The sequence below is a fragment of the Lethenteron reissneri genome, chromosome 34 (assembly GCF_015708825.2).
Source record: "Lethenteron reissneri isolate LAM-NWPU_2019-01 chromosome 34, ASM1570882v1, whole genome shotgun sequence".
NCBI classification, from domain to species: Eukaryota; Metazoa; Chordata; class Hyperoartia; order Petromyzontiformes; family Petromyzontidae; genus Lethenteron; species Lethenteron reissneri.
The window spans coordinates 10,956,777-11,190,615 of record NC_083812.1 but is presented as its reverse complement, the minus strand read 5'-3'; the positions used below and the strand labels follow the sequence as shown (position 1 = coordinate 11,190,615).

Genomic DNA, 233,839 nt, shown 5'->3' with positions numbered 1-233,839 from the left:
AGTGTGTATGCGGGCGTATGAATGTGCATACATATATGATGCTGGATATTTACATGAAAAATTATTGTATATATTGTATATATATGTGTGTGTGTTGGTGTGTGCTTTGTGTTACATACGTGTGTGTGTGTGTACATATGTGTGAGCAGCGCTCACGGAGTGACAATTATCTGAACCGGTCCTGGGCCTCCCCTAGGTCGACTCAGCGTCAATTGAGTACCCGGTGCGATGTGTTAAAAGATTGCCACGAGGGAGACAAAGGCGGCCGGGCGTGGTGCTGGCCACCCACCCTCTCGTGTGCCGTGCCGGCCTTCATAGGGTGCTCGCTAACAACGCTTACCCCAACAGTCTGTTAAGGCTATAGGGGGGATCTTTGTCTTTCGATATATATCATACGTGCGTGCGGTGTGTAGACTAAAGCGTTGCATACAATTTCCGAATCGTAGCCACCACCACCATCATCATCACAATCGCGACCGTCAGTGATGACACAGACACACAAATACTACACGTGTGTGTGCGTGTGTGCGACACCGAGGACAAAGACAAAGATGCCGCGTGCAGGCAAGTGCTGTTTGCGAGTAGCACCGATGAAGGCCGTTACGGCACACGAGGGGGTGGTGAGGGTGGGTGAATCAGCGCCACGCCCGACCGCCTTTGTCTCCCCAGTGGCGTTGTTTACATCATCTGCGTCGACCTAGTTGGAGGCCCAGGACCGGTTCAGATAATCGTCACCGGTGTTGGCCGTGAGCGGGAGACGATCTCGGCGCTAACCACTGCGCCACCGTTCCCCACAATAGAGAACGAACGCACACACACACACACGCGCGCGTACCCCAGTGCAATACATACACACATACTCCTTGACATACACACAGACGCTTGCACACACACGCTGACACGCCACAAACACACAATCCTTGACATACACGCAGACATGTATGCATACGCACATGACGTTTACGCACACCACAAGCAGACACGTATACACAAATTATGTACGTGCAATATAGCCACACCATTTGCATACGTACATATATACATATATATATACACATACTCACAAATGACACACATCACAATGACCTCACAGAAGCAAACACGTATATATATACACGCGCACACAAACATACACTACATCTCATGCACCATGTACATACACACTAAATCTCATGAACCAAACAAAGACAAAGGCCCCCCGTATAGCCTTAACATTATTTCGGGGCAAGTGTTGTCGCTAGCGAGTACCCCATATGAAATCCGGAGCGGCACACAAAGAGGGGTGGGGGTGGGGGGGTGTGACCAGGACCACGCACGTACGGACACACACAAAGACAAAGATCCCCCGTATAACCTTAACAGACTGTTGGGGCAAGTGCTGTTTGCGAGCACCTATGAAGGCCAGAACGGCACACGAAGGGAGTGAGTGGCCAGCACCACGCCCGGCCGCCTTTGTCTCCCTCGCGGCGATGTTTTACGCACCGCGCCAGGTACTCGTTTGAGGCTGAGTCGACCTAGAAGAGGCCCAGAACCGGTTCAGATAATCATCACCGGTATTGGCCGTGAGCGGGAATCGAACCCGGGTCGACAGGTTTTCGTAGCGCAGCGTAGCGCTAACCACAACACCACCGCTCCCCGCACACACACACACACAGAGACACACGCACATTAACATCACTCTGACGCTCGTCCCTACCCGCGTGTCCCATCAGATGCTCCGGGTTCCCGGGTCGGAACATCGCGGCAGCAGCAGCAGCAGCAGGAGGAGGAGGAAGGAGTCGCGGTGGCTGCGTGGAGCGCGCGTGTCTCTGCGTCTCTCTGTGTGCGTCTCTCTGTGCGTGTCTCTGCGCGTCTCTCTGTGTGCGTCTCTCTGTGTGCGTCTCTCTGCGCGTGTCTCTGTGAGTGACTCTGTGCGTGTCTCTGCGTCTCTCTGTGCGTGTCTCTGCGTCTCTCTGTGTGCGTCTCTCTGCGCGTGTCTCTGTGAGTGACTCTGTGCGTGTCTCTGTGCGTGTCTCTGTGCGTGTCTCTGATGCTCTGTGCGTGTCTCTGCGCGTGTCTCTGTGCGTGTCTCTGCGTCTCTCTGCGCGTGTCTCTGACGCTCTGTGCCTGTCTCTGTGCGTGTCTCTGTGCGTCTCTCTGCGTCTCTCTCTGTGCGTATCTCTGTGCGTCTCTCTGCGTCTCTCTCTGTGCGTGTTTCTGTGCGTGTCTCTGTGCGTGTCTCTGACGCTCTGTGCGTGTCTCCGCGTCTCTCTGCGCGTGTCTCTGTGCGTGTCTTTGTGTCTCTCTGTGAGTGTCTCTGTGTCTCTCTGCGCGTCTCTCTGTGTCTCTCTGCGCGTGTCTCTGTGCGTGCCTCTGTGTCTCTCTGCGCGTCTCTCTGTGTCTCTCTGCGCGTGTCTCTGTGCGTGTCTCTGTGCCTGTCTCTGCGTGTCTCGCTGTGCGTGTCTCTGTGCGTGTCTCTGTGTCTCTCTGTGAGTGTCTCTGTGTCTCTCTGTGAGTGTCTCTCTCTGTGCGTGTCTCTGCGCGTGTCTCTGACGCTCTGCGCGTGTCTGTCTGCTGAGTCTCTGCGTGTGTCTCTGTATGTCTCGTGCGCGTGTCTCTCTCTCTCTGCGTGTGTGTCTCTGCGCGTCTGTGCGTCTCTAAGTGTGTCTCTGTCAATGTATGGATGTGTCTCTATGTGCGGATCTGTGTGCGTGTGTCTGTGTGTTTGTGCATGTGTCTTTGTGTCTGTGTGTTCGTGTGTAGTCTCTGTATGTAGGTGTGGGTGTGTATGTGTGTGTCTTTGTTTGCCTGTGTATGTGCCTCTGTCTGTGTGGAGTCTTTGTGTGGGTCTCAAAGTGTGTGTTAGTCACTCGATGTATGTATGCGTCTGTGTGTGTGTTAAAGTCGCTGTGTGTAGGTGCGTGTGTGCGTCTCGGTGTGTTTGAGTGTGTGTGTGTGTGTATCTCCGTGTGTGCCTTTGTACGTGTGTGTGTGTATCTACGTGTGTGCCTTTGTACGTGTGTGTGAGTGTGTACATGTATCTACGTGTGTGCCTTTGTAAGTGTGTGTGAGTGTGTGTATGTATCTATGTGTGTGTCTTTGTAAGTGTGTGCGTGTGTGTGTATTTACGTATGTGTCTTTGTAAGTGTGTGCGTGTGTGCGTGTATCTCCGTGTGTGCCTTTGTAAGTGTGTGTGAGTGTGTGCATGTATCTATGTGTGTGTATTTGTAAGTGTGTGTGCGTGTGTGTGTATCTCCGTGTGTGCCTTTGTAAGTGTGTGTGAGTGTGTGTGTATCTACGTGTGTGTCTTTGTAAGTGTGTGTGTGTGTGTATCTACGTGTGTGCCTTTGTAAGTGTGTGTGTGTATGTATCTGTGTGTGTGTGTCTTTGTAAGTGTGTGTGTGTGTATCTGTGTGTGTGTCTTTGTAAGTGTGTGTGAGTGTGTGTATGTATCTGTGTGTGTGTGTCTTTGTAAGTGTGTGTGAGTGTGCGTGTATCTACGTGTGTGCCTTTGTAAGTGTGTGCTTGTCGCTGTGTGTCTAACGTTCGTCCGTACGTACGCGTGCTCGTTCTTGTGTGGCTACGTGTGCACCTAGACTGGCACAGGCGCTGTGTGTTATGTCTCGGTGCGTGTTGTGTCTGTGTGTTATATCTGTGTGTTGTGTATGTGTGTTATGGCTACGTCTTATGTCTGTGTATTGTGTCTGTGTGTTGTGTCTGTGTGTTGTGTCTGTGTGTTATGTCTGTGTGCTGTGTTTATGTGTTATGTCTGTGTGTTGTGTATATGTGTTCTGTATGTGTGTTGTGTCTGTATGCTGTGTTTGTGTGTTGTGTCTGTGTGTTGTGTTTGTGTGTTATGTCTGTGTGTCAGTGTATGCGTATGTGTCAGTGTGTGTGTCAGTGTTTGTCAGTGTGTGTGTTAGAGTGTGTGTGTCAGTGTGTGTGTATCAGTGTGTGTGTCAGTGTGTGTGCGTGTGTGTCAGTGTGTGTCAGTGTGTGTGTCAGTGTGTGTGTGTCAGTGTGTGTGTATCAGTGTGTGTGTCAGTGTGTGCGTGTGTGTCAGTTTGTGTGTCTGTGTGTGTGTCAGTGTGTGCGCGCGTGTCAGTGTGCGCGCGTGTCAGTATATGCGCGCGTGTCAGTGTATGTGTCAGTGTGTGCGCGCGTGTCAGTGCGCGTGTCAGTGCGTGCCCCTGTCTGTCAAGGGCTCTCCGGGGTGAGGGGGACCTTTGTCTTTGTGTGTCCCCGTATTTGTCCTTCGATGTCGCGTCGTCGGTGCGTCCGCGCGCGTGCCCGCGACTCTGCTTCTCTGCGCGCGCGCGTGAACCATCAACGTGAACTCTCTCCGCGTGTGTCACTCCGCCCTCTCGCGCGCCTGTAAGTATGCCGATGTGTACGCAGTCTGCACCGTCCGTCCCTTTCGCTAATCCGCGTGCGTGCGGCGTGTGCGTGTGTGTACGTCTGTCAAGGGCTGGACGTGCACGTAGCCTGGCACAAGCGCGCGCGAGTCACGTCACGGCCACTTAGTGGCGGTTGTTGTTGTTGTTGTGTTTGTCTCTCTACCTGGCTCAATGCCGCGTGTCGCTCTCTCTCTCTCTCGTGCGCGTGTGCGCGTGTGTCAGTCCGCGTGCGTGTGCGCGTGTGTCAGTCCGCGTGCGTGCCGATGATGACGAGCGCCGCGGAGAGGAGCCGCACGACTTCAATGCCCGCCTCTGCACATCGCCCCCCCCACCCCCCGAGTGTAAACCGCGCGTGGACAGATCGTGTAGGGGTCGCTCTCCCGCCCGTGCGCACTTCTGTGTACACGCGCGTGTGTGCGTGTGTGTGTGCGTGTGTGTGAGAGAGAGAGAGGAGAGAGACTGCAGGGCTGGTGAGAGTGAGTAGGAGAGAGAGAGAGTTGCTGCCGCACATTGCACTCTAGAAAACTCTGCCGCTTTGCGCTCTCTCTCTCTCTGCGCGTCTCCCCATCTCCTCCTCCTCTCGCTCTAACGGGGGGGGGGGGGGGGCTGGCTCAATGAAGCGATGCTAAAGACATTAGCTCAGACAACGCCCTTATAGGCTATCGGGACTGCTAGATGATAAAAGCGAGATAAGTCACAATAAGATCAAACAAGGTTTATCCCAGCCCCCCCCCCCCCCCCCAGCCTCACCCCCCCCCACACTTCCACCGCGGACAGCGACACGGAAACCTCCACGGGCTGAGCAACGCGGGCGCTCCGGACCCGCCGGGTTTCCCATCCGCCCGGGTCCCCGTCAGCTGCGTCGTGGGGGGGGGGGGGGGGCTTGCGAAGAGTAAACATCGCCGGGGGGCGTTCGATTGCTCGCGGACGCCGTTGTCGAGATCGAGGGAGCCAAGCTACGAGTTCATCGTGGTGGTGATGGTGGTGATGACGACGGTGATTAATGGTGATGGTGACGATGATGACATTCGATGTTTCGCGTGATAGCTGCTGCGATGGCACGGCGGTGCACAAGCACACGGAGCACGCGACCTGAAGCTGCAACCACATCGGGACAAAGGCTCCTTCTGCATGAGGCCATTGCCCGGAACGTCGCCTGTTGTCTGCTACACCTGTCGGGCGGTGTTGTCGACGGATGTAATGCCACGTGGTGCGTTGTGTACAATTCTATACTGTATATGTATTTTGTTAGATCTTTGTGATAGGCTCACAAATATTGATATTGATACTGCTGCTGCTGCTGCTGTGTTTGAGTGGCGTAGCGACACAAACGCTGGGTCGAATGAGGGTTCTGCTTCCACACTTCCTTTGCTTTAAATCAAGCGTTGATTTGCACAGCAGCGTTTTAAATATATATATAGACACAGTACTACACACACACATATGTACGATATACGCACGGAATACATATGCGCAGCATATAAACACACAACCATGAAAGACGCGCACACATACACAAATATATACGATCGTATACAATATTCGCACCCACTTATATACACACACACACGTAATTAAATGCGTGCAGCATCTGTATAATGCGTGCATATGCAGACACATGAATATTGTACGCACGCAGGCAAACGCTCACGATTTACCGAAAAACACACACGCGTGACACACGGACTCACGCGCATAGAGTCCAGGTACACGCACAAAGACAAAGATCTCCCATATAGCCTTAACAGACTGCAGGGGCAAGTGCTGTTAGCGAGCACCTATTAAGGCCGGCACGGCACACGATGGGGTGGGTGGCCAGCACCACGCCCGACCGCCTTTGTCTCCCCAGTAGCGATGTTTACACACCGCACCAGGTGCTCATTTGAGGCTGAGTCTACCTAGGGGAGGCCCAGGACCGGTTCAGATAATCGTCACTGGAGTTGGCCGTGAGCAGGAATCGAACTCGGGTCGCCGGGTTCGTAGCGCAGCGCGCTGACCGCTACACCACCGCTCCCCACGCGCGCACACACACACAGACACACACACCCATTCACACTCACGCGACAACACAAAGACAAAGCTCCCCCGTAAAGTCTGTAACAGACTGTTGGGGCAAGTGCCCTTAGCGAGTAGCACCGATTAAGGCTGGCGCGACACACGAAAGGGGTGAGGTGACAGGCACCACGCCCGACCACCTTTGTCTCCCCAATGCCACAACATGCAACAACAACAACCGCCATTAGCCACTAAGTGGCGGTGAAGTCACCACGGTGCTTGTGCCAGGCTATGTGCACGTTGAGGCCACGTGAAGTGTCGAACGCCCGCTGACACATCTGCACACGCGCGCACGCATATTCATATATATATACACGCTCGCGTAGAACACTACCGCACGTACGGGTTTATAAAAAAAAGAAAATACATTACAGAGCAACATACACCGTCATAATAATCGTTAAAATGCCAGATGGCACTTATTTGCAGCCCATGGTAAAATCCACTGCTGGATGATGGCCTCCCCACACCCCGTGTCGGTTGATGGATGATCGTCTGACCATACTTGCATCACGCTGGTCAGCGCGAGTTGGTTGAGGTGTAGGAGGTTGGCGACCGGCTCGGCTGTCATCACTCGCCACTGATGAACGCCGTGGTGGCCAGGGCTCTAAACTCGCCCTCCCTGGGTGTCACTGCGCGATGCGCCGGGTTCTGCATGCGGGCGCACGCTTAGTTGAACGTCGCCTCGCTTGCAAACTGTCAGCGCCAGATACACTGGTCAACACACTTTTTTCTGGCATAAAGTAATTCCAACGATTTAAGGTTTTTTGGGGTGCTGATTCCAAATCTGGCATCAGTTTTTGTCTATCGCATCAGGTTTTTGAGATATCAAATATTGCATTTTCAATAAAAACTGCGGAAGAAAAATATTAAATAAATGTGGATATCTACATAAAATGATATTATAAACACACTATCCTAAAAATACAGCACCATATTTTAACACTAAAGCAGTCACTGACTCGCAACAACTTGCAATCATAAGTGACAGAGTTAATTTCGGGTAAATCAATGAAAATGGGGTATGCCGATAGCATAAAAATGATGTGATAGAGCAAATCTGAGATCAGATTTGGAATCAGCACCCTGAAATTAGTCTAAAACAGCTGCAAAAGTCCAGGCCAGAAAAAAATGTGTTATTTTTTGTTGACCAGTGTAATTTACTGAGAGAAGCCTCGCCTCCCTCTTCAAGGGGATCCTTCGATCGGATGATGTTTATCCAATCCCCCTAATGAGTGTTTGACAACGTAAATAACAACACCAGACAGAGTCGTTTTAAAAGAAAAAAATGTCACACTCCGCGTGGGCTCAAAGATTTACCCCGAGCCTGGCACAAGCGTCGTGCACGGTGACTATTTAGACTTTGTTTGGATGATTTTGCTGCTATAAATGTCCAAACGACGAACCACTTTGTTGTTGCACTATCATTTGTGGCCAGGTCGCTTTTGAAAAATAAGTAAATACCTCAATGGGCTCTGTCTGGTATAGAATGGGGATGATTTCGTTTTATTGACACGTGTGATTCGTTTACCTTTCTTGGACCTTGCACTCCACTCGTGTGTTTGTGTATTGTTTGTTGTTGTTGTGACGTTCTTACCCACCCCTACTGGACATCTGCGCAAAAGAGCTTTAGAGCTCATCGGATTCCTCCAGTGTACATAAATATTCTGTCACCGCCACTTAGTGGCAAACGGCGCTTGTTGTTGTTATTGTTGTTCTACGCAGTGTGTACTTAAGCACGCAGACCGTCATGGTTATAACCGGCCATGTTCAATTCGCTGTTGGATGAAGCCCTGTCCACGCAGCAGCCATTAAATAATCCACCCAGCACCGGCGCACGAGCTGATCCCCCCCGCCCGCCCGCTCCATCTCCTCCAGTGGATGTCCTCTCGGGCGAGTCCCATACATTGTGCTGCCACTCCGCGGTTAGTCTCGACCACGGGTCTCCATCATCGTCCCGTCTAGCCGTGGCGCGTCCTGCCCCAGGAACACCTGCTACGTGATGTCTCGAACGTGCGCATGTTCTCGACTCCACGTGCTCCTCTGTCTGTTTGTCAGTGTCGATCGAGGAATGGCCCCACCTCGTGTTTCTCTGCGCACTGTTCAGCTTCGCCGTACACATACAACAAACTCAACTTGTTCGTCATTTTATATACACACACGCACACACACAAAGATCCCCCGTGTTGCCTGAAATGACTGTTGGGGCAAGTGCTGTATGCGGGTAGCACAAATGAAGGCCGGCACGGCACACGAGGGGGCTGGGTGACCAACCACACGCCCGGCCACCCTTTTGTTTACACACCGATGCAGGTGCCCATTTGAGGCTGAGTCTCTCTAGGGGAGACCCAGAGCCGGGTTAAATATTCGCCACTGTTATTGGTCGTGAGCGCGAATCGAACTCGGATCGCTGGGTTCCTAGAGCAGCGCGCTAACCACTACACTACAGCTCCCCTATATAAAAGACAAAGATCCCCCGTGTAGCCTTGACGGACTGTTGGGGCAAGTGCTGTTAGCGAGCCCCTATGAAGGCCGTCACGGCACACGAGCGGGTGGGTGGCCAGCACCACGCCGGCAATGCCTTTGTCTCCCGAGTGGCGGGGGGGTGGTCAGACATTTGTGACGATGTGTGACCAGGGGGGGGGGGGTGAGAAATGTGACGTCACATCAAAATGCGCAACTTTAAATAAATACAGACAACACGTTCTACTTAATTAAATAGACTTTTTAACAAATGTTTTCTCCTACAACATCAGAGTGCAGCGCCACATTAAATACGCACTACAATATAGTTTAAAGCGATTTGAAGCATGTTTTATTTTTTTTTTGGGGGGGGGGGGGGCAGAGCTTTGTGACGTCATATTTGAGGGGGGGGTCTGATTTTTGTGACGCCCTGTGACGAGGGGGGGGGGGGTCAAAAATCGTCATTTATGGACGGCCCCTTACACATGGCAGCGAGTACTCATTTGAGGCTGAGTCGACCGCACGAGGAGACGCTTGTTACAATCAGCGTCTACCGCCAGCGCCTCGACGGTTTCAGGTCAACTCCGTCCACAACGAAGGAGGCGCTATTCTACCCCGAATTGGCTCGAAGCGGTAATGGAAATTCCACATTCCGATGGCGAATTGCAAATGCACGAATTGTTACTGATGTACCGAATGTTGAGCCTCTTTCGCACCGTACGTAGTCAACCGTGCTAATCGGAGGTGCAACGATGGTGATGATGATGATGAAAATGGATATGCGATGAATCCCTAAGACCCTCCCCCCCCGGGGGGTTCTGAGTTCGATTTCCGGCCACGCAGGGCAATAGCAGCGGTGACCATCTGCACCCGTCTCACGGCGCGTTGCGTAAACATCAGCGCTGGAGAGACAAAGGCGGCTGGGAGCTGTGTCCGCAACCCCGCCGTGCTCCCTGGCGACCAAAATGACGAGGCACCTTTCGTGCGGAGCGATTCCCACGGTCAACGCACGGGCGAAACGTGAGCGACCGTGTTCGATAAGGGCTAAAAAGACGATATCAGGGTCCCACTCATCGATCGTCGAATCTTCGTTAATATCCAGAGAAGGCGGATTTGTATTTAGATTTTATTTCAGTTTTGGAGCGCCAATAGCGAGGGGTGCGGACGTTGCTTTGGGGTCGCGCTCACGCGGGCAGGCGCGGCCTGAAGTTCGCCAAGTATAATGGCAACTTGCACGAGGTCCCCCCTCGTCGGTGAACCGAGTACTTCGCCTCTCGTGGAGTGTGACGCCAACGCCGACAGAAAGCGGGACGGGCCCGCGAAAGCGTGGCAGCAACAAAACTAACTACCGATTGAGTCCAGTAAAAAAAAATGTTTTTTTATATATATACATACACACGTTGTACACACTGCGCATGTAGGAAAGCGCACAATGAATTAGACGGAGTCTTTAAAATAAATTCTCAAACTATTCAGACACTTTGGCTTCGGTAATAATGTATTCACGGGCTGTGGCTTCTATAATAAATAAATAAATATCTGAACATCGTCGTAACAGTGACCTTGATAATCAGCATCATCACATTGGGGCAGCTGTGTAAGTGGCTCACGCAGTGCTGATGATCGTTAAGTGGATATAACGGGCCGAGCTTCGTCGAGTTCCGTACGTTCTCTGATTTCCACTCTCGATTTAAACCGTAAAAGCCTCATCGGATAATAAAACAAACACGTGATTCAGCGAACACATTATTATTATTATTGAGCGGTGGCATGTCATCACCATAACTCGCCATGGTCTATCAACTGCTGGATGAAGGCTCTTCGCAAGGCGTCACCATCCCTCACGGCCCTGCGATGCCCCAATCCATCTCACTACCGCACCTGGGATGAATTCATCGCTCCGTCTCCGCCGCAGTGTGGCAGCCGACCGTCGAATCGTTCGGCTGCCACACTGCGTCATCATCCAAGCTTGTCCTGCAGGCCCACTTAGCACCCACTCTTGATGTCACCGGTTTGCATTTGTCTCCTGACGCACGCGCCTCCCCCCCCCCACCCCCTCTCCCTCCGTCTCTACACGTCTGTGTGTAATTCAGAGCAACGCAATCTCTTCTCCAAAGCGTCTTCACGCACTGGTCAGATTTGTCAGACGTTGTCTCTGTTGGTGTTCATGTTTGTAGTTGGGGGGCGCCGCGGTGGCGAGGTGTTAACGACCTCTCCTGGTGTACGGGAGGTCGTGGATTCGATCGCGACCCTGACGCCTGCTGTGTATTTGGAGTTTCTCTACCCGTGGTCGCGTGGATATTTCTCCGGGTCCTCCGTTTTTTTACGCCCCACATTTATAAACGTGCGTTCAGAATGTTTGTCTGCTCTAAACGTCCGCATGATAAGCCACCTCGCTTCTGGAAAAGAGCGAGAAAGCTTAGTGGGGGTTAAATAAAAAAAATAGTTTAAATAATATAGCTGCACCGATAAAAAAAAATACTCTACAATCGATGTACATTGTATAATAAATCTAAATTTCAGTTTACAGAGCCCAAAACATCCAGGTCTTGTTCACCCCCTGAATATCCTGACTTTGATCCCCAGATCGCCGTCAATACATTTCACGTCACGTGACTCTGCTGAGCGACGTTGCCGAGCCTCGCCTATTGGTTGCTGTTCGGGCCCCGACCATGCTTCTCTCTTTGTGACGTCATTCAATCATTTCCCGTGCCTCGGTTTAATTGGTTGTGATACAATGGTGATGTCACCAGAACATCTGAGATTGGTAAATATGTGTTTCTCTATTTATTTCCCAAGCATTTAGAATAACATTACAATAATACAATATAAAACAACAACACTTGCGGAAAATACACGAGTCTACTGTAGATTCTAAAATGTACACATACTAAGTGTGTGCGTATTTATTTATTTAACCAAATATTAATTAATATTAACATATGTTGTTTCCGAAAACGGTCTGCATGCAGCTATTTTATATTTCAACATATGCACTTAGAATGATAATTTAAAGAAAACATTTATATTTTTTTATGATTACATGTCAGCTGTAAATGATAGTGTGATGCATGTCATATTGTACGCAGATATGCACCATACGCACATAGACGGCTGCATATTCCGCTCCGTACAGGTGCACACACTGGCATTGTGATTGTTGAAATGTGTACACGTATACACATACAGCATGCACACACACACGTGCATGTATACGTTCGTGCAATTAATAATATTGATAGGCGATTGTGAATGAGCGACTCTTAAACTAATGACAATATTCTGTAAGGGTTATCGAGCTGAAATTGTACACGATAATATCCCAAGCTACGCTCATAACCGCTCAATTCCAAAACCAAACACTGCGAAATGCAGCCCCAAAATTAGATCTAGTCCTAAACACTTACAAATACACGACTCCCGTAATCGGTGAACCGAGTAATTTGCCTCCCGTTGTGCGTGACGTTATAGCCGATGGAAAGCGGGCAATGCCAGTCACACCGGCGATGATTAGCGCCGATGTATTCGTGACGCAGGTACATTACACGCAGGGCTTGACATACACACGCACACGTGCACCAGTAAACATACACCGCTCAGCGTAGACATTCATATACTCCTAAACAAAGTCAAAGATGCCCCAGCCCCCGCCCCCCCACAGCCTTAACATATCTCTAGGGGCAAGTGCTGTAAGCGAGTAGCAGCACCTCTTAAGGCCGGCACGGCACACGACGGGGTGGGAATCCGGAACCACGCCCAACCACATTTGTCTCCCTCGTAGCGACGTTTACCACACATCACACCAGGTAGTCATTTGAGGCTGAGTCGACCTAGCGGGGTGGGGGGGGCAGGATCGGTTCAAATAATCTCATTGATTATTGATCGTGAGCGGGAATCGAAGTCGCGTCGCCGGGTTCGTAACCGCCACGCTGTTGCTCCCCCACTATACATAAAAACAAAGATCCCCCGTGTAGCCTGAACAGACTGTTGGGGCAAGTGCTGTTAGCGAGCATCTATCAAGGCCGGCACGGCACACGAGGGGGTGAGTGGCCAGCACCACGCCCGGCCGCCTTTATCTCCCTAGTAGCGATATTTACACACCGCAACGAGTACTCATTTTAGGCTGAGTCGACCTAAGGGAGGCCCAGGACCGGTTCAAATAATCGTCACTGGCGTTGGCCGTGAGCGGGAATCCACCCCGGGTCGCCAGGTTCGCAGCGCAGCGTAGCGCTAACCGCTACACCACCGCTCCCCACTATAAACACACACACGCACACACACGCGTTTAGTACAAAACAATGCCACGTGGGGTACTATCGAGCGCTGTCTAAATGCGAGGAACAGCGCCGCGTTTACTTTGGAGGGAGAGGTGTGTGGTGGTGGTGGGGGGGCAGGCGTAGGCAGAGGAGGCTGCGTGCAGAACGAGAGAGAGCGAGTGAGAGAGTGAGCTAGAGGGGGGGGTTACATAAAGGCAAGATTAAAAAATTTAATAAAAAATAACAAAAAAATACGAAATGATGAACGAAGCAAAGTGCCGAATACACCGAGCATCTTCTTGTTTCCACTGATCGTAAAAAAAAGGAGGAACCCTGAGTCTAACTGGAGGGGCACAAGGAATCGACAGCACAGATGGCTGGGGGGGGGGGCGAGTTATAGGACCCCGGGGGGGCGGGGGGGCAGAGTAAAAATGAGCCACCTCCCACTGAACGAGCGGGTGGATGTGTTGGTGGTGGTGTTCTCGTGGTATGGTGACGTGGCGGTGACGTCATACGAGGGTGTTGTGATGCTGCGAAACGGTGACGTGACGCCGTGGTGGTGTGAAGGTGGCGTAAATGTTGTGATGTGAGAATGTGGTGGAGTTGTGGATGACGACGATGGGGGTGATGCTATAAATGATGCTGTGATGTTGTGGTGTTGTGATGATGTTGTGATGATGATGATGATGTGATGATGTTGTGATGATGATTTGATGATGTTGTGATGTGATGATGTTGTGGTGTTGTTGTGGTGTTGTTGTGATGATGTTGTAATGATGATGTTGTTGTGGTGATGTTGTTGTGATGATGTTGTGATGATGTGATGTTGTAATGATGATGTTGTGGTGTTGTGATGATGATGTGATGATGTGATGTTGTGATGATGATGTTGTGATGTTGTGATGATGTTGTGATGATGTGATGTTGTGATGATGATGTGATGATGTTGTAATTATGATGTTGTAATGATGATGTTGTGGTGTTGTGATGATGATGTGATGTTGATGTGATGATGTTGTGATGATGATGTTGTGATGATGTTGTGATGTTGTGATGATGTTGTGATGATGTGATGTTGTGATGATGTTGTGATGATGATGTGATGATGTTGTAATGATGATGTTGTGGTGTTGTGATGATGATGTGATGTTGATGTGATGATGTTGTGATGATGATGTTGTGATGATGATGTTGTGATGTTGTTGTGATGATACTGTGAGGTTGCTCCGTGCTCGCGGGCGAGGCGAGCACGGAGCGCGACACGCGGTGACCCTGAACTATCAACAGCAGCAGCCTCCGCACACACAAAGACAAAGATCCCCCGTACAGCCTTAACAGACTGTTGGGGCAAGTGCTGTGAGCCAGCCCCCTATGAAGGCCGGCACGGCACACGAGGGGGTGGGTGGCCGGCACCACGCCCGGCTGCCTTTGTCTCCATAGTGGAGGTTTTCACACCGCACCTAGGTACTCATTTGAGGCTGAGTCGACCTAGGGGAGGCTCAGGACCGGTACAAGTAATCGTCACTGGGTGTTGGCCGTGAACGGGAATCGAATTCGGGCCGCTAACCGCTGCACCACCGCGTATGCGGACGTACAGTCATACAACCACCTCCCCTGCGCACACACTTGCTCCATGCAGAATACTCACAATATCCTCGGTACATATATGTATACGCACATAAACCTACACACTAACACACGCATACCCGTGCGCATGCGGACAACCGATCCGCACGGACGCATGTACATATACATACGCGTGTGCGTGCGTATATACTGTATGCAAATCCACAATGACGTTAATTCTATGGTGTTCTACAAGCACTCAGCCGGTTACATTTGGTACAAAGACAGGCCGAGTATAATGATAACGACGAGAACGCAATTAAAAAAAAACACACCCAGAACATTACCATTCGGTGTTACTCATCACCTCGGTTCACACTCAATTTGCTTGAATTTCCCGAGTGGAACCCAGTGATTGAGTGCGACCCTCAAGCCGATAAAAAGCAAGCGAGGATCGGTGGCTGCCAACACCCGCCACGGAGAGACATCCAGAGGCTGCTATCAGGCGGGCTACGTGTTTACACAGCGCACAGATTACGATTCTTTTTTTTACCCCGAGTCGACCTAGGGGAGACGACGCTATTCCAGGGCAGGAGCGGTTCAGAAATTAGTCACTGATGTTGGCCGTGAACGGGAGTCTAACTCGGGGAGTGCGCTAAACACTAAACTAACGATCCTTAAAGGCATATCACACAAAGACAACGATCCCCCCTATAGCCTTAACAGACTGTTGGGGCAAGTGGTGTTAGCCAGCGCCTATAAAGGCCGGCTCGGCACGCGAGGGGGTGGTTGGCTAGCACCACGCCCGACCGCCTTTGTCTCCCCATTGGCGATGTTTTTACACACCGCACCAGGTACTCATCTGAGGCTGAGTCGACCTAGGGGAGGCCCGGGACCGGATCAGATAATCGTCACTGGGTGTTGGCCGTGAGCGGGAATTGAACCCGGGTCGCCGGGTTCATAGCGCAGCGCGCTAACCGCTGCACTACTGCTCCCCACGAATACACAGACACACACACATACACACACAGACACACATACACACACAGACACACACACAGACACACATACACACATACAGACACATACACACACAGACACATACACACGTAAGGGGGTGGCGCTGGGGGAGTCTATTCGTGAGACAGCAAGTAGCCAGGGAGCCGTTTAGCAATCACTCAGCTGTTCGATCCCCTCTTCAGAGCTTCGGGACCCGACCGCGGCAATTGCCTCCGTTCACAGATGACGTTCAAGACACGCACCGCCTAATTCACAATGGGATACCATTGTGTCCCTGTGAGTCTGCTGATGAGGCATTGATTGTCAAAACCGGTCCCGAGTTTGCTGTTGTTAAACCAACGCTGTTACAATCATTAGGCACTTCCAGAAGGTGATGGGACGAGTAAAAAAAACTTGATTTTTTTTTACCTGGAGGGACAGATATGTGAACGAGGTGCATTGTCTGCTTATTTATTTGGGTCTCTCCTAGCTCTGCTCAGCCTTAAATCAGTACCTGGTGCGGTATGTAAACATTGGAACCTCCGATTATTAGCACGGTTGGCTACGTACGGTGCGAAAGAAGTTGAACGTGCACACAAAGGCGGAGCGATGTGTAAGAACATCTCCGTTCCGGCCTTAACAGGTGTCCGCTAAGGGCACTTGCCCCGACCGTCTGCGTGGTTTACCACACGGGGGACCTTTGTCTTTGTTTGCCCCTGGCACGAGTCGGTATATCCGCGTGCGACGAGAGCGGCGAGCGAAGGGCGCGATGGGACGCAGCCTTCAGGTCGCGCCTCTCATCGACAATAATAATGATTATTATTATTGGGGGCGGCAGTCGCGTGTACATAAACCCTGATGTCCCAGCCAGCTCCCTCTCTCGCCATCCCAGCTCTCGTTCTACCCGTGTGTGTGAGTCCCAACTCTCTCCCGCCATCCCAGTTATCTCTGTGTGCCAGCTCCTTATCTCTTTTTTTACGCTCAGTGGAAACAAGAAGATGCTCGGTGTAGTCGGCACTTTGCTTCGTTCATCATTTCGTAATCTTTTTTTAAAACTTTGCTTTATGTAAACCCCCACCTCTCGCTCACTCTCTCGCTCTCTCTAGTTCTGCACGCAGCCCTTCTCGCAGTCCAACGGCCTCCTACACCATCCAGCCATCTCTCTCTCTAGACTTATCATCTTTCTCCCTCTCTCTCTCTCTGTGTCTCAGCTCTCTCCATCTCTCTGTGTCTCAGACCTCCCTCTCTCCATCACAGACCTCTCTCCCACCATACCATCCCAGACCTCCCTCTCACCATCACAGACCTCTCTCCCACCATCACAGACCTCCCTCCCTCCATCCCGGACCTCCCTACCTCCATCCCAGACCTCCCTCCCTCCATCCCAGACCTCTCTCTCACCATCACAGACCTCCCTCTCACCATCCCAGACCTCTCTCTCACCATCACAGACCTCCCTCTCACCATCCCAGACCTCTCTCCCTCCATCCCAGACCTCCCTCCCTCCATCACGTACCTCTCTCCCTCCATCCCAGACCTCCCTCTCACCATCACAGACCTCCCCTCCCTCCATCCCAGACCTCCCTCCCTCCATCCCAGACCTCTCTCCCTCCATCCCAGACCTCTCTCCCTCCATCCCAGACCTCCATCCCAGACCTCCCTCTCACCATCCCAGACCTCTCTCCCTCCATCCCAGACCTCTCTCCCTCCATCCCAGACCTCCCTCTCACCATCCCAGACCTCCCGCCATCACAGACCTCTCTCCCTCCATCACAGACCTCCCTCTCACCATCACAGACCTCCCTCTCACCATCACAGACCTCTCTCCCACCATCGCATACCTCCCTCCCTCCATCCCAGACCTCTCTCTCACTATCCCAGATCTCTTTCACACGACCCCAGCTGTCTTTAACTATCCCAGCTCTCTCCCTCACTCTACCACCGGACACTCTCTATCGTTCTGTCTCACACACAGAGGACAAGGCCCAGTGCACTCATCAGAGGTCAAAGATGTAACGATAGGGCTGTGCCATCGACAGAGGTCAACGTTATTGTGATTATGCCGCCAATCGCCGGGTGCGGCGTGGTGGCCGCTGCTGATGTAACGGCTCAGCGCTCCACCACGAACACAGACACTGCGGACGTAGCGAGTCGTGCCCGCCTCACAGAACGTGTACAGCCTTTGTCAATCCGCTGCTGGATGAAGCCCCCCTCCTCTACACTTTGCCGGTCAAGGCGGGTCATTTGACTATACTTCACCAGGCTGGTTAGTGCAGGTGGCTGGGGAGGGGAAGGCGGCGTGGGCAGGGCGGGCACATATATCACTCGCCACTGATGGTGGCCGGGAATCGAACTCAGCTTGGATGTCGGGTTTGTAGCGCAGTGCGCTCAGCGCTGCCCTGTAGGTCCAGCAAAATGCTAATATATAAACATGTGATAATAATAACAATCGTGTGCATATAACATGAACATCTGTGAAAAAGAGCTTCATAGCTAATCGTATTTATCCAAGATAAATACATATTATAATTCTGTAGACTGTATATGTGTCTTCATAAGAAACGTTTTTGGGTGAGATCGCATTATTTATAAATGTGTCGTAACCCTCCACCACCCGACACGGCCAATCAGCAAAAAGTGTCACGTTGACAAGAGACAAATAGGTCACTACTTTAGCCCACCGGTGTGTTGAAGAGTGAAATTATTATGAATAATATTGGTCGCGAAAGCCTACGTGTTAAACTGTATATGTGTGTGTGGCGAATATTTGAACCGGTCCTAGGTCTCTCCTAGGTCGACGTAGCCTTAAACGAGTACTTGATGACATGTGCAATAAACATCAGCGCTGGGGAGACAAAGGCGTGGGGATTGACCACCCAATCCCCACGTGTGCCGTGCCAGCCTTCATAGGTGCTCACTAAACAGCACTTGGGGATCTTTATATAAATACGTTGAACTTCTTTCGCACCGTACGTAGCCAACCGTGCTAATCGGAGGTGCGGCGAAGAACAGAAAACTCAACACAACAACAATCAGTTTTGAAGGAATACGTTTTCAATCTAGATTTACAAGTGCATGGCTCCAGTGGCTTCCTATGTGTGTGTGTGCGTGCCACGTGGCGTATTGCTTCGCAGGCTCGTGAACGGCATTGCTCGATGTCGTGCGATCCGTGGACCTCCCTCGTTGATTTCTATCGTCCACCCGTGCTGAGGACCGGCCGTACATGTTATGTATATCGTTTATTGTTAAATTTGAATCACAGTTCCTATGATTACTGTTGTTACATTTGTTTAATAATTATAAAATTATATCCCTTCTACGTGACTTTACCGAAAGAACTAAATAATATGAATCCCTGCAGTCATGAAAGCTTTAAATCGAAATTGTTTTTGTAGCTTTATTTTGGTGATTTCGAAAACGTTTTGGTTGAGCCATATTTGTTTGTTGTAGTACAGAGTTAGACTGATAACTTTAATGTAAATTGTCTTGTGGTTGTTAGTGTTTGACTTGCATCCCATTGGGATGCAAGTCAAACACAGCGTTGATATAGGGTGCTTTTTCTGGAAGACTTTGCTGTTTTTTCCTAGATTTTTTGTTCATGTTTTTGTTTGTTGTTGTTGCACCCGATTCAAGAGCCGAATGGCTCACAGAGCTCTACCTTATCAATGAACTGAACTGAGGACCCCCGGCCTTTACCCGGCGTCTCATCCTGCCCAACTTGGATCAACCACCAACATTGCAGGTCGCGCCACCGCTCTCTCGGTCTCTCCCTCGCTCTCTTCAAACCTACTGGGGTTTGACAGCCAGTGTTGTGATTCATAATTGTTTTTGTTGTTGTTGTTTAGGCCACGTAATTATCCGGCCACAGCTGTGTCGTGAACACCCTCCGCCACCCGACACGAGCTGAACGCGCCGATTATTGTTTTGTTTGATCTCGCCGACAAAGTTGAATAACAATTCTCACAATCAAATTTAGCAAACATACACTAAATGTTGTGATGAGCATTGTACTCCTACTTACTGTGGAGCTAGGACACTAGTAATTGGTGCGTTAAATGCTTGCACAACACCACGTGGCATTCATTTGCTTGGCCCTGTCGGGTGGTGGAGGGTACCAACAAACACAGTTGGTACGATCAGCACGTGGCCTTGCTCCAGCATCTATTATGAATCACTTCTCTCTCTCTGCTTCGTCCCTCGCTCTGGTCCACTCTGGAATTCTCTCCCATCACCGTCTCTTTTCCCAAGCTCTTGCGATGGTCTCGCTCAGCACAAGCGACGTGTCAACTCTTACCGATTTACAGCCGTCAAACGAACGATTCGTTGATGCCGCTGCGTTGGCAGTGGTGCACAAGCACAATTTAACAAACAACCCAAAAACTCTACACGGTCGTTAAGAGCACGGTGGCCTTAAAAGAAAACAAATAGTACACAGCATATTGTGTCGACTCTATTTGTATCTAAACACTATTTATTTACACATCTTTTTTTTTTTACCAAGTGAGGCTTTCTAGCTCTCTTTCGGAAACGATCTGGCCACAAATGATAGCTCAATGCAGTGGCAAATGTGGACATTTATAGCAGCCAAACACCCCAAACGCGTGTTTCTAAATGTGGAGAGAAAAACCGGAGGACCCAGAGAAAAATCCCCTTGTCAGTGCCTATCTTATTCTAGACCAATTCAGACCTTATTGCTCACCCCGTGCCCTCATAAATCTCAACGTTCATCTTACAAAGTCCCATCACAAGGGGGAAACACAAACAAATCGACACTATTATTGCCTGCATTGACACGGCTGTACGCCGTATGGACCTAAAAACTCAATTTCCCTCTTCAAGAATACGGGCTCAACCGCATGGGATCGAACCCACGACCTCCTGCATAGCAGGCGAGGTAGTCCACCGTTGTATTTGCATGCGGAATACCCATAACGCAGTGCAACAAAGCGCGCATGAGTTCAGTAAATCCAGAGACACGTGTCTGAGACCCCCCCACAGCCCCCTCCCCCCAACCCCTCCCCCTAAACAGCCCCCACCTCACGGGCTAAGTCGGTTACGAGCGGGCAGGACGGGGGGGGGAGGACGACCACGTGATCACTCCGCCACGCGCTCACCCCTGACCCCCCCCTTCCTCTCCCACCACGCGCATGCGCAGTGCCGGCGAGGCCTAGGCGAGGTGGGCCCGCGCGTCGTTCCACGTTTGTCGAGTGGAGGCGGATTTCGCGAGCGGCGCGCCGCGTCTGTTGCTGTTGTTGTTGCTGCGCTGCAGCTCCTCTCTGAGTAGCGTCGCTTCTCGCTTGGTTACTCCCCGAGTGAGTGCGGCTGCTCGCGTCGTCGTTGTTGTTGTCGCTGCTGCTGCTCTGGGGTTTGTGTGTAAAGGAGAGCGCTGTGCTGAGACTGGGCGCCCGCGCGGGTCGCCCGGTGGAGCGAGTGCCAGAGAACACGTGGAGACACGGGGGGGGGGGGGGGGCAGAGAACACGTGGAGACACGGGGGGCAGAGACACGTGGAGACACGGGGGGGGGGGGCAGAGAACACGTGGAGACACGGGGGGCAGAGACACGTGGAGACACGGGGGGGGCAGAGACACGTGGAGACACGGGGCGGGGGGGGGGGCAGAGAACACGTGGAGATACGGGGGGGGGGCAGAGACACGTGGAGACACGGGGGGGGGGGGGCAGAGACAGAACACGTGGAGACAGACATGAGGGCAGAGACGGGGGGAAAAGACACGGGGGGGCAGAGACACGTGGACACGGGGGGGGGGGGGGGGGGGCAGAGAACACGTGGAGACACGGGACACCGGGAGACGATGGGAGACTCAAAGATAGACACGGGTTGACATACTTTGAGATACGGGGAAACGGGACAGAGACATCGAGACGGACAAGGCGGGAGGGTAGAGAGGGGGTGACAGACACGTGGAGACAGAGACACCGGGGGCAGAAACACGGTGGGGACAAATCCAAGTGGAGACATGGGGAGACAGACAGGGAGATAGAGATACGTGGACACACTCGAGACAGAGACACGGGCACAGCCACGTGGAGAGAGACACGAAACGCAAGAACACCGGGGACACACTGGGGACCGAGACACAGGGCCAGAGACTGGTTTTGATCATGCAGAAGACACCGGTACACTGAGACACGGCTATCGGGATACGGAGACAGCAATATTGCGTGGAGACTTGGACCATTAAAAGTAATATTAAAAAAAAAACTTTTTTAAAAAACACGCTTTAATGAGATGTACCACACTAGCAATGGAAGAACTCCACGACTCCAGGAAGTGGCCCTAAAACTTGCCATAACTTAAGGGGCGTTTAAAAATATATATTTTTTAATTTGTAATGATACAATATAGTATTGTCCTTAGTATGACATAAGTATACCAAGTTTTGCAGTCGATACCACATTGGGAAGTGGGTACAAATTGAGTTACAAGATTTGAGGATACAACAACAGACTTTGTGAGTTAATAAAAAAAGCGTGTAATAATAAAATAGATATCTAGTGTGTACTTTATTTAACCCTGGTGAGAACCTATTAAGGTTGCACATTTTTTTCGAAAAGTGATGTTTCCTAATAGAGCACAAAATGCCTTTGGAAAGAAATGAAAGTATTTCAAACAACGGCCAAGACGGTGATATAATTACTCAACTGTAACAGAGTGCTTATTAAAGAACGACGAATTAACAGGGGAGGTTTCGGTAACAAATGCATAGAACTCTCAAGGTGACGTCAAGTCTATACTCAAAACACACGCCAGGCTGTTAGTGACCACCACCACCACCACCCCCCACTGCTGAGAATTCCTTCCTGCTCTGATGGCGTGGAAGGAGGGAGGCAGTCGCTCCAAGATACTTACTCAAGGCGCCTTATAAATAGATGTAAATTATTACGATAATTGTAATCAGAGGGAAGTTTGTCACTGCGGATTGTTGCACTTTAGCTGGATTTAAGAGATGGGGCGTAACATTGGCCTGACTGTAGAAATAATATCCCCGCACGCCACAATAAATGCATACGAATGGATGCTGTGCATTAGGCTGTCAACCCATGCGTTTTTTTACCCCGTATTCTTGTACAGGGAAATGGAGTTTTCAGGTCTATACGGGCAAAACAAATAAATCAAAATTGTGTCTCTCTTGTTTGTTGTTCACCCTTGAGATGGGACTCTGTAGGATGAACGTGGAGATTTATAAGGGACACGGGGTGACCAATAAGGTCTGAATTTGTCTAATAATGTAGGCATTGATGAGGGGTTGACAGGTATGCATTAATTTCAAATAAAATACTCGAAATAAATCTAAAAAAGTTTTTGTTGTGCCTCCTGTTTATTCGTTGGGGTTAATGGCCGGTTTGTTGGCGCTGTGGTTAGAGAGCTTGACACAATCTGTTAAGGTTGTAGGTTCAAATTGAGGGGTCAGCTCTGGTCATTTATCACCCGGCCTGTTTTGACAAAACTGGTGGTGCTTGTCCAATGGAGAGATCGCTTGCCATAGGAAGCTGGAATTTGTCCCACTGCTTCGGGCCACCAATGGAGATGAGCAGCACCATGTAATTTACATTTGAGGAAGCCGACTCTTTTAGTTTGACTTTAATATTTGGTCAGGAATTATACGTTCATAGCTCTATTACTAAGTCTGTAAATGCAGCCTAATGTCACCGTGTGTCTGTGTATTTGTGTGATTTCTGGCAAACGTCAGTGGCGGGGGAAATGTTAACATTGACTTCACAGATGCACGTCCCTAGGGTACGGCCAATCGGGGCAGCTGCCCCGGGCCCCATGCTTTTGGGGGGCTCCTCGCTTCGACGTCACGGTGTCAGATGTTTACTGGCGTCGGCGAGCCCACGTGGTGTGATTTGCCCCGGGCCCCGCACCCCCTATGGCTCTGTACACATGTACCTATTAAGACGAGGAAATGAACCCTCTTGAAAATCAAGAGGCTTAGGTTTTTCCTGGTTAACAAAGTATTGTAATATAAATATAATAATTGATGCTACTTATTGCTGGCTCACTGAACCCTTCCCCCTCTGTTCTAACCATTCAGTGCTTGTGCATTTCTATTTTTTCCCCAGTGATGCTGTGAAGCTGTCTGAATCAAGACATTTTCTTTTTACTTGTCTTCCTTCAAGTCCTCACTAAGCAACACCAACAACCCCACATCTACCAGCACCAATCGACACCAGCACCACCACGTGGAGCCATGATGTTCGAGGGACTCTCGGACGTGGAGGCGTACGAGGATGAGCTGTACGGCGAGGTGGACTCGGAGTCCGACTCGTGCGTTGACAGCGAGGTGGAGTTCCAGCTTTACAGCCAGGTGCACTACAGCCAGCAGCTCCCATCAGGCGCGGATGTCACAGCCGCAGACACAGCCGCAGACAAAACTGCAGACAAAACTGCAGACAAAACTGCAGACAAAACTGCAGACACAGCCGCAGACAAAACTGCAGATGTCTCTGGCAATGCTGCCACTGCCACCACCATCGTCAGCTCGACTCCTCGCCCGCTGAAACCCGAAGTCATCGTCATCTCGTCTGACGACACGGCGGCTCCGGTGATGCCCGTGAGTAGCATCCGAGCGAGCGGCCGAGCGAAGGAGGCGACGGTGGCGAGGCGCGCCAAGCGCACTTCTCCGCACGTGGTGGTGGCGGGCGGCTGGAAGGCGACACGGGGCGGCGTTCGCGGCAGGGTGCGCGAGACCATCACGCTCGAGACCGAAGGCTCCGACACGTCACACGCGCAGACCCTCGACGACAGCAGCGACGACAAAGATGGCGGCGACGACGACGACGATGACGACGACGGCTCGTCGGTGCGGAGCTGGATGCTGCTTGGCGGCAAGGGCAGAGGGAGGAAGCGTGACGCACTGGAGAAGCCCGAGGAGATCATGATCAACCTGCAGGGCGATGGACGGGCGGGCAGAGAGTTCAGCTCGGAAGGTGAGCGACGCGAATGGGAGATCTCACAATGGCACTGGTGTTGAATGGAAAAACAACGTCATCTCCAATTGGAGTTTGGTTTTGTGGTGCAGGCGGGCGGACGGGGTAATGGTTGTTGATGGACGTCATCATGGACGTCATCATGGACGACATAACCACGCTTGCAATTGCAAGCGTGGTTATGTCGTCGCCCGATAACTGTTTAATGGATCTGCAACTTCATTTTAATTGCACTATGATCATTCTAAATATAATTTTCTAGGTAATTTAGGCTTCAGGGAATGTATTACTTTTAACGTTGATTCGTGTTTGTGCAATGCTTTCGATATCACGTGACACTTGTATTTGTGATGATTTATATTTGCCTCATTGCTTTGCCTTATTTTTGTTGTTGCTTTCGTCATTTTGGTGACCGAGGTCAATATTGCAAATTACACTCATCCTGGTTCCGTAAGTTCTCACCTGGTTAATGAAATAAAACTCGAGGGAACCTAGGATTGGGGGTAATAGGACTTAGGGCTCGCGATTGGATACAGCGCTTTTTTCAAAGTGGCAGACTCTTCCGTTACAGCGTCGTGAACGTGGACTCTTAACGGTTCATCCCTTGCATGATGAGGTGCATTTCCACCATGGTCACTGATTTGTGTGTTTTTACTTGCCCTGTGGTGCGTTTACAATTGAGTAATGCGAGTCTATAGAGTATATAATGCGAAAAAACTGTTGTTGCACGCACACATTGCGAGGCTTTTTTCATGAGCATAAGATTCGATATTATTCAATGATCCGTGATGTTCACACTGACCAGTGGGATGATTCGTCTGTGGAGCTCCTTGCCTGCTTAATGTTTTGCTCCCAAACACCTGGTTTGCTTGGCAAACTTAAAAATATAATTACTGGTTTTGCCATGTATGTTTCAATTGGCCTCCTGCTGTCACAAGACACAGCACCTTTCATTGATAATTTCACAGTGAATGGGGGAACTTCACATTGCATCCGAGAATATCACTGGAATGTAACTTGAAATAACTTTTTCCGAGTCTGATAAATTTTACCTTTTTATTCACAAAGCAAAACTTTAAATATCTCCGATGTGTTTTGGATCTTTCCCCGTGTGTTTTTATTTATTCTTTGGTTCTTTCGGTTAAGTCACGTCTAAAAATAAAATAATAAATTAAAATAATAGCGACGTTTCGATTGCAACACAAGCAATCATCATCAGGCATAAAAGAAATAGCAATAAAAATCGAAGAAGAAAACTATAGACAGACATAAGCAGTCTGTCTATAGACAGACATAAGCAGTCTGTCTATAGTTTTCTATTTCGATTTTTATTGCTATTTCTTTTATGCCTGATGGTGATTGCTTGTGTTGCAATCGAAACGTCGCTATTATTTTAATTTATTATTTTATTTTTAGACGTGACTTAACCGAAAGAACCAAAGAATAATTCCTGCAGTCACGAAAGCTCCAAATTAAGATTGTTTTTATTTATTTTCGGCATGGTATCCGATGTTGTATTCCCATGTCCTGCGAACTTCTTCAGGAGAATTCAAGCAACGTAGTTAAATAACTTGCGTCATTCCATACCGAAACAACATGCCGCACAGCCTCAAAACACATCGGAGAACTCTACGGCACCACCGTGGAAACCTACAAGGTGTAGCACACCTTGTTACAATTCCTGCAGTGGGTGTTGGTCACTTTGCAATTGAAACCACAATTTGTTATTCCTAATATCTGAAATCTAACCAATTAAGTGGCAAACCGAATGTAAATGTTTTTTTTTCTGCAGTCATTAGTAATTAGCCTGAGACCATGAACTTGATAAGTATAATTTCAGGTGGCTGAAACTTAGCCTCTTAGTGGTGCCGGCATGGCACTGTGAATCCTCTGCCACCTGGACACCTCTAAAAAGGGTGCTCTGGACTGTAGACAGACTGACCGGTCTATAATGGGGCCCCTAGACAATAGACTGACTGACCTGTCTGATGGGTCCCCTAGACAATAGATTGACTGACCAAGTGTCTGATGGGGGCCCCCTAGACAATAGACTGGCTGACCGGTCTCTGATGGGGCCCCCTCAACAATTGAATAACAAACTGGATTCTGATGAGGTTCCTAGACATTTTACGATAGGCATGACTCTGCTGTTACATTTGGACAAAAGACTGAGAAATCTGTTTCTGATGTGTGTCTCTAGAGGACCATGATAACAGACCGGTTTAAGATGAGGTCTTTAGGCAAGAGAATGATGAACTGGTCTCCGAAGGGGTGTGTATACAATAATAATAATAGACAGACTGATCTATGATGGACTCTTTTGACAATAATTATCTACAGGCAGCTATCTGATGAGGTCTCTATACAATACGCTGACAGGGGCCGTCTCTCTCTCTCTCAAGCAACATTACCCCGAAAGAAACCCAACACAAACGTGCATTTGCCACCGCAGCTCGGCTCCGCTTGTCAGCTTCCCAGCCCCGTGGCCTTTTGACCCGAAAATCAATTTGTGGCGACAGACACGGCGACCGTGCCACCGAGAGAGTCCATTGCGACGTTGTCACGATGCGCGCCATGGGTCAGAAGGCTCCTCTTTAGGACTCTCCAACGTTTAATGACCGAGGCCCACGGAGGCAGAATGTTAATGAGTGAAACGCCTCTCGGATTCACAGGGTTCGGCTGTTAAAAGCCGGAGGCTCGGAGAAACCGAACGCAAATGTGACCGCGTTCTTGCGTTCCACTGACTCTGGCCAGCCTGGTAGTCACGTTGGTGTTTTTAAAGTGACTTTTTTGCCCACTTTTATTTGTCTCATGCCGGTGATGATTATTTATGTTGACACTTCTTACATTTTCATAGGTTTTAGGTATGTTGTTAGGTTATTCACGTCTTCCGCCTATCATGCCTTTGGGGTCGATAACATAATGCGCAACTTTGCGGAAGGTTAAAAGTGATTTTTATCTGGGCTGTGGAATTTCCAGTTGGTTCTTGGCATGTAGAATAGTTAAGCGACACCCGACAGCTGTTTGAGCAGAGATGTTTTAACCCTGACTTGCTACGTGCATGCACACAAACGCACGCGCAGACTATTTCACCGAATTCTCAAACACTCGGTTCTGCCCCGCAGAAGGGATAATTAACCTCGGTGAGCTCTCACCTGGGCGAATAGAGGACGCAGATGTCTCGCTAATGAATTGACTCTGAAGGCAGTCACGGTCAGTTTGGGTGTGAATGCATTTGCCATCGATTTCAGATCATTGAAGTTGATTGTGAGCAATTCTGATCAATACCACGCCCCTGCCCTCAATGTTGACTGATGAATTCCACTTGGCTGTCAAATGCACGTCCATTTCCCCCACTTGCATTGAGCTGCCGATCGTTAAAGTCAATGGGACTCGATTTGATTCAATGTCCCTTCGAGTTACCTCTCTTTCACTGGGGGGAATTTTTTGCATAGAGAGTTGGAAGCCCTAATTGCGTTAGACTCTACTTGTGGGCAAGTAATCCAGAAGCGGGTTACGTGGAGTGCTCGAATCATGGATAGAAAGGTTTCGAGTCTCAGTCCCGGTCCAGGGATTCCTATGTTGAAAGTATGAGTGCCCCTTTTTGTCAGAATCGGTGGCTGTCCCATAGGGAGACCAAGCCCTTCCACATAAATGTGGAACATTCACCACAAGCTGACAGCTGTCAAGCGCGTTGCCGCACGCCCTCGTTTTTGAGTAGGACGGTCGGCGATCGAACTTGGGAAACGTTCTTCCCTCGACCACCTTCAACAAAAAACCGGCGTCTTCAAATCGCCGCTAATCACCGTGTTAATAACTGCGTGCGAATTGTTCCCTGTGTTTACTCGCGTCTGTCGGGGCGTGCGTTTTACCGCCCGCTGGCTGACCTTACCTCGGTGTCAAGTGGTGCGGGGGGAGGGGGTGTAGAGGGAGGTTGGTGGGTGATGTAGGGGTGGATAGTACGCATGAAACTATACTTGCACACTCACAACTCGTCACTATCGACCCTGCTGTGCACACCACACTGACTCCTCCACCTCAAGTCTCTAGTACCACCACCACCATCACCCCTCCCAGTCCACCCCCCCACTTCAGCACCGGAGCATGCAGACCTCATTTTCGGCCGACACGGCCACGTCGCATTATCACTGCACGCCTAATTAGCGACAGCGCGGGGAGAGTGAGAGGGAGAGATGTGGAGGCGGTCGGTGGGTGGGTGGGGGCTCTGTTGTCCTCTGCAGCAACAACGACAACGGCGGTGGCGAGCGATGGGAGAAGCAGACCGCACACACGGGGAGGGGGGGGGGGACGAAACAAATCAGCCAAGGACGTCAACAAACACGGCAGCCGCGGCGAGAATCGCGCGCGCGCCCCGCGCTGCTGGGCAGACAAGGGCCGCGGCGTCACGTTGCGCCGTGTCGCCCCGACGATCCCGCCTCGTTCCCACCGCCACCGCCACCACCGTTCCATTGGCACAAACCGGGCCCAAGCTGGGCCGTGGCTATGCCAGAGTCCTCGCTGCGTTTGCACGGCGGCGCACGTGTGCACACGCCGGTGCTTTGGTTGTGCCCTACTAAGCGTGCCCGAGGGCGGGGGGGGGGTCCTCACGGCGCGGATGACGCCCGCTCAGGTTCCGTTGCGTCGAGGGAGTGACAGGGTGTGTGTGGCGGATCGATGGTTTGGTTCGCATTATGACCAACATTCGGGTTTTGACTTGGGCTGAAACTGGTCCAGAGTAATCTGTGGAACAGTGCTGCTGAATGATATTAGCCTGGAAAGCCGAGTGGCAGATGGACCAAAATTGAGCTCTATATCAATTTCTTGAAGAGACGGACTTCTTTCTTGGCTATTATCTATTTACTAACAGCCTTATACTCCGACTCGTCCTCTGCGACTGAGATACGCCACCAGTGTTGCTCGGCGAATGAAACATCCTGCGATGTGCCGCGTGGCCTTCCGTCACGAGCGTCCTTTGGTCTCTGCCCGGTGTGGAGATGGCGGTGGCCCCCGCGGTAATTAAGACGGACGGCCGTGAGAGACGGAGTTGGGTGAGCCGCAAGGTCGGCGTTTGATTGGCTCGCCGCTCCCGCTTTGCGACGTGCGGGGCGAGTGGCACGCGGATGTCGGCCCCGTGATTTTGATTTGGCCGTCACCGGCTTCATGCTGATCTTGATGAATGCCGTGGACACGGAGAGCGAGGCAGAAGAGAGAAGTAAAAACGTGGCTCCTCTAGGTTACACTGTGGATTTATGTCGCGTCTGAATGTGACCGCATCTCCAGAAGCTGTCCCAAGGTGTGTTCACTTTATCAAGCGTGGAAGAGTCAGACATAGGCTGAACAAAAAATGGAACGGTTTTGAGCCTGGACTTGAACAGGGGACAGGAATCGACAGAACGGACGGCTGGGGGGGAAGGGAGTTACAGACAATGGGGTTAGCAAATGAAAATGAGCAACCTCCCACTGACCTGATGTTGACTGGGGGTGGGGGGGGCTTTGTCAGAAAGCCTTGCTTTCTGGGCACAGGACGTGTGGAAGGGAGTGGGGAGAGGGCCGAGTACGTGTGAGTCGAGCGAGGGGTGAGGGGTGCGGTAGGCAGGGCGGGTCCATGGACAATGTCCAGCCAGAGGGATGGAGTGTCCTGCACACACTGCACTGGGCTTGGCACCGGGTCGCACTCCGTCGGCTACGATTCAATGAGTGGCTACGATTTGGGGGCACGATTATACCCGAGCATCGGCAGCTTTATTTTCTCTCGTTCGTGTCGTGTTTATGGCATCGTCCGTCTCGCAGAGCTCTCTCTCGATTGGTCCGTGAGCTTAAATATAACGATTAAATATTTGCTGAAACCATAAACAATCCATTCTTACATGCACGATTGAACGCGTCTGCCGTGAGGGCAGGAATCACGTTGATGAATCGATGCACGCGCGCTGCCCACCGTGCTTACCGGTGTACCGACTGACTCGTGCCCCATCGTGGGAGCGCCGGTTTCTAACTCTGCCTCGTGGTGTCCATCTTGTCTATCTATCACTGGGGGACAGCCCGCAGTCGGTGGTGGAAATTCCACGTTTCTTCATTGGGGCGGACTTAAAGCAACCATTGTTGGCCGCCCACAAAGTGACTTCGATTTTACCGATGCTGGAGGGATGATGACGACGATTTTGGACCGATTCTTGTATTTTGTTGCTTAAATATCCAATATCCTCAAAGAATCGTCATAACGTGGTTGAGGTGGTTGCCCAATCACGTGGTTGAGGTGGTTGCCTGGTCACGTGGTTGAGGTTGTTGCCCGGTCCCGTGGTTGAGGTGGTTGCCTGCAAGTGAAGTGGCTTTAGGAACGAGAGAAACAAACAAAAGCAAACGGCTGCGACGCCGACGGTACGAGGAGGAGAGAACTCGCGAGCAGCAGCAGCAGCAGTAATAATAGTAAATGCACGGCGAAACAAACGCGCAAGAGAGAGGTGTTTAGCTTCGTCACCTCGTTTGATCTCCAAAACCTCCGCGCTCGCTCGGCTCGCCTCGGGATTAAAGCGATCGCCGGCGCTCGGCGCGCGTCGAGTGCCGCCGCCAGGCGAATTTAAATCCACACGCGCGTGTTGGCGCGCGTCAACACGCTCGCCGTGTATGAGGACGCGTGCGTGAGCGGCGCCCACTCGAGAGAGGAGAGGAGTGCGTTCGAGGGCGACGGCAGCGGCCGTGCGGGCCCGTAGGCCCCCGGCGCGTCCGCTTGTGCAAGCACAGGTGTCGGGCCCTGGAGAGGGCCGCCGTTATGTCTGGTGTGTGTGCCCAGTGGGGGCGGGGGCGGGTTGGGGGGGGTGTCCCCTTGGCTCCGGGGCCTCCATCGGCAGCACTCTGCCCCGTGGTTCAAGAGGCTCTCTCGCTGGCTCTCGCGTAATTGACGGCCTCTCGCGCTCGAGGGCGGTTGCTGGAACTGTGCGGAAAGTCGTCGTCGCGTGCACGTGCCGAGTGGGCTTGCGTGTGAGAATGGAGAATTTTTGCGCGGGTTTGTGTGAGCGTTTGAGAGTCCGTGGTGTGTGTGTGTGTGAGTTGAGAGAGTGTCCGTTTGAGTTTTATCAGTTGGTAGGTAGGTAGCGGTGGCACAGTGGTTTGCACGCTGCGCTATTATCTTGGAGGTCCGGGCGACCTGAAATCGATTCCTGCCCCCTGGCAGTCAACAGTGTAAAGTGCTGTCAGAACTTGTCCTGGGTTTGGGTACCTGGTATGATGTGTAAACATCAGTACTGAGAAGCCAAAGGTGGCTAAGCGTGCCCAACCTCAACCGGTGCCTCTCACAGCACCTGCCTCGGCAGCGTAGGGGGGCTGTCCGGTTGATCTTTGCGCTGCGCCCGTGTGTGTCTATACTTGTGTCTGGGTCACAGCGGTTGGGACACGCTGTGCTGAAATCCCAGCAGACCAGGTCGCACTCAGAAATACATCGACAGGCCAGTCACCTGCTTTCCATGCCTGCCTCCTGCGGCATGGCCGGTCTCTGCACGATCCGCTAACCACTCCGGCGCAAGGGCAGACGTTTCCCACCGTTGCAGTGTCCGCGTTCTTTTCCCCCAACCGCCTCTCAGTCGCTGGGCAGCAGAAGCTCTCAGGATCGGCGTTCACTCAGCGCTCGAGTGGCTTATAACTTCCTACCCCCCCCACCCCAACACTCGGGCGAGGCAGGAATGTGGAGTGGTGCCGCCGTGAGGGTGTGAACCTGCGGTGAGGCTCACCTGTTGGAAGAGGAGTTTTCCATCTTCAAAACGGGGGGGCCGGTGGGGGGGGGGGGCGATTGCTGCGCATTCCGTGTTGTGGTTTGAGCCGAGCGTTTATTTGCACCCCCCCCACCCCCGCCCCTGGCTGCTCTCGTGAGGTGTAGTGTGTGTGCCGCGGTGGCCTTGAAGGGGGCTCGGCAGGCTCTGGGAATAATCCCCTGTGAAAGGAGAAGGTGGACCATGGTTTGTTTCGGGGTGGTTGTGAGTGAGCGGCGCTAGGTGCGTGATCGTGTGTGTGCGCGCGCGTGCGCTAAAGTGTGAAAGGGGTCGCCCTGGTCCGTACGTTAACCCGTTTGCCTGCTGCTGTCCTCACGTTGACCCACGCCGGTGATCGTTTCCAACTTGCAGTGGTATTCTTGGTATCACTTGGGGAAATTTTAGTTATCCATCTGATTATACACTTAAAGTAGAATAAATGTGCGTATGTATGTTGAACTTATTTCGCACCATATGTAACCGACCGTGCTAATCGGAGGTGTGAAAAATATACTGGATGTTCTTTGCATTTGCCTATCCGATGGATGGACCTGCCCTTGTCTTAGGAATATGGAATGTATACCACTGGTCCAGGGGCACCGGTTGAAATGACCACCACCCATCAGGTTGCACGTTGGGTGGGGAAAAAATTCCACTTTGCTTTTGATTTTGACTGTCGCGCCGTTCTGTATATGTAAGAGCTACAGATATCAGCTCATCATCCCTCCAAGGTCAGTAAAATAGTTACCCGCTTTTTGGCAATGCTATGGTTGTTGGCTTAACAATTTTTTATATAGAAACAAAAAAAATGTCCCAGCATGCTTTGGATGTCGGGATGACCCCCACTGATCTCCGTGCGCATATTTTGCCACGCATCTCTGTGACTGCCACCGGTTCAAAAGGTCATTGGCTTTCGAACCTTCCTTTCTCTTCGGGTACCCCGGCTTGGCGATCGCGTTGCAGCCGCGCATTGCTTGTGATGCACGACTCCCCCCAAACGCGGACCGTTACCCCAACCGATTAAGAATCAACAAGACGACTGTCTTCATTCCGCGGGACCGGCCGACTGCGCCACTCCGTCGCCGGCTCCGCGTCCGCCGGCTAACGTTTTTTTGCTTTACGAGCACGAGCGTTCGGATACTAATCATCCGCTAGACCCCTCCGCCGTCGTGCGCGCCGCGAACTCCTTCGGTCGAGTAATCGTATTCGGCCGCCCGAACAGCACGCTGTGAAAAAGAAAAAAAAATTGCGGGGAGGGAGGGGGGGGCACATAAATCTGGCTTTAGTCGGCCCGTCTTTGGGCTGTCGCGCGGGCAGATGGGAAGCGCAGGCCCGCCTCCGCTCGCGTACCCTTCTTGTCGCGAGCGGCGGGGAAATCAAGATAAATGACGCGGCGTTAAATCTCACTTACTGACAATTTTTTAATTTTCGGGAACGCGCCCGCTTTCTGACCGCCGGCACGCGCGTAAAGAGCTAATTACGTGCGAGCGCGAGCAAAAATAACTCCTCATTTTCCGCGGGGCGGCGGTGGCGGCGGCAACGACGGCAACGGTGGCTTGCGGTGGGGGGGCGGGGGGGTGTGGAGAGGCGGTCGCGTGCCGGAGAGAGCGCGGGGGTGAGAGAGAACGAACGAGAGAGAGGGGGCTACCCCCCCCTCTCCGCCCCCTCGCGCCACCTCCGCCCCCCCCGCCCGCCCGCCCGCCGCCGCTCCCCTCTCCCCATTAATAGTGCTATTTATCTTGTTTTAAATTTCTGTCTCTGGCCAAGATAGCCGTGCGCTCCCCAGAGAAAACGGACGTAAAATGAAATTGAAGTCATAACTTAATAGGTTATTAAAATGGCTGAGTGCATATCACTTCTGCTTTGGATTGCTGTAAATTTGAGTTGAAGTTCAGGGAGTGGTTATGAGGGATACGTGACGTGTTTTGACGCGCCGACTGAAGGCCCTCGTACGTCTTAGTCACCGCCAGCGCCGGCCGCGCTCGCAGCGCCGATTTGTCTCGGCAAGCGTCGGCAAAGGGAGCCCGTTTTTACTCGGAATGTTTCATTTCATTTGGTTATTTACATTTTATTTTCGTTTGTGCGTTTTTTCTCACTCGCTCTCTCTCCCTCCGTCTCCCCTGCATGGTGACGGAGAAAAAGTGTTCACGTTTTATTTCGTCCGGCTTGCTTTTTCTAAAGCCTTTCATCTTCGAGGCTAAGCGTTCGAGGTTTCTTCATTTGCCCGAGCGAGCGGCATAAGATCGCCTCCTAGGCAACCACGAGCCAGCGGTGGAAATTCCACATTGCCATGGCGGCGGCCAGGCTTATTCATGGGGCCACAACTGATAATATTAGATGAGGATTTTGGTCGTATTGTTTCACGTGGTTTCAACTTTGCCGGAAGTGGTTGTGCTACGGATAGACTGCTCCCGTCATAGGAATGTGTAGGGGCCACCACTGCCTTAGGGCTACCAGCAAATGCGCACTGCACATTTGGTTTCTGGCATGGGGAAATCATCAGTTTTAGGGCACTGAGCAGAGGTTACTACGCTACTGTCACTCCGACCTAACGCACGAGTTAAAATCCAGGTGTAGTTTCCACTCAGCTCATCGTCATTTTCATCTCCCTTCAGGGGTCAGTGAATATGAGTGCCACTTTTGGTATCGTCATGGGGGTTGTCGTGGGGAAAAAACCTGTAACTGCCATGGGAATGTGGAATTTCTACCACTTACTCGGGCCGACAGTGCGGATGAGCACTGCCCCATACCCGCCGAGTGAGCGGGTGCTTGGACTCGACTTGACTTCATCAACTACTTGGTTTACGTTACAGCTGACTTTTTTCTGTCCTGAGACTGGCTTCCTGCTGGTAGTTAAGCTCACGATCAACACGCCCCCCTGCACTCTGTTTACTCGCAGTTTTGTCAAAATGGTGAATTTGTCGTAAAAAATAACATTTGTTGCGCTCTTCTTAAATTCTAGTTGGCGGTCGCCCCGCAAAAACGCACCCAGCGCGCTCCCGTGCGACGGAGGGAACGTTGCTTTCGTGCCAATTGTGGCACTAATTACGCCACCGTGGGTCTTGCCTTATCGATGCGCCCGTCGTTCATCATTGCGCTTTGCGGGGCGAATTGTGTAAAGAGGCGACGTCTGTACGACGGCCGATTTACGTCGGAGTGATTAAACGACGAGGACACGAACGAATGCGCAGGAGGAGGAGGAGGAGGGGAAAAAGTAACGGCGTCTCGATCGCCGAGCGCGTTTCCCGCGCACCGGGGCGACGGCGCGTCGCGTTTGCCGCCAGTCGCAGCCTCCGCCGCCGCCGCCGCCGTTTGTTGTTTGTTCGTCCCCGGCTTATTCGGCGCCGTTCGCTGCGCAAACAAGCGCGGAGTGAATTTGGGCGCCCGATCGCTCATCTCAACCGTTAGCCCCCGAGCGAGTGGGGTAATAATGATCATAATCCATCCGCGAGGATCATTAATATGTCCCCCGCATTAGCGTTGGGCCTGGGCTGGATTTTTCCCAAATGGGATTTTCTCGCGGTTCGTGGTCTCCCCCCCCCCCCCCCCCGCATGCGTGTGAGCTGGAGCAAGACGGAAGGGAAGCAATTGTTCTCAAAAAAACAGTGGCGTAGTAACTAAAATTGGAGCTCCCAATTTAAAACAAATAAAGAAAAACATAAAAAAGCCAACTCGTGCCATGTTTCACACCTATTAGGTGCCTGATTATGCAGCACATTATGCATTTGGTTTGGAGGTCTCCCACTGTCTGCAGCAAAACGACTAAACATCGCGCGCTGGAGCCCGCCCGCCGCTCCCTCGGCTCCTCCGACTGTTCAGAATCATTACGGAATGAGAGGAACTTTTGAAATGTATTGGGCATTTATTTGGCTGCCCGCTGCAGCCAAGCCGAAGGTTGGGAAAAAAAAGTGTGAAAATGCCCAGCTCGGCGTTCCATTTTGGCCAAATGTTAAATGCTCCAAACGAGGACCACGGAAAGGTGGCGGCTGACATCCCGGATGGGGCTTGCCTCTCAGTCCATCATCGCTTTGTAGGGAAAAGGCAACATTGGTTTCCCTGTGGGTGGACTCGCCCCCGCCATAGGAATGAAGAATTCACACCACTTGCTTTATGCTATAAACGGGTGATGAGCATGTAAATAAATGTTTTGTCGTCGAAATGGACAATTTTTCTGTCAAATATGTGGCGTCATTATTGCACGATTTCTTTCTTGCTCACGTTGTGAAGATGATCCAATTTTAATTGGGGGGAGCCCCTATTTTGCGATAAAAAGCAGGGCTAAAAGGGTTCGCTTTGCAGGCCACGACGGTGACCTCACGTGTCACATGCCATGTGACCTCTCCCCGTCGTGCGGCTTTGAACATCGTGCGATTATCGTTCATTTCATACTCCCGAGGACAAAATGAAACACGTTGGTGAGCATTACACAATCCGCGCCTGTGTATGGCTCTTCTCCCTTGTTTATTGCGTGTTGTGGGGTTTTCTTACTTGAATGTGTTTGCTGTGTGGATGCTTCTTGATGTTTGTACCACCAGTCTCCTTTGCAGAAGTGACCTTGCCTTAATGATTGTCCGCTAAGGACTTAAGTTCTTCTCGGTGATTATGATGACGACGGCACGTTCCTAAATAAACTGGCAACTTTTTTTAAAGCCGACTGTGAAAGATTAAAGAAGCGGCAGACAAAACGGACAAATTTCGTTCCCGACAGACGCTGCTACATCAATGAGAGGCCACTCAGCCGTCGTACATTGAGAGACGCTGAGTTGTGGTGTTTGGAAGTGTGGCCCGGGTCATTGTCTCGAAGGGAAGCAGTGTTAATGTTCTACAAATTGGTGCCTATTTTATGACCCTTGCGGAATGTTGACGATGAAGAGCTGAGTGGGGACCCCTGACTGGAATTCGAACTCGTGCCTGTGACTCGAGTACTCGGACCGCAGTGGCTCCCGACAGGACTCCGGACTAAACGCCGAAATCTCGTCTATGTCACGAGTCATCGTGGCTCTCGCTCACGAACGCACCCGTCGTCACGTACAGGGCGTCACCGCGGCCAGCGCTTAACGAGCGATAAGCGGGGCGTCTGCCACGTGCTGCGGCACCCCTGACGCGGCAAATCCCGACCCTCCCTCCCTTCCGCGCGCGTTTGCTCGCCCGCTCGCTCGCTCGTCCGTCCCGCCCACCTAACTACATCCATCCATCTATCCTCCCTCCATCATCCACCCACACCGACCAGCACCCTAACCCCAACCCTAACCCTCGCCGCCCCCCCCCCCCCCGCGCGCTACTCGCGCCAACTGCCGCGCCGCTCTCTTTGGCGAATTTGAATTTTACAGCCACTTCATTAGGGGCGCGCGACGCAAAAAAAGAGCATCTGCTCTTGCGCATTTCGCCTTTTGTCTTTAGCGGGCGCGCCGCAGCGAGCCGCACATGGACCCCCGTCCCCGTTGGGCTGTTTCAAGCTGGCCGGGGCCATTGTCCACTGAATGAGGGAGCGTGAAGTCAATTATTCCTGTATAATTAGCCGCAAATGTACTGGAAATATCTGGCTGATGGCAATATAATGGCTCATAGGCGGCCAGAACACATGGGCAGTGACTGGGGAGGGTGGGTCGCCTACCCCCGCCGTAATCGGGGCGGGGGGGGGGTGAAGTGTGCGGGGGGGGGGGGGATGAGTGGCAGGGATGTTTGGGGGGTGGGGGGGGGGGATAAATTTTGCGGCGACACGTTTCGGTATCGGCGGTCGCAAACGATGGACTAATTGGCGGTGGCGTTGGGTGATGTGGACGCGATTTTGCTTTGTGTCTTTGCTGGGTGGCGGTGTGGTTGGAGGGACTGACATGGGGCCATGAGGTTCAATTGGATTCGTGGTTGAGGTTCAGCTTGACCCATCTTCGTCATCGTCACCACCATAATTGTCCCTCTGGTCGATTCGATTATTGACACTTTGTAGGATGTCGGCAGCGGTCTTCCAGTGGAAAGACTCGTCACCACCATGGGAATGTGGAATCTATATTTGTGGGGTCGACTTGACACCACTATCATCATCATCATCATGGGAGATGATTGATGAGAGAGATGGGTAGAGAGAGAGAGAGGAGGCGGAGGAGGGAATGAGATGATGCAGGAGGTGGATGAATGGGAGGTGGTGGGTAGTGCAGTGACATATGGGAGGGAGGGGATGGATGGGAGGGAGAGAGCAGATGGGATGATACGGGAAAGAGTGAAGGAAAGGTGTGAACGAGTGAGATATGGGAGAGAGAGAGTGATCGAAAGCAGAGATAAGTAAGATCATCGTCGTGATCGTCATCATCATTGTCATCACACCCTTTTGGGTAGGTAAAATAATGACCTCTTTGAGGGAAGGTTATGAACATCTCAGATGGATATCTGCCATAGAAATGTGGAATTTCCACCATGAATAATGGAGATGAGCATCGGCCCATGCTCGTTGGAGTGCGGGAGACACTAATGATTTTTTTAAAAGTTATTTTTAAACATGTTTGTTCTATCTGGTCAAATCTTGGGATCGTATTTACAAATGAAAAGAGTTTTTGGCATGAATTATATTACATATTAAAGCAGGAAAGAAAGTGATATCAAATGGTGTTCTCAATTAAATTTAGCAGCATGATGAAATTTCGGCAGTGCTATTTGAGCGTTTTTAATCTCCTGTGCACACAAGTGACAAGCAAAGAAGTCATTAGCAACTTAATTTAGCGTACTCGGTGTGTTTTTGCATTAAAACGAGGAATTATTTTTCACGTAAATAGTGCCGATGATCTCTTTTATTTATCACCGGAGAAGCTCACGGAGTCTCAAGGCTCCTCTTTCCGGAGCATCCTGCGTTGGGATTCATACTCTTAGGTTTTTTCGGTAAAGTCACGTAGGTAAAATTTTTTTAAATTAATAAAAGTAAAAAAAAATTCACGACATTTCGGAAGCAACACAAGCCTCCGTCTTCAGGTGGAATACAGAGGCTTGTGTTGCTTCCGAAACGTCGTGAATTTTTTTTAATTTGTTTTATTTTACTTTTATTAATTAAAAATTTTTTTTACCTACGTGACTTTACCGAAAAAACCTAAGAGTATGAATCCTTGCAGTCACGAAAGCTTCAAATCTAGAACTGCGTTGGGATGTTCGTCGTCTGGCGATGCATCGACTTGGCGGTGCAGTGGGCAAATCGGAAGGTTCCGAGTTCAAATCCCTGATTTGGGGGTCGACTCAGCCCATTGTCCCTCCATGGGTCAATACATTTTATACCACTGTGTATTTAAGTCAACAATGGTATGTATGTATGCATGTTGAACCTCTTTCACACCGTACGTAGCCTACGGTTGTCCTATGGGTGGACTTGCGCCCGCCATAGGAATGTGGAATTTCCACCACTGGCTTGGGGATGTAAACGGGAGATGAGCGCTGCGTCATTGTTCTCTTGAGCAACAGGAGACCACTTTGAGTCTAGATTCTAAGGTGTGGTTTACTGGAAACTGTTATCAATATCATCATCATTGTAAACTCGATATATACATCACGTGAGACTACATTATAAATGAATAATAATAATTGTTCTTAATGATGGTGATAATAATTAATTATGCCACTGTTATTATTGTTATTGTGGGCTTGATTTACTACCTGGCCCTGTGCCCCAGTCCATTCGACTCGCAGTGTGCAAGTTGAACTCCTGTTCGAGGGTCGACTTGGCACGGTCATCATCGTCGTCGTCATCATCCCTCCAGAATCGATATATCGAGTACTAATTTGTCGGGGCCAGGGGTGGCCTTTTATATAGACTCGAGTCTGCCATAATAATGTGGAATTTTTTTCGTTGGCTCAAGGCAGCCATCGGAAATGGGTCCCCTTCCGCACGTTCGTTGGATCTCAGATCCACGCAGACTTTGAGCTCTCTGATTTTTCTTGCGGCAAATTTTTTTTTTGAAATCAACCACACTCACCACCCTCTTTTTCACTTTCGCCGCCCCAGCGCAGCAGTTTACTCGATCGGACGGACCAAATTAAAAGCCTTTTAATTTGCCGTAACGCTTCTCCCCCCCCCCACCGCCACCCCTCTTACCGAGCTACCCCATCCCCTGCCCCCCCCCCCCCCCCAACACTTCACGCGGACATTATTATGCGGTAATTGCACTGTTCCATCATGCCCTCCGCTGAGTAGCATCAGTTAATTTGCGCGCCCGTCGTCCTCCCGCCCGGCATCGCGGCCGGGCCTGGGCGACGCGCGTAATTAATGGAGCCATCAGCGGAGCTAAGCGTCGCTGCTGGCCGAGTCAGCACTACATCGCCGCCTCCTCCTCCTCCTCCCACCACCACCGCCACTCACCGCTTTACCCACAAAGCCTCGGGCGCTTGCGAGCGAGCAAACCGCTGGGACCCGGATTAATATCGACGGCGAGATAATTGCGAGCGATTTGGCGGAAGCGGCGTCTGGGGCCGAGTTTTTGCGGTCCGCGTGCGTTCGTCCGGTTTGCGCCGTGCCCGTCGCGTTGTGGTGGCACCCCCCCCTGGTCCTGGGGTTAGCCGATCGCAAGGAGATCGTCGCCCTCAAAAATCGTGAGGCCGAGAGAGGGGGTGGCTTCTTGGAATCGCTTGGGTTTTTTAACCACGGCGATGGGGGTGCACGTCCGTAACGTGGCACTGTGGAGGCAGGGTTTGTGGATCAGGCAGAGGTCATGGGGCCTTGCGAGACTCCCAGCCCAGTGGCAGTGCGGCAGTCGGGTTGCTGACCTGCCGTTCGTAAGGATTATTTTTTAAGTTGTCACATCGTGTGCTTGGGCTTTCTCCGGGCGTTTCCGGTTCCTCACCTGTGCCCAAGTTCTCGGCAAAGAATTATCCACACCTTCCAAGGCAGGACCCTCTTGAAAATGACTCCGGAGAGTTGCATCACGTCACAGTCCTGCGGTTGGAGCACTTGACTCACGTTTAGAAGATCATTTAAACGATTACTAATTTGTGGCAAGTCAGTGGTAGCCATTCTTGGGAGAGTTTTTACCGAGGCACAGGACCACCAATGGGGATGAGCGCCTTACGAAATAAAGGCAAACAAAGTCTCTATGGGCCCTTTTGAAAACTCAATTCACGGTCTCTTTGAAAATGAGCGCTCGGTGGCATTTGCCTCCGTTGGCAGCCCTGACCCAGCGGGGGAAATTCCACATTCCCATGGTAGGGGCAAGTCTGTTCCACCGAACAATGGACATTGACTTGGCGGAAAACTGTTACCCGCTTTAGCGACCCCAGCGGGATGCTGATGACGACGTCGATGGTGATTGGCCAAGTGGAGCCTGTGCCGGGGTTGGAACTCGCGGCGGCTGCGGGCGGAGTGGTGCGGGCGAGCAGATTTACCGGCGTCTCGCGAGGCTTGTCGCGCGGCAACTCGCCGCTCAAACGTGCCCCCGGGATAATTTAATATTTCCCTGGCCGCCGCGTAGTATTTCACAAAGTGAGCCCTATTAATTTGCAGATTAAGCGCTCCACCATGGCCAACCCCCGCCGCCGTCATCGCCGCTCCTCCTACGCGCCCCCCTCCCGTCGCGTGACGAGAGCTGGCGGTGATGAGTTGAGTTGGGGGAGGGCGTGGGGGGGGGGACGAGAGGAGGGACTCGTGATTTAACGCCCGATGCCAGGCCAAGCGAGCGGGTGAGCGGTGCCGCGGCTGCCTGCCTAACTGCGCGGTTTTTCCCGCATGTCGGGTGTTACCGTTCTTAGACGGTTTTTTTTGTGTGGCAATGAAACTTGTTCTTCGCATATTAAACTCGATGGACGGTCACAAATGAAGGGTTCAAGTGCTCGAGTTGACGTTGTTTTAACGAGGTGAGAACTCAAGAGACCCGGGGACGAGTGTCATTTTGCGAGAGTGGCCTGCGGCACCAAAATGACAAGAAGCTAAAAAAATAATCTAATGAAGTGGAGCAAAGAAGGCAGGAAGGGTGTTACCCATCTCAGGCAAGCTGAATTAAAGTTGACTCGGTTGGCTAGAAGGTGCTTATTCTTAGGTTTTTTCGGTTAAGTCACGTAAGTAAAACATCAAAAATCACGTCGTGATTTTTTATTTTTATTTTATTTTTATTTTGATGTTTTACTTACGTGACTTAACCGAAAAAACCTAAGAATATGAATCTTTGCAGTCACGAAAGCTTCAAATCTAGAATTAGAAGGTGCTTGTTGTGAGGACAGAGGAAAAGCACAATGGAAGGTGATGAAAATGGAAGCGCCAGGGGCAGAGACCGAGTGGCTGGCCTCGGAAGAGGTGGTACCCAGCGGTGAGCGAGGCTTTGAAGGACTGTGGAGAGGAGATGATGGCCCAGGGCAGGAATGAGTTGAGAGGAAGCACCACAGACCCCACGACCAACCCGCTCACCCACGCCAGAAGGTGATTAGATTGAAACTCTTATCTGTGACGAAGTCGGAGGTGCTGATAAGCAAACTGGTGTGGTGTAAGTGGAGTTTAATCCTGTTATTTTTGATGAAAGCTCATTTCCATGTTATCTGTGATGTTGCGGATAATGGGATTAACTGTTATTTCTTGAGCCATCTATTTAACTGCTAAGTTAAGCAAGGAAGCTGCACTGAGTTGGAGACTTTTTTTAGGAAGGTCCTGCTATGGATATGTTTGTTTAAAAATAACCCCCATAAAAACCACAGCCACTGGAAAGCATGAATTTCCAGGAACTGTAAACGTTTTGTTTCCTTTACTCGGCACCATGGACAATGGGGCCGTGCTGCAGCCACAGCTCGGAGCCTGCGTTGGAAATTCCACATTGGTTGGGCGAGTGGGTGTGTGGATTAATCGATGGGTGGTAGGCTGGTGGGGGAGTCAGGTGGGGGAGCAGATTGGGGAGTGACTGAGTGGGCGCGTGAGTATGTGGATGGGTAATACTCCCTGTGTTAGAGCTTCTGTGTGGGTGAGTAATTGGGTGGGTAAGTGGATTGGTGAATGAGTGAGTTGGTTAGTGGTGGGAAGGGTGAATGGGGGTGGTATGCGGGTTGGTGAGTGGATAGGTGAGTGAGTGAGTTCATGGGTGGATGGCTAGGTGAATGGATGTATCTTGAACTTCTTTCGCACCGTACGTTGCCAGCCGTGCTAACACGAGGGTGGGTGAGCGGCGACGTGAGCGAGTGCACGGCTAAGTGAGTTCATGGGTGGGAGGGTGGTGCAGTGGGTACGACTCCTCGGAGCCCCGGAGAGGCTGTGAGCCGTCGTCTGCCGCGATTTTTTTTCTCTCCTCTCGCCGGTGTCGAACAGAAGCGTCCGGGCTCCTCCCCCATTGTGCTCCGCTCCGACAATGTCGGGGCAGGCCCTTTTGTCGGAGCCATTGGCTTGCAAATGCGGGAGGTCGACCCCCTCGCAAGGCCACCGTGTGGCCGCCCCCCCTGTTCCCCTCTCTTCCTCACCAACCCAACTCCCTACCACCCCCCCCCCCCACCAGAATTCACCAACTTCTGTCGCTCTCTTTTCCTTCCGTCAGGCCGTCCCCGCCCCTTCTGCGACTCTTCCACCCCCCCTCCTCCTCCCCCCCTCCCGACACTCCCACCCAGCGTGGCCGTGGTCTCCCCGCCGGTGACTCCCCAGTGCCGCACAGTGACCCAACACTAATGCATGGAGTGAGCGCGTGTGCGCGCGTCTCTCTTTGGCGTGTGGCTTTTGCCCCGACAAGACGCGGCTGGCGGCCGGTGGCTGGCGGCGGCGGTGGTGTCTGCTCGGTTTTTTTGTGCGTGTCCGCCCCACGAAGTCGCGCGCTCGACCCCGCTCTCCCGCGCGCGTCGTCGTCACAATGATCCTTGTCACCGTCGTCATTGTGCCGTTTTTATTTATTGAGAAGGGAAGCGCGTGTTTGTGCTGTCCCTGCTAACAGTGTTCGTCGCGTGTCAAATCAAATAGAAAACTGTAGTTCTCAGAAAGTGATTAAGTGATGATATTTTTCGCGTGATCCTTGGTGGTGGGGTTGAGAACATGAACTCGCTTTAAAAAAAACACAACGACAATTATTGTTGTTGGTGTCAGCGTGGGGGGGGAGGGGGGGTATTGGCGGTCCTCGAGCCAGTGGTAGAAACTCCACTACGGCGAGCGCTCGAATTGTCCATGCGATTGCCACTCCCGGCATGGCTCCGAGTGGCGCTCGTTCCGTCGGCAATGATGCAGACGGACCGAGCCCACCGCCGATCTGGATGTGAACTCGCGAGTGTGCGATCGCGAGTCGAGCGCTCTAACCGCAGAGACACCTCAAACCCCTGCTCCTATCTCTCTCGTGCCCTACCCCTCACCCTACCGCCACTACCACCACCACCACCTCCTCCTCCATTGCAGCCGCAGACAGACACAGCAGCAAACAATGCGGCTCCGCTCTCTGCCTTGCCACCGTCTTTCAGCGGCGAGCGTCTATTCTACTCCAGCGGAACCTCCCCGGCAGTCGCTTTGTGTCGCCGCCGCCACCAGCAGCAGCAGCACTCTCTGTCCGTCTGTCCATCCCTCACTTTCCCCCCCCCCACTCCCTCTCGCTCTCCCTCCTCTTTCTTTCTCGCTCTCTCTCTGTCCCCGTCTCCTTGCCACGTTCCCCTCTGCGGGTGGCCAGGTTACAACGGACGTCAAAGACGGCGGTCGCCTTTTATCAATGGAATTCCTTTTTTTTTTTGTAGCGCGTTTGATTTTGGCACTCGCGACTCGGCTCTCTCGCACTTGGATCTCAAAAACTGAGCGATGCTGAGGAGCCTCGAGTGGCTGCGTTGGGGAAGACGCAACGCCGCGTACAAACCCCTCCCTGTTGTGCGTGCACCTGGGGCATGTGCTGCAAGCCAGCTCGTGGCGTCTGGCGCTGCACATTGCCTTTAATCCAGCACTTTGGAGGCAGCAGAGAGCGTTGGTGGATCACCAAAATGTTTTGAAAACTCCCTCCCTTCCCATGGATGTCGAGGAGATACCATAACCCCTAGCTCGCCGGGAGAAGGCGGGCACAGCAAGTGGACTAATCGCCATCTGTTTCCATCCGTACGGGGATAATAGGGTGTTGCCCCCTCGCGCAAGGCTTGGGTTTTCTCTTGGCGCTCCGGTTTTCTCCCACTTGTATGAACATTCATTAGTGGCCTGAAAACGGCTTAAAATAAGCCCCCCACGGAGCAGGGCGGCCCTGCTGAATACCTAAATGACTGCGATCATTATTTCAAGAATCTGCGGCTTCCTCGGTGAGAAGAACGGCGCGAGCGGGAGCGCGCTAGCGACGGCACGCAGCGCGGCGCGTCGCTTCCGTACCTTTGAAGGGCGCCGCCAAGGAAAAATGAGCAGCGAGACAATTTTGACTCTCTGAAAACTTAAATTTCGATTTAAAGCTTCTTTCGTGACTGCAGGGATTCATCTTCTTGGTTCTTTCGGTAAAGTAACCCAGCTTAAATATACGCTCCAAGCGTGGTGGTGTTTCATTCAGACGCTGTCTCCCCGACAGACCTGGTCTTCACCTGAGGACGGCTGCTTGCGTTGTGGCCGAAACGTCGTGAGAATTATTTTATTATGTTTTATTTATTATTATTTTATTATTTCCCTTCTACGTGACTTCTCTGAAAACTTGTCTCTGCCGTGGTGGCGGTACCCTCAAGGTTTCCCCTCGAAGGCCTTAATAGGCGCTCGCTGACAGCAGCTGCCCCCGCAGTGTCCGTGTGGACTGGAAGGCGAATGTTGAGTGGTGGGTGGCCCGGGGTTCATGGTTGTGGGGGTGGGGGTTTATCTGGAGTTGGCAGGGGAAGTTGAGGCGAGAGGTTTGTCTGTGTGTGTGCGTGTGCGTCTCGTGTGTGTGTGTATATTTACATACCCAAACGTGCTTGTTTACTTGTGTGTTCCCTTGTATGCATATTTGTTGATTCACAATATCGGCTTACGTGTGCCTGTGTATCTCTGTGTGTCTATATGTGTGTGTGTGTGTTTGTGAGGAGTTGGTAGTGCAGCGGCTCGCACGCTGTTCTACGAAAATGGCGAGCCGAGTTCGATTCCCGCTCACGGCCAACACCAGTGACAATTATCTGAACTGGTCCTGGGCTTCTCCTAGGTTGACTCAGCTTCACATGAGTACCTGGTACGCTGTGTAAACATCGCCTCTGGGAAGAGACAGAGACAAAGGCGGCCGAGCGTGGTGCTGGCCACCCACTCCCTCGTGTGCTGTGCCGGCCTTCATAGGTGCTCGCTAACAGCACTTGCCCCAATAGTCTGTTAAGGCTATTCGGGGGATCTTTGTTTTTTTTGTGTATGTGAGTATCTGCATCTGCCCTTCCGTGCTTGTAAGTTTGTATCCACATTCCTGCATGTGGATGAACATGTGCTTCTTTGCTTGTGTACATGTATGTATGTATGTCCTTGTGTAAGTATGCATGCACATATGCGCGTGCATGTGTGTGTGTGTGCATGATTCTGAGAATATGCATGCTTGGCATCTGCTTACGCGGATGTGTGTGAGCGCGTGTGTCTGCATGTGTGCGTGTCTGCACGTGTGTGTGTGCGCGAGCATATGCGTGCATTCGTGTGTCTGCTTGTTCGTAAATGTGTGAGCGTGTCTGTGTGCGATTGTGTGCGAGTGTATGTGTGCGTGTGTGTCGAGGAAGTGCGATTTCTTCGGCTGCATTCCCTTTCCGCGCGGAGCAAGTTGCCCCAGTGACGCCGAGGGTCAAAGGATCAAAGCTGCCCGCCCTATAAATAGTCCTTTAAGCAATTGCAAATTACTGAAGAGCAGTAGGGACAAAAAAACCAACATATGATTGTCGTCTAGGATACTCTTCGTAAATAATAAAACGTCGCATAAATTACTCCCTTGTTTTACGAATCCACAGGAAGTCAAAATGATGGACTTTGATTTGGTGAAGCCGGCGCCGGAGGATCATGGCGATGCATGTGTCTGTGCGTAGAGCCTGGGCCGCTGACAGACTGGGTTCGATTCTGGGGCTCTCACCCCATATTCGATATTTGCGGCAGGTGTTAAAGCGGATCGGAGTGCTTATTGGAAATTGAATTTGATCATGAAAAGCAGCATACAAAAATATATCGAAAAAGTTTTTAATCAGTTTGTGCTCAGAAACGTGGACACTGACAAAATAATATGAAACAAAAGGCTGAACATCCATGCAAAGAAGCGAAGGGAGAGATGCATGCTGGGAATTACCTTGAGATACAGACAGAGGGACACCGGGTCAGAGAGCAAACGCACATCAGAGACATCATGGTGAATGTTCAGAAAAGGGTGTGGGCTTGGGCAGGTTCATTGCAAACGGGATTGATGGTCGACGGACGGGAATGGTGAGCGAATGGCAGTCAGGGGAGTGATCGTGCCCGAGAGGATGACCATCGTGGAGATGGAGTGATGAGATTGGATCATGCGCTGGAGTCAGATGGATTGTGGCATTACAGGACTGCGAGGGATGACGATGGCTTTGGGGGGGGGGGGATGCCTTTGTCCAGCAGTAGCTGGAACATGACTGGATGCCATGGTGGCGAGATTTGAACTGAGGTCGATCCTGGAGCTGTCGTGTGGGTTTAGGGTACTTGAATGCTATAAATGTCCACGTGATAGGCCACTGCGTTGAGCTATCATTTGTGGCCAAGTACGCTTCTGAAAAATAGCTCAGTAAAATAAAACGTTTGTTTGATCCGACAACATTGAAGTATTTTGGGGTGGCGGTTGTCCTTGCTGATTTACCAGAGAAAGAAGAGGTGCCAGAGAAAAGGGGGGGGGAGAGGCATGAGGGGCCCCCTAGACCTTCGTTAAGACCAGATGGGTCAAAGGGGGCTGAACTTGCGTCAGACCAGCACATGCCCGACGTGGTGAGACACGAGTGGGGGAAGCCCACTAGGAGATCCAAGGTCCCCCGAAATTGCTTCAAATCTCGCCGTAGGTGGATGCGACGCTGGCTTGGCTGATCCTGCCCTCACAGACCGACGGGACAAGGCCTTCTTAGTCGCATCCTTATCGCTCAGGGCTGGGGCGCATGTAGGCTGATAGTTCTCGCCTCGGACTAAGCGTTGGAGGGCCTCGGAACAATTTTTCTGCGTGTGTACGGCCGGAATGATAGGTGGGATGCGGCGTCCAAGCAGAGGGGGGTAGCCGCATGGGTGCGGGAATGCGTCCTGCAGGCTCATAAAGCGAAAAGGACACGGTCATTTGGGCAGACGTAACCCCAACTCGACCCGAGCGACGGCGGCCTCACGGGCCGCCAGCAGGGGATATGGGCACCGCTGGCAGATGCACGCAAGGGAGCCGCGTGGAGCTCGCCACACACTTTCATGCGCCGCCACGGGCTCGACGCACGCATTGGTGTCTCGGGAGGGCCCGTTCGGGAGGGCCGTCCTCCGTGTGTGCGTGGTGGTGGCGGCGGCGGCGGCGGCCTATGAAAAAGTGCCACAGCCCAGTTTTTATTTTTTTTACGCTCAATTTGTCCAAACCCAGCTGTGGGAAATCACACGCACCCGACGCACAGCCCCGCCGAGTTGACCGCCGAGCCCCTGGTGTTTGCCGCGGGCCCACACAAAAGCGTGGCTGGAAACAGCCAGCGGGGGCCATAGGTTGCAGGGCCCCACCCCGCGCCATCGGCTCCTCTGAAGCCATGGAGACCACCAGCTCTGGGCTCAAAGCGACACAGACATGGTCCAGCTGTCACTCACTGTGTCGTGGACATGGGGCACGGGTTTGATATTCATCAGAGGGCCTCCACAAGAGCCTGCCAGCCCACCCAAGTTATAATAGTTGTATTACGTCCCTGTATTTCAATTAAGTCAAATTTTACTAAGCTTTTTATTATGTTTTATTTTTATTATTTTATTATTTCCATTCTACGTGACTTTACCGAAAGAACCAAGAAGATGAATCCTTGCAGTCACGAAAGCTTTAAATCGAAATTTTACTAAGCTTTTTAAGCGATCTGGGATGTTTTAAATGAAAGGCGGTGCATAAATAAACGTTTAAGAGTATTGTTATCATTACAAACTCTCAGAGCCAGTTTTAGCCGTTGTGCTGTACGTGTGTGCGATTTGATATCTCGGGCACATGAAGGCACTTCAATTTTGCAACTCTCGCAAGAAAGCAGTGCACCACATTGTGTCAGAAGATGATGCCCGAGAACCGGATTGGAATGCCGTAACGCAATGGCGTGCACTTTGTGTGTCGTGTCGTACGAGTAGGTGTAACAACGGTCGATGAATTGATTAATGCCGATTCTTAAGGATGGCAATACATACATTGAATTGCGTGTGCAAGAAGCCATGCGTTGTATTCATGTGAATGGTATGCAGATGAAATGCATTATCTGCAAACAATGTTGCCCACGCCTAGGCCAGCGAGTCAAGTGGATCTGTGCAAACGAGACAGAAAACGGAGAAACAATACACACACGCGACAGCAAAAACGAGATTTTATAAAACCCGATAGATCTGAATCGCCGTGGGGGGCGAGGTGGGGGGGGCATCGTTGCAACAGCCCCTTCTCCATTCCCCGTCTGCGTGCTGGTTGTTGCTCTTCTTCACTTTCCTCTCAAAGCCTCAACTCCGTCTCTCCCTCCATCATCCCGTCTGCGCACTCCTCCTCCCTCCTGCACATCATGCCGCTGGCCCATCGTCCGCCTTCCTCTCGTCGCTCCCACATCATCTCCATTCACCTCCTTCCCTCTCTCGTGTGTCTCTCCACATGGTGCGCCCCCCCTTCATTCTCTCGTGCTCACTTGTGAAATTACCTTGCTGTCGGTCCCTCTCCCAGCCCGGCCAATTCCTTGGGGGAGGTGGGCGAGGGGCAGCACGTGTTGGGTGGGCGGCGGGGGGCAGAGGCGAATGGCTGGGCGTCCGGCTAAAGATTCTCAACCGCTTAGATCTCACAGCCCTTTCCTCCTGCACGGACCGTCTCGAGCCCAGCCAATTTCTCGGGAGCCATCGCCACCCCTTCCCCAACACCCACCCTCGCCGCCCAGCCTCCCCCGGCAGCAGCACCCTCCCTCCGCCTCGTGCTTCCCCCCCCCCCCCCACCATCGCCATCGTTTGCATTTTCTAATGCCTGTGCCCCGGGCCTGGCTTGAGGCCGGATCCTCGCAAATAAATAGGAGCTGACACGGTAATTTACTCAACTCTTCCAAACCGTTTTTCACAATTTGACTCCAGAGGGTTGCGCGTTTCTCCCCTGCTTCCCCCTTTTCCTCCCCATCCACCCCCCCTCCCCACCACCACTACCACTGCCACTGCCATTTCCCTCCTCCTCCCCAGACCACCCCCTGTCCCCCCCCCCTCATTCCCCCCCTTTTTCCCCCCACCCTCCCCATGCAAGAGCACTTATTTTGGTAGTGTGCGATTGTCTGGCGAACGGCGTGCACCCCGCGGCAAGGAGCGACGCTAATCCAATAATGGGAGCGGCGGTTTGATTGTGCCGTTTATATGCGCGCGCCACAGAGGTGAATAACAATCTGCGTGTCGCGCTGATGTGTTGTTCTACCACCTCCGGTGGTCTGTCTGTCCGTCCGTCCGTACGCTCGTCCGTGCGTTCGTCCCCCAGTCACTGCCTAGCTCGCGCACCTCCACCGTTGGGCCCTGTTGCCTTCCTTGGGCCGCCTGACGCACTTGATGTGCCTTTTAGGTGCGCGCTCGCATATACTCACGGTGCCCGTGCACACGCACACACACACACAGAAACATTCAGGCACGCAGTCACTCATATGTCCACAGACACACACACACGGATTCACGTCTACACACACACACTGTCATACACGCACTTATCGACGTAGTCGCTCATATATCAGGGCATTTTATTATTTTTGTCCGTATTTTGGGGAGCAGTCTCCGCTGTGCTAGGGGCTATTTTCTGGCATTAATGCCACGACCCAGGCGAATGCAGGCGACCATCGATGGGGGTTTGTGTATGAAATGGGGAAGCGTCCTGGTGTTCCTCATTTTCATGTCGTCTAAGTCAACCATTCCACAGTTCCCCGAAGGGAGGAGGATCCTTCTTTTGAGGCCTCCTCCGAGAGGACCACAGTGCCACCCTTCTGGACGATGCCTTGGTGCCGGGTGCCCTTGGAAACCTGCGATTGGAGCGCTGGCCTCGTGCGTATTAAACGCAGGCCGTGGAAGGGTGGCGGTGATGGCGGCGATTACGCCTGGCAGCGGGATGGGTGGTCAGGGAACTTAAGGCCCTGTGCTGCTACTCCTCGTTTGGCCAATCGGTTGGAGAGGCCATTTTACACGCACGCGATCTCTGGGAGCCGGTTCTGACACTTGCTCACGCTGTCCGCTTGCTGGAGTTAATCCCGGGGGTGGAATCGAATTGTCCCAAAAATTGCGCCATATGTTTTTTGAACAAAGCCACCAAATATTCTCCGGGACTCCACAGTGGTTCTTCCCGTTGAAACAAGCGTGGAGCAGCGCTCCTCTCCATTGGCGGCCCTCTGAGCCGTTGGTGGAAATTCCACATTCCCACGGCATGAAATAATTCCTCTTAGGGGCAACCTGCTATCAAATTTTCCTAAAGTGGCACTCATTCATTTACTCTGAAGAGAGACGATGGCAAGGGTTATGGGCCAGGTCGACCACCGGCCCGGGCCTGAACTCGCACGTCTCTAGTCGAGAGTCTGGTTCGCTGCTCCTCCCGCCCGTGCGCTGCCTGGTGGAGTCCACGATGACAAGGACGACGACGACGATGACGACGACGATGACGATGACGACGGCGACGACGATGACGACGACGACGACGATGACGACGACGACGATGACGGCGGTGGCGGCGACTCGACAAACTCGTCGAGAACTTCGGCGCGATTTGATTAGCGGCCGTCAGCAGCCGGCGAGAGCGCTCGCTCGCACGCACGCTCGCTCGGCACGAACCCGGTCGGCGAATTCGGCGCAATATGTCGGGTGCTCATTACGGCGCGCGGAACGCAGACGGCGCGAGGTGCTGTGGGCGATCCCGCACGCGCGCCCGTCTGCCGAGCGCTCCGCGGCCGCGCCGCGTGCGCCGCGTGCGTTGCGTTGGGTGCCTTAGGCTTGCCCCGGGCTTGAAAGTGTTTCCTCGGTGTGGTGTGTAATCATTGGTTCTGGGGAGACGAGCGTGGTTCTGTCGATGCTGTGCTGACCTAAATGGGTGCTCGCAAACGTCACTCATCCCAACAGCCTCAGCTGTATATGTGGTGGTCAAAAACAAAGATCCCAATATCGTTTGTACAGAGTTTTGGGGCAAGTGCTGATATACACACAAAAACAAAGATCCCCTGTGTAGCCTTAACAGACTGTTGGGGCAAGTGCTGTTTGCGAGCACATATGAAGGCCAGAACGGTCTACGAGGTGGTGGGTGACCAGCACCACGCCTGACCGCCTTTGTCTCCCCGCTGGCGATGTTTACACACCGCAACCACCAGCTACTCATTTGAGGCTGAGTCGACCTAGGGGAGGCCCAGGACCGGTTCAGATAATTGTCACTGGTGTTGGCCGTGAGCGGTAGTCGAACCCGGGTAGCTGAGTTCGTAGCGCAGCGCACTAACCGCTACACCACCGCTCCCCGCAGCACCACACACGCACGCGCACATATACAAGCCAGCCAGTGATACACATACACACGCACGCACACTCAATTACTTGCCCCGCCTAAGGTGTTTCGAGGCAACGTGTGCCCCATCCTCTGCCCATATGCATCCCACAAATGGGCTTTTTCTCTCCTCTCTCTCCTCCCCAGCCCGGCTCAGCCCAGGGCCTCGTCTGCATAGGGAGCAGCGTCCGTTTTGCGGCAGTGCTGAGCCGACGTGGCTCGTGGTGGTGGCGGGGGGGTGGGGGGGACGGGGGGGTGGCAGGGGGCGGGGGAATGTCGAGAGGGGGGGGGGGGCGCGGGCTGAATGTTATTGCCTCGCGAGCCCGCGGCGTACACCGCGCGTAAGCTGTTGGCCGTGCGGCGTGCGGGCGGCGGTGGCGGCGGTGGAGGCGGCGGCGAGGGCCCCATGTGGTGCCGGCAATAACGCGGGGGACCAGCGCCCCCGGGCTAGCACGCGGAAATTGAATGATAACTGCTGCACTCGCCAAGTCTGCTGCTGCTGCTGCTACTGTTGCTACTGCTGCTACTACTGCTGCTGTTGCTGCTGTTGCTGCTGGTGCTGCTGCTGCTGCTACTACTGCTGCTGCTGCTACTACTACTGCTGCTGCTACTGCTGCTACTACTACTGCTGCTACTGCTGCTGCTACTGCTGCTGTTGCTGCTGGTGCTGCTGCTGCTACTGCTGCTGTTGCTGCTGGTGCTGCTGCTGCTACTGCTGCTGCTGCTACTACTACTGCTGCTGCTGCTGCTACTACTACTACTGCTGCTGCTACTGCTGCTGCTACTACTACTGCTGCTGCTACTGCTGCTGATGTTACTGCTGCTACTGCTGCTGCTGGACACATGGTGTGTGCTATGCGCTGGTTGTACGCGCGCGCCCGCGTGTACTCTGTGAGCGGAGGCGCGCGTCACTGCATGGTCGATGTCAAGTTGTTGTGAAGCGTGTTTTTATTTATTTCGGAAAATGCGTTTCAATCGATTGAAAAGAAAAAGTAAGGGGTTTTGCTTTCCATAATGAAGTTATTATGAATGATTCAAAATGGCAAATGTAAAAAAACTTTTTACATCTATCTTTTCTTTCAATGATTTAACGGGGAAATAAAAGATGTATATTGGAATGAAGAATTTTAGGTGTAAATGCTTCCTTCATTTTTTTTGGCTGATGGATGTTGTTTAAGGTCTTAAATTGGGAATTTTTTTAATGAATGTTGATTATTTAAATAAAATAAGAATATATAAAAATAAATCTATAATTAACAATACGTTAAATACTCTTTTCAATGAACAAGTTTCGATTTCTGTTATCAACTTGAATATATTAATAAATATGAATGTATATTAATATACATTAATATTAATAATATATTCATAATAAAACTTTCACTCCTTGTGTTTACTGTCCCAGGGCGACTTCGTGAGTTGAACTCTCCCTCCCTCCGCCTCCATCCCACGCCCACTCACAGACAAGAGACAATTATGCCTGGCAATTACAAAATGCTTGTCAAAGGCTAATTTATCCTGACCTCAGCATTAGGAGGGATTTGCCAGCGAGCGTGCGTGCGTGCGTGTGTGTGTGCGCGTAAGCGCGCTCGCGCACACACTCGCTGCTCGTTCACTCCGCCACCTTCGTGTTTCTCACTTGCCTGTAATTTGCGCCGTTGGGTTCTGGTCTTCATTGTCCCCGAGACACCTCGGGCTCCGAGCTGTCCTTTCTCGGCTGCGTCGAGGGAGATTGGACCCCCTCCCACGCAAAAAAACAAAGATGTATGAAATGGTGCCATTTTATTTTCGGTGCCAAAACACTCTCAATGCACGGTAACAATCCGTTGCAACCTCCATGTAAACGAACCCGGACGCGTCACCCCTGATGGACTGACTCGCTGACCGAACATGCCATCATCCGTGGGCTTAAAAGTTGACAAGCACGTGCTCTCAACACCATGGGTTTAGATTGCCGGCTCCCAGCAAGCACCGCGCGTTCTGACGTAGCTTTAGGGCCGGCTCCCACAATGCACTCCCCACGTCCAGCGGACGCTCGTAAGAACAGAGGCGAGACTTTATTCCCCATACTTTTTTGTGCAAGCTTCATCCACTCTGTTGAGTAGATGGAACCGATACTCGGCAGGGTAACTGATTACCCACATGATCCGCGAGCCCAGCAACAATGCGTAGGCACGTAATGTTTGGGCTGTCAATTTGGCTGTTTTGGCGGTATAAACACACGCGCACGCATTTACTTTCACGATACACATTCGCACGTGGGTGGCAGTGAGCCTCGATGGACAAGACTAACGGAGGAGCGGTGCTGTGTGGTTTGTCTGGAGGCAAGCGCGCACGCCGTGGCCGGGTTTAGCGTCGCGTGGTTTGTTCCAGCAAGGTGGCGATTCCGTGGCCGTGTTCACGGAGCGCTTGCCGCGTGGCTGTGCTCAGTTGGTGGAGTGTGCGTGGGGGCGCGGCCGAGTGCATCGATCCGGCTGACTTGGGTGGTGCCGCTCGTGTCCGCGATGCACCGCTGCGACACCGTCACCGCCGGTGGAGGTTGGAACCGGAACTCCGAGGGTGATTTGGCCAAAAATTATCACCCGGTGGCCACAGTCACCACGCAACCGTGTATCTCATTGACCTTAATTGGTGCTCTCCATTGTAACTTTCCCAACTGGATTTCTGGCTAAAGGAAGACCTTTTGACTGTGCGCGTGTGCATGCCTATGCACGTGTGTATGTTATGTATGTACGTGTATAAGTGTGCGTGTATTGTTGGCACAGTGGGGAGCGCAGGTGGCATATCGGGCAGTCATCTCAGTCGGTTAACTCGTAGCACCTGGGTCCATCTCGTGACCTCCTGCCAGCGAGCCTTCCACACTTAACGCAATCGTCTCAAAGCGCACTTAGCCTGGCACGAGCGCTGTGGTGACATCACCGCCACTTTGTGGCAGTTAGCGGTGGCTGCTGCTGCTGTTGTGTGTAATTGTGCGTGTGTGTTTCTGTGTCTTGGTACATGTGTGTGAACGCCAACAGTGATTGTGACCAATGGGGAATAACTTTTGATGCGCACTGTGGCAGCACTCCTCTGTGGGGGTTTGTCCACGTGTCCGCCGAGGATTGTGCCATTGTACAATAACCGACGGGCACACGGAAGTGAATTCCACGAAGACAGACTTCCCAGACGCCGCGGTGGCGAGATGTTGACTACCTCACCTGGTTTACAGGTCTTGGGTTTGATCCTGGAGTTTGCATGTTCTCCCCGTGGTCGCGTGGACTTTCTCCAAGTCCTCTGGTTTTTTTCCCCCTCCACAATTAGGAACGTGCTAAGAGTATTTAGCTGCTATAAATTTCCACATGATATCATTTGTGGCCAGGTCAGTTCTGAAAAAGGAGCTATATAGCTCGGTGGGCTTTATCTGGTAAAATCAAATAGTTTGTTTTTGTTAAATAGTTTAGTTTAAAGCCTAGCCGACTATGTGGGCAATCATACTATTGTGTCCGTGTTTGTAGCGCAGTGTGCTCACCACTTCATCACCGCTGCACACTCACACAAAGATCCCTTGTATAGCCTTCACAGACTGTAGGGGCAAGTGGTGTTAGCGAGGGGGTGGGTGGCCAGCACCACGCCCGGCCGGCTTTGTCTCCCCAGTGGCGATGTTTACACATCGCACCGGGTACTCATTTGAGGTTGAGTCGACCTAGGGGAGGCCCAGGACCGGTTCAGATAATCGTCGCTGGTGTTAGCCATGAGCGGGAATCGAACTCGGGACGCCGGGTTCGTAGCGCAGCGCGCTAACCGCTACACCACCGCTCCCCACTCGCACGCACTCACTTACACGCACGAACTCGCACAGCGGTGGGTGGCAAGGCCGTGGTATCGAATGGTGGCCGAGGGGAGCGGTAGCCGAGGGGGAAGCGGGGTGCTCTAGGAGGAGGGAAAAGGTGTGGGGGTGGATGGTTATTTTGCAGCGACGGCCGCGGCGATGGCGGCGGCGGCGGCCATCAGTCCCCGCAGGGCGTCGCCCGCTCGTCGGATGCCGATGTAAATGAGGGGCCGGGCGCGGTGCACATTAGCTGCCAGCTGCCAGCCCTGGCGACTCGCTGGGATGCCAGACTGTCGGCATTAATCGTGACGCGACTGGCTGCCTGACAAATGAGCCCCGCGTTTTACATGCTGTTTGTAATTATCCCCCGCGCAACAGCCAGCGCGTGCGGTGCGATCGCCGTGCCTGTCCCGAGACACCCACCCTCTTCTCCCCCCCCCATACCGGATTTATTCTTTCTTCCCTACATACGTGTATCCTGGCCGGCCATTCTCGGCCACCCACCCAGCTATACCCGGCCACCCAGCAGGGGACGTTCCACCGGTTACTCAGTCGGTCAGTCAATCAGCTGGTCAGTTGGTCGGTGAGTCCATCGGGCAATTGGTTGGTCGGTGGCCCAGTCAATTGCTTTGTTAGCTGGCCATTCAGTGGCCCATTCAATTGGCCATTTAGTAGGCTGGTCAGTGGGCCAGTCATTTGTTAAGTTAGTTGGTTGGTCATTGGCCTAGCCAATTGGCTAGTTAGCTGGCCAGTCAGTTGGTCAGTCAGTTGGTCAGTTAATTGGCTGATCAGTGTGCCTCCCAACAGGCAGTACCCTCAGCTTGTCATGGTTTGCCATGGTCACCTTCGGAGCACAATGCACCCGGTTGTGTTGTTGAGACGTCGAATGTCGAAACTGGTCCAGAGTTTTCTTGTATTAAACTGAAAGCCATATGGCTGGAGGGATGTATAAAAAACACACACACACAAGACTTCTATCGTTTATGCGGGGAGACAATTATAGGGAGGAGTCGTTTTGTCAACTTATTTGTATTGTAACCAGGGCCCTCCATAGGGGAGGTGCGGGGCCCGGGGCAAATCCCACCGTGTGCCCCCCCCCCCCCCCGCCGACGCTTTCAAACTAAACTGGAAGCATTACATCTGACACCGTGATGTCAAAGCGCGGGCACCCCCCCCCCCCCCCCCCCAAGCGCGGGGCCCGGGGCTATCCCCGTGTACCCTAGGGACGGCCCTTCATTGTAACGGTGGTCGAGGGAGTTGCGTGGCGCCGATTCCCTCGTGCTCACGATTCCTGAGTTCTCACGCTGCGCTCGGCTGTGAACACTTCCGTAAACCTCCAGAGGAGATTTTAGATCCCATCGATTTTTTTGCCCCTGGAGAAGTTAAATTTAGACAACACAAAATGCGTGGATTAAGCACTTCGTGTTGTTAAAAGTGACTAAACACGCACAAAATTCGCCTCCTTCGCATAGCTGTCCCCTCCACGTGGCCGTCAGGGAGTGCGTAATTTTGCTGTTTGCTGATGGGATACTTTTATTTTTTAAGTGGCGATACAGGAGTATCGTCTGCTTTTAGATGTTACGATTATGTTATTTTAATTATTACGCTTCACCCAGGACAGCTTCGAGTCTTTCTTTGTTGTACGGAGGGTCCTGCTGTGTTTTGCAGTCGAGGGCGATGTGTGTTGCGATCCAAATTGAGTGATGTCGCAGGTAATTTTTCATCATTGCGATATTTGGTCAATACCAATTCCAATGCGCGGCTTGAGCTAAATGATTGTTTTGTGTTTTTAAAGCCGGCTCGCGTCTTCGTCGCGGAGGCACCGCCCGCGTTTGACTCGCGACAGACAGGGCACTTGACTGCTCCAGGTTATTTGGCATCCGCAGGGCGCTGCTCTCGCTCGCCTCGTGTCCCACGGCGAGCTGCGCAAGTGAGCGCACGTGAACGCAGGTGAACGCAGGTGAACGCAGGGGCGGCGATCGCTCCACACGAAGCGACGCCACCTCATGGCGTGCTTGCCAAGAGACATTGGAGGGGAGATCCTGCGGAGTTCCTTCCGTAGCCTCTCAGGAGCTACAACACTGCGTGGTGGGGGTGGGGGGGTGGAGAGTGGAGTGGGGGGTGGGAAGGTAATTCTTTCAATTTGTGCCCAAAAATAACTCTCGTACTTGAGATGTCGTTGAAGCAAAACAAAGCTAAACGTAAGCACGTGTGAGCGGTTATAGAGTTGAAACGCATGAGCGAGCGCAGCACAAACGGTTCTTACCGCGACAGTTTCCCGAGGGGGGGAAGAAAAAAACACGGCGACGAAAGACACGGCACGGGAGCAAACGATGACTGCAACCTACCTGAAATCCGGTGACTCTATCCGGCACAATCATCGCGCACCGTCTAATTGGGGAAACGCCACGCTGCGACTTTCCCCGCGGAGCAAAATAAAACCGTGCCGCACGCGGACGGGAGTCTTCCTTCCCGCTCGCCCCGCCTCTCCCTCTCTCTCCGCGCTCGTGTACTGGTTTCAGTCTCCCACTCAGCGCGCGGGAGGCGCAATCAATCACGGGCGCAGGCTGCGAGGAGTTTAGTGGGATATTTTGTAGAATGAATAAAATATCACGCTGTGAAATTTGATGATGTGATTTATCAACCTTTATTGTGGCCTACAAGTGGTGTGTACGGTGAATTATTGGCGCGATGCGTGGTCCCGAGACCTGGCGTGTTAATGTCGCCTTGTGCTTTTCTTGATGTCGCCTGGAAAATATATATGTGTGTGTGTGCGTGCACGCGTGTAAGCGCGTGTGTGCAGATCTGTCTATTAGTCTTAACCCTGGCTCCATTGCAGTGTGGTGAAATGCTTTGCCGTGGAGGGAGGGAATATTGTAATTGTGTGCTCAGGACTACAATGATCAGGATCAGATTGTATTCAAAACCCGAGATCACGGACTGGCAAAAAGGAAGAAGTCGAAAGTGGTTTCCTGGCCAAACAAGCGTGGCGGAGGTACCCGTGTCCTGTTACAGATTTGACTGAACCAGTGGAGACAATTCCACATTGCTATGGTGGGGATACGTCTATCCATAGGATGACCACTGTCATTTAATGTGCAGGTATTCACAGCCGATATGATGATTCGTGATTGATTGTTACATTAGGCCACGCAATGCCATTGCGTGGCCTAACCCCGCCCCTATTGGACATCGGTGAAAAAGAGCTTGATAGCTCATCGGATTTTGCCAGGATGAATAAATATTCAGATTCTCACCCAAAAGTCAACTCTGGCGATCCAATCAGTGTCATATTTTCGAAAAATCGGTGCTCACTTTGTCAGCCCTCGAGGTATGATGGGCTGAGCAGATTGGCCCATCTGTGAAACTGGACATAAGCAAAGTATGACATTTCTGAAAAATAGCTTCATAGCTGATCGGATTTCTCCAGCATAAATTAAAGATTCGGATTCCGAGATCTCCATCCGGGAGGTAACCACACGTGGAATCGTTGACACGATCAGCAATGCTGGGTCAATGTGCGGACTCTTACGCATGCCCGTCGTCACGTGGTGTGAAAGTGGAGTTGGTGGATCATGTGGGGATGGAAGTAGGTTTGTAGTAGACCCCCTGTGTGGTGGACTTTGAGTGTATGCTTGATCACACGTGTGGGTATGCGTTCACGTTTCAGAGCAGATAACTCGCGCAGGTTACATCACCCGTAACATTTGTGTCTGTTCCACAGCATCTTGCCAATGTGTCTTCGCCACTCCACGTGTCCTGAAAGTGCACCTCGCCTGGCATGAGCGCTGTGTTGGCATCGGCACAATTTGATGCCGAGAGCTGTGTTGGTTGTCGTTGCTTTTGGGGCACGGTCGTGCGGGAGTCGTGCGCACTCCACTACGATACCTGGCACCTCCGAGTTCCATTCGCAGCCAGGGTGTACATTGACAGTGGAGTGTGGTGCCTGTCCTCCTAGGGCGACTCAGCCTTAAATCAGCATATTGTACGGAATGTGAAACTCGGCACCTGCAAGAGCGTACAGGGGATATTTGTGTTTTTGAGTGCGTGTGCAGCTGTGTTTGTGAGCTGTGCGTGGCGTGAACACAAACTCGGCGACTTCGGTTCGCTTCGTAAGATCGGGGCATTCCGCAACACCACGTGCTTCCGCAAAGCATGCGCAGCAATAAGTAATGCTCCCTTCGCCAAACGGAGCGGGGTGCACTTGTAAGAAAGACGTACGCGGAGCGACGCAGCCTGCGTGCGTGCGAGCGCACGCTCAATAACGCCGCTGCCGTCCCTGCGCGCGGGGCTCCGCGTGCAGACGAATGTTGTGGTCCCGCAGAAAGATGCTCAGAGGGACAGACGCCGTCCCCCTTGTAAACGAGCCGTCAGCCGCTCGTTCCCGAGCCCGTGAAGAGATTTCTTTTAGATTCCCCATGGCCGAGTGGCCCGGCGGAACGGGGGGGCTCATAGATTGTAAACTCACGTCTTCAGAACTGCTTTTTGTGTTTAGTTTGTTGTCCTTTCCCCGCACCTCCGATCAGCACGGTTGGCTATGTACGGCGCGAAAGACGTTCAACATACATACATACATGACGACCTCGTCAGAGTGGCCGGGCCTGTGCCGCTGAAAGTCTGGACCTGGGCGCGGGCAATGGCCGCCCGTGGTTAAAGCGGGTTTTGGAAGTTGGCGAGCTTTGATTCGCTCGGCCCGGTTGCCGTCGACTGATCGTTTTTTGAGTCGTGCGAAGAGATGAAGAAACACGATTGAGTTGTTCGTGCCCCTTTTGGCTGACTCTGCAAGGAGAAGGCGTTCGATTATTCTCGCGCTCGGCCGAGGAACGGGCAGTGTGCGCTGCATGCTCGTACACACTGGCACTTGTGGAAGGTTGACTCCTATCAATCACACTGTCATTGGTAAATTGAGTACCCGCAGTAGCTATCCATTCGGATATCCATTCGGATAGCTACCGCCTTAGTGCTGCGTGGAATCGAATCATCATATGATACATTATTTAAATGCATGCCTACCAAGGACAGCGTACTTCAATAGAAAGATATACGTAGCCAGTCCGCGTGAATTTGCGGTCAAATTAAATGACTTGAAGTGCCCAGGTGACTCGCATTGCACTAAGGGGCGGCGCTAAGCGCATTAAAGCATTTGCAAACGGACCGTCCCCTCCATCGCAGACGCCAGCCCCTCTGAAGGGCACGTTGTTCTTCAATTCATTGGAATGGCCTCCGTTTAATCAGGTGGGAGCCCATCGAGATTCATTATCTGCATTTGCAATGGAAACTTGGGTGAGCGTGTTAAGGTTGGGACGGTGATTATTGTGATTGCCTTGCCACGACTGCTCGGTCACCCAGCCTCGGGCCATGCTGCAAAAAAACAGCCGCCCATTAACCAATGAGAAGCCCTTGCTCGCCCGAGCCCGAGCCCTAACGCTGTGTTTTAACTCTTGAGGCTGAACAATAAGCCTGGCTTTAAGCTGTTAACACTAACCTTGACCTCTAAAGCCGATGCTAAATTGACCTCTTAACCACAGCAGTAACCCTGACCATTAATCCGTGAACACGCCATAATCCCCTAACCCTATTCCCAACACGAACCTTAACATTGACACTTACCTTTGACTGCTGACGCCAACAGCTCACACTAATCTCCAACGCTAAGCCTTTACGCTAACCCCTACCGCTGAGCGTCAACACTAACCCTAATCTCCCAGCACTAAACTGTCAATCTCTCCCTATCCATAGCTCGATTCCTAACATTGGTTTAACTTGAACCGTAAATATTAAGCAAAATACTGAGCTTCCTCCACACAATCCTCAACTAACTAACTAACCCTAACGCACGTCTTCCTGCAATTTTTTTTTAACCGTAGCCACCATCCGCGCTCTGGATGTAACCTGAACCCTAATCGCCCAGGTTACCCGTCTGATACTGAATGATTGGATGACCGACCGACTGGGATGGCTGTCATTTCCTACATCTCCCGCCCCAAGCCCTCTCCTGCCTTCCCACTTGACAACAGCTGTTACCGACATCTGCATTGATTAGCACAAATATGACCCTTACTCTTAGGCATGTAATGATATATCTATTAAAATAACTGCGAAGGCTCGTTGGTAAATGCATCGAGTGATTCGTGTGAAAAAATCAACATCAACGTGGTTATGATCCATGCTACATTTTTGCAAGCTCCTGTCGCGAGGCTTTATCGGCGAACGGGATGGAACCGTGCGGGAGACGCGCACCGCCAGCGACGGACAAATACAAACGAGGCAGGGGGGTTAAAGAGACGACGGAGCGCGCTGGCTGCACGGGTCGAATCGCACCTCGAGATTGTGACGTAGAACGGCGAGGGGTTGGGAAGGGTCGCCGCATTGTTTATAACGCCGTCAACTCTTACCGGCCGCCTTGACCCAAAGAGCAAACAAGCACCACGTTCGTCATCAACAGTGTCTTGTCATCGTCATCAGCCGCGGTCGATCCACCGCTGGGTGAATGCCTCCTCGTGCCACCACCACCTCTGACGATCCCCGCGGCGATGCACTGCCAATAGCAGCGCCCTGTAACGAATAAAATCTAGAGCAGCAGGCCGCGAGCGTTCGTTCTCTCCTCGCTCTGCGGAGCGGAGGTGGGGTGGGGGGGGGAGCCGAGTTGGGGTGTCCACAGAAGCCCCCTCCCCACCCTCCCCCACCGGTATTTCCCCGTCGCCCTCCGTGCGAGGAGGTGAGAGTCATGGGGGGGGGGGGGGGGGAGGAGGAGGAGGACGCGAACCCACGGAGGCGTGGGCGCGGGGCGAGCGAGCGCCGGAGCTCGGGAACGAGGCCGATGTTCGCGCCGCCGCTGCCGCCGCAAGCGTAATTCCGGGGAATGGATGGCGCGCATTACGGCGCTGATTTAAATGGAGGAGCCTGCTCTGGAGGGCACTTAGCGCAGGGATGAGCAGCGATGCAAGTAATGAACGGCTCGCGTGCAGTTGTTATCGTCCCCGGCTTGTTCTTAACCGAAAACCGGCATTAGCGGTGGCTGTGGCGGTGGAGGCTGCACTCCCGCACGCCCGCGTGTGAGAGTGCGTGCGTGCGTGCGTGTGTACGTGCGTGCGTGTACGAGTGCGGGAGCGGCGGTGCAGCGGTTAGCGCGCCGCGCTACGAACCTGGCCACCCGAGTTAGATTCCCGCTCACGTCCAACACCAGTGATGATTATCTGAACTGGTCCTGGGTCTCCCCTAGGTCGACTCATCCTTGTATCCTTGTGCGGAGACAAAGGTGGTCGGGCGTGGTGCTGGCCACCCACCCCCCCCCCCCCCCGTGTACCGTAGCAGCCTTCACAGGTGCTCTCTAACGGCACTTGCCCCAAAAGTCCGATAAGGCCATTCGGGGGATCTTTGTCTTTGTGTGTGCATGCGTGGCTGCACGATGAACTGCCCTGGCTGCCAGCGGAGCCCATCTTTTGCGGGAGGCTGATTATGATTTTATGAGGAGAAATAAACGCGCGGGGCAGGGGATGTGACGAGGGGCGAGGTTTGGCGCAGCGCCTCCCGCGTGTGCGCGCGTGTGCGTGGGGAGCCAGAGTGGGGAGTGGTGGTACAGTGGTTAGCGCCCTTCGCGACAAAACCCGCCAACTTTCGTTTGATTTTCAGCCAACGTCATCGGCCATCGATAACCTGATCAGGCCTGGTCTTCCGTTCTGTAGACTCGGCCTCAAATGAGTTACCTCCTGCGGTATGTGTATGTATCTTGAACTTCTTTCGCACCGTACGTAGCCAACCGTGCTAACCGGAGGTTCGGTAGGTACTGGGGAGACTAAAGTGACCTCTGGAAATATTTGTGCAATGCTGGCCTTGGTCAGCTGCTCACTAATAGCTGCCCTGACAGCCTGTGAAGCTATATGGGGGAATGTTTGTGAGTGTGAATGTTGTTGTGTAGGTGTGCGGGTGTGCGGGTGTGCGGGTGTATGTCAATCATCACATAGCACCTCGGTCTGTCCCATGAAATCCTGTCACGTGGCCTCAGCGCACCTAGCCTGGCACAAGTTGGCATGGTGACAACACCGGCGCTTAGTGGCGATTGGCGACTGTTGTTGCTGTTGGATGTATGTGGTTCGTGTGAGGCCTGTACGTGTGTGGCTGCGCTTGTGTGATTGTGTGCGTGCGTGTGTCTCCTGGGGGTTAATGATGATAGACTGAGTCGTCCCTCAACGGAGATGTTAACTCGTGCTGTCTCATTGCTAGACGACGGGCGTTTTGGGACCGTGCCCACCTGACAAGGTGTTTCCAGGGCTACATTTGACAGACAGCTACCCATCACTCCGCTCCCCCATCACACCGCTCCCCCACCACTCCGCTCCCCCACCACTCTGCTCCTCCATCACATCGCTCCCCCATCACTCCGCTCCCCCACCACACCGCTCCCCCATCACCCCGCTCCCCCATCACTCCGCTCCCCCATCACTCCGCTCCCCCATCACTCCGCTCCCCCATCACACCGCTCCCCCCACCACTCCGCTCCCCCACCACTCTGCTCCTCCATCACATCGCTCCCCCATCACTCCGCACCCCCACCACACCGCTCCCCCATCACCCCGCTCCCCCATCACTCCGCTCCCCCACCCCACCGCTCCCCCATCACACCGCTCCCCCATCACTCCGCTCCCCCATCACCCCGCTCCCCCATCACTCCGCTCCCCCATCACTCCGCTCCCCCATCACTCCGCTCCCCCATCACTCCGCTCCCCCATCACACCGCTCCCCCATCACCCCGCTCCCCCATCACTCCGCTCCCCCACCACATCGCTCCCCCATCACATTGCTCCCCCATCACTCCGCTCCCCCATCACACCGCTCCCCCATCACTCCGCTCCCCCATCACCCCGCTCCCCCATCACTCCGCTCCCCCATCACTCCGCTCCCCCATCACTCCGCCCCCCCATCACTCCGCCCCCCCCATCACTCCGCTCCCCCATCACTCCGCTCCCCCATCACACCGCTCCCCCATCACACCGCTCCCCCATCACTCCGCTCCCCCATCACTCCGCTCCCCCATCACTCCGCTCCCCCATCACACCGCTCCCCCATCACACCGCTCCCCCACCACACCGCTCCCCCATCACTCCGCTCCCCCACCACATCGCTCCCCCATCACACCGCTCCCCCACCACTTCGCTCCCCCACAACTCTGCTCCCCCATCACATCGCTCCCCCATCACTCCGCTCCCCCACCACACCGCTCCCCCATCACCCCGCTCCCCCATCACTCCGCTCCCCCACCACATCGCTCCCCCATCACATCGCTCCCCCATCACTCCGCTCCCCCATCACACCGCTCCCCCATCACTCCGCTCCCCCATCACCCCGCTCCCCCACCACTCTGCTCCCCCATCACATCGCTCCCCCATCACTCCGCTCCCCCACCACACCGCTCCCCCATCACCCCGCTCCCCCATCACTCCGCTCCCCCATCACACTGCTTCCCCATCACTCCGCTCCCCCATCACTCCGCACCCCCATCACTCCGCTCCCCCATCACTCCGCTCCCCCATCACACCGCTCCCCCATCACTCCGCTCCCCCATCACACTGCTCCCCCATCACTCCGCTCCCCCATCACACCGCTCCCCCATCACACCGCTCCCCCATCACTCCGCTCCCCCATCACTCCGCTCCCCCATCACTTCGCTCCCCCATCACACCGCTCCCCCATCACTCCGCTCCCCCATCACACCGCTCCCCCATCACTCCGCTCCCCCATCACTCCGCTCCCCCATCACTCCGCTCCCCCATCACACCGCTCCCCCATCACACCGCTCCCCCACCACATCGCTCCCCCACCACTCCGCTCCCCCATCACTCCGCTCCCCCATCACTCCGCTCCCCCATCACTCCGCTCCCCCCATCACTCCGCCCCCCCATCACTCCGCCCCCCCATCACTCCGCTCCCCCATCACTCCGCTCCCCCATCACTCCGCTCCCCCATCACACCGCTCCCCCACCACTTCGCTCCCCCACCACTCTGCTCCCCCATCACATCGCTCCCCCATCACTCCGCTCCCCCACCACACCGCTCCCCCATCACCCCGCTCCCCCATCACTCCGCTCCCCCACCACATCGCTCCCCCATCACATCGCTCCCCCATCACTCCGCTCCCCCATCACACCGCTCCCCCATCACTCCGCTCCCCCATCACCCCGCTCCCCCATCACTCCGCTCCCCCATCACTCCGCTCCCCCATCACTCCGCCCCCCCATCACTCCGCCCCCCCATCACTCCGCTCCCCCATCACTCCGCTCCCCCATCACACCGCTCCCTCATCACATCGCTCCCCATCACACCGCTCCCCATCACTCCGCTCCCCCATCACACCGCTCCCCCATCACTCCGCTCCCCCATCACTCGCTCCCCCACCACTCCGCTCCCCCATCACTCCGCTCCCCCACCACTCCGCTCCCCCATCACTCCGCTCCCCCACCACACCGCTCCCCCATCACTCCGCTCCCCCATCACTCCACTCCCCCATCACTCCGCTCTCCCATCACTCCACTCCCCCATCACACCGCTCCCCCATCACTCCGCTCCCCCATCACTCTGCTCCCCCATCACTCCGCTCCCCCATCACTCCGCTCCCCCACCACACGCTCCGCTCCCCCATCACACCGCTCCCCCATCACACCGCTCCCCCATCACTCTGCTCCCCCATCACTCCGCTCCCCCATCACTCCGCTCCCCCATCACACCGCTCCCCCATCACACCGCTCCCCCATCACACCACTCCCCTCGCCCATCACACCGCTCCCCCATCACACCGCTCCCCCATCACTCCGCTCCCCCATCACTCCGCTCCCCCATCACTCCGCTCCCCCATCACACCACTCCCCTCGCCCATCACACCGCTCCCCCATCGCACCGCTCCCCCATCACACCGCTCCCCCATCACTCCGCTCCCCCGTCACACCGCTCCCCCATCACTCCGCTCCCCCATCACTCCGCTCCCCCATCACACCGCTCCCCCATCACTCTGCTCCCCCATCACTCTGCTCCCCCATCACTCCGCTCCCCCATCACTCCGCTCCCCCATCACACCGCTCCCCCATCACACCACTCCCCTCGCCCATCACACCGCTCCCCCATCACACCGCTCTCCCATCACACCGCTCCCCCATCACTCCGCTCCCCCATCACTCCGCTCCCCCATCACACCGCTCCCCCATCACACCGCTCCCCCATCACTCCGCTCCCCCATCACACCGCTCCCCCATCACTCCGCTCCCCCATCACTCCGCTCCCCCATCACTCCGCTCCCCCATCACACCGCTCCCCCATCACTCCGCTCCCCCATCACTCCGCTCCCCCATCACACCACTCCCCCATCACACCGCTCCCCCATCACACCGCTCCCCCATCACACCGCTCCCCCATCACACCACTCCCCTCGCCCATCACACCGCTCCCCCATCACACCGCTCCCCCATCACTCCGCTCCCCCATCACACCGCTCCCCCATCACACCGCTCCCCCATCACTCCGATGTTTCACACGTTTCTGATTGTCTCATTTTCAGTGCAAGGTTGTTATGCAATAATTGATTTGGCCATTTATGTGATACGTTTTGCTCGTAGTGTATGCATCAAATTACCATCGAGTACGGCACGGCGGTGGCGCAGTGGCAACACTCGAGTACACCCCTTTGTTTCTCCATCGTGAAAAAATGTACAACGTCAATAAATGCGTGGGGTTTGATGGAACGAAGTGGTTGTACTTACCTGTGCCCGTTCTTCATTTGCGTTTCGATAACAAAGAATCTGGCCACGTCTCATGCCCCCAGGAAGGGCATCTCGCTACCCCAGGGGGCCGCGTGCACCCCAGGTTGAGAACCGCTGCTCTCGTGCCTCAGAGCAAGAAGGGCCTGGGTTTGATTCCTGACTCGGGCACCTGATGGCTTGAATTTGGTCTTTTCTCCCCATATTTCTGCATGGATTTCCTCTGGGTTCTCTGATTTCCTTCCATAGCTAAAAAGATACGAAAGCATGCAACTCGTATGGGCCAAACATCGCAATGCTGTGCATGCACTGACCTGCATTTGCTTAATCGGGATCACAAACATTGCAACATCGCCCCTTACTGCGAAAAAAAAAACGTGGCAGGACCCTCCTGAAAAAAATGTCTTGAGACTCGGTGACTCTTTCCTGGGTGAAACAAACGGAATAATAATAATAATAACAAAAATAAAATATTGCATACACAAATGTGGCTCATAATTTTGTATTAAAATGAATATGTTGAAAAATACCAAGAAGGCAGTGAACGTAATCGCATCTCCGACTACCTGAGAAGGAGTGCAATTCATCAAGAAACGATCATGACTCTGGCTTCCGCCATTCCTTGTCATCTCTTTTACCAGTTCCTGCAAATGTCAACGTTTGACCTCGAAGGTCGACACTCGCAGTCTCATCATCATCATCACCACCCACTGAGTGCCCACTCCATTGCTCGTCTCGGAGACCTGCCCCCTTCCTCCGTCACCACCTCCTCTTGTCCGTCGCAAACTTCCTGCCGTTCCCGATTACAAACGTGAAACTCGCCTGCCACGTCGCAGTCCGAACCTTCACGCTGCTTTCCCGATCTCATCGTGACGTCCTTCGCGAATCGCCCGTTTTGTCGCTAGTCCAGCTCTCTCCCAACCCGTGCGGATGTCGTGCCTGCCTCGGACCTTCCGTGCCTTTGCGCGTACGCACATCGAGTGAACAAAAATGAACAACGCAACACGGAAATAGCAGCGGCACCAACAACAACAACAAAAAATAAAACTCCCCACCGTGCAGCTGCCGGGGACGGTGGCTGCAGTTCAGTACAATTATTGCTCAGCCGACGCGGCAAGTGACACCGCTGCTGCCATGCACCATAGCTCATCTAATCTCGCCCTGATCCCATATGACTTCTGATTGATCTTCCAGACCAGCAGCTTAAGCTTTTCACACTTAATTGACTAAAGCCTAAAGCACTTCATTCAGCGTAATTAACACTGCGCAGGCAGTGATTAGCCCCGTTCAGCTCGTTTGGAGATCCTCGAGGTGTCCGTGTCGGCCGGGGGAGGAGGGTGACCGCGCGATGCGTGGATAATGATGGCTGCTTAATCCATTCGACAAACCTTTGCTGATCTGGCCGCAGTGAAAATTTATTCGGGTCGCGGATGCACGGGCGGTGGCTTCTAACCCCCCACCCCCACCCCTTCGCCCCTCCCCTACACAGCCCTACGGGCTACACAACCATATCCTCCTAGGAGGGCAAGCCATATGATTTTTAAACATTCTGTTGCTTTAAAAGAAAGTTCATTTTATAGATTGTTTAAAAACAAAACAAGTTTGGTGGTTCGGTTCAAGCTCTTCTCTCCGTAGCACATTGCGGCTGCATTGTAAAACAATAAAATAAGTCGAGAGAAAACAGAAAGAAAAATAAATGGCCTCGATTCACACATTGGGGAGTTTTCTTTTTCGCCAGATTTTTTTAACAATGAAAGCGCCGATGTCTCCATTACAAACAGCGGCGCAAATCACCAAGGCCGTGCACGTCTTGTGCCATTGAGGTCATGAAGCGAATCGGGTTCTGAGTGTCCTCCCAGGATCGAGCCAATGGGTGAAAATTCCACATTCCCATGACAGGGCTCAGTCTATCCATGCGGCCACCGCCGGTGTCTCCTCCCCGCAAGGTGGTCATCAAGTTTTATGGATGGGGATGGCGAGAGGGCTACGTCGAGTCCCGACTGGGATTTGAAATGAAAGGTGGCCAGGGTGGTGTCGGTCTGTGCCCACTGCGTTGTTCAAAAGGTCATGAGTTTGCCTTGCCCACAATAAAACACCGACGTGGCATTTCCGCGGGAAAAATTACGTAAGAATAAGTTTGCAAAAATTAGCGTGGGTTGGTGCTCATCCTTGTCGGCGGTTCATGGCCAGCTATGGGAAATGACCCATTCCCATGACAACATGGGCAGTCCACTTTCCACAAAGTATCCCTCGTCACTCTATTGGCCCCTGAGAGATGGTGATGATGATGATTGAGCTCATCATCATCATTTCAGTGACTCAAGTGCTCTGTACAGGAAAAGGTGAGCCGAGTCTCAAAACTCCCCAAGACTTTTTTCCTGCCATGGGAATGTGGACTTTCCACCACTGGCTCAGGGCTGCCATTGTAAATGAGCACCACAAAATGCAGATTTGATCAGGCTCATAATTTGGCTTATCCTTGGAGCCCTCTTGTGTATGTGTGTTGACGTGTGTGTACATGTGTGTGGATGTCATCCTCATAGTGCACCTGGCCTGGCACATGCGCCGTGGTGACATCACCGCCACTTAGTGACGATTGGCGGTTGTTGTTCTTGGATGTCATCCCACAACTCCCGATCTGCCTCATGATCTCCTGCTAGTGTACCTAGCCTGGTACAAGTGCCGCCGCATTGTCTGTCACTGCCACGTAGCGGCGAACGATGTCTCTTTTTGTTGCGTTGTACACACGTGTAATTGGTGTTGTGTGTGTGCATGCATCCACATGCGAGCATATGTGTGTGTACTTCCGTAGTGCAGGCGTGTGTGTGCGTGTGTGTGTGCGCGCGCGTGTGGCATTGGGGCTAGATCAGAATCGGAATCAGATAATCGTATCTGTCACTTCATAATGGCATTGAAGATCCAACAGCAGCAATAGAAGCCAGCAGTAAGTAACATCAATGATAGCAGCATCGACACTAGCATTATCAGTACCGGCAACAGCAGCAACAATACTAACAGCAGCAGCAGCAGCAATTGCGGCAATAGCTGTAGTAGCAGTGCAAATATTCGCAATAGCAGATGCGGTCGCACTAGCAGCGGTACTTAAATGCACGAGCAGTAGCATCAGTAGCACCTACAGCAGTGTCAGTCGCAGGAGCAGCAGCAGGAAGAAAGCCAACAACAGTCGTGGTGGCAACAGCTATCATTAGCTGTGGTCGTAATATCGACAGCATTAGTAACAGCATCAGCAGCAACGCTTGGCAGCAGCAGTAGCAGCAGAAGGTATCAACACGAGCGGTAAGAGGAGCGGCAGCAGCAGCATGCACATCGTAGGCACGAGCAGCGTGAACCGCATCAATAGTCCGAGCATCGACGGTCGTAGTATCGACACGAGCATTAACATCAACACAGCATTAGTAGTCCCATCAGTAGCAATCATAGCATCAGTAGTAACATCAGCAACATCACCTCTAGCAGCGGCAGTAGCATCAACAGCAGCAGCAGCAGTATCACCATCAGCACCGGCAGCGGTAGGAAGAGCAGCAGTATTACCATCAGGAGCAACATTAACAGGAGCATCTGCACCAGCAGCAGTATTAGCAGCAGTAGCAGCATGAGCATCGTAATTAACAAAAGCTTTAGCAACGGCATTAGTGGCAGCATCAGCAGTAGCATTATTGGCAGCATTAACAGCAGCATTCATAGCAGCAGCAGCAGCATTGCCACGGGCCCTCCTCGCCCATCACCACCGCTATCATCACCATCACCACCACCACCACCACCATCGCCGCTACCTCCACTGCCGCCTGCGCCGCCCCCGTTCTCCCCGCGGTTGGCGGTGGTGCGGGTCCCCGCGTCTCTCCCTCTCGACAGCCCCACGTGTGCGCCGTGACCTAAAACGGTGGCGACACGCGCGGCGACAAATCTGACACCGAAAAAATTGTGCAACAAACAAGTCGTGTGTGGCTAGCCAAGCGGGAAATCTGGCCGATGACACGCTTTATTAAGCAATCCATTTCGCCGTCGTAATGGGCCATCTGCGGTGGGGAACGCATGGGAGGCGGTGGGGGGGGGGTGGCTGGGCGAGGGAGCCGGGGAGGTGTTAGGGGGTTGTGTGTGTGTGTGCGCGCCCAAAAAAAACGCGTTGCCTCATTCGTGCTTAGCAATTTAGGCCGAAAGGGCAGCGCAGCCTTTGCCGAGTCGGGGATTTTTTTTGTCGTTTTGTGTGTGTGTGCGCGCACAGCGGAGGCCACTTATGTTATATGAATGCGCACGCGCGCGCACATACACACGAGCAAACACGCGCACGCGCACACATCCCCCCCTCCCACACCCCTCCACACACCCCTCCACACACTCCCACACGCGCACGCATGCACACACGCACAAACATGCACGCACGCTCATAGACTCACGCATGCACGCATAAACGCACATGCACGCACACCCATATGCAAACACAAACACGCGCGTACACCCCCACACGCGCACATATACACACACACGTGTGCGCACACACAAGAGAGTATATGTATCCGGCTGGGTAGCAGAGGGGTTAGAGCACTCTGCTCGCAATCACAAGGGTCGTGAGTTCAAATCCTGGTTGCCGATTATTGCCTCTGCCCACCACCACCACCATCATCATCATCGCCATCGTCATTTCTCCACAGTTATTAAAATCGATTCTTGTGCTTTATTAGGAAGTATCAGTGGGTGTTCTGTGGGGGAGACTTCCCCTATGAGAGTAATTTGGAATTTCCACCAATAGCTTTGGGGTTCCAATGGAGCTTTGTGGCCCTCGGTGGAGAAACACGATTCAAGAAGAACTTGAATTGTGTTTCTTTGTAACCTCAGATGTGACAGCGCTGTGCAAGGATCGTCAGCAGCGCTTCATGATATGCGTGTCCTTGCATTAACCCACGCTGCAGGCAGCACTTCCCCATTCTAATCGTTTTGAATAGATGTATCTCTTTCATTGTGAGTCACGAGAAATGTAATGAACCGTTAAATGGTAAGTAAATGTAATCTGATTACACACTGCAAACTTTAGCGTTGTGATCATATCGGATTACCTGGTTACCTGCCTTCAGTAATGCGATTTAAATAACACCTTTTACTTTCAACCTATTCTTTATCGTCGTCGTCGTCTTCTTCCGTACGGCGCGTTGAGCAGATATCGGCAACTGATTTTGGGAACGGCAACAAAAGTTCGAAATCGGCGTGCAGGTAGTAGTCAGTTTAACATGTAGGCTTTCGCGACCAATATTATTCATAATAAACGTTTTTGGGTCAGATCGCGTTATTTATAAATGTGTCGTAACCCTCCACCACCCTACACGGCCAATCAGCAAAAAAAGTGTCACGTTGACAAAAGACATAGTTCACTGCTTTAGCTCACCGGTGTGCTGAAGAGTGAAACCACAACATTTACAATTTTTGAGTACGACGTTTCACTGGTAATTGCATCCAGCGTCATCGGGCAATTCGCCATTCTGTGGTATTCAAAAACTGTAAATGTTGTGGTTTCACGCTTCAATACACCAGTGGGCTAAAGTAGTGAACTATTTGTCTTGTCAACGTGACACTTTTTTGCTGATTGGCCGTGTCGGGTGGTGGAGGGTTACGACACATTTATAAATAATGCGATCTAACCCAAAAACGTTTCTTACAGGTAATAGTCGTTAACGATGGCTTCCCTTGATGATGATCTGTGCCACGATCGCCACTCACAGTGATGGTGCTTCTAGTCCAGTTAGGCGACCCAGGGCTTGGTGACCCCAACACGCGGGCATGCCTCCTTACGAGTGTTTTGTGACACGCAGCGCTGAATGCCAAACCCAGGGAGAACGCTGCAGATTCCAGCACGGCGGGAAAAGTATCTCCAGCTGTCCTTGTATATTTTTTTTATTCCGCTGTAAAGTCTCATCGAGTCTCAAGACTCTATTTTCGGGAGGGTACGGTGCCAACTTTTTCGCTGTGGGGGGGCGATTGATGTCGCTGCTCTGTGTGATCCTAATTGAGTAATTTTGCACGACATTTTGACGCATTGGGAAGTGGTTTTGACCAATACCAGTTTGTTACATGGTGTGTTTTTTTAGCTTTTGGAGGAAATCGGAGAAATCAAAGGAAACCCATTCAGAAACAGGGAAAGAACATAAAACGCTCGCCTGGGTAGGGGAATAGAACAAAGGAAGTTTTTGCCGTGAGGTGCGCGTGTTACCACCACGCCGCCACCCTTGAGAAGCTGCCGTGATTTTTATTGGAACGTGATTGCTCTTCCATTGCTCCTGTTGCATTGTTGGGCAACCTGTGTGCATTTCAAGCCAGAGAGAGGGCTTTTGCCCCCCCCCCTCCCCGTGTAAGCGAGACCACGTCAGCTCGGTGGCCGTAGCTCAGCTGTGATGGGACCGAGCGATGCTGCGATCAAGAGCGCTTGACCCTGCAGGAGGAGGTCACGAGTTCAAATCCTTGCTCGTCGGTGGTCGACTGTGCTCATCGACGTCATCCTCCTCGTCACCACCCCCCCGCCCACCGCTTCGTGACTGGGCCCTGCCGTAGGAATGTAGAAATCCGGCGGCGGGCTCAGTGCTGCCAATTTAAAGGAGGGACGCTCCATCGCTCTTCTGAGCCGGGAGACTGACTTGACAGTGTCAGTATATTCACTGTGTGTTGCCACCGTTGCGCCGTCAACCACCACTTGCACGCACCACCTAGTGGCTCCGCAAGGCCGCTCGGCTCGCCTCTGCGGGCAAACACGTGTTTTATTGTCGAACTCGCGAGACCCAAATTGTCATTGTCGCACCTCCGATTAGCACGGTTGGCTATGTACGGTGCGAAAGAAGTTTAAATGAGGGGGGCGTTCAGATTCATGATTCTGCTTTGTATTGGGCAGGCATTGCAGCATTGATTTGTGTTGCTTTGTTTGCCATTCAAGAACCTATTTACCGATTAATGTTATTTTAAATGTAGACATATACCCAGCTCCCTCATTCAAATAAGACTATCCCTGTCACTTGGTCTTCTACGTGGTTCAACAAATCGAATTTGACTTGATATTTGTTTCACGCTTTGGTAACGAGATACCTTAGCCATCACTTAGTAATGATGTGTTATGTTCATTTCTATTATTCAGTGCAGTTCCATCTGCGTGCGATCCACCGACCCCACCTCCATGTGACCGTGCATTGTAGCCGGGATTTAAAAGCAACGGACCTGGTTACAATTTTCTAAGTCGGGAATAAAGCAACCGAACAAAAGTATTCTTAGGTTTTTTCGGTAAAGTCACGTAGGTAAAAAATTAAAATTAATAAAAGTAAAATAAAATAAAAATCACGACGTTTCGGAGGCAACACAAGCTTCCGTCTTCAGGTGGAACCGTCACAGCACGATAGCTGTAAGTGACTCACTTAAAAAAATTAAAATTAACAAAAGTAAAATAAAAATAAAATAAAAATCACGACGTTTCGGAGGCAACACAAGCTTCCGTCTTCAGGTGGAACCGTCACAGCACGATAGCTGTAAGTGACTTACCTCCGTGACTTTACCGAAAAAACCTAAGAATATGAATCCTTGCAGTCACGAAAGCTTCAAATCTAGAATCAACAGAACGAAGTTGACCGTTTTCATTTCGGCAGCCCCCGATGTTGAAGAGGCTTGGCCCCCAGCCATGGAAATGTGGAATGTCGACCGCCGGCTCGAGGCCTCCCAACGGTGACGAGCGCCGCCCAATGCCCGCTTGGGCATAACCTTGGCTGAACCTCTCGTTATGAAACGCTTGCTTAACGGATGTGTAAAATAAATTTTAAAAAAATCTCTTGCGCACACTTGCACTCCGCACTTCCACATCCATTCCACATCTGCCTGAGCCAGTTCCTGTTGGTTCCAGTCGCTTCCCACGCTCATTCCTCATTTCACACTTGTTGGGTTTCCTGTCTCGTTATGCCTTTTTATTTTATTTAATAGGCACCCTTCCTGGTTTTTTTTTTTTCTTCGCGAAACTGGGCGGTGGCGCTGTGGTCTCGGCGCTCGGCAGTGCACGATCGCAACGCGTTCCAAATTAAACTCTTGCTCGGGGTTAACGTAGACCGCCTGCTCGCCCCCCCCCCTCCCCTCCTTCTTCCCCGTCACCACCGTGCCCATGGCCCATGTGCAGTTGGTCAAATGAATACCGCCTTGTGGGAAGTTGACAGTTGCTTGTCTTTGTCGGGCGTAGCCATGTGGAATCTCCACTGCTGGCTACCAACGGAGGTGAACGCGATGCCGTTCACCCGTCGGAGCCGAGAGATGCTTTCACTTTCTCGCTGTCAATGCTCGCCGCGCTGTTTAAGTTGTGGGGTGGACGGTGCGGGGGTGGCATGGGTGGTGTTGGCGAGCGACCCGCCCCGGCTCACCGACCTTAAGCGAGCACAGGTCTCGCTTTAAAGAAAGGGTTTTTGATGTTCGTGCAAAGTTGTGAATTTGTGGCACTTAAACCATATTGATAATGACATGAGTAAACAAAGTGGAGCCCGTCTCTCTGCTCATGTCTGCTGATGGTTCTGAACCAGCGGTTAGAATTCCTCATTCGCATGGCAAGGCCCCGAGAATCCATAATACACCATTGTTGAGATCCCACAAATTAGTTACCCATATGTTATCTACCCCAAAATGGCGATGATGGGTTGAGTTAACAACCAAACCTGGATTTGAACTCTTGACCTTGATGCACATGTACGAATATATATATTAGAGCGAAGTTGCAACAGCATCATCAGAGCTCTGTGAAGTATCATCTGATTATATATTCTTGGTTCTTTCGGTAAAGTCACGTAGAAGGGGATAATAAATAAAATTATATAAATATAAATCAAAATATCATCTGATTGTAACTTTAAAGCCTTTTTTTCTCTCACGAAGGAAACTTCAAACTCGGGCGGGACAGCCCAGCGCACCCGTATACCAGATCTGTTTTTGTGTTATTTCTGGGTTTGCCAATGAGGAACGTATGTCAAAGCCGGGCATATTTCACGCTCCGTAATGGTCAGCACGCGGCCCAGTAGAGGGAGCTTCGAAAGCCCCCTCCGCCTTGCGAGCGCTCCTCGTGCAATGTTGCACGCGGTGTCACCGCTCGTACGCGGGCCCCAATCGGCCAGAAGGCCGGGGGGGGAGGGGGGGGGGGGGGAGTCCGTTTTGCAACAACGTTTTCTGACGTCCACAATGCCATTTTGCTTTCCAGTTCAGCACCCATTTGGCGTCCGGTCTGATCGTGTTACTGTAGTCGTGGTGTAGCACTACTTACCTGGCAGTCTGTGTTTACCTGCCAGGGTAAACAGCGGAGCGCGCTCAGTTCCCACTCGCGAGTTCATTTAAAGGTCATGTGTGTTTGTCCCTGTAGACGATTGACTTGGCTCACCACCACCACCACCATCATCATCATCGCCATCCCTTTGGGGGGGTCAATAAAATGAGCACCGCTTTCTGGGAAGTCCACAGTGGTCGTCTTGCAGGGAGACTGACGCCTGCCAGTGGGAATGTGGAATTTCCACAGCTTGCCGTGTGACCTATAATGGGGAATGGCCGCGTTAGTTTAAACGTTGGAAATCGTTAATATTCGTGATAATTGGTTCCCTCCATACAGTTTTTCATTCTATTGCTTACGTCGCTTTATTTGTTCTGTTGCTTGAGTCACTCTGCCTCTCAATGCTCTTAACCCCAGCATCACTCATACCCCCACCACCGCCACCACCACCTCTGACTTTCTGATGAACACAACGACACTAAGCGCCACTAAGTGATGATGGTGGTCACCACAGCTGTCGTGCCAGGCTAGGTGCACTGACATACGCAGCGACATACGCGCACACAAAGACTTCTTGCTGCTGTGGCGCAAGCATTCTTGCCATGCTTTGCTGCTGATGTCTGTCCATTGCTCCCAATGCTCAGGCATTCTACAATTCCCTCCCTCCCTTCCTATGCCCTCTATCTCTCAATACCCTCCATATATCTCTCTTTTCTCTCCCTTCCTCTCTTCCACTCTCTCCCCTTTCCCGCTCTCTCTCCCGCCGCTGCCTTCCCTCCCACCGCCCTCTCCCACCCATCCCCTCCCTCCCTCCTCCCTCCCTCCCCGTTGATCTCCCCCTAGTGAATAGCGCTCCCCCACACACTCGCTGTATAATTTATGGCTGCCGCCGGTGCTGCTGACAGATTATTAAAAGTAAAATGAGTTTTTGTGGTTGAATTTCCCCGCCGGGAGAGAAGGGAGGGCGCCGTTCGCTCTGCCGCTAATAGCCGATTGTTCCCGTTGTGTTTCGCTTTTGATGCACGCGCGCGTCCGTTTTTTGCCGCCGTCCCCGCGTGTCCCCCACGCGTCTCTCATCCGTGCGCCGCGTCTCACCCCGTGCTGCGTCTCTCTCCCCGCGCCGCGTCTCTCTCCCCGCGCGGCCCGCTCGGAGCCGGGGCGCCGGCGAGAGCGAGCGCCGCGTAAATACGCGCCGCCGCTGCCACCGCTGTCTCTGAACAAACAGCAACGCATCATTAACATTTCCTCGTGTGAAATGAGAGAGGCTTTAGGGGTTGTAAAGTCCGGGATGATGTCGGGCTTGAGGCAGAGAACTCACCGGTAGCGATTCTCTCCCTCCCTTCCCTCCCTTGCCCCGCAGCCCCCCCCCGACGCCCCCCATGCCCCCCCACAGAATGAATGAAGATTGACTCGGCCACTTTGCGGGGCACAGCGTGGAATACAGATACATTTTTTTGCGCGCTTTTATTCATTCGTGAATGATTAAACATGGTCGCCTGTGTCTGTGCGACACGGCCCAATCCGTCGCGAACGATTGTCTCGTTTGCGAACGGAAAAGGTTTTGATTTTGATTTCTGGAACAGTTTCGAGGGTCAATGTTAGGTTGTTACCCCATTAGCGGCCCGAGCCAGTTATAGTAATTCTGCATGCCGATGGCAGAGATGAGTGAGTTTGTAGGTGTGAGCTTCACGATTTTTTTACGGGGAGTTTGAATTTTTTACTTGGGACAAGAGCAGTGGACCACACGTGGAGTTGTGTTCAAAAATATATTTGATCTCAATATTAATTTCAGAAGTTTGTGGCTCATCATCCCTACTGGGTTCATGAAAGTAGTAGTGCTTCTCTGTGGGATGAGTCAACAGTGGTCATCCCATGGATAGAGTGGCTTGGCCATAGCAATGTGGAATTTCCGGGTCATCGACAGAGCTGAGCTCACGCTCGGCAGCGACTCGCCACCCGCGCAGCTTCCAGGTGCCGCTCCGCTCCGTCGGGGACGTTTCCACCGCTCCTCTGCGCACGTCCCCCACTTTATTCTGCGCGCAAACCGGCGGCGTCGGCGAGGACATGTCCAGCCGGCCCGTGGTGAGCACGATGCACTTCATATAGTCATGCGAATTGGGCGCCGCGGTGGTGAGTTGTTATTTTTTACCTCCACATTTAGAGTATTTGGCTGCTATCAATTTCCACGTGGTAAGCCACTTGGTTTAGCTATCATTTTTCGTCGGGTCTCTTCTGAAAAACAGCTGCAAAGCTCGCTGCGCCTTATCTGGTAAAATAAAAATAGTTCAGTTTAAGTGGAACGTTGTTGCAGCAGCAGCAGCAGCAGCAGCGAAAGAAGTTGTTGTCGCGGTAGTGAACGAAGTTCACAACCATGCGTCGCGATAATCACATTTGATTCATTTTTATTGCGGCACGAGAAACGCGCAAATAATTGACGGGTTCCGTGTACGCGGCGCACGGGCAAGGACGCGGCAAATAAATAAGCAAAGCGGCGACGTCGCGGCGCGTTGCTTTTGCCGCCGCCAAGGCTCGGCGAAAATTAGCTTTTTTTCAAGATACGTGCGAGTGGGCGGAATTGGCGGTTGTTTTGTGGAGGCTGCGGCGTCAGACGCGCAATTGGTTTGCCGCGCCCCTAACGCTCCTTAATCCACGCATAAAGCGGCGCTCGTGGCCGGGGCTTATCGCTCGCGATGTTCATTTCAGCTTGGAGCGCAAACACAAATGCCTAGAGAATGATTTCCGGTTGCCGGGAATTGCCCAATTAATGCCGCGTGGCATCTCAGGCAATTGTGTGGAGGGAGGAGGTCTTGAAGATCCAGGGGGAGAGAGGGGTGTGTCGGGCGGGGGGGAAGTTTTTTGTGTGCCGTTATCTTGAGCGGAGCCGCGTGTCCAGAACTGGGAAGAGAAAAAAAAAGCCGAAGGCTGCTGTAAAGAATTGAGCGATTCCCATTTTTAATGAGATTAGTTAATACAGAGTGAGCTGCAGTAAACACACACAATCGAGAACACAGACGAAAAAATAACAACAGTAATATAATGCTTGGAAACCTAACAATGTTTGCGTGTGATGGATTTGGAAACGATCAAAGTGGAAAATACAAATTTGCGTCGAGGGGGGAAAAAAAACGCTCGCAATAATAATGCGGAGAGAGAAACACAACTTTGAGCAGTTCTGTGTGGTTTAACACGTAGGATTTCGCGACCAATATCATCCATAATAGAGGTTTTTGGGTTAGATCGCGTCAATATATAAATGTGTCATTAAAACCCGCCACCATCCAACACAGCCAACTAGTAAGGGTTGTCACGTAAACAGAACATTCCAATTTGTCACTGGTACAGCACTAACCGGTGTGTTGGAGAGCCAAGCCACACACATCTGGCTGTCACCTGATGAAGCTGGTTGTAATTACTGGCGAAACGTCGTACTCAGATTGTAAATGTTGTGGCTTGGCTCTCCAACACACCGGTTAGTGCTGTACTAGCGACGAATTGGCCACGTTCTGTTTACGTGACAACCCTTACTAGTTGGCTGTGTCGGGTGGTGGCGGATTTTAACCACACATTTATATATTTACGCGATCTAACCAACAAAAACCCAAACCTCTATTGTGGAGTTCTGTGTGGGGCGGCATGGCCACGGAAAAGTGAAATCAGTGGAAGAAGAGGGGAAAAAAATCCATTGGCTCGTCCCATCTGAGGGTGAGGTTTAATCTTATGCATCATTAACCGCCCGGCCCAAGACCAGCTTCGTGCATATACATCATCCACGCTTAATAAACATGATGATGACTCGAAATGTAATTCTGGGTGAATTTTCATTTTACAGCGAAATGGAGGAGTCCTGCGCTGGGGAGGGATGGGGGGGGGGGTAGGTGGGTGTGTGGGAGAGTGGGAGGGAGTAGCAGCAGGGTTGTAGGGAGATAGAGTGAGGCAGAGGAGGAGATGGTGGGGGGAGAGAGAGAGAAAGGAGGGAGGAGAGCGGGAGAAGAGACGGGAGAGTGAGCGAGCAGCAGAGGGAGAGAGAGAGAGAGAGAGCGAGTGAAGCGAGAGGGTAGAGAGAACGTGGAGAGAGTGAAGGGGAGATAGAGGTGGATGGAGGAGAGAGAGGGGAGAGATGGATTGAGGAAGTGGAGTAAGAGATGTGAAGAACGAGAGAGTTTTACGGAGAGACGAGAGTGTGATGGAGAGAGTGTGAGAGAAAAGGGGAGAGACATGTGAAAGGGTGAGCACGGGGAGGCAGGGAACAGGGAGGGAGAGTTAGAGAAGGAGGAGGAGGGAGTCGAGGGTTATCGGGAGATGGAGTGGCGGCGGTGTGGGGGGGTGCGAGGGGATACGGTCACAGGGAGTGATAGCTGGGGTGGGGGAGAGAGAGGAGGGCAAGAGAGAGGGAGGATTATCAGGAGAGAGAGTAAGAGAGGGATAGGCGAAGAGAGAGCGAGTGTGGGGGAGCAATTCTTAATTTCCACGACCCGTTGGGAGCCGCGCCGGCCTGGCCCGGCCTTGCCTCTGGCTCCGTGTCCCCATGCCGCTCGGGCAATGTGGCTCTGCGTGCTCGGCCCCACCTCTTTACCATCTGTTTAACAAAGTAAAATACATTCAACGTAGGCACGAGTTAGTGAGTTAAGAATGCGTTGCTTCGTTTTTTTTGCGTTTTCTAACCGCTCGCGCGGCCGCGAAGGGAACCAAGCTAGCGACGTCCCCGGCGGTGCGGACGAGAGCTGGGCCGCCTCTCTGGCAAGCGGCTCAGGACTGTTACGGGTAGGGGCCCGGCCACCATGGTGGGTCCCCGGGCTCTATAGCCCGGCCCCGATCATCCTCAAACCGGCACGGTTCCCGTTGACCATGCGGTGGAGTCACAGGGGAGAGAGAGAGAGAGAGACAGAGCTACAGGGAGAGGTTAAGTGAATGACACCGTGTGACTGAAATCGAGCGAAATGCAGAGATGCACCGCCGGTGGGAGAGCGAGCGTGAGAGGTGCGGGGGGAGATGGGGCGACGGCAGTGAGTGCTTTCACGGGAGAGAGGCATCCGGGGGGGGGGAGGCTGGCGGGAAGAGGACATTCAGGGGGGTGAGGTGGAGGCAAAACAAAACGGGGGGACATGAGCAGGATCACGAGGGAAGAATAATTAACGGCGTGGAGAGGAACGTGAAGCGACCGGGGTGTTGTGAAGACCGGCGTGGTATTTGTGGGCCGAGCCGCCGCCCTGCGCACCACGAAGGTCCGGACGCTCGACCCGTAGATTGAAGGTCACGAGTTTAAGTTTCTAGTTTGCGTTCAAATCAAACCGATCACCAACATCCATCCGCCTTGGGTCGATAAAATCAGTCGCCTGTACTGCTATGTGTGAAATCAACAGCGGTAGTGGTATTTTAGCTCTCAGGAGGTAATGAGACGGGGCCCCTGCCATGGAAACGTGGAATTTCCATCGCCAATGGAGACGAGCGTGCACCCTCTCTGGGACTTTGCCCTGGGACGGAAGTGGGGAGCGAGCGAGTGGGGGGGGGGGGGGGGGGTTGCCAGGCGCCTCTGTGATGGAGACTTCATCATAACGGTGATGAAGGGACTCTACACGACTAAGCCAACAGCGCAGAGGTCCGCTGCTGGCAGACCCCCCCCCTCCCTCTTGCCCCCCCCCAGCCACCTCTCCAACTCCTCCGCCACTTTTATTGATTTTACCTAAGGCCATTGGGCCGGTTGGAGTGTGCACTGTGTTAACCAACGCCTAATGGCGCTTCACAATTAAAACCCAAGATTGCTCATTAACACACTCCATAAAGTGCTGATATTTGCATTTAAATTTAGCCATGTTCATTAATGTAGGAAAGTGCAATGTTTTATATACACGCACACACTTGTATATTGTGCGTGCGTGTGCGTACGTGCGGGGGGGAGCGGTTGTGTGGTGTTGGTGTGGGCGCCACGCTTACAACCCTGGCGAGCTGGGTTTGGTTTCTGGCCGTGGTGCAGGGCATCGGTAGCTCCTGGTGTCTTGAGCCTGACTGCTGCCGCCTTCAGGTCGACTCAGCCTTGAACGGGCAGCTGGTGCCGTGTATAGAGACATCAGCTCTGGGGAGACAAAGGCGGACGTGCGTGGTGCCGGCTACACTGTATGGCTAAACATCGATCATCGTCTTAATGTATTGGGTTGAAGCTACTTAAATAATTGTATTCAGCTTTAAATGATTAAGTTTTATTACGTTTATTTATGATTAACTTTACGTTTATTTAAGCCTTTACACGAACATAGGTTGTAATGACACAATCCATTGGGCTATATTAGTATTGTGTGTATAAGGGTATCTCATGCAATGTTTAGCTTTGGATGTTAAATAATACAAAGTGCAAATAAAGGAATATATATCTTGAAACATTTTGCTCGTAATAAAAATTTATTCCAGCCATTCTCAAGCCACTGCTGGTTGAGGAGCCTCCCCGTGCCTTTTCAGTCATCGTGGATTGTTGGCCATAGTTCTCGACGCTGGTGTCACGGTGGGTTAGTGAAGGGGTTGGAGGGCAGGAAGGGTTCTGATATCACCTGTCACGGATGATAGCCGTGGCCAGGAATTGAACTCGTTTGGCTGCGGTCAGAGTGCAGCGCGCTAACTACGGCGCCACCACTCCGCCATAACATTGCCTTACAACAGCACTCTGCATCTTTTGGAGTTGGAGCTTTGCACTGGCGCACAGAGCCAAACACCAGGGTCAGGTGACCCGGGAAATCGCCTACGTCGACATTTGTAGCGCATGGCAATGCCGCCTGGAGTCGGTGTGTGTTAGTCTACTGGACATCTGTGAAAAAGAGCTTCATTGCTCATCGGCTTTCTTCAGGATAAATAAAGATTCCGAGTTAATGCACGCGTCTATTTACAGCGCTCGGAAAATAAACAATCTGGCATGCGAGGCCGTTAAGGGAGGCTCCATTGTGTGATGGGATATTGACTGCACGATGAAATGTGCGCACAGAAGCGCACGCACGAAGGGCGTGTACGTGTTGGGGTGCGCAACCTGGAGAGTTGTGTGACTGATCTAGGAATGTTCTAGAAGTGTTAAGAGGGCACCGTGACCGATGTAAATTCTTAAAGCTGTTTAACTTACTCGCCATGTAGCCCATGGACGCCAATGGTACCGGTACGCGGCATGTCGTAAAACAAAACAATTCGGAATAAAAAAAAAATTGTGTTTACAGATATCGTTGGTCAACTACGTGTGGTTATCATGAAATGTAAGTGGCCTCGGACGGACAGCCCACGCAGGCACAGCAGTAATTAGGCTATTGGCTGCCTTCAAAAACTATGAGAATGCCTTCGCGGGATTGATTGGTGGGTTTGTGGCGGCGGTGCCGTGTGAACCGCGCTCTGGCTGGCCCAACGGGGGCGGGGGCGGCATTCCCACGGGTACCACCACTCGGCTCGCGCGTGATGGAGGGGACACTGCGGCGGAGGTGAGCGCCCGTAACCCGAGTCGGGAAAGTTTCACTCCCCGGCTTCTCTCATTTCTCATGGGGGCGGCTCGGGGAGGGGAGGGGAGGAGAGGGAGGGAAGGGGAGGGCGGTCGGTCGGTGGGTAGGTGGAAAGGGACGGCCGTGGACAGGAAATTAGAAGCTGATTGTGGGGGAAGATTGAAAAGTAATCGCCGTGCCGTGGTCACTTGGAGACCATCATCAAAGAGCGCTTTGCAGCCAGTGGGAGTGGCCAGTCTCCGTGAAGGAGATGAAAGCTTCCCTGCCGATGGAGTGGGGTTGGGGGGGGTGAGCGAGGAAGATGGGAACAGGGATCAAAAAAAAAATACCGGCGTGTGGGAAATTGGTTTGTTGGTTTATTTAATTTGTATTTATTTTTTTATTTTGCCCTCTTCCCCCCTCGGTGATGTTGGTTTAGCTTTAAACGCATAACTGTAAATCAGCGAGGCTTTGAAGCAGTCGGAACGTGGGTTAAGTGCTCTGCCCGTACCGTTAACCCCTCGCGGTCATTCATTACCCTTTATGCAAATAGGTCACGGGCTCTCGGGTTTTTTTTTTGTTGCTTGTCGTCGTAGTCGTCTGCGTCGTCGCCACCGCCCCCCCCACCCCCGGCACCGTGTCCCACGTTCCCGCTTGATTCAATTAGAACGGGCGAGCTCCCCGTCGTGCGGGCCACGCGGAGCGGGCGCGGTAGGCGGCGGCGGCCAGCGACGACGGCGCGAGGGTGAAGACGGCGGCGGCGGCGACGGCGGCGGCGGTGGCGGCGACGGAGGAAATAATGAGCGTGTGATTTAGCGGCGGCTCTCCGTGCCCGCGCGATGAGCGGGAGTCGTCGGCTCTCGATGAGACTGGGGGTTGGCGGGGGGGCAGCCGAGAGATGGCCGAGAGACGCGGGCGTATGTCGGCGCTGAATCAATCCCTGCCGAGTCCGTGCACGCGGTCGCCGGTGAGGCCTGTGATGCGGGAAAAAAACTGACGAGCAATCTTGGGTTTTAATTGTGAAGCGCCATTAGGCGTTGGTTAACACAGTGCACACTCCACCAGCCCAATGGCCTTAGGTAAAATCAATAAAAGTGGCGGAGTAGTTGGAGAGGTGGGTGGGGGGGGCAAGAGGGAGGGGGGGGGTCTGCCAGCAGCGGACCTCTGCGCTGTTGGCTTAGTCGTGTAGAGTCCCTTCATCACCGTTATGATGAAGTCTCCATCACGGAGGCGCCTGTCCCCCCCCCCAATCGCTCGCTCCCCACTTCCGTCCCAGGGCAGTCGGGGGAGGGTGCACGCTCGTCTCCACTGGCGATGGAAATTCCACGTTTCTATGGCAGGGGCCCCGTCTTATTACCTCCTGAGAGGTGTGGGGCATCACTCATCTTTCCACAATTCCACATTCCCATGGTTGGAGCCATTCTCCTGCCAGGAAGAACATCACTCTAGACTTTTCACAAAATGGAACTCATCCAATCGACCCTAGCCGTGGAATGGGAGGATTGTGAAATGCCTGCAGAATGTGCCGGCGTAACAACACATCAAAGCATTGCTCAGGAAAGGTTATCTTTTTTTTTAGGATGTCAGCGGTGTAGACAGTAAATAACTAAATCCTATCGTGCATTTAGAGTGTTAGATATACAATATATAAATATTGATACAATGTCGGTCCAATCCGTCACTGTCCTTCATTCAACCATGAGAAAAAGGCGATTGAAATTCTCTACGTATTAATTAATTTGCATCCGAAGGCATTTTACTCTGTTGATGCCCAAAAGCCAGTGGTGGAAATTACAAATTCCCATGGCAAGCACCGGTCGGCATAGGATGACTACTCTACTCTTAACGCTCCACAAGATGATACTAATTTTTATCAATTTCACAATGATGAGCTGAGTCAACCCCAAATCACGATTTAAACTTGTGATGATGTCCCGATTCTATTGCCGTTGTCACCTCCGATTAGCGTAGTTGGCTACGTATGGTGCGAAAGAAGTCCAACATTCATATATACCCTGGCAGGTCATTTGCCTAATGTTTGCGAATAATTTAGACAAATCGGAACATACAATTGATAGCAGCCCATTTCACAGGCTCTTTTAACGTCGGAAAACGTTCGCGGTGGGAATTGAACCTGGAGGTGGTGGCTGCGCGTGTGTGGCCTGTAATCATCCGGCACTGTGGACTGAAGCTCACTTCCCGTGGGTTGTCGAGGGAGGGGGGCCCTAGCCTGGCTCTGCCAGGAGAAGGCAGTGCAGAAAAAAATGTGTGCTCCACCTGCTCCGTCTGTACAGGATGGATTGTTTCCCCCCATCGGTAGGTTTTCTCCAGGCGCTCCGATTTTCTCATCACTTGTAAACACTCAGTTAATTGGCCGATAACCCTCCACGTACGGTGCAAAAGAAATTCAACGTGCACGTATAAAGAGAACCGCAGGGCTTGGGCAATTGTAGGCTCCGTCTCACCGCATGGCTGCTGCCTTTCCCGCACGTCGGTCGCGGTTCCTCCTCGCGCCTCGGAGTCTACGAGAGAGGGGGGCGAACGCTGTGCGGCGGACGCAGCGTTACATTTGGCGTTGTTATTTTTATATTGTTAAATTGTGAGTGTGTGCACGAGGTCCAGTGGCCATTCCTCTGACCGCTCGGCCACTCGAGCCACCCGGCGGGTGAACAGCGCAACCCTCGCTGCGGCTGAAGCACAGGAGAACGTTTCGTGATTAACGGTGTTGAAATCCGTTTGACGTCTCCGAGTCCCTGTGCGCTACGTCTCGGGTTTATTAAGGAGAGGGAGCTGATTTAATTAATAAGTTTGCGGATGTTTTTTCCCCCTCCCAGATTATCCCCTCTCCCCCCCCCCCCCGATTTAACATTTTTACTTAAAAGTTAAATCACCTAATTTTGCGCATCATTAATCGAAAAAAGTTCAGGTTTGTGTAAGGATGTAGCGCTCGCGCGCACGCAAACGCACGCTTATAAAAATACGCACGCACCCGTATGTGTGTGTGCGTGCGTGCCACGAAACACGCACTCAAACGTGAATTTGCACACACGCAGGTGTATGCACACGCATTCTTGTTGAGGCTGGCAGGAGGTCACGGTCAGTCCCGCACGAGCCCACACTCATACAGCATTCGCATCCCAGCATGCATTTGATCCGCGGTTGTTTTGTAGACACAGCCGCTTGGCACGCTGTGTGCCGGAGAGAGCGAGTGTCTGCCCTGCCGTATTCCGTAGGCAAGTATCGCGAGTGCGGGGGAAGTATGGGGATCGGCGGCGTAGTCTTTAGGGCGCTGCGCTACCAACTTGGCGACCTGAGTCTGAGTCCGAGGCCTACGCCTTGCCTGGCGTGCCGTGTAAACATCAGCGCCGAGGAGTCAAAGGCGGCCGGGTGTGTTGTTGGCCGTATCGCACACCTTGCACGCCATGCTAACAGCAGCCAGCAGCCTGCGTGGTTCTGCGCGGTGTTTGCGTGGCGGGCGCGAGAGGCGGTGAGGGCGGGCAGCACGATGGGCAGTGGTGCCCGCCCGCGCTGCCCGCTGACGAACGTATGCATCACACTTACGCTGGCGTGCGGGCGCGCCGCGCCGTGCCATGCATCAGCATTCCCTCCCGTCACAAACCCTTACGGCCGCACCGTGCCTCCCGCCGTCGCCGCCGCCGCGCGGCTCGGCTCAGCCGGCGTTCAGGCCGCCTCGCTCGGCTGCCCCCGGGAAGCTGGCCGCCCCGCATTTTACTCAGGAAAAAGGGACGGGTGTGCGGGTTTTTTTTATTCCTCTTCTCGTGTCGCCGGTTGGGCGGCTGCTGCCTCGGCTTCTCAAGCTCCACGCAGGGAGACACCGCCGTGTCGGTAGCGTTCGGAATCAACATTCAAGGGCCTCCCAGCGCGGAACGGGCATTGCGCGACGCTCGTCTCTGCTCGTGATTCGGAGTTTCGTGGTGTAAATATTCCACATTTTTGACTGCGAGGAGGGAATCGATCGTTAGCTCGGTCACTCGTGGTTGCTCACAAAGTCGTCGTTTTATCGACGACGATAAAATTAAATGTTGACGGTAGTCTGAGTTGTCTACCAGTTGGGGTTTGAACTCACACCCGTCGTATTGTGAATCACGTGCTCTTCCCGCAATGAACACGCACACGATGTGTTATACGTCCCCATGTGATTGTGTACGTATGCGGTTTAGAGAAGCTTGTTAATGCAGCATTGCTAAAGTTGTTTGAGATTTCCGTGTTTAGTGTCACTCGGTATCCCTGCTCACAGTGTAAAACGTGTGTCCAAGTGTACGTGATGTGGGAGGCCTGTGAGGCCTGCAGCTGAGTGTCGCTGTCTCCGTGGGGAGAAACGTTGCGTACGCACGCATGTACATACATACGTACGCACGCACGCATGTACGTGCGCACGCACGAGGTGAAGTGAGTAAGCGATAGAGGGGGTGAGAGGGGGAATGAGTGGGGCGCCGTGGGGGTGAGATGTTAACTACCTCGCCTGGTATAGAGGAGGTCGTGGGTCTGATCCCAACCCTGATGCCTGCTGTATATTTGGAGTTTGCGGGTTTTTCTTGAGTATCTGGCTGATATAAATTGCCACGTGATACGCCACTTCGTCGAGCTATCATTTGTTGCCAGGTCGCTTCTGGAAAAATATCTATGCAGCTCAGTGGGTCTTACCTGGTAAAATTAAAATAATTTAAGAATTTCTAAAGTGAGCACTGCCCAGGTGAGTGAGTGAATGGATGGGTATGTGGGTGGGAGAGTGCGGAAGCGAGCAGGTCAGTGAGTGGATGGATGAGTGAGTGAGGGAGCGAGTGAGTGGGTGAGTGAGAACAAATGCGGGAGTGTGAGTGGCTGACGGTGTGTTTAGGTGAGTTAGGAAAGTATGTGGGTGAGCAAGTGAGTGAGTGAAAATCTCGTGAGTGTGAATGATGAGCGAGTGAGCAGGCGAGCGGCAGAGTGAGTGAACGAGCAAATTGGTGAGTGTAGGTCACAGAGTAAGCAAGTGGGGGTGTGTGTTAGAGAGTGAGTGAGCGAGCGAGTGGTTGAGAGAGTGAAGGGAGCGAGTGAGTGAGAGCGGGAGAGCGAGCGAGCAAGCAATGCAATCGTGGCGCAGGCCTGGCTATAGGTGAGGCCTTGCTGGCTAGGCCTGACAGGCCGAAATGAGAATGAACGACGTGAAGGTGGGACGATTGAGCACTCAACAACCTCCGCGTGTCGCTCGTGTCAGCCCGATCGATCGGCCCGGGGGGGCGGGGGGCGTTGAAGGGAGGGGGCGGGGAAGGTGAGGGTGGGGTGCTGGGCGGCCGGGCCACGGTGGGCCAATGGGGGGGGGGGCCTGTGGGGGAATGTGGGCGCAAAAGAAGAGATTGCACGCACCAGTGCAATGTAGCGCTGTGAGAGGATTTATCTAGAATTCGGTAGTTTTTATTTTATTGTTCGTGTCTCGAGAGACTGGTCACCAATAGAGGAATGTGTACGTTTTGCCACTGGCTTAGGGCAGCCAAGGGAGACGAGCTTTGCCCCAAATGGAGAACTTTGACGCAAATTGGAATAGTTTTTACCATACAGGTGTGTGTGCTTGTATATACATTAACAACAACCGCCGTTCGCCTTGAAGTGACGGTGATGTTATCACGGTGCTTGTGCCAGGCTTGGTGCACCTTGAGGCCACGTGACGTGTCCAAGGCTCACCGTTGGGAGATCATGGAACAGACCCATGTGCCGCAGGTTGGCTGACCGAGACAACTAGCAGATGCGCACACCACCTGTGCTCCCCACTGTGCCAACTACACCTTCTATATACACACAAATACATCGGGCTGTGAGTGGTGCTGTAGCAGACCACTCAACTCACAAGTCTGAAGGTCACGAGTTGTAATCCGGGGTTCATGGTCAACTCCACCCATTCGTGGTCGAGAAAATGAGCACCACCTCGTAGTTAATCAACACCGGCTGTCACGGGGCCAGGCTACTCGGAGTCTGGCCCTGCGTTGAGAATGCAGAATATCCACTGCTGGCCTACGTCGACCAACGGAGAATACTCGTCACAAGAGTATAAAGCAAATTAACATATTTAGTTGTTGTCAAAATGCAGCGTGATGCTCCAGTGCGGCAGAACCTGCCTCCGTCCGTCGCGCTGGAAGGCAACCTCGTTAAACGAAGGCCGTCTAATGGAACGACAACATTTCCGCCAGCCCGGGCGTGGCGTCGAACCTACGCCCTCAACACGCCAACCCGCGATGCGTGGTGCGCCACTCCCTCCGAGTGGTGGGCCCGGCGGGAGGAGGGTGGGGGGGCACGCGGGGGGTGGCCACGCGGGGTGGGCGGGAGGGGGGGGCATGCGGGCAGCTGAACCAGGTGCTCCCAGGTGTGGGCCGTTCCACTCGCTTGCCTCGGCCGCTCGCCGGCCCGGCTGCAGGCAGCGGGCCAGCCCGGATGCACGGGGCTGTGAGCGGGCACAGGTTGAACAGCTGGTGGTGGCTTTTGGCGGTGGGCCACCACCTCTGCCGTGCGTGTGCGTGGGTTAGAGCGGCAGCCCGGCTGTCTTAACGGATCTGCCGATCGCACCCAATGGAGCTGAAAATAATCATAACTCGGTGGGAAACCCTAATCATCGCAGAATGAAATAGCTGTGAATAAAAACGACGTTTCCACATTACAAATATTCTGGAGGCAGAGTGGATTCATTGCCCAAATGAGGGTCAGGCGATTCGCGTCTGGAAATTCCACGTTTATATGGCAGAGGACAGTCTCTCCTTGGAACGCTCACTTGTATCAAAGTGGCTGCTTGCTCGTTTCATCGATCCCAGAGGGGTGAAGGGTGGTGGTGGTCGCCCGAGTTGACCCTCGACCCGCAATTGAAGTCGCAACCTTGCAAACGCGAGTCGAGGCACCGTTAATGAAATTGCTCGCGGAACATTTACTTAACGACCGTAAATATAGGCACACGCCAGGCAGGCAGGCACGCACGCACGCCGACACCTGTGCGTGCCCGCCCATTAGTTGGCGGTCGATGGGAATTAATAGGGATGTGGGGGGGGGGGCGATGCCCTCCCGCCTGCCATGGGAGGGCCCGGTCTCATCTCCTCGGCACAACACTGCCCATCCCACACACCTAGAGCCGCCCCGGCTACGCCGATCCCTGACGAGTCAAGTTTGCCCGGCGATGACAGGCGCCTCTTCGGTTTGGCGGCTGTCGCTGCCTCTCCCCTCCCAGGTTTGTTCAGCTCTCTCCCGCTCCTCCTTGGGCCGCCCGCCTCCTTGGGCCGCTTCCGCCGTTCTGCTGAGGAGCAACAGATCCATCAAGCTGTCCCAGCGTCGTGCGGGGTTGGGGGGCGGCTGGGGCGGTGTGTTTTTCCGTTTCGACCTGCGCCGAGGCACACTCCCCATTGTTAGATTTCTCAATCCCGGTGTGGCCCGGGCTCCTCTCTTATTTGATTTAATTTTTTTCAAATGTTTTTTTATACATGTGTGTACACACGTATATGTTTTTGTTTTGTTCATCGAAAGGGTGGAAAAGATGGAGTGGTTGGGTACAAAAGAAGGAAGGAACGGGGAGAGTAAGAGGAGGGGAGGTGAGTGGGGAGGGGCGCGCGCGACGGTGATGGAGAGTTTGGGGGCGAGAGCGGGGAAGGTGTAGTTGGGCAGGCGAGGGAAGAGTGAGGAGTGAGGCTGGGGAAGGGGGGGGGGGCTGTGTGGGAGTGGGGGGGGGGGGGCGGCGGTGTTGGTGGTCGGCGAGAGGAGGGGGGCGTAGGAGGAGGGGGGGGGCGGCACGGGGTGACGTCGTGGAGGCCGTCACACTCGGCGGAGTTGAGAAGCCGCTGACATTTCCCCTCGCCCCGCGATCTGCATGCGCTAGCAAGATGGATGGGAGGCGGCGAGAGAGCCGCTCTAGAAATGAGCTCGTTTTTCTCCCTGACGTTTTCCGTTAAGGGCCTGATTTATGCATCGTTCTGACCAGTGATCAGGTTGATTAAAAAATGGAAGAGGAGGGAGGGTGGTGGGGGGGGGGAGCGGTGGGGGGGAGTGGTGGAAGGGGATGGGATGGGAGGGAAGGGGGAGGCGATGGGTAGGTGTTGGGCGGGCGCCGTGGCGGCTGCGTGACGTGCGGCGAGCTCTCCTCTCTCCCGCCGCTCCGCGTGCCGCGAATGGAGAGGCGTGCGTTTTAATAGCTGTTTTCTACACGGTGTCAGCACGCCTCTCCGACACCCGGCGCCGACTAAGATCCACCAGCGGGAAAGTGTTACATTATCGCCGCCTCCTTCCATCGCGATCTACTCGTTCCGTAGATAAATAAAAAAAATACGATGTATACAATACACATGCACACAAACCAAACGCACGTTACGCGCGCGTTTCCTCCCCCCCTCTCCTCCCCCCGTATCGTTCGCTCTTCGGGCGTCCGCGTGTTTCCGTGTTTTCTCGCAGCTCGTCTGGGCCCGTGCCTCTTGCTTTGCTGCGCGCTGATTTTTCGCAAAGCGTCGGCGTAATGGGGGCTTTCGGGTGCCGACATGACGTTTCATCTCCCGCTCATTCTGTTGCGAGGAGGGCATTGTTAATGGTTTAAAAGCGCCGCTGCACTGCACGTGTGCGTGTGCGTGCGCGCGTGACAGTTGACACATTCCTAAACTGATTATCGGGCCCCATTCGGTGTCAACTGAACACAGCTGTTTACGTGACCCACGCTGCTGCTGATGAAATTTCGCCGAGTTGGAGTCAAAGTCAAGTTGTCTCCCTGTTGAGATGAGCTCACCCCTCCTCTGTACGTGACTCTTAAGACGGTGTTTTATTTTTATTTAATTCAGGGGCCTATCAATCATCATACGAAAACCACCACCATCACCAACTACATCGTCGTCATTTTCATTATCATCATCATTGGCATCTTCACCACTGTTGTCAGCAACTCCGTCTTCACCACCACCTCGTCCACCACCAGGTTCAGCAAAATTAACAATATTCTGTGGGAAGGAGAGAGCAGCATCTGGCACAGGAGGATGACATCACCACCGCGAGTAAATGAGACGACCGTAATTCACCGCTCGTGGCTGGCGCCTTGACTATAAACCGGGCCCTCCGCAGCGCGAGTCGAAACCCAGTTCACACCGTCCACCCCACCTGCTCCTAATGAAGCACCACGCCGCAAATTGAGCATCGGAAGCGGCGCTCGCGTGGCACGGCGGGCGCTGTCGGCTCGCACAGCGCCCTCGCAAGAGAAGAAGCCCCAGCGGATTACACACACGGTGCACGCCGCAAGTGAGCCGCACAATACCTTGCCGTCAAGGAGCGTAAACCGTCACGCGGACTCCGGTCATCCTCGCGGCGGCCTTCTGGCTGACCATCGAACGGTCACCGCATCGTCGTGCGCTTCCAGATGCGCTTCTGCGGCGGTCTGGAACGCCTCTTCCTTCCGATGTTAGGAAGCCACTGGAGCTATGCACTTTTTAATCTCGGTAGAAAACTCATTTCTTTAGAACTGCCTTTTGTGTTTAGTTTGTTGTCTTTCCCCCGCCCCTCCGATTAGGACGGTTGGCTGAGAACGAAGTTCAACATACACACATCACACAACCCGGGCCGTGCCCGACACGGAGGCCGCCGCATGGCCCCAGGCCCACGCACGCCGCAGGCTCCGGCATTGTGTTTGGTCGGTGCGACCTCTGCTCATTAGCTCTTCCTGCCCCCACGAAGCAAAGCGATAGGTTCGATTCTCGCTGCAGCCATCTTATGAAAGGCTTGTCCCACGTAGGTGAGCCGCGTGAGTAGGCCGTTACGTGTCCTTTCCCCAGCCTAAATCTTCTCTGAAACAATGTCTGTGAAATTTTACGCATGTAGGGATTTTTTTATTTCGGATTCAGGCTCAATAGTGGATAGAGACTGATTCAAGCAAAGGGAATATTCCTTCCTGCACCGGTTACACTTCAGGCACGGCCTCACCAGCGTTCAGGTTATTGCAGTAAATCCAAATAAATAACACAAAATACATACGAATATGACCGTACATTTTCCTACAAAATTAATCTGCCCAGGTAATGCTGCTGTCCAATTATCCATCTTACAATTATAAGTTCTTGAGTGTCAAATCCTCATTTGCGGCTCATCATCCCTCTGGGGTCAATAAATATAGTACTACTTTGTCGGGAGTCTTATAACGGGCATTCCCACGGCAATGTGGAAACGTCACCACCGCCAGCCCAGAGCTGTCCACACACCGGTGTGACGCGGTAACGTTCAGCCCGATTGCCGGTACTGAGCGAGACAGGATCGCTCTCTACGTGCTGTGGGGAGGAACGGGTCCCGTGGTGGTATGCAGGAGGTCGTGGGTTTGACCCTGACCCTGACGATGCCTGTATACTCGGAGTTTGCATGTTCTCTCTCACACCGTGGTTTGTATGGATATTTCTCCGGGTTCTCCGGTTTTTCCCTCCACAACTAGAATGAACATACGTTTAAGAGTATTTGGCTGCTATACATTTCCCACGTGATCAGCCACTTTGTTGAGTTTTCTTTTGTGGCCGGGCCGCTTCTGAAAAGCAGCTACATCGCTCAGGGGGCCTTGCCCGGTAAAATAAAAAATAGTTGAGTTTTGAGTTTTTCTTGAATGGTCACGGCTAGGCTGGGCGGCGTGCGGGCGCCGTGTGTGGCGGGTTCGGCTCCGCGCGCTGGCCGAGAGCGGAGGGACTTGAGTTGACCCCAATGTAGAGGAACACGGTCCCTTACCCCCCCCCGAGAGAGCCCCACTTTACTCTCGACTCGGGAGTTTCCTCATGAAATGTATAAAGGTGGGGAAGCACTGGAGTTTGGGCTGGCTCGCTGCAAGTGAAACAAAACACTGACCTTTGGTAATATCAACTCTTTGCAAGTGTGCTGGCAACTTGTGGTTTCTGTAGTGACATTTACACGCTTTGAAGCGTATTTGTGTGCGTGCGCGTCTTTGCGAGAGTGCGCTTAGGTCAATGTGTGTGCTTGCGTTCATGTGCCAGTGTGTGTGTGTGTGCGTACGTGCGTTTGAGCATCTTTGTACAAGAGTATGTGTGTGAATGTGTCTGTGCACGCCTGTAAGTGCGCGTGTGGGGAGTGGTAGTTCAGTCATTGGCGCGCTGCGCTACGAACCCAACCACCCGAGTTTGATCCTCGGTGATGAGTATCTTTGTTAAGGCCATTAGGGGGGTGCAGTGGAGAAGGGGGTGATTGTATTGCATCCCAGTATTCACGTAAATGTAAACATAAATATGAATGAATAAGTTGTCCTTTCAGAGTGTCCCAATATTCAAATAAGCCGTTAGCAGTGGAAATCAACATTTTCAGTTCTGAACCGGTGGGGGCATTCCACATTCCTGTGGTGGGAGCCAGGAATCCTGCGAGACAGCCACTGTGGACTTGCGACAAAAGTCTTCCCCGTTTTGTCATCGCCGGTGGGAATTTAAGCCATGCGTGTATGGTTTGAAATACTACACTTGCATTTATAATATGCAGCATCTGAATTATATATACACATATATAGATCTCATTTCGGTGTCACTGACAGCTGAGTTCCATGTAAGTCTGGTAAGGTTGTCCACAAACGTCTGGGACATTTTTTATATATTATATATATATTATATTATACGTTTTAGCGTTACGTTTGCGGAGCGAACGCTGCTGTCGATCCGCCCGTCCTACCAAGTGTTGGTTTGGGATTCCCGGGCTGCCCTCGTTGGGGGGGGGGGGTGCAGATGCCCTTAACGACGTGAGCACGATCATCGCAACCTCAAATCTGGCTGGGCGGCAAGCCCTTAGGGCAGCTGACTGCCCGTTTAATTTTTGTTCCTTATTTTGGCCCCGTAGCGTCTTGCACATTGTCACCGAAACCTACGGACCCCGAGTAGATGCATGAAACCCGCAGAATATGCCCATCTCGCTAATAATGATAATGCTGATGGTATGGATCGCTTGCTACTAATAAGTTGTTAACCGTTGCCTTTAATGCCCCAACCCCCGCCGCCGACTCGTGGCTCGTACGGGACGTGAATGGTGCAGCTCGATTCGGTTTTATCTGTCCGGCTTGGAATCGTCCTCTTCCAGCTCCCGCGACACGATGAGATTTAAAAAAAATATGTATCCTTACAGCAAAATGCCAAAGTTGTACGTTTGAAATGTTGGTCGTTCCGAGAAGACACACACACGTAGCTTTCATTCGAGACCAAAGTAACCTCTGTAGGCCGTTTGATTGTGGAGATACAGCTATGCACACACACATATATATACACACACCTGCGACCAAATATAAAGCTCATCTCCCTGTAGGGGAACCAAGAGGTAAGGGGCAGGCACTGCGCTTGGCTTGGCAGCCACCCAAACCCCTCTGCAGAGCCCGGGTCATTTCACCGAAGATCACCTCTTCCATCCGCACGTCGTCTCCCGGATAAAGTTTTCCCGTGGTCTCACGTAACGGTTCGCGATGCTCGGCTGCCCCGCCTCGACCTGCCCCCCCCTCGCCCCCCTGCCCTTTCCAACCCGCCCCCCCAACCCCCACCCCACCTCACCCCCCCCCCCTCTCTCCAAGTCCTCCCGCTTGCCCCCGCGAACAGCTGGGGCTGCCGAGCCCTGGCTCTGCGCTCCCAGCCGCCCCGTCCCCTTCCCCCGATGAGTAATGGAACGGACGGTGCCTATTGGCAAAAGGGCGTTCTCTTATTCCGTTTGGGTTGGGCGGTGAATTTGGATTATTTTTTGGGTACGTCCGGCCGCTTACGCACGCGCGGTGGCGCCTCGTGTGCTCCTTGCTTGCGCCGCGGTAAATCCGCTGCTGGATGAGGGCCTACACACTTTATTTGTTTGCAGGTCGTCAGTGAGGAGTTAATTGAGCATACTTTAACCGTGCTGGCCAGGGCGGGTTGGTGAAGGCGGGGAGCGTAGACGTTGCAGCATGGCACAGTACAACTATGGATATTGCCGCAATACCCTCCGTTGGTAATGTGGCCCCGCAGCGGCGAGCCTGTAGCGACTGTTACGCGAGGTTTTAATCTCCATACATGCATGGTCCAGGCTCGAAACCCTGCTTGGCTTGACGAGATTAGGGGCCTTCCGAGTGATTCGGTCATAGTCTGCACGCACTTCATGAACTGGAAAACACCTTCACACCCGCTGTCAATCCCAATGAAGGATGTGTGGTGTTGGGCTAATGCTTCTGACAGTGGCTCTCCGTCATTGCGAAGCTCGCACATTAGCCCGCCCGTGTATTGTTCTGGGTACGGCTGTTTACATCGGGACTTGTGTCAAAGAATAAATGCACAAGTATATGCTTTACACATATATATAAATAAAGCAAATTTTGACATTTAAGGTCTGGTGCCGTTGTCCGCCGGTGTTTGTTCAGAGACTTGTGGGATATTGTTGAGAGCCTCCCTGATCAATCTAAGATCTTCTCCATTGGTAATTCCCAGCCATTGGAGGGAATTTCATGTTTTCTGTTACGTTTCTATTGTCAGACTCTCAAGGTTAACGTTTCACAAAGTGGTACTCGATTTAGTGCCTCCAGAGGGAATGATTTGCTGAGTTGCCCCTGAATGGGATTCGAACTCGCAACCTTCCACGTGTGAGCCAAGTTCTCTAACCAGTGTCAGTAGGTTGGATCATAATGATACATCATATTCAAGTGGCTTATTACGTGTATTTAGTGTATACACATGTAACAAAGTGTATACATTATTACATATTGCCTTTAAATAATGATGTACAAATGAAAATCCAGCCAGCTGGTGCTACGGTTCGAGCACTGGACTCACAATCAGAAGGGGCGTGAGTTCAACTCCCAGTCGGGGAGTCAAATGAATCATACCTCCGTGGGGGAGGTCTATAAAATAAACACCGCTTTGTGAAGAGTGGACAGCGAGCAAACCGCAAGGAACGATTGCCCTTGTCGTAGAAACGTGGAGTTTCCAGCGCGGGCTCGAGCTGGAGGAGACTCTCTGACTGCCCCCCGACCGTGGGTGCGCCATTCGGCCTCGTGCGCGAAGCCTCGAATGATAATGACGAGCGCTCGCGGCTTCTCTGGCTTGGGCGCCGTGGCCGTGCGATTCGTGTGCGAGTGGCGCTGCGCGGGGCCGGCCGGCCGACACGCCGCCGCCGCCTGTTTGTTCTGTACGTTAAACCGGGCGCAGCCGTCATTTTTTGTGGCTTTGCAGCAAAGTGGCTACGTGCGTGAAACACGGCGAATATTGCTTTCTGTCAAATCAGAATTTATGGGAGGTAGGGAGGCAATAAGCTGGAGCGGAGGCTTACAAATTTGGAGGGAATTTGTGGCTGAAGTTTACATTTATTCTCGTTTAAACCCTAACGCCCGCCAATTGACATGAATAGGCCACCATTTATTTCCTGCTCAGGTGTGACGCTGCCGGGTGCTTTGTGAGGGACGGGGAGCGGAGCGCGGCTGCACCCCCGCCGGGCCACTCACCCCCCCCACCCCCACTTTTCGGCCTGCGCCGCCCAAGGGCAGCGCATTGAGGCCGGCCTCTCGACAGACAACAGGCGGCTTCCTGGAGGCGCCAGCCCTTCTCTGTCGGGCCCTTCTCTCTTGGGCTTGCCTGTGTCCAGTCAATTTCCGTCAGGCTAACATCTTTGTGGCCAGCTGGTATCAGGGTGGCCTCCGTCAGGCCAGTTGCTATTGGGCCTTTCTCTGTTGAGACGGCCTCTTGTATGACCGGGCTGGTTCAGGCCAGCTGCTGTCGGGGCCATCCGCTGTTAGGCTAGCGTCTGTCTGTCATGGCAGCCGCTGTTGCTGCAGCCTCTGACAACATTGCTTCTGTCATTCAAGAAGCCTGGCAGTGCAGCCTCTTATCAGAATCAGCCTTTGTCTGGTCAGACTCTGTCACGGTCAGCGTTCACATATTTTCTAACGCAATATATTGACTGCACTGCCTCTTGCTTGTGCATACGAGTGGGTGGTTTGTGGTTTTAACATAATCCCTTGGAGGCAAGGTTGACCGAGGCAAATACGTAGCGTTTTTCTGTGTGGTGTGTTGGGTGGTGTAGTCGCTGTGGCCAGGCTGAGACCATTTAATTCGCTCCACTTCAGAACCTACTTTAATGGCGAGTACCTGAATTCCACATTGGTAGCCAGGATCTCATCGGTGCTGACTCGGCACTCCGCGACACTTTTTGCCATCGCTTTTCTGGCTGGAGGGACGAGTAGCATCTCTGCTTCGGCCGGTCAACCAATTTGACTGACACTCGTGTTTTCGCTCGTAACAAGGGACAACCACGCAAAGGTTGTCATCTTCTTCAAGCAACTCCCAAAGTCATCAGTGGATTTGCCAAGCTGAGCATCCTACTTGTAATGTTTTGTCAGTTTTTCTTCAAGTACCATACGAAAAGGAAGAGAGAGAGAGAGACTCCAATCCTCTGACACACACCGGGATGACCACGAGGCCATCTTATGTTTTCGCCATTCCCAGTTGTATGTAAAATAATCCTTCGCATTTTAACGGCGCTTGCTTAAGTGCTTCGACAACTCAAAGTGCCTTAAATCACATCTCATCTCAAACATTCAAATAGCACTCCCCAGTCGCAGCTACCCGTCTGCGGCACACGGTGACCGGGCAACGGCCTGCAAGCGGACGTTAGTCTGCCAGTAGGGGGCGATGATTGCTGCTGTGTGGAGTACAAAATGAGTCGTATGTGGGTCATTTTTCTAAATTGTCCCATTTGTACCGTGGCGCTAGCACGCAATGGCCTGCTCGATTCGAATGGCACCGGGAGATCTTTAATGTGTGCTGTGATGCAGATGGCTCGTATTTATGGTGAATACACCTGCAGTATTAACCAGGGAGGCTTGCTGGATTCGAACCGCGGACTCTGCAACGAGCGGCGAATGTGCTACCGCCGGTCCGAGCAATTTTTAAATAAAGAAACCTCAACAAGGGGACCTCCATTCCAGAATTTATGCCACCACCGCTTAGCATGCCTGGCTCCCCATTGTTTGTCCACATCCACGCGCCAGTCAATAGCTATCGACCAAATTATTTGGATGCAAACAAATCAAGCCATTAAGTTGTCTCCACATGATTTACACCTCCAGCACTGGATGTAAAGGCAGTTATAGTTAATGGAGGTGGCGCGGGGCGGGTGGTGGCTTCTGGTTTGGGGATTAGCCAGCTGCTTGATGTACCAACTTTGGCCGTGCGTGTGTGCGTGCGTGGTTTCGCCGGGATGCCAATTAATCACCGGGATAAACTGTGCGAGGTTGCAGCTGATGGCCGAGCGGTGATTTACACGTGTGCTGTGTTTCTTGTTGTCGTTGCCGTTGCTGCAGGTGACTCGGAGGGGGAGTGGACGGTGAATGAGAAGGACATGGAGGTAATTGGACGCATTTTCACTGCCGTGTGCACCTCGTCACCCAAACCGGACCCCGCCCGCCAACGTAGTGGCGGTGCCTTGCAGACCCCCCCGCCCGCCACCGATCGGCAGTGTGTACCGCGGTGCCTTGCAGACCCCCCCCCCCTCCCCCACCGGGCGGTCGTGCCATGCGACCTCTCCTCCTCCCCACAGAATCGTTGCGACGATCTTGGGTCGCGATTCAGTTCAAGAATTCTGTTATTATTATTTTTGCCGTGATTTTTACTGCTTTGTATTGGTTTCCCCATCTGGTTGTTCGTATTTAGTTTTTGACTCGGTGGCATGAATGTAACATCGTCCGCGTGAGTTTCGTGAGCGCGGGGAAGTTGGGTGCCGCGCGCACGATTTGTCGTCGCGCGTATCCGTCGGCGTCACGGTCGACCGATCGCGACGAGGCCACCCCCCGCTGTGCCTGCCGCTTGGCAAGATGCAGCTGGGCTGGGCATGGCTGGCCGGCGACTGATGACACTGGTCAACACACTTTTTCTGGCATAAGGTCCAACGGTTTTAAGGTAATTTTGGGGTGCTGATTCCAAATCTGGCATCAGTTTTTGTCTATCACATCAGGTTTTTGAGATATCAAATATTGCATTTTCAATAAAAACTGCGGAAGAAAGATGTTAAATAAAGTGGATATCTACATAAAATTATATTATAAACACACTATCCTAAAAATACAGCACCGTATTTTAACACTAAAGCAGTCACTGACTCGCAACAACTTGCAATCATAAGTGACAGAGTTAATTTCGGGTAAAATCAATGAAAATGGGGTATGCCGATAGCATAAGAATGAGATGTGGTAGAGCAAATCTGAGGTCAGATTTGGAATCAGCACCCTGAAATTAGTCTTAAACAGCTGCAAAAGTCCAGGCCAGAAAAAAATGCTTTTTTTTGTTGACCAGTGTAATCGATGCAAAACACGGCCGTGTCTCGGCAGAGTCTCCCGGTGCCTTCCTTGGTTGGCTTTTGTTTGGCCAACCGATGGAGCCAGTGTTTCTGAGCAGGTGAACCGTCCTCCTTCATCGCCCCATACGCGTTCTACGTTGCGGAAGCAACATTCAAGTTTTTATCGGCATCTTTATGTTAAGCTGGGGGAATCCGATGAGCTATGAAGCTCTTTTTCACAGGTGTCCGGTAGCGGTGGGTCAGCGCGTCATAACGACAGACAGTACGAAAATAAAAATTATGGGAATGTAAATATGTATGTGTTGAATTTCTTATGCACTCTACGTAGCCAAACGTGCTAATCGGAGGTGCAGGGGAGAGACAACAAACTAAACACAAAAAGTCAGTTGTAAATAAATTATTTTGAATCTTAATTTAAAAGTGCACAGCTCCAGTGGCTTCCTAATATCGGAAGGAAGAGCGCTCCAGACCGCCGCAGAAGCGCGTCTGAAAGTGCTCGATGCAGGGGACCGTCTTTGTTCGATGGTTATCCAAAAGCAGCTGCTAGGATTTCCCGAGTTCTCATGGCGGCTTATTCTCCTTGACTAGATCAGCAAGGTGTGGTTCATTTGCGGCAAGCACCTTGTGTGTAAGGAGTGCAACCTTGTAATAGATTCGCCCTGCAATCGGAAGCCAATGCAGCTCGGAGAGCACCGGATGGACATGGTTGGCTCTTACAGTAAAAAAAAATAGAGAGAAGGCGAGCGGGTCACGAAGTATAATGAGGCATCACGGCAAGTGCCGTTAGTCCGCCACAACTTGCCATTATTGCCTTCTCCCTGGCAGATCCCACAACTTGCAGAGTCAGTAGTACTCAGCCTGTTAAGACTGCCCTTGCACTGTTCCACGTGCAAGGGCAGTCTTCCTTGATGTGGCCTTCTCAGTTATTGCTACGACAAGAGAGAGAGAGATGCCGTCGGCATTCCAGGACTTCTGGAAGTGCTCAACCGCAGTCCCACGTTGTGCTCGGACACGGTGGAGCGGGCGAGTGGGCGAGTGGGCGAGGTTGACGGAGCTCGGATGTGGCGAAACCAGCGACTGGGAAACCAGAGCCCGCACATCCTTCCCGTCCGCTAGAAGCGCATAACGCAGTCCAAAAAAACCCACCGGCCCTTATCTTTGTGGACGCATACAAAGAATTGGTGTTCCAGCAAGTGGAAAGTGTTCAGTCGGAAGGTGGTAGCGGATGTCACGTCAGTCGGTGACGTCTTCTTCTTTTTTGTTGCAGCTGTTTGCAAGCAGTTTGTTCGCGTGCTAACTGAAAAATTGTGAATTCTGAAAAATCCGGCAAAATAGGAAGAAAGTCAGGGGATCATTGCTCCCTTGACATGGCTCCCAGTGCCTGCCACGTGGCGGCACAGCGAAATAGTAATGTGCATCTAAAATAGTTGTTCTTTAAGTGGCAATGAAGCGAGTTGTGGATGGTGGGTGGCTTGATAGAGACAGAGTTCTTCCGTGCGGTGATTAAAAACTGTCGTGGTGATACAACCAGTGCATTGCGCATCAAGGGAAGCGTGTGGGACCATCAGAAGCGTTTCAAAATCAAGTTCAAGTTGAGCCAGGTGGTGGTAACTCAAGAAACCAGGATGAGTCTCATTTGCTAAGAGTGACCTGGGTGACTAAAACAACAATAGCAATCGCGTCAAAACCAAGTACAACAATGAAGCGAATAGAAATCGGGGCAAAAACAACCAGGTTACCGAAGAAACTGAGAACGGTGCGCAGATGTAATTGACGTCGGAGTCCCCCGATGGTGCCGTGACGGCGTCCACATGAACCGCGCCGGTGAGCTGTGAGTGGTGGTCAGCGACCGCCACCGTCACACTTGTAGGGCCGCAGCGCCGACAGGAAACACATCTGGGGCCCGGCCACGCGGGACGCCCACGCTGACGAGCACGCACGTCACTTTGCGGCGACTCACGTGCGCGCGTGTACGTGTGTGCGTGTGCGTGCGTGTGCTTGCGCGTGTGTGTGTGTGTGTGTGTGTGTGTGTGCGTGCGTGTGTGTGTGCGTGCGTGTGTGTGTGTGCGTGCGTGTGTGTGTGCGTGTGTGTACGTGTATGCGTGTGTGTACATGCGTGCGTGTGTGTACATGCGTGCATGCGTGTGTGTGTGCGTGTGTGTGTGTGCATGTGTGTACATGCGTTGCGTGTGTGCGTGTGTGTGTACATGCGTGCATGCGTGTGTGTGTGTGTGCGTGTGCATGAGTGTGCGTGCGGTGCGGCGAGTGGCGCCGTGCGTCGTGCCTCAGTTCACCTGCGTGGAGGAGCAGGAGGACTCTGTGTGACATCCGCCGCTGTCGGTGCAGCTGCAGCGCCCCCACGCTCGGCTGCATGAGTGTCCACACAGTCACGTGTTGCCCTTTCTGATGTTTTAAGTTGCCGTACTTAGAGAAGGATTATACACTTTGTAAGACGTTTAATTTGCATTTTGTTGAAAGGATGATTATTCACCTAAAGTGACAGTGTGAGCGTCATCCCACAAAGTGGTGCTCGCTCATTAGCACCACTTTGTGGAGTTACTCGACCCTGCCATAGGAATGAGGAATTTCCACCACTCGCTCGGGGCTGTCAACAAGAGATGAGCACCGCCGCAATGCTCGTACAAGCAGAAAATTACTTGGATTTATTTTAAAGTAGTTTTGTAAATGAGCATTGCGATATATTTTTGTTTATTATCTTTTGTCTGTACAGCGCTTTCACTTGATTTTATTGCCACGATGCTTTCCATATACATCAAGCTAATGAAGGTTGATGTATATGGATACCATGTGCACACATACGGGCAGGCTCAGAGAAAGGAAAAGACCTTCTATGTAGACTTGATAGACTGTTGGGGCAAGGCCGATTAGAGAGCACCTCTAAATGCCAGCACGACCCACGATGGTTTGTTGTGGCTTGCATCACACACATCCACCTTATTGGCTCCTGTGTTGATGTATGCAAAGTGCACCAGATACACATTTGAGGCTGAGTTGACCTAGGAGATGCCCAGGACCAGCGCACGTGTACACGAGCACACAAATACTTGCAACGACAAATTTCTTTTGAATTTTGAATGAAAACTTTCGTGACTGCAGGAATTCATATTCTTTTAATAAAGTGAATTAAAATAATACCAATTTTTTAAAAAATGTATAGTTTATAAATATGAATATTTGTATTTAATTTTTTAAATTATTTTTATTCACATTATTATTGTTCTATCTATGCGACTTTACCGAACGAACCAAAGAACATGAATCACTTTTGCAGAGGCTTAGCAGACCGTTGGGGCACATGAGGGGCCAGGCGGCCAGAACCACGCCACCTTTGTATCCCTAGTGGCTATGCTTACACATCGCACCATGTGCTTATTGGATGCTGGGTCGACCTAGGGGAGGCCCAAGACCGGTTCAGACGATTGTCGCTGTTGTTGGCCGTGAGTGGGAATTGAACTCGGGTGTGACACAAAGAGAGCAGCATTATTGTAAGTTACTTGCAACCGAAGGTCACAATATCCCAGTGCAAAATGAGTGTTGATTGGTGCGCACATCCAATTGGTGGCCCCAGTCAGCGATGGAAATTCCACCTTACCCTGGCATTTGCCAGTCTCTCCACAGGGACACCAGCTGTCGGAGTCTTTAAAGGCAGTACTTTGTCTTATTTACTCTGGAGGGGACAAATATATTGACATCAAATAGAATAACACATTTGGCCAATATTAAATGTAACCTGCAGCTTCTTACACAAATAAAAATCAGAAATGCGTGGAAATCATTTGCCGAAACACTTCCGTTGCAAATGTTGTACAAATCCCCCCCTTCTTAGGAACAAAGTATGTTTAACATCTCCGTGGGCTGTCACCTGTTTATAAACATGTTAATGGCACTATTTAGCGTAATTAGCGTAGCGTTAATTAAACGTTGTTTCTCGCGCTCTGCTGTTAATTACACGAGAGTGTTGCGCCTGGAGCCGAACGCCTGGCTCCATTGGAACCGCTATACGGAGCTCCAGTGGAACGCTCTGTGGAGCTCCACAGGATCCGCTCTGCGGAGCTCCACAGGAACCGCTCTGCGGAGCTCCACAGGAACCGCTCTGCGGAGCTCCACAGGAACCGCTCTGCGGAGCTCCACAGGAACCGCTCTGCGGAGCTCCACAGGAACCGCTCTGTGGAGCTCCACAGGAACCGCTCTGCGGAGCTCCACAGGAACCGCTCAGCGGAGCTCCACAGGAACCGCTCAGCGGAGCTCCACCGGAACCGCTCTGCGGAGCTCCAGTGGAACCGCTCTGTGGAGCTCCACAGGAACCGCTCTGCGGAGTTCCACAGGAACCGCTCTGCGCAGTTCCACAGGAACCGCTGTACGGAGCTCCACAGGAACCGCTCTGCGGAGCTCCACAGGAACCGCTCTGCGGAGTTCCACAGGAACCGCTGTACGGAGCTCCACAGGAACCGCTCTGCGGAGCTCCACAGGAACCGCTCTGTGGAGCTCCACAGAAACTGCTTTGCGGAGCTCCAGTGGAACCACTGTAGGGAGCTCCAGTGGAACGCTCCGTGGAGCTCCAGCTGAACGCTCCGTGCAGCTCCAGTGGTACGCTCCGTGGAGCTCCAGGGGTATGCTCCGTGGAGCTCCAGCTGAACGCTCCGTGGAGCTCCAGTGGTACGCTCCGTGGAGCTCCAGTGGTACGCTCCGTGGAGCTCCAGCTGAACGCTCCGTGGAGCTCCAGTGGTACGCTCCGTGGAGCTCCAGTGGTACGCTTCGTGGAGCTCCAGCTGAACGCTCCGTGGAGCTCCAGCGGTACGCTTTACGAAGCGTGAGCGATTGCCACCAAGCGGCCGGCGCACTGAGGGCTGGTGCAGTGGAGTCCCCGTCGCGATGTCCGCCTTGGTGGGTGGCCAAGGGGTTGGCCTTTGTCTTCATTGGTGGGCCGGAGGTGATGTTGACCAATTCCACATTCCCTTGTCTAGGCTCAGTATCTCTATAGAACAATCACCGTTGACTTTCCGCAAAGCGGTTCCCTTTTTGCTTACCCCGGAATGATGGTGACGATGATTGGCTGAGAGGGGGGTCCCCTGACGAGGATGTGAACTCGCCTGCCCTCGGATTAAGGGCCGAGAGCCCTCTGCCGTGGCGCCCTCTGGCCCGGGCAACGTGGACGGACCGCGTGGCGGTAATCCGTCCGTGAACGTCGGGAGGAATCGTTGAGCCCCGCGGGGTTCCTTTTCAGGAGCGTCGTGTATCGGGACGCATGCCCCCCCCACTCCGCTCTTGTCGTGGGATACCGAGCGAGCAAAATGTTTCGACCGAGATCGGGGACGGCACTCGGCATTCCGTGCGGACAGGTCACCAACCCGCTGCGCATCCTGCCATCTTGGTGTCCGCCTCGCGGCCGCAGCGGTCTCAGCGTCGTCGCAGAGCGCGCGAGACTCGCTGCGTGATCAGCCGACGTTCGCCACCAGGCGCGCGAGCGCGGCGAGGCCGTCGGGCGTGCACGGCTGTCGGGGAGGGATACTGGCGATGGGCGCCGAGCCCCGCTGAGGGGGATTGCGATGGTTGGGGGCCTCGTCGCCGGTGGAAAATGTCGCGCTCACGGGCCACGCGGACCACACACCGGGCAAAGGGGGGGCGGGGGGGGGGATGATCCCCGGAAAGGAGAGAGATAATAAAACACGCCGACAAACCCAGTCTGTTAAGTCAGTCGCCATATGCACGCACGCACGCACACGTGTGCGAATTATCTGCACGCGTCAAGCGTGCGAGCTTGCAGCCGCACGTGTGCATGCGCTCGCTAATCATGTTTGCGGGAAAAAAATGTAAAACAAACGAGAAAGAAGTTACGCGGAAAGACGCTGCCTCTGGGTGCAAGGGTGGGCGATTGACTCAAGACAGAGTCCTCGCCCCCGAGCCATGCTCAGCCGGGGCCGTGACGGGGGGAGCGTGGAGGAGGACGGTGGGGCGTGGGGGGGCTGCTGTGTGTGCGGTGCCACACACGCACGCACGCCCGCTTGTTAAACCGCCCTCCCGAAAATTGCCGCTCAGCCCTGCCACCTGATCTCTCGCAGAAGGCCGTAAAGAGAGCACTGTTAATTGTGAGCAACTCGTGAAAGGGCCATGTATGAGGACGCCTTGCTCAATGGCCTTATCTCGGCTTTGAGTGCCGAGGCAAGGGTTTATGGTTATGGGTTTTATTAGACACGGACACGACGACGTGATGTGGGTTTATTCCTGCTCTTTGCTTGGGCACGGCCGGAGCTAATGGTGTCGGCGTTTGTTTGAATCCGGCGTGCGCCGCGAGGAATTTCACGGGGCGTAAACGGACATTGCGTGTATCTGCCGATATGGGCTCCCTCTCGAAAGTTTGCCTTTTTGGTGACTTTGCTCCAGCCGTCGTTGGCGGTGCGCGAATTCGCCGAGCGTTTCCCGTGCGTGCGGTGCAGCAGTTGACACGTGGGGTTGGTGTTTCACGCAAAGAGAGAGCGGTGTGAGACGCTCGGACGTTTTGCCATTTAACTGGGGGCCTACGCGCAGGCTGGAGGAGTAAAGTTAACCGGGGCATCGGAATGGCACCACAGAGGTTAGGACCCAGGGGAAAACCAAAGTTCGCGGTGGTAATGTTCGCACACGGAGGCAGCTGACCCCGGAGGTGAGAGGTCACATATATAAACGGCAAAACCCCACGTTGTGTTGTGCGACACTCGTGGGCGACTCTCACATTGGACCTTGGAGGTCGGTCGGTTGTCTTCTGCGCAACAGTTTTGCGATCTGGCAGAAGGAAGGAAGAGACGGCGTGGCGCGGCAGCGTCGATGTCAACATCTCTTGCAGTTGATCTGGAATACCCAGACCCCCTGCTGTCTCCCCTTGGTCGATCTCCGTTTCTTGCCTGCCACTCAGCCTCGTGGAGCAAACTGCATTAGAGGGCCCACGGCACTCGGTGAGTCTCTCCATCAGAGCCGTGGTGGAGCACTCCTCTGGGATCCAGTACTTGGGGTGGTGAATCTGGCATGTTTGTAAGGCTGCCAGGATATGGCAGTACAGCAAGTGGGTTCACAGATCCATCTGTTATCTTCCCCCGACCAAGTGACTCAGCCGCAGAGCGAGCGGCTTGCGGATCAGAAGGTTGTGGGTTCAGTTCCTGATTTGGGGTCGACTCGGCCCATCATCCTTAGGGGGTCAATAAAATAGGTACCACTTTATGAGGAAGTCAACATTGGTTGTCCTAGGGAGATGAGCATTGCTTCATTGCTCATTGGAGCAGGAAATGACTCCGACTTATTGATGTTTTGTGTAGTGTTTTTTGCGTGTGTGTGGGACTCCAGTTTTCTCTCACCCACAAAACACTGCCGATAAGGTTTTAGCCAAACATGCCGATACCCTCCTGAATGAAAGAGACCCGGCGATGCCTGCCTGGGTGTAGATGGAGGTTGGCCAGGTCATCTGGAGCTCTTGGCAGCAGCAGCAGCAGTTTCATGCCCTCCTCCCCCTGAAGCCGAGGGGCAGAGTTTTCAGCTCCCACACTAATTGTGTCGGCCTGCTCGCTGGCAGACGTGTGCGGTAGGTTTTAAGGAGTTGCCCGCGGAGAGGAGATGTGCAACTTGATATCTGGCTCACATCCTCGCCATTATTTATTAGTATTTTTGTACTTCGTGCGGGTTTTGTAATTTATTTTTTGGGAAAACAATCTCTCCTTTGCACGTGTGGAGAATCGAGCGTGGCCATTGAGGACCCTTGTCAGCTGGAAGAGAGATGCGAGCCGCCAAGTAACTTGTACGTCAGGGTGAAGTATGTTCAGCCAGAGCGGCATTATGGAAAGAACACCAAATGCCTTGCAGTTGGGGTCAGGAACGTCGGTTGAGAAGTCTCTTTGGGAAGATTCTTTGAGAAGATCCTCGTACGCACGTGTCATTTGAGAGGCATTGTAATTCATTGAAAAGGGTTCCTAAGGTTCATTGACAGAGCTTAAGAGTGAAGAATCGTCGGGAATCGTCAAGGGAGAGATGCGTGTGTGTGTTGAGAAGCCTCAAAGTGGCAAGCCATGGGGAATTCGTGCAGAGGAGCTCCAGCGAGAAGCCACACAGTATGGGGCACCGTGGTGGCGAGATGTTTTCTCCCTTGCCGGGTACGCGGGAGGTCGTGAGTTCGATCCCAACCCTGGCGCCTTATAATTTTGGAATTGGCATTTTCTCCCCTGGGGTCGCGTGGATCTCTCTCCGGTTTTCCCCCTCTACGTTTAGGAACGTGCGTTTTAGAGTATTTCGCTGATAAATTTCCACGTTTAACGCCGCTTCATAGAGCGATCATTTGTGGACAGGTCTTGTCTGAAAAAGAGCTATATAGTTCAGTGGGCCTTATCTGGTAAAATAAAAAATCGTTTTAGTTTTTTTATAGATGTTTGAGACGCTGCGTGGATACGCTTCAATAAAAAGCCTCGCCGAGTATTAATGCACAGGTCTTGTACAGGAGGGTCATACGTACTTACACTTTGTAGAGAAGGCTCTTTGGGAAGATTGAGACGTGCTTTGATCGTGTTCATTATTGCGAAGCTTCCAGAAGGTAAATATAACAAAGCCCCTCAACACTCCCGAGCGTCGTGACGTTCAGTCAATCATCAGATTAACTTGTATCCTTGATTAACGACCTCGTCCCCATGAGAGCTGGCATCTCATCCTGGGATTAGCTTTCTGGAAGTATTTATTCATTCAAAGTCAAAGTGCCCATTGTGGCAACACTCATATCTTCATTGGTATCCACGAGCCGATGGCAAGTGGAAGTTACCACGTTTTCCATGGTGGACCCCAGTACCTCTACACAACGACCAGTGCCGAATTCCCACAAAGTTGTACTGCACTCTGTTGAGGCCCTAGGATGCACGACGATGACGTCAACCCTCAACCAGGATCCCAACTCGCGAAAGCTTCCCGTCTGCAGGCCGCCGCTGGGCTGTTCGGTCACGGCGACCCCCACCGCCCCCACCACCACGTCCCGTGAGCACGAACGGCGAAGTCGGCAACAGCGGCCAGTTTCGATTAGAAGGCGCCAACGCGCACTGTCCGTCGTCGGCGTTCGGCGTGGAGGCGGCCACGACGGAGGCACCGGCGGGGCGGCGGCTCTTGGGCGCGCACCGCAACTCCACGCGGCCGCGGGGGGCACGCACTCGCTGCGCGCGGGGGAGGGAACCCGCCTCGGCCTCCGCTCCCTCCCCTCCCACCCGGCGCTGAGATCATGTCAGGTGCGCACAGTTTATGGGCGCTTTTGAAGACCGCACCAATCCCCTACACGGTGAACCAAAAATAATAATAATGACGATGATGATCTAATGAAATGTGTATAAAGTGGCGTGCGAGTCTGGGTGGCGTGTTGGCGGGCTGCCGCGTGAGCGGTGCTGATTGGGTGGGGGGTGGTGCTCACAGGGGCCGTGTGGGAAATCGAGCCTCTTAATGTCGGGTCACTGTGGGAGGCGGAGGAATACGAAGAAGGCGGGGAGCGGCGGCGGTGGTGGTGGTGGCTTTTTATCTTTGTGGGAATGCGTGGAGGAGGGAATGGTGTAAGGATGTTATGATGGTCAGAGGGCCACTGATACTCTGTGCAGGCCATGTGTGTGCGTGCGTGGGTTATGTTACTTGAAGGCGAGGTGAAAGTGTGTCTTTATAAGTACTGATATTTAATACATGCGTGTATGTGGGGAGCGGAGGCACAGTGGTTAGCGCGCTTGCGCTGCGAACCCGGCAACACGAGTTCGATTCCCGCTCACGTTCAACACCGGTGATGATTATTTGAACTGGTTCTGGGCCTCCCCTAGGTTGACTCGGCCTGAAATGAGTACTTGGTGCGTTGTGTAAACATCGCCACTGGGGAAACGAAGGTGGTCTGGCATGGTGTAGGCTACCCACCTTTCATAGGTGCTCGCTAACAGCACTTGCCCTAATAGTCTGTTCAGGCTATACTGGGGGGGGGGGTCTTGGTCTTTTGTGTGAATTCAGATTCTGGACAAAAATCTGGCGTAGGGCCTTAATGGACTTTTTCGGGTGCAAGTGCTGTTAGTGGGCGCCTATGAAGGTGAGCACGGCACACGAGGGGGTGGGTGACCAGCACCCACGCTGGCAGATTATGGGAGGGAGAAGCATTTTGGTGACAGTGTTTGACTTGGGATCATAAGGTCACGAGTTTAAATACCGGTTCGGAATCGACTTAGTCCATCGCTATCATTATTATTATTTCTTTGAAGAAGCTAAAACAAAGAACCTTTGTTCTGAATCGGTCATCCCGTGGAGAGACTGGCACCCACCGCAGGAGTGTGGAATTACCGCCGCTGGCTCAGGACCGGCATCATAGATTGCGACGGGCCCCACGCTCAGTTTTTGGGTTAGATCGCGTAAATACAAACGTGTCATTAATCCCGCCACCATCCGATACACAACCAGTTAAGGTTTGTCACGTAAACAAAACATGGCCATTCGTGGCTACTTCAAAACACCGGTGTGTTGGAGAGTAAATCCACGACAGTTACAATTCGAGTACCGAGACATTTCGCCAGTAATTACGACTAGCATCATCAGGCGACAGCCAGAGTTTTATGCGATCTGGGAAAATAGATTATCAAGCGTCCGCTCTGAGTTGTAGCGATGACCGCATTAGAGGGAGAGCTGCGGGAGGACCACCAAGCACGCCCGGCGTGTCGGTGCCACGGCCCCCACGCGCGCCGTAATCGAGGAGCGCATCGTACTCTGCAGCCACGCTCCGCCCCCGCCCCCCCCCCTGGCGTGCGTGTTCTCAGCGGCGATCGGTCTCACCGCGATAAACGTCGCCCAGAAATGCGAGCGGTCAGACCTCTGGCCTGGTTCGTGTTTTTTTTTTGTCCTAATTTTAATTTCCAGGGGGCCCACTTTGCCCGTATTATTACTATTATAATCGGGTTTTTTTTTGTTTGCACGATTTTGAACAAAGCTGACTTTTTTTTGCCATTTTACCAGCCCCCCACCCCCCTTCTTTCCTCCTCCCCCTCTGCGCTGCGCCGGGGTAATAAGCGAGCGCCGGCTCGCGGGGACGCGGGAAGACCGCTCGCCGTCGTTCCCTTTGTAACCGGATCCGCGCGCGCTGCCCACAAGGGCGGCCGTGTGGTCGCGCGGCGCTCTGAGTGCGCCCCATTCAGAGCGCTTGGCCTGCCGGGGCACTTAATTTAATAGCGGCAACTTAATTAAAGGTTTGCCTTCGCAGGCCGCCCCATTAGCAGCGTCCGATCTAAGGAGAACATTCATGGAGGTGGCTGGGTGGCTTGGGTGGTGGGGGGGAGGGGTGAGGAGGAAGAGGTGGGGGGGGGGGTTGGGCCGGGTTGGGGCCGGGGTTACCTGGATGAGAGACTGGGGGGCAGCTGGCACAGCACCGAATTGGCGGATGTGGCGCCGCGCCCGCGGTTCAGCCCGGCGGCGCGTGTGGCCGCGCCTCGGGGCTCGTGCATCGAGAGGCGATGGTCTCAGTGCGGCCGGAGGTGATTGCTCGGTTTTGGTAGCGGTGGGTCGTCGCTCGGTCGCTCGGAATGGATTCTATACACTTGCGCAAATCACAGCGTGTAATAGGAATTATTTGTCACAATTTGTTCACATTTTCCGCAAATTGTTACCTTGAGTCGCACGGAGCGAACAAAACTGTACAAAGGAGAGACGGCGGCGACAAACGAGAAATGATGAAATCGCGATGGCACCAACGGGACGAACAATTATGCTTTCTTGAGTCAAATTACTTCTTCAGTAAAATTACTTCTTTGGATCGTGGCAGTAAATGGAATCGGTGAGCGGAGAAATCTCGCCATCACCAGGGACGACAGCTTGTTTTATTACAAGATAATTTGCATCTTTGTGGAGAATATAAGTCACAAAGTAAATGAGCAGATTTCGATTTAAAGCTTTCGTGACTGCAGGGATTCATCTTCTTGGTTCTTTCGGTAAAGTCACATAGAATGGAAATAATAAAATAATAAAAATAAAACATAATAAAATAATTTTATTATTTCCATTCTACGTGACTTTACCGAAAGAACCAAGAAGATAAATGAGCAGACTTTACGACTCTCCGTTTACCTGTCCCTCCACGTAAAAAAAAGCGTTTTTTTACACATCGCATCAGCCATACACCCTTCTGGGAGTGTATAGTTTCAGCAGCATTGTTTCAACCGGTTTTGACCAAAAGTGTCTCATCAGCAGTCAGCCTTCCTTGAACCAGTGCTGGTCAACTGCCAGATGTTTATAGGGAAGGAGCTATAATGTAGCTTTTGCCCCAGGGCGAAGATGACCAGCGAAGTACTTTTCTGTTTGTACACATTGACTGAGTTGGACGAGTCGTTTGTCTCCTGAGCCGTGCACGTGTTTGTGTGTTCGTGTGCGTGTAACTGTGAGCGCAGGTGTGTTAGTGTGTGTGTGTAACTGTGGGGAGCGGTAGTGTAGCGGTTAGCGCGCTGCGCTTTGCACCCGGTGACCCGGGTTCGATTCCTGCTCACGGCCAACACCGGTGACAATGATCTGAACCGGTCCTGGGCCTCCCCTAGGTCGACTCAGCCTCAAATGAGTACCTGGTGCGGTGTGTAGTAAACATCGCCACTGGGGAGACAAAGGCGGTCGGGCGTGGTGCTGGCCACCCACCCCCTCGTGTACCGTTGCGGCCTCCATAGGTGCTCGCTAACAGCACTTGCCCCTACAGTCTGTTAAGGCTATACGGGGGATCTTTGTGTAACTGTGAGCACAGGTGTGTTAGTGTGTGTATAATTGTGTGGAGAGCAATGGTGCAGTGGTTAGCGCACTGCACTACGAAACCAGCGGGCCTAAGGTTCCTGCTCACGACCAACATGGGTGACAAATATCTGAACCGGTCCTGGGCCTCCCCCTGGCCTCCCGAGTCTTAAATGAGCACCTGCAGTGTAAACGTCGCCACTGGGAAGACAAAGATGGCTCGGCGTGGTTCCCGCCACCCACCCTCTCACGTGCCGTAGCGGCTTTCAAAGGTGCTGCCCGCTAACATCACTAGCCCCAGCAGCAGCCTGCTAACGAGCTACGGTGGGTGATCTTTGTCCTCGTGTTCCACTGCGCCTGTTTTGGCTTCGCTTCATACGTCCCCCCTCGCAGCCTCCTAATCGGGGGGGCCGAGGCGGCAGGAATCATAGAGACGACGGACGTAGCGATGAGCGCAAACACGTGGCGCGGGTTGTTTTTTTTTTGTAACGAGATGGTAAAAAAAAGTAGTATAATATTTTTTTTTATCACGTGTTTCTGGCCATAAAAAAATCTCATTGAGTGTTGGAATATTGGCTCAGTTTTCTTGAAGAGCTTTGTGGGGCTTCAAGCGGACTGCTCGGAGGAATCCCACGCCTAGGTGAGGAGAACACTCGTACTGCTGTGCACGATTTGGCTGTCAGAAACAAAAAACATCTGCTTGCTGTACTCACCCATCTGATTTTTCACATCAGTTATAATATTTGGTCAGATTTATATTCTCCTGTTTCATTCGGTTAGCGCTGCGGTTTGAGCGATTAGCTCACTTGTATGCATGTGTTTGCTTGTGTTTATATATTTGTGTGTGTGTACGAATATGAGCGAGAACAGCACATGCCCCAACAGTCGCACTTTGTCTGCTCAGCAATCGCTGGTGTGCGTGAGTGTGGGGAGCTGTCGTGTAGCGGTTAACGAGCTGCACTCGAAACCCACTGACCCGAGTTCGATTCCCGCTCACGGCCGCCAACGCCAGTGGCGATTATCTGAACCGGTCCTGGGCCTCCCCTCGGTTAACTCGGCCTCAAATGAGTACCTGGTGCGATGTGTAAAAACATCGCCACTGGGGAGACAAAGGCGGCTGGGCGTGGTGCAGGCCACCCCACCCCCTCATTTACCGTGACTGCCTTCGTAAGTGCTCGCTAACAGCATTTGCCCCAACAGTCTGCTAATGTTATATGGGCGATCTTTGTGTCTGCGTGTTGCTCATGCCAGGCCTCGCTGGAGAACAAGAGAGGGCCTTCGTTCCACTCCACCAGGATCCGCTACTACGACAAGACGGTCACCTGCCGCAACTGTGACAAGCAAGGCCACCTCTCCAAGAACTGCCCGTCTGCCAGGGTGAGCAGCTCTCAGTCGGGATGCAGCCTGTCGGCGGGGGGGGGGGGGGGCTCTTGGTTGTCGATATTAAGCACCGAAGATCAGCACCGATGATCGGCACCCCAGTGCTCGCCACCAACGCTCTGCACTACCGCTGGGCACACCGATGCTCAGCACCGACGCTTTGCATCGACACTGGGCATTGACGCTAACCACACTGATGTTCGGCACACTGACGTTCGGCACACTGACGCTCAGTACCAACTCTGGGCCTACCGACGCTCGACACACTGACGCTCGGTATTGACGATCGGCCCTAGTGCTGAGCCAGTGGGTGTTGAATCCTCCAATGATGTTGAGGACTCTATTGACCAGGCTGACTGTTTCGTTTAATCCACTCTGTTCGACCACCACCACACTGCAGGTCACAACAACAACTCATCCTCTCACTCACTCACCCACCCACTCACTCACTCTTCCACTCACTCACTCACTCACCCATTTACCCACTCACTCACCCACTCACTCACTCACTCACCCACTCACCAACTCACTCACCCACTCACTCACTCACCCACCCACTCACTCACCCACCCATTCACCCACTCACACACCCACTCACCCACTCACTCACCCACTCACTCACCCACTCACTCACCCACTCACTCACCCACTCACTCACTCACCCACACACTCACCCACTCACCCACTCACTCACCCACTCACTCATCCACTGACCCACCACACTGGAGGTCACAACGCTTCTCTTTCTGCTTCTTTCCTCGCACTGCTCCACTTTGAAGTTCCCTTCCTTAATATATTTTCCAAAGTTATTAGTATCATTACCTTGATCATTTAAGTGTTTTAACAGTATATTTTTGTCTTAGAATATTGCTTCTGTTGATGGGGTTGGTGGGGGGGGGGGTTGCGGTGAGATCTTGTCGCGATGTTATTGTTTGTGCTGAATATTTAATTATCCTTTATTCACGTTGTGATTCACAACCAGTTGTTTGCGCAGTGTTCGTTTTTGCTCGGAGCGTTTTATCCCCAGGTCTCCGCTGCGAGTGAGCTCTCTGTCTCGGTGGACTTTCCCCAAGTTCTGGTTCATTCGTTGACCAGAACCAAGCCGTGTATCCAGTCGGAGTCGTGTTGCCTACAACGTCGTCGGCTTCTCTTTAATTATTGTGTTAACGTTCACAGGGTCGTTTGAGCTTCTCCCCACTCGAGGAGCACGAGTCATCGGCGGGCTTGAACCAGCGGTGGAAATTCCACATTCACGTGGTCGTGGTGACGGGTTTATCCTTACGAGGACCACTCGTGACTCATCAACCCTGGAGAAACTGATTGGGCCGTGTCCTCCCCCCGGGCGGAATTTGAACTCGCGAATTTCCCACTGTCAATTCATTGCTCAGCTAAAGTGCCGCCTGGCCAAACTGTCAATGGCGATATTGGTTGTGGCAGCATTGGCAATTCCACATTTCTGTGGACGGTGCTGGTCAGGTCTTGCTCGTGCTTGAATCATCCTTGAACAGCTTTAAAAAAAAAAAAACACGTAAAGGCCGCAGTCTCTGGCCTGCAGCGAACAGATCTTCTCAGGGAAATAAAACTGAGATGGGTAATAATAATACTGCTAGTGAGAGAAGAACACCCAACTATAGAACATGGTACTTAAACTAAATAACCCCTTACACAAGATCTGCGGGCCGGGTGATGGAAGGCAGCACTGTCGGCAGAAAGGTTAGAAGCGCGTACTAAAAATTAATGGTGTAGAAAGCGCTCCCGAACAACACAAACAACTTGGCCCATATGTCAGCCGTATTTTAACAACAACAAAAAAGCGCCCAAAAAAAATTCTAGGGAAATGGGCCCGATTTTAACTGGCTTAAGTGCGTCTGCTTAAAATGTTAAGCGCTTCCCCCCACAGCGTTTTGTCACGGGCGCCAAACGACAAAAGGCAAACGTCTCCGTCGCGGCACAGACGCCGCGATCCTCGCGACGCGAGTTTCATCCCCAGACATCCACGACACCAGTGGCAGGTGCTGTCTGAATCTCGGTCTCGGGCTCCCCCTCCCCCAGGTCGACTCGGGGTTAAATGAGTACCCGGCGAGGCGGTTTGGTCAGCGTCTCGTCGGGACTGGGAAGACAAAGGCGGCCGAGTGCCGGGCGTCTGTACCGGAACACTCCGTCCGCTTGGCGTGCAGTGCGGCACGTGATAGTTGCTCGCAAACAGCACCTTGCACGGTTTGGTTTAGGAAATGCGTAATCATCTCATTGTCCTAACCGCTATTCGAACGCATTGCTGTTAAATGTTGAAGCGATATGGGTAATACAGTTACGTCGTTCTGTACAGCAGTTAAACGTGAATGGAGACAATGCTTAAATGTGGAGTTCTGGCTAGGGCCATCCTTGCACATGCTTTTTATGAAGTATGCCCCAGGGTCATCAAAGTTCATAGAATGTTACGAGTTATGCTCTTAGCAGTCATCACCTCTGGGCACTGAGGTGGCGAAGCTCATGTCTCTACGTGTTGCATGTGGGAGCCTGTGAGTGCACCGCGGCTCAAAGTCAAAGCGTCCGCCTGGCTCACACGAGCCCCCAATTGCTCATTCCTCGAGTCGTGGTCACTCTTGTCTACGAGGCAACCGCCGGTGACTCCTCCCGGCAGAGGGATGCGCATGACTCATGGTGATGATGACGGACCTGGTCAACCAGCGACCGGGATTTGAACTTGCGACCTTCCGCTCGCGAGTCGAGTGACCGTGGCGCCCCCCCCCAACCTCCCCCCCCCCCCCCCCCCACTGCCACGTGCGGCGCGACGTCGGTTCGCACTTCAGTTCTCGCGCCCAAACAAACTTTTTCCGCGGCATTTTGCAATTTCAGCTCGACCACCCCCACCCCTCCCTCGTGGCCCCCTCCCCCCCCACACACGGCTCGCCGGCCGGCACCGCCACCCCGGGCGCGCACCTCCAGAAATGTGGCTGCCAGCCGCAGATGAGGACAAATCTTTCTCTCGGCGAACGAGACTGCGAGGGGTTACGGCAAAACTGCGAGCGAGCGGGCCGGCGTGTGCGCGCGTGCGTGCGTTTGGGGGGGGGGGGGGGGGGGGGAGGGCCTAGGTAGGGGCTCGCGAGGCGTGCGAACTTTAGCGGAACGGCAAGGCGAGCCATTGCACCCCATTCTTATTTTTTATTTTCTCCTCTCTCTCCCTTTCCTTCTTTCTTTTTTTCTTCCCCCCCCCTCCACTCTCACCCCCCGCTCCCCGCCCCCCTCGCCGTCGCTTATGTTTTAGGAGGCGCGGGGACCTGTCACGCCGGTGATGGATCGTTATGGAGCCTTGCAATTTGCGCGGAGATTTAGACGAGGCTGGCCCCTCTCCCCGCCAAGGCGCAAACTTTTTTTTCCCTCCCTCCCCCCCTGCTCTTGACGCGGGCAGCCCCGCGCGCGGTATGAAAATCGGCGCCGAGCAGGTTAAATGTGCCCGTTTATGAGGCAGAACCGGAGTACAACGGCAGAAATGAGGCTGTTAACATTTCAAGGCGGCCGGCAAGATAAATGAAACGCATAGGCAAATCGCCGAGTTTGGGATGATGCCTTCGGCTTTCGTTTTTTTCTTCTTCCCCCCCCCCCCCCCCCTTTCACGCTTACGCACGCGCTCGGTATTATAACACGTGAAATTAAAAATCAGCCAGCTCTGAAACAGCCGCCGTTTAAATGTGCTACGTTGCCGCGGGCCCGCGAACTTCGCCACCGTCAATGGCTGCCTTCGCTCGCCACTCTTTCTCCCTCTTTGTTTTACGGCCTATCGCAGCCTTCGCAAACACGCTTGGCGTGCCGTGCCCCCCCCCCCCCCCGAAGCCGGCCACCCCCCTCCTCCCTCGGCCCCCCACCCACCTCTTGCGTGCGTTTGGCTCCATACGGGCGCCCCCCCCTTTCTACCACCACGGAGTAGCGGTTCGGCGAGGGACGGAAATCGCCTGCATTTGACACGGCTTGGCGACCGGCGATCGCCGCCGTAGAGGGCTTTTAATTAAAGCGACCAGTGTCCGCGATTGAGAGCGGCACGTTAATTGATTTAGATGGAATTGGCGACGACGATTTTCCTCCGGTGGAGGTGTATTAATTTTAATGTATCTGTATTAATTGGGGGACATCGTTTAAAGCGAGCACCGTTCACTTTATTGATGTCTTTGAAAGTGACCAGCGTTCGACTTGAGAGGTCCAGTGTGTTTGCTCTACGTACGGACGTGGCCGCTCTTGGGATTCCCATAGGGGTGTTGTTATGAACTAGACTCCCATTCACTTTCAGAGAGCTCTGTAGATGCAGATGCAGCCTATTAAAGTGGCTATCATTGCCTTTAATAGAGCTCAAATAAATACACCTGTTTTTCAAAGAGGCCGATCAAAGTATCTGTAATTCACTTTCGTATGTTAATATATTGTTACAATTCACTTATGTAGAGCTCTTTTAGTTCAAGTGACTCTCACATTCAAACGGCCATAATCAAGTAAAGATATGGACCGGTTTCAACTTCACTGAGCCTCATCGGCAAAGGGGTTTCCACCTAAACCGATGCTCTACTCGATATCGGAAGGGCAAGAGCTCGAATCCCCATCGGGATTCAATTATCCCTGTCATCGTTGTCGCTCCGGGGTGCATGGGATGAGCAGCAACCACATTGTGGAAAGCCAACAGTGGGCACCCAACGAAGACCGCTGACCCCCTCCGAGCCTGCCAGTGGAGAAGATCACCGCCCAACACTTGCGTCGGGCTCTTGTTGTCGTTTGACTTGCATCCCACTGGGATTTTTGCACACAGCGTTGAATTGCGGTGTTTTTTCTGGAAGACTTTGCTGTTTTTGCGCTGGATTTTTCTGTTGCGCGTAGTCACTTTAAGATGTTTCTTGTTCATGTTTTTGTTTGTTGCCGTTGCACCCGAGTCAAGGGCCGCATGGCTCACAGGGCTATCCGAATAACTGAAAACTGAAATGAAAATGACGACGCGAAAGCTCTCTGATAACGTTTGCAGGAATCTTGTACAGGATTCGGATTCCCCCGTCTCTTGTTGGCCTACGGAGTCGCCCGGCGCTAGGTACACTCACCCTGAGCGTGTCAACCCTGCCCCTCGCAGAAGTTGCCGACCTGCGGGGTCTGTGGGACCAAGGGCCACGTGGCGAACGTCTGCCCGTTCCGGCTGTGCCCCAACTGCCACCGGCCTGGCCACGTCCTCTCCGACTGCATCGAGAAGCCGGGGCACTACAAGCAGTGCCACCGCTGCTGCATGACGGGACACTACGCCGACGTGAGTGGCAGCGTCACACGCTCGCACACGCTCGCTCTCTCATACAACAACAACAACCGCCATTCACTACAAGTGGCGGTGACGTCACCACGACGCTTGTGCCAGGCTATGTGCATTTTAACGTGAAGCGTCGAACGCCCGCTGGCAGGAGGTCACGGGACAGACCCGGGTGCCGTGGGTTGACTGACCGAGATGATTGGCAGTGGCAACACCTGTGCCATCTTGCTGTGTTTTAGCCACCTGGTCCTCCGCTCGTTGTTGTGAGCTAATATACACACACACATACACCCATATGAACCAATACGTACATACACCCATACACACACATAAACACACACTGACACAAATATGCTCTGACACCGCAGCTGTTAATAGCCAGGCTGAGTGAGTACCTGCTTACGAAGGTTAATGGGGATTGATTCCATAACACATTGGCCTACAAGGTGGCCTCGGACTACTGGTGTTGCCGGATTACGTCTTGATACCCCTACTTAGACGGAAGAAATGTAGCATGCTGGGGGGGGGGGGGGGTTATTGCCACCCGTGCCGACACGACGCCGTAAACCCTGGAACGGCGCACGAGCGACTGACGACGAGGTGAAGGCTTGGGGGGTTAGGTGCTTCGGGTGTGAACTCTTCGTCGCGAAGCACTGTGGAAGACAATCTTCGTGAGTGTCCACCGGGCGAGCGCTGCTGGTACAGAGCGCTTGACTCGCAATCGGAATGTATCGTGAATGTAAATCGCCGTCCAGGGTTTCGCCTCTGGGCCCACCGTCCCTTTGGAGTTTTATCAAATAAGCGCCGATGTTTGGAGAAGTAAAAAACGTCAGTTATCGGGTACTGCATAGGGAACAGGCCGCTGCCATAGCAATGCCACCACCGGATCGGGGTCGCTAATGTATTGTACCGCCCCGTGCTTGTTTGGCTCTGCATATCCGCACGCACGCTATCGTACCGTACGCAGGCAAGCGTGCTAATCGGAGGTTTCGGGGGAAGGACGACAAACTGAATACAAAAAGCAGTGCTGAAGAAAGTTGGTTTCAATCTCGATATGAAAGTGCGAAGCTCCGGTGGCTTCTCTGTTGTTGGAAGGAAGACCATTCCAGCAAGGCCGCCTAAGCACATCTATCGGTGTGCACTGTTGCCATTGATTGCAATGACCGATGTTAGCAATGGCTGTGATGTCTGTACTTGTTGTTAATTTCCCCCCACGTTTTCCTGATTGTGCACCGATTCGCGAGACGAATAATCCATCCGGGTTTCTCGCAGAGAGGGGTGAAACCCTTCGTGTTAGAGAACAGCCCACAGAAGCGGAGATCACAGAGCTACCGCTGAGATCTCTTCTGTTGACCTCTTTCTGTACACGGGCGGGGGGGAGGGGGCTGCGTTTTCCCCACCCGGTCTGCACACAGGAGTAATGTTTGTCGCGCGACAATCAAACCGATGTTTTTAATTCTCACAGCTGGAGTTGAACCAAATTAAGTGCAGAACCAGATTTAATGTGATTATTTTTTTTGCGCAGTCATTGTTGAGGGGGGGTGGGGGGGTGGCCGAGAGACCGTGAGGCATAGCTTAAGCGATCCACCACTGGAGCGCGACGTACGCGTTGTGATGCTCGACGCGACCTGCCGTTGCGATCTCCTCCGTCGGCCCAGCACTCCTGTGCCGATAGCACGGTTCCCCAACACACTTTTATTAGTTTCTTCCAACAAATGCCGGCTTTCTTCAACAACAAAAAACAAATGTGTGCCATTAAGGAGCACTTGCAAACACTCATTAAGGGTGTTAGCCAGAGCAGGCCATTCCTAAAAAGTCTTGATGCTGTCCTGGGTAAATAATTGTTGCTATTATTAATGGCTTTTAAAATCAAGAGACCGAGGTCAAGAGGTCATCATGGCCAATGCCGTTGATGCCACCACTCCTCTCCATCGTGCCGTGGTTTGTGGGAAATCTGACATCCCGGCCGTCAGGGTCCGCTGGTACAGTGTCTCACAAAGTGGCTTTTGGGCTTCCCTTCCAGCAAACGTACACGACCAAGATTAAAATGTCTACCTTCTGCATATTGAGAAAGATTAGGGGTGTGGTCGGTCTGGAGGCTTGGTTGACCATACTTCACCACACTGGTCATTGTATGTTGGAGATGATGACGACGATGTTGATGCATGAGAAAGGAGAGACAGTGCTCAAGTGGTAAATTCCATCCAATCGGAGACGGCCGTGGCCACGACGTGACTGACAGCGGCGCGCAGACCACGGCGTGCCGATGCCCGCGGCTGTGATGAAGGGAACAGTTTAGTTCTTGAGAGATGGGAAGTTGCGCCAACTTTCGTCAAAGTAAAGTAGATTTTTTTTTCCTCCTTAACGGAACCCAGCGTGCGAGGGTGACGCTCAGGTGCCATAGCGCATGCCCCTTCGTCCGTACTCGCACGACGAGACGAGAGAGCGAGCGCGCGCGCGCGAGATGCCCACCCGCATTTGCATGCGCGCCGTGATTGATTGCGGGGAATTTATATTCATGGTCGCGTCCGAGAGAGCGCACGGCTAATTTGTGTACATCTGAAAGTAAAAAGCGAATTTAGCGGCGGCAGCGGCGGCAGCGGCGGCGCAGCCGCCGGTTCGCAGCGCGGCGCCGTGCGGCAGGCCCCGGCACTCGCGAGCGTTAAGCGGCACTCGCCAGCGATAAAAATGATTAAAGGCGCGAGGAAGGACGCTGAGGTGTGGACGGGGGGGGGGGGGGTGAGGCTGGCAGCAGGAGGAAGATGGTGGAGAAATTCTCCGCGCGGAGATTCTGGACTATAAAGTGGGGGGGAGGCGGCACGATGGGGGGGGGGGGGGGTTGTTTGCCGCGTGCCAGAATGGCTGCAAACGTGGAGACGGATCGGAATTAAGGGGAGAGAATTTTTAAGAGCCGGTTTGAAGATAGATGCTTTGCTCCTGGCCAAGTTGATTTGAACAGCAAAAGAAGAAAAAAACACTACTTGAATGATTGTTCAGATATCCCCAAGCCAAACACTTCAGGAGAGTCTGAATAAGTATTTTTGAGTAAGGAAAACAAATCGTCGTCCTCTTTTTTTAAATCACGAGCATGGCACGTGAGATCCACGTTTGTTTAGGCATTAATCTCTCTGTGCCCCGTTTTGTTTTGCATTTTCACTGTTTATAGTTTTTTTTTTGTCAGGGGCAATCGTTTTTGTGATCCACATACAGGTAGGACTCCGTTGACGTCTGGGGATATATAATAATGTCATGATTTCCAATAGATAAATACAATTTGAAGACTAAAAGGGCACTTTAAAAAAATCTATAATTGGGCACACGGATAAAATGCAACTTCATATAATAAAACATTTCCTATCGTAAACAGACTTGTGCTTTAGGCTTCATCCAGGAAACACCTTCACAAATGTTGAGGATTCAGTAACGAAATGAAACTCCAACGCTAAAGAATACATCGGAGAGCAGTGACAAAGACGACCTCTTCCTGTGAATGTCCCACAAAGTAAGTACAATGACAATGAAAAACAACAGTGGTATTAACTCAACAGAACTGGCACAGAAAAAAAACGAAATTCCTCTCTCTGAATTCCAGGATGTAAATTGAATAAATGAAGTCAACGTGTGTTTGCTTCTGGCTTACCTCTCAGCCACTCGACGTTACAGACACCTGAACAGATGCTTCAATTTTAATAAATGCTTAAGAAAGGGGAAAAAAGCGGCAGTGCTTTAGAATCGCGTGCCATTAATTGCGCCGGATTTGCATACATCGGGAATTGCTCATTAATGCCAGTGGAGATGGCTCCGAGAGAGAGAGAGACGTGGAGAGAGTGAGTGAGAGCGTGAGTGAGAGCGTGCGCAAGAGTGTGGGCGGGAGTGCGAGTCAGTGTCCGCCAGAGTGCCTGTGAGTGCGAGCGAGTGTGCGTGAGTGAGAGTGCGAGTCAGTGTCCGCCAGAGTGCCTGTGAGTGCGAGCGAGTGTGCGTGAGCGAGAGTGCAAGTCAGTGTGCACGAGAGTGCCTGTGAGTGCGAGCGAGTGTGCGTGAGTGAGAGTGCAAGTCAGTGTGCACCAGAGTGCCTGTGAGTGCGAGCGAGTGTGCGTGAGTGAGAGTGCGAGTCAGTGTGCACCAGAGTGCATGTGAGTGCGAGCGAGTGTGCGAGTCAGTGTCCGCCAGTGTGCCTGTGAATGCGAGCAAGTGTGCGTGAGTGAGAGTGCGAGTCAGTGTGTGCCAGAGTGCCTGTGAGTGCGAGTGTGCGTGAGTGAGTGTGCGAGTCAGTGTGCACGAGAGTACCTGTGAGTGCGAGCGAGTGTGCGTGAGTGAGAGTGTGAGTCAGTGTGCACCAGAGTGCCTGTGAGTGCGAGCGAGTGTGCGTGAGTGAGAGTGCGTGCGAGTGTGCATGAGTGAGAGTGCGAGCGAGTGTGCGTGAGTGAGAGTGCGAGTCAGTGTGCACGAGAGTGAGAGTGCGAGGGTGAGGGTGCGCGTGAGGATGAGCACATTTCTTTCCCCTCCACCCCAGCTTTGAAAATGATTTTTTTTAATGCAAATTTCTTTAACGACCATTAAGCAATAGGAAACACACAATCGTGCTAGGTGGGGGATCTCATTTTCATCTTCCTAATTCGCTCTTTTTTTTCCCCCACCACTCTTACTCGTTTTTTTAATGCGCCTTATTTGCCCACAGTAAGGCAGGCAGAGCCATTACCGGCGGCCCCTATCAGCCGCCGGAATGGTTTAGAAAAGCATTCAGCCTCGCGATGCCTTCCTTTTACTGATCATTTAAACGCCGCATTAAACCCGCGCTTTCCGAGACTGATAATTATTTTAATGTAATGAAAATATTATGGAAATGAATATTGTAAGATCTGCGGCTTGGTGGTGGCTGTGGTGGGGATTTTTTTTTTCTTTCTTTCTCCCCCCCCGAAGCACGCGGGGGAGTTTTGTTGTTGTTGGCGCGTAATGTCTGGGCCCGCAATGCCGTTCGCGCTACTAATTGTCCATCCCACAATTCCAACCGCGTGCCGCGACGGCCACGGAAACGGCGGCATCTTTTGTGTTTTTGTTGCCGCGACGCTTTTGGTTTTGTCGACGCGAGTCGTGGGAAGCCTCGGTCGTTTAGTTTGCTCCTCGGGAAAGAAGAAAGAAAAAAATCGCGCGCGACCTAAACGCGCGACGAATGCGTTGATTAGCAGACGCAACGTGCGGCTTTATCGCTGGATACGCGGGGGGAAGCAGTAGACCCGTGAGCATCGTGGGACGACGCGACAGTGTGCGACAACTGTTCCACTTGGTAAACGAACCACCCGCTGGCACTCGGGTTATTATTATTATTATGACTACCACTACGCCTGCTTTACTCAGGAAAAGCTCAAGACGATTTTGCAGGAGGGTCCTGCCAAATATTCCCATTAGGAGGTGATGTTGCTGCTGTGTGCAATCCCGATCGATTGAGTCAATTTCATGTTTGATTTTGTTCTTGCAACGGGACACTTGAGAGAGAGCTTACAAACTATTGCGCGGAACGGTGTGCCCGGGTTGGGAATAGAACCCAGGTGCTTCTGTCCGTGAGGCATGAGTGTTACCACTGTGCCACCAGCCTGCCCTGAGCGTTGGGTGGGATTGGGATCTTTCACATCACGTGGCCCCTCACTCACGTTGGGGGTAGAGGGTGGTGGGGGCTGGCCGTGGGAAGTGATGGGGGGGGGTGGCAGAGAGACCTTGATCCCCGCCATGAACATGTGGACATTCAAGCATGGGCTCAGGGACGCCAGTGGAGCCGAGTGCCGTTGCATGCCGGTCCCGATGTTGTGCAGAGCGGCGACGCAGCGCGGTGAACCTGCAGACCGGCGTTTGATTCCCGGCCACGGCCAACGTCAGCGGTGAGTTGATATCTCATCCAGTCGGAGGCCTCCTGCCCTTGGTCAATCCGCTGTTGGATGAAGGTCCCCGCCCCTTATCGGTCAGGGGGGGGTTGTTGGACCGTACTTCACTGTGCTGGTCAGTGTGGGGTGGTAAAGTGGCTTAGGGGAGGGGAAGGGGGTGCAGTGACAGTTCAGACATCACTCTGACGACTGGTAGCCACCCCCGCAAATCGAACTGCATTGCTTCGTTCATCGTGCCGTGCGCGAACCACTGGACGTCGACTCCGAGGGAAAGTACCATGAGCAATTAGCACGCACGCACCAACGCACCCACGCACGCACGTATTAACCAAGCAAAGGTGTCTCCCTGCTTATACGCGAATGGACCTTCACTTGTCTCCATTATATGGCCCTTAGCTCATGGCGGAATTTCCACGTTTCTATGTCTCCACGTGGCTCAAGCGCTGGAGGCTTCCAACAAAGTAGAACAGATTTTATTGACTCTGGAGTTATGATTATGATGACTGATTGAGTCAACCTTCAACCAGGAATTTAACTCGCGACCTCGCAGCCGTGAGTTTCGAGTGCTCTGACCACTCACAATCCAGAAATGAAATTAAATCCGTTTACCTGTGCCCCCCCCGCTCATATTGTAGATAATATGGTCCCCATAATAGGAATGTGAAATTTTTCACGACTGTCTCAGGACCACCTACGTAAATAAGAGCAGCCCAATGCTGGTTTGAGGAGGGGGGGGGGGGGTGGGAGAGGCAAAGATCTCCCCCTATAGCTTCAACAGACTGTTGGGGCAAGCGCTGTTAGCGAGCACCTATGAAGGCCAGCACGGCACACGAGGGGGTGGGTGGCCAACACCACGCCCTGCCGCCTTTGTCTCCCCAGTGGCGATGTTTACACATCGCACCAGGTACTCATTTGAGGCTGAGTCGACCTAGTGGGGGCCCAGGATCGGTTCAGAGATGATCGTCGCCGCTGTTGGCCGTGAGCGTGAATCGCACTCGGGTCGCCGGGTTCATAGCGCAGCCCGATAACCGCTACACTACCGCTCCCCCACATACAGACACGCGCACACGCACAGACGATATTCCCTCGACTTTCTCCGTGTAGCCGCACAGTGAAAGGTCACCCTCGTGGAGTTTGCCTCTCTCTCGGGCGCCGGCCATGTTTGTGCTCGGCCGCGCTGGGGCGTTGGGGCCAGCGCTGTGAGACGGTGCTCAGAGAGAGAAGGGGGGGGGGGGCGGGTAATTTCACAGCCGAAATAACGAAACTGCAGGGATTAAAATCGCTGGCCGCGCGCCAGACAATTTGAGTCGGAGGCTCCAGATTTTGTTGTCGCGGCTTGCTGTGCAATCCCCAATGCTCGTTAAGCGGAGAGCACCCAGAAACCATTACGGCGGGCCTGGCACAGATGGTGAGTGCGCGGTGGAAATGGGGGAGCACATCACGTAGCAATAAACACATTCACGCCGCATTGAGCGCTAGTGAGCGCCACCGTTTTTAGCCGATAGATTATCGCCGCAGTTTAAAACAACATACAAGCAAGCTGCGATGAGGCGATATCTACATTTTTTTTGCTCTTCCCCATAATGCGAGCCGCATCGTCCCGTGCCGGGGTTAGTTATGAGTTGGCACGGGCGTGGGGGTGTGTGCGGAGGGGGTTCTGGGGGTGCCGATGGCCTACGGGGGGGGGGGGGGGGTAACGGTGCTTTGTGATCATTCGTAATCGAATTGGGTCACTCCTTGATTTACGTGCCACTTCGCGAAGCGACGTCGTCTTTGCAGCTGGCTTTTTGACCACGCTTGGCACATTTTTTTTTACAAAAAATTAAACGGACGACAAATAATCCCAAAATGTTAAACCTTTAAATTTCCGCCCTGCATAGGAATTCACACCACTCAACGATTAGGTTTTGGCGTGAAGGATGTGCGGGGTAACTGTCCGCCATATGCATTTTAAGCACCAACTTCTGATGAATTCCACCGGGCCGGCTCAAATCTGTCGCAATTCTGCCACTCTCTCACTCTCTTCCATTCTTCTCTCGCTCTCTTGCCGTGGTCTTTCTGTCTCTGCAGTGCGCCCTTTCTCTTCCCCCCCCCACCCCTTTTTTAACACCTCATTCTCCACCGCTTGATGTCTGGCCAGGGATTTGGTAGCTAACGTATCGCCGGGCCTTGAAATGGAATTTGTTTAGTCATTAACCACAAGCCAATTTTACTCCTATTTCTTTAACGACGTCCTAATGTGCGTCAAACCCCCACTAACTGGAAACTGGGGAGTGCTCTGAAGGTCAATTTCATCTGCATGCTCCTTCAAGCGCTTCGTCAATAGATTGCCACGCTAATGTTTCCCGGGAGCCATTAATAAAGCGGCAGGCCGAGCTGACAGGCCGTCTAGCTGTGCCGCCGCTGCAGCCCAAATTTCCCGCTGTGTCACTCCGTAATGGCTTGAGTAAAAGCCCGCCCACACACACGCACGCGCGCTCGCGCTCACGCACGCGCGCGGGGGGGGGGGGGCAGAGAAAAAAAACATAAAGTAAAATAAGTCAAGGCTGGGACGTGCAAATTGACGGCCGCGCACCGATATAAATTCCTCTGACCGCGTTATCGGGCTAATCGCGCTCGTTACACGTTTTGTTTCCCCGGGCTGGCTGCGGCCTCGTGCGCGGATAGTTTCTGAATTTTCCAGGGAGCAATTTTGACCGTTGTCAGCGCGGCGTTAAGTCTAATTGGAAATTTGAATTTTGCTGAGGCTTGAAATGGTTTCCTGGCCCTGCCCGCTGTAGATATCTTTCATGATCAACCGTTTGTCAAAGTGCGTTATTACAGAGGGATTTTAAGACAAATCGCCCTCGTAGTAAGCAACGCCTCTGCTTTCCCAAAGACCAAACGCCCGCTATTTTTCTTTTCTCCATTCGCTCGGTTTGGCACAACTAGTCATCAAATTTTAATTTTGTTTTTTAAAGCAGGTCCGGGCGTGTTCTGCGTGTTACAGATAAACCTCTTGGTGCGATTCCAACAAGTAAAATTCATAGCTTTTCCATACCACCAACTGCAGAGGTTTTCCATCCCACTGAATTCAATTTATCTGTGTTTAGAAGACTTGTAACTGCTTAGGAGAATTACTCACATATTCTAAATATTCCGAGACACTTTTCCTTGAAATATAGTTAGGGCTTTTATAATATATATATTTTTTATTGTTGTGTGGTTTGTGTGTGTGTGTGTGTTTTTAATACATTAAACATTGTGAAGGACAGAGATTTGTTTCGAAAATGTCACCATTTATTTTGTTCGTAACTACGCGTGTTAAATGTGTTTCCTCCGTGCGCGCGCGACCGTGCCGTGCGTTCGAAACCCGACGGCGGGAGAGGAGAAGTCGGCTTGTTTTTCGCGGTACGTTTGGCGTCACCGTGCTCCAATTAGTCACGCCTTGTTAATGCATTGGTAAAAATTTGGCAGAAACACACGGGAATTAAGATTGCGCTGCATGGGGCTAAAAAAACACAGTGAAGATCCACGCAGGGCAAGTGAATATTTTCACCCAACACGGCTTCACTTGTGCCGCTGTTGTTTTTCGAACACACCTCCCCCCCCCCCCCCGTCAACCACAATATTGACGTGCGCGTTAGCCGTCACCGTCGTGATCGCCGTCCGACATCTGTCTACTGCTGGATGAACGCCTCCCCAAATCGCGATCCTGCGATTTTTCATTATCCACCCGGCACCTGCACACAAACTGAATCCATCGCTCCATCTCCTCGGTGGACGCTCTCTCGGACACGTTCCGTTCTTTGGCTGCCACTCTGTCGTTATCCTTGACCGTCATTTGTCCTCCCTCATAGCCGCGACGCGTCCTGCCCCCGAGCCCACTTACTTTTGATCACGGTATGGATGTTGCCATTCACCTGCTTATTGTGCCTTCCCCGATTGTTGTTGCGACTTCCATGATCTTGCTAAATATGCGGTTGTGAGAATTGTTCTTCACCTTACCGGTGAGCTAACGCGATGTTTACGTGGGCATTAAAACCCTCGTGAACCACACGATAGTTGGATTCGTTTGGCTGTTCCAGCGTGGTGGAGGGTCTTGACGACACTAATTTCGTCAGATCATTACGTGGCCTAACTGAAAAAGCTCAGTGGGCTTTACCTGGTAAAATTAAAATAGTTTTACCCCCCCAACCTCCCCTTCCCCCCTTGGTGTTCGTGTCTTAGATAAAGTTCAATCCGGTCCTGCGTTGCGGTAGGCTACGCTTGGTAATGACGTACACGTCTCCGTCCTGCGTCAGTCTTCTCCCCCGAGTTTGGTTCTGCTTGTGCTTCGGGCATCGTGCCAGGGCCTTGTTGTGTCGGGCACGAACTTGCAGTGTTTTTCCGCGTCGTGTGCCCAGTGCATGCGAGCGTCGTATCGCGTGGCACGCGGACGTGCCAGATTGATTGCTAACGCACAACATTGCCTTATATTGAATGCTGACACGTGATTGTCATGCGATATTAAATGCTGACATACCGTCTTGTCTGTATGCTAACGTGCCTGGGCCTATTCCGCATCGCAGTAGGCTAACGTAATATATCGTCGGGGCGATGCTGTCGTAACCCCGGGGTGGGCTGCTGCACGCCTGCGGTCCGGCCCCTTTGCGGGCGCGCGGGGGGGGGGGCAGCATTCACCGATCGCGGAGATCTTTGAAATTCCCAAAACTCTAGGCGGCCCAGGTTGACCCGCAGACGGCAGCACAGCAAGTGGCTTCGCGGAACACCGACGACTCCGGTGCGCGCACGCGGTGATTCTTGCAAAACCCCCCCCCCCTCTCGGCCCTCGAGTCGGAACTCTGCGGCGGTTCCCGCCCTCGTTGGGTTCCCTTTGGCCACGTGCTCTGCCCTGCGCCCTCTTGACCCGGGTCAATTCCCGCCGCTGCTGTTGCCGCCCGAGGGCCCTCGTGGCCGTGTTCCGGTCTCCCCGATTTACCCGTTAATCCCCCCTCATTTGGGATCTTAATCTGCTGGCCCGGTTCTCCGGGAGGGCGGGGGCGGCGGGATTTGGCCAAAGCTGTGTTTACCGGTACACAGACGCGCCCCACATCTCCCGTGCCTCACCCGGGCCGACCGCTCCCCCCCGCGGGCAGCCGCGCTTCCTGTGCCGCCACCGATCACAACAGCTCCGTGGGTCCGCCTCGCGTCGCCGTGAACCGCACCTGCCGCTCGCTCGTCCCGGCCCCGTTCCCCGCCCCCCCCGCCCCGCCGTACCTCCCACGCCACTTCTTTTCCCTGCCCCTCCGACGGCACGGTTAACTGACCCAGGGAAAATGCACCTTTGTTGTGTAGGTTGAGGTCAGCTTTCGGGGCAGCGGCGCTGGTCGGGGAAGAGGTGGAAATTACCTTTTTCATATTTCAAACAGCATTGTGGGAATTTTTTTTTTTTTTATTAGAACCGGAAAAATCTCTTTTTCGATTGAGCACTGCCGAGCGGTGCTCGTTGCTGTTTGCGGTGGCCCCGAGACGGTCGTGGAAATTCCACATTCCTATGGTGTGGTCCAGTTCATGCAAAGGAACTGCATTGTTGGCTGCTCACAGAGTGGTACTGATGTGGTTTTGTCAACTCCCCAGAGACGATGGGCTAAAGCTACACCAGACTGGGATTTTTTTTCTATCATTGATTTATCCAGAAAAGTCTCACTGTCACTTTTCAGGAGGGCCCAGTATTTGTAAATGAGCATTTTGCATGCGAGCAGAAATAGTAGTACCGACCCGTATGTCGGCAATGCACTCAGATGTGTTCACGTGCCTACTTGCTGTACCGCTGTCTCCCAGCCATCTCATAGGCCACAGTGGGGTTTGGAGCTTCTGCCTGAACCAGGGTTACAGGCGCACACCGCCCTCCGCCAGCGAATGGGAGAAACGTGCGGTTCGCCTCCGTTGAGCGAGAGAGACCGGAACAAAAACCTCCTTGCGGAGGTCACAGCCCTGGACCGCTCCGAGCTGTCGCGCCACTCCACACGACGCGACGAGCCGCAGGGTCTCATCGTCCCTGCGAGCCGCTGCCACCGCTACGGCCGATCTCCCGTCGCGTTGCCCCGCGCCACGGCCTAAAACCCGGTCTCGTGGAACTCCCACCCCATCCCCCCCCCCCCACCGCGACGTGGCTCCACGCCGTGCGCACGAGGGGGGGCGCGCGCCGGAGTCCGTGTCTGGGCACTGAACCAGCACCGCTGGGAAGCCGAGTTCAAGTCCCCGGTGTCTCCCCGCGTTAAGGCCGCTCCCCGTGCTCGCTGAACGTACGGGGCCCCGATCGGGTCGCCGGCGAGCGCTACGCCCCCCCCACCCCGACCTCCTCCCCCTCTCCCCTCCCCGCCGCCCCATTGTAACATTGTGAAATTAGCGCTTAGCTTTCAGTGGCTTTATTACGGCGAATAAATGCGTAGCGGAACGCTCGGCAAGAGCGTAAGCTTTGTGCCGGGTGTAAGATCCTGAGAGGGTGTTCGTCTTGGGTAAACGCGCCGTTGCGTTCGGGGGGGGGTGGGGGGGTGTTGCCCCGTCTCGCCGGTTGTTCTGCCGGAGGAGGATCGCGGACGGATTACGTTCCGCTTAATCCGTCGCCGTGGTGAGAGCGCTCGACTCACATTTGGAAGTTAAACACGGAAGTTAAGTGTGGTCCCGCGATCGCGGGTTCAAAATCACCACGTTCATTACCAACGCCGCCTGAACGCCAGCATTATCGCGCGTGATGTTTTAGCCGATAGTCCTTCCGCCCACTGCCCAAAACTTCAGCCCTTGATATATTTTTTCCCTGACAAGGCACTGCTCGTAACTTGGTGTCTAAACTAATTTTCGCAAGGTCCATGGGTTCAATACCGAGAGGTCAACAACAAAACTTTTGTTTGGCAAGTCAGCAGCAATTGTGCCATGGATACACTGGTCCCTGTCACATGAATGTGGAATTTCCTTCACCGGCTCAAGCCCAACATTGGACATGACCACCGCACGCACATCGCTCGCTTGAGCGCGGGAGACAGTTCGACTTATTCCTGTTCCTTAAGTGTACGTTGAAAGGCTGGTTGTTTAATTTTTTTTTTAACACAAAACAAAAAGAAGAGGTTGAGTCTGTGGAGCGAGCGAGGAGGGGGGGGGGGGGGTCGATGGATCGATCGCCCCGCGAGCCCGAGAGCGATTCTGCCCAGCCAGCTCCGCTCGCCGTCGCCCGTCGCTTTAGCGGTGATGAAATGATCAGGGCTTTCTAATTAAACCCAATCAATAAGGCATAATACGGATTGATCACTCATTAGGGCCGATAGCAAGGAGTGGCTGATATCGTAATGAGTTCATTTGCCTTGTGCGGCGCGCTGGCTGAACATGATGTATGCGCCCGCCCCAGCAGCGGCTCGCGTTTTTGCAACGCACGTAATTCCGGCTAATGACCAAACGGTAGTGGGAGAGGAGGAGAAGGAAAAAACATTTACAAAAGTGTGGGTGGTGCCGTGGCAGAGTCCTGATGACAGCGCTGTCGGTCATCGAGTCCGTGCCGCCGCCGGTGCGAGGCGTCCTGGGCTTTGCCCGGCGGTGGAGGTGCGCTCGGCACTTGAGCCGGGCGGCGCCGTGCCGACCCTTCCGTTGCGGCGAAGCGGATCGCGGTCGCGAGGCGACACGTTTTCTCACCAGATGTAAAATAAACCCCTTCGGATCAAACTTAATTTGGAGCTTTCGTGACTGCAGGAATTACTCTTTGGTTCTTTCGGTAAAGTGACGTATAAAGAGAAAATAATTAATTAAATACTAGCATACGACGTTTCGATTGCAACGCAAGCAATCGTCATCAGGTATAAATGAAATAGAAACACAAATCTAGTATACTTAGAAATGTAATGTAATACAACAGAGAGTCGGATAACATAACAGTCAACACCCTACGTTCTTCCTGAGAATGCCCCTCGAATCACCTGGAAGTTGCAACTTTTGAGTGAAGAAATGTGCGACTTGATTTGGAGGTCAAACACCTGGGGACCTTGTGACAGCGCTCTCTGAGAGCGGGCTGCCACTCCTCACTCGTGCAAAGGTCAAGGAGCCGTGGGCCAATACTCGGCAAGAGTAAATCCACAAGTCATTCTCACCGTTGCCTTCCCGCCGAGTGGTTCTCGTTTTATTGACCCCGGCGGGACAATGAGCCGGCTCGACCCACCGTGTTGTATATTTGAACCCTCGCAGCCTTCCCATTGCGAGTCCCAGCACCCTAGGCACAGTGCAGGCCAGCCACGACCGACTTGGCAAAGCAAGCGGCCGTCCTGCGAACGCGTACGGGGACCCGGGTCTCGCCGGCCACGGGGGACACGCGCCGAGTCTCGTGGCCTCTCATCCGAGCGACGGAAGGGCACTTGCATCCTCACCGCCGCTCTCTCCTTGAGGGCGACGCGCGGCCCGTCGGCTGCTCGCGGCCTTCCCAGGGCTTGGTGAGCGCCAACGCCGCCGGTGACGAATGTTAAATACCCGCGTATTAATGGGTTGTTTACAGGATTTATAATGGCAGCAATAAGTTATGCCGCGCATAATGAATTGCATTGGTAACCAGTCTGCGCGCCTTTAATTTAATAATGCCTCCACGTTCAACCACCACCCCCCCCCCCCATTATTAATGTATTAGCCACGAGAGTTATGTTGCCGCCGGCTCTGATGCACGATCTTCGCCAGCTTAGAAATGTCCCTTTGAGCACAAGGGAACGCGTGAGGCGCCGCTTAGCACGGTTGGAATCGCCCTGAGAAACGGCGAGATGGACGCGCCGATTAGATGGACGTGTCCAGGTTAGGCGTCGATCTCGACCACAAAGAGGTGTAAGCGCGTCGACTCCGCTGCAAGGGATGGTGGCCGGTGACTGAGACTGAAAACGGAGCGGTGGTAACCGGAGGATGGAAACCACCGCTGAGCTGGAGCAATGCAGTCGGCCCCTGTACGGGTGCTTGATGATGGATCGGTAACGTTGCAGGACTGTGAGAAATGACATTGGCTTGGTGACGCTTTCATTCAGCAGTCGATTGCTCATGGCTGATGGTGACGATGATGATCCCATTAGAAGAGGTTTTTGGATTAGGTCACGTAAATGTGTCGTTAAACCCGCCACCACCCGGCGACACAGCCAATTAGTAAGGTTTGTCACGTAAACAGAACGTGCCAATTCGTTACTAGTTTAGCACCACCGGTGAGTTGGAGAGTAAACCCACAGCATTGACTGGTTTAACGACGCATTTATATTCACGCAATCTAACCCAAAAACCTCTCGTGGATAATATTGGTCTCGAAAGCCTACATGTTACGACGATGACGATGATTATGAGCGAAGCACGGTGCAGAATCGTGAAACGACGTTCGCTTTGAAACTTGTGAGCTATGAGGCTCCATCCCTCCGTGGCACATCGCTAAATGTTGGTTATCGGCGCCACCGGGGTATTCGTGTAATTGAGCCAATGGCGTCGCTGATTTGATCACACGGACAGATTTGTACAAAAACAATGTCCTCTTGTGTCGCGTAGGCAGTGACACCTCGCAAGTGATTATTTATTAAAGTCGACAAACATAGTTATAAACATGATGCGTACAATATTAGTAGCAGGCTTACCCTGCATACAAACAACGTTTTGTAGCGAGTGAGTGTTGTATGGAGAGAATGACCCCAGCCACGAGAATGTGTAAATTCCCACCTTGAGCTCAGGGTCACCAAGTGAGATGAGCGTTGCCCCATCACCCGTTTGAGCAGAGAGACACTTGGATGTCATTTGGATGTCATTTGGACAAATACTTGTAATGGTAATAAATTAGGCGGTAGTCTTGTTATCATTTTCCCTAAAGTGTGCGTGTTACTACACAGTGGTCCAATGAATTACAGTAATTCAGTAACAGATATTGATTACATAATTCACTGCTATCGACGACGCGCAGCCACGGATAAGGGGCATGACTCGTGCGAATGACCGGAGGTTAAAGAGGTCTCGGTTTTTGCACCAAATTGATCTGAATGCCGACTAAAGTATATTGTAAAACTGCCTAATTGAAACCCACAATTGTCGTTTATTTAACCTAATGGGAGCCCGGTGAGACGGAGAGTACGTGTGTAATCCCGTTACGGGATTTTTCCTCCCCCCCCGAAGCTTGCCACGTGCACCGCGCGGCACAGGCGTGCGATGGTGTCTACTCTCTTGAATAACGACGGCACTGGGTCTCCAACACCCACTTTACAGGAGCAGGCGCGCTTTGCTAATTCCGGGCAGGGTTTACCGGGCGACTCGAGCGGGTATCTAACCGTCGAGGCTGTGTGAAACCGGCCTCGCATGCGAGCGCTTTGGCCACCAGACCACACACCCTTCGCGTGATGTCAGGCACCGCAGCGGCAGCATCAGTAATGAGCAGATGGGGTGGCGACGATGCATGTGCAGTAACACAGAGACTTGAAAACACGGTTTTAAAGAGCGCACGTATATTTGGCCCTTGCTGGTTTCAATTGCCCTCGTAGTAGGCAGCGTAGCAAGTAGGTCTTGGCAGGCAGTGTTCTCGTTTTGTGTGTGTGTGTGTTTTTCTTTTGTATGCGGCGGGCTCCCTTCAGGTACTGCGATTCCCTCCGTGCCTCTCCCCCGTCGTGGTAACACAACGGGAATTTGCCCCCATTTTGAAATGAGACCTGAGACTCTGATGCTTTCTTGGGGAAATCAAGAATGAATGTGCGCTTCTTAATGTTCTTCTGATGGCCCTGGCCAGCTGGCACTGGCCAAAGTCGTAGGGGGCTGCGATTTCCAATCTCTGTTGGAACCCGACATCAGCGCAATTGTGATAATCCATCTGGGGTCAATAAAATGTGAAACACTTTGTGGGAAGACATAAGCAGTCATCCTACAAAGCTACCCTGCCCCCCTGGGTGTGTGTGGCCTGTTAAACCGAAACCCGCTGGGTGGCCTCGTGTTATGGGCTCGAGCCATCTCGCACACACCGTGGGGACCCAAACGTTACTTTGCCGTTTGGTTGCGAATGTGGAATTTCCGCCGTATTCGGCACCGCGACGGAGCCGACCGCAGGCCCGCTCCCGTGTTTGCGGGGGAGACGAGTCGCCTCTCATTCCATTACATTCTCGGCGTGCCGCTCGCTCAGCGAGGTCACCTCCACGCGCACGCATCTGCCGCCGTCTCAGTGTTGAGTGGCGGCGACGGCTTTTGTGTCCAAATTCGCAGGCTTGCCCCCCCCCACTCCTCCACGTTCTCCCCCCCCCCATCCTCGAGGGCACGAATCCCTCAAGCTGGGCGCTGTGGCGATGGTATTAAGAGCCTTGCGCCGCTCGGGCCTGGCTCGCCCGACCCACTGCTGTGAGTGGAATGAACTGCGGTGCGGGGAAATGGGATGGCCGTAAACAAGCCCAACAAGTGTGCATTGCGCCTCCGTGGTGCCACCGGGGTGCACGTCCGCCATTGCCGCCACGACCGCTCTGTCCGTCGCCGACGCCTGGTTTCGTCCTCTCTTGGCCCTCATCGGCGGGGCGTGTGGCCGTGTGACGTATGGGCAAGGGCCCTATTGCAAAACAGCAGAGCCGCGGTTGCGCGCTCCCGTGGAGGATTGTGGGTAATGAAGGAACTGTTTAGAAAAAAAAATCGCTACAAACAAAGGGAATGAGTCTTCTTGGTTCTTTCGGTAAAGTCACGTAGAAGGGAAATAATAAAATAATGAAAATAAAACATAATAAAATACAATTCTCACGACGTTTAGGCCACAACGCAAGCAGCCGTCCTCAGGTGAAGAACAGGGCTGTCGGAAAGACAGCGTCTGAATGACCACCACCAACCTTGGCAGCGTATATTTAAGCTGGGTTAGGGGAGGAAGGGCGCCTTGACAAAAGATGATGTCTTTCCGACAGACCTGTTCTTCACCTGAGGACGGCTGCTTGCGTTGTGGCCGAAACGTCGTGAGAATTGTATTTTATTATGTTTTATTTGTATTCTTTTATTATTTCCCTTCTACGTGACTTTACTCAAAGAACCAAGAAGATGAATTCCTGCAGTCACGAAAGCTTCAAATCGAAAAACAAAGGGAATGAGTGCCTGAAATGTGATCGTGTTAACGTCCATCAACCAATCGGCCTTCTGAGCCGCCATTTACCCAAATCGAGTCCCTGGACCAGTTTGAATCTCGTCAGCAGGGTGTGGCCTGTTAAAACCCACTGGGAGGCCTGATGCTATGGGCTAGAGCCATCCGCAAAACACCATGGGACCCAAAAATTACTTTGCAGTAAATGTCGCGAAAATAATTACGTGCAGCCTTGGTGTGTTGTGGGTAATACGTAATGATTTTTTTTGTTACCCTGAAAATCTTTCGACGCAGCTCGTCATTCTGCCCGTTGTGCTACGCAGGAACCTGAGCAGAGGCCATGAGTGCTGCTACGCGTGTTTTATAATGTCCAGATTTTCTACGCACGCATTCGTTATTTAAGACTATTAAACTAAACTACGTTTTTTTTATTTTACTCGGAAAGGCCCACAGCTATATATAGCTCTTTTTTCAGAAGCGACCTGGTCACAAATGATAGCGCAACGAAAATATTCTAGACGTGTGTTTTCAAATGTGGAGGGAAAATGCGGAGGAGCCGGAAATAAATTCATGCAACCACGGGGAGAGCATACAAACTCCAAATATACAGCAGGCGTCAGGGTCGGGATCGAACCCACGACCTTTATACCAGGCGAGGTAGTTAACATCTCGCCACCATTTAGATAAATGCCAAACTTCCACTGCTTTTCAGATCGGTTGTGGGATTGTGCTCCTGTGCACATTGACGCTCTCAGCTGGGAACTCGCGATATTGCGGGATTTCCCCTTTTCCCACAATGCCGTTCTTTCCAGACGTGTTCCGTTTTTAGCATGCATTGCTTCTTCAGGAACCGAAGAGAAACGTCTGACATCGTGCCGCACAACGCGCGATGTGACCTGAAAACACAAATGAGAGAGCCGGACAGCACAACTGCCAGAACCCAAGCATTTCTAAGTAGTAGGCCAGCTATCGGCTGTGGTCAGGACCGCTCGGCTGGAAAGTTGCAAGTTCAAAAACCCCTGGTAGTGGGGGCTGTTTCGACCCAACCGTCCTTTTGGAGTTGGTAAAATGAGCGTCGCTCTTGTGGGAGGTTGTGCAATGGGAGAGACTAGACCCTGTCATAGCAATGTGGAATTCCCACATCATTGTGTCAGGCCAGCCAGTGAAGACAAGCGCACCGCCTTACCCTTGTTTGACCAAGGAGACGCTTTGAGCACAATAATAACAACCTAGTTTATGAAGCGCATTTCTTATTGAAGTATCCCGAAGAGCACAGATATGCTGTGACATTCTGAGCGAATTAAAATGCATGTGGAAGTAGTTTACTTTTTAGTATTTACACAGAACAGATGTAATTTGTGTCCTTGCGTCTCCTGGTGTTAACTGAAGGTCTCCATTGCTAAAATAAAGGCTTTTGGTCAAGTGACCAACATTGCATTTCCCAAAAATCCCAAAGACCACATTCAATTATTGTACAAATCCTCTGCCGAAGCCTCCTCGGGAGGGCGGACGGAGCGGATTCACGGCGGATGTGATTTCGGCCGAGAGGGGATCTGAGGCCCCGCCGCGGGTACGGTGGACAAGATTCCAGATTTACGGCCTCGGATGAGACGGCGTGGGTGGCTGCAGTTGCATCTCAGATTGCTCGGGATTTTGCTTTGCGCGCGTCGAGCAACTTTGATCGTTGTGGCAGGGGAAAAAAAAGATTTAGGGCGGCGATCGCTTTTGCGCACGGCGCACTGACCAGCGCAATTTCCTCCGTCGCGATAATGAGGGAAATCAAGAGTGCGCTCGTAAGGGGTGGCCGCCGAGTGGCTTCGGGGACTCGTACCATCGCAGAGCACTGAGCCGGCACCGCTGAAGGTCTTCCGCTTGAATCCGGATTCCAGCCACTTGTGATTAAACCGGCTTCTCAAGTGTGGCGAGCTTGATGGTCTCGGCCTGGCGACCAATGACTGCAACAACAAAAAAGCCCCGTCGCATTAAATTTAGTTTTGAGCTTAATTTGGCTACATTCCAGCTCTAACAATTAAAAATGGATCTGTTTTGGCTGCTGTGTGACTAACGTTACTCTGTCGCAGGGCAGGCGAGGAAGTGCTGTGGATATGAGGTTTTTTTTCTTGGTCGGAATTGCAGAACTGTTCTGTGCTATCTACTTCTGTGGACCATTCCTGAACATTGCTGGGTGGGGTTGCATAACCCTGAGAGAGTTGTGAATCGATTCTCCATCTCATGCTATATTATACTTTATCACCTATGGGGACCACACACGCAAAAAAAACCCCCAACACCCTCGCCATTATTACTCGTGACTTAATTCAGCGTTTTCCGGCTCTGAGGACTAAAAGCATCTGATGGCCGTGGGGACGGACACTCGATGCAGGCGAAATAAACCGGAGCGCCACCTCGTGTGGACGAGAGGCAATTTGAACGGTCGTCCCCCGCGCCGCAGACCTTGACGTCATCCGCCGGTGTCGTTGGGCGACAACGAGGCGACGTTGCAGCGCACGCTGCGCGAGCCTCCGCGTGACAACCTCTTCCGGCGACGCCGTGACCGACGGCACAATTACAATTTAATTGCGGTGGTGGGGGGGGGTAAAAAACAACAACAACACAGAGCAAGACTAAAACTAAATAAAATGGAGCTGTCCGCGATGCACGCTGGGGACACGACGCCCTGGGAGGTGTAGGTGTCGGGCGAGGGGTGGGGGGCCGCCGGGCGGTGGGGTGGGGGTGCGTGATGGTGGTGGGGGGGGGAGCACCCCGACCTCACACCTGGTGCAGGGTCCGGGGATCGGGCGAGCGGTCATCTGGGACCGCTTACGCAAATCCATGCCCCCTGAGAAACGCGCGCGCGGAACTGCCGCCTGCAACTCCTTCTCCCGGCTCCCAGCAGGGGCCGGGCCTTTTAATTAGCTTCATTTTCACACTTAACGGGATTAGGCCTGCGAACGCCTGGGGCTACCCCGTGCGTGCGTGTGTGAAAGAGTGTGTGTGTGTGTGTGGATGGAGCCGTGCGCTCGCCTGTGTGTGTGTATGGAGCTGTGCGTGTGTGTGCATGTGTGCCGTGCCGGCCTTAATAGGTACTCCCTAACACCATTTGCCCCAACAGTCTGTGAAGGCTACATGGGCATCTTTGCCTTTGTTGAGCTTGTGTGCGCAGCGTTTGATTCCCAGACTTGGCTAACATCAGCAGCGAGTGATATTTGAATCGATCCTAGACACCCCTGTACAACCCAGCGTGGCGAAGTATGGTTAAACAGACCCCACGATTGACACGGCGTAGGGAGGCCTTCTTCCAGCAGTCTATTGAATTGTGTTATGAATTGATCGTACAATATGTCTGTTCACAAAAATGCTACGTATATATTTACGTAAAAGATGCATTTATTTTTGATGTGGAGAGAGAGAGAGATCTGCGAAGGAGGCGTTTTTGCCTGCTATTCTGTTTTGTTTCTGATATTCTCCACAACGACGCCGATGATTATTGTGCGTTGCACGATATATAACTGCGCGTCTCTGTGCGCGCGCGTCTCTGTGTGCGCGCGTCTCTGTGAGCGCGTGCATCTTGTGAGCTCCTTTGCTGCGTTTTTCACGCGCGGTGCGTGCACGTGTTGTTCACGGCTTCCGTGCGAGCGTGCTGGAGTGTGTGTGTGTGTGCGCGGATTTTATTCATTAAGCTTCCTCGCTTTCACAATCCCTCGCCTAAAGAGGCAAGGGGTTGTGAGTGGCAGCAGGAGTTCCCCCCCCTCTCCGTCTTAGCTCAGGCACAATCTTAAAGGCTTCTTCAAATTCACATTTCTTTCACTGGCGGTTGCGTGTGTGGCGTGCATTCTCACAAACTGACCGACCGACTTGTCAAAGCAGATGAAGTGCCACAACGTAGTAATACAAATCCCACTCGGTGTAATAAGCACGTTGGTTTCTGGTGGTAATGTCTAATATATATATGTGCCCTATCTTATTGTGTTTATATACCGTGCTCGGTTATGTCTGCCAACAGGGCTTTTATTAAGTTGTGAGACGAACATGCATTTTGAACTTCAGATGAATTCCGTCTGTTAACGTAATCATGAGCGGTAGTAATGTCAGCGCACTCGGATGTTGATCGGGAATCATCTCATCGTGTTGGTGGACGTGAGCCTGTGGTGGAAGTTCCACCTTCCCATGACGACGACTCGTATCTTCAAAGGATTAAAACTGGTAGCTATTTTATCGACCCCGGGCGGAATGATTTGCCGAATTTATTCTTGATCACGATTTTAACTCTCAGCTTCCCGAATGTGAGTCTGGTGCCTTTGTGGATATCCCAGGGAGAGACCTGCCCCATCATCATCAAAGGAATGTGGAATTTCCACCACCGGTTCGTGGCTGCCTGCAGAGATGAGCACGCCTGCCTGCCACCCTTCCCTTGACGATGGAGACACTCGATGTGGTGGATTCGTCTTTAGTCACCAGATACTCTGCCGGACTCTTCAAACCCGCAGCCGAGAATGCGTAACTTCCATTTGTGATCGTAGGTAATGGGCGGGAGTCATTCAGGGGCCAGGGGGTTACGTGGTTACAAATAGCAGATAGGCTTAGGGGATGTAGTCGTGTGTGAGCGTCGTCTCGGGGGCAGCAGGTTAATCCTGCACTTGTACAGAAAATCCCGTGTTTGTGTGCAAACAAAATTGTGAATGCCGGCCATTTGATTCGGAATGCCAGCGTGAAAGTAAAACTTTGTTTCCCCGTGTTGTTACGCCTGCGAGGTACGCCTCAGCTGAGACATGTTCCACACACACATTAATATCACACACGTGCATATCATACACGTGTGCATGTACACACACACACCAGTTCCACGCCAAATGCACACATTGTATCGGTCGAAAGTCCAAAAGTACCTCCCTGCTTCAAATTAAAGTGGAGCAGCACTTGGCTCAAGTCGCCACCCTGAAACAGTGGTGGAAATGTATGTCTGTTCGTACGTAGTATGTTGTGAACTTCTTTTGCACCATACGAAGCCAAACCGTGCTAATCGGAGGTGCAGGGGAAGGACAACAAACGAAACTCACAAAGCAGTTCTATATAAATTAGTTTTCAATCTAGATGATTTAATAGTGCATAACTCCAGTGGCTTCCCAATATCGGAAGGAAGAGCGTTCAAGACGAGTCGCAGAAGCGCATTTGAAAGCGCGCGATGCCTTGACCGTCTTTGTTCCATGGCTCGCCAAAAGCCGCTGCGGGGATAACCGGAGTTCGTGTGATGATGTATGACGAGGGCCAGGGTGTCCGCAGGAGAACTCCCGTTCACTCTCCACCACGTGCTACTCATGCGCGCGAATATGCCGTCACTTGGTTACACGCGGCCTCAAATGCAAACCGGCACACACACACATCGTGCATGCCAAAGGATACACACCTGCGTACACATTTAAAGTTTCTGCATTGAGTGGGCACTGAGAGACACAGTTGTAAATAAAGGATTTAATTCATAAGCATGTGTCGGGTATACACAACCACGCATAAAGTTGTCCGTTAAGGGAGCACTTCCAAACATCCTGCTTAATCTGCCCCCGGGCAGAAATCCCTGGTGTAATTACGGGTTAAAGGGTTCCGGCGGTTTGCCTTTCCCCTCCCCTCTCGCTCTTTCTCCTCCGTCCGCGAGCCGATGAAAGGCCGAAACAGCAAAGCTGTTTATAAACACGCCGTCACAGGAGCCTGATCACAGGCGCGGGGCCAGCGCGTGCGACAATGGCACGGATCCCGCGCCCCGCCGCCAGCCATCGCGCGTCCCCCCCACGCTCTCGGCCGAGCTCGAGAAAGTCTTCAACGCCGTAGACGACCAACGGCGCCCGTTAGCGAGCGCCTGTTAAGGTCCGTCGCGACGCACGGAGGCTTGGTGTGGCCGGCACCATGCACCAAATGGAAGCCTTCGGCTTTATCCTCAAACAAACAATGGGGTGGCGATCGTCTCCGTTAATGATTCGAAATAGATTTTCGGGTTCAGGCCTCGCAATGATTTGACCAAATCTGTGCCGTTCAGACCCTCCGCCACTTTTTAAAGCTCCGTCGAGCGTCATCCGGTCACGAACCCGGAATAACAAATCCCAGCAATTCAGAATCACTTCCTGCCAGAGGTCGCAACCGGGTACCTGATACCCGTACCCTACCCGATACCCGGCTACCCGTACCTGGCCGGGTACGGGTACGGGTAGCCGTTTGCGACCCTGGTGCGGCCGGGTACAGGTACGGGCAAGGAATCAAAACCCGTTTGCGACCTCTGCTTCCTGCCTTCCTGGATTGTGTTCTGATGATGTGTGATGTAATTTCAAACGGCACCTCGTATCTAATTGCCAAGGTTGGTTGTGTAGGGTGGTTCTGAAACTCACCAGGAGGTTGAAATGATGATGAAAAGAATGATAATTGGGGACTTGGTAAACGCTTGTGCACGTGAGACATTGTTTGGCTATGTCGGATTAGGGTGATGTGATTTTATTTTGTGTAAATGCTCGGTATTACTTTCACACTCTGCCTTCTGAGAGAATGCCACTGTAGTACACTCAATTGTACGGTTTCACCTTCATACAATGACCTGGTTTTTTTTACGCAAATGCATTTGGTGCAATTAATGCACTGGCAGTAAAGCAGTTTGCAATGATAATTGGCAGAAAAACGGCCAAATTAACGTAATTTTTCACTACCTTGGCTGTTTTTCTGACGGTGCGCCCATGCCAACTCCTCACTGTGGCAGCGAGCGTGCGTACCCATCCCATGTGATCTGGCCAGGAGGTGCTGCAGTCAGAGCGTTTGACTCAGTTCAGGAAGGTTGCGAGTTCACATCCTGGACAGGGGCTGACTTTGAGCCATCGTGATCGTCATCATGCCTCTCATTGCCAAGAAAAGTCCGATTTTGAGGACAAGTTCCAATCGTTTTTTTTTTTTTCCACCTCACTTGCATTGCGCATTAACCTAATATGTCTTCGTGCTAACAAAAGTGACGTCCACAATGCCAATATTTTTGTTTGGGGAAAGCACAAAAGCGATGTCATTTCCTGAGATGTCATTCTTTAAGATCGTTCCGAAAAACAATTAAATTCCGATCCGAAATTTCGTATTTAGCCCATTTCTTCCAGATTAATCCGGAAATCAGGACTACATCCCTTGTGTTTACACGTGTGTGCTTGCCACGCTGTTGTGTCGTGATTGGCGTGCTGGGCTACGAACCCACAGACCCGAGTTCAATTCCCACTCATGGCCAACACCAGTGACGATTATCTGAATCAGTGCTAGCCTCCCCTCGGTCGACTCAGCCTCAAATGAGCACCTGGTGTATAAAACATCGTTACTGGGGAAACAAAGACGGTCGGGCGTGGTGCCGGCCACCCAACCCCCTCGTGGGCCGTGCCGGCCTTCACAGGTGCTCGCTAACAGCACTTGCTCCAAAAGTCTGTTCAGGCTATACTGGGGATCTTTGTCTTGTGCACACCGTACGTAAGAACGGTGGGGGGGAAGTGAAGCAAAGCAGGCGGCTGCTTTCTGGAGGCAGAGGGAAGCTTCTGGTTACGCATGGCGGTCGCCGGACACGTGAACCTCGCACACGCTGCCGCCTTCCCCTCGTCGGATGGTTATCTTCGACTCTGGGGAGTCGTTTCCTCTTAACAAAGTTTTTTTAACGATCCTCAAAGTAGCTTTATGAGTTTCTCTCCCCCCTCCCACAATTTCCCTGAATGCACAACATAAATATATACCATGAAGCTCATGAGTTAGACACGTCAACGTTGTCTCTCTCTCTCCGTTCACGTGACTTTTTTTGGGCCGGCGCACACGTCCGTTTACGAGGAACACGCCTTTGAGTGCATCGTGGAAATTTCCACGTTCATATGCCGGGGCCCGGTCTCTCTTCGCGCGGTATGACCACTCGCTGGCTGGCTTCCAACGAAGTTGTACTCGTTTTGTCAGCCCCTTGAAGGGTTGATGGGCTGAGTGATCCCGTGTTGTTGAACGTTGATGTGGAAGTCCCCCGAGTGGATTGACCAAATGTTGTTTCGTGGACCCTTGAAGGATTTGGCTCAAGGCCTCGTTGTCCCCCCCGTCCCCCCACCCCCCGCTTTCGGTTTGATTGCCAATGTGTCTTTACTGTCTTTGCTTCTGGGATTTAGACTTAGGAAACACAATTTATGTTGCGCGTGTGTGAACACCTCGGAGTATGCAAGGAAAATGTCAATTAAGCAATGCCCGTCAAATTGGCGGCATATCCTTGCTGTGAGTGTAATCACATCCGTGCCTTAACCGAGTGGATAACGTGAACACGAGTTATTGCGCAACTAAAGTGGCAGCCTTGCCAGCTGCGTTGAAACTTTAAACTGTGACCCCAAACGAAAAATGTCGCCGCTGAACCCTACGGTTGCTGCTGCAGATGCCCGAGTCTGGCTATGTGAGCAATGGCCGTTAACACTGAACCGCAATAAAAAAAAAACGCAAAGGTGCCCGAGTGTGGCTCTCCGATCCTCAGACAATACCTCTCCGATAAGAATTATCAAGGCACCTTAGTCTAGCCGGCCTTGTGACATTGAAGTCATTGGTTGTGTGTGTGTGTGGTCGTAGTGCGCTACGCTATGAGCCCGGCGATCCGAGTTGGATTCCCGCTCACGGCCATCAGCAGGGAAGAATATCCGAACTTGTCCTGGGCCTCCCCTAGGTTGACTCAGCCTCAAATGAGTACCTGGTGTGGTGTGTAAAATCACCACTGGGGAGACAAAGGCGGCCGGGCGTGGTGTTGGCAACCCCGCCCCCTCATGTGCCGTGCCGGCCTTCAAAGATGCTCGTTCACAGCACTTTCCCCAACAATCTGTTCAAGGCTACTTGGGGATCTTTGTATTTGTACGCACAGCTATGATGTGTGTCTGCCTACATTTGTGTGTGTGTATACAAATATGAAGATATGAGTGTAACAGTGAAACGATTGCCATGTGCCTCACAGAGCGCTACGCTACACGCACTGTTGATCGTAGGTGGCTACCGCGACTTCCGAGTACAGATTACAATTTAGTTTTATTATCCGTGTGTATGTGCACAGTGTGAGATCATAATTCCTTAACCCACCAAATTATTAGCTTCCTTTTTTTTTTAACGAGAGCTGTTCTCCGCCGGTTTTGAACAGAGTTTGTTGACAGCCGTGCGGACTCGAGAGTTGGCCTTTTGCGCGCGACATTTTTTTTCCCTGCGCAGTTTCACGCGACGCCCGGGTGAAATCTCGCCGCGAAAGAATGGATGTCGGGCAAAGAGCTGACTCATTGCGCCGTCAAAAGATCTTCACTCATTTCTGAGTGATCAAAATTGCATGCATTCCACCGACAACAGCAGCCGCCACCATTTGCCGCTAAGTTGCGGTGACGTCATCACAGCACTTGTGCCAGGCTAGGTGCACCTTGAGGCTGTCACGTGAGGTGTCGAAGGCTCGCTGGCAGTTGTTCACAGGGCAGACTCAGGTGTTATGGTTTGACGGACTGAGTTTACTAACTAGATACACATACAGTACACATGCATTTTCTCACACTCGCATTCTGTCCTACATACACACACCCTTCACACGCTCACACACACACACGCCCGCATAAACTGATACAAAAATGTACACACACATTCACACAGTAAAATGTATATGCATACATTCTGCCGCGTGCACACACATGTTAATACATACTATACACCCACACACACACACAGTCTCATACATGCACACAATTTACCCTGCACTTTCACGCACGCTCAATCGCACACGCACACATTTCTCTCGCACAAACACGTTCATATATATTGTCTACACACTCTCTCGCTCTCAAAAATAAACACTCACACTTTCGCACACGCACGTACACAAATGACTCATAAATTCCCAGATGTACTTAGCCACACACGAGCTCTCACACTCGCATATTGCCTCTCGCACACACTAAACTTCATATTTCGCGTACGTGTACACCCGTCTCCCTCACGAATACACACTCGTATCTACACACCGACACTTACGAAGACTTGCGCTCTCATCACACCAGCCATCATCAGCCATGGTCAATCCACTGCTGGACGAAGGCCTCCACAAGCAGCTGCCACCTCTCGTGATCCTGCGATGCACCCAGCACCCGTAACGGCCTGCACGCTGTTCGCTCGCGCCCATCGAGACAGAACAACTCAGAGGCGCGAGGTGGAACCACAGCCAAGCGGAAAAAGGCAGCTGTGCGGTGAGCCGGTGCTAACCATTGCCTAAGCTCTGCTGTCCTTTATATATATATATCAAGGTGTTATCGGCCAATTAATGAGTTTGTATACAAGTGCGAGTAAACGGGAACACCCGTAGAAAACCCACGAAAGCGAAGGAGAAACACTCGCTCCAATACAGATGTGGAACGGGTGGAGTCCACGTTTTCTCCTGTGCCGCCTTCTCCTGGCTAGCCAGGGTATGGCTTCTCGACGGCCAGGGGAAAGGGACTTTGACAGCAACATTTGTGCGACCCGCCGACCGCTCGCTGCTGCCTCCACAGCGCTGGCTTGCTGGGCGTGCACCGCCACCACCACCGCAAGGCTCCCATCTCCATCCCAGTCGCCACACTCCCTCGGTATTCTTGACTGTCGAGACATCGTCCCGTCCAGCGACGGCGTCCTGCCTAAGCCCAGATTGCTTTTCTTAACGGTTTGGGTGCGTTGTCATTAACCCGCGCGCGTTCGCCAATCCATCTGATCCTCGGTCTGTCCCTCAGTGCTAAATCCAAGCGTGCGTTTTCCCCGTGATTCCTTCCTTTCACACTTTACTTCTTTTTACTTTTTGCTCAATATTTTCTCTGAACGCTTCTGCGCCCGATGCATCGCAGCACGTGCAGAACCCCTGACGTTCCCGCGCACATGGGCACGCGCAAAAATAACCGATACCGTGTGACTACCCCCCCCCCCGCCTTCCCGTAAACTAGCGAGCAAATAAAAAGGGCGCCTGCCCATTCGGATCGATGAATTAAGATTAACGGTAAAATCAAAGCGAGGATAGCGCGGGGGCTCTGTGTCGCTGGCGCGCGTGGCTTCTGCGTAGAGAATGATTAAACGCCGAGCGCCGCATTATTCCGTGAGCTATCTTTTGTGCGTGGAGGGCAGGGCACTTAATAACGAGCCGCGCACAGCTGTGCCACATTCTGGCCGTGTCATGGCAAAAGCCTTCCAGAGGGCCTCGCCACTCCATCACCGGCCCCTCCTCTTTGTGTGTGTGTCTGTCTGAAATGTACGTGCGTGCGTGTGTGTGTGTGCCTGTTGGTACTTGTGTGCATGTTCCTTCCATAGGGGACCGGTAGTGGAGCGGTTTGAGCGCTGTGTGAAAAACCCAGCGACCCGAGTTCGATTCCTATTCTCCGCCAACATCTGACAAATATTTCAACCGGTCCTAGGCCTCCCCTAGGTCGATCCAGCCTTAAATGAGTGCCTGGTGCAGTGCTTAAACTTCGGCACTGGGGAGACAAAGGCTTGGTACTGGCCCACTCGCCTCGTGTACCATGCAATAGATAAATGGATAACACCACGAGCCTCGTGGTGTTATCCACCTACCCCCTCATGTGCAATGTTCATAGGTGCTCGCTAACAGCGCTTGCTCCAACAGTCTATTTAGGCTATACGGGAAAATCTATTTACGTGTATGGATGCGGTGGTGAGCCCTGTGTGTGTGTGTGTATATATGCCTGCGCGCGTGTTTTTTCTTCCCTTCCGCAGCCTTAAGTCAAATCCTCACGGTAACCCTGGGCACGGCTCTCCACTCGGCCGCCACAACCCCCAACACAGCAGCAGCCTCCCCCCGCCCTGCATCCTAAACGTTGTCACCCTCAAAAGCTCCCAAATCTCTGAGCCGCACCACTCTCCCTGCTGTCTGCACCCCCCCCCCCCACACCACCCTTGCTCCTCTCTCATCCACCCAGCCCCCCCCCCCCACGTGATCGTTTTCTCGCTCTCCCAGCCTGGTGCCGTGCGTCCCCTTTGATGGCTCCTGGGGTAGCTGCGCGGCGAGGTTGTGGGTGCCCGGGCGATGTCCTGCCCGCTGCTCGCCGCCCCACGTTACCGCAAAACATTTCCCTGCCACTTGCCGCCGCCGCCATCGCCGTCAGCCTCCGCACCCCCCACGCCGGTCACCCAGGCAACTTGCGGGATTACCAACGCTCCGGGGGGACTTAAGTATCAAAAGTGCCGTTTAGGAAGAACATTGAGATTTAATCTGGCCCCGCAGAAAAAATCCTCGGGGCTGAGCCTCATGAAAATTCATAGGCCCCCGCGCGCTAAAAGGGGCAGCGGGCCGCGGCTAAGCAAAAAATAAATATATATAAACAAGCGGGCAAGGCGACGCGCGCGGGCGGCTGGCGTGCGATTTTGTTAAGCGATTTTCGTCCAAGTTTTTCGCCAGTTCTCCCGCGATAAGCCCCGCGGCCATCGCTCATCGGATTCAAAAAAGTTTCCACCGCTCAGATCGTGTCGGGCCGGGCGAGCCACAGCAGCCAAGCACTCATGCTCGCCTGGCACGGAGTGGGGACGGGTGCTCGCTAACACCAACCCGCCGATGTCATTCGCCACTGATATCTGTCTGGCATCGTCAGTTGTCACCTGGGGTGTGCGTGTGAATGCAGCGCGCTCACCACCGAGCCCCCCAGTGCACAGTTTGACACTGGGGCAGTAATGGTCGACATTGTCAGAGCGTTAAAGACCCAGTCAGTCATGTAGCTTTCATGAATGTAGATCATGCTGTACCAGTGTCCATACATAGCACCATCAGATCCAGGTTTCAAAATTACCTAGAGTAGCTGCCACGCTGCATGTTACACTTGCGTAAATTTAATTGAACGTCAAGGTGTCTGCATGTTTGTTTGAGCATGGGGGTGATGCCCAATGGTGGGCTTGAGCCTGTGGTGGAAATTCCAATTTTTTTTGGCGTGGGCCAGACTCTACATAGGACAGTGACCGTTGATTCTATAAAAAGTGGTACTCATTTTAATGACCCCAGATGGACGACGAGAAATGAATCTTCGTGATAAACTGTGGCGTCACGGTGGCGAGATGCTAACTCCTTCGCCTGGTATGCAGGAGGCCGTGGGTTCGATCCCAACCCTGATGCCTGTATATTTAGAGTGTTTCTCTCTTCCCGTGGTCACGTGGATTTTTCTCCAGGTCCTCTGGTTTTCCCCTCCACGTTTAGAAACATGCGTTTATAGGATTGGGGCGCTACAGATTTCTACATGATAAGCCACTTTGTTGAGCTATAATTTGTGGCCAGGTCGCTTCTGATGAAGAGCTTCATAGCTCGGTGGGCCTTACCTGGTCGGGGTTTGTGAGGCGTGCGTGAGAGACACCTGCCGACAGGGCAACGATGTTCCTGCAGGGAGCAGCGCAGCAAGTAGGTTCGCAACCTATCTAGCACAGCACTTGAGTGCTCTCCCTTCACGCTGGTGGGGTCTTTCTCCTGGCGTCGAGCCATCGATGCACGGTGCAAACATTCTCAAAAATTATTGTACACATTTCTCAAGACAGGAATCTCCTAAACGTGAATAGTTGAGACGCGGTATGCAAATAAGTATAATTCTTGGTATCGTTATAATTGTTGTCGTTATTATTGTTGTTGATTTAGTATAAAGGCGAAACCATCTTTTCCATGCAATTGCTTCACAGGGTGATGTTGTGCCGAACCCTAACTGTATGTTGCAAGGCTAAGGGGCGAAAATGATATGTTTGTGTAGTTCTGTACATGTCTAAACACTGCGACACAGATAGATATGCGCAGTCTTTGTATTTTATAGTCTTTTCGAGTCCTTCCTGAGCATTGAGCCGTGTTTCTTTTTTAAATGATCACCCAGCCAGTTCCATTGCCCTGCCACCGTTCAAGGTGGCCAGTGCGGTTCTGATGCGAGCACGTTTGGCAACATGCGGTTATGTTGTAAGAGTGATCTCTGGCGGACGGACATCCAAAGACAAAGATCCCCCATTTAGCCTTGTCCATTCGGGGCAAGTCCACTTAGCAAGCATCACCGACTGTACATACGCTTACACAAGTACAGATACACACGCTTGCACAAGTACAGATACACATCGTACAAACTTATTGGGAGGTCTAGTGAACTTTGTTGGCCGTTGTGTTTATGTATTTTTCAATTCTCTTCCATATTCCATGCTCTCCTAGGCACCTCCCTCAGCCCTTTCTCTCTCTCTCCTCTTCTCATCTCTTAAGACCCCCACCTCTTCCAATCCGCCCCCCCCCCCCCGCGTCCCTCCCCACCTCCCGCAGTCTCCTCGTTCAGAAAAGAACACGATGGCAAAGCCCTTTAGGAGCGAGCTTCGTTTTGATTTCTAATCAAACGGAAGTGGGACGCTGTTCTTTTCACGCGCCAACAATGCGCCCGGGCAAAGTGGTGGAGTGGCAGACCCACCGCACGCGGGAGGGGGGGGGAGGGGGGACGAGGGGGCCTCGGCGGGTGGGGGTGGTGGGGGGGTAGTCGTAGTAGGGGGGGGCGTTCAAACGGCGCCGTCCGTTGTGTCGCACCGCGCGCTGGGAAGCAGCGGGCGTTGCCCCCGCCTGCAACGCGCCGGCGCAGGGCGTTGTGGTGGGGGAGCGACGGGCAAGCTCGCTCGCGTGGAGGAAGGGGGGTGGGGGTCGCGTCAAACGGGGAGCGCGAGCGCAGGGACGACGATGACGACGCTCGGAGCCCGCGGCTCTCCAACACCGACGTCGACTCCCAAACGATCGACGTCCGCTGTGGCTTCGATCGGTTGTTCGCAGGCGTCGGGGGGGGGGTTATTTCCTGCTCGTGTTTAAAGCTGCGGCGGCGGCGGCACGAACGCCAAGTCTCTTCGTAGGACAGGCAAATGTTGGATTCCCGCAAGGTGGTTACTCGCTTTATTGATCGTAGAGGGGGACGTTGGACTGAGACGACGCAGAGCCAGAGGACGACCAGAGTTGATCGCGAGAAATGAAGAACGCTCGAAAGGTTCGCCGGTTAACATCCCGGTCAGGGATCGTCTCAGCCCATCATCATCCCTCCCACGTCAAGAGAAAATAAAATGTTCGGTGTAAGTCAAGAGTGGTCGTTGTGTTGGTAGTGACCGGAACGCAGCCAAAAGAGAGTGGAATTCCCACAGATGTTCAAGAAGCACCAATTTAGATGAGCGTCACCAAATCGGCCGTTGGAGCAGTGGTGGGGGGGGGGGGGGGGGCACTTGATGTAGAATTTAAATACAAATTAAAATTACTTACACGTGGCCGGGTGGCTCAGAAAGGTCAGATCACAGACCTAGCAATGTTGAGTTCTCGAGTTTTTAATCTGAGCAGTTGCCCACGAGATTATCCTGGGTTTTCCAGGCTACTGAGTTGATGGTCTCAGCCCAGTAACTAATGACTGCACACAGAAATCTCCATCACATTATATAATTTTTTGCACTTAATTTGGCTAAATTCTATCTTTCAGAATTTAAAATACAGGACCAGTTTGCTTCTCCCGTGACAAACAATTACTGTTGGGAAAGTGGCGGTTGGGAAAGTGGCGGTTGGGAAAGTGCTGCCCCCTAGTGTGCATAAGGGATTGCTCGAGGGGACCTCGACAGTAGTTCTGTGATATATTCTTCCACGGCCCGTACTCTATAAAACACAGGCGTTTCTGTTGCTCCGCAAGATTTTCCAATAGATTGCATTGTCTCACGACACGACGCCCGATGGCAAAAAATCTGGATAAACTTGAGAACGCAGAACACGATGACAAACGTGCCGCTTGCACGCCACACCGCGGGGATTATTTCCGTTGAAGCGGCAACAGCAGCGGCAGGTCGTTACGCCAACGAGCACTCGAGCACCCTCGTCCCGGGCTCCAACGCCTGGCGGCCTCGGCCCGACGGAGAGGCCCTCCAGCCCCAAGTGGCGCAGCCTCCCCGCCCGGGCCCCCTAACCCACCCCACCCCACCCACGCTCGCTCGCGCGCGCGCACGCTCGTGAAAGCGTCGCTGGCGATAACTCGCGACACGCGGCGGCGGCCGCCAAGCGAGGGGGCTCGGGTGCCCTGAGAGGTCACCCCCCCTCCATGAGGGACCTGAAGGGGTTTGGTGGAGTGCCGAGGGCAAGAGACCTGGCAGAAGAGGGTCCTCGTGGTTTGTGGGGGGGGGGGGGGGGCGGGGTTGCTTCAAGGAGCCAGTCGTGACTTAGGGTTAAAGTCTCGGTGGAGGAATTATGTTCAGATTAGGAGGGTTTTTTTTTTCTTCTGCTCCTTAAAACTGTCAACTTATCACAAAGTGCGTCGTTATTTTTCGCTGTTTTTGACGGCGTATGTTTATGATGACATTCCACCAGGTTTAAACAAGGCGCACTGCACGCGCAAACATTTCAAGTGTCTGCCTCCTCTGAAGAGCACTGTAGTAGCACTCGTCTCTGTCGGCAGCCCTTGGCCACTAATGGAAATTCCACATTCACATGGTGGGGGCCAGTCTTTCCATACAACAACTCCATTGACTCTGAACATCGTGCAACCCATTGTATTGTCCTCGGGGGAACGATGAGTACCATACTGTACATACAGTACAGGTGTGACTGTATAAACAAGACAGTCGAGACGGTACGCACAGTCTAGAAGCGATGGACAGTATAGACAGGACGGTACGATTGAGACGGAACAGAGGATGGTACGCCCCTGTCCGCGCGGACGAGACGGGGACGGTGCGTCGGCGCTTCGATCGAATTACGACTCCGAATCGTGAGACGTTGGTTGAATCGTGGGAGGAGGAGGGTCGGTTTTGGTGGATCTTCCCTTTCCGCCCGAGTTCCCCGGCTGCCCTCCCCACCTGTTGGTCTTCGCCTCGGAGCGGCGCGGATGTTTGTGCAGTGAAATGAGTTTTTCTTTTGCTCTCCGCCCGCTTGTTGAATCGGCAGACGCGAGCTCCCCAGGCGTGTCACGCAGATCGCGCGTCGATCGTTGTGGCAAACGCCGACAAACACGAGCGTGGGTGGGGGGGGAGCCCCTGGGAGGGAGATAACGCGTTGCCGCCGCTGATATTTGTGCTCTGTGTTTGAAATGGGTGAAATTAACACAAACGCGTGCCACGTGCTCCCACTTGTCTGTTTTAGGCTGGTGTTTTAGTCTGGTGTCTTAGTCTGGTGTCTCGATCGTGCGTTCTCGACCGTGCTGGCGGGTCAGGGCTGAGGGCTGTCGAGTCGAGCACGTGTGAGTTTTATGGAACGGTTTGAGATGTATTGGAAGTCAGTGTAGGATTGCTCATTCCCCAACTTTAGCTTGGGGAATGGAAGAGTATTTCTTCTGAATGCGCAAAATAATTCAACTCGTTTGGAGCGTAAGAACAGAATGACGATTTTTTTTCTCCAAATTGTGTTCGATATTCACGTCTGAAAGTGTCTTTTTCCAAATAGACCTTGACAGACAGCAAAGATGATACCATATGACATGGGGTTGTTTCCTAAAAATGTTAACCAAAGCCTGGAGAGAGAAGAGAAGAAAACTACGCAATCAATGAAGGTGATGAATTAAAGCCAGATTAATCTAGAGTCCTGGGTGGAGTGGTGGCGCAGTGGTTAGTGCAGTGCGACACGATCGCAATCGCCTGAGTTCGATTCCCAACCACGGCGAACGTCAGTAGCAAGTGACGTCTCAACCGCTCCTGGGCCTCCACCCAGGAGCGGCCTGCATTTACCGGCTTATTGAAGTATGGCCAGACAACTCACGTGACCAACGCAGCGTGGGGCGGCCTCTGTCCAGCAGTGGATGGATGAAGGGCTGTCTATTGGTATTATTTTTGTATTGGGGAGCTGATGATGAACTATGGGAGCATGCAGACTTGTAACATGCAATGCATCGATTTCCAGTTGAGCTGATCGCGGAGGAATCTCCCAAATTAAATGACGCTAAGTGCAAATTACAATCTAGGTCTATTCCGACCCATTTGCATTTCCATCATTGTCATTGTCACCTCTTTGCTCAATCTATCATCGTTATTCCGAGATCTTATAAATTGAGCGCTGGAAAGTTAACAGTGGTTTGTCGAATAGACTGGCCTCTTGCCATGGGAATGGTTAAGTTACACCTGCAGCTTGGGACCTCCGCTGTTTCGGTGAGCATTGCCCGGTCCCTGGTTGGGCACAGGGCACTGTGGCTCTCCGATCGATATTTCGTAGCCTCTCTTGGAGGCTTCACATTGTGTCCGGTTTGAAGGATGCGGCGAGGAAGCCACGGATTATTTGTTTTAAGCCACAAACACTCGCCGAGTACTAAGCCTCTACGAAGTTCAAGTGTGTCTCAAGCAGGGTTATTGTTTCCAGATCTAGGAGAGTGTTGTTGAGGAACTAAGATATACGGATTATGGATGGACAGACTGGTATCTGATGGGGGCCTCTAAACAAGAGATTTACTGATCATTCCATGATGTGTTCTCTTGGCAAAACACGAACAGATCGATCTTTACTTGGGTCTGGAGGCAATAGACTAACCAGTCTCAGATGGTATTATTGTATATAAACGGGCAGACCCGGAGAAAAATCCACACGACTACAAGTGAGAGAGAGAGACATGCAAACTGCAATTGTACAGCAGGCGTCAGTGTCGGGATCGAACCAATGGCCTCCTGCCTACCAGCCGAGGGGGAGATGACATGTCACCACCGCGGCGCCCCGTCTTGCCGTCCCACGTGGGACTCAAGGGGGATCGGTTTAGCGAGGCCCAGAGCCGAGGGTTCTCTTCTCCCACAAGCAAGGCCACTCTGTCACACTTCCAGGGGGACTAGGCTCTTTAACTGTTACTTTTTTCCTCCACCGCCGCTAGCACCGCCACCGCCGCCGCTGAGTGTTTTTGTTGGCCGTGAATCGGAAGTGGCCGGGGATGTCAAGGCGGCTTTGGGAGAGCGCTGTGCACTAAAATCACCGGAGGTCTCTGAGAGCCAGCCATGCGGGAAAGCCTGCCCTTTTGAGTGGCCATTAAATTAGGGGCGCTTTACAAAAGAAATACGGGAGCCGCTCCGAAGAGAGAAAGAGAGAGAGAGAGAGGCGAAAAAAAAATGAAAGGCAAGAAAATGCGGTTAGTTTTGCTGACTTTGAAGTTTGCGCTGTGTGTGTGCAGGAGGTGAGAAAAGCGGTCAGCCCCTGACAAAGCTGCACTCAAATTAAAGCAATCATCACCGGTCGCTTCGTTTAGCTTGTTTTGTTTCATTGTCATCGTTTCTTTTTGCCGAGTGTGTGGAGTCACGTGCGCCATTTAGACAGCCTCCCGTGGCTGCGAAGAATGACATTTGAGCGAATTACTCTTCAAACTCGCCACACACACATACACATGGAGATAGAGAAAAGTGTTCTCTGTTTTTATCGATAAATTCGCGGGTTGTTTCCAGCTGTAAAGCGGTATTGATTTACAGTTCATATCTTTATTTCGCCATTCTTTCCAATGTTATTCCGCGATGGACGCATCGTCTGTAAAGTTCTCTAAAGCCGAAGTTCACGAGTGGACGGCCGTGTGGCTTGACGCACGCTCGGCCCTGAGAGGGACTTTTGGGGAGCCTGCGATGTCGTTCACGAGTGTCGGCAGTTGTGCCCCACAATCTTTGCCATGAGCTGAAACCTCGCTGCGATCGTTCATTCCAAGCGCATTACAGCTGTCTCAGCAGGTAGGGCCTGTGCAGGGCACAGACATAGATTTAAATTCACAAAACAAACTCGGGAGAGAAGCGTCTGCCCTCAACGAGGTGCATGCAGCAGAGGGAAGCAACTGACAGGAACGTGTAGATGTGATCAGGAGGAGGAGGGAGCGTGTAATGGGTTGGACACTGGTCCAGGATGGAGGAAGATTGGCTAAGCAACTTGGAGTTTGGGAACAGGAGGAGGGTGTGATGGGTGGGACATATGTGTCAGGGTGAAGGATGACGAGGGCAGGTGACCGAGACGGGCAGTGGAGAGGCACCCAGAGGTCGGCATCTATGGGGAAGACCCGAAGTCAGACGGTGGGATACCGTGAGAGCCGACGTTGAATATTGACTCTGTATCAATCGTGGCATCTGGCAGAGGGGTGGGAAGCAAGTGATGGCGACCTGTAGTATTGTCTGTGCTGTTCGCCCTGACGGCCTCTTGATGTTTACTTTTGTCACCACAGGCTGGCAACGTTTACCGTCGTCATCGTAAGCGGCGCTGCGTTGTCGCGAAGCAGCAGCAGACAGTGCAACACAACAGTCGCTGCTCAACTGATTCATTCAGAGCACAGAGAGACAGTCGTCAGCTGGCGATTCCACGCCACTGGCCAACTCGCTGCCCTGCCAGTTAATTGTCGCCGCAATGAAGTCTACGTAAGAATAAAAATAATAATATAGAGGTGGTTACATGATACTGTATTTGACAGTAATGATATTAGTTGCCAATGATAATGAATTAAATAGTGCCCTTTTATATATCCAGGAAAGTATCCCAGAATTTTAAGATTTATTTTGAGGATTTTCCTGCATTGGGATGTTGCCCAATTCTCATGAGTGTGTTTCATTTGTATGTTTGGTGTCTTCCAGACACTCCATTCCTCCCACGTGCAAATTCTAATTCAGAATTTCTTGAAAGATTGCGCAGAAAATCCAGAAAGAATCCGGCGATGCTTTCCTCTCTGGATTTAGAAATTACCGCGTCATTAATTTTAACTGGGAACCAAACGCCTCCTCTTGAGAACGGTGTCACAGGCTCCCTAACGTCCACTTCACGGCATGCAGCTCACGATGGGAATAACAATGCCCCCCTGCAGAAACATTTCGGACGGCTGCTACTGGAACGAAACCTTCGGCTAGCTCACCCCAAACGGCAGGGATAGCCACGGCCAAAACTCGTGCTCGATCTGCGCCGGTGATGGGTGCAGAAACGGCAAGCGGGGGGAAGGGGGGGGAGAGGAGAGTGGGGGGGGGGATGGGGAGCAGGGCGAGAGACAAAAAACGAGCGCAGCTAAGCGCCACAGCCGACTCACCGTTGGGAACCGCCTGGAAATGCGGAGGTTCAAAATGTCACCCCCCTGCCAAAACATTAGTGCCGTGTCGCCTTTCTGTTAAGAATTGCCAAGGCATTCGGAACTTAAAGAAACCCATCTAGGCATGAATGGCTTAATGAGCTTAATTAGGAGCTGCTGGGCCGCGGTTCTGCTAATTGACTGCTCAATGAATGGTGCAGCGGAGGGGCAGGGAGCGGGGGCGCGGGTGCCCGGTGGGTGGCAGTGGTGGTGTGGTGGGGGGGGGGGGGGGGCGTGATGGGATTTGCAACAGAAAGCTCCTCTGTGTCACCTTCTCGCTTTTAAACCCACCGCCTCTCGCTCGCTCGTGACCGAAAAATTGTGCTGATCTTTCCACTTCCATTATTCCCCTGCTGCGACTCGCACGGGCCGGGGCCGCGCGGGCTCGTCGCTGAGGTCCCCCTTCCCGGCAGATTTCATTGCGGGGCGAGGTGGCCAGCAGATGGCAGTACAGCAAGTTGGTTGCCGGTCTGTCGATGGAGATCTTGAATGTTGTCCCCCTCGAGCGTGTCGTGTTTCTCCGTCCGCTGCCGTTTCCCCCAAAATGCAAAAGAGCTCCTGAGAGTGGAGTTGGCCAAGCGTCCGAAATGAGGGCCCCCTTGACATAAAGTCTTGAGATTTAGTGTGACGTTCCTGGATAAATAAATTAATGTTATTTTATTACACAAATCCTCTCTATGGAAGGTCTATTTGTTTGTGGTGATAAAAAAAAGTAGAGGGAGATTTTAATAATTTATGATTGTTATTAAATTATTCTTGAGTACACAATTATAATCTGGGGAGCAGCAGTGGGGGGGGGGGGGGGGGGGCAGGGGCAATGGTTGGCGTTGCCGTTTTTTGTACGGAGCCACCCGAGTTTGATTTCTGGTTGTGGCTATCTTAAGTGGCGAGCAATATCCGTTCTCTCACGCCTTACCCTCCGCCTACCTTCACTGATCATCCCGGTGAAGTATGGTAAAAAAAAACGTCACGACGGGACACCGTGAATTATACCCATCATCCAGCAGTGGAGTGATAAAGGGTTGTGAAGTGTTATTAATATCATTAATTGTAGTAATATATATGGTATAATAAATAAGGCAGTGCTTGGGATATTTGTCACCGTATTGATTAAACTCTGGGCACAGTTGAAAATTCTTTGTTGTCGTTATTTTACCCATGGGGAATCTGTTATCTTGATGTCCTCTTTTGCAAGTGGGTTTGACTGCCTTGTCAAGGGCAGGATGTCTTGTGGAAAAAAAAATGGTCACGTAATATTGAATATATACAGGAGAAACGTTCAATGATGCAAGTGAATATACGTTAGTTAAACTTATTTAAGCATAATGCTCCTCTGAGCTGGATCTAAATAGCCACACAGGTAAAGTCAATTGTCATTGTCTCTCTGCTCGATTGAGTATTACACGGCACTCATCTCAATTGGCTGGCAGCACTGAGCTTGTGGTGGAAGTACCACATTCCCATGGCAGGGACCAGTCTCTCCCAGGGATGACCACAAATCCAAGAGAGAGTCACCAGAGCCACCAGAACCACCGGAGCGTTTGACCCACTTTCTCTTCATCGGTCAACGACTCGTGACTTGGCACGAAGCACAACCCAAAAAACACGTGGGAGAGGCGACACGGCACCACCGCGGACGCCACGCGGCCTCTGGATGTCCCCGTGTGACAGGGGCGGGCGGGGGGGGGTGGGCGGTGGGGAGTCGGGTGGGAGTGAGGTCTGGCGGTCGGGATGTCGCGTTCCCCGGGGCGTGTGTCTGACCCGTGCGCCCGTGTTTGTGTTTTGCAGGAATGCCCCGACACCTGGAGGCAGTTCCACCTGACGGTGAGTTCCCTTCTCACGGGGGGGCGGCCACGGAGTCGCGGAGGCTGGCAGCGCTGCACACACATGCGCGCACACACACGCACACACACACAAACACACAAACACACGCACACACTATGTGCACATACGCGCACACGCGCGGGCTCCTGTTCGCACGTGCCCCCGCACACACGCACTTACGCATTTGCAGTCGCACACGCGAAAACATACACATACACACGTAATCACTTAAATAAATATATACACATGCATAAAGACAAAGATCCCCTGTAAAGCCTCAACAGACTTTAGGCACAAGTGCTGTTAGCTTGTACCTTAAAAGGCAGGCATGGCGCACGAGAGGGTGGGTGGCTAGCACCGCGCCCGGTCGCCTTTGTATCCCTAGTGGCAATGTTTACACACTGCACCGGGTACTAATTTGAGGCTGAGTCGACTTAGGGGAAGCCCAGGATCCATTCAGATAACCGTCATCTGTGTTGGCCGTGAGCAGCAATCAACTTCGAGTCACCGGGTTCGTACCACGAACCCACTGCACTACCGCTCCCCACACACATGCAAACACTTACACCCACAGTTGCACACACACACACACACTGTGCACTCTCACACGTTGACCCCCCTAACCACGCGGAGCACCGCTCCATGTCTGTCGCCAGTCGTTGGTTTGTTGTTGATACTGGAGTGAAATTAAGGTGTCTAGATGTTGTGGCGCTGAGCTGCGTTGGAAATTCCACATTCCCGGTTGCGCGTCAAAAATCCACATTCGGACTCACGGACGAACCTAACGAGGCACCGGCTTTGCTGGCAGTCATTTGTGGTCATCCCTTGGAGAGATTGGGCACTGCCACGGGAATGTGGAATTTACACCGCAAGGCTCAGTCAGGGTCACCAGAGGAGATGAGTGCCACCCAAAGCCTTCGTTGGAGCAGGTAGGCACGTAGCCTGAAGTCTGTGATTGCTGCCCTGTGTTCTCTGGTGTCAAAATATAACGGGCAGCAGCGTATAGCATAGTGTCGTGTTCTGATCCACCGGCCTGTGGACCCTTCTGAACCAATCATCCGAGCAGCATTTATTAAACGAGGCAAACTGCAGACGAGATTCTTGCTTGCTGAGTCGCATGAGCACAGCGTGGGGTTGCCTGATGTTTTAGATAAAAGTGCCCATTCATCGCAGAACGTCAAAGTTCAAAGTAGTTGTTTTTGTTTAAGTGGTTTTATTGATTAATTAGATTTTTCCCTAAACCTTTTCCTTTCGGCACCGCCGCCCCGGGGCGGGTCGCACGCAAAGCCGCGCCGGTGCTGCGGTTGCGCTGAATAATTAATGTGTGTTTAGGAAGCCATTACAGAGCGTTATGACATTAAGCCGCTGTGTTAGCTGTCACGCGGGCCGACCGTCCGTGCTGCGCTCCCTTCCCCGTGTCCTCACAAGCGCGCGATTTCTGTTCGGATTTCCGCCGCTACTGCCGCCCCTCTCTAACCGTCTCCCCTAAATCCTCTAAACAAATCATTCAGCACCCCCCCCCTCCCCCGCGTACCTCCCGTCCCCCGCCAGTATCTCTCCACGTCGGTGTTTTATCCCTTGCCGGGTTTGAGAGTGAATCCCCTGATGGGCCACGTTGGGCCACCGCTCCGCCGCCAGCCCCTCCCCACGGTCCCCCCCAGTACGCCCCCCTCCTGCTTTGTATTACTGTTTAATTTGTATTTAAATGAAGTTGTAATTAACAGGGCCCAGCTCACCTGTGCTAGGTGTCAGCGCGAGTGATGGATGATCGCTCCCTTCCTCTCTTATTCCTGTCTTCGCCCCTTCTTTCTTACCTCCGGCGCCCGAGCGAGCTTGCTTTTTTTTTCGTCCTTTCTTCTCGTGTTCAGTAAGAGCGGTGGGGGTTGCGGGGGGAGGAGAGGCGAGGAGGAGAGGGAAAGCAGAGAATCGCAGAGAGGGGCGATTGAGAGAGGTTCGAGAGGGAGTGAGAGAAGTTGCTGAGATGCGAATGTTGAGAGAAGGTTGAAGTGAGAGAGAAGATGGGGGGGAGGGTTTGGGGACGTGGAGAGCGCAGGAGAGTTTCGTGACGAGAGGGGGGCACGTTTATCAAACGTTGGTGAGAGAGAATAGAAGGTGGGAAATGGAGCGTTTAAGGCATGTGGAGAGACAGGTGCATTGGAATAGAGAGATGTTGGGGACGAGGGTTGAGATCTGTAGATGACGGGATGAAGAGATGGTAATGGAGTTGCAAAGAGTGAGAGAGCTGTCTAGCGATGACGAGGGAGTGCTACAACTCCATGTGCAGCGACAAGAACCGTGCAAGGGGTAGAAACTCATGACCACAAAGGTGCAAAAGAGTCAACGTGGCTTTTACTGCTGCGGTGAGCATGGTGCTCGAGCCAGCACCTTCTGCAGCCCGCCTGAGCCAGTGGTGGAAACTCCACGTTACTATGGTGCGGTGCGTCTGTCCATAATACAATTGCTGTTGAATATGCATCGGGGGGGAGGGGGGGGGGGACGCGTATCGAGGGGAAAATAAAAGAGAACAACAACAAACACAAAGCTGAACAAAACCAACAAACACTGGGGGAGCGGGCGGGGAGATGCTGGGAAGAGATGGAGAGAGAGAGGGGCACATCTGCAGGTGTTGCTTGAGGCCACGGATTTCGTGGAGTCTGGGCTGGCAGGATTCTTGCTGGTGCAGCGTGAATGGGACGAGCGGGTGACGAGAGACGCCCCCCCTCCCCGCTCCTCGTCCAGTAGGAGCTGCTTAAAGCGGAGCGGAATGAGGGTGGTGCGGCGTGCGGTCGGCACACGGGCATCCTGCAGCCACCGGCTCAATCCCACAGTCGCTCGCGCCGAGCTGTGCGCATGCCTGCGAGCGTGCGTGTGTGCACGTGTGGTGCATCGGCCGGTCATCTCAGTCAGTCAATCCATGGCACCTGGGTCTGTCCCGTGACCTCCTGCCAGCGGGCGTTCGACACTTCACGTGGCCTTGAAGTGCACACAGCCTGGCACAAGCGCCGTGGTGACGTCACTGCGGTTGTTGTTGTTGTTTCACGTGTGTTGGTGTCGTGGGGAGCGGTTGGGCAGTGGTCGGCGCACTGTGCAGCCAACCTGGCTACCTGAGTTAAACTTCTCAAATTTTCGGACCCTCCCCTAGGTCTACTCAACCTTTAATGAGTACCTGGTAAGGTGTGGAAACATCAATATTGGAGATACAAAAGTCGGCCATGCGTGGTGCTGACCACCCACCCACTTTGTGTGCTGTGCGGGCCTTAATAGGTGCTCGTTTAACAGCACTTGCTCCAACAGACTGTTAAAGGTTACACGGGGGATCTTTGTGTTTGTGAGTAGCGGCGGTGCTGCAGCGCTCAGCGCAGAAACTCAAGTGTCCCTTTGCTGCAATGAGAATTGGGTGGTGCTCATCCTCATTGATGTTTCTGATCCAGTGATTGAATTTCCACATTCCTATGGCAGGTGCAAGTCTCAATGCATAAATGATTGAGCTCCAACCTTGCTGTTAGCAAGATATACATTTCAATATTACACGAATTAAGAACATACAAATATCAAGGTGTACATTGAAAAGATTTGAACGTCATAATTTCGTTTTTTCAGGAGGTTAGGGAATAAAACTAAGCTCTTAAAGCGTTTGAGACCAATAACATTAAGTACCACTCCGTGAGAAGTCAGTAGGTGTCTGGTTCTCTGAAAAGTCTTCCCTTTTTGGGTTGTTTATGTAAACCTGGATTGAATCTATAGTGCTCAGAGACAACCACATGTCGGCATAACTCTCAAATTCCACACGGGGTCAGCCCCCCACTTGCTGTACTGCCTCCATCATCCACTATCTCGTTTACCCACAAATGGGTGTCGCACGCACGCACGTGATAGTGCAATCCGAGGGTGATCCACCAATCCCGCTTCTCGCTGGCTGTCGCCACACGTGGCTGTAAGCGTTGTCGATGTCCGTCTGGGCGCCGAGGAAGCGCCGTGTCGGAGCCCGGTCGGTCCTTCGCCAGTTTCCGTGGAGGTGACGGTTCAACACCCCCCCCCCCACCCACGGCCGGCATCGTGATTGTGCCACCCGCTGCGATGCGATTGGTGATCGAGCCGTCCTTTGTGTGCCGTGTTAGAGCCAAAGTGTTGAAATTTGCAACAGCTGACAGACTAAGCAATTAATTGTTGTTTTTGGTTAATGCAGCTTAGGCCGGGTGTCCACTTTCTCCTGTCTAAAAGCGGTGATGAAATTGCAGTCGATAAAAACAATGTTTATCACACCTCACCGGGCTCTGTGGTGGCTAAGTAAAAAGGCATTGTTATTGATTGTATTGTAATAACCATTACATTCGACATAGCCGTTAGAACATTAGTATGTGCTCGAGTGTGCGTAGGTGGCTTATGTATTTGCATAATGTAATTAAAGTACGGAAATAAATATTTGAAACTGTAATAGAACTTTCGGAACACTACCCGCAACACTAAATTGCATTGCGTTGTCAATTTTCAAATCACACAGTGATACGTAAAGTAATCAAACAGCAGCGGTGGCATTAATGAAAGCAACAGTAATATTTGCCAGCGGATTGCATGCCGTGGAGTTTGGTTATCTAAGTGACCGTTCACACAAGCCCTATTTGTGTTTTTTTTATATGCACGCTCTCTCGTCGCGAGCTAATTATTCCGTATTTTGCTCTAATGAATTGTGCTGTCGCAGTCATTCCGCTGCTGGCCTCAAGTCAGCCAAACGCGCTGATTATTCACACGGGAGCCGGGAACCGCACGTTTCCTGCCGAGAAGGCAAAAAATATATCGTAATTTTTTTGCGTGTGTGTGTCGGTCGTGGGGGGGGCGGTGAAAAAAGTGGGGGAGCAAAGCTGGCACGGCACGTACAGACAGACGGACGGACCGACGGACGAACCGACGGACGATAAAAAAAAAAATGGGAGCCCGCTCGCACGTTCCTGCGCGCGCTAGCGTGCGCGTGCCCGGACGGCAAGCGCGCGGGCAGCACAGCACAATGATGGATTGCGCGGGGCAAAGTGCTCTATTTCCATTAACTCTGCGTAATGGGATGTTTACGACGGCAGCTGTGAGGTTCGCGCTGCATCGCGGCGGGGGAGCTGCAGGCCCACAATTAGATTGTCGGGCGTGGGACCTGACTAGGCTGACCCGCACGCCAGCCCCGACCCCCCGTCCCTCGCCTGCCCCGCAAAGAGGCGGCGGCGGCGTGGCCCTCCTGCCGAAAGCGGCCGGCGCCCACCACCACGGCCGCACGTCCACCTCTCTCTCCGCCACCGCCGCCGCCACGTCGGAGGGCGTCTTCTCGTCTGCTCTCCGACAAGCGTCGGTGCCGCCATCAATGATGGCGAAAAGCCAAAGCGAGAGCCTCTCCCCACACCCACGCTCCCGCTCAAACGAGCGTTGGGACGACGATCATTTCCTTTGGCGGTGCTGAGAGAGAGCTGGGAATTCCACATTTCCATGGCGGGGCCAACTGTACCGATAGAACAGCTCACTTTTGATTGGCTCACAAAACGCGAGTTGTGTTTTGAGCCTGCAGGAATGATGACTCAACCCCGGCGTTTGAGATGTGAGATCGCAACCTTCCGACTGTGGCCACACATCAATAACGGTGACACTGCTATTATTAGTCCTAATGGTGCTACGAATCCAAGGTCCTGAGTTCAAATCCCTGTCGGAGGTCGACTCAGCCCATCATCTCTCTGGAGTCAACTAAATTAGTACCTCTTGTTAGAAAAACAACAGTTGTCTTGATCTAGCTCCTTGCCATGGGAATGTGGAATTTCTGCTCGTGGCTCAGGAACATCCTCTGCTTTGTTTTAGCACAAATACATAGTCGTAGTAACGTTGTTAAAATTGGTGCCACGATGGTATTTATAATACCATACTCTTTGGTTCTTTCGGTGAAGTCACGGTTGCTTGTGTTGCGATCGAAACGTGATTTATTTTATTTGTCTACCTACGTGACTTTACCGAAAGAACGAAAGAGTATGGATTCCTGCAGTCACGAAAGCTTCAAATCAAGATGTATAATACCAGTTGAATGTCTACTATTACAATAATACCTCGATATACGAAGTAGATGCAGTGCTGCAGCTTCGTTTGTATATTGAAACTTGGTATCTTGAATATTTTATGTAACATTAGTACTATGGGGATGCGTGCCCAGCCTTCGTAACTTGCCATCTCATACTATAAACACTGAATAACGTATTCATATTGCAAACAAAGACAATTTATATATTTTAAATATCACATTTTATACTGTATAGTATTGAAATAAAAAAACTGACGTAAATAAAACAAAGACGGTGTACTGTAAAATAAATTCACACTCACTAGTGTGGTCTTCGATGCAGTCATAATGTTGCATTGTCGACCAAAACACCATCGCTCCCTAACGTAGTGCGCTGCTGGGCGACGATTGACCGAGACGTTTGTAAACAAACATTCTGACCAAGCGATGGAGTGTCATCAATTTCAACGGTTGGAAATTCCACATTGCTTTGGCAGGGGATAGTCTCTATGTAATAACCGTGTGACACTCATTACCGTACCCATAATGCTGCTGCTGCTGCTGCAGCTGATGATGATGACAACAGTACGCTCTATCACCTCCCAACTGGGATTGAAACCTTGTGCCTTCTGTTTGTGAGTCAAGCACTCTAGCCACAGCGCCACCTGGCTGGCTGGATACCTTCGTTAAGCCCCCAGGGATTCCTAATTGCCCAGTGCTGAGGTTAACACAACGGTGGGCTTCCTTGCTGCCGCGGTGCGTCTCAGCTTTGCCGCCGTTGTTGGTGTTTGCCGTTGTTGGCGACCTTGCTTGCCACGGGGTCGGCTCTGCTTGACCTCGAGCTCGCTTGTCCTTGGTGATCGGTGGTCGGTGGGTGAAAACAGAGATTTATTTTTGAACCGATATCTATGTGGCCCGCACGATCGCACCGCGTGATCTTTATCTTCTATCGTTGCCGGCGCTGTCCCACGCCCGTGTAGGGCGAGGTTGCTTGTGTCCGGCTAATGTGCCTCTCTTTCCGTGACCTCTCCGTCCCCTTGCTGTCCTCACTTTATTTAGTCAGGTGATGGCCACGCCGTGACACGTGCGTGTACATGTGTACATGTGTCACGGTCAAGGTCCAGGGAATGCAGACACTTTGTAGACCGTCGTTATCGGAGCGTCCACCCACGCGCTAACGCTCAATTCTTTTGTTATCAACTGCGGAGGAACGAATGTCCCCAGTTAACCCCCCCCCCCCCTCCTCCCATTCGGGATTTGAACTTTCCGTCCTCTTTAACTCATGAGTCCGGGGTGCTCTGACCCGCGGGCGAATATCGAGTGATATTCAACTCGTACGTTCACATCGTTCAAGTCCGGCAGAGTCCCACTGAAGCGCCTCTCCCCACCAGAACGTTGCTCTGAGCTGGACGGTGTGCGCGTGCATCGGGAGGGCTCGATGAAGATGAATGTTGCTGTGACCTGAATTTACACGCGCCCGCCCGTGGCAGTGCGCCCAAATGTCAAAGCGGTAATGTTCACGATCGAGCGGTACAAGTCTGTTTTCTTTTTGTTCTGGCGTGAAATTTCCCCCCCCTCCCCCCCTACATTTTTTGCCGGACTCTTGATACTTAGCTGCTCACGAATCTTTATGTTTTTACAGGGTTGCTGAGCGCAGTGCCCCAAAAACCTCGAGCGGTTCAGCAACAAACAGCACTGCTAAAGCTGTAGTAGAGAAAAGTTGACTGGCTTTTTTTTTGTTTTAAATGAGAAAAGTTATTTATGGGAGCTTGGGGGGGAGGGGGGATAGAGATGGTGGGAGGAGGGAACTCCACAGTTCTAGGGAAGGAGCAGGTCGTGAAGTGAGGTGACCTGCCGGTGTGGTGGTTGCACGCGGTATGGATAGGACAAGCGATCATTCATTTTTTTGGGATAAAAAAAAAACTTCATGTGTTTTAATGTAGTCATCCTTCATAAAAAACATTATTGCTGACAAATAAGGGGTGCAATAGTAGAATAGGTTCAAGAGTTGTTATGTGCTCTTAAGTTGGCAAGGACACGTGCACGATATCAGAGGGTTAAGAATCATTATTTTTTTCGGTTGGCATTGTACGTTGCATGCATTGGGTTCACACGATCCCTCCAGCCATCTGCACTCACCACATTGTATATTCCGTATATATTTAACAAAAAATCTTGGAACAAATTTTCAGCCTGAATTGTGACACATTCGTTGAATCGTCTGGGGTCACGACCCGTACTGGCAGACTAATGCCAACTTGCAGGCTGGGTGCCGAGTCACCTTGTGCCCACAGAGACAGCTGCCAGTGGGGGTGCCCTGTCAAATATCTGACATGAGATGTGATGATGTAAAGTGCTCGGAGAGGGCTTGGCGTATAGGGCGCTATGTCGAAAACAAATCAATGCCATTATCATTACCTGCGTGAATTGCCAACAAACTTGCAGTCCCTGATTGAGGTATTCACCCAGAGTTAGTATTTATCTGCAGCGTTAGTCTCCACTTATTGTCATGTAGCTCTTCCCCCTATCCTCAATGAGCCCCCTGTCCTGTGGCTCCACCCCCTGTCCTGTGGCTCCACCCCCTGTCCTGTGGCTCCACCCCCTGTCCTGTGGCTCCACCCCCTGTCCTGTGGCTCCATCCCCTGTCCTGTGGCTCCACCCCCTGTCCTGTAGCTCCACCCCCTGTCCTGTAGCTCCACCCCCTGTCCTGTAGCTCCACCCCCTGTCCTGTCGCTCCACTCCCTGTCCTGTAGCTCCACCCCCTGTCCTGTCGCTCCACTCCCTGTCCTGTAGCTCCACCCCCTGTCCTGTAGCTCCACCCCCTGTCCTGTAGCTCCACCCCCTGTCCTGTCGCTCCACTCCCTGCCCTGTAGCTCCACCCCCTGTCCTGTAGCTCCACCCCCTGTCCTGTAGCTCCACCCCCTGTCCTGTGGCTCCACCCCCTGTCCTGTAGCTCCACCCCCTGTCCTGTAGCTCCACCCCCTGTCCTGTAGCTCCACCCCCTGTCATCCCCTCCCCAGCCCCCCTCCATATAAATATAAACAACTATTTTGAGGTTCAACTTCTTGGTTCTTTCGGTAAAGTCACGTAGAAGGGAAATAATAAAATAATAAAAATGAAACGTAATCAAATACAATTCTCACGACGTTTCGGCCACAACGCAAGCAGCCGTCCTCTGGTGAAGAACAGGTCTGTCGGAAAGAAGATGAATCCCTGCAGTCACGAAAGCTTTAAATCGAAATTTAACTATTTTAAGGGTTCAGTACCGGACTCATTGTGTGTATGTACCTACTGCTCCTTTGTGGCTAAAGGAGCTGAAGCCATTATCATTAATTTAACCATCTGAGTCCAGCGAGTGTTGTTATTTTTAACCATAAAATATTGGAGTGACAGTAGATATGCAGCTTTGCGAGGGTTGAATGAATGCATCGAATCGTACCCGCATGCCGCAGTTATTTTGATAGACACTCGTAATACTGCCGCCTGTAAATTCACTGATGGGTTAAGGCCGCCTCATGCCCTTTCGGTCTGGGGGTTGTTTGACCATACTTCACCACGCTCATCAATTGCTGCTTTGGGGAATTCGGAGGGTGGGGGGGGGCAAGGACCCATTCAGATACCACGAGCGACCGGTCCACCCTCACGGTAATGACAGGAGTCACCCTTCGGTTATCAAGGAGAGTTTGAGCTGTTGACAACGTCGTTCCGAGGTTGCAATGTGCGCGTGTGTTCCCTTGTGACATTCGGCGAGTCCGTAAATGGGTGTCTTTGCACGTGAGAAGAGACCCACCCGTGTGAACGTATCGACCCTCAAAGCATCCACAAGCCTACTTGATGTACTGCCAACTCCTGGCCACCTCGCAAACACATTCCACAACCTCTGTGCTCTTCGTCCCACCTCTTCAAGTTCACTCGGCTCGTCCTACTTTCTGTAAAGTTTTACCGGGTTCGTGTTTTTTTCTTTCTTCCCTCGTTTGTTGTGGCTTTGTTTATCCGAGTCATTGACATTTGTTTCTGGCGCGGAGCTGTGGGGGGAAGCGTCGGGCCAGCGAGCAGGTGGGCGCGTGGGTGACTGGGCAGGCAGGCGGGCGGGCGGGCGGGCGGGCGGGCGCACGTGCCCACTGATAATGTCGCATCACTCGCAGAGCGGCGGCCCCACAGTCATTAACCCCGGCCGGCAGGTTATGAGCGAGAGGGGCGGCACACAGGTAACAAGACGGCGCGGGGGGGCAGCCCCGTGCCTGTGTTTTGGGTGCCGTCCCGGGCAATGGTCCGTGACAGCGCCTGCGGTGGTGACGGTGGTGGCGGCGATGATGGTGGTGGTGGTGGTGGAGACACACTCGCCGACACTGTTGCCGTGTGCTGACCCAGCTGGCTGAGACCTGGCGCGTCCACTGCTGGCCACTGGCCGGGCCCTGGTGGGACCACCGTCGTCGGTGTTGCCGCAGACTGACGGCTCGTATTGTCGCCTCGCTGCACACGAGCCGCACCGGTGCCGTGTCGTATCGCTATCACACCGATCTGGGCTCTAAACTTTCAAAGTGGTGCCTGTGGGTGGCATTGTACGTTGGCAGGCCCTGAGATCACTATAATGTAGAGCCTCATACTACCGCATAACTGCGTAGGTAAATAGTTTTGGAGCATATGATTAATATAAAAATGAATCTGACGGTCAATTAATATACCCTGGTTGCGCTGTGGTCAGAGGATTTGACTCGCCCAGAGAAGGTCTAGAGATCCAAATTTTGGGGGTGACTAAAATCGTTCTCCTTCAGTGAAGCCGAATATTCGTGCCACTTCGTGGGAGTGAACGTTCGTCACCTGACGGAGAGACTGGCCCCCAACCATAGAAATATAGAATTTCACGACGAGGTCCAGGAGCAGTCGTGGAGGTGAGCTTCACTACAATGCTCGACTGAACAAAGAGACGCTTTGACTTGAACTTTATTTTATTGAGAGCGCAAACAAAAGGGGCTTTTTCTCTTATTTTTTTTGGCACAAACGCCGTGTTCTAGTTTATGTTTAAAAGTTTTATCTCAAATTCTTGGCCGTAAAACCACACAAAACCTTGGAAATGAGTAGTTGCACGCACGCGCATTTTCTCGACTCCGATTTGCTTGGTGGCTCTCAGCAGCGCAACGGAGGGAGACGTTACCCACGCAAAATATCATCGTCATCGCATTTTGGTGAACGCTTTCAAGTTTTGTAACTAATTGTCCCGTGCACTCGATAATATTCCCCTGTACATTACACTGATTTGGATCCTAGGCAGAGCTGCTTAATGTATTACTTCATATTTTTCAGAGACCCCCCCCCCCCTCAATGGAGTGGGGGGGGGGCAGAGGGGGGGGGGAAATATTCTCCAGAGCTTAAAATCCCCCATGACTGCCACTGTGCAAGATAGAGGCCTTCATCCAGCAGTGGATCGACAAAGTGTTTTGCAACAACAACAACAACCAAGCCAGGTCGTGTTTTGGCAGACACGAGACCCTGGTTGATGATTTTCTGTTTAAACGTCGTTCTTCCTCGTCAGGAGCCAACCTCCAACTCTCACGAGCCGCGGTTGATTCCTTCGTCCGTTTTTTTTAAGAAATCCACCAACATACTCTTAGTTTTTTTTCCGGTAAAGTCACGTAGGTAAAAAATGAAATTAAAATTAATAAAAAATAAAATAAGAATTTATTAATTTTAATTTCATTGTTTTACCTACGTGACTTTACCGAAAAAACTAAAGAGTATGAATCCTTGCAGTCACGAAAGCTTCAAATCTAGAAATCCACCAACACTTGGAAAAGTTTTTACCGGACGAGAGAGGGGAGAGGGGGGGGGGGGGACGTTTCGAGAGCTTCCGATGATTAAAGGTGTGGGGAGAGGAAGTGTGGGGAAGTCGTTAAGAGACGGAGACTTCCAGATTTCAGTCGTTCGATTCACAAAAGGCCACCCCCCCCCCCCCTCCCGTCAGAAATTGCGATAGAGAAGTCAGCAGTAAAACACACAGAGAAAGGGCCTCGGTGTTTACCTGCCCTGTTTTATTCGTGTACGCCCAAACGCCCGCCCCGCCAGCTCCACAACCTTTGTCGCAACCCCTAGCCTCTTAATCGTCGCCCCGTGCTTCCATAAACTTCTCAAGAGCTCTGTCCAGATAATGAAGCCACCTTTATGGCTGGCGATAGCCCGCGTACTGGAATGTATAACTCATTTACAGCGGCAGTTCCACGAGCAATAAATTAGCCCGTGGTGGGCATCTGGTGGGAGGAGAAACGGCGCACTGTAAATAAGTAACTTGCGTGGAGCAGGCGGCCTGCTTGTGAGAATACTTAGTACACACGCAAACACAGTAACAAAGATAAAGATCCCATGCCGAGCCCTGTAGAGTGTAGGGCCAAGTGCTGTTCACAAGCACAACCCACGCACGCTTGTGAGAGGGTTGTGCCTGGCTGGCTTTGTCCCACCTCCCCCCCACCCCCCCCCCCCCCAGCGCCGATGTTTACACGACACACCGCGTACGCGTTTGAGGCTGAGTCGACCTAGCGGCCGCCCCAGGTTTATATTCCACTTGCCATTTATGCGCGTGGCTGTGAATTGAACTCGGGTCGCCCGGGTCATAGCGCGGTGCGTGAACCACTGCGACACGGCGGCTCGCTACGACGACACAAAGGCAAAGATCCCCAGTGTAGCCTTGAGCAGGCTGTTGGGGCAAGTGCTGCTAGCGAGCAGAACCTGTGAGGGCCAGCACGGCACACGAAGGGGTGGGTGGCCAGCACCACGCCCGGCCACCTTTGTTTTCCCCCAGTGCTGATATTTGCACACACTGCACCGGATACTCATTTAAGGTATTTTTCACTGATTTTGGCCGTGAGTCGGAAGCGAGCTTGAGTCACTGGACTGATAGCACAGTGCGCTAACTGCTGTGCCACCACTCCCTACGACACAAAAGACAAAGATCCCCCATATAGCCTCAGACTGTAGGGGCAAGTGCTGTTAGCGAGCACCTATGAAGGCCGGAACGGTACACAAGGGAGTGGGTGGCCAGCACCACGCCCGACCGCCTTTGTCTCCCCAGTGGCGATGTTTACACACCGCACCAGGTACTCATTTCAGGCTGAGTCGACCCAGGGGAGGCCCTGGACCGGTTCAGATAATCGTCACCAGTGTTGGCCGTGAGCGGGAATCGAACCCAGGTCGTCCGGTTCATAGCGCAGCGCGCTAACCGCTGCACCACCGCTCCCCACACGCACATACACACACACGCACATCCGCATTCATGCAAAATACATGTGAGAAAGAGCCCTGAATAAGTGACCGTGTGTAATAAGTAGCCCTTGTGTACTGGCAGGATACTTGCAGGTTACAATATAACGTGCCTGCTCACATACACGAGCTCATAGCTCAATGCTGACACTTAGCACACTGATGAATATGCGGTAAATAAGTCACCATATCCAATAATCCGCTTGCTTGTAAGAATACTTCAACAATTACGACCCACACGTGAAACACGTACACGGAACCCCGTACGCACACGCGGTGCAATGGGCCGCCTTTTAATCAGATGGACTGTCAGAACAGACGGTGTCAGTGAGCACCTATTAAGGCCGTCGTGTGTCACACGAGGGGCGGTGGTGGTGGCGGTGTGGCCAGCGTCACGTACGCTCCGGCCGCCTTTGTCTCTCCAGGATTGACGAAGACCGCGCCACCGCAAGAGGTTCTCATTTTCGGCTGAGTCCACCTCCCAGGACAGGCCCAGGTGCTCGCCACGCCCGGTACAGACGTGCGGTTAGGGGGCTGTTGTTGTCGATGTGTCTCGGGTCCTCCTGCCGGGGTTGGACAGAGTCCCAGATTTGGGGAGAAAAAAAGGTCTTTGTTCCGTACCCGGTGCCGATCATACGATTGGAATGCAATTAGCGAAAAATAAAATAAAAAAAGGTGCATGGGAATGTAGGTTTCGGGTTTTTCCGAAGCCTTTCCACGTGTCCCCCCACCCCCCGCCGCCCCCTTCCTTACGCCACCCGCCTGGCATCTCATCTCGTGCGGACGAACGGCGATCGCGATGGGAACCGGTTCTGCCCACGCGTCGCCACGGAGCGTTTTGCAGTTCCCTGTATCTGCAGCGGCCGTGTGGGGGCTCGCGCAGGCTACTCGTTAACCCGCCGGTGATGTTCTTCATCTGTATGGGAGTTCCCCCACTGCGCATGAATCCAAGGTGCGGTGTGGGACGGGCCACGGAGAGAGTAGGACGGTCGAGCGTTAAACGTTAACGCTCGCACCATGCAGGGGACGCCGCGGGCCCGGTCCACGCCATCGGGCCCCCAGCGGAGGGCACGTTGTCAGCGGCGTATTTCTCAGTCAGCCCAGGTCGATCGACACTGTGCAGTGATAAGTTGAAAGCTGGTACCAGATCTCTGTACAAATCAATTGCTGCCACCTTGAACACCGATGCCAATTGCTAGACGGGATGCAACCCTTTAGGGGCGACGTTTATAATAAGAACAATAACAATTACGTAGCTTAACAGATCCAGGCAGGGGAAGCAGTTTTGAGTGAATAAAATAAATAAGGCAACATCTCTGTGCTCAATTGAGTGCAGGGTGGCCATTCACTTTAAGTGGGTGGTCCTTAATCAGAGCTGCGTCTGTAACTTTAATTTTGGGTAAAAGTCAAATGCCATCCTGTGTGTACCACCTTCTCCAATTACCTCCTTGGCATCGCATGGGTCTTGTGATGATCTCGCAGTTTTTTTTTGAAGTTTTAAATCGCGATGCTGAATGACCGTGAGACCTAAAAACAGATACAAATTCAATGGCAGCACCTACTCGGGGGGAGGCGTTGTTATGTGCCAGCAAAAGTCGCGGTGGAATTCCACTTCAGAGCGCATCCCAGCTCCTGTTTGCCTCGAGTGTGCCTACGTTTCAACGTTAACACGAAGCCAATTGAAAAATGTCGCACAATGACCTGAATATCCATTCGGCCGTCCGTCCCAAAATGTTGCGCTCTGCCTTGAATCGTCTTGCCAAGAGGCTCCAGCAAGCATCCTCCTCTTCCCTCTGCCTCCTCGCCCCTCCCCTCCACCCGCTCCACCGGGGCGACCCCCACGGCAACCCGGTGCCCTGCGCGTTATTTCCTGACCCCACGGTGTTTGTTTTAGAAGCCGTCATAGTGGCTGATCAAGGGGGCGGCCGCCTGCCCGCTCGCTCGTCCATCACGAGCGCTCGACAGCACCAACACGAGCACGGGGTGGGGGGGGGGGGGGTCTCTGAGCCCGGGCTCGAACCCTCGAGCAGGACGGGCCGGGGCCCGGTGCTGCGCCGCCGTGGCCGTGGAGGCCGCCGCTCGCCGCCTTTGCCCCGCGAGGGCGAGGCCTGCCCGTCAGGACCCCGCTTTGTACGGGGTGGGGGGCGGCGGGTGATGCCAACCTCCTTTTGTGTTTTTCTTTCAGGGAATCGACTTTAGGGAGTATGGGTCGGGCAGTCGTGTCTTCACAAACAAAAAAACACTTTAAACAAACGGCTCGCCACCCCTCGGCTCTCGTGGAGCAAAGGGTGTCACCGATTAAACAGGCAGCGGCGCGCACCGCTCGTCTCTGATGGCAGCTCTGAGCCAGTGGTGCAAATTCTACGTTTCACTGGCAGGGGGCCAGTTTATCCGAAGCACAACCTGAGTTGTCGTAAGGTATCCACCCGTACCGATGCCTCGCTCGCCAAGTCAAATGGCTCGACACACACTTGTGACTGATTACATTCTGTATATTCGTTCGTCAGACGTGTTTGCTAGCATAAGGAAATGTCTCAACACGTCTGAAAATAGTTTTATTTAACGACATATTCCCATTCAGGACTCTCAAATCGAGCAGTGGCTCCGGAGGATGACGCCACAGAACAAATGTTGAGGTTCCGTCAGTCGGCGTCTTCATGCACAGCGTGTGTGGCTTTGCTATGCAGATCTTCATTGCATCTTTAATCGAACCTCAATTGGTGTTTATCAGAGCTAGATTCGGAATCAAGTTTGAGGCCTATTTTGATTTATAATGGGCTATTATTATGATTCTGCTTGTTTCTACGCAAGGAAAGGCTCACTCAGCCTCAAGATTCTTTCATGAGGGTCCTGCCAAGTTTTTCGCAGCGCAATGTTGCTGCTGCTGCTGCTGTGCGTATTCCCATGGGAGTGAGTAATTCGCAGGTAATCTCTCAGCATTGGGATGTTTTGGCCAACGCCAGTTACGCTGTGTGGCGGTTTTTATTTACAACTGGGCTAAACTCAAATATGAACCGGGGAGATCTTAGCTGCGGTGGCTCCGTGTCTCTGACGCACAATCAGCCACCCCCCCCCCCCCCCAGTCACCCGGCCGTGCCTCCTCTCTCTCCGGGTTGACTGGACCGTGAAATATATAATGCGGAGTCTAGTTATGTGCGTTATACACAGATAGGGGTTTGTGTATGTTTGTTAAGCAGTGCGTTACTTCCTATCGGCGCTGCCGCCCGCCCCGTCGTGGCCGTGGTGGTATTTGTAAGACAACATCTCATTAGATGTTCGCCGCTGTTTAGCAGCAAACCACCCTGGCGAGGGCGGTGATGTTCCCGAGTGCAATTTGTCCACACACACAAAAAAGAAACGTCACAGGTGTGCAGTCTTGTGTTGAGACACGAAACTCAAGCCCCGCGTTGAGATCATTTGAGCCTACTTGCCGTAAATTGTCTCCCCGAAAAGGCAACGGTGCAGCAGTCGTGAGGTTTTCGTCGGTTTGCTGACAAATTTTGCCACCACTCCCCAGGTATTTGTACTTGTACACATAATTTGTGTATGCACAGACACAGCGGTTTAACATAAAGCAGTGTTGTGTATTGAACATGTCATTGTCTCCCTGGTCAAACGGACCATGGGTCAGTGCTCATCTTTCTTTGCGGTTCTGAAGCAGCGATGGAAATTCCACATTCTCATGGTAGGAGAGCCAGTCTTTCCCCCACCTCCGATTCCCGCACCTTTTGTTAGCACGGTTGGCTACGTACGGTGCGAAAGAAGCCCCAACATACACGTGGGCGTACAGGGAAGCTCTCACAGCGGTAACGCATTTTATCGATGTTTGCGGAATAGACGCATAAATCTGCGAACAAATAAATGTGAACCGAGATTGAACATCGCAGTTCGCACACCATTTAACATTTTCATCACTTTCAATGTAAAACATTCCGTGTTTCTCAAACGTGCGCTTGTATCGACGCCCTCCGCTATTGCCGGCCACTTTACATTATTGGTCTTCGGGGCCCGTGCTCAGCAACTGTGATAAAGAAGGAGCAGAAACCAGTTGTTTTTTTGTTATAATCCCCACGTTACGACAACTCTGAGAATGACTTACGCTGCTCTTATTTCAGTGCCTCCTATCAGCCGCCTGCATATACACTCGAGGTAATAAACCTCAATGGTTGAAGCATTTCATTTTAGTCAATGAATGTAAGGCACTCTTTTATTTTATTTTCGATCTCCCCCCTCCCCGCCGCCGCCCGCCGCCGCCTATCGCTCACGTTTACTTTTTTTAAGTAAGGCCATATAAACCAGGAACAAATATCTTTTAAAAGCGCCCGACGCATTGTCGCACAGAGCTACCTGGCCGCTGCTACAAAGGGGCTCATTGTCGCCCGGGCTCCTCTCTCTTGGTGAAGGTCCAATAAAAACGAGGAATAACGAACGCCATTGATGAGACACGCAGAGGAAATTGGCCGGGCTCGGGCATGAAAATTACACGGTGACCTCACCATTCTCCCGGCTCCATTGTCTGCTTAAAAGTCAAAGCACCGCTGTCCGTGCACTACGAGGGGGAAAAAAAAAAGGAAGACGAGATGGAAGATTCTTTTTTCTTTCTCCCGTTGAAATAATTTAAAGCGGGGCATTCCCATTGGCCGCAAGGCGATGTGTTGAGCTCGACGCGTCCGCGAGTGGATTTACTGCCATCTCCTCGTAAGGGGAGAACGCCCCATTCTTGAGCAAGTTTATGATGATGTTAAAATGGTCCAAAGTTAATGGAAGCTGTGACGGCGCATTCATTAAAGACGGGGAGGCCCACTCGCTCGCTCCCCGTGGGCCCTCTGCCCCACACACGGTATGGCCGTCGTTGCCGCGTTCACCACGTTGGTAGCACAGCTCAGCCACCCAGCTTGGCGTGCACCTCCTCCACCCTAGCCCGGCACGGCTTCCTGGTTGCGGCAAGCACGTCCCCGTGCTAAGCCGCTGTTGGGGGGGGGGGGGGCGATGAGACGCTGCGCCGCCCGTCCCACCACTGGGAGCCCGGGAGAGCCGACTCCGCCGTGGGAGGGCGGGGGGCAATAGTCACGGCAAGGGATGGTGGATCACGTAGAGATTTGTCAATCTCCCATACCTGCCGTGGCCAGCAATTGGCAGCACAGCAAGTGGGTTGCGACCCCGACTCTGCAAACATTTGAGCGTTATCCCCTCCTATCTTTAGTTTTTTTCCGGGGAATCCATTTACATACCACGTAAAAAAAATCTTGTTAAAAGGGAATTGCTGAAATATTTAAATAGAGGACCCTCCTGATAACAAGTCTTGAGATTCAGTGATGCTGAAAGGACAGGGTGATCAAATTATAGTCAAAACATTGCAACTTCACATCCTGGTTGTGGGTCACTCGGCTCATCATCCCGCTACGGTCAATAAAATAAAAAAAGTCACAATTGTGGGAAGTCAACAAAGTTCGTCCTCTTGAGCGACTGGTCTCCGTCGCGGCAATGTGGAATTTAACCAGCAGAGATGAGAAGTGGCCCACACCCATGCGAGCAGAGAGCCACCAACTCTTGAATTGGCACGTGATGCGATGTCCTCGGATTTTGAATTTTTCTTCCGAGCAACTCCTTGATTCAGCTGTGTGTGTGTGTCTATATGTATGGGTGCATGTGGATTCTCATGGATGTGTCTTCTGTCGGCATGAGCATGTGTACACAAGTCTCTATATACCTGTGCGTCTGAACATGTGCGTCTGCGTTGTCTTTGTGTGTGTGTGCAGGTGTATGTGTTTGTCTAGGTTTGTGTCTGTGTGCTCACTAACAGCAATTGCCCCAACTGTCTGTTAAGGCTATACGGGGAATCTTTTTCTTTATATATAGGTGGAGAGCGGTGGCACGGTGGTAAGCACATTGCACTACGAACTCGGCAACCCGAGTTCAATTCCCCCTCATGACCAGTAACAGTGGTGCGTATCTCAATCTGGTTCTGGGCCTCCCCTAGGTCGCCTCAGCCTTAAAACCGAGTATCTGGTGCGGTGTCTAAACATCGCCACTAAGGGATACAAAGGCGGTTGGGCGTGGTGTTGGCCACCCACCGCCTCGTGTGCCGTGCCAGCCTTCATAGGTGCTTGCAAACAGCACTTGCCCCAACAGTCTGTTCAGGCTATCCTGGGGATCTTTGTCTTTGTACTTGTGCGTATGTGTTATGTGCTTTGTGTGTGTGTGTGCCTGTGTAGGCACAAGTGCGTGCGTGTAGGTGCGCGTGTGTGTTATGTGCTTTGTGTGGGTGTGTGTGTGCCTGTGTAGGCACAAGTACGTGCGTGTAGGTGCGCGTGTGTCATGTGCTTTGTGTGTGTGTGTGCCTGTGTAGGCACAAGTACGTGCGTGTAGGTGCGCGTGTGTGTTGTGTGCTTTGTGTGTGTGTGCTTGTGTAGGCACAAGTACGTGCGTGTAGGTGCGCGTGTGTTATGTGCTTTGTGTGGGTGTGGGTGTGCCTGTGTAGGCACAAGTACGTGCGTGTAGGTGCGCATGTGTGTCATGTGCTTTGTGTGTGTGTGTGCCTGTGTAGGCACAAGTGCGTGCGTGTAGGTGCGCGTGTGTGTCATGTGCTTTGTGTGTGTGTGTGTGCCTGTGTAGGCACAAGTACGTGCGTGTAGGTGCGCGTGTGTGTCATGTGCTTTGTGTGTGTGTGCCTGTGTAGGCACAAGTACGTGCGTGTAGGTGCGCGTGTGTGTCATGTGCTTTGTGTGTGTGTGCTTGTGTAGGCACAAGTACGTGCGTGTAGGTGCGCGTGTGTTGGGATCGCTGATAAATGTCGCACATCCTTAGCCCCGGGGGGCTGCGGACAGCTGGCTCCCACTCGAGATGTGGACAGTGTCTACACGTCGCGTGAACTCTCGACCCATGCGCTACGAGGCTCAGCGACAGGGCGGGGGGGGCCGTCAACGTTTTGTTTTTATACAGAGGGGGCGGCCTCCGCTTTGTGGTCGAGCCGAGCTGAGAGGGAGAGAGACCGACGGAACAGAAACGAGACCCCGGTTCTCATAATAACAACAGTAATGACTCCTGCACTTCCTGGCAGCAAACGGCCAGGTTTGCTGCCGATTCCAGCGATGGCACGCTCTGGCTTTTAATGGAGACGGAGGGATGGGGGGGGGGGGCCTTATCGGCTCCGCCATCTGCGCGACTCGTGTTGCCATTAAATACCGGAGCGCGTCGCGCGGCCGCGCCTGGGCCCAGCCGGAGGAAGAAGAGCGGCGGTGGTTTTGTGCGACGGCGTGAGATGGAGGTGGGGGGGGGGGGCGAAAAATGACGATGTTTTTTTGGGGGTTTTGCTTGACGGATGCCTTTCCACTTGAGCAGTCGTTTGGTTACGGGCAGCACGTTTGAAATACGATGGGTTTCTGATTACGACTACTCAAGGTCTTGGGCGTAATGTCACGTAATCTCATATTGCCTGTTTTCAAAGTCACGTCGGCTAATTCAGCGGGCACTGGGGCCACCGCGCTCATCATCTTTGGGGTGCCCAGCGATTGTTGAGTTCCACATAACCATGTGGGCGGGGGGGGGGGCAGTCTCTCCGCAGGTCACCATCTACTACTGGCCACTTCCCACAAAGTCGCACTCACTTCACTGACCCTGGAAGGACGAGGGGTCCCAGTCGACCATCGACTGGGATTTTGAACTTGGGTTGTCAGCTGCGTGCTCCTTGCCGCCGCGTTCGAGCTTCGCTGGTGCCGAGTGCGTTCCGCTCACGGACGCATCTCCTGGGGCTGGCTCGCCATCGCACGTGGCAGCGCCGCGACTGCCGGGCCCCGTGCGTCGTGATCTCAGAGCGGCGCCACCGTTGGCTGCTGCCGTCCCCTCCGCACTTGACCCAGGCTACCGGCGACGCGATCCTGTCCCCTCTTGAGTCTGCTCCGGAATCAATTTGTGAATGTTCAGAATTTTACAATGATCGCGGAGCAATCTACTCGCTAAACAACAGCATTCTGATCACAGGCTGTTGTTGGTAGCTGCGTTTGGTAACCTGATTACACCCTGCACAAAGACAAAATACAAAGATCCCCCGTTTAGGTTTAACAGACTGTTGGGGCAAGTGCTGTTAGCAAGCACCTATGAAGGCTGGCAATGCACACTAGGGGGTGGGTGGCCAGCACCACGCAAAGCCACCTTTGTCTCCCCAGTCGCGATGTTTACACATCGCACCAGGTACTCATTTTAGACTGAGTCGACCTTGGGGAGGCCCAGGACCCAGTTGGGCGTGAGTGGGAATCGAACGCGGGTCGTCGGGTTCGGAGCACAGCACGCTAACCGCTACGCTACTATTCCCCGGACACCCTGCACGTACACGCACTCTCCCACACTAGCGCCTATCGCAGCACTCGTGCCACTTCGATGAAGAAAAAACAAACCCCCACGTGGCTCAATCTTCATTTGAAGCTTTCGTGACTGCAGGAATCAACACTCTTTGGTTCTTTCGGTCAAGTCACGTGGGTAGAAAAAATAATACGTGACCCCACGTGGCTGCCCGTGTGCGATGTGCGCCGTCCATCGTGCTCGCTGTCCACGTGCGGCCTGCTGTCCACGTGCGGCCTGCTATTGTGGTGCCAGCGCAAACTTGCCCATGGCGAGTTTGGGACCCGCGATGGGCGCTGGGGGTTGGTGAGCGAATGTCGCGGCTGTGTGGCAGCCCAAGCGCCGTCGGTTTGCGTTGGGGGCTCGTGGGGTCAGGCTGTGTGCGGTGGCTGTCTCCGCCGGTTCATTCCCTCAACACCACTGCCCCCTGCTGCTTTCCACACCCACACACAGCCTCGCACGGCCATACACAGCCACACACAGCCATACACAGCCATACACAGACACACACAGCCACACACAGACACACACTGCCACACACAGCCACACACTGCCACACACAGCACACACTGCCACACACTGCCACACACAGTCACACACAGCCACGCACACAGCCACACACAGCCACACAGTCACACACAGTCACACACAGTCACACACAGTCACAAACACCCACCCGCACGCTCGCTATTCCTGCTGTCGTTCTGCCAGCTATTGCTGCTGAGGCTGTTGCTGCTTTGAATGCTGTTTGATACTGCAGCCACTGCTGCTGATGCTGTTGCTACTGCTGCTTTTACTCGCGCTGCTGCTGCGGAGAAATACTACCGCAGTTGACTCTTGACACTCCCGCTCCGACTGCTGCTATGCCTTCTACTCGTGATGTTTTTCCTGATTGCTACTTCTGCTGATGCTACCCCTGATACTACGCTTATTACTGCCGATGCTCTTTCTGCTGTTATTGCGGTGGCCGCTGATATTTGCTGCTTCTGCAACTGGCGTTGCTGCTGCTGCTGCTCGTGCTGATACTGCCGTCGATAGCGCTGCCAACTGCTGCTGTGATAGCGCTGCTGGTGCAGCCGCCACTCAAAGCCGTCGACATCCGCGCGCTACGTTGAGCTCCGCGCGTTGCGCCGTGCTGCCCTTTTGTCCGAGTGGAGCCAGCGGATTGGGGGGGGGGTGTGAAGGAAGTTATCCTCGTTGCCGTGACGAGGGCCCAGCACACACTCTCCGTTTTAACGTGCCGCACCACGGCGGCCCCCCCTCCGCTTCCCCACCAAAAGCAGCGCCCGTTTTTACCGACCTCGGGGTAGAGGTGTTGATTGGCCGGGTCGATCCCCGCTTAGGGTTGGGACCGTCGATCCGCTGGGGTCCTGAATCCGCGTGCCGGTCGTTAAAGTCACTCGTTTTATTCGTCTCGGTGTGGGGGGCCCTTGGCCTGGTGGCGCCTCGTGCCTGTTTAGGCCGCCCCCCACGTTGCACCTTGGCCGTTGGGCAAGCAACGCCGCGATCCCCGGGGCAGCGAGACTCCTGGCTGTCCCCACCGTAGCTCGTGCTCGACAGGGCAGTTTGTGTGTGGTTTTATTCTCGATGTTTTGTTACGGCGAGGATGAACTCGATGTCATTTCACACGTTAGCGTCCACAAACGCCGCTGAGAAACAATCGGAGGCTATTAATGGTGTTCGTTGAATCGATGAATCCACACCACCTATACACACCAACATCTTGACTAAAATATGCGTGTATATATGTAAAATTACACGTATGATTATAAAGTTTTCGTATAAATATAAAGTAATATGATAATATACCTGTAGAATTCAAAACGTTGACTTTCTTTGTGTTTTTCCCAGTTTCGGAGCCATATGTGCTTTTTTGTTTAAAGCTTTGTGTTATTTCCCTGAGGTGTCTGCTGGAAAAGAGCCCAAACTATCTTAACGGTTTAAAGGTTTAATAATTTGAAATATGTCACCCCCCCCACGACACTCAAGAGGGGAGTTTCAAAACACTGGGTGGTGGTCCATCTCTCGGTGAAGTCACGGTGCCCGAACTGAACTTTGCGTTACCAGCCACGGGCTCATTCTCACATCTACTTTGCAAGCGACGCCTGGCGGTCCAAGTATTGCAGATGTCCCTGTGTTCCAGTCGGAGATGATGTTTTACTATTTTTTTTTACCTACCAGTTAAGGGCCCCACTGAGCTATGTAGCAGTTTTTCAGATGCTACCTAGCCACAAATGATAGCTCAATGAGAGGTGGCTTATCTTGTGGAAATTTATAGCAGGCAAATAACTTTAAATGCATGTTGATTCTAAATGCGGAGGGAGAAACCGGAGGACTCGGAGAAAATTCCACGCGACTACGGGGAGAACACACAATTCCAAATATACAGATGGCAGGGATGGGATCGAACCCACGACCTCCTGTATACCAGGCGGGGTTGTTAACATCTCGCCACGGCGGAGCAGAATTGCTCGTAGATGCTCGCTATTGAAAGCGATAATAAATAATAGCAATTTTTATACAATAAGATGTAATTACAGATACACGAGTGGCAACGTTTAAAGTCTTCGCAGTGACGTTTCACGTAGCCTTGACTTGAATACTGAGATAGGATTTGAGTAATTCTAAAAATAATTTTATCGTCATGTTGCAGCTAAACATCTGCACGTTTCAGTGTTGTAATCATTTTCCAAATATAAAATGTCTGGCCAAAATCACAAGAATGGGGAAGATTTTTACATTTCAATATTTTTATGTAATTTCCTTTTAGCTATTGTTGCTAACAATAGCCACAGGTATAATAATCTAGCGTGAGATTGTAATAGTTACAGGAGAAGTAAAAGCATTGACTTTCAAAAAAACATGAGAGCTTGTGTCATTATGTTGTATCAGTGTTCTAATATTTTGTATGGGATGACTATAATAGTTATATTTTTTGGATTTAAAGCTTTCGTGACTGCAGGGATTCATATTCTTGGTTCTTTCGGTAAAGTCACGTAAAAGGGAAATAATAAAATAATTTAAAATAACCTGTATAATAAAAATAAAAATATTTATATTAAAATAAAATGTATTTAAATAAAAACTATTTTATTATTTAAATACTAAAAAATTCAATATTTTTATTAAAATAGAAACATATTTTTATTACTTTATTATTTCCCTTCTACGTGACTTTACCGAAATAACCAAGAATATGATAGTTATGTTAATACTTATTATAATGAAGGTGCACATGTCATATTAGTATAAACATGCATGCTATTGGAGTACCATTATTAAAATAATACTACTGTGATGATTTACTCTTCATATTGACAATGTCGTCCCTAGCACGATGGTTAATGGTTACATCACTGGCATTGTCAATGACAAAATGATTGACTTTACGCTATATTTATATTCTTTGGTTCTTTCGGTAAAGTCACGTAGATAGAAACATATGATGAAAGTAAATAAAATAAAAACTACGTTTCGAAGAGGATCGCTTGTGTTGTGATCGAAACGTCGTAGTTTTTATTTTATTTACTTTTATTATTATTATCTTTTTTTCTATCTCCGTGACTTTACCGAAAAAACCAAAGAATATGAATTCCTACGGTCACGAAAATTTAAAGTAAAAATTTCCACTATATTGTGGCGATAATGTTTTGGGATGTGAGACTTGAATGGACGCATGTCTCCGTTGTGACAACTGTTTCGTGGTTTGTGCCTTCTTGGTTTGGTGCCATTTTATTAATTTGTTTATCCATTATTTTTTCTCAGAGGGTTTTCATTTGCTTGGTCGTAGCTGCATTTCGGATTAGTTCCTGATACACAATTAATGCACGGCGTCTGTGGTACGCAATTCGCATTGAATGATGCTATATACAATTTTTATTATTATTATGAATAATTCCAGGACCACTATTATGTACATCAGTATAGCATTCTGTTGCACTGTTATAAATAATAGGTTGGGGGGGGGGGAGGTCTCAGGCTGACGATCGCTCGAAGCCTTGACGCGATCCTCCTCCGCAGCATTTCTCGCTTTGCCATCGTTGGGACGACTTAGCCTCTTGATTCACTTTTCCTCTCTTCGACGTATTTATTGTATCTGTTCTAATCGTCACCTGTCCAGTTTCGTTTACCGTACGTGTCGGTCACTTTAAATCGGTGCTTCCTTTTAAAGGCACGTCGCTGGTCAAAAAAAACCTGCGCGGCTTTGTCTTTTGGAGTTGCTGCTTGAGACCCGTGCTGTGGCTTGTGCGTCGGAGATAACGATGATGCAAAGATGCCCCGTTGAGCCTCGTCCGTTATTGTTGCAGGCGCACTGCGCGAACACCTTTCGTTAAGACGGGCGTGCCGTACGACGCAGTGGTGAAGCCGCCACCTACTTGATTTGAACTCGCTGTGGCAAATGCTCATTTACGGTTGAGACAACCCTAGGGGAGGCCCGTGCCTTGCTTATTATATGCACGGTCACGATTCAAATCGAGGTCTCCGCACCCAAACAAAGATTTCCCATTTAACCTTTGGAATCGTGGGTGATGGTGCTGTTAGCAAGCATGTGTCGAGGTCCACACTTACCTAATCACATTAATTTTTCTCTTCAACTTCGACTGACCATTGCGCAATAAGATCCGTTTCGTGGATGAACAACGCGATGATGCTTACACGTTTGTGTCCTTCATTCTGTCAGTTTTATTCAAAATGGCCCAGTGCATTATGGGTCTACGGCGGTGGGGGGCGACTTGACGGGCATCATCATCCCTCCCCTCCACGCCCCCCCCTCCCCACTCCATCCCCCATCTCTTCCCACCCTCGGCCCGGCGTTGCCCGCTTTTAATTAAACGTTGGCGTGACAGAGCGCGGCGGTGCTCTTGTGTGGCTGCCAGGGTAGCGGCGTCGTCGTCGTCATTGTCGCAGGGCCCTGCGGAGGTGCGTGCAGGGAGGAGGTCGCGCCGTGACGTGACCTCCTCCCCACGCGTGCGCACACACACGGATGTACGCACGCACACACGCGGATGTACGCACGCACACGGATGTACGCATGCACAGATGTACGCACACTCACGGATTTACGTGCTCACACGGATGCATTTACGCTTTCTTAATCGGCGGTGCGTGCTGCCTGCCGTGACGTACAGGAAAGGACGCAATCAGCAAAAAAGAAAGTGGAACAAGAACTTACAAGTCCACAGAGAAGCCATTGGGAGAGAAGGAAAGAGAATCACGTGGAGGAGAGAATGTGCACAGGCTAATGACAGCATTCACACTCGGGAGAAGCGAGTGGGCTTGTGCATGTATGTTAAACTTCTTTCGCACCATACCTAGCAAACCGTGCTCATTGAAAGCTTGAGCAGGACGCGTCGCTCGAACAGACGATGGGCAATTGTCGAGAATAACGACCGAGTGGAAGCCATCGGATGCTACGAGTCCAGTAGGACGTCTACCTAGGAGATCGAGTGATGCAGTGAGCTCGTGTGGAGGGGCTGGGTGGATTCGTACATCGCAGCATCGTGAGAGATCGCGGATTTGGGGAGGCCTTCATGCAGCAGTAGCTTGACCGTGTCCGATGACGATGCTGAGTGGGGTGGAGTGGTGACACTATGAACCTGGCTACCCGAGTTCGATCCCCTGCTTCGGTTAACGCCAGTGGCGACTAATATGTGAACCATTCCTGGGTGCCCCCTGCAGCAGCCTTCGTTGCCCAGCATGGCGAATTAAGTTTAACACGGAGTAGGCTTTCGTGACCAATATCATCCATAATATAGGTTTTTTGTTTTGTTTAGATCGCATAAATTTAAATGTGTCGTTAAACCCGTCCCCGCCACCCAATACAGCCAACTAGTAAGGTTTGTCACGTAAACAGAACATGCCAATTCGTTAGTCGTAAAGCACACCAGTGTGTTGGAGAGCAAAGCCACAACATTTACAATCTTGAGTACGATGTTTCACCTGATGATTGCTCCGCAAATCTGTCTGTCGCCTGATGAAGCTAATTGTATTTACTGGCGAAGCATCGTAATCAGATGGTAAATGTTGTGGCTTTGATCTCCAACGCACCGGTGTGCTGTACTAGTGACGAATTTGCATGTTCTGTTTTCGTGACAAACCTTACTAGTTGGCTGTGTCGCGTGGTGGCGGGTTGAACGACACATTTATATTTACGCGATCTAACCGACAAAAACCTGTATTATGGATATTGGACGCAAAAGTCTCCTACGTGTTAAACAAAACGCCCTTCACCGGTACAGTGTGGGGGGACGGAGGCCTTCATCCAGCAATGGATTGAAATGGGCCGTAAACCTGTGCCGTGAAAATGTGGGTTCTCGTTAGTTTCATCATGAAGTGGATATTTTTTTATTGGGCATAATATGTCAATAAATTAGGACTGTAACCAGGGGAGATATGCTCATGAAATACCACGGTGTTGGAGGAGACCCAGACAAATGGACTCTTCAATCCACACTGGATTGGTGGCGATGTGTCATCTCGTTTTTTGCATCCCATTAGACCACTGACTCATTCCATGAAATAATATTTTTTTATTTTCTCAAACTCTGGATAAATAAGGGGAGGGGGCAAGGGTGAGCAGTACGCACTGGCGGAGCCAGTGGGGGGGGGGGGGGTAGAGTGGCACGTGCCCCCCCAATAATCCGATCGAAATCCCTAATTTCGATCGGATCATTGGGGTTTATTAGTAATAAATCGGTATTTTACGACCCCCACTGCCACTGTGTTACATATTATTACGTGCCAGGGACTCTATGATAGGGCAATAGTCTGAGTCCATAATTGGCAATAAGTAACGGCAAAGCAGTTATAAGTGACTCACAGAATTGTGCGCAGTTGCGATGCCGATCACACACGGTTCTAATTCGACCCTCGATTGATGGCTGCGCCATCACCGCACATTAGTCGAATAAGAAGCAAGGGACAAGTCCTTACTTACTAACAACTCCTCTATCATTTTTCATTGCTGGAGGGGTTGCCCCCCCCTACCTGAAAATCCTGGCTCCGCCATTGGCGGTACGGTGAGGGTGATGTTAAAATTCTAACGGGGGTTGCCGAACAGGCGGCAAGCGTGGCGGTGCGGTGAACGGTTCCATTTCCTGCGGCAGCTACATGCGTCCGGGTGCACGTGGGCCTTTAATGAACCCTCTCCCATTCTGAGACGTCTCCAAGTTGCAGGGTGGGTTCGCGTTGATTTTATTTAGAGAGGCGTAGCGCCGTTGCTTCTAAAGACACTGTACTCACCGCAGAGAACTGTAGCGACACGACCGCACTCTACGATAGCTGGCACCAAACTGTGCCACACGCCCTCCCCGCATGGCCTTGTGGGCCTTGTGGGAGCCTCGGTACGTCTTCCGGCCTGAAGATATACCGATAAAGTAATTTTTTCTTCCCATTCCATCTTGATGACATACACGTACGTCATCGTAATGGGAAGAAAGGGTTAAGAATCCCGCGGCATCGCTTCTATAAGCGGCCCGCGGTGTCCGCTCTATCTGCTGTGGCCCACGTTTGTTGGGGACTGCAGGCCGGTCAATCCCACGCTCCGAGTGGCTCTGTGCCCGGCCGGAGGAATTGGGCCGGCGCTGTCAATTATTAAACTGTGTTCCCTTTTATCAGGAATGTAACAACAACAACAGCGTGAAACTAGAAAACGATATTTCACTCTAATAGGACGTTTTCACATGCACTCGATTTTGGGCCTGAGATTTAATTCCGTACGCATTGCTCGGAGATTCCACATTTTTACCGTGTTCACGGTGCGCTCGCTGAGAAACGCCAGCGTGATGTGCACGCAGACAAGTTGTGTACTGCTTCGACAGATCCACGTTTGCTTAAAGCCATTTTGCCAAGCCACTGCTGGATGAAGTCCTTACCAGACCCTGTAAGCCATGTTGGTTCTTTGACAGTACTTTACCGCTCTGGCAAGTGTGGATTGAAGAACACACAGAGACGTGCATTGCATTAACGGGGGCAGGGGCAAGGGTGAGCGGTACAGAACCAGCTCGGATGCTAGCCTCGGCTGGGAATCGAACTTGGTTTGGTGGCCGGGTTTTTAGCGCAGTGCGAGCAGCAGTGCACCACCACGCCGCACCTCCTGTTGTGGTAAAAGACAGAGAAAGGGTTTGGACTATCCCCAAATGAAAACGAGTGCAGTATCTATTGGCCAAGAAGCCTCGTCATGTATGGAAGTGAAGTCAAAATCAAATGTCATTGTCGCTTTTTTCAATGATGGGCCCAGTTACCTTCCAGTGGAATTTACGATCTCATTTTGCCGCTTTGCACTCGGCTATTTTTCAAGTAGAAGTCTACTCGCAGCATAGCCATGCCAAGAGGAATTGATGGGCTGGAATGTATAAATTTGAGGACAAATGCTCACTGTGAGTTGAGTTCTCCAATGAGAGCAAGCAGACGGCCAGCTGCATCCTGCACGACAGCTTTGTAATTGTCGAAACGAAGAGACGGTGCTTTTACCTTCCTTGATTTTCCGTTCTCATAAAGTTCGTGTAAAGACGAACTTTCTGTGGGCGGGGTGTGCGGAGGAAGCACACCAACTCAGCGTTTTCACCGAGATTGCGTCTCGTAATTTAATGCGTCATATTAATTTTTGTTTTGGGCCGAGCCCTGGTACCGTGGTGTAACTAATGAGGGTGCCGTGAGAAAGCTGAGCCAGCTGAACCGAACCTAATGATATGACACTCACGCAAGCGGGCTGCTGCGGCAACGCACCGAAGGCTTTCGTCCCCAGTTTATCTTTTTTTTAAATGATTAACTAGCCAAACGAGAAATCATCTAATACGTGGCATGCACTCACACCGCGTGTGTGTGTGTGTGTGTGCGAGTGAAGTTGCCCGCGCATTCACACAAGCATGTTTAGCCTGTTAGAATGCTGAGGCGAGAGCCGTTGGCGTTGCTCGCAAACCTTCCGATTTAAAAGGAGGGCTGCCAATTCTTAAACCTCTTTGCAGTGCAATGATTTTGAAAGCTAATCATGCCGCTTTGTCATTTTTTTGAATAACGGAATTTTTTGCCTTGAGAATCGGCACCCGTTGAAAGGATTTAAACTCGGCAGCCTGCCGCTTAACTCTGTAGGGGCCTGGCCAGAATGGATTGGCGATCACCCACTCGGTCTGGCACGGCACACGAGCGGGGGGTGGTGGCACCAGCAACCTGCCCCGGGCCACCTTTGCACGAAAGATCAAGCACCGCAGCAGGCGCTCATCTTGAGACTGAGTTGACCCAAGGGAGGCCCAGATATTGCTCAAGTCTGGGAACTTAACCCAGTGCAGTCCCACCGCCACCGAGCCAGCGCTGTCCACACGCCGCTCGCGCAGAGACCGCGCTTGCTGGAGAGCATTCGGCACGTGCGCACGCGCTCCCAGACACGCGGCAAAATTGGCGTTAGCGAGCACCGGTCACAGCCCCCACTTCAACAGTGGAGTGGTCAAACCTACACACGCCCAGTCGCCTTTGTTTCCCCAGACATAAAGTTGTTTGCTTTGGGTCGAGTCGACCTAGAGGAAGCTGTGGCCTTTTTCACGTATGAGCTGCCCATGGTGATAGGAATTGAATGCAGGTCACCCTCTACGCATAATTGCCACAGCACTCGACACACACGCGCGCACATGCACCACACAGAGCAACTGGCAGTTGCATTCTCTGTATTTTAATTTTCTCATTAAGCCAAAGAACCATTGGCTAATAATGTCGAGTTCTACCTTCTGTGAAATAAAATCACTCGGAAGAGAAAGTCGTAACAAGTAAACCCGTAAAAACAAAGTTTTTCACTATAAATCCTTTATATGCGTGGCGGCTAGAGTCCTCTCGTCCTCTGGCTTGAGATGGCTGCCACCTATGGGTCAGATGATCGTCTGCCAGCATTAAGCAATTGGTAATTAAATATTTAATTTGTTTTCCCTAAACAGTGTAAAATTTTGGATTTTTTTTTCACGAAAATTAATTGTCTGGCACAACGAGTCTGTGTGGAAAATGTCAGCTCGATTGGATCACGGGAAGTGGGTTAAAAAACGAGCGAAAGATTTGCACGGTCCTAAGCAAGCAAGCACGTAAGCAAGCAAGCGCTGCAGAAAAGTGTTAAGACAATCTGACGGCTCAGGACACGTGTCATGTAGGGCACATTCACACGGGTGTTAACGCCGTGTCACCATTGGCTCATGTGCTCAGAGTGTTTAGTCGCCACTTGCTCGCTAAATTAATGATTCTTGTTTTTCATCGGACAAACGACTGCATGGGCTTTTGCGGGTTTTGCTTTTTATCGATCTCCGGCTGTTTTCTCTCCACGCGCTGGGAGCCAAATATCAAGCCTCGTGCCGAGCTGCATGCTGCACAGCCCGAAAACAAATCTGAGGGACACTCGTTGGAAATGGTCGAGAACGAAGAGAGCCAAACGAATGTAACACGTCCTGAATGTTCCAAGTACCGTCATCAGGATGAATGTCGCAAGCCGGCTTGCCAAGATGCCTTGTGCTCCCCCTGCTGGAATATAATTTTTACAAACGCGGCCCGTTTCCCTTCAGGAAACTGGTCGTGACGACGAACGAGCACCATCGTCCCACATGATAAGGTGGCGGCACTGGGTACACACCACGAAGTGCACGCCACAAATGAGCCACAATACCCTGCTGATCTCGTCAAGGAGCATAAGCCATCATGCGAACTCCGGTCATCCTCACAGCAGTAGCGGCTTTTGGCTCACCATCGAACGAAGACGGTCACCGCACCGCGCGCTATCAGGTGCGCTTCTGCGGCCGTCTGGAATGCTCTTCCTTCCGATGTTAGGAAGCCACTGGAGCTATGCACTTTTAAATCTAGATCGAAATTTAATTTCTTTAGAACTGATTTTTGCGTTTAGTTTGTTGTCCATCCCCCGCACCGAGGTATTTGTACGTGTCTACGTAGTTGGTTGGTGCATGCACACACACAGCGGTTTAACATGAAGCAATTTGTATTGAACATTTCATTGTCTCCCTGGTCAAACAAACCATGGAGCAGTGGTCATGTTTCTTTGCGGCTCTGAAGCAGTGAGGGAAATTCCACATTCTCACGGTTTGGGCCAGGCTTTCCCACACCTCCAATTCCCTCTGATTGGCACGGTTGGCTACGTACGGCGCGAAAGAAGTTCAACATACGTACATTAGCTGCTATCTACACCATAGTCCTCTTTGCGTTCCACCACTTTGTGGACGCTGAATCATCGGCCGCGCGGCACTCCTCTTTGCGCCGCGGAGTAGCGTTGGCCAACGTTTGCCAACGACAGCGGCCAAGCTCAGGGACGCGGAAATCGTGTCTCACGAGCTCAACCCTGATGCCGATGTTGAACCACCTCCTCCCCCCCTCCCCCCACCGACTCTCTCTGCTCCCCCCACTCATGTTCACAAACACAGGGGTGGGAGGAGGGAGTCCCACGACGCCCCGTGCGGGGGGCTTCGCCGCCCGCCGCTCTCGCTCGGCAGCCCGCGTCCGCGCCCGTCAAACGCGGCGCTCGTTTGCGCGTTGTTTGACAAAGTGGAAGGGGCCCGGAGAGGAATAACGAAGCTCCGCTCGCACGCACCGGAGCGCGCACGCCGCCCTCCCCGTGCAGACTCGCGAACACCTGGATGCAAGCGGAGTGCGTGAACAAGGAGGGGGTTTGTGTTCCTTTGCCACAAGACGCCGATCCTGCCTTTGCAGCTGCGTTTTTTCCAGCCGAAACTTTTTCTCGTGAGCTTTTCATATCGCAGTTCCCTTCCTACGATCCCACGTTGATTTTTCCAGGGAGTAGACTCGTGAATCGCTGCAAGCAATCACATGATCAGTGAATTGATCACGTGACTCCCTGGAACACAGGTTGTCATGCAAGTCGGCAGTGATCGTTATTCCTTGTGAATCGTCCTCCGTGTACCCCTTTCAGCCACTTCCTACTTTCTCTGCATCTCACTGCTGCCGCAGCCGCAGCAAGTTTAAGTTCATTTATTAGGTATAGCCCTGTGAGCCATTCAGCTCTTGAATCGGGTGCAACCGCAATGAACAAAAAACATCTTAAAGTGAATATGTGACTAAGTGCAAACAGAAAATCCAAGAAAAGACAGCAAAAATATTGCAGAAAAAGCAACACTGTGCCCCGCAGCTTGCTGCAAACACTGCTGCCTTGCAGCACGGAAACGAGCTTCCTCCCTCAAGAGCTTCGTGTCCAGTCCGTTGGCATTTGCACAGCACGAACGGTGACCCTGCGTCTCACCGAAAGATGTAGAACCATTACAAATACAATTAAAATGAGAGTAATAATTCTTATCCACATTCTTTCGGTCTTGTTTTAACACCTCAATCTCTGCAGTTCTCACTCCGCGCATAATCGCATTGGACTTAAACCAATTACGTCTCGCTCTTTAATTCCCATTCAGAATGACTGCTTTAATTAAACTTCGTGTGCTCATATATACCGCCGTACACTAATGCACTTACTAATTTCAATATCCAGGCGCTTTACATATCAAGTGCAGATGAAATGTTTTGGGATCGGGGTTCATTCCTATTGGTGGGACCATTTTGGAGCGTGCATTTAATAGTGGCTGTGCTCTTAGGAGGATTATGACCCTTGCCATAGTAATGTGGAGTTTCCAGAAGTGACTCATGGAAGCCAATGGAAAATGTATGCCACCCAATGGCTCGTCGATATTTGACTTCTACGTTGCTTGTTTTGGTGTTGTTTAGTGGTTAACGACGCGAGTTCGATTCCCGCTCACGGCCAACATCGGTGATGAATATCTGAACCGGTCCTGGGTCTCTTCCGAGGTCGACTTAGCCTTAAATGAGTATCTGGTCCAGCGTGCGTTAACATCACCACTGGGCAGATAAAGGTGGCTGGTCGTGGAGCTAGCCACGTACGATGGAAACACTGGCGCAGCTCATTGAATAATCCGCGGCGCGATTCTCCCAAACCCTACGGCAGCACTTGAAACCGCACATTATGAGGACTGCGAGATCTCGACTTTTATCGCCGCTAGCCCGGCGTCGCATTAATCCCCGCTATACCACCGCGGAGGGACGCCGGAGAGGCGGAGGAGACAGATGGAGACGCAGACGCACGGTGACTCGACATATCCGCCACCGCACGACGCGCGTTAAGTGCCGCGTGCCGGGCACTTGCCGAGATGCGCTTTCTTCTCCAGAAGCTCGGCTCGGGTTTATGGGCCCCAACTGCGGGAGAGCGAGCGGAGCGACGGCGATGGAGAGCTGGAGGGAACCGAGTCTCCCGCTCCGACTCGCTCGCTCGCTGATGCTTTGCTCGCCACTTGGCAGGCAATAATTAAAGCGAGTCGTGTAAGCGCGGCGTGTTTTACCTGTCGACGATGCTCTCCGGAGCCGACGGGGAGTCTCAGGGAGCGCTTCAGAGAGGGGAATGGCTTCTACCGGATGCGCCAGGAATAGAGATAAGGCCCCGTGTCTGCGTGGTATTCGCTAAATTTCGTAGAGGGAATAAGCAGATTGATGATTACTTTTTTTTAAGTCATAATGTCGTAGGCTCGCATACACACTGATGTGGAAGCTATTCAGTCCCTTAGCTGGCAAGTGGAGCTTCCACATTCAGTTTGGTCATGAGCATGTATTTATGTATGTTGAACTTCTTTCACACCGTACGTAGCTAACCATGCGCGGAAGAGAAAACAAACTAAACACAAAAAGCAGTTCTGAAGAAATGGGTTTTCAATTTAGATTTAAAAGTTGCATAGCTCCAGTGGCCTCTTAAAAGCACAACCACACTCAGCGTCCCGAGCTCACGGCCGTCCAGCGCTGGACCACCGCCGTGACTGGCCACAACCCGGCCGTGCGTTTGGGCCGCGTGCGATTCACTGCCGCCCTTGTAAAGTTGGGTCAAGTTGGGCCTTGTGGGCAGCAGGCAGCATTCTCAGTTCAGTGTTTTTTTTTTCCAGTGGGGGCCCAATCAGCGACGTGGTTCGGCAAAAGTCATTACAAACATTCGTGCAGCCACCGCCCTGGGGCCGGACAAAAACAATCCCACGGCGCGTCGAGACGTTCCTGACGCCGCCCGTGCTCGGCTAAATTGATAGCCTACCTGACGTTTACAGGGCTAATCTTATAATGAATATATTACCGTGAAGACGAGTGGCCAGTTAGAACCCATGAGGCTTCTCATCTTTTTTTTCGATTTAAAGCTTTCGTGACTGCAGGGATTCATCTTCGGAATTTTTCGGACGCTGTCTTTCCGACAGCCCTGTTCTTCACCTGAGGACGGCTGCTTGTGTTGTGGTCGAAACGTCGTAAGAATTGTATTTTATTACGTTTTATTTTTATTATTTTCCTTCTACGTGACTTTACCGAAAGAACCAAGAAGGCTTCTCATCTTCTTTAACAGCATCAGCAGCAGTCAAGCTATCATCAGCAGGAGCAGCAGCAGCGACATCAGAATCATCAGCGGTATCATTCACTAGAAACATCAGAATCAGCAACAGCAGCATTCACCAAATCAGTGAGCCTACGACCAGGATGCCTGGATTTGAAGAAATGGGCAGTGCTTGATCGGATCCGCACAAACCGTGGAAGATGTGGATACCGGATGCACACGTGGCGTATCAGAGACTCTTTGCTGTGTGCGACTCTGGCTACGGAAGTTAAAACAACTGGACCACAGAACGGGCGCGGTGTGTAGGTTGGGTGTATGTGCAATCCACCAACTCTCGTATAAAGCAATTGAATGGCTCAATCAATGACACCTGAATTACACCTGGATCTCTTCACTGTTGATCTTCATTGGGCATGCAAAGGAAGAAGACGATAACAGCAGCACTGTCGGCATCATCATCATTAGCAGCAGCAGCCCCACCTGACCTTCCCGTGGCCCCCGCACACCACCTGTTGACTGCAAAACACACGGGCGGTGGGGGGGGTGCGGTGGGAGGGGTGGCGTGAGTGTGGCCGCTGCCCCAGGGGCTGGCGGAATTCGGGAGCAGGACGTCCTGGGGCGGCGTAAACAGCGGCGAGAGCGGCGCTTGGGTGCCAGGCGGTGGCCGCGTCAGAGATGGTAATCGGCCGTGTCGCGTGGAAGTTCAGGAGTTCGCCGGCGACGCGCCTCCTGGCGGCGTCTTCGCTCCGTCTCTCTGTCTCCCCCGTTTGCTTGCTTGCTTGCTTTGTTTCTTTCTTGGTGTCGTCCCGGCCCCTGTTGAACCCCGCCTCACCACCGGTGGTGCTGAGGACCTCATCAAGAGCCTTGCCCCCCCCCCCCTCCCCCCCCCCAGGGAGGAAGGTAACGGAGCTTCCTGTGTAGGTTGTGGGCGATGAGCTAGGTAGGCGTATGGCGAGTTGTGTGCCTGGGTAGGTTATTAAGTATCTAGCTGGCTGGTAGGCAAGTTAGTTGATAGGCAGGATGGATGGCATCCAGACTGGCTGGCATGCAGGCAGGTGGATGATGGGTGGGGGAGGTATGCCTGGGTGGCAATTGGGTGGTGAGGTGGATTAGTGGGTGGTTGGGTGGGTATGTAGGTAGGCTACCTCATAGTCCTGCCAAATGGGGGTGTCAATCTCAGTGTGATCTACCAACCCTACATCTAAATAATTGCAGTTTCCGCTTGTATTATTTTACTTATTATGACTCTTTATTACACCGGATAGCGTCACTGAGTCTCTCTTTCATGAGAGTCCTGCCAAGGTTTTTCAGGAGGAGGAGGCGATGTTGCTGCTTGCTGCTTGCTGCTGTATGTAATCCCAATTGTGTAATTTGCTGGTACATTTTTCAGCTTCGGGATGTTTGGCCCAATACCAGTTACATTTGTGTTACTGTGGGAAGAAACTGGAGAACCCAGAGAAAGGCGCCCTGAGTGAGGAATCGAACCCAGGCGCCTTCTTGCGGCTGCGAGGCAGAATAGTTCCCATTGCGCCGCCACCCTGCCGAGATGAAATAAAAATGTGTTGAGACGTGCCTATGAGCAAAAATGAATTGCTCTGTAGAACTAATGCGGGGTCTCACACTGTTACCAGCGTAAAGATCACGTCGTCACGTTTGCGAATGAGTCTCTCTGCTTCTGGAGTCCAGTGCGCATGGCCCTTTGTGGGAAGCCAACGGTGGTTCTTTTGCAGACTGGGCCCTGACGTGGGAACGTGGAGTTTGCACTGCTCCCCAGACTGTTAAAGTCCCCAGACTGTTATCTTGCTCACAGTGGCAATGCCGCCGCTGTTGTCGTGAAAGCTTTATAACGCAATTTCGTGGTGAGTTGGTCAGCCTTGCGAGCCTCATTTTGCCCATTCCATGCTCCCTCTGGTGGTGGTAATTGGATTTATTCTTTTTTGAAGCCAGAGAAGTTAAATAATACGAATTTACATAATCGTCATCGTTGCCCTGTAATCTGCCGCACCATGTGACGTCGCACTGCGTCCTCACGACGTGGTTGCTGTTGTTTTTAGGGGGCTTGTGCCAATGTCCGACACTTTGTACGCATTTTGCCTTTTAGCCTCTCTGCTCGTCTTCGTGCTCATGACAATGGAATGATTTTTCTCAATGAGCTCTCTCTCTCATCTGGTCAGGCGAATAATATTGCTCGCCGATAATGACATTCCATCTGGCCGGATGGCTTGAACGTATAGTGAGCGGCTCACAGTCGCAAGGTCACGAAGTGCCGATCCTGGTTGAGGGTTGACTCGGATCGTCATCATCGTCGTCGTCGTCCTTCTGGGGTCGATAAAATGGTTACCACTCTGCATGGAAGTCAAGTGGATGTTCCATGGATGGACTCACCCCTATCATAGGAATGTGGAATCGGCACCCCCTGGCCCAGGGCTTGTATATGCTCGTTTGAGCAGCAGGAGGTCACTCCGGCTCGTATTTATTTTTAGCAACTGCGTATCGCTGTGGCTCAAGTGCTTGATTCACTCTCGCAATGTAGCAAAGTTCGTTCCCCGGTCTGGGGTCCACTCAGCTCATCTTCTTGCTTTGGTTGTTAAAATGAGTACTACTTTGTTATATTCACTCATCATCAGTGGCCGTCTCATGCATATACTAAGCACTGTCTTGAGAAAGTGGAAATCCCTACCCTGGCTTGGATGCCACCAATGGAGATGAGCACCCTACGTTGACGTTGACCGAACATGAATATTGAACAGTGGCAACGATCTCACTTGACACTGCCGCTACCCATCGCAGTGTGATTCACGCTCCAGCCGCCGACTGGAGAATGAACGGAGCGCCGCGTCTGCCGTGAAGCGGGATGGTAACAACTCGCCGTTGGATCGTTGGAAGGCAACGCCACCATTGCGTGCTGCGTGACGTGCATCAATGTAAAATAACGTCCTCTTCAGTTATCTGTCCGTTGGCTGGCGTTTGGATGAAGCCCCCTCCATCCTGGCCGAACTTGAACTTTCTTGCTCTTTGCATCAAGTCATCAAGCAGCCTCTTCCTTTCTTCATTTCTCTGGGGGGAAGGGGGGGGTCCCTTTTTCAGCACCCACTCTCACCTCTGGAGAATGTGCCAAATCCACATCTCCTGCCTCTCCTGTATCGTTACGATGTGGACCTGCGTTTCTTAGAAAAAAAAAATAAACAATCAAACCCCGGAGTTCACTGCTGTCTGAAGCGTGGACTCACAATGTGGCTCTCGCCTGGGTCAATGAAGGACGTTGAATTGGAACAATGCTGCCGTTTAGTGTTTTATAATATTTTCTTTTTAAACAAGTACTCAATATTAACATGTAAAATCAAGCTTCGAATAAGGTTAACAATGCTATAAAGGTAATTAAAGATGTCACTTTTAACATTTTGGCCGTCAAACATTCACTTACACCTTATCGGGGTTGACATTTCTCCGCGCAGGAAAACCTCTTAGATATCAACGAAGCTTTCACTCTTTGCGTAATGTAGAGCGGTCTAACGGGATGAATTATTGTGAATGGTAAAAAAATTACCGATAATAGTTTTTTTACCCTTCTATCTGGCAACAAAACTGACACCTTTTTTACAAGGAGTCATGTTTGCATAGACCACAATACCTGCAGCCATAATGCAAACAAAAAACATAACTCTGATAATATATGCACTGTCCTTGAAGTTGATTGGTCCACACCCGAGACAGCTTTCCTTAGAGCCTAGTCTCACATGGGTTGGACCAGATGACGCCAAAAGGCGCACAACTCAAAGACAATGCACCATCAGAGTATGAGAGCTCGGGGTAAGCATTTACACCATTGGAACCTCATTTGCATCTCCTTGGAAAAAAGGTGTCAGTTTTGTTGCCAGATAGAAGGGTAAAAAACCAATTATCATATTTTTTACTGGCAAATGAGGTTCCAATGGTGCAAAAAAATTACCGTCAATTAGCGTTGCTCTGCAGCCGACGGCTCGGTGCGCTCAACTCACAATCGGAAGGTCACGCGTTCACTTCCCGGTCGGCGGTCGCTCGGCTCGGCCCATCGTCAAAACGAGCATCGCTCGGTGGGAAGTCAACGGTGGCCGTCCTGCGGATGAATCCTAACCCCCCGCCTCCAGTAGGAATGAGGAATTTCCACTCACTGGCTCGGGGTTCGCCTATTGTGCGGCGAGCGGCCGCCGCCTCTGGCCGTTCGCTGGGAGCTCGGAGACGCTTTGACTCGCGAACAAGCCCCCCTCTCGCGGCGGTCGCCGTGGGTCTCGCGGTCGCGTGCTGAGCGAAGCCCCCCCCTCCCCACGCGCCGGTTTTCGCCCGGACCGTTCCTTTTCCTCGCACCTTCACGGGACCACCGACGAGAACAGCTGGCGCTCGATCCGAGGACCCCCCCCCCCCCCGCGCGCCCCCTTCTCTCTCTCTCTCTACCGCAGCCAAAGCGATAGCGGGGGTGGGGAGGGGGGGGGGTCTCGTGACTTTGGCGCTCGCCTTACCTACAAGGACGCCGACGCGTATAAAGGCACCGCGCTTTTTTTTAGCAGCAGCAGCAGCTACGGCCATTCAGGGACGGCGCGCGCGGGTTTAACAGAGAGCGCCCATTGTGCGCCTTTTTATGGCTCTCAGCCTTACACGGCCTTTCTTGACCCCGTGCCCTTGGCTGACAAATCTCATTTCCCCCATTCAGTGCCGCGGCTCGGCTAGAATGACTCGACCCTAATGTTATGGAATATGCTAAGCCTGCGCCGCGGCGCCCTGGGTGCGTTATCTGCCCGGAAAACGCGACCCCCGCGAATTAAACTGGGAATTAAATGCGGCTTGGGCAGTAACGGGGCACGGCAACGCCGTGTCGCCCCTTTGTTATTGAGGTTAACGCTTTCCGCCTGCCGGTGGTGGGGGGGCAGAGGAGAGGGGGGGGGGGCAGGCGGGGGATGGAAGTGGGGAGCGGAAAGGGGGCGGCGGTGTTCAGAAAAAAACAACTGAACAAAACCCGCCACGCCTTGAATCTGTGCGTGTGGGGTTGGTGGGCGGGTGGATGGGAGATGGGCGAATCCACCAAACATTCTCCGAACCGTCGTGAGCAGATGAAGGATCATTGGAAGTTTATCTGGAAAGGCCTTACCAGGCCGAGACTCTCTTTCAGAAGTTTTGGTCACTTCCTTTTGGCGCGTGTTTGTCTTGCGGGGGAGCGGGCTTGGGGGGGGGCATTACACCTGGAGAAAACTCACCACGCGGGGGGGCGGGGGGGCAGCACCAGAAAAACAAAATCCGCACGGACAGGTCAGGAACCCACTTGCCGTACCGCGGCCATCTGGCCACCGTGCCGTCCCCAGCTGCTTGGGAGTTTGCACTCCGCACAGCGATCCCCGCACGATCCGCCAACCCCGCCCCCGAGCACCACTTGGCGTTGCGGCCGCGGCGCTCGCGCGCGCTGCGTTATAATTCAGTGGGGGACGCGGATGCAGAGCGCAGGCATTTTCCGAGCCATTAGTTTTACAGAGGCGATTGCTAAATCACGGTTAACAGGAGCCGGGGCTCTCCGTGCCGGCCCGAGCCCGGGCTGGCAGCTCTGCGACAAGCGGCGGCCCGCCGGTCCCGCGCGCCGGCAAAGGGGTTAACGGAGGAGGAAACCTGCAAGCGACCTGCTCGCCCGCCCGCCCGCCCGCCCGCCTGCACGCTCGCCCGCTTGCCGGCTTCCACACTCGGCGCTAATGGCAGGGGCTGTGGCTTTTGAGCGCGGAATTAGCGGCGTTATCGTGCCGCGGCCAGACCGTGCCGGAGCGCCCCTGCGTGACCGTCCTACCGGGCCGCCCATGAGGCTGAGAGATGGTGGGGGGGGTGGGGCAGGGGGGGTGCAGGAGGGTGTGGGGTTGAAGTGGAGGGGTCTCGTGAACAGCTCCGTTTGCTAGGAGAGAGGAGGGTGGCGTGTGACGGTGTACTGGGTGACGGTGTACTGGGTGAGGGTGTACTCGCGGAGGAGGGACTTGGTGGTGTTGGTGCTGGTGGTGGAGGACGTAGTGGTGTTGGTGGAGGACGTAGTGGTGTTGGTGGAGGAGGACGTGGTGGTGTTGGTGTTGGTGGAGGAGGACGTGGTGGTGTTGGTGGAGGAGGACTTGGTGGTGTTGGTGCTGGAGGTGGAGGACGTGGTGTTGGTGGAGGAGGACTTGGTGGTGTTGGTGCTGGTGGTGGAGGACGTGGTGGTGGTGTTGGTGGAGGGGAGCGTGGTGGTGTTGGTAGGGGGGCGGTGGTGCTGTTTTGGTGGTTTCGCGGTTAGCGCGCTGCGCTAAGAACCCAGCGACCCGAGTTCGATTCCTACTCACGGCCAACACCGGTGACGATTATCTGAACCGTTCCTGGGCCTTCCCTAGGTTTGCTCAGCCTCAAATGAGTTCCTGGTGCGGTGTATAAACATCACCACTCGGGAGACGAAGGCAGCCGGGCATCGTGTTGTCCACCAACCCCCTCGTCGTGTACCATTCTGGCCTTCATAGGTGTTCACGGACAGCACTTGCCCTAACGGCCTGTTGAAGACTATATGGGGGATTGTTGTCTTTGCTCCTTAGGTGATGGGATTGTTTGTTTTGACAATTTTCATTTTTGCGAGGGTTCTCTGCCACAGGGCAGGTATTGCTCACCACGTACGGCATTTGTACCTTAACCGGATGATCACAGTGTGCATAAGCACAGGCCACACTGTTTATCCGCACACTGGAGTTGCAATAATAGTTTAAAATAATGTTGTAAGTTGTATTATTATTTACCCGGGAAAACATCAGCCGGTCTAAAGACGTTCTTCATTCTGCTCCTGCTTTGGATATTCCTGCATAGAATTGGTGGCACGATGGTTGGAGCACCTGATGGGACAATCGGTTGACGAGTTCTGATTCCTGATGGGTCAATCGGTTGACGAGTTCTGATTCCTGATGGGACAATTGAGTCATGAGTTCTGATTCCATTTAGGGTCGACTCGGCTCATCTTTTTTCCAAGATAAAAAAGAATCGGTGGCGTCGTGCGGGAAATCAACAGTGGCCGTCCTTGACGGAGACTGAGCCCTAACCTTTTCCTCGCCATGTTACCGCCATCTTTACCAAATACACAACTCAACACATTTCTCTGATACACAACCACACACAATTCGGGCGTTGTGCGTTGGGCAGCCTGTGCACCACACATTTTACGCAGTCTGTACGTGTCACACGTGTAGCTGTGGGTACGCTGGAAATTCAACGGTGGGGTGTGGAGCGAGTGTGCGGCGTGTGCGATTGGCACCCTCACCCCGTGGTACGATCTCCACGCATCCCTTCGTCCGACAGATGGTACGGTCCGCCGCCGCCAGCTCCCTCTACTGGAAGCCGCGCGCAGTCTTAGCGACGCGGCAAAGGTGATCGATCTTGACCCCCCCCACCCACCCCCGTACGGACACGCGGTCTGGCCGGCCTCACTCGACCGCGCAGAGGAGAAATTCCCAAGCACACCTTTACACCCAGCTGTGACACATGTGATCGATGGCCATGAAACCGCGGTAGAGCATTGCGAGCGACGACCCGGTCCGTACGCACGGCTCTCGCCCGGCACAATATCCACGAGCTATGCCTCATGTATTTACGTACCATATTTTGAACTTCATTCGCACTGTACGTAGTCACCCGTGCTATTTGGAGGTGCAGAGGAAGGACCACAAACTCAACACAAAAGCAGTTCTAAAGAAATGAATTTTCACTCTGGATTTAAAAGTGCATAAGCTCCAGTGGCGTTCTAGTATCGGAAGGAAGAGCGTTCCAGACGGCCACAGAAGCGCATCTGAGAGCGTGCGATGCGGTGACCGTCTGCTTTGCACTACCAGTTTAGGAGGCAAAGACGAGGGCCGCTTTTAAATACCAATCTCAGTCTTGGCCACTCGTTTCAATGCCACCACTGCGCAGTCGGGCTCCATGCACCGACCGCCTGAGGCCCCCGGCTCGATAAGCAAAGCTGCCTGTGACACGATGCAGTCCGATTCTGTGCCAGTCTCATGAGCTCAGCTGGTGTGGCAATGTCCTCATGAGTGATCCTCAACCCAGAGTGACATTGTCCAGCCCGGCAAAGACCCTGTCACGGCCGGACTTGATGAATAGCAGCATTAAAAGTTTATAAAAAAAATAGTTTTCAAATATACTAGCAACGCACATGTCGTTAAACATGACCGTCCAGCCAGCCAGCCAGCAAAACTTTTCCCTCTATATTTTGCTGAACATATGCTGAGCAGGTCGCAATTCTTTTCCTCGGTACCCTGCCCGGCTCGTGTGAGTTTGTCGGGCTCACCCCTCCCTGGCAAGAGGGTAGGGCAGGGAGATCTCGGGCCGTCCTTGGCCCTCAATCAACAACAACAACCGCCATTCGCCACTAAATGGCGGTGACGTCACCACGACGCTTGTGCCAGGCCAAGTGCACCTTGAGGCTGCCACGTGAAGTGTCGAACGCCCGCTGGCAGGAGGTGCCACGGGTCGACTGACCCAGATGACCGAGATGACTCGTTGATGCACCACCTGTGCCCCCTACTGTGCCAACTTGTTCATGTTTTTGTTTTTTTGTTTGTTGCGGTTGCACCCGATTCAAGAGCCGAATGGCTCACAGGGTATATACCTAATACATGAACTTCAACTTGCTGTGCTTTAGCCACCAGCGGCCCGTTACGGGTGGCGTGGGGCTTGCGGGGGGACGCGGGGGGCGGGGGTTGCGGGGGGACGCGGGGGGCGGGGCTTGCGGGGGGACGCGGGGGGTGGGGCTTGCGGGGGGCGGGGCTTGCGGGGGGTGGGGGGAGGGGCTTGCGGGGACGCGGGGGGCGGGGCTTGCGGGGGCGAGAGAGGGCAACCCGTCAGCCCGTGGCCATTTGAATTACAAATGTCGGTGCTTGTGTTAGCATGGAAATGAAGACACTATCGCGGGGCCGATTCCGCGCTGTATCACGCTTATTTACCATCTGTGCACCTATCCCACACTCTGCTCCACTGAGCCTCGCCCGTATAATGTAAAAGTTTTAAATAAAAACACGCCAAACACGGCTAATGTTTTTTTAACTGTATAATAATGTGGATTATTTTATTCAGATGGCCGGCCAAACGATGAAACCATTCACTCGGTAATTTGCCGCGTGGTATCACGGAGCGACAGATATTTCACGTCCCTTTCACACGTTCTCGTACACGTAAATAAATAAAACGGGACAAATTCAAATTAAATTTGTAAAAGTTTTCTCGCTCGTAAATACGTTTCCAAATATACTTTTGCGTTTATAAATAAGAGTATGATAAAGTAGTAAGAGTCACCACATTATATATTAGGTTTTTTGCCTTTCGTAATTAAATGTCAGGGAGTGAGTGTGAGAGTGTGGGGAGCGGTAGTGTAGCAGTTGTCATGCTGCGCTACAAACCCAGCTTCCTGAGTTCGATTCCCACTCATGGCCAACACGGATCATGATTATCTGACTCGGTTTTGGGCCCCTCCCCTAGGTTGACTTGGACTCAAATCAATATCTGGTGTAGTGTGTAAACATTGCCACGAGGGAGACAAAGGTAGCATGATGTGGCGCTGGCCACCTACGCCCTCTTGTGCTGTATCAGTCTTAATAGGTGCTTGCTAACAGCACGTGCCCCAACATCCTGTTAAGGCTATACGGGGGTCTTTGTGTTGTGAGTGCAGAAGTGTAGTGCTTCGCGCACTGCGCTAAGAACCGAAGACCCAGGTCAGCAGCAGTGATTATTGTCTGAACAGGTCCTGGGCTTCCCCTAGGTCGACTCGGTCTGAAATGAGTAAACTAAATTAAACTATTTCAATTGTATTCTACCAGGTAAGGCCCATTGAGCTATATAGCCCTTTTACAGAAGCGATCTGTCCTCAAATAATAGCTCAACGAAGTGGCTTATCATTTGGAAATTCATCACAGCCAAATACTCTAAACACATGTTTCTAAATGTGGAGGGAATAACCGGATGACCCAGAGAAAAATGAATGCGACCATGGGCAGAACACGCAAATTCCAAATATACAGGTGTCAGGGTTGGGATCGAACCCACGACCTGTACGCTCGGCGAGGTAGTGAACATCTTGCCACTGTGGCACCCCCTGGCACCATGAGCACCTGGTGCGGTGTGTAAACATTGCCGCTAGGGAGACAAATGTGGCTGGGCATGGGTCTGCCCACACCACCGCCTCGTGTGCCGTGCCGGCCTGCATAGGTGCTCGCTAACAGCACTTGTCCCAAAAGTCTGGTAAGGCTATACAAGGAATCTTTGTCTTTGTGAGTGAGTGTGTGAGTGAGTGTAAGTGAATGCGAGTGAGTGTGAATGTGTGTGAGTGTATATCGGAGAAAGTCATTAGCTTGTACGCTGAGAGCCGTGTTCACATTTGAATGTTTAATGTGTGTTTACGGGAACAGAACAGAGGAGTCTATTCTCTACCCGCCAGTGCATGCCTAATGAACAGCAATTCACAGCCATTTCTCTGGTGCATGTTTAATCCTGAATTAATTTTTTTTAATTATGCAAAAAATGTCTTCAGATGAATTGGGTTGGAAATGGAAAGGAGAGCTGTGAACAGCCAAGGCTCGGCCGCTCAAGGGTACGGCACTGGGATGGGTGGGCGTCTTGTGAACGTCGCCGTGCCATCAGCGCCAGGCTAGGTGCACTTTGATGCCACGTGGCTCAGAGTTCTTTGAACGAAATGGCTCGGCTGGCAGGCGCAGCGCCAGAGGTCGTGGGACAGACCCCGGTTATAGGCTAAGAATTTTGGTCAACTCGCTGTCACCTGGTAACGATGTTTTTATACCGTGTTTATGGTGCACGTGTATGCGCGGAATGTCATGCACTGCGTGTATTCAGCGCCGGTGCGTGTACACAGCGCGAAGAGAAGACCCTCATCCCGCAGTGTACGGACACGCGGGCTGTGCACATTTAGCAGAGAGACACTGCGTGACCGACCGTCCAGAGCACTCGAATTGCAAGTTGGAAGAAATAACGATTTGAATACCTGCGACCCGTGCCGCTGGGCCGCGGGAGCGAAACGCGACGCAGCGAGGTGGAGAGTTTACGCGGCCCGTGGAAATGAGACGGGAAAAGCTGTCGTCGACTTTGCGAATCGAATCCGGGACTCCAAATTGGTGACAATTCACCGGCTCGCCGCGGGGGAATTCATCGCTGCGAGCCCGGCGAGTGCATGGTGCCGTTTCGCGATGGCCGCGGTGGCAATGGCGATCGCTGTAGTGGTGGTGGTGGTGGTGGCGGCGGCGGTGGTGGTGGTGGTTGTGGCAATGGCGATCGCTGTAGTGGTGGCGGCGGTGGTAGTGGTGGCGGTGGTGGCGGTTGTGGTGGTGGCGATCGCTGTAGTGGTGGCGGCGGCGGTGGTGGCGGCGGTGGTGGTGGTGGCGGTGGCGGTGGTGGCGGTGGCGACGGTGGTGGTGGTGGTGGCGGCGGCGGCGGCGGTGGTGGTGGCGGTGGTGACGGTGGCGACGGTGGCGGTGGTGGCGGTGGCGGTGGTGGTGGCAATGGCGATCGCTGTAGTGGTGGCGGTGGTGGTGGTGGTGGTGGTGGCGGCGGCGGTGGGTTGTGCGTGCGGCGCAATCCCGGGCGTCGGCGTGTCAGGATTAGTCATCGGAGAGCGGGCGGCGCTCGCTACATCATTACGCATACAGGTGGTAATGACGTTCATTTGTGCTGCATGATTTGAGCAGCAGTGAGGCACGAGCCCCTCGCCTGTGACTCCCTAACTGGCGCATCAAACGAGCGAAATTTATCGCCCGCGTGGAGTCGGCAGCCAAGCCCGCTCGCCCGCCAGCGAAGAGCGCTCGACAGCCAGCCAGTTAGCCGGCCAGCTTGCCTGCCTGCGAGTCAGCCTGCGAGTCAGGCTGTCAGTCAGGCTGCGAGTCAGGCTGTCAGTCAGGCTGCCAGTCATCCAGCTAGCCAGCTGGTCGGCAAGCCTTCTCATCAGGCAGTCAGCCGGTTCAAACGTCAGGCCAGTCACCTAGCCAACTAGTCACGCAGGCAGCGCATCACCCACCTGGCTCGTTAACCAACCAACCAATCAGCCAGGCAGCCAGGCAGACAGTCAGCCAATGAGACGGTCAGGTTGACTGCCAGTCATATAATCATATTCTTAGGTTTTTTCGGTAAAGTCACGTAGGTAAAAAATTATAATTAAAAAATTATAATAAAAAAAATAATAAAAATAAAAAAAAAATCACGACGTTTCGGAGGCAACACAAGCTTCCGTCTTCAGGTGGAACCGTCACAGCACGATTGCTGTATACAGAAAAAACCTAAGAATATGAATCCTTGCAGTGACGAAAGCTTCAAATCTAGAAAGTCATACAATCAGCCAGCCAGGCAGCCAGTCGGCGAGCTAATAATTCAGCCAAGCTGACCAGTGACCAGCCATGCTTCTAACGAACACTGATCCTCCGTGTCGCCTACACAGACTGTCTAGGCAAGTGCTGTTAGGCCATGCCCGGCCACCTTTGTCCCCCCCCAGTGCTGATGATGACACTGCACCAGGTAATCATTTAAGGCTGAGTCGACTTTGGGGGGGACGGGGAGGGACGCTCAGGACCGGTGCAAATGTCGTCCACTCACATTGGTCGTGAGCGGTTGCCAGGTTTGTGGTGCAGTGCGCTAACCACTGCACGACCACTCCACCCAGTGCACTCATACACGAAGATCCCCCGTATAGCCTTCACAGACTGTTGTGACAAGTGCTGTTAGCGAGCATCTATGAAGGCCGGCACGGTACGCGAGGGGGTGGTTGGCCAGCAACCACGCCCGGCCGCCTTTGTCTCCCTAGTGGCGATGTTTTTGCACATCGCAACATGTACTCATTTGAGGTTGAGTCGGCCTAGGGGAGGCCCAGGAACGGTTCAGATAATCGTCACCGGTGTTGGCCGTGAGCAAGAATCGAACTCGAGTTGCTGGGTTCATAGCGCAGTGCGCGAATCGCTCATACACACACACACACGCGCGTGCGGGCGCTAAACAAATTTATTGCAGTTTAGCTTCCCTCACCCGATCTGCAAGGTGTTCGTGATTGATTGACTTTTGATTGGCGTGCTTAAGTTGAGCGAGGTGAGAGCCCATCGACGTAGCGTGTCTCATTTGCAGTGGAGACCTGGGGGCAAAATACAAGGGGGAGGGGGGGGACGGAGGGGGGGGCATGGACGGGAGCGAGACTGCAGGAGCAGCCGGTAAAGCCTGCAAGGAGAGCGGAATGATCCGTCACGTGGGAGTAGTTACACGTTGTGCCGGCACTGGAAATGCCGTTACGTACGTGTGTACGTTGAACTTCTTTCGCACCGCATGTAAGCCGGCCGTGCTCATCTCAGGTGCGTTAACGCCACGCCTCTGTCGACTCGTCACGATCGCGTGCCGTGCCATGGAGGCGTCCACGACGTCGGAGTCCGGCAGTCGTAGTTGTTAAATGACGGCGCTTGAGCGGCAACACGCAAAACTGACGGATAGCGTTAACTCGCTTTGGGTCTGTTTAGCTTCGTGCGTGCGTGTGTGCGATTGTGCGTGCGTGTGTGCGATTGTGCGTGCGTGTGTGCGATTGTGCGTGTGTGTGTGCGATTGTGCGTGCGTGTGTACGATTGTGCGTGCGTACGATTGTGCGTGCGTGTGTACGATTGTGCGTGCGTGTGTACGATTGTGCGTGCGTGTGTGCGATTGTCCGTGCGCGTGTGTGCGATTGTGCGTGCGTGTGCGATTGTGCGTGCGTGTGTGCGTGCGTGCGTGTGTGCGAATGTGCGTGCGTGTGCTTGTCGACAGCTTAGTTTTGCACATTCACTGTTGTCCGAGCCTGATGAAGTGCGAGCGTGGGCCGTGCAAAGCAAACGCAATGTTTTAGACCGGGGCTCTCTCCCTCTCGCCTGGCAGCGGCCGATCGCTCCCGCACGCTCACGCCTGTCGTGGCGCCGCTACGAGATCTCCGCTCGCTCTCAGGAGCACGTTCCCCTAAATCCGAACCTAAGCGCTCGCGTTACAGATTGATGAATCGCAGCCGACGCGAGCGCGCACTTTAAATGTTGTAATTTACGACCTTATTTAAAAAATAACGTCGCCCCGGCGCAGCAAGCCTGCGGTAGCCGAAGTTGACTTATGTAAAAACATATCACGCACTAAATAACGCGCCGAAAAAAATGTCCTTAAATATTACTTCACACCCTCCTCTCACCAGACTCCACTGATTTTTACATTACCCGGCAAATGTCACGGTTTAGGGCAGGATGGTTATTGGTCTCGAATTTTTTTTTTTTTAACATTGTATTTCTTTGTAAACATACAACTTTTGCCGTATATTCATATATAACGCCCATCCCTTCTGGCCTATTGCTGTCTTTAGAAAATCTGATTATCTGCCTCGCACATAAAAGTTGGAAACCCATCGCGCTTTTGACACTAAAGTGTTCCTGGCAGCCCGGCGGGCATGGCAAGTGGGGAGACAACATGTAAATTTATTCCCCGGAATGTATATTTACGGCGGGCGGTGCAGCGGGCAATGATTGCCGGGGAAACGGGGACGGAGTCACGGGACATTAAGCGGAGATTTTACGAGGCGATATTTGCCGAGGCCGGCCAGCCGTGAAATGCCCTGCACTGGGCGGCCGCGCGGGGAGCCAGGGGAGGGAAGATGCATTTCCCACTGCTAATGTGATCCGCGTGGTAATTACTTCATTACCGGAATGAAGAGCCTCTTTAACTCTGAGCTATGGGCAGGTGGCCTGACCATCATTACGGAGCGGGCAAGCCTCGTATCCGTCACAGCACGGCGCCCCCAGCAGGCCCTGCTCCCTGGCACCTTCGCGCCCCCGGACGAGGGCAAGCGCCGTCGTCCCCGTTGCCTCCGTTTGCCTGACGCCCGCTCGCCCGCCCGCCCGCCCGCTCGGTCGCTAGGCCACTCGCCAGACCGCTCGCCCGCCAGCCTGCCTGCCGGCACGACCGCCACCTCGCTCGCCCACCCGCTCGCCCACCCGCTCGCCCACCCGCTCGCTCACCCGCTCGCTCACCCCGCCCATCAGAACCTCGGCATCATTTTCATCCCGCGCCCCAGGATCTGAAGTGCTGGTAATGATGGACCCAGGCGGGGTTGGTGGTTTGCACAGAGATCATCGTGTGCCAGACACTCTCAGTCCAGTTACTGGGCGGCCAGGGTGTGGCAGCACAGCAAGTGGGTGGCTGAAACATCCGTGCCGGTTCCAGACTGTTGTTTCCTGCTGTGTAGTGGGTTTCCCCAAGGTTCTTTCCACGCACACGAACCCCCCCCCCCCCCCCCCTCGTCGAAGGGACATCGATCAAACAATTCCCATAGCGCGGGACCGTTTGGTGCACACGTGAAGTATTTCCACACTTTTAAATGATCCAGAGGTGTACGTTTTTCTTCTTCTCTCCTATGGCATGGGCCAATCTCTCCTCGGGGCGCTCGCTGTTGTCTTCCCATAAAGTAGTTCTCATTTTATTGGCCCTGGAAGGTTTTTGGGGGGGGGGGGGATGATGCGAGATGGCAACCGCCGCCACGGATGTGAACTCGCAACCTCGAAAATGCAAGTGGCGCGCGCACGCCCGCCCGCCTCCGTTGGCACCTGGCCGGATCGCAGTCGTAGTTATTATTATTATTATTTTCCGGCAGTGCTTAACGGAGGCGAGCGGAGCCACCGTTGTGCTTAACGCAGCACTCTGTGCGGCTGGCGACGGGAATAATTCCGCGGGCGCACGCTGCGTTTGCATTACTCCTGCGAAGCCACCTGGTGGGCCCGGCACCTATCAAGGAAATGATCTTCTGAGAACTCGCCCCACCGCCGCCGCCGCCGCCGCCGCCACCCCCCCCAGCCGCACGGCCGCGGCGGCGTCGCCCTCGAGCGAGATTATTATCTATAGTTTAAAAAATAAAAAATCACAAAAGAGCAACGAACGGCCGCGTTCTGCGCGGGAAAATAAAACAAATGCGGGGCTGTTTAACGTCGACGAGGCGTTTGCGTTTATTTATTTATTTTCCCCCCGCGTTATTATTTTCTGCTCGCTCACCGTTCAGCGACTGACTGAGTGAATTTGTGCCGCGGCGCTAAATTCACTCTATTTTCTCGGCGTTTCGCTTTGCGTAAACGCGAGAGTAAATGTTGCCGTTGCGTTCCCTAATTTTTGCATTTATTTCCATAACGCCGCAGAGGCTGAGCGCGAGTTATTTATTACGTGGAAATTGACTCCGCGTTACAATGAGCACATCATAATCAATCACGTCTTCATCCTCTCTTCTTTCTTTCCCGCTGTAATGTTGAAAGCTAAAATAATCTTCTCGCGGAGTTGTAAAAAAAAAAATAGCATAATGTGCGTGATTTATCCGCGCATCCCAAATTTCCACGCGGCACTAAAAATTTAAGCTCAGCTAAATTCTAAACCCGGACGATTTACATCGCGGGGGGGAAGGTGGGGGGGACCGGGCGATGACAGCGAAGGACGTTTTAAGGTGACTCTGACCATTCATTAGGGCTCCTGTAAAAATAGCGGGGGCCGTTAGCGAGTGCCCTTCGCTCTGATTGACCCAGCCGTGACCCCACAGCCGTCGTCGTCATCGTCGTCATCATCGCGGGGAGTCACGCGGCGCGGACAGAGCGCCTCCGTGAGCCACCGCTCCTTCTTTCTCCTCCTCCCGCTACCGCCACTGCTGGGCTTCATCGATGTCGCGTGCGTGCGTGCGTGTGTGCGTACGCGCGTGCGCCGTCCCTGCGGGGTTCACGCGGGCGGCTGAGCCCGACTGCCCATCCAACACGGCGCGGCGAGCGTTGGGTACCAACGCCGGTGGGAGATCGGTGGCCGCGTCGACTAAGGCCGAGCACGCGGGCTCCCTCCGCCCGGTCGAGATGAGTTGAGGCTCTGAAACTCAGGCTTGAACACCAAGCCTTGAGTGTCCCATAATGTTGCCAGAGTCCGACTCTGAACCTCAGGCCCTTACACTGAACCTTAACGATCATAATAATTGCGCGTTAGTCTTACTTTTCCCAGTGCCGTTTAATCGTTTTGGACACAAAGACAAACATCCCCCGTATAGCCTTAACAGACTGTTGGGGCAAGTGCTGTTAGCGAGCACCTATGCAGGCCGGCACGGCACACGAGGGGGTGGGTGGGCAGACCCATGCCCGGCCGCCTTTGTCTCTCCAGTGCTGATGATGACACACGACACCCTGTACTCATTTAAGGCTGAGTTGACCTAAACAAAGACAAAGACACATACATCTGCTATACATGGCCACTTACTCATTTATAATGAATGCAAAAAATGGCTCGAAAACAAAACAATATACAGGTGTTGTAGCCTCACATGAGCTGGGTTGTGACAACGCCCCACATGGTGCAACACATACGCAGCAGCTGCTATTCATGGCAGTTTACTTTCTGATGACTATAGCAACATCGACAGAGCCGTGCGTGTTCGTGAGTGAGGCTTCCGCGTCGCAGATTCATCCTCGCCGCATGGCTTCGCTTGATCGTTTTGTGCAACGTGCGGCGATGTTTCTTGTCCCGAGCCAGACATTTGTTTGCGCTGCACTTGCTGTGCTGGAATGGATGCAGGCGGCTGGTCCCGCTTGAACCTGTTCAGGGGTCACTGTCCAGCCAGCTACAGCCGCGTGGTCAGGGCAGTCGCGCATTGTCGCAGGTTCAAATCCCGCATCGCCTGCTCTGCGGAGGTGATTATAATATGAGACGGCATTGCTTGGGGTGCCGTGGTGGCGAGATGTTAACTCCCTGGCCTGGTATGCAGGAGGTCGTGGGGTCGATCCCAACCCTCGATGCCTGTCTATTTGGAGTTGTTCTCCCCGTGGTCGCGTGGATTTTTGTCCAGGTCCTCCGGTTTTTTTCTCCACGTTTAGAATCATGCATTTAGAGTATTTGACTCCTCTCCATTTCCACATGATGAGCCACTTCGTTCAGCTATCGTTTGTGGCCAGGTCGCTTCTGAAAAAGAGCGATATAGCTCAGTGGGCCTTACCTTGTAAAATACAAATTAAAACAAATTCTAAATAGCTTGGTGCCATGGAGATCCTAGTTCTTGGTAAGGGAATGGGGAATTTCCATCAGATGATCAGGGCCATTGTCAGATCAGCATCGCAAGTTTTAACATTGCTTCGGCATTGCCATAATCTCCAGCGTCACCATTCTCCGAGCTGGTAAAGTTACCTCCGCCCATTGAACCTGGGAAGTCACCAACCAACTTCCTATGAAGGAACCAGTCCTTGCCATAGTAATGTGGAATATCCAACACCGTCTAAGGATTGCTAGTGGAGATGAGCCCCACACAACGGCATGTAGATATTTAAATCAGCGATAGCCCCTTGAGCTCCACGTACGTACGCGAGGGAGACGTGGTGTTTTGTTTACCCCGTGCGTGCGTGTATAACGCTGCGTGCGTGTATAACGCTGCGTGCGTGTATAACGCTGCATGTATAACGCTGCGTGCGTGTATAACGCTGCGTGCGTGTATAACGCTGCATGTATAACGCTGCATGTATAACGACGCTGCGTGTATAACGCTGCGTGCGTGTATAACGCTGCGTGCGTGTATAACGCTGCGTGCGTGTATAACGCTGCGTGCGTGTATAACGACACTGCGTGCGTGTATAACGACACTGCGTGCGTGTATAACGCTGCGTGCTTACGCGGCCCGTGACCAATACTTAAGCGGGTCACGTCTGCTGGAGGTGCGACGCCCGAAATGATCTGCCGCCCGAAATGTTACTCCGAGCCCCTAAATCTCACACGTTAGTGCAGACCCCTCCTGACCCTTGTAAATTGTTGGACGGTTTTGACCCCGTATACGTGTGTGTGTGTGTGTATTTGTGAAACGCGATGCTGTTTCAGCAAGTACGTGGGTACGCAGGCTAATAAATACTCGGGGGGTAAGAATAACAATTCTCACTCTGCGGCGCGGGGGATTAAACGATGACTGCACGCTTTTTCGGCAGGTTTTATGGGTTTATTTCACATTCTTTTGAGCCAACCTTTTTTTATATTAACACCACAAAATGAACCGCGGGGGCCCAACCCCCCCTCCACCCACACACACATCCGTTGCAAAAGCCAAGAGCGCCGGGGATTGTACGGCATCTGGATGCCAGGCCTGTCCACAGGACACGCGATAGAGACAAATCTTGTGAGCCAGCAAGAGCAGAAGAAGAAGAGGATGAGGAGGACGTCTTTGTGAATGGGGTTTCTTTTAGAGGAGTGGTTGAGAGGGGTAAGGAGGCTGCAGGGTAGAGAATGGAGGGGGGAAGGAGGCACCTCACAGGACGGCCTTGTGTCTGGACTTGAACATCGAGGGCATGGGTCCTAGCCCTGCTCACGGCATGCACGCCGTGGTCAACCACTGCAATGTGGGTCACAGCAATACACCCACTCACCCATTCAACTGTCCACCCACTCATCCACTCACTCACTCACTCATCCACCCACTCACTGACTCACCCACCCAGTCACCCGCTAACTCACCCACCCACTCACTCGTTCACTCACCCACCCACTCACTCACCCACTCACTCACCCATTCAATTGTCCACCCACTCACTCACCCATTCAACTGTCCACCCACTCATCCACTCACTCACTCACCCACTCACTGACTCACCCACCCAGTCACCCGCTCACTCACCCACCCACTCACTCACTCATCCACCCACTCACTCACCCACTCACTCACCCATTCAACTGTCCACCCACTCATCCACTCACTCACTGACTCACCCACCCAGTCACCCGCTCACTCACCCACCCACCCACTCACTCACTCACTCGCTCACTCACCCACCCACTCACTCACCCACTCACTCACCCACTCACTCATTCACTTACTCATCCACTCACTCTTTCACCCACCCACTCACTCATCCACCCACTCAATCACCCACCCACCAACTCGATCACCACGCTGCAGGTCACAACACTTCTCTTTCTGCTTCTTCCCTGTCATTGTTCAACTTGGAAATTCTCTCCGACCGTCTCTTCTTTCCCCCCCAAGCTCTTAAAAAGAACAGTAACCTCGCTCAACGCTTATAAACGTGTTGACGCTATAACCCATTACACCTGTGACAGTGCGGTTGGACTGGGTCCCGGTCGACGGATGGTGGAGTGGAGTCGGGGGTGAGGGGGGGTCTCTATTGTTCCTGTGTTGCGTGGGAGATGCGGGCCCTGACGTGCGTCCGGTGTGGCTCTCAGGTGGAACCTGGGCCCCTCGTGCGGCCGCTGGTGGAGCCGGACAGGGCCCACGCACGCGTCTTCTGCTACAACTGCGCCGCCGAGGGACACTACGGACACGTGCGTAGCGGCGCGCGTGCACACACGCATGTGTACACGTGCATGATACACACACGTATACACAACGTACACACACGTGTGCATACCGCACACAAAGCATCTACGTATACACACAAACGTACGTGCACAACAACAAAACACAACAACAGCCGCAATTCTCCACTAAGTAGCTGTGACATCACCACACACAGCGCTTTTGTGCCAGGATCTGTGCACTGTGAGGACACGTGCAGTAGCAAAGCCCCGCTGGCAGGAGTTGGCCGGACAGACCCAGATGACTGGCAGATCCCACCACCTATGCTCCCTACTGTGTGAACATACACATACACCATACGCACAAATGTTGTGTGTTATGACACTTGTTGCCCCAGGAAAGCCTCATTGAGTCTCAAGACTCTCTTTTGGCAAGGGTCCTGCCAAGTTTGTATAGCACGGTGTGACGTTGTTTCGTGCGATCCCAATCAAACCATTTGCAGGTCATTTTTCAGCGTTGGGAAACCAGAGAACCCAGAATAAAACCTCTGCAGAACAGAGGGAGAACATACAAACTTTAATCTTGATTTGAAGCTTTCGTGACTGCAGGTAACCGTACTCTTTGGTTCTTTCGGTAAAGTCACGTAGGTATAAAATAAAATAAAATAGACTGTTTGCCTCGGCAGCAGACCATGCTTTCCCACCTGATGACGGACGCTTGTGTTGCGCCCGAAACGTCGCGATTTATTTTATTTTATACCTACGTGACTTTACCGAAAGAACCAAAGATTATACAAACTTTACACAGAAAGGCGCCCGTCAGGGAATGGAACTCAGGCCTCTTGTTGCTGTGAGACAAGAGTGTGTTGTCAATGTGCCGCCACCCTGCGGTATATGTGTGCGAGTACACCGTACACAACACAGGCTTACGGTACACCTACACACACGTGGCCCAAGCAGAGGATTGTCCCATCTCTCATGGTCTAAGTCGTCGTCCGAGGCTCCTGCAGTCCACACGGGAATGGCAGCCTCTTGTCCACTACACAACGGTTACGGCACCCGACTCGCAATCGAAAGGTCACAAGTTCAAATACCTGTCGGGGACCAACTCGGCCTTTTACCTGTCCTGGGTAACTTATTGGAGGGTCCACAGTTGTCATTACATGGAAAGATTGGCTCCCACTATAAATATCTGGATTTTCCATCATTATCTCAGGGCCACCAATAGAGATGATGGTGGAGATGATGGTGGAGATGATGATGATGATGGATATTATTCCACGTTGAACTTCTTTCGCACGGTTCGTAGCCAACCATGCTAATCAGCGATGTTAGACCGCGTACTCTTGAATCGATTGCCTCAGTCGCTTCTTCTCCACCCTCGGGCCCTCGGCACTGATCGGCACAGGTCTGCCCAGCGCCATCTCTCCGTCGTCTCTCTGTCTCTCTGTCTGTCTCGCGTCCACGGCTCTGGGCGGGTGGGGGGGTGCGAGGGGCTGGGTTTGGATTTGCGGCCCCATCTCGCCGGGGCCGACACGCCCCGTCGGGGTGCCGAGTCGACCGCTCGCCGATCCCTCTGGCGTGGATCGCGGCGCGAAGGGGCTGGCGAGAAATACGACGGCGCTTCCTCCGGCGCGACGCTCTCGCGCCCGCCCCAGGCTTTTGACGTCTGCGGGGCCCCAGGCAAGCGTGACGCCGCGGAAGGAATAAAAAAAAAAAAGATTTCAAAAAATGAACGGTCCTGAATTAGTTCACGCTTAACGCGGCCCGACCAGCGCTACTCATCCGAGTTTGACGGCAGCCGGTCTCTCTGTCAGCGCCGGTGGAAATAGGGGCGGCCGCAGGGAAGGAAAGATCGCATGGTTGCGGGGGTAGGGGCTGCGGCGTACGCGGTTGTTTGGGGAGGGTTCCAGTCAGTTTCATTATCAAGTCATTAAATTCAAACTCGTCCGCTCCTTCCCAAATGACTTTTGACCTCATCTCCACGCGAGGGTCTTTCGCGGCAAGCGGGGAGTTCACGCTCCGTTAACGAGAGCTCCACAAGATTGGCGTGTAAGCCCCCCCCCCCTACGCCATGAGGTTCCGAGCCAGCACCACGGAGAGCCTGGGTTCGACACTGGGGCACTCGCCCGAGAGAGAATCGTAGGCTGTCTCGAATGTGGGCAACATTGCCCAAGCATCCCATGCAAGGTCAAAGTCAAAGCATCTCCGTGCTAAAACGAGCAAAGTGTGGCCCTAATATCCATTGTGACCCTGAGCCAAAGGTGGAAATTTAATATTCCTATGGTCAGACCCATTCTGTCCATAGAATAACCAATATTGACGTCCCACAGAGTGGTACTCATTTTATTGGCCCCGTGGAGATGATAACCAGGAATTGAACACGTGGCCTCCAATTGTGAGTCGCACACTCTGCCACAGTGACACGGCAACAGCACCTTTCTTGGTACTCGCTGAACACCGAGACCCAATGAGGCTTTACTTGAATCAAACAAAATAATTTGTCTTATTGTTGTCGACTGACAACCTTATGAACGTCAGCCTTCGTTGCCTTCGAAGCGGAGAGTAGTCGGCGATCGCAGGCCCAGCGCGGTTCGTGACGCACGACTCGCCACCGTCGCTACCCTTGACTCTCGCGCATCGGCGGCGGGGTAGGACGCGCCGGGGGTGAGGGGGGGTGGGTGGTGCGGGAGATCTCTTCCTGCCCCACAGTGCCGATACCGCAATCGGGACACCGTGGGTGGCGAACGGGGAAATTCATCCCAAAGGCGAAAAATAGGCGAGCGAGCGGGGGCCGTGTTTTCAGTCCCGACAGCCGAGCACTCGCTGGCTCGCGGATCTGGTAGCCGTTAATTCAGTGGCGACGCTCGACGCCGTGGGGCCCCTTCGCTCCCCCGCACCTCCTCCCCCCGCGCCACTAAAGCGCGCGGCGTCGATCACGAGCCGCGAGAGGTTCGATCGCGGCCGAGCCCTCGCTCGCTCACTCCCCGCCAAGTCCCACGATTGGTCTGCGTTGTGTCAGGCGGGGAGGTGAGGTTGACTGAGGGGGTGGTGGGGAGGAATGTGTTGGGGGGAGGGGAGGGGAGGGATGGAGGCACGTTGGCCCCGTGCGCACAGTCATTGCACTCATCTGCAAAATTGATTGTTCATTAATTAGAGGCACTAATGGCCAATGAGATCATCGGTTACTGCCGCTGGTGATGAGTGTCTGCTAACCGGTTCCGGTGAACATCTACATAATTTGTCTTCTTGGCATCATCATCATCGTCGTCGTAATAATCATCATCCTTGTCATCACCGAGTTCAATGAATTCCCTCGCCGTTATTTAAACGTGTGAGAGCCCATTCATAGCACAAGCCAATTTTTTGTTAAAGCAAACCTTAGTTCGCAATGTTATGCACCAGAAGTTCTTACAGGTATTTTATTTGCAAGTTAGCTGGGGCAGTAGTGATTCTGTGGTTTGAGATTATGGCTCCAACCATGGAAATGTGACATTTTCACCAACGCGCTGGTACCCAGCGGGGATTAGCACCGAGGGAGGCTTTTTGACGTTAGAACGTTCGCAAAGTGACGAGTAGCAATCTCGGTGACGTGTTGCCGATAGTCCACAAACCTTCTGAGGATGATAGAATGAGTACTCTGCACGTTCACTGTTGGGATCTAGGCAGTGACACGGTTACAGAGTGTGGCCGACTTTCGTGAATTAAGCCACAATGTTGAATGCCTGCCATGGAGCATCGTGACACAACGTTCGAATGTCCCTGTGTGCTGTTGGCGAGCGCCTGGTCAGACCACCACGGCACACTTTGTGAGGTGGCCAGGACCACGCCCGCCCCCATGCCTCCTTTGTCTCCCACATTTTGACTCCCACCACGAGTCCCCGGCCAGGCAGAGGACTACGTTGCCACACTGTGCCAACCACGCAGACAACAAGAGTGCGCAAAGCAAGTGGACAGGTGCTGTCCGTGAGCACCTCTTTGGACTGGCGAGGGCACGCAATGAGAGTTTTCACAGAGAGTCAAATCCAAGTCCCCAGCTGCCTTTAACTCCCCAATGCTGAGGGTTATGCACCGCCTCCTCATGTACCCACTTAAGGCGGAGTCAACCTAGGGGCGGCACAGGCCCGGGGTTCAGGCGATCACCACTGATGTTAGCCGTGGCCGGGAATCGAACTCGGGCCACCGATTTCATCGGGCTACCACGCTGACCACGACGCTGCCGCCCCCCCCCCCCCCCGCAGTTACACGCACGCGCCTATACCCAGCCCACGTTTAGATAACATGTGCTCTACGCTCGCGTCATTCAAGGTCTAAATCATTCTTCGGCCTCGTTTTCAGTGACGAGACTCATGTAATTGAAACCGTTATTAATACGGCTCCGCTCACAGGAATCTCATTACTTCATCCGTCAGCAGTGACAGGCTAATTTCGGCATCCTTTATTTAACCAGGTGAGAACCTTTGCACATTCATTATCTCTTTTGCAAGGGGGACCTGAGAAGCACAGAGACGAGAAGTCAAGCCCCACACGGACAAGAAGAGTCCGAGATGAAAAGCTGACCCCCCCCCTCCCCCCACCCATTACAGCGTTCCTCTCGGTGGCCTTGAGTTAATGTCGCGAATTCCACATTCCTGTGTAGATGGTCACTCTCTCTCAGATGGCCCACTGTTGACTTTCTACAAAGTGTGGTGCTCATTGTATTGATGTTGGGAGGAATGGTGATGGGCCGAGTGGACCTTTCGACTGCGATTGGGCTGCGTTGGCCCTCATGCTAGGGACTTATTTCCACCTTTTTCAAGCTCTTGTTGAACCCTCACGCGGTACATTCTAATTGTTAAATCTATCTGTCAGTGGAACTTCAACTGGCTTTTGTCAATAATTATGTATAGTCATTGTTATTAGTTGCTCAGGATGAGGGAGGGCCTTGCTCAAGATATTTGGTCAATTCCTTGTCGAGTATCTGCGGTCCGATAACTGTCCATAGTAATGTGGAATTCCGCGCACGCAATCCGGTCTCACCACTCCATCTCCTCAGTAGTCATCCTCTTGCAGGTTTGCCTGCAACTCCGTTACAAGTCTTGTCCACCGCTCGCCAATCTCTGTATTCCGCGTGGTGTTTAGACTTTTGTGGAGTTTCCTCCAGAAACTTTATTTCTACCACGTGCATGGTGCTCGCTCAAGAACGTTGCCCTTGCGATGCAGGAGCCTTCTGCATTGCAATGCAATGTCACTACAATGTCTATGAACGGAATGAGTTGAACGTGTAATATTCACTCACTTTATAAGGAGTTAACGTGTAAAATTTTCACGTGTCATTGAGATGAAAACACGGTAAAAATATGAAAGCAAAGAGCAACAGCAGAGCTCTGTGGACTTGCCGGTCCCGTTATGAGGACGAGCAGCGTTTCAAGTTGGCCAGCGGCCTTCGCCGACTGAGAACGTTTATCCATTTTACTACGACGCACGAGGAGGAGAACGTGCCAGGCGTCAGTCGCTCGCTCGCGCGACCGCGCAGAGCTCCGCCCATCAAACGTCCAAACCTCGCAGAGCGCGGGGCAGCACCCGTCCCGAGCCAGCGGGGTGGAAATTCCACATCCCTATGCCGGGAGGCAGAGGGCCGCCGTGGCGGTGTCGGCCGCGTTCCCCCGCCGCGCGGTTTTCGCGTCGCTGTGACCCGGTGCTCCGTTCCTAAGTGCCGCGCAGCGGAATTGCCGTTCCGTGTCACCCCTCCGCCCCCCCCCCACCCCCCGGCACCTCCCGCAGGCTAACGATGATGCGCTTATAATTATTTACTGGCTCTGGGCCGCCGCCTCTTCCTCGCCGCGGCAGCAGCGGCAGCGGCAGCGGCAGCGGCAGCAGCACATGTTTTACACGGGGCGCTGGTTCACCGCATCCCGTCGCCGCCGATCAATGCTTTGTGTTTAACGGCGGGGGAGCCCACCGCTCGTGGGGCCAGGCCGAGACGGACGCTTCTCTCATTCGCTAATTGTCTAGGTTTCGTTTTTACGGGTTTCGGAGCACGATGTCGCCGCGGAGGGGTTTGTTGTCGCCGCGCGTGGGGGTCGGCGCGGGGTCAAGTTTTGAGGAATTTGCCATGGGTTGCGTCGGGATGGTTGTGGTGGGGGGGGGGCGCCACGGTGGCGAGATGTTAACTACCTTGCCTGGTGTACAGGAGTTCGCGGGTTCGATCCCAACCCTGACGCCTGTTGTATATTTGGAGTTTGCGTGTTTTCCCCGTGGTCGTGTGTGTTTTTCTCCAGGTCCTCCGGTTTTTCCTTCTGCATTTAGAATCATGCGGTTAGAGTGTTTGGCTGCTATACATTTCCACATGATGAGCCACTTCATTGAGCTATCATTTGTGGCCAGGTCGCTTCTGAAAAAGAGCTTTTATAGCTCAGTGGGCCTTACCTGGTAAAATACAAAAATTGTTTAGTTTCTAGTTTTTTATTTTGTGTGTTGGAGTTCCACATACATGCATTCATATTGACTATTTCCACTGGCATATCCGAGCCGCGCCTGTGCCGGGCCAGCCTGTTGCATGTCAGCAGTGCCGCAGCGTAGGATGTCAAGACGCATGTAGATGATGTTGGTGGTGACGCACACGTAGTGTTGTCAGCGACAGCCTCCTCGGGTCGGACACGCACAGTGGCAACACGAGAGGCTGGCGTAATGCTCGTGGCCAGGCTGTCCGATCGCTCGGCAACCAATTCGTCGATTTTGCATTGCTAGGAAATGCAGTTGTGTGCAATATGTCCCAAGCCTTGCAACGTGCCACCAGATGATTGACAAAGCACACGAGGTCATGAGCCATTCATTATCGGCCATGGTCAATCCACCGCTGGATGAAGGTCGCCTTCCCAAGCTGCCACCGAGTAGTTTCATGCGTGTCAGTGATCGCATATCTTTAGAAATCATCGCACTCCGAGGGCGAGGCACGCAAACCACTGTCCATGTTAGTTGTCGGTTCGAATAGCTATCGGCTCATTGCGTACAAGAGCCCAGTTCATCGCAGGTGGCCGGAGCCTGAACTCAAGCCACCGACCTCAGCGGTGTTCCTCTCTCCACTGTGACATGGCCACCATGAGGCCGCTTCGTCACCGGCAGCGTGGTGCCTTGATCGGGGTGTTCCACTCACAATCAGGTCACAAGTTCAAATCTTGGTCAGGAATCATCCCAGCCCATTATCCCTACGTGGACACTAACATACGTGAGCAGAGGGTCATCCTACGGACAGATTGGCCCTGTCATGATAATGTGGAATGTGTCTTCCCCAACACTGCCTCACTTGAGCCGGGAGACCAAAGGCCAGCAGTCATGTCCAAAGATCTTCACCGTGTCCACTCTGCTGCGGTGGACGGTGATCTTCGGCCGGAATGTCCCCGCGAACAATTCTGAATGTCCATCGCTTGGCGATGTAGGCCTCCGCGGTTGTTCCTTGGCTGGTAGGGCCGGCGCGTTGGGGCTGGGCAGCGTGGGTGGTGGGGGGGTGCGCTCGGAGGAGTGGGCTGGCAGCCCGGGCTCCGTGATGAAATACTGCGGCGGGCGGATAATTGTGCGCTAATGCGCGAGGCTGCACTTATTACCCGCACCCGTGTCATTAGGGCCCGGGGCGCGGAGAGAGCGGTTGGTGACGCGCGTGCAGAGAGAGAGAGAGCGATGGAGAGCATGGGCAAGAGAGAGGGAGAGAGTGCGAGCGTGCGAAGGGAGGAAAATGGATTTGGCGCCGGTGCTCCATGCATCATAACGACACCGAGTTGTGCTTTTAAATGCAATACGATACAACTTGGATGTGGAGCATCTCAATGTGACCGTGTGCCGAGACGGGTTGCACACGACTGGAGTGCAGCGCTTTGCAGGGTGAGATTGGTGGATCATGTGGAGAGCACCGTGTGTTGTGGTTTCTGAGTGATGGGTGCGCCTTCATGTGCTTGCGGGTTTTCCACTGTGTACCTTCGACACACCAAGAACACGAACAAAGGCGTTGCCCAACATTCCTAAGCAGGACCCTGCCAAAAAGGAATTTTGCGATGCTTTGCTTTGCCAGATTAAGGACAGTGTTACCTGAGATTCTTTACCAGGATTGGAGATGTGGATGTGAGCGCGAGCAGGGGGAATCCGGACAGGGAAGGGGGAAGGATTTTCATCTTAATGGAGAGTTTTTTAAGTTGAGTTGGGCCGGCACACGGGAAGAAACGAAAGGATGACGCAGTCCGGATGAGAATGAAATGAACGTTCGGGGAAAAAAGTTTTGATTGCAGGCAGAGGAGAAGAGGAGCCCGGAATGGAGGGCGATGTTTTATATTGAATCACTTTGGGCAGGGGTAGGGAGTCTGCCGCGTAGCCGGGGGAAATGAGTCCCAGACGCTCGCCCTCCTGCTGCCCTCCATCATCGGCAGCAGAAGAGAAGAGGCGACCTCCCATCGTGCCGAGGTTGTCTGGGATGCCGACGGGAGGGCGCGGGGGAGGGGGAGCCGCAGCGCGCGATGTTCTATATTTAACGTTAATTTTATGTTTCGTTTTATACCGTGAAGGCGCGTGGCGCTGGGCGGTATTTGTGGATCGTCGGCCGTTTGGCAGCAGCAGCAGCAGCAGCAGCCCCCGGGTTCACCTGCGTGTCAAGACAGCCCCGGCACTGCACCAGCCGCGGCCCGGCGTTGCCGATTAATGAAATTACTTCTGATGCGGCTAATTATTTCGCCCGGGCTTTTAATTAGCTCCCGACCAAGCTCATTACGGCCCTGCCAAATTCCATTATTCCGGCGACAGCTTTATTAGTTTGCGCGCGCGCGCGCTCACTCGCCCGCTCGCTCCCCTCCATCATCGCCCGAGCCCTGCCGATACGAGAGAAAGCTCATTATTCTGGCAGGTAAATTGCGCTGTCAAGGGACTAATTGGTAGCGCCGCTCGGCTGGACTGACTGCTGGACCAGCGGGATTTTTAACATGATAATCATTCACGCGTTATCTTGTTGGACGAACAAATGCTCCCAGGACTTGGGCTTCCCAACCAAGCGTTACTGACGAACGCTTCTCGCTCTGGCCCGCTGTGCCCGTGCCACGGCCACCGTGGCCCGTTTGGCGAGAGGAGGTGGGCGCCAGATTAAGAGGGGGAGACGCAACGCGAAAAGCGGACAGCTGTTATTTTGTGGTAAATACCCGGCTTGCGCGATTCACAGGCTGTCGAGCGCGAGTGGGGAAACTTCCCTCATGAGGAGTAGCGCCGAGGGTTACGGATCTTCAGGGGCGCCGCTGCAGCCCCCTTTCATGATGTCTCGGGCTGCACCGGAGCCCCCCCCCCCCGCCCCCCCCCTCCCTCCCCTCCCCGATCACCCTCGACCTCCCAGCCACGTCGCCCTGGCCATGTCGTCGCGTGGTGCATTCTGGGAGCAGCTGCCTTCCGTTCGTCCATGGAGCCCAGTGCACAGAGGGGAATTTGAAACCATTCCGAACAGAGATCACCGTCCACCACAGCAGAGTGGACATTCAAGATCTCTGGACACGGCTGCTGGCTTTTCGTCTCCCGGCTCAAATGAGCATTGGGCAGTTATGGTAGCACTCGTTATCCCGGAGCTGGGATTTAAGAGATGCATTGGCTGGTTTATGTTTTTTTATTATTTTACAGAAGCAAATTCTTAGCTGCCAAGTATGTCGATGATAATTATGTAGATTGTGGCTGCGTTGTCTCTCCCTTTGAAGAAGAGGTGCCATTGGTGCACGGCTTGGGGGGAATCCCAGGGCACATTGCAAGCTGTGACCCCGCGGGGAGCATTGCGTGTGCGGGACTGGAAGGGGTCAACGCAAAGACTGGAATGTTTCCTGCGAGCTCTTGCAGCCAGCATCACCGTCCCCTCCACCCAAAAACTACTCTACAGTACTGGGTTTGGGACAAACGTTTGCCATGGACCCTTAACCTCGGCCTAACGCTTGCGTAGTGGCTCAACAGTCAAGCGAGATTTTGGTCGGAGGTTGACATCGTGCTTCCAGGGTCGATAAAATAGGTAACGCTTTGTAGGCAAATTAACAGGAGTCCTATGGATAGACTCACCCCTTCCATAGGAATGTGGGATTTCCACCACTGGCGCTGCAGGGATCTAAACAGGAGATGAGCACCACTTGAATGCTCATGTGATCAGGACATCACCCAAGGACTGTGTAGGTGGGTGAGTGCACTTGTGACTTTAGTGGCATCGTGGTTCCCACACTGCCCCAAAATCTCACCGACGTGGGTTCAATCTCTTGCCATAATACGCAGCGTGAGAGCGGTGGCACTTTCACCCTGGTCTGGACCTCATCTAGATCAACTCGGCTTTAAACGAGCACTTCGTGTTGTGCGTTAACTTGAACACCGGGGAGATGAAGGTGGGCGGGTGGGCGTGGTGCTGACCTCACTAAACTATTGGGTGTAGGGTCAACCTTAATAAAAACCTAAACTAATTTTAATTTGACCAGGTAAGGCTCACTGAGCTATATATATAGCTCTTTTTCAGAAGCGATCTGTCCACAAATGATAGCTCAACGAAGTGTCCTTATCATGTGAAAATGTATCGCACCTCACTATTCACTATTTTCCACTGGCATATCCGATTTGCGCTGGGGCTATGCCGGCCAATGCCGGGCCAGCCTGCTGTGGGTTAGCAGTGCCTCTGACCTCTCCCACGCAACGTAGATGATGACGGTGACGCGCACTCTGGCCGACGGATACACAACACACAACACACACTTCATCAGCGCTCCGTGGTTTTGACTCAGTAGATGCCATTATATCGATCTTCTTTAGGTGCTATGATGTCAGACGCATTGAACGCGCGCCATTATCCCCTCCCCTGGACCTGCTTGGCCCCGAGCCAAGCAGGTCCGCGGTGCGATTCTTGCTCGGCCCGGATGTGCCAATAGAGAAACTAAGGTGGTAGATGAGGCTAAACATGAGATCTTTGTTTTGGTGTGCGTGTTCGTGTGCGTGCAGGAGTGCGTGCGGAGAAGGATGGATCTGTACATATACCCCACGGTGCCCTTCGTCTGTCATTACGACAGCCCTCACGAATTCCACCTCAGGGAGAAGAGATTGCAGAGGATAGCCAGAGGTGCCTCTTCAGTGTCGGGTTCTTACCCGCGAGCACGTGTGCATTTCACCAAGCGTCGCTACAGCAGGGCTCTTCAACGATATTTTCCATCGGGCCACGTAATAAAATTTGCCGAGGCCGTGATCGACACCGGGGTGCCGCGGTGGCGAGACGCTAACTACCTCGCCTGGTATACAGGAGGTCAAGGGTTCAATCCTGACCCTGACGCCTGTTGTATATTTGGAGTTTGTATGTTCTCCCCGTGGTCGCGTGGATTTTTCTTTTGGTCCTCAGATTTTTCCCCCCACACTTAGAAACAGAGTATTTGGCTGCTAGAAATTTCCACGTGATAAGCCACTTCATTGGGTTATCATTTGTGGCCAGGTCGCTTCTGAAAAAGATTTATATATCTCAGTGGGCTCTACCGAGCTATCATCGCCACTCCCCGCACTGGCTGGTGCCGAGTCACCTTGTGCCGAAAAGGGGCAGCTTCCAATGGGAATGCCCTTGAGAACGCTTTAAATGGGATGTGATGTACGGCTCTCGTGTGTTGCCGAGGCAGCCATGTAAATGTAAAGATCATGAAGATGATGATCATTATTATTATTATTATTTCCCTGTGCGTAACAGAATTGCGGGAGACGGGCCAGCTGCAGGAGTCTCTGCTGAACCCCCTGAAGCGGCGCCGCCTGGAGCTCGAGGCCGAGCAGGGCCTGAGCCAGAAGCAGCGCGCTCGGCTCAAGGCGCGGCTCGACCGCGCCGAGGAGAGCGAGGCGGCGCGGCTCCACCGCAAGCGGCAGGAGCTGCGCGCGCGTCGCCACGAGCACTACGTGCGCCGGACTGCCGGACTTCCGGCGTGCGACGACAACGACGGCGACGGCAGCTCGCACCGCCCGCACCACCGCCAGCACGGCCACGACCGCCGCGAGAAGCGGGCCCGCGAAGCGTCGGCGGCGGCGAGGGGAGAGCGCAGCGAGCGGGGATTCCAGAGGAGGGCGGCCGTGGCCGATGAGGGCTACTTCCCTGCGGAGGCTGTCGAGTGGCAGAACGACAGGAAGAGGAAGAAGAAGGAGGAGATAAAGCAGAGGTTGAAGTTGAAGGCGAAAATGAAGATGAAGAAACTGAAGGAGAAGAAGGCGCGGCGCAAACACGGGGGGGGCGGCAACGAGGAGGAGGGAGGCAGCGCGAGCTCCGTGTCGGCGTTCCTGCCGCCGTCGAGAAAGAAGAGCAGGAAGAAGCGCGCGAGGGCCAGCGCCAGCGCCAGCGAGACGTGCGTGGAGTGAGTCTCGCGTGTGCAGAGGTTCCTTAACCGGCGATGCGGCATGCGGGACAAACTCACCACCGTGGCACGGCCAGCTAACATTTCACGCTCCGCCTCATTTAGCAAAAGGGCCGTTACCAAATCACGCTGTCCTAACTCAGGTTGAAAGTATTAATGCGTCGGCTCCGTCTGTCTGTTTGAGACGCGGAGGGCACGGTAACTCTCAAAGTTGATCCAATATCCAGAAATCTTCACTACCCTATAGCAAACCAGCAACATTAATTCAAGGGTTGCCCTACATTTGGAGACGAACCAGTGATAAAAGGGTTCACCTTGGTGCTTGCACCTGAATGGCCAAGATGCTCACACCTCTGTACCTCCCCACCGATGATATGATCACACGTGTTGTGATTTTGCTATGTCACACACCATCCGCCCTGTGACATCATAACTTAATGCGGCTTTCCGAGGACAAACACATGTTAGAAAGCATTGCAGAAGCCACGCATGTGGATTGTCTTCCTCCTCTTGTTCTTGCCCACAGTTTAATGCGATCGTGCCATCGATGTCACAAGACGTGGGTGCCAGATGATGATCCATGTAGATCTCTCGCAGAGCATTGCAAACCTTCGTGTTCGAGCGAAGGCCCACGGAATCAGATGTAGCAGAACTACATCTGAGATCCCTTTAACTGACCTCCGGTCCACGCAGAAGGGGGGGGAGAGCACTTTCACAACGGCTATACCAACGTAAATTATTTCCTTCACACATTATATCCTCACAGCTGTAATGTAGCCAAGTTAATGTGATGGCTTTTTGTAGTTGTGGGTGACCTGACTTGAGACCATCCATAGGGGTGCCACGGTGGCGAGATGTTAACTACCTCGCCTGGTATACAGGAGGTCATGGGTTCTATCCCGACCCTGACGCCTGCATATTTGGAGTTTGCATGTTCTGGCCGTGGTTTCGGAGATTATTCTCTGGCTCCTCCAGTTTTTTCCCTCATTTAAAAACGTGCGTTTACAGTATTTTGGCTTAACACGTAGGCTTTCGCGACCAATGTTATTCATAATCAACGTTTTTGGGTTTAGATCGCGTTATTTATAAATGTGTCGTAACCCTCCACCACCCGACACGGCCAATCAGTAAAAATGTGTCACGTTGACAAAGACAAATAGTTCACTGCTTTAGCCCACCGGTGTGTTGAAGCAATTGTAAATGTTGTTGCTTCAACACACCGGTGGGCTAAAGCAGTGAACTATTTGTCTTTGTCAACGTGACACATTTTTACTGATTGGCCGTGTCGGGTGGTGGAGGGTTACGACACATTTATAAATAACGCGATCTAAACCCAAAAACGTTGATTATGAATATTTTGGCTGCTGTAAATGTCGAAATGATGATAAGCCACTTTGGTGAGCTATCATTTGTGGTCAGATTGCGTCTGAAAAAAGAGCTACATAGCTCAGTGGGCCTTACCTGGTAAAATAGAAGATACTTGTAATAGTTGTATCAACTCGCTGCACTTGAGGGACCCTCGCCTGGTTAAAATCACAGGCCTAAAGTCTAACGCAGGATGTCAGCGGTGCCAGCTCTCTCATCACCCCAGCCTCCTCGGTTGTAACACAAACCCGATTCTTCCTTTGATAAATCTCCGTATTCTATAGCGGTGCCCACGCTGGAGGTGGTGAGGTTTTTGTTGTTTGCGGTTTGTGCTTGTGCACTGCTGCTTACACAGTCGATTGTTTTTATTATTTAATGGGAAACATGTGAGATGCGTGAGAAATAAAATAAGTCAACACAAAGTGAGTTTACAGTAAAAAAAAGAAGGCTGATTGCATACAGAAGTCTCAGGAAGGCACGTAAAAGATTTTAAACGAAAACGTTAAAAACATATAATTTGGAAAATGCCTGATGGGTACGTGTACTTTGTTTGAAAATATCTTTTGTTTGAAAATATAGTATGTGCAAAGTCCAGTTTTGAGAAAAATTTCTGTAAACAGTTTTTTATTGTAGTAATGTTTTGACAATGAAGTCAAAAAATAAAAATAGTTAAATTCGCAGAGTGCATTGTGTGTTTATGTGCAATAGGTTTTCTTTGAATGCATTTATTATTACAAAGCAGTTACATTTGCGTTCACAATATTCTGCTGAGTATGACGTCTGTTCACTCGGTGAATTTTCACTTGGAGCAACGTTTGTCAAGACAGCATTGAGAATGTGTACATCACTGATATTATTACTACACATGGCTATATTTTCCTATCGGGCTATAAATTAATATGGAAATGCACACATCTGCAATTTACACCGAGTGGATTGAATTATGATGTTGTGTTTATCTGCAAAGTGGTGTTTGCAAAACAAAAGATCACGAGCCATGTGAGCTTTTCCGACTGGCTATCGCATCACCGGTAACATGCCATTTGTAAATATCAGAGTGATGAAATGTGCGAGCAGAAAATGACATTGTGTTCGGAAACGCCCTGGAAGTTGACACCACAGAACTACATCTGGGGTCACTGTAATTGACTTCGCTCGAACAACACCGCGCCTTTCTGCTCTGTGGAAGTGGCGTACCGGGCGATTGAGGGCCGCCAGGAGGTGTCCAGCACCACTGCTGCCCCCAGTGATGGG

General features: G+C 52.7%; 2 protein-coding genes and 1 long non-coding RNA gene across 7 annotated transcripts in view; 2 read left to right on the top strand and 1 right to left on the bottom strand.

Annotated features, from left to right (window-relative positions):
• Positions 1-1,966, bottom strand: part of LOC133350664 (paired box protein Pax-2a-like) — a 339,735-nt gene extending 337,769 nt beyond the window's left edge. For 2 of the 4 annotated variants that reach the window (XM_061565266.1, XM_061565270.1), the window contains exon 1: positions 1,697-1,966. In XM_061565266.1, coding sequence (XP_061421250.1) covers positions 1,697-1,739 — 43 coding nt within the window. In that variant the 5' untranslated portion in view covers positions 1,740-1,966. The remainder of the gene's footprint in view (positions 1-1,696) is intronic. The other 2 variants (XM_061565268.1, XM_061565267.1) reach the window with 1 other exon arrangement.
• Positions 1-4,693, top strand: part of LOC133350667 (uncharacterized) — an 8,584-nt gene extending 3,891 nt beyond the window's left edge. Inside the window, exons 3-4 of the long non-coding RNA XR_009756100.1 lie at positions 1,713-1,822; positions 4,599-4,693. This is a non-coding gene — a long non-coding RNA (uncharacterized LOC133350667). The remainder of the gene's footprint in view (positions 1-1,712; positions 1,823-4,598) is intronic.
• Positions 4,694-20,830: 16,137 nt separating this feature from the next.
• On the top strand, positions 20,831-232,404 carry ZCCHC7 (zinc finger CCHC-type containing 7). Of its 2 annotated transcripts, none has more exons than XM_061565264.1 (9): positions 20,831-20,891; positions 23,799-24,665; positions 101,492-101,535; positions 116,470-116,595; positions 121,703-121,873; positions 162,586-162,621; positions 218,811-218,909; positions 229,845-229,962; positions 230,572-232,404. In XM_061565264.1, exons 2-9 carry the CDS (start codon positions 23,927-23,929, stop codon positions 231,222-231,224), a joined length of 1,986 nt encoding a protein of 661 aa, XP_061421248.1. In that variant the 5' UTR covers positions 20,831-20,891; positions 23,799-23,926; the 3' UTR covers positions 231,225-232,404. The 2 variants fall into 2 exon arrangements, with proteins under 2 accessions (XP_061421248.1, XP_061421249.1); XM_061565265.1 differs by lacking the exon at positions 20,831-20,891 and adding an exon at positions 20,896-21,027.
• The last annotated feature ends 1,435 nt before the right edge of the window (positions 232,405-233,839 follow it).

Bases quoted from the DNA above. Each gene is read 5' to 3' on its own strand.
- ZCCHC7 (XM_061565264.1), top strand. From the start codon at position 23,927: ATGATGTTCGAGGGACTCTCGGACGTGGAGGCGTACGAGGATGAGCTG. The intron at 121,874-162,585 runs GTGAGTGGCAGC...TGTGTTTTGCAG, and splicing joins TGACGGGACACTACGCCGAC to GAATGCCCCGACACCTGGAG. The intron at 162,622-218,810 runs GTGAGTTCCCTT...TGTGGCTCTCAG, and splicing joins GGAGGCAGTTCCACCTGACG to GTGGAACCTGGGCCCCTCGT.